The sequence below is a fragment of the Pseudophryne corroboree genome, chromosome 3, assembly GCF_028390025.1.
Source record: "Pseudophryne corroboree isolate aPseCor3 chromosome 3, aPseCor3.hap2, whole genome shotgun sequence".
NCBI classification, from domain to species: Eukaryota; Metazoa; Chordata; class Amphibia; order Anura; family Myobatrachidae; genus Pseudophryne; species Pseudophryne corroboree.
The window spans coordinates 773,445,687-773,701,018 of record NC_086446.1 but is presented as its reverse complement, the minus strand read 5'-3'; the positions used below and the strand labels follow the sequence as shown (position 1 = coordinate 773,701,018).

General features: G+C 46.8%; 1 protein-coding gene across 1 annotated transcript; it reads left to right on the top strand.

The window, feature by feature from the left end:
* The first annotated feature begins 41,404 nt into the window (after positions 1-41,404).
* On the top strand, positions 41,405-239,035 carry LOC135058256 (transient receptor potential cation channel subfamily V member 5-like). Its single transcript, XM_063963788.1, has 16 exons — positions 41,405-41,809; positions 43,434-43,740; positions 93,020-93,117; positions 171,416-171,538; positions 192,185-192,322; positions 204,170-204,268; positions 208,043-208,215; positions 210,108-210,254; positions 215,687-215,899; positions 224,136-224,222; positions 229,236-229,312; positions 231,110-231,275; positions 231,527-231,593; positions 234,985-235,253; positions 236,991-237,097; positions 238,132-239,035. Exons 2-16 carry the CDS (start codon positions 43,673-43,675, stop codon positions 238,568-238,570), a joined length of 2,271 nt encoding a protein of 756 aa, XP_063819858.1. The 5' UTR covers positions 41,405-41,809; positions 43,434-43,672; the 3' UTR covers positions 238,571-239,035.
* The last annotated feature ends 16,297 nt before the right edge of the window (positions 239,036-255,332 follow it).

Below are 255,332 nucleotides of genomic sequence, written 5' to 3'. Positions count from 1 at the left end.
CAGTCACACACTACATACAGTAGATTTGCCCGGCCCTAATGCTCATCAGATTCAGTATGCTTTACCGGCAGACGGGATGCCAGCTGTCCATATCCTGACAGCTGCATCCAGGAGTCCCCTTGTCGGCACATTGCGCTCACCGCACTGCGGGCTCGGTGGCTCGCTGCGCTCTCCACAGGATCTATTTCCACTCTACGGGTGTCGTGGACACCCACAAGTGGGAATAGCCCTGCTGCGCTGGGATTCCGGCTGGCGGCATTGCCTTGCTGTCGAGATCCCAACAGCCGGCAAATTGATTGCATCCCCGCTGATCACCCCTTCACAAAGTACAAGGTAAGCTTCAAATAATTAGAACTCTCCAGCTTGGAATTCTCTAGCTTTCTATGCAAGGGCAGATAGCTCAATGAATAGAGTGTCTGACTGCAATGACACAGGCAATGGGTTTGAATACCAGGTATGTCAGCATCCTGAAATGAAATGAAGGACAGTGCGACTGAACAACAAAGAGCTGTCAAGTCAAGTCCATGAATCAGGGGCGTTTCTTCAGAGGAGGGGGCCCGTGTGCACCTCCGAGTGGGCCCCCTCCTCTGCACGGCGCTGTAGACTCCGACATTGTGCTGGATTCGACTGCGCATGCGCAGGTCTCCGGAAACATGGCGCCCACCATGGTCCGGAGACCAATTTGGCTACCGCGCATGCGAGGTGGCCATTTTGGCTGCGATCTCCGGCGTGATCACAGCTCCCGGCGCTGGACTCCGGAAAGGTAAGTATTAAAATGGGTGCAGTGTGGGCCTCCCTGGACCCAGGAGCCCGTGTGCACCACACCCATTATAGAAATGCCAATGTCATGAATGCTGTATACAGTAGGTATTAGCAACAGAAACGGTGGGGGTAGGAGACAGGGGCGGTCAGGAGATGCTGGGCTTCAAAAAGAGGAGAAGCAGCAAGTGAAAGTAATTAACACCTAGTTACAGCCCTGGTCACGATGGTCACGATGTACCCAATCATCAATGGTCTGACATTTTTGCCATCAATGTTTACCAATGTGTGTGTGTGTATATATATATATATATATATATATATATATACTGTATGTGTGTGTATATATACAGTATATATATATATATATATATATATATATATGTATATCTATATATCAAGAACTCCGCACTCTCCTTAGTAATATCATTTACCGTCATACTTTAATGCATAACTGGGTATATAATGGGGTTTTAGTTCATGAATTGTACAATGCATTTAAGCTTGCAGCCCACATCAAGGGACCCCAATTCACTGCAAGTCCTGCTCTATCACATACATTTTCACATAGATTTTTTGGAAACCTGGCAACTGCTATCTCATAGGAAAAAATGTACTTACCTTTTTTAAAGCTCACCTGTCAACTAACTTATGGCTTTCAAAGTGAGACAGTCACCAACACACCAAATGAGAAGCTGACACAGGTTTAAAGTAAATGAGCTTAGAAAAGGGGTGCATGAGAGAGCTATAATCACAAATGGGCCAATTAAAAATGAACCCTATTATACACATACAGGAATCCACGGCACTCGCCATTCCCAAGAAAAAGGGGTGCACTCACGTACTCTCCACCCCCAGGTTTGAGTGCAGTGGGCTGTGACCACCAGCTCAATATACATATATCGAGAACTCCGAATTTGCATGGACATTGGCACAATTAGCTTGATTCTGATATGGAACGAAAGCAAAAAAAGCAAGTAAATGTTCACATGGGCAAGAACATGCTGCAGTGCAGGTGGGGCAGATGAAGAAATGGAAGGGAGAGTTAAGGCACCCACACATCATTCAAACGTGTGCAGAGAGATTTATATTTGGGTGGGGTGAGTCCAAACTGAAATCTAAATTGCAGTGAAATAATAAATCTGTTTAACATTTGTGAGCTACATGCAAAAGCAGCCAGTATTTACCCTGCACAGAAACAATATACACTGTAAGTAGTTGCTCCCCTTGTATTGCAACATGATTTGTTCCAGGTACAACATTACTTACTGTTTTTTGCTAAACTTCCAAATAAGAATTAGGCCCAGTGTCACTTCTGCTATCTGCTCTCTCTCGGTGTTTGGGTGATACCTACTCTCTCCAGGAAGGTTCAGGAAACTCACATTTTTTTCAGGCAATCCCCTGTAACCCCGGAAGAGTGGGTGAATCTCCCACATCCCTTGCCCACTTCCTAGTGAAGTGAGCAAGATGAGGAGATAATACCGCATGGAGCTACATTTCTGTTAATCAGAAAGGCTTGATTACTAACCAGTCACTGTCCTTATTACTTATTATTGCTCTTTGATAAAGCTTTAGGGCACCTTCTGCATCTTCCACTATTTAGAAGCTCCGCTGTTCAACTAGCATCAGCACTTTATAGCCCACCGAGCAGCTGCCCTCCTTTAATTCTCTGTACTTGGATTAAAGAGCCATATGAGGTAGATTTTTTGGTCTTCCGCTCAGGCATGACAATGGCCTTCTTATCACGGTCAATAAATGTTTCCACTTGTGCCTGGCTTAGACAAACAATATCCTCATCATCCACATCCTCATTAATGGCATCAGCTACACAAATATCCCCCGCATCCTTTTGCACTTCCACGGTGGCAACCTCAATTTCTATATGACCATCTATACTATACACCTTTGTAGAGGGTGCAGAAATGGTGGAAGGCAGCTTCTCTATGAGTACAGTATCAGAAACCAGTCAGACACACACATAGCTAACAGGGATGCCCTTAGATTCTCCTCAGGAATTTATGATGTTTCTGAGGAAACAATTTGTTTTTCAGCCTTAGTGGGGGGGGGGGGGGGTTTTCACTGATTTGCCTGTTTTACATTTGACATCTCTTCTAAACTCTGAGTGAGAAGGTGTTGCATCATCATGTGAGGTTACAGAAGAAGATGCCTGATTGACAGCAGTTCTAGAACTACCAATCACAGATAAAGATCAAGGTCTGAGCCTTTCCTTGCCACTATGTTTGGTCTATGGCATGTTGGTAAGTTCATGTTTTTCAGCAGTAAACTTTCCTTGTATTGTGAAATATTATTTTCATTTTAAGGCGCCCTTTCTTATATCCTCTATGCCCTTGAGCACTGGCTTTATTACATGTTCAAATACTAATACTGTACAACGATCATCATGACTGGCGGCAGTCACAGCACTAGTACATGGTTGCTGCTTCTGCTCTTCAATCGATTGATCTAAATCCATATCGACTCACTGCGCTAATATTATTAATGTGTTCGCACGGCACCTACTGAACATTATTGAACACACAAGTATTACCAAAGACAACTTTTGCTCTGTTTTTTCATAAATAACTTCCCACTGAGATTCACACAGTGCTTTTATTAACACAATGGCATGGCAGGTATGGAGTTTTATTTAACATACACAAGTGAGAAGGTATTACATCATCATGGGAAGTTACAAAAGAAGATGCCAGACTGACAGCAATTCTAGAACCACCAATCGTAAATAAAGGCCAAGGCCTGAGCCTTTCCTTACCTCTGCATGTGTTGTATAGCACATTAGCAATTATATGATTAGAGGTGATGTTTCTTCTTTAACATTGTGAAATGTTGTTTTGATTTTAGGTGCCCTTTATTAAACCCTCTATGCTCTAGAGCACTGGCTGTAGTAGATGTTGAAGTACTAGTATAATCGTGACTGGCAGCAGCAACAGCCCTAGTATTTGGTTGATGCTCCTGCTCTTCTACCGACTGGTCATAATCCATATTGCTTCTATCATTCACGTGGTGGCACAACACCTGCTAAGCATCATTGTTACACAGTACCACTGCCTGACCCTGAACACACACAGGTTTTAGAAAAAAATAATTGCTTCCTGTTTGTTAACAATTAACAACTTCACACTGAGGGGGTGATTCTGAGTTGTTCGCTCGCTAGCTGCTTTTAGCAGCATTGCACACGCTAAGCCGCCGCCTACTGGGAGTGTATCTTAGCATAGCAGAATTGCGAACGAAAGATTCGCTAATTTTCTCTTAACGATTACCCCGCAGTTTCTGAGTAGCTCCAGACTTATAGGCCCTACACACATGCTGATTTGTTTGAAAGATATGAACGATCTCGTTCATAAATGAACGAGAACTCGTTCATATCTTTCAGTGTGGAGGCTCCAGCGATGAACGATGTGCGGCCCCGCGCTCGTTCATCGCTGGTCCCCCGTCGGCTGTGCATGCAGGCCAATATGGAGGATCTCGTCCATATTTGCCTGCACTTCAATGGAGCCGCGTGACGGGGGTAGTGAAGAAACTTCACTCCCCCCGTCACTGCCCCCCCGCCGCCGGGTCGCTCGTCGGCCGTATCCACCGTCGGGCAGCTCGGCGGCGGATCGGCCAGTGTGTAGGGCCCATTACTCCATTGCGACCAGCTCAGTCCTTTTCATTCCTGGTTTGACGTCACAAACACACCCAGCGTTCGGACAGCCACTCCCCTGTTTCTCCAGCCACTCCCGCGTTTTTCCCTGGCACGCCTACGTTTTTCCGCAAACGCCGTGAAAACGCTGAGTATCCGCCCAGAAACACCCACTTCCTGTCAATCACACTCCGATCACTTCAACGATGAAAATTCTTCGTTCTGCCGTGAGTAAATCTACTAAGTTTTGAGCTAAAATACTTAGCGCATGCGCACCTGCGTACCATGCGCATGCTCGCATTAATCGCTCCGTTGCGAAAATTGGAAATGAGCGAACAACTCGGAATGACCCCCTGAGACTCACACAGTGCTTATATTATTAGCACAGTGGCACAGCACCTAATGAACATTGGCCCTCATTCCGAGTTGATCGGTCGCAAGGCGAATTTAGCAGAGTTACACACGCTAAGCCGCCGCCTACTGGGAGTGAATCTTAGCTTCTTAAAATTGCGACCGATGTATTCGCAATATTGCGATTACTAACTACTTAGCAGTTTCAGAGTAGCTCCAGACTTACTCTGCCTGTGCGATCAGTTCAGTGCTTGTCGTTCCTGGTTGACGTCACAAACACACCCAGCGTTCGCCCAGGCACTCCCACCGTTTCTCCGGCCACTCCTGCGTTTTTTCCGGAAACGGTAGCGTTTTCAGCCACACGCCCCTGAAACGCCGTGTTTCCGCCCAGTAACACCCATTTCCTGTCAATCACATTACGATCGCCGGAGCGAAGAAAAAGCCGTGAGTAAAAATACTTTCTTCATAGTAAAGTTACTTGGCGCAGTCGCAGTGCGAACTTTGCGCATGCGTACTAAGCGGATTTTCACTGCGATGCGATGAAAAAGAACGAGCGAACAACTCGGAATGAGGGCCATTATTGTAACACAGTGCCGCTGCCAGGCCTTGAACACACAAGGGGGTATATTTACTAAGCTCCCGATTTTTTTCCGATTTTGACCGATTTTGGTGTTTTTTCATCAAAGTGTCATCTCGGGAATTTACTAATCTCAAATCTCGGCAGTGATGAGGGCATTCGTATTTTTTTTGAAGTTCAATTTTAAAAATACGAATGAATACACCATCGGTCAAACGGCTGTTTAGGTATAGAACGCGGTAATTTACTATGTATTCATATTTGAAATCTCTACCGTGAAAGTGCATTTTCGGCCGGGAAAAAAAACGAATCGTAAAAAAAGGCTGGGAAAAAATAGACCTGCCTTTGAGAAGCGTGTTTACATGTGTTTAAAATTCTACATTAATCACACCTTCATTTTTGGTCTTTTAAAAGGGAAACAAGCACATTTTTAACATCTCTCACTCTGAAATGGCTGCTGCCGTGTGTAGTACTGTTTTTTTTTGCCTGTGGCATACCTGAGAGTGCTCCAGCAGGCTACAATAAACCAGGGCCAGGAAACTGAACATGGTCAGCAGGTTGTCCAGGTTCCGTGGGGCTGCGCAGGGCTAGTTTTTTTAGGGGGCGTTTAAACTTTAACACATTGGCCGATGACCAGCTCATACAGATGTTCTGGCTACATACAAACATCGTTTCCCGTCTGTATGACCTTGTCAAACTGGACCTAGACCCTGAGACAGCACGCTCTCACTCTGTCTCAGGCCTGGACAAACTCCTGGCCGTGTTGCACTTTATGGCTACTGGCAGCTTTCACGCTGTGACTGGCGATGTAATTGCTATCTCACAGGCCACCTTTTCTAAATTTTCTAATCAGGTAAGTTAACACATACATACACGTCTATGTCTAAGTTGTGCTTCTGTTATGTAATATAACACAGTATTGTATTTTAAACACGTCATGACACTCACCTTATATTTTCTAATGTCCACTCAGGTTTGGGATGCTTTGTATCCACACATAGATGCCTCTATCTGCTTTCCTACCCAGGAGTCGTAGTGGCATGCAGTCAGGGTATCTTTCTATGAGCTTGCAGGCATGCCCGATGTGCTGGGTGCCATAGATTGCACACATGAAGTAAACAGTCAGCAAGTAGAGGAGCTAGAAACATCTTGCCACAGTGTGAGTACAGATGTAGGGAGGCAGGTAAGCCAGTAACTGATTATGCGTCATTTTACAGGTAAGTCTTAATTTATGTAACTCAACATTGGCTAACCCCAAACATAAAATATATGTATTTATGAATTATGTTTGTGAAGCGTTTTTGTTTGATATTAGCCATGTTGTTTTCAATTACTCAATAACATTTTCATATTACACTGTCAGTCAATAACAAATTAAACATTACACATATAGCATTTGAGTAATTTATGATCTTAAACACTATAATTGGGTTGGCCACAAATCTACAAAAGTAAGTAAGATTTGTCAATGCTTTAATATTTTTATTTAGCTTGCTCATTTTCTTGATGTTTTTTTGGTGGCTGCAGAGGATTGTGATGGCACATTGGGCCGTGTTCTGCTTGATTGCCTAACTGGGGAGGTAACTGGGGTCCGGCTCGGTGTGGTTGTCCCTGAGCTTGAGCCTTGTTGCTGGGCTGCCAACAAATTGATGTTTTGGCTCAGGTTGTTGAGGCTTGCTGTCAGTTGTGTTGTTGCGGCTGTGTTGTTGGCGACTATTCTGGACAGACTTTCTGTGAGTAGCTGATTGTTCTGGATTATTTGTATGAGGGCTTGTTGATGGCGGTTTTGTTCGTCCATGATGCGTTGAAAGCTTCCTATCAGTTGGCTGTTGTCTGCTCTCATTTGTTCCATGCTATTGGCCGCTCTGTGTCACACGCCAGAGGCGGCGTTCGCCGCGCTTACCCCTGCGTGCCTGCTGGTCTGTGTTGCGGCCTCCGCCTTCGGTGGGCCACGGGCTCCGGGCGTCTGGCTGGCGCGGCTCCCGGCGGTTCTCCAGGGCAGGGGCGCCGCCATGACACCCGGCATCACGTGGGCGGGAGGCAGGTGACGTCATCAGACTGTTCCGCCAATCCAGCCGTGGCGGGAGATTCAATGTCAGACGCCGGACAGAGCCTCGGCGCCTGAGTATCGTCTTTCCCCTGAAGTGGATGCCAGCGCTCTTGTTCCCGGCGAGAATCTCTGAAGCTGTACTCCAGTGTCTCCGGCATTTCCAGGTGCTAGTTCGCTGCACAGGTTCCAGCGTTCCCAGCGGCTGGCGTGTCTCTCTGCGGTCCAGTCACCAGTGCTCCTAGGAACCAGCGTGGGCTGTGGGCCCTAATCACCGTTCAAGTTCTGCACATCATCAGCGTCACAGTCACCGTTCACAAGTTCTATGAATCATCAGCGTCTTAAACCACTGCACTTAAGTTCTTCAAATCATCAGCGTCTCAGTCACCGTTCTCAAGTTCTATAAATCATCAGCGTCACAGTCACCGTTCACAAGTTCCACGAATCATCAGCGTCTTAAACCACTGCACTTAAGTTCTTCAAATCATCAGCGTCTCAGTCACCGTTCTCAAGTTCTATAAATCATCAGCGTCACAGTCACCGTTCACAAGTTCTACGAATCATCAGCGTCTTAAACCACTGCACTTAAGTTCTTCAAATCATCAGCGTCTCAGTCACCGTTCTCAAGTTCTACAAATCATCAGCGTCTTAAACCACTGCACTTAAGTTCTTCAAATCACCAGCGTCTTAATCTCCGTTCTCAAGTTCTTTAAGTCATCTGTGTCTTTAACCACCGTTTACAAGTTCTTCAAATCATCAGTGTCGTTTAAAACATCGCTCACAATTTCTTCAGTCACCAGTATCTTTAACATTGCTCACAAACCCTTCAATGGGCCTGGACATTCCCTCATAAGTTCCCTTTATGCTTTATGACTTTGAGTTGTTCTTTTCCTGCAATAAAGCTCTTCTATATTTCACCAAACCTTACTGTCAGAGTCCTGTATGAGGAAATCCTATATCAGGCCACCCCTGTTCCGGCCCAGTTGTGGTTCTTCTTCCCAACCATCGGAAGAATCCCCGAGTTCACAACACCCTCAATCAAGGTCAGTGACACTCTGCCAAGTTGAACAATCAGTCTGCCTGAGTTTCTACTCAGTCTCGGTAGATGATGTGGCAGACTGGCAAGATATTGGCTGTGTTTTTGCAGACTGGCATAGTGTTGGGCCTGTTGTGTGGCCCAACTGGACCAAAAGTCTTGTCCCATTTCTTGCTGGGGTGGTGTTGCCCTCAATTGTTGGGTGGGAGTTGTTTGGGGTGGTGGATTTATGTCAGCCGGCGTGGTTGGCTGGTTCGGATCAACTGCTTGCAGGTGTAGTGTGTAAGTTTGCTGCAAGTCAGTTTCCTGCTGGGTATCCTGGGGCATGATGTCTGGATCTGTATGGGGTTGAAGACAGCCACAATTTAGTTACTGTTGGGCTTCTGCTTTTATTGTGCTTTACGACAACATGCATTACTTCTTAATATGCATTTAGAAAATATAAATAAATAGAGTGTGGCCTAAACTTATGATTATATTGGACATTAGATTAAAAAAATGTGGCTTCTTTGGTTCCCTAATCATTACAACAATCTTTAAGGTAAATGTTGGCCTATGAGCTTTACTTAATGGTCAAACAGGTAGAACTGAAAAAAAATCTACATTACACCCTTTACATATTATGTTTAAAGCTTTCTTTTGGCCAAAAAACAGAATGCATGAAATGGGTACAACAATGCACTCATACATTGTTAAAGGCTGTCAGTCTTTCCCAGTAAACATGTTCAATTATAGTGAAAAAATATATACTTACAAATATGGTTGGCAGAAGTGGCCACACCTATTTTGCGCATATTGTTATTTTTAGATGTGCACCACAAAATAATGCTTACCATGGGGTCAAATTACTAAGATTTAATTTGTATTTAAGATGGGATGTTGTCCATAGCAACCAATAACATTGCACGGATTATATTCCAGAAGGTGCAGTATTAATGTTACGGAGAATAGGATTGGTTGCTATGGGCAACATCACATCTTAAATAGGAGTTCCATCTTAGTAAAGTTACCCACATGTGTTTGCTGGTGTTTCTTACTACAAGGATGAGTGTGTGCTTTTGTATTATTTTTTTTTAACTCTGTGTAAAATGCATTTAATTTTAATAAATAAGATTTACTCACCAGACAGTTGAGGTGATTGTGGTTCGTCACTTTGTGGACTGGCCAAAATGGCTTCTGGTGGCTGAGCCAACACAGTTGAGATGCGCCGTTGTGGTGGTGAGGATGCGGGTGTAGTTACGGCCTCAAGACGGCGTCTCTTACTACCCATCTTCTGGAGACTGCCAGACCGCTGCGAATGTCGTCTTAGTGGAGTGCGGTGCGATGATGAAGTTACTATGGGATAATATAAACATTATAATTCTGTTTTTCTATGTGGTCTATTCATGAAGAAGTGAAAAGTGTGGAGAAGTGAGCCAGTGGAGAATTTGCCCATGGCAACCAATCAGCATTAACGTAACATTTATAATTTGCATACTTTAAAATTATACAGAGCCACTGATTGGTTGCCATGGCCAACTTCTCCACTGACTCACCGCTCCACTCTTTTCACTACTTCATGAATAGACCCCTATGTGTTTACAGAATATGTGTACCACAACATTCTTACCTGCATCGCCAGCATCCGCATCTCTTGCCAGTGTGGTTTGTGTCCTGGCTGTGCTGGCTCTCTTTCGTACTGTTGAAATAGGAATTTTCACCATATTATCATTATATTGTGAATACATATTTACTCCAAAACATTATTGTGATGTGGACATATGAAGAACATTAAGAAAATTAAACTAAACTTGGCTTATGCTTTTCTGGCTGACTTCATTGGGTGTGTATACTTTAATCATTAACCAATTACAACAAACAATCCATACCCTAAGGCAGGCATGTCCAAACTGCGGCCCTCCAGCTATTGTGAAACTACATATCCCAGCATGCCCTGACACAGTTTTGTTGTCAGAGAATGCTAAAGCTGTGTCAGGGCATGCTGGGATATGTAGTTTCACAACAGCTGGAGGGCCGCAGTTTGGACATGCCTGCCCTAAGATGCATAATTAACAATATTATACAACTACAAAACCAACCGTGGAACTTTAACACAACAAGAATATTAGTCTGTTATAAACATAAAAATTTGAAACACAAATAACTCACAACAACCAAATATATTATTTACATTCAAAAATAAAAACAATATTGTGCGGCAATAATCACATCTTGCACAAAAAGGCCTATCCACAACAACAAACATTAACCATAAAACCATTTAAAAACAAGGATTAAACATTCATAAGAAACACATGAGTCACACTTCATTTAAAGGGAAAACAAAAAAACAAAAACAAAAAAACAAAAAAAAATTTACAAAAAAATTTGAGGCTGCAAAAGGGACCGGACAACTGCTAACTTCACAAGACAAAGGGAAATAACTAGAGATGAGCGCCTGAAATTTTTCGGGTTTTGTGTTTTGGTTTTGGGTTCGGTTCCGCGGCCGTGTTTTGGGTTCGAACGCGTTTTGGCAAAACCTCACCGAATTTTTTTTGTCGGATTCGGGTGTGTTTTGGATTCGGGTGTTTTTTTCAAAAAACACTAAAAATCAGCTTAAATCATAGAATTTGGGGGTCATTTTGATCCCAAAGTATTATTAACCTCAAAAACCATAATTTACACTCATTTTCAGTCTATTCTGAATACCTCACACCTCACAATATTATTTTTAGTCCTAAAATTTGCACCGAGGTCGCTGTGTGAGTAAGATAAGCGACCCTAGTGGCCGACACAAACACCGGGCCCATCTAGGAGTGGCACTGCAGTGTCACGCAGGATGTCCCTTCCAAAAAACCCTCCCCAAACAGCACATGACGCAAAGAAAAAAAGAGGCGCAATGAGGTAGCTGTGTGAGTAAGATTAGCGACCCTAGTGGCCGACACAAACACCGGGCCCATCTAGGAGTGGCACTGCAGTGTCACGCAGGATGTCCCTTCCAAAAAACCCTCCCCAAACAGCACATGACGCAAAGAAAAAAAGAGGCGCAATGAGGTAGCTGACTGTGTGAGTAAGATTAGCGACCCTAGTGGCCGACACAAACACCGGGCCCATATAGGAGTGGCACTGCAGTGTCACGCAGGATGTCCCTTCCAAAAAACCCTCCCCAATCAGCACATGATGCAAAGAAAAAGAAAAGAAAAAAGAGGTGCAAGATGGAATTGTCCTTGGGCCCTCCCACCCACCCTTATGTTGTATAAACAAAACAGGACATGCACACTTTAACCAACCCATCATTTCAGTGACAGGGTCTGCCACACGACTGTGACTGATATGACGGGTTGGTTTGGACCCCCCCCAAAAAAGAAGCAATTAATCTCTCCTTGCACAAACTGGCTCTACAGAGGCAAGATGTCCACCTCATCATCACCCTCCGATATATCACCGTGTACATCCCCCTCCTCACAGATTATCAATTCGTCCCCACTGGAATCCACCATCTCAGCTCCCTGTGTACTTTGTGGAGGCAATTGCTGCTGGTCAATGTCTCCGCGGAGGAATTGATTATAATTCATTTTAATGAACATCATCTTCTCCACATTTTCTGGATGTAACCTCGTACGCCGATTGCTGACAAGGTGAGCGGCGGCACTAAACACTCTTTCGGAGTACACACTTGTGGGAGGGCAACTTAGGTAGAATAAAGCCAGTTTGTGCAAGGGCCTCCAAATTGCCTCTTTTTCCTGCCAGTATAAGTACGGACTGTGTGACGTGCCTACTTGGATGCGGTCACTCATATAATCCTCCACCATTCTATCAATGTTGAGAGAATCATATGCAGTGACAGTAGACGACATGTCCGTAATCGTTGTCAGGTCCTTCAGTCCGGACCAGATGTCAGCATCAGCAGTCGCTCCAGACTGCCCTGCATCACCGCCAGCGGGTGGGCTCGGAATTCTGAGCCTTTTCCTCGCACCCCCAGTTGCGGGAGAATGTGAAGGAGGAGATGTTGACAGGTCGCGTTCCGCTTGACTTGACAATTTTGTCACCAGCAGGTCTTTCAACCCCAGCAGACTTGTGTCTGCCAGAAAGAGAGATCCAAGGTAGGCTTTAAATCTAGGATCGAGCACGGTGGCCAAAATGTAGTGCTCTGATTTCAACAGATTGACCACCCGTGAATCCTTGTTAAGCGAATTAAGGGCTCCATCCACAAGTCCCACATGCCTAGCGGAATCGCTCCGTGTTAGCTCCTCCTTCAATGTCTCCAGCTTCTTCTGCAAAAGCCTGATGAGGGGAATGACCTTACTCAGGCTGGCAGTGTCTGAACTGACTTCACGTGTGGCAAGTTCAAAGGGCATCAGAACCTTGCACAACGTTGAAATCATTCTCCACTGCGCCTGAGACAGGTGCATTCCACCTACTATATCGTGCTCAATTGTATAGGCTTGAATGGCCTTTTGCTGCTCCTCCAACCTCTGAAGCATATAGAGGGTTGAATTCCACCTCGTTACCACTTCTTGCTTCAGATGATGGCAGGGCAGGTTCAGTAGTTTTTGGTGGTGCTCCAGTCTTCTGTACGTGGTGCCTGTACGCCGAAAGTGTCCCGCAATTCTTCTGGCCACCGACAGCATCTCTTGCACGCCCCTGTCGTTTTTTTAAAAATTCTGCACCACCAAATTCAAGGTATGTGCAAAACATGGGACGTGCTGGAATTTGCCCATATTTAATGCACACACAATATTGCTGGCGTTGTCCGATGCCACAAATCCACAGGAGAGTCCAATTGGGGTAAGCCATTCCGCAATGATCTTCCTCAGTTGCCGTAAGAGGTTTTCAGCTGTGTGCGTATTCTGGAAAGCGGTGATACAAAGCGTAGCCTGCCTAGGAAAGAGTTGGCGTTTGCGAGATGCTGCTACTGGTGCCGCCGCTGCTGTTCTTGCGGCGGGAGTCCATACATCTACCCAGTGGGCTGTCACAGTCATATAGTCCTGACCCTGCCCTGCTCCACTTGTCCACATGTCCGTGGTTAAGTGGACATTGGGTACAACTGCATTTTTTAGGACACTGGTGAGTCTTTTTCTGACGTCCGTGTACATTCTCGGTATCGCCTGCCTAGAGAAGTGGAACCTAGATGGTATTTGGTAACGGGGGCACACTGCCTCAATAAATTGTCTAGTTCCCTGTGAACTAACGGCGGATACCGGACGCACGTCTAACACCAACATAGTTGTCAAGGCCTCAGTTATCCGCTTTGCAGCAGGATGACTGCTGTGATATTTCATCTTCCTCGCAAAGGACTGTTGAACAGTCAATTGCTTACTGGAAGTAGTACAAGTGGGCTTACGACTTTCCCTCTGGGATGACCATCGACTCCCAGCAGCAACAACAGCAGCGCCAGCAGCAGTAGGCGTTACACGCAAGGATGCATCGGAGGAATCCCAGGCAGGAGAGGAATCGTCAGAATTGCCAGTGACATGGCCTGCAGGACTATTGGCATTCCTGGGGAAGGAGGAAATTGACACTGAGGGAGTTGGTGGGGTGGTTTGCGTGAGCTTGGTTACAAGAGGAAGTGATTTACTGGTCAGTGGACTGCTTCCGCTGTCACCCAAAGTTTTTGAACTTGTCACTGACTTTTTATGAATGCGCTGCAGGTGACGTATAAGGGAGGATGTTCCGAGGTGGTTAACGTCCTTACCCCTACTTATTACAGCTTGACAAAGGGAACACACGGCTTGACACCTGTTGTCCGCATTTCTGGTGAAATACCTCCACACCGAAGAGCTGATTTTTTTGGTATTTTCACCTGGCATGTCAACGGCCATATTCCTCCCACGGACAACAGGTGTCTCCCCGGGTGCCTGACTTAAACAAACCACCTCACCATCAGAATCCTCCTGGTCAATTTCCTCCCCAGCGCCAGCAACACCCATATCCTCCTCATCCTGGTGTACTTCAACACTGACATCTTCAATCTGACTATCAGGAACTGGACTGCGGGTGCTCCTTCCAGCACTTGCAGGGGGCGTGCAAATGGTGGAAGGCGCATGCTCTTCACGTCCAGTGTTGGGAAGGTCAGGCATCGCAACCGACACAATTGGACTCTCCTTGTGGATTTGGGATTTCGAAGAATGCACAGTTCTTTGCTGTGCTGCTTTTGCCAGCTTGAGTCTTTTCATTTTTCTAGCGAGAGGCTGAGTGCTTCCATCCTCATGTGAAGCTGAACCACTAGCCATGAACATAGGCCAGGGCCTCAGCCGTTCCTTGCCACTCCGTGTCGTAAATGGCATATTGGCAAGTTTACGCTTCTCCTCCGACAATTTTATTTTAGGTTTTGGAGTCCTTTTTTTTCTGATATTTGGTGTTTTGGATTTGACATGCTCTGTACTATGACATTGGGCATCGGCCTTGGCAGACGATGTTGCTGGCATTTCATCGTCTCGGCCATGACTAGTGGCAGCAGCTTCAGCACGAGGTGGAAGTGGATCTTGATCTTTCCCTAATTTTGGAACCTCAACATTTTTGTTCTCCATATTTTAATAGGCACAACTAAAAGGCACCTCAGGTAAACAATGGAGATGGATACTAGTATACAATTATGGACTGCCTGCCGAGTGCCGACACAGAGGTAGCCACAGCCGTGAACTACCGCACTGTACTGTGTCTGCTGCTAATATATAGACTGGTTGATAAAGAGATAGTATACTCGTAACTAGTATGTATGTATAAAGAAAGAAAAAAAAACCACGGTTAGGTGGTATATACAATTATGGACGGGCTGCCGAGTGCCGACACAGAGGTAGCCACAGCCGTGAACTACCGCACTGTACTGTGTCTGCTGCTAATATAGACTGGTTGATAAAGAGATAGTATACTCGTAACTAGTATGTATGTATAAAGAAAGAAAAAAAAACCACGGTTAGGTGGTATATACAATTATGGACGGGCTGCCGAGTGCCGACACAGAGGTAGCCACAGCCGTGAACTACCGCACTGTACTGTGTCTGCTGCTAATATATAGACTGGTTGATAAAGAGATAGTATACTCGTAACTAGTATGTATGTATAAAGAAAGAAAAAAAAACCACGGTTAGGTGGTATATACAATTATGGACAGGCTGCCGAGTGCCGACACAGAGGTAGCCACAGCCGTGAACTACCGCACTGTACTGTGTCTGCTGCTAATATATAGACTGGTTGATAAAGAGATAGTATACTCGTAACTAGTATGTATGTATAAAGAAAGAAAAAAAAACCACGGTTAGGTGGTATATACAATTATGGACGGGCTGCCGAGTGCCGACACAGAGGTAGCCACAGCCGTGAACTACCGCACTGTACTGTGTCTGCTGCTAATATAGACTGGTTGATAAAGAGATAGTATACTCGTAACTAGTATGTATGTATAAAGAAAGAAAAAAAAACCACGGTTAGGTGGTATATACAATTATGGACGGGCTGCCGAGTGCCGACACAGAGGTAGCCACAGCCGTGAACTACCGCACTGTACTGTGTCTGCTGCTAATATAGACTGGTTGATAAAGAGATAGTATACTCGTAACTAGTATGACTATAAAGAAAGAAAAAAAAAACCACGGTTAGGTGGTATATACAATTATGGACGGGCTGCCGAGTGCCGACACAGAGGTAGCCACAGCCGTGAACTACCGCACTGTACTGTGTCTGCTGCTAATATAGACTGGTTGATAAAGAGATAGTATACTACTAATATTATATATACTGGTGGTCAGGTCACTGGTCACTAGTCACACTGGCAGTGGCACTCCTGCAGCAAAAGTGTGCACTGTTTAATTTTAATATAATATTATGTACTCCTGGCTCCTGCTATAACCTATAACTGGCACTGCAGTGCTCCCCAGTCTCCCCCACAATTATAAGCTGTGTGAGCTGAGCACAGTCAGATATATATATACATTGATGCAGCACACTGGGCTGAGCAGTGCACACAGATATGGTATGTGACTGAGTCACTGTGTGTATCGTTTTTTTCAGGCAGAGAACGGATATATTAAATAAAACAAACAACTGCACTGTCTGGTGGTCACTGTGGTCGTCAGTCACTAAACTCTGCACTCTCTTCTACAGTATCACAGCCTCAGGTCAATCTCTCTCTCTCTCTCTCAACCCTAATCTAAATGGAGAGGACGCCAGCCACGTCCTCTCCCTATCAATCTCAATGCACGTGTGAAAATGGCGGCGACGCGCGGCTCCTTATATAGAATCCGAGTCTCGCGAGAATCCGACAGCGTCATGATGACGTTCGGGCGCGCTCGGGTTAACCGAGCAAGGCGGGAAGATCCGAGTCGCTCGGATCCGTGTAAAAAAAGCTAAAGTTCGGGCGGGTTCGGATTCAGAGAAACCGAACCCGCTCATCTCTAGAAATAACATAACTAATTATGCACAAAAATACATCACCAACACATTTGAAAAATTAAGGCACTTACAAACAGAATCAGCTACAATACATTTCAGACAATTAAGGACAAAGCACATATGTTAAAATAATTTAAATATTGTACCACAAACTCACCATCCTGCCTTGGACGATCCGAATCCCGGACATAAGTCGCACCAACCACTTCTTGCGGAATAAGGGACCGCACAGGCTCCTCCCAATCGCGATATGACGCTCTGAAGGGATGACCACCCCCTGTTTGCCTGGCAGACTTTGCCTCCTTGGCAATCTTTGCCTTGACACGGCGCTTGATATCGTAGAAACGCTTACGACACGTGTCCTCGGTCCTCCTCACACACCCTCACTATTAACTGCCGCTACTACCTTCCCCCACAGAACACTCTTCCTGCGTGAAGGAACCTTGGCAGCATCAGGCCCAAACAACTGATGATGATGTTTCAACAGCTCCCGCACCAATGCGACATTCTCTGCATAGCTGAACTTAACATTGCGCCTAGTCTTTGTAGTGGTGCGTGGCTGCGGAGCCACAGCACCATCACTGTCACTATCACTCGAGGCCGCAGCAGCAACCTCCCCCTCCTCCTCACTAACCTCCTCCGCCTCACTCACCTCCTCCGCCTCACTCACCTCCTCCCTCTCACTCACCTCCTCCACCTCACTCACCTCCTCCACCTCACTCACCTCCTACACCTCACTCACCTCCTCCGCCTCACTCACCTCCTCCGCCTCACTCACCTCCTCCGCCTCACTCATCTCCTCCCTCTCACTCACCTCTGACTGGGACATATTCAGGACAAACAACAAATAACAATTATAAAAATAAAACACAGAACACACTCCTCCACTACCACTACACACCACACACCAAACACACACACACACACACACACACACACACACACACACACACACACACACACACACTCACAAACAATGACAACAGACTGAAATTTTTTTTACAAAGACAAAAAAGTAATCAGACTTTTAAATAACTACACAACAAGTATGACAAGACTACTTACACACACAGTACAACACTCAGCATTCGTAAAAAAACACCTCCAAACCACAAAATACTCCAAACTACTCACCAACACCAGACACCACTTCCTCTCACCTCACCACTAGCTAAACCCACAAGGTTCGGTCGATTTGGGGCGGTTTTATAGTAATGAGCACAGACACTCCTCCATGAGGAAACAAACCAATCACGGACGAGTGACAAAAACGAAAGTTAGAAAAAAAATGCGGCCGGGAACGGAAAAACACTGCCGTAACATTCAAATGACGCATTCGTTAAAAAACCACCCAACACGGCCGCAAAAACTCAAAATCGGCCGCATTCTACCTTTAAAAAACACGAATGACATCGACATCGAAAAATGAAAATAATCAAAATACGATAGCTTAGTAAATGAGGCGTAAAAAAATAAAAAAGTTGCAAAATTCACACATTCAATGTCATTCGTGTTTAATTACCCTCCAAATCGACACAGATACGAATTTTAGTAAATATACCCCAAGGTTTAGAGAATTTTTTTGTTTTTTAGCAAATTACAACAACTTCAAACTGCAACTCAACACTTATATTATTAGTGAAGTGGCATGGCACCTGCAGAGGGTTATTGTAACACAGTGTCAATGCCTGGTCAACACATACAAGTTTTAGAAATAAAAAATATATCTGTTTTTTAACAAATGACAACGGGCCTAATTCTGAGTTGATCGCAGCAGCAAATTTGTTAGCAGTTGGGCAAAACCATATGTACTGCAGGGGGGGGGGGGCAGATATAACGTGCAGAGAGAGTTAGATTTGGGTGGGGTGTATTCCAGGGCCGTTTCTTGGGGCAGGCGAGCAGTGCAACCGCACTGGGCGCCCGCCGCGGCACTAACTGTGACTCCCTGCTTCCCCCTCCTATTTCTCCCCGAGTAACCCGCTCAGGGGGCGGAGTTTCACGGAATGACGCGGTTGCGTCGTTACGTCACGACGCAACCCTATCACTCCGTGAAACTCCCCCCCTCCCCCCCGAGCGGATTACAGAGGGGGATCCAAGTTAGGAAGAGGGAAAGGCAGGCGCGAGGAGCGACTGGTGAGGCGGGCCGAAGAGCGGTAATCGCCTCTGTAAGTATTCTCTCTCTCTCTCTCTCAATGTGTAAAATGGGGACACCTGCCGTAATGTGTGAAATGGGGACTCTTGCCTGCCGTAGTGTGGGGATTTAATGTATCAAGGGCATTGCGGTGTGTGGCATAATATGGTGCAGGGGGCATTACTGTGTGGGGCTTAATATGGTAGAATTTTTTTTTCCCGTGGTGGTCGTGATCTGTTGGAGCAGGGTCAAAAACTGGATTGTGAGTTATAACTAGAGATGAGCGCCTGAAATTTTTCGGGTTTTGTGTTTTGGTTTTGGGTTCGGTTCCGCGGCCGTGTTTTGGGTTCGAACGCGTTTTGGCAAAACCTCACCGAATTTTTTTTGTCGGATTCGGGTGTGTTTTGGATTCGGGTGTTTTTTTCAAAAAACACTAAAAAACAGCTTAAATCATAGAATTTGGGGGTCATTTTGATCCCAAAGTATTATTAACCTCAAAAACCATAATTTACACTCATTTTCAGTCTATTCTGAATACCTCACACCTCACAATATTATTTTTAGTCCTAAAATTTGCACCGAGGTCGCTGTGTGAGTAAGATAAGCGACCCTAGTGGCCGACACAAACACCGGGCCCATCTAGGAGTGGCACTGCAGTGTCACGCAGGATGTCCCTTCCAAAAAACCCTCCCCAAACAGCACATGACGCAAAGAAAAAAAGAGGCGCAATGAGGTAGCTGTGTGAGTAAGATTAGCGACCCTAGTGGCCGACACAAACACCGGGCCCATCTAGGAGTGGCACTGCAGTGTCACGCAGGATGTCCCTTCCAAAAAACCCTCCCCAAACAGCACATGACGCAAAGAAAAAAAGAGGCGCAATGAGGTAGCTGACTGTGTGAGTAAGATTAGCGACCCTAGTGGCCGACACAAACACCGGGCCCATCTAGGAGTGGCACTGCAGTGTCACGCAGGATGTCCCTTCCAAAAAACCCTCCCCAATCAGCACATGATGCAAAGAAAAAGAAAAGAAAAAAGAGGTGCAAGATGGAATTGTCCTTGGGCCCTCCCACCCACCCTTATGTTGTATAAACAAAACAGGACATGCACACTTTAACCAACCCATCATTTCAGTGACAGGGTCTGCCACACGACTGTGACTGATATGACGGGTTGGTTTGGACCCCCCCCAAAAAAGAAGCAATTAATCTCTCCTTGCACAAACTGGCTCTACAGAGGCAAGATGTCCACCTCATCTTCACCCTCCGATATATCACCGTGTACATCCCCCTCCTCACAGATTATCAATTCGTCCCCACTGGAATCCACCATCTCAGCTCCCTGTGTACTTTGTGGAGGCAATTGCTGCTGGTCAATGTCTCCGCGGAGGAATTGATTATAATTCATTTTAATGAACATCATCTTCTCCACATTTTCTGGATGTAACCTCGTACGCCGATTGCTGACAAGGTGAGCGGCGGCACTAAACACTCTTTCGGAGTACACACTTGTGGGAGGGCAACTTAGGTAGAATAAAGCCAGTTTGTGCAAGGGCCTCCAAATTGCCTCTTTTTCCTGCCAGTATAAGTACGGACTGTGTGACGTGCCTACTTGGATGCGGTCACTCATATAATCCTCCACCATTCTATCAATGTTGAGAGAATCATATGCAGTGACAGTAGACGACATGTCCGTAATCGTTGTCAGGTCCTTCAGTCCGGACCAGATGTCAGCATCAGCAGTCGCTCCAGACTGCCCTGCATCACCGCCAGCGGGTGGGCTCGGAATTCTGAGCCTTTTCCTCGCACCCCCAGTTGCGGGAGAATGTGAAGGAGGAGATGTTGACAGGTCGCGTTCCGCTTGACTTGACAATTTTGTCACCAGCAGGTCTTTCAACCCCAGCAGACCTGTGTCTGCCGGAAAGAGAGATCCAAGGTAGGCTTTAAATCTAGGATCGAGCACGGTGGCCAAAATGTAGTGCTCTGATTTCAACAGATTGACCACCCGTGAATCCTTGTTAAGCGAATTAAGGGCTGCATCCACAAGTCCCACATGCCTAGCGGAATCGCTCCCTTTTAGCTCCTTCTTCAATGCCTCCAGCTTCTTCTGCAAAAGCCTGATGAGGGGAATGACCTGACTCAGGCTGGCAGTGTCTGAACTGACTTCACGTGTGGCAAGTTCAAAGGGCATCAGAACCTTGCACAACGTTGAAATCATTCTCCACTGCACTTGAGACAGGTGCATTCCACCTACTATATCGTGCTCAATTGTATAGGCTTGAATGGCCTTTTGCTGCTCCTCCAACCTCTGAAGCATATAGAGGGTTGAATTCCACCTCGTTACCACTTCTTGCTTCAGATGATGGCAGGGCAGGTTCAGTAGTTTTTGGTGGTGCTCCAGTCTTCTGTACGTGGTGCCTGTACGCCGAAAGTGTCCCGCAATTTTTCTGGCCACCGACAGCATCTCTTGCACGCCCCTGTCGTTTTTTAAAAAATTCTGCACCACCAAATTCAAGGTATGTGCAAAACATGGGACGTGCTGGAATTTGCCCATATTTAATGCACACACAATATTGCTGGCGTTGTCCGATGCCACAAATCCACAGGAGAGTCCAATTGGGGTAAGCCATTCCGCGATGATCTTCCTCAGTTGCCGTAAGAGGTTTTCAGCTGTGTGCGTATTCTGGAAAGCGGTGATACAAAGCGTAGCCTGCCTAGGAAAGAGTTGGCGTTTGCGAGATGCTGCTACTGGTGTCGCCGCTGCTGTTCTTGCGGTGGGAGTCCATACATCTACCCAGTGGGCTGTCACAGTCATATAGTCCTGACCCTGCCCTGCTCCACTTGTCCACATGTCCGTGGTTAAGTGGACATTGGGTACAACTGCATTTTTTAGGACACTGGTGAGTCTTTTTCTGACGTCCGTGTACATTCTCGGTATCGCCTGCCTAGAGAAGTGGAACCTAGATGGTATTTGGTAACGGGGGCACACTGCCTCAATAAATTGTCTAGTTCCCTGTGAACTAACGGCGGATACCGGACGCACGTCTAACACCAACATAGTTGTCAAGGACTCAGTTATCCGCTTTGCAGTAGGATGACTGCTGTGATATTTCATCTTCCTCGCAAAGGACTGTTGAACAGTCAATTGCTTACTGGAAGTAGTACAAGTGGGCTTACGACTTCCCCTCTGGGATGACCATCGACTCCCAGCGGCAACAACAGCAGCGCCAGCAGCAGTAGGCGTTACACACAAGGATGCATCGGAGGAATCCCAGGCAGGAGAGGACTCGTCAGAATTGCCAGTGACATGGCCTGCAGGACTATTGGCATTCCTGGGGAAGGAGGAAATTGACACTGAGGGAGTTGGTGGGGTGGTTTGCGTGAGCTTGGTTACAAGAGGAAGGGATTTACTGGTCAGTGGACTGCTTCCGCTGTCACCCAAAGTTTTTTAACTTGTCACTGACTTATTATGAATGCGCTGCAGGTGACGTATAAGGGAGGATGTTCCGAGGTGGTTAACGTCCTTACCCCTACTTATTACAGCTTGACAAAGGGAACACACGGCTTGACACCTGTTGTCCGCATTTCTGGTGAAATACCTCCACACCGAAGAGCTGATTTTTTTGGTATTTTCACCTGGCATGTCAACGGCCATATTCCTCCCACGGACAACAGGTGTCTCCCCGGGTGCCTGACTTAAACAAACCACCTCACCATCAGAATCCTCCTGGTCAATTTCCTCCCCAGCGCCAGCAACACCCATATCCTCCTCATCCTGGTGTACTTCAACACTGACATCTTCAATCTGACTATCAGGAACTGGACTGCGGGTGCTCCTTCCAGCACTTGCAGGGGGCGTGCAAATGGTGGAAGGCGCATGCTCTTCACGTCCAGTGTTGGGAAGGTCAGGCATCGCAACCGACACAATTGGACTCTCCTTGTGGATTTGGGATTTCAAAGAACGCACAGTTCTTTGCGGTGCTTTTGCCAGCTTGAGTCTTTTCAGTTTTCTAGTGAGAGGCTGAGTGCTTCCATCCTCATGTGAAGCTGAACCACTAGCCATGAACATAGGCCAGGGCCTCAGCCGTTCCTTGCCACTCCGTGTGGTAAATGGCATATTGGCAAGTTTACGCTTCTCCTCCGACAATTTTATTTTAGGTTTTGGAGTCCTTTTTTTACTGATATTTGGTGTTTTGGTTTTGACATGCTCTGTACTATGCCATTGGGCATCGGCCTTGGCAGACGACGTTGCTGGCATTTCATCGTCTCGGCCATGACTAGTGGCAGCAGCTTCAGCACGAGGTGGAAGTGGATCTTGATCTTTCCCTAATTTTGGAACCTCAACATTTTTGTTCTCCATATTTTAATAGGCACAACTAAAAGGCACCTCAGGTAAACAATGGAGATGGATGGATTGGATACTAGTATACAATTATGGACGGGCTGCCGAGTGCCGACACAGAGGTAGCCACAGCCGTGAACTACCGCACTGTACTGTGTCTGCTGCTAATATATAGACTGGTTGATAAAGAGATAGTATACTCGTAACTAGTATGTATGTATAAAGAAAGAAAAAAAAACCACGGTTAGGTGGTATATACAATTATGGACGGGCTGCCGAGTGCCGACACAGAGGTAGCCACAGCCGTGAACTACCGCACTGTACTGTGTCTGCTGCTAATATATAGACTGGTTGATAAAGAGATAGTATACTCGTAACTAGTATGTATGTATAAAGAAAGAAAAAAAAACCACGGTTAGGTGGTATATACAATTATGGACGGGCTGCCGAGTGCCGACACAGAGGTAGCCACAGCCGTGAACTACCGCACTGTACTGTGTCTGCTGCTAATATATAGACTGGTTGATAAAGAGATAGTATACTCGTAACTAGTATGTATGTATAAAGAAAGAAAAAAAAACCACGGTTAGGTGGTATATACAATTATGGACGGGCTGCCGAGTGCCGACACAGAGGTAGCCACAGCCGTGAACTACCGCACTGTACTGTGTCTGCTGCTAATATATAGACTGGTTGATAAAGAGATAGTATACTCGTAACTAGTATGTATGTATTAAGAAAGAAAAAAAAACCACGGTTAGGTGGTATATACAATTATGGACGGGCTGCCGAGTGCCGACACAGAGGTAGCCACAGCCGTGAACTACCGCACTGTACTGTGTCTGCTGCTAATATATAGACTGGTTGATAAAGAGATAGTATACTCGTAACTAGTATGTATGTATAAAGAAAGAAAAAAAAAACACGGTTAGGTGGTATATACAATTATGGACGGGCTGCCGAGTGCCGACACAGAGGTAGCCACAGCCGTGAACTACCGCACTGTACTGTGTCTGCTGCTAATATATAGACTGGTTGATAAAGAGATAGTATACTCGTAACTAGTATGTATGTATAAAGAAAGAAAAAAAAACCACGGTTAGGTGGTATATACAATTATGGACGGGCTGCCGAGTGCCGACACAGAGGTAGCCACAGCCGTGAACTACCGCACTGTACTGTGTCTGCTGCTAATATATAGACTGGTTGATAAAGAGATAGTATACTCGTAACTAGTATGTATGTATAAAGAAAGAAAAAAAAACCACGGTTAGGTGGTATATACAATTATGGACGGGCTGCCGAGTGCCGACACAGAGGTAGCCACAGCCGTGAACTACCGCACTGTACTGTGTCTGCTGCTAATATAGACTGGTTGATAAAGAGATAGTATACTACTAATATTATATATACTGGTGGTCAGGTCACTGGTCACTAGTCACACTGGCAGTGGCACTCCTGCAGCAAAAGTGTGCACTGTTTTAATATAATATTATGTACTCCTGGCTCCTGCTATAACCTATAACTGGCACTGCAGTAGTGCTCCCCAGTCTCCCCCACAATTATAAGCTGTGTGAGCTGAGCAGTCAGACAGATATATAATATATATAGATGATGCAGCACACTGGCCTGAGCCTGAGCAGTGCACACAGATATGGTATGTGACTGACTGAGTCACTGTGTGTATCGCTTTTTTCAGGCAGAGAACGGATATATTAAATAAACTGCACTGTGTGTCTGGTGGTCACTCACTATATAATATATTATGTACTCCTGGCTCCTGCTATAACCTATAACTGGCACTGCAGTAGTGCTCCCCAGTCTCCCCCACAATTATAAGCTGTGTGAGCTGAGCAGTCAGACAGATATATATAATATTATATATAGATAATAGATGATGCAGCACACTGGCCTGAGCCTGAGCAGTGCACACAGATATGGTATGTGACTGAGTCACTGTGTGCTGTGTATCGCTTTTTTCAGGCAGAGAACGGATTATAAATAAAACTGGTGGTCACTATCAGCAAAACTCTGCACTGTACTGAGTACTCCTAATGCTCCCCAAAATTAGTAAATCAAGTGTCTCTCTAATCTATTCTAAACGGAGAGGACGCCAGCCACGTCCTCTCCCTATCAATCTCAATGCACGTGTGAAAATGGCGGCGACGCGCGGCTCCTTATATAGAATCCGAGTCTCGCGATAGAATCCGAGCCTCGCGAGAATCCGACAGCGTCATGATGACGTTCGGGCGCGCTCGGGTTAACCGAGCAAGGCGGGAAGATCCGAGTCGCTCGGACCCGTGAAAAAAAACATGAAGTTCTGGCGGGTTCGGATTCAGAGAAACCGAACCCGCTCATCTCTAGTTATAACCCACCCAAATCTAACTCTCTCTGCACGTTATATCTGCCACACCTGCAGTGCACATGGGCCCTCATTCCGAGTTGTTCGCTCGGTATTTTTCATCGCATCGCAATGAAAATCCGCTTAGTACGCATGCGCAATGTTCGCACTGCGACTGCGCCAAGTAACTTTGCTTTGTAGAAAGTAATTTTACTCACGGCTTTTTCATCGCTCCGGCGATCGTAATGTGATTGACAGGAAATGGGTGTTACTGGGCGGAAACACGGCGTTTCAGGGGCGTGTGGCTGAAAACGCTACCGTTTCCGGAAAAAACGCAGGAGTGGCCGGAGAAACGGTGGGAGTGCCTGGGCGAACGCTGGGTGTGTTTGTGACGTCAACCAGGAACGACAAGCACTGAACTGATCGCACAGGCAGAGTAAGTCTGAAGCTACTCTGAAACTGCTAAGTAGTTAGTAATCGCAATATTGCGAATACATCGGTCGCAATTTTAAGAAGCTAAGATTCACTCCCAGTAGGCGGCGGCTTAGCGTGTGTAACTCTGCTAAATTCGCCTTGCGACCGATCAACTCGGAATGAGGGCCATGGTTTTGCCCACTTGCTAACAAAAATCCTGCTGCGATCAACTTGGAATTACCCCCCATGGTTTTGCCCAATTGCTAACAAACTTGCTGCTGCGATCAACTAAGAATTACCCCCAACATCACACTTGTATTATTAACACGGATGCAAGGCACCTGTAACACAGTACCACTGCCTGGTCCTGAAAACACACAAGTTTTTTTTTTTTATATTTATTTTTTTACACACTGTTGCAACTCACTGAGCTTATAGTAATGGTAGTACAGTCGCACCTTTGCAAATTAGTACACACACCAAAAACTTTTGCAGTCAGTTATTACCACCACTGTGCACAAACAAAGGAAAATACTGCCCTGTATTACTATTAGGAGCTCTGGGATGCACTGTGGACAGTTACTTACAACACCAGTTTGCGCCAAGTATTAATGCTGCCCCTGTATTAGGAGCTCTGGGCTGCAGTGCGGGCAGATACAGCACCAGTGTGACTGTGCAGTGCATCAATAAAGGGTAAATGGCTAATGAAATCTGCCCTGTATTAATTAGATGGAACTCTGGACTGTGTGCACCAGTAAAGGATAAAGTGACAATTCCACCATGACTCCATCTGATACTCATAGAATGGTGGAGGATTATTTTAATGACAGTGTACAAATAGGCATGTCAGACAGTCCTTTTGACTACTGGGAGCTTTACATAAGTTGCCCACCCTCTAATCAGCATACAAGGTTACTGCCTTAAAAATGTGTAAAAGATGATGGTCATCAAAATTAACTGCAAATTCCACGAAGAAGACCTCTACCAGTAATTACGTCAAAGTACAGAGACTTCTGTAATGGCGGATTCCAGCTGGGATGTGTAACCCCGGGGTTGGTGGGTTATGTCTGTGTGGTTGAGAGAGGTATCACATGTGTTGGGTGGCTATGTGATGGACCTTTTCCCTGAAATTTTCCTCCCCGTACCTTGTCTGGCAGTACCGTGTTCAGAGAGGTAGGATAGATTGATACGAGACAGGAGTGAGTCAGCAATTCCAACAGGATGTCTTTTATTGTGCTGCAATTAACTCTGCTCAGCCAGTCCTTAATGGCTCCTTTCAGTCCCAAGATGGCTTTGGCATCTGAGCCTCTCCCCAGGCCTGACGGTGTCGGGTCTCCAGCTATGGCGTCTCAACACCCGCTCATCCGGCACTTGTTTCTCCAGCATCACCCCACTGCTCACATTCTGCAGCGCTGCCCTCACCATCCAGAATCCCATGGCTGTCATTTAGCGCTCACTCAGCTCCGTGTGCGTCCAGCATTCCCACACCACCTCTCGTTCTGCACTGCTCCACCCTCTTCTTCCCAAAAGACTCTCTTCTTCCAGGCTGCCCCTGTCCAGTCAGCAGTCTGCATCAGTGGCGGAACTAGCGAGCGGTGGGCCCAGGTGCGACAAAATGCTTTGGGCCCCCCCATCCCATCCAAGTCCACCCCCTCACCCCTGGAGAGGATCTGGTGAGGGGGACCTGCTCAGGGCCAGAGAAATGGATACCTAGCAACAGTGCCGTAACTAGACATTTTAGCACTGTGTGCAAGAAACGGCATCGGAGCCCCACCCCTGCATGCAAAAGAGGGGCAGTGCGCGCCGTAGGCGCATGCAAAAATACATAGTGGCGTGGCTTCGTGGGGAAGGGGCGTGGCCACAAAATAATAGCAATTCATAAAACGGTGCACAGTAGTCTCCATTATTCAAATTACGCCGCACAGTAGCACCACTACACCAGGTAGAGACCCTTTTACACCTTACGGCAGACAGATTCCTCTTTTTACACATTACAGCAGACAGCGTCCCCTTTTTACACATTATGGCAGACAGCATCCCCCTTTTTACACATAACGGCAGACAGCATGCCCTTTTTACACATAGCGGCAGACAGCGTGCACTTTTTACACATAACGGCAGACAGCATCCCCTTTTTACACATAACGGCAGACAGCGTGCCCTTGTTACACATAGTGGCAGACAGCATACACTTTTTACACATAATGGCAGACAGCGTGCCCTTGTTAAACATAGCGGCAGACAGCGTGCCCTTTTTACACATAACGGCAGACAGCATGCCCTTGTTACACATTACGGTAGACAGCGTGCCCTTGTTACACATTACGGCAGACAGCATCCCCCTTTTTACACATTGCGGCAGGCAGATTCCCCCTTTTTACACATTGCGGCAAGCAGATTCCCCCTTTTTACACATTGCGGCAAGCAGATTCCCCCTTTTTACACATTGGGCAGGCAGATTCCCCCTTTTTACACATTATGTCAGGCAGATTCCCCCTTTTTACACATTGCGTCAGGCAGATTTCCCCTTTTTACACATTGCGTCAGGCAGATTCCCCCTTTTTACACATTGCGGCAAGCAGATTCCCCCTTTTTACACATTGTGGCAAGCAGATTCCCCCTTTTTACACATTGCGTCAGGCAGATTCCCCCTTTTTACACATTGCGGCAGGCAGATTCCCCCTTTTTACACATTGCGGCAGGCAGATTCCCCCTTTTTACACATTGCGGCAGGCAGATTCCCCCTTTTTACACATTGCGGCAAGCAGATTCCCCCTTTTTACACATTGCGGCAAGCAGATTCCCCCTTTTTACACATTGCGTCAGGCAGATTCCCCCTTTTTACACATTGCGGCAGGCAGATTCCCCTTTTTACACATTGCGGCAGGCAGATTCCCCCTTTTTACACATTACGGCAGGCAGATTCCCCCTTTTTACACATTGCGGCAAACAGATTACCCTTTTTTACACATTGCGGCAGGCAGATTACCCCTTTTTGAAGAAAGAAAGAAAGAAAGAAAGAAAGAAAGAAAGAAAGAAAGAAAAAAAGAAAGAAAGAAAGAAAGAAAGAATTATACTTACCCTCTCCGCTGGCTCAGGCTCCTCGGTGCAGCTTCTGGTCACGATTCCTGGGCAGGAGAGAAGGAGGGAGCCGCAGCAGCGCTGTGTTCTTGGTGGAGGCGCTGCTGCTGCTGCCCCTCTGCTTCACTATAGGCTGTTCTCGGAAGACAGCCTATAGTGAAGCAGAGGGTCAGCAGCAGCAGCGCTTCAACCAGTAGTAAAGCGCTGCTGCGGCTCCCTCCTCCATCTCCCTCCTCCTCCTTCTCCCCCGTACCGCTGCGCTCCTCTCTGTCTGGGCGGCTGTGTGCTGCGGGCAGCGGTTGCCCGCAGCACACAGCGGCATGGTATGAGTCAGTTTGACTCATTACATGCTTTGGGCCCCTGGACAGTGGCGGGCCCCAGTTCAACGCCCTGGTTGCACTGGCGGTAGTTCCGCCTCTGGTCTGCATCTCGACTATGTGATCGGACCAGGGTCTCGGCTTTAACTCCTGCTGTGCCCTGTGCTGCTGCAGACCTGTGAGCCAGGTCTTAAAAAGGGGCCTGCACACCACCTGTTGGGGTACCACAGAATAATTAATATTGTGTGAAGATGATGTGAACACTGATGAGGTTCAGGATGATAATGACATCTTGTCACTGTAGAGATCCCGTACAGCACTGTAAGCTTATATGCCTTAAGCCCATTAATAGCTTGTTTGTTTGGGGCCCAAACAAAGCAAGCACTTCAACCACAAAAGTAGCAGTCCCTGATGCTGAAGTGCTTGGTTTGTTAAACTGTGCATGTCATTTTTAATATCCAACATACTGTATGGGTGGGTGGGAGAGTAGGTGGGATGGCGCAAGGACAATTCCATCCTGCAACACTTTTCTTTTCTGCCATTGCTGTGTGGCAATGCCACTGCTGTGTGGTAATGTTTCATAGCTGTGCTATAAACTGCCATGTGTTTGTGCCGCTGCTCTGTCGCTTCGTAACTAACCGCCTCACTGCAGCTTTTGGCCAATATTGGTGAAAACAATATTGTGAGCTGTGAGGTGGACAAAATTGAGAGGAAAAGACTGGAAATTAATGTTGTTGAGGTTAATAATACTGTATGAAAAAAACAGGCTCATATTACTGTACATCATTTTAGCTTTTTTTTTAAAAAAAATACAGATTAAAAAAAAAATGACACATGAGGATGGTTTTGCAAAGCCAGAATCAAAACCGGCGGTCTGTGCACATTCCTAGTAAAAACTACCCAACTAGTATTTTCCTTTCAATTTAAACAAGTGAGAGACTGAAAGATTTCACTTGACAGATTTTGGTTTTTGCTGGTTTGTGAAAGATCATTCAGTTCAGGGTAAACCATGGCACTCTAGCAGTCTGTGTATGGAGCTTCAGGCAAAACACTGTATTGCTATTTAAGACAACACTGAATAATGGTTTTTGCTGATGTCCTATCGACATTCCGTCCTTTTGAAGTGCATTGTTGTTTGAAGAAAATATGTGAGATGATTTATCAGTCAGCATATAAAGAACACATATTTGTAGAGGTCACTTACAAACATGAAGATACTCTGGGACACGGGCCAAAGTGTGCCTCATATTGCTTTGTCACGAGTGCAGCAATATAGGTAACTAGGCCATTTGCTGGATCACTAGGTGGTATTGCTGGGTTCTTCATCATTCCTCCCTCAGACCAGCTTTCCCTCACTCTCCCATTTCACCTCCGCTCTCCCTAGCTAGGAACTTGTCCCATCCATTCATGGTTATTATAGTGATTTTAGGTCTATATGAGAGATGTGTCCCTACATACAGGGGCGGATCCAGAAGAAAATGAAAGGGGGGGCACCATGATAGGGGAACGGTAATAGTTATATTTACATGCACCCCAGATAAGGCGTGTGGTATCACAGGGGGCGTGGCCTCACAGAATACGCCATCAGGTAATGATTGGCTGTAGGAGCGCATCCCCGCTGGTTTATTGACAATATTTCACCCTGATGAAAAGGCTGATTGGGCCTTCAAATGTTTGTCACCTGTTCCATTAGGTATGGGAGCCTGTAAGGCACCCCAGCACAATATAATTATTATAGTGTTTAGTTGGCGGTGGCAGGTGCAGCATACCTTGTTTTGAGCACTGCAGTGAGACTCAGACTGCAGGACACGAGCTGCCCATCTTTGATTGGCAGAAGCAGCCAGCTGGATCTCCAACAAGCAGCATAAGACATCTGTAGGACAGCCCTGTCACAATCACACAGGCCGCCTTCTCAAAGCTGAGGCTGAGTTTGACTGCACCTAGCATGGTGGTAAAGGAAGGAGGAAGCGCTGGGAAACTGCGTGGTGCAGTGAGGGTTAATGAAGCCTTCTGCGCCGTCATAAGTAACAGTCTTACTCGATGCTGGCATTTGTACCCCGCGCCTGGGCTGGACTCTGGCCGGCTGGCAGTGGGGGAGGTAGGTTGCGGTGTGAGCAGGGGGCCTCCCCATTGGTTACCACACGGACTTGCTGTTAGAGCCGCGGCGGGTCCTAGTGCCTGCCGGCTCTTTTATCAAATCTGACTGACGGAAATAGCAGTAGTGCTGCTGCTGTTCTCCTTTTGAAACAAAAAAGAAGTCAGAAATGACAAGGGGGGGAGCACGGGCCCGAGTAAACCCATGTGCACCGCACACCTTGCACCTAGTATAGATATGCCAGTGCTTGGTGGCTTTTTAAAGTTCCTGCACATGGACTAGGACTTCAAAGAAGACAGCAGGAGTACTGGAGAAGCTGCTGTAAATAGAATATAGAATAAGGTTGGCAAGTAAATAGTGGAAGCCGGCTAAATCCGGCAGGGCTTGATGTGGGGTAAGGTCTGGGAATGGCAGAGCACTTGATTAGAGGGAATTAGAGGCTTGAAGTGAAAAGCATCTGTGGTTCTAGAACCTCAGCTATAGTCTTCGGTGCTGGATAAAAAACTAAAGCTGGCATTTAGAGAGTCCGGCGTGCAGAACGTCACCGTGGATCTGGAACCAGAGGTACTAGAGGCAGGATTAGCGAGAAAAGCACTGGAAAAGGATAAGGAATTAGTGGCAGAAAATCTAGACTCTGGACCGGAGCCAGTGATCCTTGAGCTGATCTCTAGACTGGAGAAGCTGAACACTGGTCTGGGACCAGTGGAGCTCGAAATGGATGCTGGACTGGGTTCGGTGGGTCTGTACACTGGACTGGGACCAGTTGTGTTAGAGGCTGGGCTGGAACCAGTTCTGCTTGAGAACAGGTTGAATTCGGTAGTGCTTGAGACCAGGCTGGAACCGGTATTGCCTGAGACCAGACTAAAACAGGTAATGCATGGGACCTGGTTGGAACCAGCAATGCTTGACACTGACCAGGACGCAGTGAAACTAGATACAGACAGGAGCTTGTGTTCTCAATAGGAGCCTCAGATGGGGAATGCTGAGGAGCACAGACGATTTGCTCACAAGGTAGACTGTGAGAGACATTGCACTGGCAAACAGCCATCCCTACAGGAAGTCTTCCTGTAGGGGCTGCTGGTTGTGGATTGGTTGCAGACGTCAGGGGATGTGGAGCTGGGTCTGCATTGGTGGTGCAGTGATCAACTGATCTGAATGAACATGTCGGCGCATTGTGGTAGAAGCTGGCGGGAACCATATACTGTAGAACACCAGTACAGCACTGATTGCTGCATCAGAGGACTGCAGGCATCAAATCATTGGGGATCTCTGCCACTGGAGAGACCACATCATCTGAGAAGGTAAGATCAGGATTTAATGCCTTCTGTGTAGACAGAAATCTAGCAGGACAATAAAAACTGCATTTATTAAGATGAGAGGATTCAGTCAAATCCATAGTGCCCTATAGTGGACAATGGGGGTCATTCTGAGTTGATCGCTCGCTGTAGTTTTTCGCAGCGCAGCAATCAGGTAACTACTGCGCATGCGTATGCACCGCAATGTGCAGACGTGTCGTACGGGTACAAAGCGGATCGTTGCTGAGCGATGGATTTAACGAAGAATCCATACGCACAGCCGATCGCAAGGAGATTGACAGGAAGAAGGCGTTTGTGGGTGGTAACTGACCGTTTTCTGGGAGTGTTTGGAAAAACGTAGGCGTGTCCAGGCGTTTGCAGGGCGGGTGTCTGACGTCAGTTCCGGGACCAAAAAGACTGAAGTGATCGCAAGGGCTGAGTAAGTCCAGAGCTACTCAGAAACTGCACAAAATGTTTTTGCTGAGCTCGGCTGCAAAGGCGTTCGCACACTTACAAAGCGAAAATACACTCCCCTGTGGGCGGCGACTATGCATTTGCACGGCTGCTAAAAGTAGCTAGCGAACGATCAACTCGGAATGAGGGCCATTGTACTATGAATTTGATGGGAAATGCATTTGATTTTTCCAAGAAAGCTAGTTTGAACAATGAATCCATAAGACGTGTTTGTACTATTGTTTAATTCATAACAACTAAAAGAGGGGGATTTACCGGTAGGTATTAAAATCCCATTATTTGTTGTAACCCCCTTTTATCAATTATATGTTGGCGGGTCGGATCCCAACTTCTTAAATACAATTGGCATCTCGTCTCTTTCCCTGCTAAGGTTATAGGTGTATTTACGCCACACGTGAAGCTGCATTGTGCTCTCATCGTGTCGGTGTGTGTGTATGCACTGCGTGTACTTTGTACGTCCGTCGCGGCGTGTGTACGCAAAGTACGTACACGGTACGGGGCTTTGTATGCTAATTGAGGAAAAAGTACGTAGGTTAAGGATTGAATACAGCAGCCACAGCGGCTAGGTTTTAAAGTGTATTGAATGTATTAAGGTATTGCTTTTAGTCCTGTAAGTAAATCAGCATTTACAATTAGGGGCTCGATCCGGTTTTTCACACGCTCATAGGCTAGCAGATCAGAGCAGACTTTAATCTATCAGCAAAGGGTGGAATACATCTTTAAGTTAAACCTTTTCCTGGTTGCTTGGATGTTTTAAAACTCTATTTCTCTGGCTGGGTCCACAGGATAAGATAGGGATATGCTGGAGTGACAGCGGAATTGGCACCAATCGGTCACAAGCTTTCTGGACTCACAGGATGCATCGGGGCTTCTCCATATTATCACGTCTAGCAGAGTTTGAGGATCCGGCAGCTGAGATTTGCCCGAGGAGGTAGCAGGCTGTGAATGAACCAGATAAAGGGGGCTGGATATAGTTCCTTTGCATGGGACACGGAGCAATGAAGAATGTAGGCGGGGTTTGAGAGTCAATGGAAAGTATTTATTATGTACAGGGCTGAGGTAGAGAATAGAGGCTGGAGCACGATGGTTAAGACGTGGCTGGAGGCAAAGAACTGTGGACTGTGATTTGAAAGTTGAGACTGTAGTTGATGAACTGTGGAACTGTGGCTGATGGTTGAAGACGTGGCTGGAGACGAGGACTGTGGACTGTGGTTTGGAAAACGAGGCTGAAGATAATAATATGCAGGCGGTGGTCGGTGGTACAAAGGCGTGGCTGGTGAAGGAGATCTGTGGAGTGTGGCTTGAAAGACGAGGCAGAAGACCCGGGGCCGACTGTGCCTAAAGAGTCTTACTGGACCGGGTTTTCCAGGAGCGCTTCCACAGGCAGTAGCAGGGTAGGAACGGCAGGGCTGCAGCAGCAACAGAGAACCGACCAAGCAAGATCAGGAGGAACCAGAACACAGCAGGAATCCTGGGAGCACAGGCTAAAGCACCTACAACAGGGTTGTAACTTGAAGCACTGGCATCCCTGTCCTAAACCAGCCCCCTTTTATAGGGAGAGCTTCCCCTGGATTGGCTGAAAGAGAAAGGAAACAGGAACTATGCTCAAAACTTGGTCTCCAACATGGCGGCGCCCAGTAATGCAGACCTTTTTGCAAAGCCACATTGCTCAGTGCCCCTGGTCTCCTAGCAATGGTCCAGCTAGAGCGACCCACTGTAGCGACGTCCCGCCGCCACGAGCGGACCCCCTCACCACCGCTACTGCTGCCTACGGCTCTGGCGCAGCAGCCCACCTCTGCCGCTGCCCGCACATCGCCAAGGAAGCCAGCCCAGCAGCGCCAGCGTACCAGTAAGACTCTGTACGCTGACAGTACCCCCTCCTTTTGCGGGTGGACTCCGGACACCTATGTGGTTTAGTTGGAAACTTAGCATGAAATGTCCGAAGAAGTCTTGGCATCCTCTGCATCTACCCAAGATCTCTCCTCTGGCCCATACCCCTTCCAATCAACAAGGTACTGGATGCGACCATAACGTCTGCGAGAATCAAGGATCTTGTGAATCTCAAATTCGTCTCCATGTGCTGATTGGATTTTGGGTGATTTAGGCAGAGCAGCTCTGAACCGATTAAGTACCAATGGTTTTAAGAGAGAAATATGAAATGAGTAGATAAAGACAACCTTTCTGTCAAACTGACAGGTGGCACACCCCCTTGCTCCTAGGCTCCACCCCCTTTAATATTAAATGATAGTGTTTGATATCGCTTTAATATAAAATGTAATATAAAATCTTATATTAAATTTATAGTGTTCGATATTAAACCGTATTAAAAATTGTCACGTAACACCAGTCGCAGAGTGTCACGCAACACCAGTCGCAGAATGTCACGCAACGCAGCGCGTCAAATCAAGCGGATGAAAGATGCATATTACACAGTGTTAAAACCAGGTAGTTTTAGCGGCATTGATAAATATTATGGGTCGGTTAAAAATAAATTTAAAAGATCCGATGTAAGAAAGTGGTTACAAGAACAAGACGCCTAAATGCTGCACAAGCCAGCAAGAAAAAACTATAAAAGGAACATGATTTGTGTATCGGGTATAAACCAACAGTGGCATTGCGATTTGGTCTCGCTGATAGATTTGTCAAAATACAATGATGGCGTTAAATACATATTAACAATCATCGATATATTCAGTAAGAGGGTGTGGGGTGAAAGTCTGACCGCTAAGAACGCAACAGAAAGGGTAGTGGACAAGTGGAATAGCCTCCCATCAGAGGTGGTAGAGGCTAAGACAGTAGAGCAATTTAAACATGCATGGGATAGACATAAGGATATCCTTACAAAGAAATAAGGATCAAATAAGATAAGTGATAAAAAAATAAAAAAAAATAAGGGGCAGACTAGATGGGCCAAGTGGTTCTTATCTGCCGACAAATTCTATGTTTCTATGTTTCTATGTAACTATTTTACAGACTGTCATAACCAGTAACTACTGTAGGTTTACCATACTATCCCTTTAATCCAGGACACTCATGAATTACACAAGTTCTGTGGCTGCATTTCACCTGTGCGTGTACATGTGTTTAGCAGAGACGTGAGGTGAGTCAGAGCCTTTCCTGTCATTCTAACATACAAGCCAGAATTTTGACTATATAAAGTATATGAAAAATACAAAGAATATATTAGAAATATATTCTTTGTAGTAATCTAATAATTTTTATAGTCAAAACTCTGGAGTAAAAAGTCTATGGCAGGTGAGACAGTGCCCCCCCCCCATCCCACCCACCTATCTTTTCCGCACATCTCTGATCAAAACTCCCCAAATTTCCAGCAGTATATACTGCTGCACCTGTGTATAATGCCCACATGTATATACTGCTGCACCTGTGTATAATGCCCACATGTATATACTGCTGCACCTGTGTATAATGCCCACATGTATATACTGCTTCCCCTGTGTATAATGCCCACATGTATATACTGCTGCACCTGTGTATAATGCCCACATGTATATACTGCTGCCCCTGTGTATAATGCCCACATGTATATACTGCTGCACCTGTGTATAATGCCCACATGTATATACTGCTGCAGCTGGGTATAATGCCCACATGTATATACTGCTGCACCTGTGTATAATGACCACATGTATATACTGCTGCACCTGTGTATAATGCCCACATGTATATACTGCTGCCCCTGTGTATAATGCCCACATGTATATACTGCTGCCCCTGTGTATAATGCCCACATGTATATACTGCTGCCCCTGTGTATAATGCCCACATGTATATACTGCTGCACCTGTGTATAATGCCCACATGTATATACTGCTGCACCAGTACATAATGCCCACATGTATATACTAGAGATGAGCGGGTTCGGTTCGTCAAGATCCGAACCCCCCCGAACTTCACGTGTTTTACACCGGTCCGAGGCAGCCTCGGATCTTCCCGCCTTGCTCGGTTAACCCGAACGAGGCCGAACATCATCATCCCGCTGTCGGATTCTTGCGAGATTCGTATTCCATATAAAGAACCGTGCGTCGCCGCCATTTTCACTCGTGCATTGTAGATTGAGCGGAGAGGACGAGGCTACGTTCTCTGCCTGAAAAGCTCAATATCTGTGCTCAGTGTGCTGCATTATGGGGACCAGTATAATATAGTAGTACAGTGCTGCATTGTGGTGACTACCAGTATATTATAGTAGTACAGTACAGTAGGCCATTGCTGTATCTTGCAGCTACGTGTCAGACTCAGTTCTAGTATCCTGATCAGTGCTCAATATCTGCTACATTGTTGTGTGACCAGTATATACTGTATAGTAGTACAGTGCAGCATTTTGGTGACCACCAGTATATAGTAGTACAGTACAGTAGGCCATTGCTGTATCTTGCAGCTCCGTGTCACTTCAAGTATCCATATCTGTGCTGCATTGTTATGAGCAGTATATAGTAGTACAGTGCAGCATTTTGGTGACCACCAGTATATAGTAGTACAGTACAGTAGGCCATTGCTGTATCTTGCAGCTCCGTGTCACTTCAAGTATCCATATCTGTGCTGCATTGTTATGAGCAGTATATAGTAGTACAGTGCAGCATTTTGGTGACCACCAGTATATATAGTAGTACAGTACAGTAGGCCATTGCTGTGTCTTGCTGCACCATGTCACTTCTAGTATCCTGATCAGTGCTTAATATCTGTGCTCAGTGTCAGTGCTGCATTGTGGTGATCAGTATACCACAGTACAATAGTCCTGTGCTGTTCTCGCTGCTCAGTGTCAGTTCTCCGCAGTACCATCAGTGCTCAGTAAAATCAGTGCTCAGTATAATCAGTGCTCAGTATAATCAGTTCTCAGTATAATCAGTGCACTGTTAGACGTGCGCCCGTTTTCCACCATTTGTGCAGTGAGATTTAGACAATTGATGAAGTTATTGTGTCCCCGGTACAAAATCCCATCTAGATTCCACTTCACTAGGCAGGCGATAGCGAGATTTTAACAATTAATATCAGTGATTTATAATTATTAATTGCAGTGATCTAGCCAAATAATTCCAGTGATTTTGTCATTTTCTTCCAATGATTTGGACCAATAATACCATTGATTAGAACGAATAATTCCTGTGACTTTGTCATTTTCTTCCAGTGATTTGGACCAATAATACCATTGATTAGAACAAATAATTCCTGTGATTTTGTAATTTTCTTCCAGTGATCTGGACCAATAATACCATTGATTATAACGAATAATTCCTGTGATATTGAGGTGTTTGTGTCACTTAGCTTAGCCGTCCAGCGACCACAGTGCACCTCTTTTTCTCTTTTCTTTGCATCATGTGCTGTTTGGGGACTATTTTTTAAGTGACATCCTGCCTGACACTGCAGTGCCACTCCTAGATGGGCCAGGTGCACTGTTTATGCCGGCCACTTGGGTCGCTTAGCTTAGTCATCGAGCGGCCTCTGTGCAAATTTTAGGACTAAAAATAATATTCTGAGGTGTGAGGTGTGAGGTGTTCAGAATAGACTGGAAATGAGTGGAAATTATGGTTATTGAGGTTAATAATACTATGGGATCAAAATTACCCCCAAATTCTATGATTTAAGCTGTTTTTGATAAAAAACACCCAAATCCAAAACACACCCGAATCCGACAAAAAATTTTAAGGGAGGTTTTGCCAAAACGCGTCCGAATCCAAAACACGGCCGCGGATCCGAATCCAAAACCAAAACACAAAACCCGAAAAATTTCCGGTGCACATCTCTGGTATATACTGCTGCACCTGTGTCTAATGCCCACAGGCATATACTGCTGCACCTGTGTATAATGCCCACATGTATACAGTGTTGGACTGGGCAATGAAGGGCCCACCAGTGGAATGCTGTTGTAGGGGCCCATGCTTAAGGCAGTGGCCAGGCTCCAGTAGGGGTGTGGCCAGCCACCACAGAGGTTTGGCTAAACATTAAAGAGTACATGTTCTGTGCTCCTTGGTAAATTATATAATAAACCATATTCTTGTGAAGTATAATGTAACATATGTATAATGCATAATTCAAGTGCACCTGGATAAAGTCTGGAACCTGATCCCTAGAGGAGGAGGAGGGCCCACAGGAAGTGGGGCCCCACCGGTGGTTTCCCCTGCTCCCGTGTGCCAGTCCGACCCTCTATGTATATATTGCTGCGCCTGTGTATAATGACCAATGTATATACTGCTGCACCTGTGTATAATGCACACATGTATATACTGCTGCACCTGTGTATAATGCACACATGTATATACTGCTGCACCTGTGTATAATGCACACATGTATATACTGCTGCACCTGTGTATAATGCACACATGTATATACTGCTGCACATGTGTATAATGCCCACATGAACCCTTGGGCTCATATATTGTGTGTAAATCTGTCTCTGGTACTAGCCAGTGACTCCTGAGCCATTTACCTCACCGCACGTCCCTGGTGTTTAGGACAGACTAGATGGGCTAAATGGTTCTTATCTGCCATCAAATGCTATATTTCTATGAAATTGTAATCCCTGACATCAGTGCCAGCCGTATGGAAATGTCTGTCTAAATTCTCTACCACACAGATACTGGACAGTTCTGTCAGAGGCCAATTAACCTACCAGTATGTGTTTTTGGACTGTGGGAGGAAGCCAGAATGCTTAAAACTGAGGAGACGTGTGTAATTCACGAGTGTCCCAGTAAAGGGATAGTATGGTAAGCCTATGTATACACAGTCTTCTGGTCAGTGTATGTAATCCATGGCTATAGCATAGCAGCAATGCTAACCACAGTGCCACTGTTATGTTTGAGTAGATTGTCATTTAGATATTTTGCACCAGATGCCCCCATCCTTATCTGCAAAACCCTGCGCTTTCCAGTAAATGCAGATGGATTAGCGCTCACAGAGAGCTGCAGAAGCCATGTGCCCCGGAGGAGGCACCCTGATTCTCCAGGGTACCTCATAAGAACAGAGGGTGGGCACCTTCTGAACGTGCATGCTTCATGGGTGCCCTTGGTACTTCCCTGTTGATGCAGAGATGGGTTCATGGGCTGTGCTCTAGGATTTGCCATGTCTGGCTCCTAAAGGACTGGAAGAAATACTTTCAAGACATCAAAGTTTATATAATATGGGGGATAAATAAATTTCACACAATGAAAATGTTGAAGGTTTAAGGGCCCTAGGCCGCACGTGGGCAGAGCCGGCCTTAGGCATAAGCAAACTAGACAAATGCTTAGGGCATTTGGTATGCTTAGGGGAACCAGCAGCTTCTGCTGATTAAAATGATATGCGGCATGCCTATATTCTGTGTGTGACTGCGGCTGTATCAGCCGACGTATGCTACAGTGCAGTGTATTCCTGGAAATCACTGTAATGTAGCATTTCGGATGCAGATACAGCCGCAGTCACACACAGAATATACACATGCTGCATATCATTTTAATCAGCAGAAGCTGCTTGCGCATCCTAGCCACATAGTAATGCAAATAAGATGCATTTTCATAAACAAAAGGCGCCCAACGTTAGCAGAGCTGCCAGCTGACTCATGCCAGGGATCTCCTGCAGAACTAGCGGCGGTGCTAGGGGGCACCAGCCAAAATCTTGCTTAGGGCATCATATTGGTTAGGGCCAGCTCTGCACGTGGGTCACCAGTTGGGCAAAAATATATAACCGATTTACTGTGCACCAGCTTTGCAATCTCCTCCTAGTCCAGAGGTTCTCAAACTCGGTCCTCAGGACCCCACACAGTACATGTTTTGTAGGTCTCCTCACAGAATCGCAAATGAAATAATTAGCTCCACCTGTGGACCTTTTAAAATGTGTCAGTGAGTAATTAATACACCTGTGCACCTGCTGGGTTACCTGCAAAACATGCACTGTGTGTGCCCCCGAGGACCGAGTTTGAGAACCTCTGTCCTAGTCCTTTGCTGAGTGGAAGCAGCCGTAATGAGATTATAAAAACTTCTTGGGTTGAAAATGTTTTATTTATTTTGCACTATATTTATCCTGAGCCAGTCCTGCAACATATTCTTTCTTCTAATCTCTCCCCTGGGAGACGTGTTACTGATGTGCAATAAATAGCCTTAAGACATAGCACCCACCCACCCACCCACACAGAAACCAGTTTGAAGGTTTGTCAGGAGATAGGGCATCTTGTGTGTATTTGCCATAAGCTACAGAAAAAGGATTAACAAAGATGGCAAAAGGGTTTTAATTGTATAGTCCTCCCCAGGTGCTAATGAGTTAGGGGTAGCCCTTTGTGTAATCCTCACACACATTGTTAGAGAACCTGTACTCCCGACACTAACCAGCCGAGCAGGTTTCAGTGTGAGAGAAAGCAGGGTCAGAACAGGAGGCAGAATACGGGAGACAGAAGGGCCAGGTGTAGAAGATTCTTTTTTTTTTTTTAACCAGACAGAGGGGAGCAGGGACGGATTGGGGACCACTTTTATGCCCTGGCAGCTAGGCCCAAATCTGATACTGGATATGTTGCATTAACGTCAAATGATGCCGGTGGATTGCAGGACACAGATAAGGTGTGTGATGTATCTATTGCTGTCTTTCTATACAGTATGTATTTTTATGTAAAGCTAGTCATCTACTGTATATGTGTCTATATACTGTACTATATATGTGTATATATATTTATCTATCTATCTGTCCGTGCACCAGGTGGCCCTCTGGACCTTCACCTGCGGCCGCCTGCTCCTTTATATAATGTCAGATTTCTTTATTATTGACTAGTATAAAATGGATGCTGATTGGTTATTACAAATAGGGGTCTCTTTGTTTAAGTAAATGTATTTATTTTAACATATTACTGTGATTAAGGGTAATTTTGGCCCCCGGAGTGCGTCAGTTGCCAGCCACTTAGCCGGAGGCGTGAATGATTTGGTATCATGTGACTTCATTTATTGTATTGAAAGTAAATGGAGTTTCTGCAAAGGTGGAAAACAAGGCGTTCGATGTTGCATGTGCATAGGGAAAGACGATGAGTTTCCATAGGAAAAAAAGTGTAAGTGGGTGGGTATAAAATGTATATAATACAATAATCAAGCACACAAGAATATACAGTACAGTACTGTATGTCTGCTTCTAGTGTGTGCAAGTAGTGAGCGGAGCACAGTTCTGTACCCTGGTGGTATATTTGCTATGATCGTCCCCGTTTTGCGGCAGAATTTAAAATGGCAATACCGTTAAGTTTAGAACAAACTTGGTTGTGCCCTTACTGCAGGCTTTTTCAACCAGTGTGCCATGGCACACTAGTGTGCCGCGACCAGTTGCAAGGTGTGCCGCGGAGCCAGAGCAGCTTCCTGCACCTTCAGAGTGATCTGTTGGCCCGGGCTCTTCTTAGAGGATCAGTCGTGCTCTGGCCATGACCTATGCCTTGAAAACGGTGTGATATCATAGGTCACGGCCGCCGCGTCTCACCACCCAGCCAGCCCACCCACCTGCATACACATCTTACAGTTCCCGCCTGCATTCACAGCTTTCCTTGCCCACCCACATCCACACCTGCCCGACCACCCACTGCTTAATATTCGCAGAACTCCACTATGAACCACTCCCGCCACTGAGGGACAGGGAGGGGGATGGCTGATATAATATTTGTTATTTTATTTCTCCTGTGGGGAACAATAGGATTTCAATAGGATTTTTGTGGGGAGAATAAGAATTTATGGATTTATGGGGGGAACAATGTGAATAATTCATGTGGAGAGCAATAGGATGTATGTAGGGAGCAACATGATTTATGTGGGGAGCAATGTGATTGTTTTTTCTGTGTAGGCCAATGTATGTGTAGATTTATTTTTTACTGTGAGGGCCAATGTGTGTGTTTTATTTTTTACTGTGAGGGCCAATGTGTGTGTTTTGTTTTTAGCTGTGGGGAACTGATGGTGTACCTTGGCAATTTTAAAATATTGCTTGGTGTGCCGTGAGTAAATAAAGGTTGTAAATCATTGCCTTACTGAAATAGTATTGGTGTTTTAATGCAATAATACAGAAGGCGGCTTTTAAAAGCTGTTGTTTAGTAAAATAAACTGCGTGGTGTCCTATTGAAACAATGTTCTAAACATTCTGTACTTTGTAGAAAAAAAAAGAATGAAAGGCCCCCGAGCGCCTCTTGTAACTGACAAAATTGACAACTTCACCCAACAGGTGCCTCTTCCGAAGGAATAACAGGTGACGAAGGAACGGTCTTCAAGCTGATTCATGAAATCGCCGCACTGCTGTACACCAGTCAACGGAGCATCGTGACGCAGCCCAATGATGTGCGAGCGTTTCGTCTAACATTTTCTTTGAGCTGCGATCTACTGATGGAGAATGGGACGGCCTGCGCTCATATGGAATTAACCTCTAGGAAGATCTAAAAGGACCTGACGGCTTGAAAGACAAAAATGTTTCCGTGGTGGAGAAAAAAGCAGGAGGCGAGCGCCTGCGAGATGAATTTACGGCAGCAGAAAAGGTGGGCGCTACATACATATTAATTATATATACAGGCTTGTTTTTGCAATTTAAGGAGCAAGTGAAAGCACTATTTAACAGAGCGGTGCGCAGACTCCCGTGTTTTTGTTCTTGGTCTAAATCATCTTCCTGTTTTGATGTCGGCAAAAGCACCCTCAAGTTTTCTTGTTTTGGAGTTCTTAAAAATTGATAAAAACAGCTGAAATCATGTAATTGGGACCATAGGCGTGCGCACGGCGGGTGCCTGGTGCGCATAGGCACCCCCTAATGGGGGTCATTCCGAGTTGTTCGCTCGTTATTTTTTTCTCGCAACGGAGCGATTAGTCGCTAATGCGCATGCGCAATGTCCGCAGTGCGACTGCGCCAAGTAAATTTGCTATGCAGTTAGGTATTTTACTCACGGCATTACGAGGTTTTTTCTTCGTTCTGGTGATCGTATGTGATTGACAGGAAGTGGGTGTTTCTGGGCGGAAACTGGCAGTTTTATGGGTGTGTGCGAAAAAACGCTACCGTTTCTGGAAAAAACGCGGGAGTGGCTGGAGAAACGGGGGAGTGTCTGGGCGAACGCTGGATGCGAAAAAACGCTACCGTTTTTGGGAAAAACGCGGGAGTGGCTGGAGAAACGGAGGAGTGTCTGGGCGAACGCTGGGTGTGTTTGTGACGTCAAACCAGGAACGAAAGCAGCTTGCGAGCGAACAACTCGGAATGACCCCCAATGTCACCCCCCCCCCCCCGCACGCCAGGACTGCAGCACAATGGGGGTCATTCCGAGTTGTTCGCTCGCAAGCTGCTTTTAGCAGCTTTGCACACGCTAAGCCGCCGCCTACTGGGAGTGAATCTTAGCTTATCAAAATTGCGAACGAAAGAGTAGCAGAATTGCGAATAGACACTTCTTAGCAGTTTCTGAGTAGCTCCAGACTTACTCGGCATCTGCGATCAGTTCAGTGCTTGTCGTTCCTGGGTTGACGTCACAAACACACCCAGCGTTCGCCCAGACACTCCTCCGTTTCTCCAGCCACTCCCGCGTTTTTCCCAGAAACTGTAGCGTTTTTTTGCACACACCCATAAAACGGCCAGTTTCCGCCCAGAAACACCCACTTCCTGTCAATCACATTACGATCACCAGAACGAAGAAAAAACCTCATAATGCCGTGAGTAAAATACCTAACTGCATAGCAAATTTACTTGGCGCAGTCGCACTGTGGACATTGCGCATGCGCATTAGCGACTAATCGCTCCGTTGCGAGAAAAAAATAACGAGCGAACAACTCGGAATGACCCCCAATGATCGGGGCCGCAAGGTACACTGCAGCCCAACATACCCTGCAGCAGTTTTACGCGGCCTCCCCCACCTGCCTTAGACACTGGTGCGCAGACACTTGTGACGTGACACCCATGTGTCTGCTGCTGTCCCCGCGGCTGCCGGCTCATGTCAGATGTGCAGGACAGCCAGGCAGCCGTTCAGATGTGCAGTGGGGCCGGACCGCAGTGTGACAGGCGGCCGCTGATGAGGGATCACAGGCAGATATACTGTATCAGCCAGCCGCCGAAGCTCAGCTAGGGGGCCGGGCTGACTGACAAGGCTTGTGGCGGGCGGAACTGAGGGGCGGCACAGTAATCTCAGGCAGCTGGCTGTGCTTTAGTGATGAGAGGCCGGGCTGACTGAGGAGATGGGCAGCAGGTGGAGCCGATTCTGAGAGGCATGAGGATTATATCCTGCAGTGCAGACTCAGTGGGACAAGGTGGGAAGTAAGTACCACTGACAGAGAGGTCCGCTGGTGCTGATGATCCAGTCTGCATCTAAGTTCTCACTCACAGGCAAATGTCTGCCTGTGCCAGTGTGATCAGCACCAGTGGCTTCCTCTGTCAGTTGATCATCAGATCCAGGTGTAACAAGGTGGCATGGGGGTTGTGTGCTCCCCCTCTTTCCATGAGAACTTCAGTCCGAACTTGGAGTAGTTCTGCTCCATCTCCATATGTTGCCACTCCCCAAAGTCTCAGCTCCCTCCTTATCCCTTGCCCCCATGCTTCCCCTGGGTAGGCTGGACAGAGTCACTCAGTAGACATTCCCCATCTGCGTCTCTGCTCCTATCCACCACTGCCCTTTGTGTTTGCTCCTCCCCCTTATGTGCCTCTGTCCCCTTTCTTTTCCTTCTGTACTACTCCAGCTGCTCTCTCCATTTGCCCCCCCTCCCCTCCTCGTGTGCCTCTGCCCCTTTCCCTATCAGTACCTCTGCTACCTCCTGACATGTGCTTCTGCCACCCCCACCTCTCTGTGGCAGGTGGCTGCCATCTGTGCCAAAGACGATATCCAGGGCCACATAATTCATCTGATAGCAGGTAAACACAATTTTCCAACGATAATTTTATATTTCTGTTGTATGTGTTTGCATATATTTACATTTCTGTTTTATGTGTGTATGTGTCTGTGTGTCTACAGTATGTACTGTGTGTGTGTGTATATGTGTATATATATATATATATATATATTAGCTAAGCCAAGCACTCAGTATTTTCCTGAGTGGGGTTTTAATGGTATCTGGCACTGCTGGGGGCTTACTGTGCGGCGTAATATGAATTTGGCTCATACCGAGTGATGTAATGTGTATTTGGCTCATACTGTGTGGCGTAATGTGAATTTGGCTCATATCGTGTGGTGTAATGTGAATTTCCACTCATACCTTGTGGCGTAATGTGTGTTTGGCTCATACTGTGTGGCGTAATTTGAATTTGGCTCATACCATGTGGTGTAATGTGAATTTCCACTCATACCGTGTGGCGTAATGTGAATTTGGCTCAGACTGTGTGGCGTATTATGAATTACTGCTCATACCTTGTGGCGTAATGTGTATTTGGCTCATACTGTGTGGCGTAATGTGAATTTCCGCTCATACTGTGTGGCGTAATGTGAATTTCCACTCATACTGTGTGGCGTAATGTGAATTTCCACTCATACCATGTGGCGTAATGTAAATTTCAGCTCATACCGTGTGGCGTAATGTGAATTTCCACTCATACCATGTGGCGTAATGTGAATTCAGCTCATACCGTGTGGCGTAATGTGAATTTGTATCATACCGTGTAGCTTAATGTGAATTTCTGCTGTTACCGTGTGGCGTAATGTGATTTCCACTCATAATGTGTGGCGTATTGTGAATATCCGCTCATACTGTGTGGCGTAATATGAATTTCCGCTTATACCATGTGGCGTAATGTGAATTTCCACTCATATCGTGTGGCATAATGTGAATTTCCACTCATACTGTGTGCTTTAATGTGAATTTCAGCTCATACCGTGTGGGGTGTAGTATGGTATGCAGGCAGCTTGGCAAGCGCAAGTGAGTCCCTTGCGGGCTTGCTGCGCTCGCCACGCTATTTATTCTCCCTCCAGGGGGGTTGTGGACCCCCTAGAAGGAGAATAGTTGTTGGTATGCCGGGTGTCGAGATTCCGGCACCGGTATACTGGGCGCCAAGATCCCAACAGCCGGCATACTGAATACCACCCCCGTGTGCCGTAATGTGAATTTCAGCTCATACTGTGTGGCGTAATATAAATTTCGACAAATGTCACACGTACTACGGAGGAGGAGTCTGGTGGCATAGAAAGAGGCAGATGTGGCTGTGATTGCACATGTGTAAATATTAAACTTTACTTGTGTTGTATTAAAGCTCAAATGTTCGGCCCCCTAAATCTCCCATACTTTTCAGAGTGGCCCACTCAAAATCAGGGTGTTAGTGCCGGCGGGTGCAAGGGTTGGGGTGTAGTGGGGGAGGGGAATGCATATGCACCTAGGCCCACCACTCTCTATTTCTGCCACTGGATCAGGGATAGGTTAGGGAAGTGTAAGCAACGATAAGGTGCGGCGGCAGCTAGAACTTAGGGTTATGCCGTAACAGACAGTCAGTACCAGCCGGTGGTTGCACCATAATGTTTTATTTTATTTCTCTGGGGTGTATTATATTAACTTTATTAGGAACTAGGGAGAAATTAGATTAAGCCATGTGGTTTTACTGAGGAAATGTGAAATTGTGCTAGACATGTCCCTGGGCGGTGCTAGACACGCCCAAAAGGTATTGCAAGATATGCCCAAAAGGCGGTGCTAGACACGCCCCTCCTGCGGTGCACCCCCTAATAAAATTAGCTGCTCCTACGTTAGTTCTTTCCAGTGTGAAGAAGGCCACGGAAATCACAAATTACCGTACCTGCAATCCAAGACATGCTAGATTAGATTGTTAGGTCCGAGATCAGAACTTGGCGCGGGGACCCGAGCCGGGACTATGTTTGCCGCAGAACCTAAAAGTTAGGGCATGTTCGGTTTTCAGCAAAACCCAGACGCTCATCTCTACTATTTACTAATGCTGCTATGTCATACTTGCCTACTCTCCCGGAATGGCCGGGAGGCTCCCGAAAATCGGGTGACCCTCCCCGACCCCTGGAAGAGCAGGCAAGTCTCCTGATTCTTCAGGTTGCCCCTGCCCATCCGCCCACTTAGTGTGTAAAGTGGGCAGTCCGAGCAGTCAATGACGCCATCCTTGCTGAATCGCGTCATTATAGCCACACCCCCTGCAGTATAATGCCGTTGACTGCGGCATTACAGAGCGGCGGCATGGCTTAAAGGAGGTGCCGCTGTAAGCCCGTCCCGCCTCCACCCCATCCCCGTCCTGCCTCCGGTACACTCCCTACTCACATCACAGCCCTCCCCTGCGACCTGGCTACTCTCTCCCGGAGAGAGCAGCCAGAATGTCGGCATGTATGTGCTATGTTGCAGTGGTGATGTATTATTAAGATGAGTAATATACTGTACATGTCGTAACTGGAGTCTGCTATTTTATTCCACTGTAGCTGGTTATTCCGTCAGGAGGGAGGAGCTTATAATGGGGATGAAGTCAGAGTATGAGTGACGGCTTTGCCTACTTTCCATGCAGAATTGCTCTGGGTTGATTGGTGTATTTAATGCAAGTAGGCGTGGCTAATATTGTCACAGTAACTTACCTCAAGTACCCTCAGAATGAGAATTTTGACCTGATCTTTAAGAGGAGGTCCCATTAGGACACTGTTCCAAAGATATACTATAGCTTTAGTAGTCTGTAGTGGACTGAAATGCAAGGTAACACTGAATACTTAATTTTACCATATACTTGCCAAGTCTCCCTGATTGTCATGGAGACTCCCTGAAATAGTAGCAATCTCCCTGACTCCCTGAATAGATCAGCAATCTACCTGATTGCACCTTATCCCATTATGTAGCTGTTATATTCTTGGTAGGGATGGTCATCGGTGTGTTCGCCATCGATGGCGAAACTGTGAATGGCCATCAATGGTCACCAAATATGCTATGGGAGATCATCGATGGTTTCACCCATCAGTGGTTATTATTATTATTATTATTACCAGTTATTTATATAGCGCACACATATTCCGCAGCGCTTTACAGAGAATATTTGCCCATTCACATCAGTCCCTGCCCCAGTGGAGCTTACAATCTATATTCCCTATCTCATGTCCACGCACACACATTCATGCTAGGGTTAATTTTGTTGGGAGCCAATTAACCTACCAGTATATTTTTGGATTGTGGGAGGAAACCAGAGTACCCGGAGGAAACCCACGCAAGTACGGGGAGAATATACAAACTCCACACAGTTAGGGCCATGGTGGGAATCGAACCCATAACCTCAGTGCTGTGAGGCAGTAATGCTAACCATTACACCATCCGTACTGCCCCATCCCTGTTATTTCAGTGAATGATCCATGGGGGTCATTCCGAGTTGTTCGCTCGCAAGCTGCTTTTAGCAGCTTTGCACACGCTAAGCCGCCGCCTACTGGGAGTGAATCTTAGCTTATCAAAATTGCGAACGAAAGATTAGCAGAATTGCTAATAGACACTTCTTAGCAGTTTCTGAGTAGCTCCACACTTACTCGGCATCTGCGATCAGTTCAGTGCTTGTCGTTCCTGGTTTGACGTCACAAACACACCCAGCGTTCACCCAGACACTCCCCCGTTTCTCCAGCCACTCCCGCATTTTTCCCGGAAACGGTAGCGTTTTTTTCGCACACTCCCATAAAACGGGCAGTTTCCGCCCAGAAACACCTACTTCCTGTCAATCACATTACGATCACCAGAACGAAGAAAAAACCTTGTAATGCCGTGAGTAAAAAACCTAACTGCATAGCAAATTTACTTGGCGCAGTCGTACTGCGGACATTGCGCATGCGCATTAGCGACCATTCGCTCCGTTGCGAGAAAAAAATAACGAGCGAACAACTCGGAATGACCCCCCATGGGCCAATCACAGCCTGGGAGCGGGGCTTCGCTATGCTCCGAGTCCTGACACACTTGCAAAATGAAATTAAAAAAAATATTTGTTTATGCTGTGCCATCGATGGAGGGAAACCATCTGGTACTCTCCTATCGATGTCAAAAGCATTCAACATTGGCCATAAACCCTCGATGATTAGGAAGCATCGATGGTTGATGGCCATCCCTAATTCTTGGGGAAACAAAAGGAAATCAGAGATATATACATTCAAATGGGCTCATCAGTGTCATTCCCCTGCATCATTCCGAGTTGATCGCTCGCTAGCTACTCTTAGCAGCCGTGCAAACGCATAGTCGCCGCCCACGGGGGAGTGTATTTTCACTTTACAAGAGTGCGAACGCCTGTGCAGCGGAGCGGCTACAAACACATTTTGTGCAGAACAAGACCAGCCCTGTAGTTACTTATTCTGTGCGATGATTGCTGCGACGAAGGTCCCGGAATTGACGTCAGACACCCACCCTGCAAATGCCCGGCCTCGCCTGCGTTTTCCAAACTTTCCCAGAAAATGGTCAGTTGCCACCCAGAAACTCCCTCTTCCTGTCAACCTCCTTGCGTTCGGCTGTGCGAATGGTATCGTCGCTAGAACCTGTGCAAAACCACAATGCTCTTTGTACCCGTACGACGCGCGTGGGCATTGCGGTGCATACGTATGCGCAGGTTTGTCATTTTTTTAACTGATCGCTACCCAGCGAACAACGGCAGCTAGCGATCAACTCGGAATGATCCCCTATGATCCCTATGGCTACATGCATTTTTAAATAAGGTTTCTCACGGCCACTTATATGGAACTACTTGTAAAACATGTGCAAACCCTGAATGTATAAAGGGGATCATTCCAAGTTGATCGCTCGCTGCCTGTTTTTGCAGCGCAGTGATCAGTGAAAAAAAAATGGCAAAACTGCGCGTGCGTATGCACCGCAATGCGCATGTGCGTCGTACAGGTACAAACAGCATCGTTGATGTGCAATGCTTCTAGTGAAGAATCCATTTGCACAGCCGTTGGTAAGGAGATTGACAGGAAGAAGGCGTTTGTGGGTGTCAACTGACCGTTTTCTGGGAGTGGTAGGGAAAACGCAGGCGTGTCCAGGTGTTTGCAGGGCGAGTGTCTGACGTCAATTCCGGGACCGGACAGGCTGAAGTGATCGCAGCGGCTGAGTAAGTTCTGACCTACTCAGAAACTGCACAAAACTTTTTCGTCCCGCTCGGCTGCACAGGCGATCGCACACTTGCAAAGTGAAAATACACTCCCCCGTGGGCGGCGACTATGCGTTTGCACGGCTGCAAAAAGTAGCCAGCGAGTGATCAACTCGTAATGAGGGCCAAGGGGCATATTTATTAAAAAAATTTTTTTACTAAAATAATGTGAAAAAGGATGTGTGTCCAATGGACAAGATGATCACTGTGTGAAAAAAAAAAAAAGTGAAACCCCCTCTACCCCCAAAAAAAACAACATACTCACCTACGCAGGGACTGATGATCGGTGCTCTGGTGCGGGTTGCTGGTTATCGGGGCTCCCTGCTGCTCCTACGACCTCCAGTGCAGTAAAGCCTCCATCCACCCCATATACAGTATATACAGTATATACAGTACATAGTTCAAGTGATTATGGGCCTAATTCAGACCTAATTGCAGCAGCAAAATTGTTCTCTAATGGGCAAAATCATGTGCACTGCAGGGGGGGGGGGGGGTAGATGTAACATGTGCAGAGAGAATTAGAGTTGGGTGGGTTATTTTGATTCTGTGCAGGGTAAATACTGGCTGCTTTATTTTTACACTGCAATATAGATTTCCGTTTGAACACACCCCACCCAAATCTAACTCTCTCTGCACATGTTACATCTGCCCCCCTGCAGTGCACATGGTTTTGCCCAACTGTTAACATATTTGCTGCCCCCATACTGTACATTGCTGCGACTTGTCTGAGGCACAAGTCGGACCCGATTTCCCTTGAACTCCCCTGTCAGCTCCCTGGGTGCGCTTCCATCCGATTTGGTACCTGATGACGTGCCATTTTTTACATGCGATTTTTTTACTGCTGCTGCTGCTGCTGTAGAGAAATGCCACTCAAGTGAAGACATGCAATATATCGCAGGTGCTAAAAAAACTGCCGCAATGTGCCCCCGATGGTTGCGATTACGATTTATCCTATATGCAGCACGTCTGACCACCGACTCAGCCCCGATGCGCACGGGACCGCGCATCGGATCGGACCTGCGATTTGGCCACATTTCATCCGATTTCTCAGCCCGATGCATCTGAATCGGATGAAAAGAGGCCAAATCGCACTAGTGTATGGCCAGCTTAACTCTCTCTGCACGTTATATCTGCCCCACCTGCAGTGCACAAGGTTTTGCCCATTAGAGATCAATTTTGCTGCTGCGATCAGGTCTGAATTAGGCGCTTAGATCTTTTACTAAATTACAGGCTGGCACAGTTAAACTGTGTTGTGAGGGGCCCAGGACCCAGGAGGAACTCACTACAACCAGGATGACTTATGTCTGTAAGGGCAGCAGTGGGGCTGCGTGCGGCTGCTGCTGTCTGTAAATGCCCCCTGACTGAGTCTTTGTTGGTGTGCCCAGTGGAAGGGTGCTTTCCAGTGGTGCAAGTAGAAAAAATGTCTTATAGGTACTGTGTTTTTGGAAAAACGCAGGCGTGTCACAGCGTTTGTAGGGCGGGTGTAGACTGAAGTGATCGCAGCGGCTGAGTAAGTTCAGACCTACTCAGAAACTGCACAAAATGTTTTTGCAGAGCTTGGCTGCACAGGCGTTCGCACACTTGCAAAGCGAAAATACCCTCCCCCTTGGCCGGTGACTATGCATTTGCTAAATAAACAGCCGCAATGTGCACCTGATGGCTGCGATTACGATTTATCCTATGTGCAGCACGTCTGACCACCGACTCAGCCCCGATGCCACGGGCGGTGACTATGCATTTGCATGGCTGCTAAAAGTAGCTAGTGAGCGATCAACTCGGAATGACCCCCTGAGTGCAACATGGTTTATTCCTGAAGCATCTGGTTGTACAACCCGGTGCGTCTGATCGTGTTTATGCCAAGTATTTACAATGACAATGCTTTACTAGCAAGGCACAACCAGTAAAAGCATTGTCCTTTAACAAGAATCATTTGCTGTTAATAGGGATGAGCGGGTTCGGTTCCTCGGAATCCGAACCCGCCCGAACTTCATGTTTTTTTACACGGGTCCGAGCGACTCGGATCTTCCCGCCTTGCTCGGTTAACCCGAGCGCGCCCGAACGTCATCATCCCGCTGTCGGATTCTCGCGAGGCTCGGATTCTATCGCGAGACTCGGATTCTATATAAGGAGCCGCGCGTCGCAGCCATTTTCACACGTGCATTGAGATTCATAGGGAGAGGACGTGGCTGGCGTCCTCTCCGTTTATAGAGAAGAGAGTGAGACAGTAGAGAGAGACACAGTAGTAATTTTGGGGAGCATTAGGAGGAGTACTAGTTACTTGCTGAAGTGATAGTGTGACTGTATATTATCTGACTTGTGGGGGAGACACTGACAGTGGGGAGCAGTTAGAGTCTGAGAGCAGGACTCAGGAGTACATATAACGTACAGTGCACACTTTTGCTGCCAGAGTGCCACACTGCCATTGTGACCACACTGACCACCAGTATAATATATATTGTGATTGTCTGCTTAGGAGTACTACTTGCAAGTTGCTGATAGTGTGACCAGTGACCTGACCACCAGTCACCACCAGTTTAATATATATATATATATATATAATTGTATATAATATATATATAATATTGTATACCACCTACCCGTGTTTTTTTTTTTTTCTTTCTTCTTGATACATACTACTATAGTAGCTTACTGTAGCAGTCTGCGGTGCTGCTGAGCTGACAGTGTCCAGCAGGTCCGTCATCAGTCATTACATAATAAATATATATATACCTGTCCGGCTGCAGTACTAGTGATATTATATATATATATATATATATTGATTTCATCTCATTATCATCCAGTCTATATTAGCAGCAGACACAGTACGGTAGTCCACGGCTGTAGCTACCTCTGTGTCGGCAGTCGCTCGTCCATCCATAATTGTATACCACCTACCCGTGTTTTTTTTCTTTTTCTTTCTTCTTTATACATACTACTATAGTAGCTTACTGTAGCAGTCTGCGGTGCTGCTGAGCTGACAGTGTCCAGCAGGTCCGTCATCAGTCATTACATAATAAATATATCTACCTGTCCGGCTGCAGTACTAGTGTGATATAATATATATTGATTTCATCTCATTATCATCCAGTCTATATTAGCAGCAGACACAGTACGGTAGTCCACGGCTGTAGCTACCTCTGTGTCGGCAGTCGCTCGTCCATCCATAAGTATACTAGTATCCATCCATCTCCATTGTTTACCTGAGGTGCCTTTTAGTTGTGCCTATTAAAATATGGAGAACAAAAATGTTGAGGTTCCAAAATTAGGGAAAGATCAAGATCCACTTCCACCTCGTGCTGAAGCTGCTGCCACTAGTCATGGCCGAGACGATGAAATGCCAGCAACGTCGTCTGCCAAGGCCGATGCCCAATGTCATAGTACAGAGCATGTAAAATCCAAAACACCAAATATCAGTAAAAAAAGGACTCCAAAATCTAAAATAAAATTGTCGGAGGAGAAGCGTAAACTTGCCAATATGCCATTTACCACACGGAGTGGCAAGGAACGGCTGAGGCCCTGGCCTATGTTCATGGCTAGTGGTTCAGCTTCACATGAGGATGGAAGCACTCAGCCTCTCGCTAGAAAAATGAAAAGACTCAAGCTGGCAAAAGCACCGCAAAGAACTGTGCGTTCTTCGAAATCCCAAATCCACAAGGAGAGTCCAATTGTGTCGGTTGCGATGCCTGACCTTCCCAACACTGGACGTGAAGAGCATGCGCCTTCCACCATTTGCACGCCCCCTGCAAGTGCTGGAAGGAGCACCCGCAGTCCAGTTCCTGATAGTCAGATTGAAGATGTCAGTGTTGAAGTACACCAGGATGAGGAGGATATGGGTGTTGCTGGCGCTGGGGAGGAAATTGACAAGGAGGATTCTGATGGTGAGGTGGTTTGTTTAAGTCAGGCACCCGAGGAGACACCTGTTGTCCGTGGGAGGAATATGGCCGTTGACATGCCTGGTGAAAATACCAAAAAAATCAGCTCTTCGGTGTGGAAGTATTTCAACAGAAATGCGGACAACATTTGTCAAGCCGTGTGTTGCCTTTGTCAAGCTGTAATAAGTAGGGGTAAGGACGTTAACCACCTCGGAACATCCTCCCTTATACGTCACCTGCAGCGCATTCATAATAAGTCAGTGACAAGTTCAAAAACTTTGGGCGACAGCGGAAGCAGTCCACTGACCAGTAAATCCCTTCCTCTTGTAACCAAGCTCACGCAAACCACCCCACCAACTCCCTCAGTGTCAATTTCCTCCTTCCCCAGGAATGCCAATAGTCCTGCAGGCCATGTCACTGGCAATTCTGACGATTCCTCTCCTGCCTGGGATTCCGCCGATGCATCCTTGCGTGTAACGCCTACTGCTGCTGGCGCTGCTGTTGTTGCTGCTGGGAGTCGATGGTCATCCCAGAGGGGAAATCGTAAGACCACTTTTACTACTTCCACCAAGCAATTGACTGTCCAACAGTCCTTTGCGAGGAAGATGAAATATCACAGCAGTCATCCTGCTGCAAAGCGGATAACTGAGGCCTTGGCATCCTGGGTGGAGAGAAACGTGGTTCCGGTATCCATCATTACTGCAGAGCCAACTAGAGACTTGTTGGAGGTACTGTGTCCCCGGTACTAAATACCATCTAGGTTCCATTTCTCTAGGCAGGCGATACCGAAAATGTACACAGACCTCAGAAAAAGAGTCACCAGTGTCCTAAAAAATGCAGCTGTACCCAATGTCCACTTAACCACGGACATGTGGACAAGTGGAGCAGGGCAGGGTCAGGACTATATGACTGTGACAGCCCACTGGGTAGATGTATGGACTCCCGCCGCAAGAACAGCAGCGGCGGCACCAGTAGCAGCATCTCGCAAACGCCAACTCTTTCCTAGGCAGGCTACGCTTTGTATCACCGGTTTCCAGAATACGCACACAGCTGAAAACCTCTTACGGCAACTGAGGAAGATCATCGCGGAATGGCTTACCCCAATTGGACTCTCCTGTGGATTTGTGGCATCGGACAACGCCAGCAATATTGTGTGTGCATTAAATCTGGGCAAATTCCAGCACGTCCCATGTTTTGCACATACCTTGAATTTGGTGGTGCAGAATTTTTTAAAAAACGACAGGGGCGTGCAAGAGATACTGTCGGTGGCCAGAAGAATTGCGGGACACTTTCGGCGTACAGGCACCACGTACAGAAGACTGGAGCAACACCAAAAACGCCTGAACCTGCCCTGCCATCATCTGAAGCAAGAAGTGGTAACGAGGTGGAATTCAACCCTATATATGCTTCAGAGGTTGGAGGAGCAGCAAAAGGCCATTCAAGCCTATACAATTCAGCACGATATAGGAGGTGGAATGCACCTGTCTCAAGCGCAGTGGAGAATGATTTCAACGTTGTGCAAGGTTCTGCTGCCCTTTGAACTTGCCACACGTGAAGTCAGTTCAGACACTGCCAGCCTGAGTCAGGTCATTCCCCTCATCAGGCTTTTGCAGAAGAAGCTGGAGACATTGAAGGAGGAGCTAACACGGAGTGATTCCGCTAGGCATGTGGGACTTGTGGATGGAGCCCTTAATTCGCTTAACAAGGATTCACGGGTGGTCAATCTGTTGAAATCAGAGCACTACATTTTGGCCACCGTGCTCGATCCTAGATTTAAAACCTACCTTGGATCTCTCTTTCCGGCAGACACAAGTCTGCTGGGGTTCAAAGAACTGCTGGTGAGAAAATTGTCAAGTCAAGCGGAACGCGACCTGTCAACATCTCCTCCTTCACATTCTCCCGCAACTGGGGGTGCGAGGAAAAGGCTCAGAATTCCGAGCCCACCCGCTGGCGGTGATGCAGGGCAGTCTGGAGCGACTGCTGATGCTGACATCTGGTCCGGACTGAAGGACCTGTCAACGATTACGGACATGTCGTCTACTGTCACTGCATATGATTCTCTCCCCATTGAAAGAATGGTGGAGGATTACATGAGTGACCGCATCCAAGTAGGCACGTCACACAGTCCGTACTTATACTGGCAGGAAAAAGAGGCAATTTGGAGGCCCTTGCACAAACTGGCTTTATTCTACCTAAGTTGCCCTCCCACAAGTGTGTACTCCGAAAGAGTGTTTAGTGCCGCCGCTCACCTTGTCAGCAATCGGCGTACGAGGTTACTTCCAGAAAATGTGGAGAAGATGATGTTCATTAAAATGAATTATAATCAATTCCTCCGTGGAGACATTGACCAGCAGCAATTGCCTCCACAAAGTACACAGGGAGCTGAGATGGTGGATTCCAGTGGGGACGAATTGATAATCTGTGAGGAGGGGGATGTACACGGTGATATATCGGAGGATGATGATTAGGTGGACATCTTGCCTCTGTAGAGCCAGTTTGTGCAAGGAGAGATTAATTGCTTCTTTTTTGGTGGGGGTCCAAACCAACCGTCAGTCACAGTCGTGTGGCAGACCCTGTCACTGAAATGATGGGTTGGTTAAAGTGTGCATGTCCTGTTTATACAACATAAGGGTGGGTGGGAGGGCCCAAGGACAATTCCATCTTGCACCTCTTTTTTCTTTAATTTTTCTTTGCGTCATGTGCTGTTTGGGGAGTGTTTTTTGGAAGGGCCATCCTGCGTGACACTGCAGTGCCACTCCTAGATGGGCCAGGTGTTTGTGTCGGCCACTAGGGTCGCTTATCTTACTCACACAGCTACCTCATTGCGCCTCTTTTTTTCTTTGCGTCATGTGCTGTTTGGGGAATATTTTTTGGAAGGGCCATCCTGCGTGACACTGCAGTGCCACTCCTAGATGGGCCCGGTGTTTGTGTCGGCCACTAGGGTCGCTTATCTTACTCACACAGCTACCTCATTGCGCCTCTTTTTTTCTTTGCGTCATGTGCTGTTTGGGGAGTGTTTTTTGGAAGGGCCATCCTGCGTGACACTGCAGTGCCACTCCTAGATGGGCCCGGTGTTTGTGTCGGCCACTAGGGTCGCTTATCTTACTCACACAGCTACCTCATTGCGCCTCTTTTTTTCTTTGCGTCATGTGCTGTTTGGGGAGTGTTTTTTGGAAGGGCCATCCTGCGTGACACTGCAGTGCCACTCCTAGATGGGCCCGGTGTTTGTGTCGGCCACTAGGGTCGCTTAGCTTACTCACACAGCTACCTCATTGCGCCTCTTTTTTTCTTTGCGTCATGTGCTGTTTGGGGAGTGTTTTTTGGAAGGGCCATCCTGCGTGACACTGCAGTGCCACTCCTAGATGGGCCAGGTGTTTGTGTCGGCCACTAGGGTCGCTTATCTTACTCACACAGCTACCTCATTGCGCCTCTTTTTTTCTTTGCGTCATGTGCTGTTTGGGGAGTGTTTTTTGGAAGGGCCATCCTGCGTGACACTGCAGTGCCACTCCTAGATGGGCCCGGTGTTTGTGTCGGCCACTAGGGTCGCTTATCTTACTCACACAGCTACCTCATTGCGCCTCTTTTTTTCTTTGCGTCATGTGCTGTTTGGGGAGTGTTTTTTGGAAGGGCCATCCTGCGTGACACTACAGTGCCACTCCTAGATGGGCCCGGTGTTTGTGTCGGCCACTAGGGTCGCTTAGCTTACTCACACAGCTACCTCATTGCGCCTCTTTTTTTCTTTGCGTCATGTGCTGTTTGGGGAGTGTTTTTTGGAAGGGCCATCCTGCGTGACACTGCAGTGCCACTCCTAGATGGGCCAGGTTTTTGTGTCGGCCACTAGGGTCGCTTATCTTACTCACACAGCTACCTCATTGCGCCTCTTTTTTTCTTTGCGTCATGTGCTGTTTGGGGAGTGTTTTTTGGAAGGGCCATCCTGCGTGACACTGCAGTGCCACTCCTAGATGGGCCTGGTGTTTGTGTCGGCCACTAGGGTCGCTTATCTTACTCACACAGCTACCTCGGTGCAAATTTTAGGACTAAAAATAATATTGTGAGGTGTGAGGTATTCAGAATAGACTGAAAATGAGTGGAAATTATGGTTTTTGAGGTTAATAATACTTTGGGATCAAAATGACCCCCAAATTCTATGATTTAAGCTGTTTTTTGGGGTTTTTTGAAAAAAACACCCGAATCCAAAACACACCCGAATCCGACAAAAAAAATTCGGTGAGGTTTTGCCAAAACGCGGTCGAACCCAAAACACGGCCGCGGAACCGAACCCAAAACCAAAACACAAAACCCGAAAAATTTCAAGTGCACATCTCTAGTTGTTAATGACCCAAAACATACAAACATGGAAATGGCTTCAGTCTATTTAACATTAAGGGGTGTTTAAAAGGGCAATGCTTTTACTGGCTGTGACTTGCTAGTAAAGCATTGTCATTGTAAATACTGGGCATAAACACGATCAGACGCACCGGGTTGTACAACCAGATGCTTCAGGAATAAACCATGTTACACTCAGTCTTGTTCCGCTAGTGCAAACTAGGGGCAATTCCCGACCATAAAAAAAAGAAATTAAAAAAACTTTTTTTTAAACCTAACATTTTACAGTTACAAATATGACAGTACAACATTCTTGCCTACTTCTGAAAAGCATTTCAGGAAGTTTATGAAAGTAACACCAATTAGCGCGGACATGCACCAACAATAGCGGACATGGACCCACCTTGACCTGCGGTAGTCGAGAGACAGAGAAGAATGCTGCACTGACCATACTGTTCTCACTGACAATAATATGAGCAGGCGCCATTCACAAACTCTGGTTTGTTTGAATAAAGCGTTACTGAAATCTGTGTATTGGCTTCAATGGTCGGTAAGTAGTCTAACCCCACCCCCCTCCCCGCACTCTAAACCTAACCTCCCCACCAGTGGCGTAAGTTCGTCACAGTCGCCCGGAGGCAAGATAAATATTGCTGCCCCCCTATTTCCTATATTAAGATAAATATATGTATGTATGTGCGTGCGTATATATATATATATATATATATATATATTTATATATATATATATATTCGTGATGAGCGGGTTCGGTTCCTCGGAAACCGAACCCCCCCGAACTTCACCCATTTTACACGGGTCCGAGGCATACTCGGATTCTCCCGTATGGCTCGGTTAACCCGAGCGCGCCCGAACGTCATCATCCTGCTGTCGGATTCTCGCGAGATTCGGATTCTATATAAGCAGCCGCGCGTCGCCGCCATTTTCACTCGTGCATTGGAAATGTTAGGGAGAGGACGTGGCTGGCGTCCTCTCCGTTTATTGTTGAACTTGATTGATTGTGCTTTATTGCTTAATTGTGGGGAGGACTGGGGAGCAGCTGTATAATATAGGAGGAGTACAGTGCGTACAGGAGTACAAAACGCTGGAGTGTCTGCAGAAACAGGGGAGTGGCTGGCCAAACGCAGGGCGTGTTTGTGACGTCAAACCAGGAACGAAACGGGCTTAGCTGATCGCAGTGTAGGAGTAGGTCTCGAGCTACTCAGAAACTGCTAAGAATTATTTATTCGCAGTTCTGCTAATCTTTCGTTCGCAATTCTGCTAAGCTAAGATACACTCCCAGAGGGCGGCGGCCTAGTGTGTGCAATGCTGCTAAAAGCAGCTAGCGAGCGAACAACTCGGAATGAGGGCCCATGTTTCAGTGCTTCTTTTATTACACTATCATCAGGTTAACAAAGGTCTTTGTCAGCCTCATGATAGTGCAATAAAAAAAACACTGAAACGTTGTTATCTACATCCAAGTCTGCTGACTACTTTTTATGCCGAGTGCCGCACCGCAGAAAGTGTATATATGAACCACGGTATATGTGATAGCACCAGCAAAGCATATGTAATAATTGGAGTGCCGGTTCTTTGGGGTGGGGGGGGGGGGGGTATATATATATATATATATATACAAAAGGGCAGAGTATAACTACCATTTTCTCAGAGGGCACTGGGGCAATTGTTTGAAACAGTGGGAGTGCCTGTCCATGCAATATCTGTGTGTGTATATATATATATATATATATATATATATATATATATATACACACACACACACACACACACACACACACACACACACACACACATATTTTGGGGTCAATTCTATTCAACGACAGTTGAATAGCGCCGGGAGTTCAATACAGCGCCAAGTGACACCAATTGTCAGGAATTCTTCTCTCAACCCCGGGGGATGAGAGAAGAAACCCAACAAAAGTGCTGCCGCACGAGGCTGATTCTGTTGGGAATCAGCATCGCATCGGGGAGTTAAGTCGGAGAATGCCCATTCTCCCAACAATTCAACCTGTTAAGTCGGCGAGAACAGGCCTTCGCCGACTTAACTTGAGCTGAATTGAATAGTGACGGGAGCTAACTCCCGGCGCTATTCAACTGTCGCTGAATAGAATTGACCCCATAGACAAAAGGTGGGTCTAGCACTGCCACTTAAACTTACAGCCTTCAAAATGAAGAAATGGATAGGTGGATAGAGGTGTGGCACTCCAATGAAGGATCCAACGGGTGTAATATGGTTTGCCGGCGGTTGGGGGCCCGGCGACCAGCATACCGGCGCCAGGATCCCGACCGCCGGCATACCGACAGCTGGGCGAGCGTACATGAGCCCCTTGTGGGCACAGTGGCGCACGTCTCCCTCCAGGAGGGTCGTGGACCCCCAAGAGGGAGAAAAGATGTCTGTTTGCCGGCGGTCGGGATTCCGGCGCCGGTATGCTGGTCGCCGGGTCCACGACCGCCGGCAACCAGAAGACCACCCTAATCCAACAGCAAGTGAATAGTGGGATAAAGTAGTTGGTTATCTGCTTATAACAAAATACTAGCAATCATCTAAGAATACGGCACCCCAAATAAGACATTGTGACAGTGATGCTAGTTATGCCACTGTGACTGTGTCTTATTTAGTGTTCTGCATTTTTAGATGATTGCATATATTATATATAAAAATAATATTATATAGCTTTTATAAAATCATGTGGTAGCACTATGTCTCCTTCCCCCCTCTCTCTACCCCCCAAAAGTGCTTGCAGATGTACAGTACATACTGGTACTTTACTTTTCAGGAGTCTGTCAGCGCCGCTATCCCGCACTCTCTCCTGGCGGCTTGGCGGCTCTCAGGTGTCCTGGGCGGCGTGCGGCGGCTCTGGGTCACGTGATATCTGCGACCCAGGCCAGAGCACACAGCAGCAGAGAGCACAGACAGGAGGAGGCGTTCGTCCGTCGGCTGCTCCTCTAGCAGCTCCTGCTGGACTACGGAAATGTCCTGTGTGAACGGAGTGGGGGTCGGGGGACAACGGAGCAGCTGTAGCTGTAGGTGCCGTGCCCCCTTCATGACCAGGAGCCCGGCGGCAACGGACTCCGCTGCCTCCGAGAGTTCCGCCCCTGCTCCCCACCACCGCACCCTAACCCTAAATTCCCTGTGGATCACCTAAATCTAACCCTCCCCCCCATCCACGACGTAGTACTTACCCACCCCACGGTCTCAACGATGGGGATCCCGTTAGGTCGGTGTCCTGGCCCCCTTGTCTGGACACGCCTCCATTGTCTGGACCGAGCCCCTAAAATGGTGCATCGACATCCACAAAACACGTCGTCAACGCTCCATTCCCGCCGCCCCTCCAGGTCTTAAACTGAAGAAAGACCGCGCGCATGCGCGTAAGTGAGTTTGTACATGCGCTGATGCGCAGAAATCACTTCATAGCGGTTTTTGCTGATCAGCGTCAGAAGCTGAATTAGGCCCTATGTGCCTTAAAGCGGATGGGGCGCATACGCAGGGGGCAGAGGCACAACTGTACTGTAGGGTCTGTGCGGAACGTCCGTCGGGTTGCTGTGATACCAGTGGGTAATTGCTGGCGGAGATGTCAGCGTAGCGGAGGGTGGATGATGACCAGGGAACGGCCATGCATGGTCCGAGAGAAATATAGGGGAGGGGCTGAGGATAGCGTTCAAGGATCGTACCGTACACCACAGTGCTCCCACCTCCAGGCTCCATCCGTAGGTACAGGGAAACATCACCATTATCAGAAGTAGCGGTGCTGACTGGTTCCTCTCACTTGTACTAGTTATTATAGGGAGATTACACTCTGTGTCCCCTGCAATTGGGGCGATATCTTTTCAGCTTTCTGTATGCAGCTGCGGCATCTCCCATGTTCTGCCTGTAGCGTTTAATCTGTGTGAGTGAATGTGTGCATGCATGACTTTATTTGTGCTTATAGAGACAATATACTGGGTATATACGGTGTGTGTGTGTGTGTGTGTGTGTGTGTGTGTGTGTGTATATATAATATCTACATGCACAGTCATCACTGTATGTATGTACACTACTACAGTGTGGACATAATGTGTAAGGGGCACTACTGCTGTGTGGACATAATGTGTAAGGGGCACTACTGCTGTGTGGACATAATGTGTAAGGGGCACTACCGCTGTGTGGGCATAATATTTAAGGGACACTACTGCTGTGTGTTATAATGTGTAAGGGGAACAACTGCTGTGTGAACATAGGGGCTAATTCAGGTTGGATCGCAAATCGCGATCCGCCCAGGATTATTGCTGGGGGTGCCGAGTGTGTATGCGCAGCAGGCTCTACTGCGCATGTGTCTGCATTTTCTGCGGGGGGGCACAGAAAATGCAGTCGCCTCTGCCTGTCAATCAGACAGAGGCGGTCGCGGGGAGGCAGCGCTCCGTTTTCAGGGAGGAAACGGAGCATTGCAGGGGCGGGGCAACCCGAACGGTGGGTTGTGCTCGCCGAACGGTGGCGTGTCAGGGGTGCAGTCGCGGCGGCTGCGTGACGTCACACGCAGCCGCCGCCGCGACAGGTAAGATGGCGCCGGGACTCCTGCACCGGCAGGAGTCAACCGTAGTTTCTGCTGACAAGCATAAATTGCGAGGCAAACGCAATTTCTGCTTGTAGCGGGGGGAGGCGGCGGTCAGCATGCTGGACAGCCTTGCCCAGCACTGGGCGGCCCCCAGCATGCGTGCAAAAGGATAGCAAATTCTGCTGATTAGCAGCATCTGCTATCCTTACTGAATTAGGCCCATAATGTGTAAGTGGCCCTACTGTTGTGTGATATAATGTATAAAGGGCACTACTGCTGTGTGAACATAATGTTTAAGGGGCACTACTGCTGTGTGGGCATAATGTTTAAGGAACACTACTGCTGTGTGATATAATGTGTAAGGGGCACAACTGCTGTGTGAAATAATGTGTAAGGGGCACTGCTGTGTGATATAATGTATAAAGGGCACTACTGCTGTGTGGGCATAATGGGGGTGGTTCGGAGCCTGTAGCTATTGCCACGGGATTCGATTATCGGTACTTTGCACATGCGCAGGACATGTTATGCGCGTGCACGAACAGGTACTGCAATGCAATTGACAGTCTGATGCTGTTTCGAGGGTGGGGAGGCAGGGTGACAGCCTCCGTTTGTGAAGACAGCCGTTTTGCCACCATTTAGGGGGAGGGAAGAGACCAGGGATCTCCGTAGATGGATGGAGACTTCTTGGCCTCTGCAACGGGTAGCTTGCTGATTTTAAGTCTAGTGATCCAAAGCAGCCTAGGACGCAGGTCCGATCATTACTGCAGCAGGAGTCAAAAATGGCCACAATATGCCTGCATTTCCTTCTCCTCCCCAACACTGTGTCACCACCCATCCTGCTGTCGGATTCTCATGGGTTTTGGATTCCATATAAGGAGCCGCGTGTTGCTGCCATTTTCACTTTGGACTTGGAGAGTGAGGGAGACAGACCTCCGTCTGTCTGTGGGTGGTGGCATATAGGGGTGCTGCTGTCCTATGCTCTTCTGGGGTGGTGTCCTGTGCTGGTGTACTGTGCTGTTAGGGGTGCTGCTGTCCTGTGCTGTTCTGGGGTGTTGTCCTGTGCTGGTGTACTGTGCTGTTAGGGGTGCTGCTGTGCTGTGCTGTACAGGGTTGCTGTTCTGGGGTGTCCTGTGCTGTTTGGGGTGCTGTACAGGGGTGCTGCAGTCCTGTGCTGTAGAGGGGCACTGTTCTGTGTGCTGTAAAAATAAAGGGGTGCTGTGGTCCTGTCCTTTATACTGTAAAAATACAGGGGTGATGTAATAATACAGGGGTTCTGTGGCCCAGTCCTGTATGCTGTAAAAATACAGGGGTGCTGTGGCCCTGCCCTGTGTGCTGTAAAAATACAGGGGTGCTGTAGCCTTGTCCTGTATGCTGTAAAAATACATGGGTGCTGTAAAAATACAGGGGTACTGTAAAAATAAAGGAATGCTGTGGCCCTGTTGTGTGCTGTAATAATAGTGGGGTGCTGTGGCCTTGTCCTGTATGCTGTAAATATACAGGGTTGCTGTAAAAATACAGGGGTGCTATGGCCCTGTCCTGTATGCTGTCAAAATACAGGGATGCTGTAAAAATACAGGGGTGCTGTGGCCCTGTCCTGTATGAGGTAAAAATAGAGGGGTGCTGTGGCTCTGTCCTGTATGTTGTAAAAATACAGGGGTGCTGTGGCACTGTCCTGTATGCTGTAAAAATACAGAGATGCTCTTAAATTACAGGGGTGCTGTGGCCCTGTCCTGAATGCTGTAAAAATACAGGGGTGCTGTAAAAATAAAGGAACACTGTGGCCCTGTAATGTATGCTGTAAAAATACAGGGGTGCTGTGAAAATACAGGGGTGCTGTGGCCCTGTCTTGTATGCTGTAATAATACAGGGGTGCTGTGGCCCTGTCCTGTATGCTGTAAAAATACAGGGGTGCTGTGGCCCTGTCCTGTATGCTGTAAAAATACAGGGGTGCTGTGGCCCTGTCCTCTATGCTGTAAATATACAGGGGTGCTGTGAAAATACAGGGGTGCTGTAAAAATAAAGGAATGCTGTGGCCCTGTTGTGCTGTAAAAATACAGGGGTGCTGTGGCCCTGTCCTGTATACTGTAAAAATACAGGGGTGCTGTAAAAATACAGGGGTGCTATGGCCCTGTCCTGTATGCTGTAAAAATATCGGGGTGCTGTAGAAAAATCAAACACTGTGGCCCTGTCCTGTGTTCTGTAAAATACAGGGGTGCTGTGGCACTGTCCTGTATGCTGTAAAAATACAGGGATGCTGTAAAAATACACAGGTGCTGTGGCCCTGTCCTGTATGCTGTAAAAATACAGGGGTGCTGTCAAAATAAAGGAACACTGTGGCCCTGTCTTGTATGCTGTAAAAAAATATAGGGGTGCTGTAAAAATACAGGGGTGCAGACTCAGGGGCGTAGCCAGAACTTTGTGGGCCCCATAGCGACACTTTGAAGGGGCCCCTACCCAAATGCTTCTAGAGAGTTACCTCACCGCAGCAGTTGCTAATTTTATGACCCATAATAGTGCCCTAGTTCATTTTCTGGACCATAGTAGTGCTGTGGTTTATATCATGCCCCACAGCAGTGATTTCATTCATTTTCTGAACCATAGTAGTGTTCTAGTTCACATTAGGTCACATTGTAGGGCTGCCAGTACACATTTTGCCACACAGTATCAATTCACATTATGACATACAGTAACAATTCACATTATGACATACAGTGTCCCCAGTTCATATTGTGCCACATTTCAGGGCACCAGTTCATATTATGCAACATTATAATTCCCCTCCAGTTAATTTTATACCACACTACAATGAACAGGTCCAGGAGTGTACCTACAGTAGATAGATTAAAGGCTCCAAGGCAAATATTTGTAAGTGTTACTACTGTATGTACTACCCAATGATGAAAAATGTATATAACACATGTAACTTTGACAGGTAAAAGGGGCCCCTCTCATTCCTGGGCCCCATAGCAGCTGCACTGCCTGCACCTATGGTAGCTACGCCCTTGGGGGCTGTAAAAATAAAGGAACACTGTGGCCCTGTCCTGTATGCTGTAAAAATACAGGGGTGCTGTAAAAATACAGGGGTGCTGTGGCCCTGTCGGGTGCTGTAAAAATTAGAGATGAGCGGGTTCGGTTCCTCGGAATCCGAACCCCCCGAACTTCAGCCTTTTTACACGGGTCCGAGGCAGACTCGGATCTTCCCGCCTTGCTCGGCTAACCCGAGCGCGCCCGAACGTCATCATCCCGCTGTCGGATTCTCGCGAGGCTCGTATTCTATCGCGAGACTCGGATTCTATATAAGGAGCCGCGCGTCGCCGCCATTTTCACACGTGCATTGAGATTGATAGGGAGAGGACGTGGCTGGCGTCCTCTCCGTTTATAGTTACTGTTAGTAGTTAGTTGATCTGATTGCTGCTTAGCTTATTGTGGGGAGGATTGGGGAGAGCTGTTAGGAGGAGTACAGTCAGTGCAGAGTTTTGCTAGTTTTTTTTTAATCCGTTCTCTGCCTGAAAAAAACGCTCCATACCATATCTGTGCTCAGCCTCAGTGTGCTGTATGATATATCTATGTATATCTGACTGTGCTGAGTGCTCACTGCTCACACAGCTGAATTGTGGGGGAGACTGGGGTGCAGTTATAGCAGGAGTACAGTGCACACTTTTGCTGCCAGTGTGACTGACCAGTGACCACCAATATATTGTCTGCCTGAAAAAGTTAAACACTCCTGTGGTGTTTTTTTTTTTTATTCTATAAACGCATTCTGCTGACAGTGTCCAGCAGGTCCGTCATTCATTATATTATATAAATATTTAGCTGCAGTAGTGTTATATTTTTTTTGTTCATCTCTATCATCTTTATCATCTCTATATTAGCAGACGCAGTACGGTAGTCCACGGCTGTGGCTACCTCTGTGTCGTCAGTGCTCGTCCATAATTGTATACCTACCTGTGGTGGGTTTTTTTTTCTATCTTCTTCATACTAGTAGTTTAGGAGTCTGCTGACAGTGTCAAGCAGGTCCGTCATTATATTATATATATACCTGCAGTAGTGATATATATATATTTTTTATATCATTATCATCTCTATACTAGCAGACGCAGTACGGTAGTCCACGGCTGTAGCTACCTCTGTGTCGTCAGTGCTCGTCCATAATTGTATACCTACCTGTGGTGGGGTTTTTTTTTCTATCTTCTTCATACTAGTAGTTTAGGAGTCTGCTGACAGTGTCCAGCAGGTCCGTCATTATATTATATATACCTGCAGTAGTGATATATATATATTTTTTATATCATTATCATCTCTATACTAGCAGACGCAGTACGGTAGTCCACGGCTGTAGCTACCTCTGTGTCGTCAGTGCTCGTCCATAATTGTATACCTACCTGTGGTGGGGTTTTTTTTTCTATCTTCTTCATACTAGTAGTTTAGGAGTCTGCTGACAGTGTCCAGCAGGTCCGTCATTATATTATATATACCTGCAGTAGTGATATATATATATTTTTTATATCATTATCATCTCTATACTAGCAGACGCAGTACGGTAGTCCACGGCTGTAGCTACCTCTGTGTCGTCAGTGCTCGTCCATAATTGTATACCTACCTGTGGTGGGGGTTTTTTTTCTATCTTCTTCATACTAGTAGTTTAGGAGTCTGCTGACAGTGTCCAGCAGGTCCGTCATTATATTATATATACCTGCAGTAGTGATATATATATATTTTTTATATCATTATCATCTCTATACCAGCAGACGCAGTACGGTAGTCCACGGCTGTAGCTACCTCTGTGTCGTCAGTGCTCGTCCATAATTGTATACCTACCTGTGGTGGGTTTTTTTTTTCTATCTTCTTCATACTAGTAGTTTAGGAGTCTGCTGACAGTGTCCAGCAGGTCCGTCATTATATTATATATACCTGCAGTAGTGATATATATATATTTTTTATATCATTATCATCTCTATACTAGCAGACGCAGTACGGTAGTCCACGGCTGTAGCTACCTCTGTGTCGTCAGTGCTCGTCCATAATTGTATACCTACCTGTGGTGGGGTTTTTTTTTCTATCTTCTTCATACTAGTAGTTTAGGAGTCTGCTGACAGTGTCCAGCAGGTCCGTCATTATATTATATATACCTGCAGTAGTGATATATATATATTTTTTATATCATTATCATCTCTATACTAGCAGACGCAGTACGGTAGTCCACGGCTGTAGCTACCTCTGTGTCATCAGTGCTCGTCCATAATTGTATACCTACCTGTGGTGGGGTTTTTTTTTCTATCTTCTTCATACTAGTAGTTTAGGAGTCTGCTGACAGTGTCCAGCAGGTCCGTCATTATATTATATATACCTGCAGTAGTGATATATATATATTTTTTATATCATTATCATCTCTATACTAGCAGATGCAGTACGGTAGTCCACGGCTGTAGCTACCTCTGTGTCGACAGTGCTCGTCCATAGTTGTATACCTACCTGTGGTGGGGTTTTTTTTTCTATCTTCTTCATACTAGTAGTTTAGGAGTCTGCTGACAGTGTCCATCAGGTCCGTCATTATATTATATATACCTGCAGTAGTGATATATATATATTTTTTACATCATTATCATCTCTATACTAGCAGACGCAGTACGGTAGTCCACGGCTGTAGCTACCTCTGTGTCGTCAGTGCTCGTCCATAATTGTATACCTACCTGTGGTGGGGTTTTTTTTTTCTATCTTCTTCATACTAGTAGTTTAGGAGTCTGCTGACAGTGTCCAGCAGGTCCGTCATTATATTATATATACCTGCAGTAGTGATATATATATATTTTTAATATCATTATCATCTCTATACTAGCAGACGCAGTACGGTAGTCCACGGCTGTAGCTACCTCTGTGTCGTCAGTCACTCGTCATCCATAAGTATACTAGTATCCATCCATCTCCATTGTTTACCTGAGGTGCCTTTTAGTTGTGCCTATTAAAATATGGAGAACAAAAATGTTGAGGTTCCAAAAATAGGGAAAGATCAAGATCCACTTCCACCTCGTGCTGAAGCTGCTGCCACTAGTCATGGCCGAGACGATGAAATTCCATCAACGTCGTCTGCCAAGGCCGATGCCCAATGTCATAGTACAGAGCATGTAAAATCCAAAACACAAAATATCAGTAAAAAAAGGACTCAAAAATCTAAAATAAAATCGTCGGAGGAGAAGCGTAAACTTGCCAATATGCCATTTACCACACGGAGTGGCAAGGAACGGATGAGGCCCTGGCCTATGTTCATGGCTAGTGGTTCAGCTTCACATGGGGATGGAAGCACTCAGCCTCTCGCTAGAAAAATGAAAAGACTTAAGCTGGCAAAAGCACAGCAAAGAACTGTGCGTTCTTCGAAATCACAAATCCACAAGGAGAGTCCAATTGTGTCGGTTGCGATGCCTGACCTTCCCAACACTGGACGTGAAGAGCATGCGCCTTCCACCATTTGCACGCCCCCTGCAAGTGCTGGAAGGAGCACCCGCAGTCCAGTTCCTGATAGTCAGATTGAAGATGTCAGTGTTGAAGTACACCAGGATGAGGAGGATATGGGTGTTGCTGGCGCTGGGGAGGAAATTGACAAGGAGGATTCTGATGGTGAGGTGGTTTGTTTAAGTCAGGCACCCGGGGAGACACCTGTTGTCCGTGGGAGGAATATGGCCATTGACATGCCTGGTGAAAATACCAAAAAAATCAGCTCTTCGGTGTGGAAGTATTTCAACAGAAATGCGGACAACATTTGTCAAGCCGTGTGTTGCCTTTGTCAAGCTGTAATAAGTAGGGGTAAGGACGTTAACCACCTCGGAACATCCTCCCTTATACGTCACCTGCAGCGCATTCATCATAAGTCAGTGACAAGTTCAAAAACTTTGGGCGACAGCGGAAGCAGTCCACTGACCAGTAAATCCCTTCCTCTTGTAACCAAGCTCACGCAAACCACCCCACCAACTCCCTCAGTGTCAATTTCCTCCTTCCCCAGGAATGCCAATAGTCCTGCAGGCCATGTCACTGGCAATTCTGACGAGTCCTCTCCTGCCTGGGATTCCTCCGATGCATCCTTGCGTGTAACGCCTACTGCTGCTGGCGCTGCTGTTGTTGCTGCTGGGAGTCGATGGTCATCCCAGAGGGGAAGTCGTAAGACGACTTTTACTACTTCCACCAAGCAATTGACTGTCCAACAGTCCTTTGCGAGGAAGATGAAATATCACAGCAGTCATCCTGCTGCAAAGCGGATAACTGAGGCCTTGGCATCCTGGGCGGTGAGAAACGTGGTTCCGGTATCCATCATTACTGCAGAGCCAACTATAGACTTGATTGAGGTACTGTGTCCCCGGTACCAAATACCATCTAGGTTCCATTTCTCTAGGCAGGCGATACCGAAAATGTACACAGACCTCAGAAAAAGACTCACCAGTGTCCTAAAAAATGCAGTTGTACCCAATGTCCACTTAACCACGGACATGTGGACAAGTGGAGCAGGGCGGACTCAGGACTATATGACTGTGACAGCCCACTGGGTAGATGTATTGACTCCCGCCGCAAGAACAGCAGCGGCGGCACCAGTAGCAGCATCTCGCAAACGCCAACTCTTTCCTAGGCAGGCTACGCTTTGTATCACCGCTTTCCAGAATACGCACACAGCTAAAAACCTCTTACGTCAACTGAGGAAGATCATCAAAGAATGGCTTACCCCAATTGGACTCTCCTGTGGATTTGTGGCATCGGACAACGCCAGCAATATTGTGTGTGCATTAAATATGGGCAAATTCCAGCACGTCCCATGTTTTGCACATACCTTGAATTTGGTGGTGCAGAATTATTTAAAAAACGAGAGGGGCGCGCAAGAGATGCTGTCGGTGGCCAGAAGAATTGCGGGACACTTTCGGCGTACAGGCACCACGTACAGAAGACTGGAGCAACACCAAAAACGCCTGAACCTGCCCTGCCATCATCTGAAGCAAGAAGTGGTAACAAGGTGGAATTCAACCCTCTATATGCTTCAGAGGTTGGAGGAGCAGCAAAAGGCCATTCAAGCCTATACAACTGAGCACGATATAGGAGGTGGAATGCACCTGTCTCAAGCGCAGTGGAGAATGATTTCAACGTTCTGCAAGGTTCTGCAACCTTTTGAACTTGCCATACGTGAAGTCAGTTCAGACACTGCCAGCCTGAGTCAGGTCATTCCCCATATCAGGTTTTTGCAGAAGAAGCTGGAGACATTGAAGGAGGAGCTAACACAGAGCGATTCCGCTAGGCATGTGGGACTTGTGGATGGAGCCCTTAATTCGCTTAACAAGGATTCACGGGTGGTCAATCTGTTGAAATCAGAGCACTACATTTTTGCCACCGTGCTCGATCCTAGATTTAAAACCTACCTTGGATCTCTCTTTCCGGCAGACACAAGTCTGCAGGGGTTCAAAGAACTGCTGGTCAGAAAATTGTCAAGTCAAGCGGAACGCGACCTGTCAACATCTCCTCCTTCACATTCTCCCGCAACTGGGGGTGCGAGGAAAAGGCTCAGAATTCCGAGCCCACCCGCTGGCGGTGATGCAGGGCAGTCTGGAGCGACTGCTGATGCTGACATCTGGTCCGGACTGAAGGACCTGCCAACGATTACGGACATGTCGTCTACTGTCACTGCATATGATTCTCTCCCCATTGAAAGAATGGTGGAGGATTATATGAGTGACCGCATCCAAGTAGGCACGTCAGACAGTCCGTACGTATACTGGCAGGAAAAAGAGGCAATTTGGAGGCCCTTGCACAAACTGGCTTTATTCTACCTAAGTTGCCCTCCCACAAGTGTGTACTCCGAAAGAGTGTTTAGTGCCGCCGCTCACCTTGTCAGCAATCGGCGTACGAGGTTACTTCCAGAAAATGTGGAGAAGATGATGTTCATTAAAATGAATTATAATCAATTCCTCCATGGAGACATTCACCAGCAGCAATTGCCTCCACAAAGTACACAGGGAGCTGTGATGGTGGATTCCAGTGGGGACGAATTGATAATCTGTGAGGAGGGGGATGTACACGGTGATGAATCGGAGGATGATGATGAGGTGGACATCTTGCCTCTGTAGATCCAGTTTGTGCAAGGAGAGATTAATTGCTTCTTTTTTGGTGGGGGTCCAAACCAACCCGTCATTTCAGTCACAGTCGTGTGGCAGACCCTGTCACTGAAATGATGGGTTGGTTAAAGTGTGCATGTCCTGTTTATACAACATAAGGGTGGGTGGGAGGGCCCAAGGACAATTCCATCTTGCACCTCTTTTTACTTTCATTTTTCTTTGCGTCATGTGCTGTTTGGGGAGTGTTTTTTGGAAGGGCCATCCTGCGTGACACTGCAGTGCCACTCCTAGATGGGCCAGGTGTTTGTGTCGGCCACTTGGGTCGCTGAGCTTAGTCACACAGCTACCTCATTGCGCCTCTTTTTTTCTTTGCGTCATGTGCTGTTTGGGGAGTGTTTTTTGGAAGGGCCATCCTGCGTGACACTGCAGTGCCACTCCTAGATGGGCCAGGTGTTTGTGTCGGCCACTAGGGTCGCTTAGCTTACTCACACAGCTACCTCATTTCGCCTCTTTTTTTCTTTGCGTCATGTGCTGTTTGGGGAGTGTTTTTTGGAAGGGCCATCCTGCGTGACACTGCAGTGCCACTCCTAGATGGGAAAGGTGTTTGTGTCGGCCACTTGGGTCGCTGAGCTTAGTCATCCAGCGACCTCGGTGCAAATTTTAGGACTAAAAATAATATTGTGAGGTGTGAGGTGTTCAGAATAGACTGAAAATGAGTGGAAATTATGGTTATTGAGGTTAATAATACTTTGGGATCAAAATGACCCCCAAATTCTATGATTTAAGCTGTTTTTTAGGGTTTTTTGAAAAAAACACCCGAATCCAAAACACACCCGAATCCGACAAAAAAAATTTGGTGAGGTTTTGCCAAAACGCGTTCGAACCCAAAACACCGCCACGGAACCGAACCCAAAACCAAAACACAAAACCCGAAAAATTTCCGGTGCACATCTCTAAAAATACAGGGGTGCTGTGGCCCTGTCCTGTATGCTGTGAAAATACAGGGGTGCTGAGGCCCTGTCCTGTGTAAGGTAAAAATACAGGGGTGCTGTAAAAATACAGGGGTGCTGTGGCCCTGTCGGGTGCTGTAAAAATACAGGGGTGCTGTGGCCCTGTCCTGTATGCTGTGAAAATACAGGGGTGCTGTGGCCCTGTCCTATATGCTGTAAAAATACATGGGTGCTGTAAAAATAAAGGAACGCTGTAGCCCTGTATAAATAAGGAGCACTGTGGCCCTCTCCTGTATGCTGTAAAACTAAAGGGGTGCTGTAAATATAAAGGGGCACTGTTCTGTTTACTGTAAAAATAAAGGGGAACTGTTCTGTGTGCTGTAATAATAAAGGGGCGCTGTCCTGTGCTGTAATAATAAAGGGGCGCTGTCCTGTGAAATGGAGGAAAAAATTGTGAAAGATCAGGAACCACTTCCAGTTCCTAGTACTAGTGCTGAAGCTGCTGCTGCCACCAGTCATGACATTGACGATGCAATTCCATCAACCTCGTCTGCTAAGGCCAATGCCCAATGTCATAGAGGGCATGTAAAAACCAAGAATTAAAAATTAATAACCAAAAAAAAATAATAATAATTATCTGATGAGAAACGTAAAATTGGCAATATGCCATTCACGACACGAATTGGCAAGGAAACGCTAAGGCCTTGGCCTATGTTCATGACTGGTGGTTCAGCTTGTCATGAAGATGGAAGCTCTCCTCCCTCTCAAAAAATAAATAAAAATAAAGCTTGCTAAAGCACAGTAAAAAACAACTGTGCGTTCAGACTCAGAGATATCACAAATCCCCAAGGAGAGTCCAGTTGTGTCCGCGGTTGCCATGTCTAGGACTGACCTTCCCAAGTATGGGAAGAGGAGGCTCCTACCACCATTTGCATGCCCTTTGCAAGTGCTGGGATGAGCACCCACAGTCCAGTTGCTGATATTGAGATTGAGGATGTCACTGTAGAAGTACACCAGGATGAGGAGGGTATTGGTGTAGCTGTCACTGAGGAGCAAGTTGACGATGAGGATTCTGATGGTGATGTGGTTTGTTTGAATAAGGCACCAGTTGAGACAGTTGTTGCCCATGGGATGAAAAAGCCCATTGTCATGCCTGGACAAAATACTAAAAAATCCACCTCACCGGTGTGGAATTATTTCTCCGTGAGGATGAGGATGTAAACACTGAAGGGGATGAGGAATCGGAGGATGATGATGAGGACGACATCTTGCCTCTGTAGAGCCAGTTTGTGCAAGGAGCGATTGATTGCTTCTTTTTTGTGGGGGCCCAAACAAACCAATCACTTCATCCACAGTCATGTGGCAGACCCGGTCGCTGAAATTATTGGTTTGTTACAGTGTGCATGTCCTCAGGCCCGGCGCTACCAGCTCAGCAAAGGGATGCAAAGCATGTAGGCACCAGGCTGGAGAGGCGCTCTCCCTGCTCTGCATCTCTGTGTTGCGCCTGTCCCCCTGCTGCTGCTGCTGCTGGCTGCTGTGTCAGCAGCTGGAAGCCTCCCCCTACCCCCGTGCAGTGTCCATATCCTGGCCAAAAAGGGGGCAGAGCTACACTGCACGGAGGGGCGGAGCTACATGGCACCGAGGGGCGGTGCTACACGGGACCAGGGCCAGGCTGCAGAGGAGGACATAAACTGTGGCCAGCCAGATGGTATGTGGAGGGAGTGTGAGTGAGAAAGTGTGTTTATCTGTGTGTATCTATGTGTATATGTGTGTGTGTATCTGTCTACTGTATGTGTATGTGTGTTGGAGGGGGGGCATAATTTGTATAAATGGCCCTTTTGAGGACATTATATGTAACCAATGCTACTATAGGGGCTATTATGTGTATAACAGGATACTGCAGGGGGTATTATGTGTATAACCGGCACTTCTACAGGGGGTATTATGTGTATAACCGGCACTACTACAGGGGCTATTATGTGTATAACCAGTGCTACTGCAGGGGCTATTATGTGTATAACGGCGCTACTGCAGGGGCTATTATGTGTATAACTGGCGCTTCTGCAGGGGGCATAATGTGTATAACCAGCACTACTACAGGGGCTATTATGTGTATAACCGGCGCTACTGCAGGGGCTGTTATGTGTATAACTGGCTACTACAGGGGCTATTATGTGTATAACCAGCACTACTACAGGGGCTATTATGTGTATAACCAGAGCTACTGCAGGGGCTGTTATGTGTATAACTGGCTACTACAGGGGCTATTATGTGTATAACCAGCACTACTACAGGGGCTATTATGTGTATAACCTGTGCTACTGCAGGGGCTAGTATGTGTATAACGGCACTACTGCAGGGGCTATTATGTGTATAACTGGCGCTTCTGCAGGGGGTATAATGTGTATAACCAGCACTACTACAGGGGCTATTATGTGTATAACCGGCGCTACTGCAGGGGCTGTTATGTGTATAACTGGCTACTACAGGGGCTATTATGTGTATAACCAGCACTACTACAGGGGCTATTATGTGTATAACCGGTGCTACTGCAGGGGGTTTTATGTGTATAACCGGCGCTACTACAGGGGCTATTATGTGTATAACCGGCTACTGGGGGGGTATTATGTGTATAACCGGCGCTACTACAGGGGCTATTATGTGTATAACCGGCAACTGCAGGGGGTATTATTTGTATAACCGTCACTACTGCAAGGGCTATTATGTGTATAACCGGCGCTACTGCAGGGTCTATTATGTGTATAACCGGCGCTACTGCAGGGGGTATTATGTGTATAACCAGCGCTACTGCAGGGGCTATTATGTGTGTAACCGGCGCCACTACTGGGGACATTATGTGTATAAAAAGCACTACTATGCGCGGCGTAATGTGAATAAGATTGTGCTACTGTGTGGCGTAATTTGAAATGGGGGTACTATTGGGTGGCCCCATCCCTTCCTTGTGAAACCACACCCCTTTTTGTCGCACGCTGTCCCTTTGTAAAATATAGGAGGGCGCAAATTTATTGTTTGCAGGGGGGCGCCGAACACCCTAGCACTGGCCCTACATGTCCAGTTTATACAACATATGGGTGGGTGGGAGGGCACAAGGACAATTACATCTTGCACGTCTTTTCTTTGTCTGCCACATCATTCCAGGGGTGCTGCCTTAGACTGTACACCTATAGCTGCCAGTAATGTGAGGTGCTACCTACTGAGACAGAAAAAGGGGGGGTGTTGTAGGTGCATTGTCTCTAGCATTACTGATATCATACAGCTTAGCATATAATAAATAGTGGGGTTTAGTTATGTATTGATCAATGCATGTAGCTGCAGCCCCACGGCAAGAGACTCCACTCTGCTGTAGTACCTAACACTATAGGGGTTCAAACCTAGCGCACGGGACCCCCCAAACCACCACAGCCAAGCGACCCCAGGGCATCACAGGGAATGATTATGTGTAGTGAGAAGGATTAAGGAATAGGTGAGAAAAAAAGGTTTTCTGGGGTGAATTAATATAAGTGAAAAAGGTGTGACATGTATAATAAACAAACAGTGAAAGTGACAAATTACATTTCATTTGGTACTTTCACATCTCTAGTTAGAAGCAAAGTGTCTGATTGGCTGGTCGGCTAATGGCTATAACATAACCCAGCTAAGTTTAGACTAGAACACAGTAGACTGGACAAATGCAGTATACTAATGGGAAGCTCACACACGAGAAGGGCAGATCTGGTAATACTGGCTGATAGCTGGTTGAGGGAGGAGGAATGTGAGTGGGAGCACTTTAGTGAGAAAAAATAAAAAATAATTACCTAGTAAGTAGAGATGTGCGGCGGGCACTTTTCGTGTTTTGTGTTTTGGTTCTGGTTCTAATTCCCTGCTCGTGTTTTGGTTTTACCTTGGTTTTGCCAAAACCACCCTTTCGTGTTTTGGTTTTGGATCTGGATGATTTTTGAAAAAAGCCCCATAAAAACGGCTAAAATCACAGAATTTGGGGGTAATTTTGCTCCTACGTTATTATAAACCTCAATAACATTCATTTCCACTCATTTCCAGTCTATTCGGAACACCTCACACTATTGTTCTTAGGCCTAAAAGTTGCACGGAGGTGCCTGTTTGACTAAGCTAAGCGACACAAGTGTGCGGCACAAACACCTGGCCCATCTAGGAGTGGCACTGCAGTTGCAGACAGGATGGCACTTAAAAAAGCTAGGCCCCAAACAGCACATCATGCAAAGGGGTGTAGTAGGGTATGCCGGCGGCCGGGCTCCCGGCGGCCAGCATCCCGCGCTGGAATCCCAACCGCCGGCATACCAACAACTGGGCGAGCGCAAATGAGCCCCTACGTGCACCACGCTATCTATTCTCCCTCCAGGGGGGTCATGGACCCCCAAGAGGGAGAAAAAGTGTCGGGATTCTGGTGCCTGTATACTGTGCGCCGGAATCCTGACAGCCGGCAAACTGAAGACCACCCCATGCAAAGAAGTAAAAGAGGTGCAATGAGGTAGCTGTATTGCTAAGCTTAGTGACACAAGTGTGCGGCACAAACAACATGGAACGTGCTGGAATTTGCTAAGATGTAATACACGCACAGTATTGGTGGCACAGGAGAGTGTAGCCATAAACCAAACACACACACGGCAAAGCCTGTAAAATTAATTTGGATAATAATAACCCTTTTATTTGAAGCTATTATAATAATATGAGCGTACCCCTACACCACATAGGGCAACAAACCCTGTGAAAATTATTTGGATTAAATATTAATAACCCCTTTATTTGCAGTAAATAATATACAGCACAGGACAATACCACTGAATTTATATGGCAGCACCACTGGACTGTAGTTATACGGAATTATATGGATTTATATGGAATTATACGGCAGGATCACTGGATTTATATGGCAGGATCACTGGACTTATACGGCAGGATCACTGGATTTATACGGCAGGTTTACTGGAATTATATGGCAGGATCACTGGATTTATACGGCAGTACCGCTGAACATATACGGCAGTATCTCTTGACACATACGGCAGTATCAATGGACATATACGGCAGTATCACTGGACAAATACGTCAATATCACTAGATTGGATTTATACGCCAGTACCACTGGACTCATACGGCAGGATCACTGGACTTATACGCAGTGACGTGCGGTGAGGTCATAGGCTGGGGAGACACTGATTTTATATATATATATATATATATATATATAAAAAAAGGGGGGGATGGGGGCGCCAGCGACCAATGGTGTCTAATAATTGTCTTTAGATAAAATATGAAGAAATGGCTGGATACGTACAGATAAAGTTATAAAATTCAATTTAATTTATAAAAGAAAGGGGTGGGATAAAGGTTTACAAGCATAGGGTAATATTTAGGAATACATCAAGAAGATTTTTTTTAAAAACGGCGCCCCCATCCCCCCCTTTTTTTATCTTAAATTATAGACAGCTTATCACTGCCTAAACTTTTTGGGGGCTAGCTGACACCTTATACTTATAAAGGAGTGTCTACGGTTGGGTCTATTGTTATAACCCTATATATAATCTACCTACACAAACCTGTGGCGCCGTACTACCACTATTTCATCATATATATATATATATATATATACCAAACTCCAAAAGCCGGCACTAGATGGAAATCAATGCAATAATTTGCCAGGGTGCTCTCATGGGGCCTGCCAACCCCCTACTATACTCTCCAGAAAACAGAGGCACTCCCGGACTTCAAAGTAAATTAAAAATCGTGGTGATTTATTCAACATATCGGGGTACTGCCCCCCGTCATCAGGACACACACAACACACAGTGCAAACCAAACAGTGCTTATATAAGTGACTTACAGAATTCCAAATCACGTTTGCAGCCTCCCATCGTGTGTCCCCGGCATCCGTGCGTCTACTTCCGTTCCCATGAAATGCACTAATTTATTGTTTTTTTACATGCACTTATTGTTTTTATCACTTAACTTGATTGAATTGTGTCTTGTTTAATGTTTGTCTAGAATAGGCTTAAGCTGTATTCTTCAGATTATACTCAGATGCGGTGCTTGTTGCCGCATTGCTATGGCAACCTTATCAGCCCCATTGGTGTGTGCCGGCAGACGTCACTTCCAACGCGACGTCATAGCCGGGACTGGAAGTAGACGTACGGACGCCGGGGACACACGATGGGAGGCTGCAAACGTGATTTGGAGTTCTGTAAGTCACTTATATAAGCACTGTTTGGTTTGCACTGTGTGTTGTGTGTGTCCTGACTCCTGATGACGGGGGGCAGTACCCCGAAACGTTGAATAAATCACCACGATTTTTCATTTACTTTGAAGTCCGGGAGTGCCTCTGTTTTCTGGAGACTATATATATATATATATATATATATATAAAATCAATGCAATACCCAGCCTAGCGCCCACCCCACCCCCTCTCTCACCTGCGTGTCCAGTGCAGGCGCTGCTGCTGGCTGGGAGGGAAGAACGATGTCCTCCTCCGCCACTGCACGCACTCTGGGCTTCCCACCGCTTCACTGCTCCACCGCTGCTGTAGCCGGCCAGCTCCAACACAAATCACCGCTGGGATCCGCCGCCACTTCCGCCCGCCGCATATTAGTGATTGGACAACGGATCCAGCACTGGATCCGCTGTCCAATCACAGCTGCCTCGCTGACATGGGCATGTTGTCCCTGTCAATGAGGCACTTATAGAAGTGCCGCTTAGAGCTTCTTCTTTTTTAATGGGCTTTTACAGCCCAGTGCTTGGCCCCGCCCCCCCATCTGTCCCCGTTCCCATTATCTACAGGAGGCACTGCTATCAGTGCCTCCGAAACTAATTAAATTAGTTAAAATTATTAAAATAAAATAAAGAAGATACGTATGACACAGAATATGTGTCATAAGTATCTTCTTTGTATTATTTTAATAATTAATCACAGGGGATGCACTGCCTCCCCTGAGTGCACGTCCCTGCTTATACGGCAGGATCACTGGATTTATACAGCAGGATCACTGGATTTATACGGCAGGATCACTGGATTTATACGGCAGTACCGCTGGACATATACGGCAGTATCAATGGACATATACGGCAGTATCACTGGACATATACAGCAGTACCACTGGACTGGACTTATACACCAGTACCACTGGAATTATACGGCAGGATCACTGGACTTATACGGCAGGATCACTGGATTTATACGGCAGTACCACTGGACATATACGGCAGTATCACTGGACATATACGGCAGTATTAATGGACATATACGGCAGTATCACTGGACTGGACTTATACACCAGTACCACTGGAATTATACGGCAGGATCACTGGACTTATACGGCAGGATCACTGGATTTATACAGCAGTACCACTGGACATATACGGCAGTATCACTGGACATATACGGCAGTATTAATGGACATATACGGCAGTATCACTGGACTGGACTTATACACCAGTACCACTGGAATTATACGGCAGGATCACTGGACTTACACGGCAGGATCACTGGATTTATACGGCAGGATCACTGGATTTATACGGCAGTACCACTAGACATATACGGCAGTATAAATGGACATATACGGCAGGATCACTGGACATATACGGCAGGATCACTGGACATATACGGCAGTATAAATGGACATATACGGCAGGATCACTGGACATATACGGCAGCACAGGGACATCACCACTGGACTGATGCAGGACAACACAGCACCACTGCAGTGGACTGGACTATTATACAGCTACACTGGACATATGGCAGCAGAGGACACCACCACTGGACTGATGCAGCACAACACACCACCACTGGACTGATGCAGCACAACACAGCACCACTGGACTGATGCAGCACAACACAGCACCACTGGACTGATGCAGCACAACACAGCACCACTGGACTGATGCAGCACAACACAGCACCACTGGACAGCACTGGACATATAGCAGCAGAGGACACAACCACTGTGACTGGACAGATGCAGCACAAGACACGGACACTGAGGACGGAGACACATCCTCTCTTTACACGCTCTTTAAACTCTCCAATGGCGGCTCCTTATATGAAATCCAAACCCCGCGAGAATCCGACAGCGGGATGATGAAGTTTTGCCTCGTTCTGGTTTCCGAGTCAGGCGGGAAAAACCCGAGCCTGACTCGGATCCGGGCTCGTGACGTGAAGTCCGTTAGGGTTCAGTCCTCTGAGAAGCGAACCCGCTCATCTCTACTAGTAAGTAGCACAGCTTTAAAGCAAAATGTATGTAAATAGGAAATAAAATCACATATTTGCCATTAACAAATAGCAAAGGCTTAATTATACCATACTTCCCAACTGTCCCAATTTTGGCGGGACAGTCACGTTTTTCGCGGTCTGTCCCACCCGCGGGTCGCAGTGTCCCGCGGGTGGGGGTGCAGTTGGGAGATCCCCCCTGTCACTCGCTGCTCTGATCAGAGCAGTGGTGAACAGATGCTGTGCGCTTTTCACGGGACAGTCCCGTTTCTGTGGGTCTGTCCTGCTGTCCCACCTGTTGGCTGCAGTGGAGGGAAGGGGGGGGGGCAATTGGGAGACTCCTGTCACTGCTGAGCAATGGAGTATAGACACTGTGTGCATGCCCACAGCGCCTATTCAGTGGAGACTATACAGCGCCTATTCAGTGGAGACTATATAGCGCCTATTCAGTGGAGACTATACAGCGTCTATTCAGTGGAGACTATACAGCGTCTATTCAGTGGAGACTAGACAGCGTCTATTCAGTGGAGACTACACAGCGCCTATTCAGTGGAGACTATACAGCGCCTATTCAGTGGAGACTATACAGCGTCTATTCAGTGGAGACTATACAGCGTCTATTCAGTGGAGACTATACAGCGTCTATTCAGTGGAGACTATATAGCGTCTATTCAGTGGAGACTATACAGCGTCTATTCAGTGGAGACTATACAGCGCCTATTCAGTGGAGACTATACAGCGTCTATTCAGTGGAGACTATACAGCGTCTATTCAGTGGAGACTATACAGCGTCTATTCAGTGGAGATTATACAGCGTCTATTCAGTGGAGACTATACAGCGTCTATTCAGTGGAGACTATACAGCGCCTATTCAGTGGAGACTATACAGCGTCTATTCAGTGGAGACTATACAGCGCCTATTCAGTGGAGACTATACAGCGTCTATTCAGTGGAGACTATACAGCGTCTATTCAGTGGAGACTATACAGCGTCTATTCAGTGGAGACTATACAGCGCCTATTCAGTGGAGACTATACAGCGCCTATTCAGTGGAGACTATACAGCGTCTATTCAGTGGAGACTATACAGCGTCTATTCAGTGGAGACTATACAGCGCCTATTCAGTGGAGACTATACAGCGTCTATTCAGTGGAGACTATACAGCGTCTATTCAGTGGAGACTATACAGCGTCTATTCAGTGGAGACTATACAGCGCCTATTCAGTGGAGACTATACAGCGCCTATTCAGTGGAGACTATACAGTGTCTATTCAGTGGAGACTATACAGTGTCTATTCAGTGGAGACTATACAGCGTCTATTCAGTGGAGACTATACAGCGTCTATTCAGTGGAGACTATACAGCGCCTATTCAGTGGAGACTATACAGCGCCTATTCAGTGGAGACTATACAGCGTCTATTCAGTGGAGACTATACAGCGTCTATTCAGTGGAGACAATACAGCGCCTATTCAGTGGAGACTATACAGCGTCTATTCAGTGGAGACTATACAGCGTCTATTCAGTGGAGACTATACAGCGTCTATTGTCTATTCAGTGGAGACTACACAGCGCCTATTCAGCGGAGACTATACAGCGTCTATTCAGTGGAGACTATACAGCGTCTATTCAGTGGAGACTATACAGCGTCTATTCAGTGGAGACTATACAGCGTCTATTCAGTGGAGACTATACAGCGTCTATTCAGTGGAGACTATACAGCGTCTATTCAGTGGAGACTATACAGCGTCTATTCAGTGGAGACTATACAGCGTCTATTCAGTGGAGACTATACAGCGCCTATTCAGTGGAGACTATACAGCGCCTATTCAGTGGAGACTATACAGCGTCTATTCAGTGGAGACTATACAGCGTCTATTCAGTGGAGACTATACAGCGCCTATTCAGTGGAGACTATACAGCGCCTATTCAGTGGAGACTATACAGCGTCTATTCAGTGGAGACTATACAGCATCTATTCAGTGGAGACTATACAGCGTCTATTCAGTGGAGACTATACAGCGTCTATTCAGTGGAGACTATACAGCGTCTATTCAGTGGAGACTATACAGCGCCTATTCAGTGGAGACTATACAGCGTCTATTCAGTGGAGACTATACAGCGTCTATTCAGTGGAGACTATACAGCGTCTATTCAGTGGAGATTATACAGCGTCTATTCAGTGGAGACTATACAGCGTCTATTCAGTGGAGACTATACAGCGCCTATTCAGTGGATACTATACAGCGCCTATTCAGTGGAGACTATACAGCGCCTATTCAGTGGAGACTATACAGCGCCTATTCAGTGGAGACTATACAGCGTCTATTCAGTGGAGACTATACAGCGCCTATTCAGTGGAGACTATACAGCGCCTATTCAGTGGAGACTACACAGCGTCTATTCAGTGGAGACTACACAGCGCCTATTCAGTGGAGACTATACAGCGTCTATTCAGTGGAGACTATACAGCGCCTATTCAGTGGAGACTATAGAGCGCCTATTCAGTGGAGACTATACAGCGCCTATTCAGTGGAGACTATACAGCGCCTATTCAGTGGAGACTATACAGCGCCTATTCAGTGGAGACTATACAGCGCCTATTCAGTGGAGACTATACAGCGTCTATTCAGTGGAGACTATACAGCGCCTATTCAGTGGAGACTATACAGCGTCTATTCAGTGGAGACTATACAGCGCCTATTCAGTGGAGACTATTCAGTGGAGACTATACAGCGCCTATTCAGTGGAGACTATACAGCGCCTATTCATTGGAGACTATACAGCGCCTATTCAGTGGAGACTATACAGCGTCTATTCAGTGGAGACTATACAGCGTCTATTCAGTGGAGACTGTACAGCGTCTATTCAGTGGAGACTATACAGCGCCTATTCAGTGGAGACTACACAGCGCCTATTCAGTGGAGACTACACAGTGCCTATTCAGTGGAGACTATACAGCGCCTATTCAGTGGAGACTATACAGCGTCTTTTCAGTGGAGACTATACAGCGTCTATTCAGTGGAGACTATACAGCGTCTATTCAGTGGAGACTATACAGCGCCTATTCAGTGGAGACTACACAGCGTCTATTCAGTGGAGACTACACAGCGCCTATTCAGTGGAGACTATACAGCGCCTATTCAGTGGAGACTATACAGCGCCTATTCAGTGGAGACTATACAGCGTCTATTCAGTGGAGACTATACAGCGTCTATTCAGTGGAGACTATACAGCGTCTATTCAGTGGAGACTATACAGCGTCTATTCAGTGGAGACTATACAGCGCCTATTCAGTGGAGACTATACAGCGCCTATTCAGTGGAGACTATACAGCGTCTATTCAGTGGAGACTATACAGCGTCTATTCAGTGGAGACTATACAGCGTCTATTCAGTGGAGACTATACAGCGCCTATTCAGTGGAGACTACACAGCGTCTATTCAGTGGAGACTATACAGCGTCTATTCAGTGGAGACTATACAGCGTCTATTCAGTGGAGACTATACAGCGTCTATTCAGTGGAGACTATACAGCGTCTATTCAGTGGAGACTACACAGCGTCTATTCAGTGGAGACTATACAGCGTCTATTCAGTGGAGACAGGGGCATGCTAGCAGCTCACTGAGCGCTGTCCATGCCCCCATAATGACAAAAACAGCGGGACAGACCCACAGAAACGGGACTGTCCCATGAAAATCGGGACTAATATATGTGTGATGCCTCTTTCAGACCAATACCACGGGTCGCAGCCGGGAGCCTGACATGGGTGTTACCCAGCTGTGGCCCGCGTCAGTCCCCTCTCTCACCGAATTTACCAACCCGGCATATTGCCGGGTTGGTGATGTCGCCGATCTCCAAGCGGCGCCCGCACAGTCACTGTAAACGGGAAGCCGGGTCGCATCGCCTCGGCAACCATTTACACAGCACAGTTTGCTGGGTTGAACCTGTGTTCAACCCTGCAAACTACCCGAGTTGGAATACTGGGTCACTCAACTCGGATTATTCCAACTCTGCCCTTTTACACCAGCCAGCAACACGGGTTATGCACGTTCATGTTATATGCTGACGGTGTAACAGGGGTATAAGTGTCACCTTTAAAAACATTTCAAATTCCAGTGCAGACCCAGGTTCAGTGTGAACGCACCCGACCTGGGAATTTTCCAGGTTTTTGATGAAGTGTGAATGGGGGACTCAGACTGAGACATGGGAAATTCCGGGGTTGATAAACCTGGTTGTACCCATGTATTTCCCGGGTCTTGTGTTTGAAAGGTGTATTGGTATCGCAGGCGTGTAGCATACCTCCCAACATTTAAAAATCAGTGCTCGGGACAAATGCACAGCAAAGTCGCTCCCACAAAAGGGGTGTGGCCTATTTGAAAGAGGGCTAGGCTTTGTGGGAGTGCTGCGATCGTGAGTCACGCCCCCTGTTTTCCTCACTGAGGGGGCATGCCCAGTGCTCTGTGGCAAAGCCACACGCCAAAAAGGGGTCTGGCCTATTTGAAAAGGGGCATGGCTTTGTGGGAGTGCCGTGATCGTGAGTCATGCCCCCCGTTTTTGTCACTAAGGGGGCATGCCCAGTGCTCTGTGAGCATGTAGTGAGTGACAGGAGCCTCCCAAATGCCCCCACCGCGGGACACTGTGGCCCGCGGGTGGGACATCGGGACAGTCCCAAAAAACGGGACTGTCCCACGAAAAGCGGGACAGTTGGGAGGTATGGTATAGTGATTAGGGTATTACAAGCATCTGGTGGTTAATAGTACGTCTATCCAACTGACTTTCACCACTTGCAAAGTCATATGATTTGGAGCACCTTAAATAGCAGATTAAGCACCCACAATACCCCATCTTATACCCTTTTCAGATAGAAACATCTGAAATTCCCGGCTTTTGGGTCATTTTGGACATTACGGCATGCAGAGTCCCCCCTTTACACATTACGGCAGGCAGAGCTCCCTTTTACACATTACAGCAGGTAGAGTCCCCCTTTTTACACATTACGGCAGCTGAGTCCCCCTTTTTACACATTACGGCAACAGAGTCTCCTTTTTATACAATACATCAGCAGAGTCCCCCTTTTTACACATTAGGCAGGTAGAGCCCCTTTTTTACACATAATGGCAGGTAGAGTCCCCCTTTTACACATTACGGCAGGCAGAGCTCTCTTTTACACATTACAGCAGGTAGAGTCCCCCTTTTAACACATTACGGCAGCAGAGTCCCCCTTTTTACACATTACATCAGCAGAGTCCCCTTTTTACACATTATGTCAGTAGAGTCCCCCTTTTTACACATTAGGCAGGTAAAGCCCCCTTTTTACACATTACGGCAGTAGAGTCCCCCTTTTTACACATTATGGCAGCAGAGTCCTCCAGTCGAATTTGCAGGCGTTTACGCCCATTTTTGTGTCCTTTTTCACCGATGCCGATTCAACAACAAAAAAAAGTGAAAAGGCATGGGCGAAAAGGGATTCAAAAACGGGCATAAACGCAAAATACCCAACTTTGAATTAGTGCAGTTCTTTTGGCTAGCCGAAAAAACGGCACTTAATTAAATACCTCCCATAGTTGATGACACCGCGTACCTGTTGCGAATACAGCCCCTCCTTTTTTCTTTTTTCTTTTTTGCACAATGCTTTTTCCTTTTGCAAACTGAAGTCTGTAGCCTCTTTGCTCTAGCATACTTATGGCTATAAGGTTTGTCTATATGTCTGGTACATATAACACATCTTGGAGTTCTGTGACTTTGGTTTTAGTCCATATTTTCAAGGAGGTAGTGAATGTCCCAAATTTTGTACTTAATTTCCTATTCCTTTGATTGTTATAGAAAGTGTTAATGATAGTGAGCCACTTCTTATTACAACTGAAATGTCTTGTGGCAACTGAGTCAATATACCAACAATCTTTTCTATGACCGAGACACTCAAAGCTGATAAATATTTGCAACTCCCCTTATTGCTTTGTGTAGCTTTTACAGTTTTTAGTTTACATCCAGACACTTTGTGTCCTATCTTATGACATACAAAACACTTGTACTTGAATTTTCTGGGCTTTTTACTTTTATTATGTAAGGCAGTATTCAGAGCATTTAACTAAACTGGCACACATTCTTGGAATTGTAACATTTGTCCTGACAATTTCTGTAGATAGCTTTGCTGCTTCTAACACTACTATCAGGAAATCAAATTCTGGCATTAAGTTCTGTAGCATTGTCATAGAAATTTCTTCATCATCAACTTGGACTCCTACATACGTTAATTGCTGGGATGTGGATATGATTTTGTCAATGTAGTCACACATACTTGTGCATCACTTCAACTTGGTATTATACAATATACGCCTCAGAGTAATTCTTCTCATTGGACCCTTGTCCTCATTTCTGCTTGCAGGGCTGCCCACATGTCTTTAGGTTGCATTTTCCCAAGTATGATAGAATAATATATTGTTTCCATGGCTGTCTCTATCGTCTGGATTTAGACTGCCACCTTGATCAACTATAACTTTCCACAACCTCTCACGCAATTTCCATGTGATGTAATTCTCGTAACCTTTCAGCATCATCAATGCAGCTCATGCGTACATGCTGTGCAGTGAAGACATTTCTGATTATCTTCTCTGGTTATAGTTAATGATTGTGCTGACACTTGCTTCTGGCACTTAATATTACAGCGTTTAGGTGAGTGGCATTTGTGCGCCTTGGCTCATAACCTGTTGATAATATATGTGCACTATTGGTGGTGGAATGCAGGTTATAATAGCAACACAAGTGGAGACCAAATGCATAAACCGCTGAACTACTTAACCAGGTGTTTGATTTATTTAGAGTGTAGCAAAAGTAGTTTGCACAGGTGTACTCACTGTTATACATTTAAGAATTCTAGAATGGTCGAAGCTTGCGCAGAGCATAGAGATAAAGTACCAACCAATCAGCTCCTGTCACTCTTCAAACACAGCCTATAACATGGCAGTTAGAAGTAGAGATGTGCACTGACCCCGTGTTTTAGTTTTGGCTCTGTATTAGCTACATGTTTTGGTTTTGCCAAAACTGCCTTCACGTGTTTTCTTTTTTTTTGTTTGTTTTGGATCTGTATTTTTTTTTTATTGAAAAAAGCAGCTAAAATCACATATTTTGGGGGGTCTTCTTTATTCCTACAGTATTATTAACCTCAATAACATTAATTTCCAGTCATTTCCAATCAATTTTGACCACCTCACAGCTCACAATATTGTTCACCAACATAGGTCAAAGGCTGGCTAGACTATTGCTGGTTTCACATCGCAAAACCTGCTTTTGAAACGGTTCTTTAAACAGTTCTTAAAACGGGTCTGAGCAGTTAAACCCCCTTCACATCGCATGTTGTAACCAGTATATTACCATTTCATTACCGTTTTTCTACCTTTCACACTGAACCCGTTTCACCCATAGAAAACAATGGTTGTCATTATAAATGGACTTTTCTGGCCCACACATTATTAATAATTATTAATTAATTAATTAATTAATTATTAATAATTTGGATAGTCGTACAATGGAACCCAGCAGCTTGAAGCATTTTAACCATGTTTTTATATATGAGTGCATCCTTCACTGTCCCAGTTATTTGTCTGCAGATTTCCTCATCCCCTCTGATTCTTAGCAGCTCCCTCACCTCTTCATCACTCCAAGTTGCCATTGTATAATATATTTGCAGTAAGAAAACGCTTCTAAACCCACTCTGTCATGTGTTTTTCCTCCAGCTTCCTGCTTCTGCCTGGTGACATCACACATGGAGACAGCCTATCACCTTCTGTGGCTTGGAAATACCGTTTCTGAGCCTTTCACACTGCACAGTGAAACGGTTCTGAACTGGGTAGGACCCTGCTTTTTAACCGTTTCAAAATACCAGTATTTTGAAAACGGTAAATTCAAGGTGGCCCTTTCACACCGCAGCTAGAACCGTTTAGGAAGGCTGAAAAATCGGCAATTTACCGGGTTATAGCTGCGGTGTGAAAAGGGTATAAGCAACAGAGCAGCGGCACAAACACACGGCAGTTATTTCTGTTTAAAAATATTTTGCAAATTAATTATGTATACTGCAAATTAATATGTATGGAGAGAGAATTGACAGCATTGGAAAGGAATGAGTTAAACATCTTGTGAGGGGTGGACCTAGCTGGAAGGAAAGTACAGCCCTTGGAAAAATGGGAGGGTTAGTATATATAGGGAAGGATAGGCCATTTTGTTTCTCTCTGTTGGTGAAATTGCCTTCCCGCCCTCCCTCCCTGTTTGGTAGAGGTTTTGGCATGGAGTGCATTGGCTTTGATTTGTTGGCTGGTTTTATCGTTGGCTATTTATTGGCGGAAATGAACGGCAGTTTGTAGTTGTATGGTAAGCTGTAGTGATTTACAGTTTGATTTGGTTTAGGTGCACTCACCTCCATCGACTTATTTGCCGCTCGACCCCCCGACCGGGAGGCAGCGGAATGGGGCACCCCTCCGGGTGGGAAGTCATTGTGGGGGTGGAGCTAGCACCTATTACCGTTTTTGATAGTTTGTAGTTAAATTAAGATAGTTTTGATTTTAGCAGTCTTTTAAGGTTAGCGTCAGTTTAATAGAGCCGTTCTTTTTTCTGCCACCATATGCCGGCTGATTCGGCATCTTAACCAAAGCTTTTCATTACAGGTGTGCTATGGTTAGGGTCAAATAAATAGCTAGCAATTTTCTGCCAAATTCAAGTCTCCGTGTCTTTATTTATGGGTATAAGAGGTAACGAATGCTTACTTAGAACGAAGGGGTCCACCAAATGTCACTAGGATGTTTATAGCAATAACCAATCAAACCAACTTGCAAGTACTTTCAATAGAAAACGATCCAAAACAGACATTTGCTAAGAATCGTGTGTGGAATATCATTGCTCTAAAGTAGTAGTAGTTAACAAACGGCAAAGAAAACAAATCCCTAAACCATGTGTAAAATAGCAACATTGGATGTGAATGCCCCTACACATGTGCACATGCCCCCAGCACATACTTACTTACAGTGCCCAGTCTGTATCTCCCTTCTGGGGGCCTTGGGCCACTAATGACTGGCACTCTGCGCCTACATAAAGCCCCGATCAATCAGCCTTTTTATTGAGCAGCTCTCCCAAAATTTCCTCAACCATAAAAGCAGCGTTCAGTACATGGATGATACAGTGCAGGTTACAGATTGGGTTGGATATAGTGTGTGTCGGATACGGTCAGGTTACAGTGTGGGCTGGCTACACCAATAGTGCACTTACTGTCAGAGCAGGGGGCCCCCGGATGGTAAATGGTGGTGTCTATGAGGATGATGATGGTGCAACCACTAATAGGATTACCTGAGCCAGGGCAGTCAGACTTAATCCCCTGCTGTCAGAGCCGGCCTTAGGCATAGGCAAACTAGGCAAATGCCTAGGGCATTTGGTATGCTTAGGGGCACCAGCAGCTTCTGTTGATTAAAATGATATGCAGCATGCCTATATTCTGTGTGTGACTGCGGCTGTATCTGCATCTGAAATGCTACGTTGCAGTGTATTCCTGGAAATCACTGTAATGTAGCATTTTGTATGCAGATACAGCCGCAGTCGCACACAGAATATAGGCATGCTGCATATCATTTTAATCAGCAGAAGCTGCTTGTGCATCCTAGCCACATATAAATGCAAATAATGTGATGCATTTTCATAAACAAAAAGGCAGCTGACGTTAGCAGAGCTGCCAGCTGACTCATGCCAGGCATCTCCTGCAGAACTAGCGGCGGTGCTAGGGGGCACCAGCCAAAATCTTGCCTAGGGCATCATATTGGTTAGGGTCGGCTCTGCCTGCTGTAATGACTTAATCCCCTGCTGTATTGTTCTCTCTGTATTGTATTGCAGCTGAGAACAATAGATGAAAGGCTTATGTTAATAAACCTCGGTGCACCTAGGCACAGCATAGAAGCCTAGATAAGTGTGGCTCCATCTATATATCTTTCTCTCTCTAAGCTTTTGATAAATCTTCACCATTGTCGCTACTGTCTATCTCCAATGAGACTTGGTCATACTGTCAGAAAGTCCCGGAAACGATTCTCAGACTAGTTAATCAAATCTGTAGGCTGTTTGACTTGTTTTGGATGCATTCAACATCAAAGAATGCTCAACGTATGTGTAAGGTGATCCCCATACATCTAGCACATGACATACCGTTGACATTTCAAATTCAGTTAAGACAATTTCAGTCAAACTACAAATCAGTCCAAACGAGACTAAACTAACAAGTGTCCTGAGGCGAGTTCCAGTCCCACAAACTGGTTCCCTTATATGGAATGTGCTTGAGCAGCTAGCGCGTTTCTCCGAGTAGTTCAGATCATTGTTTGCTATGAACACTTGTACGGTACATCTAAAGCGGTAGATAAAAATGAAATGGCAATTAGATTGAAACTCACAGGCGTGTGTGTGCGAGTTTGCCACAAAACAGAAAATGTGCACCAAAATTTCTAATTTTATTTTTGGTTATTCAGAGAGTGCAGTGGGCGGGTACAAACAAAGTGACCTGCTGGAGAATCTGAACTATGCCCCCTGAGAAGTTACAGTGCTGGGCTGTTCACTGACTTTGGGGAATCCGCTGGTGTGTACTATTACTCTGCCATACCATTTCCAACCATACATACATATTCCAACAAGATATACAGTATAAAGTGACGGGCCGTGTTACTATATAGGCATGTCTCCGGGGTGTATATACATGAATAACAGTAGTCTTTCTTTCAGAATTCAGGAGCTGCCTCTTCTTTACTGTGCACAAAGGAATCGCGCAAGAGCACTAAGAAAGCTACTGTCATGTAAGACAACTGACCCGCTGCAGAGAGGTAAGAAACTGGAAATGTATTGCTGGGGGACAGAGAGGTCAGAGGTTACACAAACCTGAAGATACCTCTTAGGGTAGATGTGTCAGACAGGGCCTTCTTACCAGCAGTGCGGGTCGTTCAGGGAGGGGGGGTGCTCTCCGGCTCTACTTGTTGCCCTGGAAAATGTGTGGTGTAGGGTATGTGCCAATAGGCTGAGAGGGGCCACTCGCTTCCCCTGAGAGACCGCTCCTGGCCGGGGAGCCGCCGCGAGAGAGGAGGCTGGATGTGCTACACAGCAGGATTACATGGGCAGGAGAGCATGGAGTGCGCAGTGCGCTGTGCCCGCTGCGTGTGAGTGCCTCTCCCCCCCGGCTCTGTCTGCTGCGCCTTATCAGATTGATTGCCTCCAATTTCTCTGCCTGACTCTCTGAATTCCTTTGCAGATTATTGCTGCCGCCTGCGCCAGGCTGTGTGGATGAGTAGGACGCTCAGATGCTGGGGAGGGGTGCCCTCAGAGCTGGGGGGTGCTATCTGCAATGAGCCCTTGGAATCCTGGGGTCCTTGGGCAACTGCCCAGTTAGCCTGTAGGTAGAGGCGACCCTGGTATTAAACCTTGCAGAGACAAAGTGGAGAAGGGCATACAATCACCATGCTACAGCATTGTGTTGTATATACATTTTCTACTTCTTCTTCTTATTCTTCTTCATTTTCTTTTCTTTTTCTTTTTAATATCTATGTTGGCATGAGAAAATAACATTTTTATTTGCCCACAAATGTCAAAATGTACTGTTTAATTTTCAGAGTATAAGGGGCAGGAGGAATTGGAGTTTGGATGTATGGAGAGGTACTGTACAGACTGGCCTTTGTATGTGAGGACGAGGAGTTGGATATGGATTCTCTGGGGGATAAGGAGCCAGTGTAGTGACTGGCAACAATGGGAGACAAAAGCAGAGTGGCAAGAGAGAAAATTCAAGTCTAGCAACATCACTGAAGATGGATTTGAAGAGGGGAGAGGCAAAGTGAGAGGGAGGCGAGATAGGACGGGGTTGCAGTAATCAATGTGAAATAGTGAATTGCAGGTTTACGAATCAATTCACCATCGACCAAACACGGTTGGTTTTTTTACATACACCTCATAGAGGTGGTCATTCCGAGTTGATCGCTAGCTGCATTAGTTCGCTGTGCAGCGATGAGGCAAAAAAATGGCACTTCTGCGCATGCGTATGCAGCGCAATGCGCACACGCGATGTACTATTACAACGAATTATGTAGTTTCACACATGTTCTACCGATCCTTTTCAGTCGCACTGCTGACCGCAGAGTGATTGACATGAAGTGGGCGTTTCTGGGTGTCAACTGACCGTTTTCAGGGAGTGTTCGAAAAAACGCAGGCGTGCCAGGGAAAATGCAGGCGTGGCTGGGCAAACGCAGGGCGTGCTTGTGACGTCAAAACAGGAACTGAACAGTCTGAAGTTATCGCAAGCGCTGAGTAGGTATTGAGCTACTCTAAAACTGCACAAAAAAACTTTGCCGCCGCTCTGCGATCCTTTCGTTCGCACTTCTGCTAAGCTAACATACACTCGCAGTGGGAGGCGGCATAGCGTTTGCACGGCTGCTAAGAATGGCTAGCGAGCGAACAACACGGAATGACCACCAGAATACGGGAATTTATCATGAATTCGTATTTTCAATTACTACCGACATTAAACAAACACTGCCACAAAAGGATAGAATTCATACAGAAATAGAGCTTTCAAATAGACCTGCATTTGGCTGCTGTGTTTGGAGAATCATGCACGGATCAGTGAGATCCGTGCATGCTTCACTGTGTAAAGTGTCTCAAATAGTTAAAAATCTGAAAATAAATTGCTTGGGGTCACCCCTCCTAAGCATAACCTTTGAGCCGCTCCTGATTCTTAAATTAGCGGGGGGAAATTAAGTAGGGACCAGATTTTTTTAACATCTTCTAAAGGAGGTCAAAGGGTAGTAAGCAGGTGTAAAAGGCATCTCATATCTAAACAGTATTTCACAATCTTGAAGAAAACATGACCTCTAACTATGAATGGAAAGGTTACTGGTGAAAAAAGTTACATTTCCAACATGCCATACACCATAAAAGGGCTACTGCGAAAGCCAGGACCAAACACAGTCGGGTATCGTCTGTAACCTCACATGCACCACCTTCTTGAGTCTAGGGGTCATTCGATTGCCGGTGGGAAATGAAACCCCCCCCCCCCCACAGTGTGCATGGAGGGTGGGGGGAGGAATTGGTTTCCCGCAACTGCTGGGTTTTGCTATTCAATTGCAGAACAAAAAATTAGATGCGTGATTTCTATAGAAATCACTATCTTTTTTCTCACACCACCAGATCAAATCTGACACTGTAATCCTAGAGAAGCAAACCTCCACCATTTTTGAACCCTCTGCCAATGCAAGGATGAGTAGTAGTAAAAGTAAGGATGGTGATGGTTTAGACACATAAATTGAGTATGCCACTGTGGAAGTGCAACATGATGAGGGGGATAATTATGTATCTGATGCTAATGAGGATGTTGATGATGAATTTGTTTGACATGAATAAGTTGATAAAATTCAGGGGGGTGATGTTCTTGTCAGTGATAAGAAGTGCATTGTCATGCCTGGACATAAGACCAAAATAACCACCTCTTACATTTGGAATCTTTTTTTTACCCAAATTCAGATAACATTTTTCAAGGTATCTGTTCGCTTTGTAGAAAAACAGTAAGTAGAGGTAGGGACGTTCACTATCTAGGCACCTCTTCCCTGTTATGTCATTTGCAGCAAGTTCAATAAAATTATTTATCAAAATCTGGAAAATTATATATAACAACAAGCAATCCAGCATCAGCTACCAGCAGCATGGGTGAATACCAGCAGATGCATTTCACCATCAATACCTTCATCATCAACTTCCTCATAAATGATTGAAGGTAGTCCTCCATCTAATTAGCAACGGTATACTAACTCACCACCAGAATCCTTGTGTGCTAGGCCTGCTGCTGCTGCTGGGGGTGACGCTACTTGACAGAAGAAGAACAAGAAGAAAATTAGTACTAGTTTCACAACAATTGAATGTAAAACAATCACTTGCAAGAGCAACCAACTATGACAGTGGCCAATCTGTAGCACAGTGGGTCACCAAAGCCATGACAGCTACTGTTTGTTCGCATTAGATCTCTGTCCAATATCCACCATCAATACATTTGGTTTTCGACATGTAGTTGAGGTCATGTGTCCCCGTCACAAAATTCCATTATGATTTTACAAAATGCCATTGTACCCACTTCCCAATTGCCTACAGATACTGATCAAACTAAAGATTACATGACTGTGACAGCTCACTGGGTGGGTGTATTACCTTCAGCAGCAGCGGCAGCAGTATCTAACACACAACGCCAACTTATTCACAAGCAGGCTACTCTCTGTATCAAACTGTTGGAAAAACTGATGGATGTGATATCAAAATGGCTTACCCACTAAGACTTTCCTCAGGATTTGTTATTTCTGATAATGCAAGTAACATTGTACTAGCATTATGAATTGGTCAATTTCAAGTTTTACACACAAAATTCAGGAGCTTAAAAAAATTACTTGTGCATTCAGTAGATGTTTGCTGTGGCCCATTGAGTTTCTGAGCGCTTTCGGCATTCAGCAACCACATGTAGAAAATTGCAGCAGCTGCAAGAAATGATCCACTTGCCATGTCAACATGGAATTCCACCCTCTTTATGCTTCAGCAACTGGAGGAATTGCAATAAGCCATCTAAGAGTTCATATCAGAGTATGAGATAGGGAAAATGTTACCTTAGACCAGCACAGTAGATAGCGAATACTCCTGTTTTTAAAGTATGCAAGCTACCGAAACCATTTGAAATGGCAACACTGTTCAGACACTGCCAGCCTGAATCAGGTCATACAGTACACTTAATTAAACTACTGGATAAGCAGCTAGAGAAACTGAAGGAGATGAAACAAAGCAATTCTGCTAAGTATATCGAACTTGTAGATTTGGACTTGAACTTGTAGATCAATTACTATTTTGAATCACCAGGACCATAAGGTTTTCAGCACCTTGCAATTTGATCAGTGCATTTTGGCAACCATGCTTGTTCTTAGGCTTAAGTCCTATGTAAAGTCTTTCTTTCCAACTGACACAAATCTTAAGAGATGCATAGAGCTCCTGCTTAAGTTCTCCTGTAAATGCTGCTGCCAGACCCATTGTTGATGAGGATGTGCACCAGAATGATCATTATCACATTTGGTCAGGCTTAAAAGAATTCCCCACACAGTGGTGGATTCAGGGGGAACATTGGACCATGCCCCCACCCCTCTCCCTATCATTTTTTTAATGGAGAGCAGCAGTAATTGAGCTCTGGCACCTCTCTTCAGCTTTTTGTGAGCTCTGTCTGGCAAGCAGTTTGCAGACTGACCCTAAATCCTAGCGTGACTCCTGAGACCACCCAGACTGAGAGGATGCAGAGATGGGAGCCAACAGCCGCCAACCTGCATGGTAACCAGGGTTGGCACCACTTTAGATAGCTGCCTAAGGGCGCAGGCACCTGGAGGGCATGGCTGAGCCTTTCAGTAAAACAAAATAAATTATACCAGTGGTGGCAGCCACTATCGCCACTGAATCCCTCCACACCGATCTGCTGGTGACTGCACCGTGGGCCTGTCCAGTGCAGGCAACAGCAGCAGCACTGCTGGTGACATGACTGACGTGTGCTGTGATGCCTTCAGCACAGTGCTGGCGCCCATCCGGAACCCAGCACTCTTCTCAACTTCCAACCACACGAAGAGCGAGCTGTGTGCTGTTTCCTCTTTTCCCAATCACCCATCCTTAGTCAGGCTGGTGGATGGCCCCTGAAATTCAGTGGAGCATGTTGTGTTCCTACTAAGATGTCAGAGCAACAGGGGTGGTGTGCGATTGTGTTGCACCCACCGTCATGGATGGATTCCTGCTGAAGCAGTACATCAAGTACACATAATGGGCAATGTGGAACACAATGGTGTCCACAGGGTGACAATTCAGGAAAGAATGGGTGTGCAGAGGGGCATGTAAGGGGAAAACCCAGTAGACAGAAGGGGATTTTTCTAGATATAGTTCCTGAAAATGTTGAAAAAAAGAAGAATTAAGAAAACTCCATTAATGCTGGACATTTTTTTAATTCATTATAAACATTACATTATAAACCAAATGGTTACTTTAAGGTCCTGGAGGTAAATGGCTTACATCCAATAATGCTTAATATCCACAAAGTCATTGATCATAGGCATATAAGTTGCCTTTTATATCATTGAATATCATCAGGAAAAAATAAGAATTTACTCACCGGTAATTCTATTTCTCGTAGTCCGTAGTGGATGCTAGAGATGAGCGCCTGAAATTTTTCGGGTTTTGTGTTTTGGTTTTGGGTTCGGTTCCGCGGCCGTGTTTTGGGTTCGAACGCGTTTTGGCAAAACCTCACCGAATTATTTTTGTCGGATTCGGGTGTGTTTTGGATTCGGGTGTTTTTTTCCAAAAACACTAAAAAACAGCTTAAATCATAGAATTTGGGGGTCATTTTGATCCCAAAGTATTATTAACCTCAAAAACCATAATTTACACTCATTTTCAGTCTATTCTGAATACCTCACACCTCACAATATTATTTTTAGTCCTAAAATTTGCACCGAGGTCGCTGTGTGAGTAAGATAAGCGACCCTAGTGGCCGACACAAACACCGGGCCCATCTAGGAGTGGCACTGCAATGTCACGCAGGATGTCCCTTCCAAAAAACCCTCCCCAAACAGCACATGACGCAAAGAAAAAAAGAGGCGCAATGAGGTAGCTGTGTGAGTAAGATTAGCGACCCTAGTGGCCGACACAAACACCGGGCCCATCTAGGAGTGGCACTGCAGTGTCACGCAGGATGGCCCTTCCAAAAAACCCTCCCCAAACAGCACATGACGCAAAGAAAAAAAGAGGCGCAATGAGGTAGCTGTGTGAGTAAGATTAGCGACCCTAGTGGCCGACACAAACACCGGGCCCATCTAGGAGTGGCACTGCAGTGTCACGCAGGATGGCCCTTCCAAAAAACCCTCCCCAAACAGCACATGACGCAAAGAAAAAAAGAGGCGCAATGAGGTAGCTGACTGTGTGAGTAAGATTAGCGACCCTAGTGGCCGACACAAACACCGGGCCCATCTAGGAGTGGCACTGCAGTGTCACGCAGGATGTCCCTTCCAAAAAACCCTCCCCAAACAGCACATGACGCAAAGAAAAAAAGAGGCGCAATGAGGTAGCTGTGTGAGTAAGATTAGCGACCCTAGTGGCCGACACAAACACCGGGCACATCTAGGAGTGGCACTGCAGTGTCACGCAGGATGTCCCTTCCAAAAAACCCTCCCCAAACAGCACATGACGCAAAGAAAAAAAGAGGCGCAATGAGGTAGCTGTGTGAGTAAGATTAGCGACCCTAGTGGCCGACACAAACACCGGGCCCATCTAGGAGTGGCACTGCAGTGTCACGCAGGATGTCCCTTCCAAAAAACCCTCCCCAATCAGCACATGATGCAAAGAAAAAGAAAAGAAAAAAGAGGTGCAAGATGGAATTATCCTTGGGCCCTCCCACCCACCCTTATGTTGTATAAACAAAACAGGACATGCACACTTTAACCAACCCATCATTTCAGTGACAGGGTCTGCCACACGACTGTGACTGATATGACGGGTTGGTTTGGACCCCCCCCCAAAAAAGAAGCAATTAATCTCTCCTTGCACAAACTGGCTCTACAGAGGCAAGATGTCCACCTCATCTTCACCCTCCGATATATCACCGTGTACATCCCCCTCCTCACAGATTATCAATTCGTCCCCACTGGAATCCACCATCTCAGCTCCCTGTGTACTTTGTGGAGGCAATTGCTGCTGGTCAATGTCTCCGCGGAGGAATTGATTATAATTCATTTTAATGAACATCATCTTCTCCACATTTTCTGGATGTAACCTCGTACGCCGATTGCTGACAAGGTGAGCGGCGGCACTAAACACTCTTTCGGAGTACACACTTGTGGGAGGGCAACTTAGGTAGAATAAAGCCAGTTTGTGCAAGGGCCTCCAAATTGCCTCTTTTTCCTGCCAGTATAAGTACGGACTGTGTGACGTGCCTACTTGGATGCGGTCACTCATATAATCCTCCACCATTCTATCAATGTTGAGAGAATCATATGCAGTGACAGTAGACGACATGTCCGTAATCGTTGTCAGGTCCTTCAGTCCGGACCAGATGTCAGCATCAGCAGTCGCTCCAGACTGCCCTGCATCACCGCCAGCGGGTGGGCTCGGAATTCTGAGCCTTTTCCTCGCACCCCCAGTTGCGGGAGAATGTGAAGGAGGAGATGTTGACAGGTCGCGTTCCGCTTGACTTGACAATTTTGTCACCAGCAGGTCTTTCAACCCCAGCAGACCTGTGTCTGCCGGAAAGAGAGATCCAAGGTAGGTTTTAAATCTAAGATCGAGCACGGTGGCCAAAATGTAGTGCTCTGATTTCAACAGATTGACCACCCGTGAATCCTTGTTAAGCGAATTAAGGGCTGCATCCACAAGTCCCACATGCCTAGCGGAATCGCTCCGTGTTAGCTCCTCCTTCAATGCCTCCAGCTTCTTCTGCAAAAGCCTGATGAGGGGAATGACCTGACTCAGGCTGGCAGTGTCTGAACTGACTTCACGTGTGGCAAGTTCAAAGGGCATCAGAACCTTGCACAACGTTGAAATCATTCTCCACTGCACTTGAGACAGGTGCATTCCACCTACTATATCGTGCTCAATTGTATAGGCTTGAATGGCCTTTTGCTGCTCCTCCAACCTCTGAAGCATATAGAGGGTTGAATTCCACCTCGTTACCACTTCTTGCTTCAGATGATGGCAGGGCAGGTTCAGTAGTTTTTGGTGGTGCTCCAGTTTTCTGTACGTGGTGCCTGTACGCCGAAAGTGTCCCGCAATTCTTCTGGCCACCGACAGCATCTCTTGCACGCCCCTGTCGTTTTTTAAAAAATTCTGCACCACCAAATTCAAGGTATGTGCAAAACATGGGACGTGCTGGAATTGGCCCAGATTTAATGCACACACAATATTGCTGGCGTTGTCCGATGCCACAAATCCACAGGAGAGTCCAATTGGGGTAAGCCATTCCGCGATGATCTTCCTCAGTTGCCGTAAGAGGTTTTCAGCTGTGTGCGTATTCTGGAAAGCGGTGATACAAAGCGTAGCCTGCCTAGGAAAGAGTTGGCGTTTGCGAGATGCTGCTACTGGTGCCGCCGCTGCTGTTCTTGCGGCGGGAGTCCATACATCTACCCAGTGGGCTGTCACAGTCATATAGTCCTGACCCTGCCCTGCTCCACTTGTCCACATGTCCGTGGTTAAGTGGACATTGGGTACAGCTGCATTTTTTAGGACACTGGTGACTCTTTTTCTGAGGTCTGTGTACATTTTCGGTATCGCCTGCCTAGAGAAATGGAACCTAGATGGTATTTGGTACCGGGGACACAGTACCTCCAACAAGTCTCTAGTTGGCTCTGCAGTAATGATGGATACCGGAACCACGTTTCTCACCACCCAGGATGCCAAGGCCTCAGTTATCCGCTTTGCAGTAGGATGACTGCTGTGATATTTCATCTTCCTCGCAAAGGACTGTTGAACAGTCAATTGCTTACTGGAAGTAGTACAAGTGGGCTTACGACTTCCCCTCTGGGGTGACCATCGACTCCCAGCGGCAACAACAGCAGCGCCAGCAGCAGTAGGCGTTACACGCAAGGATGCATCGGAGGAATCCCAGGCAGGAGAGGACTCGTCAGAATTGCCAGTGACATGGCCTGCAGGACTATTGGCATTCCTGGGGAAGGAGGAAATTGACACTGAGGGAGTTGGTGGGGTGGTTTGCGTGAGCTTGGTTACAAGAGGAAGGGATTTACTGGTCAGTGGACTGCTTCCGCTGTCACCCAAAGTTTTTGAACTTGTCACTGACTTATTATGAATGCGCTGCAGGTGACGTATAAGGGAGGATGTTCCGAGGTGGTTAACGTCCTTACCCCTACTTATTACAGCTTGACAAAGGGAACACACGGCTTGACACCTGTTGTCTGCATTTCTGGTGAAATACCTCCACACCGAACTGACCGAAGAGCTGATTTTTTTGGTATTTTCACCTGGCATGTCAACGGCCATATTCCTCCCACGGACAACAGGTGTCTCCCCGGGTGCCTGACTTAAACAAACCACCTCACCATCAGAATCCTCCTGGTCAATTTCCTCCCCAGCGCCAGCAACACCCATATCCTCCTCATCCTGGTGTACTTCAACACTGACATCTTCAATCTGACTATCAGGAACTGGACTGCGGGTGCTCCTTCCAGCACTTGCAGGGGGCGTGCAAATGGTGGAAGGCGCATGCTCTTCACGTCCAGTGTTGGGAAGGTCAGGCATCGCAACCGACACAATTGGACTCTCCTTGTGGATTTGGGATTTCGAAGAATGCACAGTTCTTTGCTGTGCTGCTTTTGCCAGCTTGAGTCTTTTCATTTTTCTAGCGAGAGGCTGAGTGCTTCCATCCTCATGTGAAGCTGAACCACTAGCCATGAACATAGGCCAGGGCCTCAGCCGTTCCTTGCCACTCCGTGTGGTAAATGGCATATTGGCAAGTTTACGCTTCTCCTCCGACAATTTTATTTTAGGTTTTGGAGTCCTTTTTTTACTGATATTTGGTGTTTTGGATTTGACATGCTCTGTACTATGACATTGGGCATCGGCCTTGGCAGACGACGTTGCTGGCATTTCATCGTCTCGGCCAGGACTAGTGGCAGCAGCTTCAGCACGAGGTGGAAGTGGATCTTGATCTTTCCCTAATTTTGGAACCTCAACATTTTTGTTCTCCATATTTTAATAGGCACAACTAAAAGGCACCTCAGGTAAACAATGGAGATGGATGGATTGGATACTAGTATACAATTATGGACGGGCTGCCGAGTGCCGACACAGAGGTAGCCACAGCCGTGAACTACCGCACTGTACTGTGTCTGCTGCTAATATATAGACTGTTTGATAAAGAGATAGTATACTCGTAACTAGTATGTATGTATAAAGAAAGAAAAAAAAAACCACGGTTAGGTCACTGGTATATACAATTATGGACGGGCTGCCGAGTGCCGACACAGAGGTAGCCACAGCCGTGAACTACCGCACTGTACTGTGTCTGCTGCTAATATATAGACTGGTTGATAAAGAGATAGTATACTCGTAACTAGTATGTATGTATAAAGAAAGAAAAAAAAACCACGGTTAGGTCACTGGTATATACAATTATGGACGGGCTGCCGAGTGCCGACACAGAGGTAGCCACAGCCGTGAACTACCGCACTGTACTGTGTCTGCTGCTAATATATAGACTGGTTGATAAAGAGATAGTATACTCGTAACTAGTATGTATGTATAAAGAAAGAAAAAAAAACCACGGTTAGGTCACTGGTATATACAATTATGGACGGGCTGCCGAGTGCCGACACAGAGGTAGCCACAGCCGTGAACTACCGCACTGTACTGTGTCTGCTGCTAATATATAGACTGGTTGATAAAGAGATAGTATACTCGTAACTAGTATGTATGTATAAAGAAAGAAAAAAAAACCACGGTTAGGTGGTATATACAATTATGGACGGGCTGCCGAGTGCCGACACAGAGGTAGCCACAGCCGTGAACTACCGCACTGTACTGTGTCTGCTGCTAATATATAGACTGGTTGATAAAGAGATAGTATACTCGTAACTAGTATGTATGTATAAAGAAAGAAAAAAAAACCACGGTTAGGTCACTGGTATATACAATTATGGACGGGCTGCGGAGTGCCGACACAGAGGTAGCCACAGCCGTGAACTACCGCACTGTACTGTGTCTGCTGCTAATATATAGACTGGTTGATAAAGAGATAGTATACTCGTAACTAGTATGTATGTATAAAGAAAGAAAAAAAAACCACGGTTAGGTGGTATATACAATTATGGACGGGCTGCCGAGTGCCGACACAGAGGTAGCCACAGCCGTGAACTACCGCACTGTACTGTGTCTGCTGCTAATATATAGACTGGTTGATAAAGAGATAGTATACTCGTAACTAGTATGTATGTATAAAGAAAGAAAAAAAAACCACGGTTAGGTCACTGGTATATACAATTATGGACGGGCTGCCGAGTGCCGACACAGAGGTAGCCACAGCCGTGAACTACCGCACTGTACTGTGTCTGCTGCTAATATATAGACTGGTTGATAAAGAGATAGTATACTCGTAACTAGTATGTATGTATAAAGAAAGAAAAAAAAACCACGGTTAGGTCACTGGTATATACAATTATGGACGGGCTGCCGAGTGCCGACACAGAGGTAGCCACAGCCGTGAACTACCGCACTGTACTGTGTCTGCTGCTAATATAGACTGGTTGATAAAGAGATAGTATACTACTAATATTATATACTGGTGGTCAGGTCACTGGTCACTAGTCACACTGGCAGTGGCACTCCTGCAGCAAAAGTGTGCACTGTTTAATTTTAATATAATATTATGTACTCCTGGCTCCTGCTATAACCTATAACTGGCACTGCAGTAGTGCTCCCCAGTCTCCCCCACAATTATAAGCTGTGTGAGCTGAGCAGTCAGACAGATATATAATATATATAGATGATGCAGCACACTGGCCTGAGCCTGAGCAGTGCACACAGATATGGTATGTATGTGACTGAGTCACTGTGTGCTGTGTATCGCTTTTTTCAGGCAGAGAACGGATTATAAATAAAAGTGGTGGTCACTGGTCACTATCAGCAAAACTCTGCACTGTACACTAGTACTGAGTACTCCTAATGCTCCCCAAAATTAGTAAATCAAGTGTCTAAACGGAGAGGACGCCAGCCACGTCCTCTCCCTATCAATCTCAATGCACGTGTGAAAATGGCGGCGACGCGCGGCTCCTTATATAGAATCCGAGTCTCGCGATAGAATCCGAGCCTCGCGAGAATCCGACAGCGTCATGATGACGTTCGGGCGCGCTCGGGTTAACCGAGCAAGGCGGGAAGATCCGAGTCGCTCGGACTCGTGAAAAAAAACATGAAGTTCTGGCGGGTTCGGATTCAGAGAAACCGAACCCGCTGATGCTGGGGACTTCGTAAGGACCATGGGGAATAGCGGGCTCCGCAGGAGACTGGGCACTCTAAAGAAAGATTTAGTACTACCTGGTGTGCACTGGCTCCTCCCTCTATGCCCCTCCTCCAGACCTCAGTTAAGGAAACTGTGCCCGGAAGAGCTGACATTACTAGGAAAGGATTTTGGAATCCAGGGTAAGACTCATACCTGCCACACCAATCACACCGTATAACTCGTGATAAACTTACCCAGTTAACAGTATGAACAACAACAGAGCATCAACCAATGGATGCCAACATAACATAACTCTTTATTAAGCAATAACTTTATACGCGTATTGCAGAAAGTCCGCACTTGGGACGGGCGCCCAGCATCCACTACGGACTACGAGAAATAGATTTACCGGTGAGTAAATTCTTATTTTCTCTAACGTCCTAGTGGATGCTGGGGACTCCGTAAGGACCATGGGGATTATACCAAAGCTCCCAAACGGGCGGGAGAGTGCGGATGACTCTGCAGCACCGAATGAGCAAACACCAGGTCCTCCTCAGCCAGGGTATCAAACTTGTAGAACTTTGCAAATGTGTTTGAACCCGACCAAGTAGCAGCTCGGCAAAGCTGTAATGCCGAGACCCCTCGGGCAGCCGCCCAAGAAGAGCACACCATCCTTGTGGAATGGGCCTTTACTGATTTTGGATGCGGCAATCCAGCCGCAGAATGAGCCTGCTGAATCGTGTTACAAATCCAGCGAGCAATGGTTTGCTTTGAAGCAGGAGCACCCAGCTTGTTGGATGCATACAGGATAAACAGCGAGTCAGTCTTCCTGACTCCAGCCGTCCTGGCAACATAGATCTTCAAAGCCCTGACTACGTCCAGCAACTTGGAGTCCTCCAAGTCCCGAGTAGCTGCAGGCACCACAATGGGTTGGTTCAGATGAAAAGATGACACCACCTTTGGCAGAAACTGCGGACGAGTTCGCAATTCTGCCCTGTCCATATGGAAAACCAGATAGGGGCTTTTACATGACAAAGCCGCCAATTCTGACACACGCCTAGCTGAGGCTAGGGCCAACAGCATGACCACTTTCCACGTGAGGTACTTTAGCTCCACCGTCTTAAGTGGCTCAAACCAGTGGGATTTCAGGAAAGCCAATACCACGTTAAGATCCCAAGGTGCCACTGGTGGCACAAAAGGAGGCTGAATATGCAGCACTCCCTTAACAAACGTCTGAACCTCAGACAGTGAAGCCAGTTCCTTTTGAAAGAAAATGGATAGGGCCGAAATCTGGACCTTTATGGACCCTAATTTTAGGCCCATAGTCACACCTGACTGTAGGAAGTGCAGGAATCGACCCAGTTGGAATTCCTCTGTAGGGGCCTTCCTGGCCTCACACCAAGCAACATATTTTCGCCATATACGGTGATAATGTTTTGCTGTCACGTCCTTCCTAGCCTTTATCAGCATAGGAATAACTGCTTCCGGAATGCCCTTTTCTGCTAGGATCCGGTGTTCAACCGCCATGCCGTCAAACGCAGCCGCGGTAAGTCTTGGAACAGACAGGGCCCTTGTTGTAACAGGTCCTGTCTGAGAGGCAGAGGCCACGGGTCCTCTGTGAGCATTTCTTGCAATTCCGGGTACCAAGTCCTTCTTGGCCAATCCGGAACAATGAGTATTGTTCTCACTCCTCTTTTTCTTACAAATCTCAGCACCTTTGGTATGAGAGGAAGAGGAGGAAACACATAGACCGACTGGAACACCCACGGTGTTACTAGTGCGCCCACAGCTATCGCCTGAGGGTCCCTTGACCTGGCGCAATATCTTTTTAGCTTTTTGTTGAGACGGGACGCCATCATGTCCACCTGTGGCAGTTCCCATCGATTTGCAATCTGCGTGAAGACTTCTTGATGAAGTCCCCACTCTCCCGGGTGGAGGTCGTGCCTGCTGAGGAAGTCTGCTTCCCAGTTGTCCACTCCCGGAATGAACACTGCTGACAGTGCTAGTACGTGATTCTCCGCCCACCGAAGAATCCTGGTGGCTTCTGTCATTGCCACCCTGCTTCTTGTGCCGCCCTGGCGGTTTACATGGGCCACTGCCGTGATGTTGTCTGACTGAATCAGCCCTGGTTGGTTTCGAAGCAGAGGCTCCGCTTGACTCAGGGCGTTGTATATGGCCCTTAGTTCCAGGACATTGATGTGCAGACAAGTCTCCTGACTTGACCACAACCCTTGGAAGTTTCTTCCTTGAGTGACTGCCCCCCACCCTCGGAGGCTTATATCCGTGGTCACCAGGACCCAGTCCTGTATGCCAAATCTGCGGCCCTCGAGGAGGTGAGCACCTTGTAGCCACCACAGAAGAGACACCCTGGCCCTGGGGGACAGGGTGATCATCCGATGCATCTGAAGATGCGATCCGGACCACTTGTCCAGCAGATCCCACTGAAAGATCCTCGCATGGAACCTGCCGAAGGGAATGGCTTCGTATGACGCCACCATCTTTCCCAGGACTCGCGTGCAGCGATGCACCGACACCTGTTTTGGTTTTAGGAGGTCTCTGACCAGAGTCACGAGCACCCGAGCCTTCTCCTCCGGGAGAAACACCTTCTTCTGGTCTGTGTCCAGAATCATGCCCAGGAAGGGCAGACGCGTCGCAGGAATCAGCTGCGACTTTGGAATGTTCAGAATCCAGCCGTGCTGACGCAACACTTCCTGAGAGCGTGCTACGCTGATCAGCAACAGCTCCCTGGACCTCGCCTTTATGAGGAGATCGTCCAAGTATGGGATAATTGTAACCCCTTGCTTCCGAAGGAGCACCATCATTTCCGCCATCACCTTGGTAAAAACTCTTGGTGCCGTGGACAGGCCAAACGGCAACGTCTGGAATTGGTAATGACAGTCCCGTACCACAAACCTGAGGTACTCCTGATGAGGCGGATAAATGGGGACATGCAAGTAAGCATCCTTGATGTCCAGAGACACCATAAAATCCCCTTCCTCCAGGCTTGCAATGACCGCTCTGAGCGATTCCATTTTGAACTTGAATTTCTTCAGATAAATGTTCAGGGATTTTGAATTTAAAATGGGTCTGACCGAACCGTCCGGTTTCGGTACCACAAACATAGTGGAATAGTAGCCCCTTCCCCGTTGAAGGGGGGGGACCTCTACCACCACTTTCTGGAGAAAAAGTTTGTGAATTGCCTCCAACACTATCTCCCTTTCCATGGGGGAAGTTGGTAAGGCCGATTTTAGGTAACGGTGAGGGGGCATCACCTCGAATTCCAGCTTGTAACCCTGAGACACAATTTGTATAGCCCAAGGATCCACCTGTGAGCGAACCCACTGGTGGCTGAAATGTCGGAGACGCCCCCACAGCTCCTGGCTCCGCCTGTGGAGCCCCAGCGTCATGCGGTGGATTTAGTGGAAGCCGGGGAAGACTTTTGTTCCTGGGAACTAGCTGCATGGTGCAGCTTTTTTCCTCTACCCCTGCCTCTAGCAAGAAAGGACGCACCTCTGACCTTCTTGCTCCTCTGAGAACGAAAGGACTGCATTTGGTAATACGGTGCTTTCTTAGGTTGTGGAGGGACATAAGGTAAGAAATTTGACTTCCCAGCTGTAGCTGTGGAAACTAGGTCCGAGAGACCGTCCCCAAACAATTCCTCACCCTTATAAGGTAAAACCTCCATGTGTTTTTTAGAGTCGGTATCCCCTGTCCATTGCCGAGTCCATAAGACCCTTCTGGCAGAAATGGACATTGCGTTAACTCTAGAGCCCAGCAGGCAAATGTCCCTCTGGGCATCCCGCATATATAGGACCGCGTCCTTGATATGTGCCAGGGTCAGTAGAACAGTGTCCCTGTCCAGGGTATCTAACTCCTCAGACAGAGAATCCGTCCATGCAGCTACCGCACTACACATCCAGGCCGAAGCAATTGCTGGCCTCAGCAGTGTGCCAGAATGTGTATAAACAGACTTCAGGATAGCTTCCTGCTTTCTATCCGCAGGATCCTTTAGGGTGGCCGTATCCGGAGACGGCAGAGCCACCTTCTTAGACAAGCGTGTCAACGCCTTGTCTACCCTAGGGGAGGATTCCCAGCGTAACCTGTCCGTTGGCGGGAAAGGATACGCCATAAGTAATCTCTTGGAAACTATCACCTTCCTGTCAGGGGAATTCCACGCTTTTTCACATAATTCATTTAATTCATGTGAAGGGGGAAAAGTCACTTCATGCTTTTTCTCCCCATACATATAAATCCTCTTATCAGGGACAGGATTTTCCTCAGAAATGTGTAATACATCCTTCATAGCTACAATCATGTAGCGGGTGGCTTTAGTCATTTTAGGCTGCAACTTTGCCTCATCATCATCGACACTGGAGTCAGATTCCGTGTCGACATCTGTGTTAACTATCTGGGATAGTGTGCGCTTTTGAGACCCCGACGGCCTCTGCGCTGTAGGATCAGGCATGGGTTGAGACCCTGACTGTCCCCCGGTTACAGTTTTATCCAATCTGTTATGCAAGGAGTTTACATTATCATTTAACACCTTCCACATATCCATCCAATCAGGTGTCGGCACCGTCGGCGGCGACACCACACTCAGCTGCACTTGTTCTGCCTCCACGTATCCTTCCTCATCAAACATGTCGACACAGGCGTACCGACACACAGCACACACACAGGGAATGCTCTGACTGAGGACAGGACCCCACAAAGGCTTTTGGGGAGACAGAGAGAGAGTATGCCAGCACACACCCCAGCGCTATATAACCCAGGGATTACACTGTACCTTAGTGTTTACCCTGTAGCTGCTGTTAATATATATATATATTGCGCCTAAATTTATGTGCCCCCCCTCTCTTTTTTACCCTTTAATGCACCTGTATACTGCAGGGGAGAGCCTGGGGAGCGTCCTTCCAGCGGAGCTGTGAAGAGAAAATGGCGCTGGTGTGCTGAGGAAGAAGGCCCCGCCCCCTCAGCGGCGGGCTTCTGTCCCGCTTTAATGTGTAAAAAATGGCGGGGGCTCGGGCATATATACAGTCCCAGACTGTATATATGTCTCTTTTTGCCAAAAAGGTACTTAATTGCTGCCCAGGGCGCCCCCCCCCCCCCCCCCCCTGCGCCCTGCACCCTACAGTGACCGGAGTGTGCGGTGTGCTGTGGGAGCAATGGCGCACAGCTGCAGTGCTGTGCGCTACCTTAAGTGAAGACAGGAGTCTTCAGCCGCCGATTTCGATGTCTTCATGCTTCTGCTGCTTCTGGCTCTGGGAGGGGGACGGCGGCGCGGCTCCGGGAACGGACGATCAAGGTTAGGTACCTGTGTTTGATCCCTCTGGAGCTAATGGTGTCCAGTAGCCTAAGAAGCGCTACCTAGCTGCCGTGAGTAGGTTTGCTTCTCTCCCCTCAGTCCCTCGTAGCAGAGTCTGTTGCCAGCAGAAGCTCTCTGAAAACAAAAAACCTAACAAAATACTTTCTTTTCTAGCAAGCTCAGGAGAGCCCACTAGGAGCACCCAGCTCGGCCGGGCACAGATTCTAACTGAGGTCTGGAGGAGGGGCATAGTGGGAGGAGCCAGTGCACACCAGATAGTACTAAATCTTTCTTTAGAGTGCCCAGTCTCCTGCGGAGCCCGCTATTCCCCATGGTCCTTACGGAGTCCCCAGCATCCACTAGGACGTTAGAGAAAGTATACTTATGGTCATTAAACATCAGTCCGTCGACCTCGGTCCTATCATGGGCCGTTCAAAGACTCTAGCAACTGGTCACTGCCACCTCCATGATCAGAAAAAGCCATCTCAGAGATCTGAACCTGCTCATCCCTAGTTTTAAGGAATAATCAATAAAGTATGAAGATGTTAATTAATATTAGTAGTCCATAGTGCTTTATCTAGATAGAGCGCTTCTTGTTTCCTTGGTTGGGGCAATAGGGCATGCCATGTACATTGAGTAGAACGCTGTGGGGGATTGGGGAACTGGTGTGCAGAGTGGAACGTCAGGGACAAGCTGGTAGGCGAGTAATGAAAATAGTGAAGTTGGTCTTGGGGGAAAGGACGGGTGTTAAGTTGAAGATGTGCCTAAGGTGCTAAGTAACCTTACACCTGCCCTGGTGTTAACTATTATGGGTGTATTGGGCCCTGTCATCCTGTGTGTATGTGTCCCTTATACCTGTGCAAACCCCAGGTGTTTACAGGGGCATAACGTGGGCCGTGTTCTCCCCACACTTTATTTCTCAGGCAGTCAGTCTGGTAAAATTCCCTTGCTGCCCAGCACTGTGAGGCAATGTGGAGAGCCCCTTGTACAACCTAGCTTTGGTTTACCTGGGCTAGTGTGTACTTGGAAAGAGTGTTTAGAACATGCTGGAGTCTTGTGAGCAATCGGCGTAGGAGGCTACTTCTAAAAAAAAATTTACAAAAACTTACAGTATGTTCATCATTCTATGAGGAGATTTGTGTCGCCAATTACAAAAGACTTCTTCCATTTGGGATGAGCGAATATAGGGGGTCATTCCGAGTTGTTTGCTCGTTATTTTTTTTTCCGCAACGGAGCGATTAGTCGCTAATGCGCATGCGCAATGTCCGCAGTGCGACTGCGCCAAGTAAATTTGCTATGCAGTTAGGTATTTTACTCACGGCATTACAAGGTTTTTTCTTCGTTCTGGTGATCGTAATGTGATTGACAGGAAGTGGGTGTTTCTGGGCGGAAACTGGCCGTTTTATGGGTGTGTGTGAAAAAACGCTTCCGTTTCTGGGAAAAACGCGGGAGTAGCTGGAGAAACGGAGGAGTGTCTGGGCGAACGCTGGGTGTGTTTGTGACGTCAAACCAGGAACGACACTGACTGAACTGATCGCAGATGCCGAGTAAGTCTGGAGCTACTCAGAAACTGCTAAGAAGTGTCTATTCGCAATTCTGCTAATCTTTCGTTCGCAATTTTGATAAGCTAAGATTCACTCCCAGTAGGCGGCGGCTTAGCGTGTGCAAAGCTGCTAAAAGCAGCTTGCGAGCGAACAACTCGGAATGACCACCATTGTTAGATGATGATATTAACAACAGTGATGAGGGTGATGAGTACGATGATGATCTCTTCCAATGTGAGGATAATGGGGGTCATTCCGAGTTGTTCGCTCGTTATTTTTTTCTCGCAACAGAGCGATTAGTCGCTAATGCGCATGCGCAATGTCCGCAGTGCGACTGCGCCATGTAAATTTGCTATGCAGTTAGGTATTTTACTCACGGCATTACGAGGTTTTTTCTTCGTTCTGGTGATCGTAATGTGATTGACAGGAAGTGGGTGTTTCTGGGCGGAAACTGGACGTTTTATGGGTGTGTGCGAAAAAACGCTACCGTTTCTTGGAAAAACGCGGGAGTGGCTGGAGAAACGGAGGAGTGTCTGGGCGAACGCTGGGTGTGTTTGTGACGTCAAACCAGGAACGAAACTGACTGAACTGATCGCAGATGCCGAGTAAGTCTGGAACTACTCAGAAACTGCTAAGAAGTGTCTATTCGCAATTCTGCCAATCTTTCGTTCGCAATTTTGATAAGCTAAGATTCACTCCCAGTAGGCGGCGGCTTAGCGTGTGCAAAGCTGCTAAAAGCAGTTTGCGAGCGAACAACTCGGAATGACCCCCAATGAACACTGTTAGTTACCTTGAGCCCACTGATAGCTTGGTTTAACCAAACCACCAAGATTTATTCTTTTGTAAGCTGCTTAGAGTGGTGTGAAAAGGTTCAGCGGGAGATAAGATGAAAGGTGCAGTGGTGGAAAGAAGAATTCCCACACCACCTTGTTTGCCCCAGGTTTGGAAGTATGGGAGAAAGATTGGTCCTGAAAAGAGAGCAGTGGAAGAGGTTATGGGGGTCATTCCGAGTTGTTCGCTCGTTATTTTTTTTCCGCAACGGAGCGATTAGTCACTAATGCGCATGCGTAATGTCCGCAGTGCGACTGCGCCAAGTTAATTTGCTATGCAGTTAGGTATTTTACTCACGGCATTACAAGGTTTTTTCTTCGTTCTGGTGATCGTAATGTGATTGACAGGAAGTGGGTGTTTCTAGGCGGAAACTACCCGTTTTATGGGTGTGTGCGAAAAAACGCTACCGTTTCTGGGAAAAACGTGGGAGTGGCTGGAGAAACGGAGGAGTGTCTGGGCGAACGCTGGGTGTGTTTGTGACGTCAAACCAGGAACGAAACTGACTGAACTGATCGCAGATGCCGAGTAAGTCTGGAACTACTCAGAAACTGCTAAGAAGTGTCTATTCGCAATTCTGCTAATCTTTCGTTCGCAATTTTGATAAGCTAAGATTCACTCCCAGTAGGCGGCGGCTTAGCGTGTGCAAAGCTGCTAAAAGCAGCTTGCGAGCGAACAACTCGGAATGACCCCCTATGTCAGCAAAGGATAGCCAGATTTTTGCAATGGTGCTGTGATGAGGTTGAGTGAATTAAAGATGAAGAGCTCATGGACAGAAGCCATTGTTACACACTGATCTAGAATTCCAGAGAGCATAGGAAAGAGGGAGGATGAATAAAGGAAAGATCTGGATGAGGTTTTTGAGTATGCTAGTTTTTTTAGGGATGGACAGTGGTTTGATCAAAGAGGGTGACAGGGCAGGAGAAGAGGAACAGGTGGAAGAGAAGCAGAGATGGTGCTTGCTTAGGAGCAAGCAGTGATGGGTGGAGGTTTCAAGGGTGAAGGAGGAGGGAACACAGAAGCAGAGGCTGGCAGAGAGAAAACTGGAATAAAGGGGACAACAGAGGGTGGAGACAAAATAGAGGTTGGAGGAGCAATGGGAAAGTGTGTGGGGCTTTGAGGCAAAGCAGGGGTAGAAGAGAGGAGATATTGCGGGACAGGAACTAAGAGGACAGAACGTTTTATCTGAGGATAGAGGGGGAATGGGGAAAAGAGAGGAGCAGAGCATGACGAAAGGAAAAAATAAGAATTTACTCACCGGTAATTCTATTTCTCGTAGTCCGTAGTGGATGCTGGGAACTCCGTAAGGACCATGGGGAATAGACGGGCTCCGCAGGAGACTGGGCACTCTTAAAAGAAAGATTAGGTACTATATCTGGTGTGCACTGGCTCCTCCCTCTATGCCCCTCCTCCAGACCTCAGTTAGGGAAACTGTGCCCGGAAGAGCTGACATTACTAGGAAAGGATTTGGAATCCAGGGTAAGACTCATACCAGCCACACCAATCACACTGTACAACTCGTGATAACCATACCCAGTTAACAGTATGAACAACAACTGAGCCTCAGTAACAGATGGCTCATAACAATAACCCTTTAGTTAAGCAATAACTATATACATGTATTGCAGAGAGTCCGCACTTGGGACGGGCGCCCAGCATCCACTACGGACTACGAGAAATAGAATTACCGGTGAGTAAATTCTTATTTTCTCTGACGTCCTAGTGGATGCTGGGAATTCCGTAAGGACCATGGGGATTATACCAAAGCTCCCAAACGGGCGGGAGAGTGCGGATGACTCTGCAGCACCGAATGAGCAAAGGCAAGGTCCTCCTCAGCCAGGGTATCAAACTTGTAGAACTTAGCAAATGTGTTTGAACCCGACCAAGTAGCAGCTCGGCAAAGCTGTAAAGCCGAGACCCCTCGGGCAGCCGCCCAAGAAGAGCCCACCTTCCTTGTGGAATGGGCTTTTACTGATTTAGGATGCGGCAATCCTGCCGCAGAATGAGCTTGCTGAATCGTGCTACAGATCCAGCGCGCAATAGTTTGCTTTGAAGCAGGAGCACCCAGCTTGTTGGGCGCATGCAGGATAAACAGCGAGTCAGTTTTCCTGACTCCAGCCGTCCTGGCTACATATATTTTCAAAGCCCTGACTACATCTAGTAACTTGGAGTCCTCCAAGTCCCTAGTAACCGCAGGCACCACAATAGGTTGGTTCAAATGAAACGCTGATACCACCTTAGGGAGAAATTGGGGACGAGTCCGCAATTCTGCCCTGTCCATATGGAAGATCAGATAAGGGCTTTTACACGACAAAGCCGCCAATTCTGAGTTCTGACACACGCCTAGCCGAAGCTAAGGCCAATAGCATGACCACTTTCCACGTGAGATATTTTAGCTCCACGGTCTTAAGTGGCTCAAACCAGTGGGATTTCAGGAAATCCAACACAACGTTAAGATCCCAAGGTGCCACTGGAGGCACAAAAGGGGGCTGAATATGCAGCACTCCCTTAACAAACGTCTGAACTTCAGGCAGTGAAGCCAGTTCTTTTTGAATTCTTCTGTAGGGGCCTTCCTGGCCTCACACCAAGCAACATATTTTCGCCATATACGGTGATAATGTTGTGCTGTCACGTCTTTCCTAGCCTTTATCAGCGTAGGAATCACTTCATCCGGAATGCCCTTTTCCGTTAGGATCCGGCGTTCAACCGCCATGCCATCAAACGCAGCCGCGGTAAGTCTTGGAACAGACAGGGCCACTGTTGTAACAGGTCCTGTCTGAGAGGCAGAGGCCATGGGTCCTCTGAGATCATTTCTTGTAGTTCTGGGTACCAAGTTCTTCTTGGCCATTCCGGAACGATGAGTATAGTTCTCACTCCTCTCTTTCTTACAATCCTCAGTACCTTGGGTATGAAAGGAAGAGGAGGGAACACATAAACCGACTGGTACACCCACGGTGTCACTAGTGCGTCCACAGCTATCGCCTGAGGGTCTCTTGACCTGGCGCAATATTTTTTTAGCTTTTTGTTGAGACGGGACGCCATCATGTCTACCTGTGGCCGTTCCCACCGATTTACAATCAGCGTGAAGACTTCTGTATGAAGTCCCCACTCTCCCGGGTGGAGGTCGTGCCTGCTGAGGAAGTCTGCTTCCCAGTTGTCCACTCCCGGAATGAACACTGCTGACAGTGCTAGCACGTGATTCTCCGCCCATCGAAGAATCCTTGTGGCTTCTGCCATCGCCATCCTGCTTCTTGTGCCGCCCTGTCGGTTTACATGGGCGACCGCCGTGATGTTGTCTGACTGAATCAGCACCGGTTTGTTTTGAAGCAGGGGTTCTGCTTGACTCAGGGTGTTGTAAATGGCCCTTAGTTCCAGAATATTTAATGTGAAGGGAAGTCTCCTGACTTGACCACTGTCCTTGGAAGTTCCTTCCCTGAGTGACTGCCCCCCAACCTCGGAGGCTTGCATCCGTGGTCACCAGGACCCAGTCCTGTATGCCGAAACTGCGGCCCTCGAGAAGATGAGCACTCTGCAGCCACCACAGCAGAGACACCCTGGCCCTCGGGGACAGGGTGATCAGCCGATGCATCTGAAGATGCGATCCGGACCACTTGTCTAACAGATCCCACTGAAAGATCCTTGCATGGAACCTGCCGAAGGGAATTGCTTCGTAAGAAGCTACCCTCTTTCCCAGGACTCGCGTGCAGTGATGCACCGACACCTGTTTTGGTTTCAGGAGGTCCCTGACCAGAGATGACAATTCCTGGGCCTTCTCCACCGGGAGAAACACCTTCTTCAGTTCTGTGTCCAGAATCATGCCCAAGAACAGCAGACGCGTCGCAGGAATCAGCTGCGACTTTGGGATATTCAGAATCCAGCCGTGCTGTTGCAGCACTTCCCGAGATAGTGCTACGTTGACTAACAACTGCTCCTTGGACCTCTCCTTTATAAGGAGATAGTCCAAGTACGGGATAATTATAACTCCCTTCTTCCGAAGGAGTATCATCATTTCGGCCATTACCTTGGTAAATACCCTCGGTGCCGTGGACAGACCAAACGGCAACGTCTGGAATTGGTAATGACAGTCCTGTACCACAAACCTGAGGTACTCCTGGTGAGGTGGGTAAATGGGGACATGCAGATAAGCGTCCTTGATGTCCAGCGACACCATAAAATCCCCCTCTTCCAGGCTTGCAATAACCGCCCTGAGCGATTCCATTTTGAACTTGAACTTCCTTACATAAGTGTTCAAGGATTTTAAATTTAGAATGGGTCTCACCGAACCCTCTGGTTTCGGTACCACAAACATTGTGGAATAGTAACCCCGTCCCTGTTGAAGGAGGGGAACCTTGATTATCACCTGCTGAAGGTACAGCTTGTGAGTAGCCACCAGCACTACCTCCCTTGCCCTGGGAGCAGCTGGCAAGGCTGATTTGAGGTAACGGCGAGGGGGAGTTGCCTCGAACTCCAGCATGTATCCCTGAGATACCACTTGTAGAACCCAGAGATCCACCTGTGAGCGAACCCACTGGTCGCTGAAGTTCCAGAGACGGGCCCCCACCGCACCTGGCTCCACCTGTGGAGCCCCAGCGTCATGCGGTGGACTTTGTGGAAGCAGGGGAGGATTTTTGTTCCTGGGAACTGGCTGTCTGGTGCAGCTTTTTCCCTCTACCCCTGCCTCTGGGCAGAAAGGATGCGCCTCTGACCCGCTTGCCTTTCTGAGGCCGAAAGGACTGTACTTGATAATACGGTGCTTTCTTAGGCTGTGAGGAAAGAAACCTGAGGTAAAAAAGTCGACTTCCCAGCTGTTGCTGTGGATACGAGGTCCGAGAGACCGTCCCCAAACAATTCCTCACCCTTATAAGGCAAAACCTCCATGTGCCTTTTAGAATCAGCATCACCTGCCCACTGCCGAGTCCATAATACTCTCCTGGCAGAAATGGACATTGCATTAATTCTAGATGCCAGCCGGCAAATGTCCCTCTGTGCATCCCTCATATACAAGACAACGTCCTTTATATGCTCTATGGTTAACAAAATAGCATCCCTGTCGAGGGTATCAATGTTGTCTGACAGGGTATCAGACCATGCTGCTGCAGCACTACACATCCATGCTGAAGCAATAGCAGGTCTCAGTACCTGAGTGTGTATATACTGACTTCAGGATAGCCTCCTGCTTTCTATCTGCAGGCTCCTTTAGGGCGGCCGTATCCTGAGACGGCAGTGCCACCCTTTTAGATAATCGTGTGAGCGCCTTGTCCACCCTAGGGGATGTCTCCCAGCGTAACCTATCCGTTGGCGGGAAAGGGTACGCCATCAGTAACCTCTTAGAAATCACTAGTTTCTTATCCGGGGAACACCACGCTTCTTCACACAATTCATTTAATTTATCAGATGGGGGAAAAGTCACTGGCTGCTTTTTCTCCCCAAACATAATACCCTTTTAGTGGTAACCGAGTTAATGTCAGAAATGTGCAACACATTTTTCATTGCCGTAATCATGCATCGGATGGCCCTTGTGGACTGTACATTTGTCTCATCCTCGTCTACACTGGAGTCAGACTCCGTGTCGACATCTGTGTCTGCCATGTGAGCTAGCGGGCGTTTTTGAGCCCCTGATGGCCTCTGAGACGCCTGGGCAGGCGCGGGCTGAGATGCCGGCTGTCCCAAGGCTGTTACGTCATCAAACCTTTTATGTAAAGAGTTGACACTGTCGGTTAATACCTTCCACATATCCATCCACTCCGGTGTCAGCCCCGTAGGGGGCGACATCACACTTATCGGCTCCTGCTCCGCCTCCACGTAGCCCTCCTCATCAAATATGTCGACACAGCCGTACCGACACACCGCACACACACAGGGAATGCTCTGACTGAAGACAGGACCCCACAAAGTCCTTTGGGGAGACAGAGAGAGAGTATGCCAGCACACACCACAGCGCTATATAACACAGGGATTTTCACTATACTGAGTGATTTTTCCCAATAGCTGCTTATTAACACAATTGCGCCTAAATTTATGTGCCCCCCCTCTCTTTTTTACCCTTGTTGTACTGGATACTGCAGGGGAGAGCCTGGGGAGCGTCCTTCCAGCAGAGCTGTGAAGAGAAAATGGCGCTGGCTGTGCTGAGGAAGATAGCCCCGCCCCCTCAGCGGCGGGCTTCTCCCGCTTTTTATCATGTTAATGGCGGGGGTTTTTGCACATATATAGTGTTATACACTGTATTATTAGAGATGAGCGGGTTCGGTTTCTTTGAATCCGAACCCGCACGAACTTCACTTTTTTTTTCACGGGTCCAAGCGACTCGGATCTTCCCGCCTTGCTCGGTTAACCCGAGCGCGCCCGAACGTCATCATGACGCTGTCGGATTCTCGCGAGACTCGGATTCTATATAAGGAGCCGCGCGTCGCCGCCATTTTCACACGTGCATTGAGATTGATAGGGAGAGGACGTGGCTGGCGTCCTCTCCATTTAGATTAGATTTAGAAGAGAGAGAGAGAGAGAGAGAGAGATTGCTGTGATACTGTAGATTAGAAGAGAGTGCAGAGTGCAGACAGAGTTTAGTGACTGACGACCACAGTGACCAGTGACCACCAGAGACAGTGCAGTTGTTTGTTTTATTTAATATATCCGTTCTCTGCCTGAAAAAAACGATACACAGTCACACAGTGACTCAGTCTGTGTGCACTGCTCAGCCCAGTGTGCTGCACATCAATGTATTGTATATAAAGCTTATAATTGTGGGGGAGACTGGGGAGCACTGCAGGTTGTTATAGCAGGAGCCAGGAGTACATGATAAATAATATTATATTAAAATTAAACAGTGCACACTTTTGCTGCAGGAGTGCCACTGCTAGTGTGACTAGTGGTGACCAGTGCCTGACCACCAGTATATTAGTAGTATTGTATACTATCTCTTTATCAACCAGTCTATATTAGCAGCAGACACAGTACAGTGCGGTAGTTCACGGCTGTGGCTACCTCTGTGTCGGCACTCGGCAGGCAGTCCGTCCATCCATAATTGTATTATATACCACCTAACCGTGGTTTTTTTTTTCTTTCTTTATACCGTCGTCATAGTCATACTAGTTGTTACGAGTATACTACTATCTCTTTATCAACCAGTGTACAGTGCGGTAGTTCACGGCTGTGGCTACCTCTGTGTCGGAACTCGGCAGGCAGTCCGTCCATCCATAATTGTATTATAATATATACCACCTAACCGTGGTTTTTTTTTCGTTCTTTATACCGTCGTCATACTAGTTGTTACGAGTATACTACTATCTCTTTATCAACCAGTGTACAGTGCGGTAGTTCACGGCTGTGGCTACCTCTGTGTCGGAACTCGGCAGGCAGTCCGTCCATCCATAATTGTATTATAATATATACCACCTAACCGTGGTTTTTTTTTCGTTCTTTATACCGTCGTCATACTAGTTGTTACGAGTATACTACTATCTCTTTATCAACCAGTGTACAGTGCGGTAGTTCACGGCTGTGGCTACCTCTGTGTCGGCACTCGGCAGGCAGTCCGTCCAACCATAATTGTATTATATACCACCTAACCGTGGTTTTTTTTTCATTCTTTATACCGTCGTCATACTAGTTGTTACGAGTATACTACTATCTCTTTATCAACCAGTGTACAGTGCGGTAGTTCACGGCTGTGGCTACCTCTGTGTCGGCACTCGGCAGGCAGTCCGTCCAACCATAATTGTATTATATACCACCTAACCGTGGTTTTTTTTTCATTCTTTATACCGTCGTCATACTAGTTGTTACGAGTATACTACTATCTCTTTATCAACCAGTGTACAGTGCGGTAGTTCACGGCTGTGGCTACCTCTGTGTCGGCACTCGGCAGCCCGTCCATAATTGTATATACCAGTGACCTAACCGTGGTTTTTTTTTCTTTCTTTATACATACATACTAGTTACGAGTATACTATCTCTTTATCAACCAGTCTATATATTAGCAGCAGACACAGTACAGTGCGGTAGTTCACGGCTGTGGCTACCTCTGTGTCGGCACTCGGCAGCCCGTCCATAATTGTATATACCAGTGACCTAACCGTGGTTTTTTTTTCTTTCTTTATACATACATACTAGTTACGAGTATACTATCTCTTTATCAACCAGTCTATATATTAGCAGCAGACACAGTACAGTGCGGTAGTTCACGGCTGTGGCTACCTCTGTGTCGGCACTCGGCAGCCCGTCCATAATTGTATATACCAGTGACCTAACCGTGGTTTTTTTTTCTTTCTTTATACATACATACTAGTTACGAGTATACTATCTCTTTATCAACCAGTCTATATATTAGCAGCAGACACAGTACAGTGCGGTAGTTCACGGCTGTGGCTACCTCTGTGTCGGCACTCGGCAGCCCGTCCATAATTGTATATACCAGTGACCTAACCGTGGTTTTTTTTTCTTTCTTTATACATACATACTAGTTACGAGTATACTATCTCTTTATCAACCAGTCTATATATTAGCAGCAGACACAGTACAGTGCGGTAGTTCACGGCTGTGGCTACCTCTGTGTCGGCACTCGGCAGCCCGTCCATAATTGTATATACCAGTGACCTAACCGTGGTTTTTTTTTCTTTCTTTATACATACATACTAGTTACGAGTATACTATCTCTTTATCAACCAGTCTATATATTAGCAGCAGACACAGTACACAGACACAGTGTTTGGGGAGGGTTTTTTGGAAGGGCCATCCTGCGTGACACTGCAGTGCCACTCCTAGATGGGCCCGGTGTTTGTGTCGGCCACTAGGGTCGCTAATCTTACTCACACAGCTACCTCATTGCGCCTCTTTTTTTCTTTGCGTCATGTGCTGTTTGGGGAGGGTTTTTTGGAAGGGACATCCTGCGTGACACTGCAGTGCCACTCCTAGATGGGCCCGGTGTTTGTGTCGGCCACTAGGGTCGCTTATCTTACTCACACAGCGACCTCGGTGCAAATTTTAGGACTAAAAATAATATTGTGAGGTGTGAGGTATTCAGAATAGACTGAAAATGAGTGTAAATTATGGTTTTTGAGGTTAATAATACTTTGGGATCAAAATGACCCCCAAATTCTATGATTTAAGCTGTTTTTTAGTGTTTTTGGAAAAAAACACCCGAATCCAAAACACACCCGAATCCGACAAAAATAATTCGGTGAGGTTTTGCCAAAACGCGTTCGAACCCAAAACACGGCCGCGGAACCGAACCCAAAACCAAAACACAAAACCCGAAAAATTTCAGGCGCTCATCTCTATGTATTATGTTATATTTGTGCCAAAAAGGTAAACTAATTGCTGCCCAGGGCGCCCCCCACCAGCGCCCTGCACCCAACAGTGACCGGAGTGTGTGGTGTGCTATGGGAGCAATGGCGCACAGCTGCAGTGCTGTGCGCTACCTTAATGAAGACAGGAGTCTTCAGCCGCCGTTTTTCATCTTTATCTTCCGTCTTCTGGCTCTGCAAGGGGGACGGCGGCACGGCTCCGGGAACGGACGATCGAGGTCGGGCCCTGTGTTCGATCCCTCTGGAGCTAATGGTGTCCAGTAGCCTTAGAAGCACAAGCTAGCTGCAAGCAGGTAGGTTTGCTTCTCTCCCCTCAGTCCCTCGTAGCAGTGAGTCTGTTGCCAGCAGATCTCACTGAAAATAAAAAACCTAACAAATACTTTCTTTTCTAGTGAGCTCAGGAGAGCCCACTAGGTGCATCCAGCTCTGGCCGGGCACAGATTCTAACTGAGGTCTGGAGGAGGGGCATAGAGGGAGGAGCCAGTGCACACCAGATATAGTACCTAATCTTTCTTTTAAGAGTGCCCAGTCTCCTGCGGAGCCCGTCTATTCCCCATGGTCCTTACGGAGTTCCCAGCATCCACTAGGACGTCAGAGAAACATAAGCTAGGGGTTGGGAGAAAGGAGCATGACTGTGATGGCAGTGAAAGGATAGATGTGAGCAATAAAGAATATAGCAAAAAGAAAGCTGATGGAGGGGAGGGGTTAAGGGAGAGGAAAGCAGCTGTACAACAGTAACTGGATCAGCAAATAGGAGGAAAGCGAGGCAATACAATAGCAATACAGGCATTAGACTAGAGGTACAGTAACTGTAAAGCATACAGTACAATAGTAAAGCAGCAGTGTCAAAGGGAGTAATTGGTAAATAGGACGAATGAAAAATTGTAAAGATTATTGATAAATATTGGTAAATGATGAAAATGAGTATAGAAAGAGGTACAGATGTAGCCACGCTCATCGTTTCTGTCATTTAGGGGCAAATTTATTAAGCCTGGTGATGTGATAAAGTGGAAGGTGATAAAGTACCAGCCAATCGGCTCCTAACTGCCATGTCACAGACTGGGTTTGAAAAAATAAGAATTTACTCACCGGTAATTCTATTTCTCATAGTCCGTAGTGGATGCTGGGGACTCCGTAAGGACCATGGGGATTAGCGGCTCCGCAGGAGACTGGGCACAACTATAAAGAAAGCTTTTAGACTACTGGTGTGCACTGGCTCCTCCCACTATGACCCTCCTCCAGACCTCAGTTAGGATACTGTGCCCGGACGAGCTGACATAATAAGGAAGGATTTTGAATCCCGGGTAAGACTCATACCAGCCACACCAATCACACCGTATAACTCGTGATACAATACCCAGTTAACAGTATGATAACAACTGAGCCTCTCAACAGATGGCTCAACAATAACCCTTTAGTTAAGCAATAACTATATACAAGTATTGCAGACAATCCGCACTTGGGATGGGCGCCCAGCATCCACTACGGACTATGAGAAATAGAATTACCGGTGAGTAAATTCTTATTTTCTCTAACGTCCTAAGTGGATGCTGGGGACTCCGTAAGGACCGTGGGGATTATACCAAAGCTCCCAAACGGGCGGGAGAGTGCGGATGACTCTGCAGCACCGAATGAGCAAACTCAAGGTCCTCCTCAGCCAGGGTGTCAAACTTGTAGAATTTAGCAAACGTGTTTGACCTACAGTAGAGATGAGCGGGTTCGGTTCCTCGGAATCCGAACCCGCCCGAACTTCATGTTTTTTTTCACGGGTCCGAGCGACTCGGATCTTCCCGCCTTGCTCGGTTAACCCGAGCGCGCCCGAACGTCATCATGACGCTGTCGGATTCTCGCGAGACTCGGATTCTATATAAGGAGCCGCGCGTCGCCGCCATTTTCACACGTGCATTGAGATTGATAGGGAGAGGACGTGGCTGGCGTCCTCTCCATTTAGATTAGAAGAGAGAGAGTGAGATTGATTTGAGACAGAGACACTTGATTTACTGGAGCTTAGGAGTACTGTAGAGAGTGCAGAGTTTAGTAGTGACTGACCACAGTGACCACCAGACAGTGCAGTTTTATTTAATATAATCCGTTCTCTGCCTGCAAAAAACGATACACAGTGACTCAGTCACATACCATATCTGTGTGCACTGCTCAGCCCAGTGTGCTGCATCATCTATGTATATATCTGACTGTGCTCACACAGCTTATAATTGTGGGGGAGACTGGGGAGCAGTGCCAGTTATAGGTTATAGCAGGAGCCAGGAGTACATATTATTAAAATTAAACAGTGCACACTTTTGCTGCAGGAGTGCCACTGCCAGTGTGACTGACCAGTGACCTGACCACACTGACCACCAGTATAGTTAGTAGTATACTATATTGTGATTGCCTGAAAAAGTTAAACACTCGTCGTGTGACTTGTGTGGTGTTTTTTTTTTTATTCTATAAAAAACTCATTCTGCTGACAAACAGTGTCCAGCAGGTCCGTCATTATATAATATATACCTGTCCGGCTGCAGTAGTGATATATATATATTTTTTATATCATTATTTATCATCCAGTCGCAGCAGACACAGTACGGTAGTTCACGGCTGTAGCTACCTCTGTGTCGGCACTCGGCAGTCCATCCATAATTGTATACCACCTACCCGTGGTTTTTTTTTCTTTCTTCTTTATACATACATACTACATCTCTTTATCAACCAGTCTATATTAGCAGCAGACACAGTACAGTAGTCCACGGCTGTAGCTACCTCTGTGTCGGCACTCGGCAGTCCATCCATAATTGTATACCACCTACCCGTGGTTTTTTTTTCTTTCTTCTTTATACATACATACTACATCTCTTTATCAACCAGTCTATATTAGCAGCAGACACAGTACAGTACGGTAGTCCACGGCTGTAGCTACCTCTGTGTCGGCACTCGGCAGTCCGTCCATAATTGTATACCACCTACCCGTGTTTTTTTTTTCTTTCTTCTTTATACATACATACTACATCTCTTTATCAACCAGTCTATATTAGCAGCAGACACGGTACAGTAGTCCACGGCTGTAGCTACCTCTGTGTCGGCACTCGGCAGTCCATCCATAATTGTATACCACCTACCCGTGGTTTTTTTTTCTTTCTTCTTTATACATACATACTACATCTCTTTATCAACCAGTCTATATTAGCAGCAGACACAGTACAGTACGGTAGTCCACGGCTGTAGCTACCTCTGTGTCGGCACTCGGCAGTCCGTCCATAATTGTATACCACCTACCCGTGGTTTTTTTTTCTTTCTTCTTTATACATACATACTACATCTCTTTATCAACCAGTCTATATTAGCAGCAGACACAGTACAGTAGTCCACGGCTGTAGCTACCTCTGTGTCGGCACTCGGCAGTCCATCCATAATTGTATACCACCTACCCGTGGTTTTTTTTTCTTTCTTCTATATACATACATACTACATCTCTTTATCAACCAGTCTATATTAGCAGCAGACACAGTACAGTACGGTAGTCCACGGCTGTAGCTACCTCTGTGTCGGCACTCGGCAGTCCGTCCATAATTGTATACCACCTACCCGTGGTTTTTTTTTCTTTCTTCTTTATACATACATACTACATCTCTTTATCAACCAGTCTATATTAGCAGCAGACACAGTACAGTAGTCCACGGCTGTAGCTACCTCTGTGTCGGCACTCGGCAGTCCATCCATAATTGTATACCACCTACCCGTGGATTTTTTTTTCTTTCTTCTTTATACATACTACATCTCATTATCAACCAGTCTATATTAGCAGCAGACACAGTACGGTAGTCCACGGCTGTAGCTACCTCTGTGTCGGCACTCGGCAGTCCGTCCATAATTGTATACCACCTACCCGTGGTTTTTTTTTCTTTCTTCTTTATACATACTACATCTCATTATCAACCAGTCTATATTAGCAGCAGACACAGTACGGTAGTCCACGGCTGTAGCTACCTCTGTGTCGGCACTCGGCAGTCCATCCATAATTGTATACCACCTACCCGTGGTTTTTTTTTCTTTCTTCTTTATACATACATACTACATCTCATTATCATCCAGTCTATATTAGCAGCAGACACAGTACAGTACAATAGTCCACGGCTGTAGCTACCTCTGTGTCGGCACTCGGCAGTCCATCCATAATTGTATACTAGTATCCATCCATCTCCATTGTTTACCTGAGGTGCCTTTTAGTTGTGCCTATTAAAATATGGAGAACAAAAATGTTGAGGTTCCAAAATTAGGGAAAGATCAAGATCCACTTCCACCTCGTGCTGAAGCTGCTGCCACTAGTCATGGCCGAGACGATGAAATGCCAGCAACGTCGTCTGCCAAGGCCGATGCCCAATGTCATAGTACAGAGCATGTCAAATCCAAAACACCAAATATCAGTAAAAAAAGGACTCCAAAACCTAAAATAAAATTGTCAGAGGAGAAGCGTAAACTTGCCAATATGCCATTTACCACACGGAGTGGCAAGGAACGGCTGAGGCCCTGGCCTATGTTCATGGCTAGTGGTTCAGCTTCACATGAGGATGGAAGCACTCAGCCTCTCGCTAGAAAACTGAAAAGACTCAAGCTGGCAAAAGCACCGCAAAGAACTGTGCGTTCTTCGAAATCCCAAATCCACAAGGAGAGTCCAATTGTGTCGGTTGCGATGCCTGACCTTCCCAACACTGGACGTGAAGAGCATGCGCCTTCCACCATTTGCACGCCCCCTGCAAGTGCTGGAAGGAGCACCCGCAGTCCAGTTCCTGATAGTCAGATTGAAGATGTCAGTGTTGAAGTACACCAGGATGAGGAGGATATGGGTGTTGCTGGCGCTGGGGAGGAAATTGACCAGGAGGATTCTGATGGTGAGGTGGTTTGTTTAAGTCAGGCACCCGGGGAGACACCTGTTGTCCGTGGGAGGAATATGGCCGTTGACATGCCTGGTGAAAATACCAAAAAAATCAGCTCTTCGGTGTGGAAGTATTTCACCAGAAATGCGGACAACATTTGTCAAGCCGTGTGTTCCCTTTGTCAAGCTGTAATAAGTAGGGGTAAGGACGTTAACCACCTCGGAACATCCTCCCTTATACGTCACCTGCAGCGCATTCATAATAAGTCAGTGACAAGTTCAAAAACTTTGGGCGACAGCGGAAGCAGTCCACTGACCAGTAAATCCCTTCCTCTTGTAACCAAGCTCACGCAAACCACCCCACCAACTCCCTCAGTGTCAATTTCCTCCTTCCCCAGGAATGCCAATAGTCCTGCAGGCCATGTCACTGGCAATTCTGACGAGTCCTCTCCTGCCTGGGATTCCTCCGATGCATCCTTGCGTGTAACGCCTACTGCTGCTGGCGCTGCTGTTGTTGCTGCTGGGAGTCGATGGTCATCCCAGAGGGGAAGTCGTAAGCCCACTTGTACTACTTCCAGTAAGCAATTGACTGTCCAACAGTCCTTTGCGAGGAAGATGAAATATCACAGCAGTCATCCTGCTGCAAAGCGGATAACTGAGGCCTTGACAACTATGTTGGTGTTAGACGTGCGTCCGGTATCCGCCGTTAGTTCACAGGGAACTAGACAATTTATTGAGGCAGTGTGCCCCCGTTACCAAATACCATCTAGGTTCCACTTCTGTAGGCAGGCGATACCGAGAATGTACACGGACGTCAGAAAAAGACTCACCAGTGTCCTAAAAAATGCAGTTGTACCCAATGTCCACTTAACCACGGACATGTGGACAAGTGGAGCAGGGCAGGGTCAGGACTATATGACTGTGACAGCCCACTGGGTAGATGTATGGACTCCCGCCGCAAGAACAGCAGCGGCGGCACCAGTAGCAGCATCTCGCAAACGCCAACTCTTTCCTAGGCAGGCTACGCTTTGTATCACCGCTTTCCAGAATACGCACACAGCTAAAAACCTCTTACGGCAACTGAGGAAGATCATCGCAGAATGGCTTACCCCAATTGGACTCTCCTGTGGATTTGTGGCATCGGACAACGCCAGCAATATTGTGTGTGCATTAAAGATGGGCAAATTCCAGCACGTCCCATGTTTTGCACATACCTTGAATTTGGTGGTGCAGAATTTTTAAAAAAACGACAGGGGCGTGCAAGAGATGCTGTTGGTGGCCAGAAGAATTGCGGGACACTTTCGGCGTACAGGCACCACGTACAGAAGACTGGAGCACCACCAAAAACTACTGAACCTGCCCTGCCATCATCTGAAGCAAGAAGTGGTAACGAGGTGGAATTCAACCCTCTATATGCTTCAGAGGTTGGAGGAGCAGCAAAAGGCCATTCAAGCCTATACAATTGAGCACGATATAGGAGGTGGAATGCACCTGTCTCAAGTGCAGTGGAGAATGATTTCAACGTTGTGCAAGGTTCTGATGCCCTTTGAACTTGCCACACGTGAAGTCAGTTCAGACACTGCCAGCCTGAGTCAGGTCATTCCCCTCATCAGGCTTTTGCAGAAGAAGCTGGAGACATTGAAGGAGGAGCTAACACGGAGCGATTCCGCTAGGCATGTGGGACTTGTGGATGGAGCCCTTAATTCGCTTAACAAGGATTCACGGGTGGTCAATCTGTTGAAATCAGAGCACTACATTTTGGCCACCGTGCTCGATCCTAGATTTAAAACCTACCTTGGATCTCTCTTTCCGGCAGACACAAGTCTGCTGGGGTTGAAAGACCTGCTGGTGAGAAAATTGTCAAGTCAAGCGGAACGCGACCTGTCAACATCTCCTCCTTCACATTCTCCCGCAACTGGGGGTGCGAGGAAAAGGCTCAGAATTCCGAGCCCACCCGCTGGCGGTGATGCAGGGCAGTCTGGAGCGACTGCTGATGCTGACATCTGGTCCGGACTGAAGGACCTGACAACGATTACGGACATGTCGTCTACTGTCACTGGATATGATTCTCTCAACATTGAAAGAATGGTGGAGGATTATATGAGTGACCGCATCCAAGTAGGCACGTCACACAGTCCGTACTTATACTGGCAGGAAAAAGAGGCAATTTGGAGGCCCTTGCACAAACTGGCTTTATTCTACCTAAATTGCCCTCCCACAAGTGTGTACTCCGAAAGAGTGTTTAGTGCCGCCGCTCACCTTGTCAGCAATCGGCGTACGAGGTTACATCCAGAAAATGTGGAGAAGATGATGTTCATTAAAATGAATTATAATCAATTCCTCCGCGGAGACATTGACCAGCAGCAATTGCCTCCACAAAGTACACAGGGAGCTGAGATGGTGGATTCCAGTGGGGACGAATTGATAATCTGTGAGGAGGGGGATGTACACGGTGATATATCGGAGGATGATGATGAGGTGGACATCTTGCGTCTGTAGAGCCAGTTTGTGCAAGGAGAGATTAATTGCTTCTTTTTTGGGGGGGGTCCAAACCAACCCGTCATATCAGTCATAGTCGTGTGGCAGACCCTGTCACTGAAATGATGGGTTGGTTAAAGTGTGCATGTCCTGTTTATACAACATGTGGGTGGGAGGGCCCAAGGACAATTTCATCTTGCACCTCTTTTTTCTTTTATTTTTCTTTGCGTCATGTGCTGTTTGGGGAGGGTTTTTTGGAAGGGCCATCCTGCGTGACACTGCAGTGCCACTCCTAGATGGGCCCGGTGTTTGTGTCGGCCACTAGGGTCGCTTATCTTACTCACACAGTCAGCTACCTCATTGCGCCTCTTTTTTTCTTTGCGTCATGTGCTGTTTGGGGAGGGTTTTTTGGAAGGGCCATCCTGCGTGACACTGCAGTGCCACTCCTAGATGGGCCCGGTGTTTGTGTCGGCCACTAGGGTCGCTTATCTTACTCACACAGTCAGCTACCTCATTGCGCCTCTTTTTTTCTTTGCGTCATGTGCTGTTTGGGGAGGGTTTTTTGGAAGGGCCATCCTGTGTGACACTGCAGTGCCACTCCTAGATGGGCCCGGTGTTTGTGTCGGCCACTAGGGTCGCTTATCTTACTCACACAGTCAGCTACCTCATTGCGCCTCTTTTTTTCTTTGCGTCATGTGCTGTTTGGGGAGGGTTTTTTGGAAGGGCCATCCTGCGTGACACTGCAGTGCCACTCCTAGATGGGCCCGGTGTTTGTGTCGGCCACTAGGGTCGCTTATCTTACTCACACAGTCAGCTACCTCATTGCGCCTCTTTTTTTCTTTGCGTCATGTGCTGTTTGGGGAGGGTTTTTTGGAAGGGACATCCTGCGTGACACTGCAGTGCCACTCCTAGATGGGCCCGGTGTTTGTGTCGGCCACTAGGGTCGCTTATCTTACTCACACAGCTACCTCATTGCGCCTCTTTTTTTCTTTGCGTCATGTGCTGTTTGGGGAGGGTTTTTAGGAAGGGACATCCTGCGTGACACTGCAGTGCCACTCCTAGATGGGCCCGGTGTTTGTGTCGGCCACTAGGGTCGCTTATCTTACTCACACAGCGACCTCGGTGCAAATTTTAGGACTAAAAATAATATTGTGAGGTGTGAGGTATTCAGAATAGACTGAAAATGAGTGTAAATTATGGTTTTTGAGGTTAATAATACTTTGGGATCAAAATGACCCCCAAATTCTATGATTTAAGCTGTTTTTTAGGGTTTTTTGAAAAAAACACCCGAATCCAAAACACACCCGAATCCGACAAAAAAAATTCGGTGAGGTTTTGCCAAAACGCGGTCGAACCCAAAACACGGCCGCGGAACCGAACCCAAAACCAAAACACAAAACCCGAAAAATTTCCGGCGCTCATCTCTAGTTTGACCCCGACCAAGTAGCTGCTCGGCAAAGTTGAAGAGCCGAGACCCCTCGGGCAGCCGCCCAAGAAGAGCCCACCTTCCTCGTGGAATGGGCTTTTACTGATTTAGGATGCGGCAGTCCAGCCGCAGAATGTGCAAGCTCAATCGTACTACAGATCCAACGAGCAATCGTCTGCTTTGAAGCAGGTGCACCCAACTTGTTGGGCGCATACAGGATAAAGAGCGAGTCAGTCTTTCTGACTCCAGCTGTCCTGGAAACATAGATTTTTAGGGCCCTGACTACATCCAACAACTTGGAAGCCTCCAAGTCATTTGTAGCCGCAGGCACCATGATAGGTTGGTTCAGATGAAAAGCTGATACCACTTTGGGGAGAAACTGGGGACGAGTCCTCAATTCTGCCCTATCCATATGGAAAATCAGATAAGGGCTTTTACATGACAAAGCCGCCAATTCTGATACACGCCTGGCCGAAGCCAAGGCCAACAACATGACCACTTTCCACGTGAGATATTTCAAATCCACGGTTTTCAGTGGCTCAAACCAATGTGACTTTAGGAAATCCAACACCACGTTGAGATCCCAAGGTGCCACTGGAGGCACAAAAGGGGGCTGAATATGCAGCACTCCCTTAACAAAAGTCTGAACTTCAGGTAGTGAAGCCAGTTCTCTCTGGAAGAAAATCGATAGAGCCGAAATCTGGACCTTAATGGAACCCAATTTAAGGCCCATAGTCACCCCTGACTGTAGGAAGTGCAGGAAACGGCCCAGCTGAAATTCCTCCGTTGGGGCCTTCCTGGCCTCACACCACGCAACATATTTTCGCCATATGCGGTGATAATGGTTTGCGGTTACTTCTTTCCTAGCTTTAATCAGCGTAGGAATGACTTCCTCCGGAATGCCCTTTTCCTTCAGGATCCGGTGTTCAACCGCCATGCCGTCAACGCAGCCGCGGTAAGTCTTGGAACAGACAGGGCCCCTGCTGCAGCAGGTCTTGTCTGAGCGGTAGAGGCCATGGGTCCTCTGACATCATTTCTTGAAGTTCCGGGTACCAAGCTCTTCTTGGCCAATCCGGAACAATGAGTATAGTTCTTACTCCTCTTCTCCTTATTATCCTCAGTACCTGTGGTATGAGAGGAAGAGGAGGGAACACATAAACCGATCGGTACACCCACGGTGTTACTAGAGCGTCCACAGCTATCGCCTGCGGGTCTCTCGACCTGGCGCAATATTTTTCTAGCTTTTTGTTTAGGCGGGACGCCATCATGTCCACCTGTGGCTTTTTCCACCGGTTTACAATCATTTGAAAGACTTCTGGATGAAGTCCCCACTCTCCCGGGTGGAGGTCGTGCCTGCTGAGGAAGTCTGCTTCCCAGTTGTCCACTCCCGGAATGAACACTGCTGACAGTGCTAACACGTGATTTTCCGCCCATCGGAGAATCCTTGTGGCTTCTGCCATTGCCGTCCTGCTTCTCGTGCCGCCCTGTCGATTTACATGGGCGACCGCCGTGATGTTGTCTGACTGGATCAGTACCGGCTGGTTTTGAAGTAGGGGTTTTGCCTGACTTAGGGCATTGTAAACGGCCCTCAGTTCCAGAATATTTATGTGCAGGGAAGTCTCCTGACTTGACCATAGTCCTTGGAAGTTTCTTCCCTGTGTGACTGCTCCCCAGCCTCGAAGGCTGGCATCCGTGGTCACCAGGACCCAGTCCTGTATGCCGAATCTGCGGCCCTCTTGAAGATGAGCACTCTGCAGCCGCCACAGCAGAGACACCCTTGTCCTTGGAGACAGGGTTATCAGACGATGCATCTGAAGATGCGATCCAGACCACTTGTCCAACAGGTCCCACTGAAAGGTTCTTGCATGAAACCTGCCGAATGGAATCGCTTCGTAGGAAGCTACCATTTTTCCCAGGATCCGCGTGCAGTGATGCACCGACACCTGTTTTGGCTTTAGGAGGCCTCTGACTAGAGATGACAGCTCCTTGGCCTTCTCCTCCGGGAGAAACACTTTTCTCTGTTCTGTGTCCAGAACCATCCCTAGGAACAGCAGACGTGTCGTAGGGACCAGCTGTTACTTTGGAATGTTTAGAATCCAGCCGTGCTGTTGTAGCACTTCCCGAGATAGTGCTACCCCTACCAACAACTGCTCTTTGGACCTCGCCTTTATCAGGAGATCGTCCAAGTATGGGATAATTAAAACTCCCTTCTTTCGAAGGAGTATCATCATTTCGGCCATTACCTTGGTAAAGACCCTCGGAGCCGTGGATAGACCGAACGGCAACGTCTGGAATTGGTAATGACAATCTTGTACCACAAATCTGAGGTACTCCTGGTGAGGATGGTAAATGGGGACATGTAGGTAAGCATCCTTGATGTCCAGTGATACCATGTAATCCCCCTCGTCCAGGCTTGCAATAACCGCCCTGAGCGATTCCATCTTGAACTTGAATTTTTTTATATATGTGTTCAAGGATTTCAAATTTAAAATGGGTCTCACCGAACCGTCCGGTTTCGGTACCACAAACATTGTGGAATAGTAACCCCTTCCTTGTTGAAGTAGGGGCACCTTCACTATCACTTGTTGTGGATACAGCTTGTGAATTGCCTGTAACACTGCCTCCCTGCCTGAGGGAGTGGTTGGCAAGGCAGATTTGAGGAAACGGCGGGGGGGAGACGTCTCGAATTCCAGCTTGTACCCCTGAGATACTACTTGAAGGATCCAGGGATCCACCCGTGAGCGAGCCCACTGATTGCTGAAGTTTTTGAGACGGGCCCCCACCGTACCTCGCTCCGCCTGTGAAGCCCCAGCATCATGCTGTGGACTTAGAGGAAGCGGGGGAGGACTTTTACTCCTGGGAACTGGCTGTATGCTGCAGCTTCTTTCCCCTACCTCTGGCTCTGGGCAGAAAGGACGCGCCTTTAACCCGCTTGCCCCTATTGGGCCGAAAGGACTGTACCTGATAATACGGTGCTTTCTTTGGTTGTGAGGGAACATGGGGTAAAAATGTAGACTTCCCAGCTGTTGCTGTGGAAACGAGGTCCGAGAGACCATCCCCGAACAACTCCTCACCCTTATAAGGCAGAACTTCCATGTGTCGTTTGGAATCTGCATCTCCTGTCCACTGCCGAGTCCATAACCCTCTCCTGGCAGAAATGGACATCGCACTAATTTTGGATGCCAGCCGGCAAATATCCCTCTGTGCATCCCTCATGTATAAAAGTGCGTCTTTTATATGCTCTACGTTTAGCAATATAGTGTCCCTGTCTAGGGTATCTATATTTTCTGACAGGGAATCTGACCACGCAGCAGCAGCACTGCACATCCAGGCTGAAGCAATAGCCGGTCTCAGTATAACACCTGTGTGTGTATATATAGATTTCAGGATAGCCTCCTGCTTTCTATCAGCAGATTCCTTCAGGGCGGCCGTATCCGGAGACGTTAGTGCCACCTTCTTTGACAAGCGTGTGAGCGCTTTATCCACCCTAGGGGATGTTTCCCAGCGTGACCTATCCTCTGGTGGGAAAGGGTACGCCATTAGTAACCTCTTAGAAATTACCAGCTTTTTATCAGGGGAAGCCCACGCTTCTTCACACACTTCATTTAACTCTTCAGATGGAGGAAAAGCTACTGGTAGTTTTTTCTCTCCAAACATTATACCCTTTTTTGTGTTACCGGGGGTAACATCAGAAATGTGCAACACATTTTTCATTGCCTCAATCATGTAACGGGTGGCCCTACTGGAAGTTACATTAGTCTCATCGTCGTCGACACTGGAGTCAGTATCCGTGTCGACATCTGTGTCAGCCATCTGAGGTAGCGGGCGTTTTAGAGCCCCTGATGGCTTTTGAGACGCCTGGGCAGGCACAGGCTGAGAAGCCGGCTGTCCCACAATAGGTATGTCGTCAAACCTTTTATGCAAGGAGTCGACACTGTCGCGTAAGTCCTTCCACAGCACCATCCACTCAGGTGTCGACCCCGCAGGGGGTGACATCACGTTTACAGGCATTTGCTCCGCCTCCACATAAGCCTCCTCATCAAACATGTCGACACAGCCGTACCGACACACCGCAAACACACAGGGAATGCTCTGACAGAGGACAGGACCCCACAAAGCCCTTTGGGGAGACAGAGAGAGAGTATGCCAGCACACACCAGAGCGCTATATAACACAGGGATCCCACTATCAATGAGTGTTTTCCCTTATAGCTGCTTTTTTATATATATATCTATATATATATTATCTATACTGCGCCTAAATTTAGTGCCCCCCCTCTCTTTTTTACCCTTCTGTAGTGTTCAGACTGCAGGGGAGAGCCAGGGAGCTTCCTTCCAGCGGAACTGTGAGGGAAAAATGGCGCCAGTGTGCTGAGGGAGAAGCCCCGCCCCCTTTTCGGCAGACTTTCTCCCGCTTTTTCTGGAATACTGGCAGGGGTAATTTTACATCTATATAGCCTCTAGGACTATATATGATGTATATTTGCCAGCCAAGGTGTCATATATTGCCCTCAGGGCGCCCCCCCCCAGCGCCCTGCACCCATCAGTGACCGGAGTGTGAGGTGTACATGAGGAGCAATGGCGCACAGCTGCAGTGCTGTGCGCTACCTTGGTGAAGACCGAAGTCTTCTGCCGCCGATTTTCCGGACCTCTTCGTTGCTTCTGGCTCTGTAAGGGGGACGGCGGCGCGGCTCCGGGAACGAACACCAAGGTCGGGTCCTGCGGTCGATCCCTCTGGAGCTAATGGTGTCCAGTAGCCTAAGAAGCCCAAACTACCACCTGTTAGGTAGGTTCGCTTCTTCTCCCCTTAGTCCCTCGCTGCAGTGAGTCTGTTGCCAGCAGGTCTCACTGTAAAATAAAAAACCTAAATATACTTTCTTTCTAGGTGCTCAGGAGAGCCCCTAGTGTGCATCCAGCTCAGCCGGGCACAAGAATCTAACTGAAGTCTGGAGGAGGGTCTTAGTGGGAGGAGCCAGTGCACACCAGTAGTCTAAAAGCTTTCTTTATAGTTGTGCCCAGTCTCCTGCGGAGCCGCTAATCCCCATGGTCCTTACGGAGTCCCCAGCATCCACTTAGGACGTTAGAGAAATGACAGTTAGGAGCTGATTGGCTGGTGCTTTATCACCTTCCACTTTATCACTTCACCAGGCTTAATAAATCTGCCCCTTAGTCATACTTGTGTCTTAAGCATGGCATAAATATATCGCACGTGTACTAAGGTGCAAGAGGATCCACAGCATGCAATACACAGCCTCACCACTGGGTGGCGATTGCTCCACTAATGAAAACTATAGTGTGGAAAACAATAGCAACAGATGGCACGGCACTAAAGAATACTACTGGATATAATAGCAAGCCCTGACAAGCGGAGCAGTAACCAAACTGTAGTACTGTAAAGCTTTACAGTACAGTTCTTTATGTACAGTAATACAGGTCACACATGATCCCTGCAATTTCAGCAGTGATACTGTATGCGCCAACAGAGAGGCAATGGCTCTCATTCCGAGTTGATCGCCCGCTGACGTTTTTCGCAGCGCAGCGATCAGGTTACTACTGCCCAATGCGTATGCACCGCAATGCACACGCACGTCGTACGGGTACAAACAGCATCATTGCTGTGCAATGCTTCTAGCGACGAATCCATTAGCACAACCGATCGCAAGGAGATTGACAGGAAGAGGCGTTTATGGGTGTCAACTGGGAGTGGTTGGAAAAACGCAAATATTACAATAAACACAGTACACACACACAACATACTAAGTACAACTTTAATAAAGCATGCATTCAGTAGCGGATCTTGTCACGGGCAAGCAGGACTTTTGTCCGGAGCGCCGCCTTTCGGAGGGCGCTGGCGCCATCCGAAGGGCGCCGCACCATGGCAAGATCCGCCACTGGTGTGCCCTCCGCTGCCCGCTGTGTCCCCCGGCTGTGCGGCTGTGTCCCCTGTGAAGGGAACTAGGCGCTACGCGTCTAGTTTCCCTTCGTGGAGAGGACCTTTTGCTGTGCGGTGCGCGATGATGTCATCGCGTACCGCTCAGCATTTAAGCGGAGCTACTACTGTACAGGGGGCGTAACTGACCACGCCCCCTGTATTAAGCCACGCCCCCATTTCTGCCCACGGCGCAGAGAGCGCTGGAACCGTCCCTGCATGCATTCACACTCATATACATACTCACACCTACTTACCTACATCCCCCCATTGCCCTCTACTTCCTCTTCTCCACTAGTAAAACACCTTATTCCAGTGTAGATCGGTCCATGGTGGTCATTCCAAGTTGATCGCTAGCTGCATTCGGTCGCTGTGCAGCGATGAGGCAAAAAAACGGCACTTCTGCGCATGCGTATGCAGCGCAATGCGCACGCGCGACGTACTATTACAACGAACGATGTAGTTTCACACAAGGTCTAGCGAAGCTTTTCAGTCACACTGCTGGCCGCAGAGTGATTGACATGAAGGGGGCGTTTCTGGGTGTCAACTGACCGTTTTCAGGGAGTGTTCGAAAAAACGCAGGCGTGCCAGGAAAAACGCAGGCGTGGCTGGGCGAACGCAGGGCGTGTTTGTGACGTCAAAACAGGAACTGAACAGTCTGAAGTCATCGCAAGCGCCGAGTAGGTTTTCAGCTGCTCTAAAATTGCACAAAAAAAGTTTGCCGCCGCTCTGAGATCCTTTCGTTCGCACTTCTACTAAGCTAAAATACACTCCCAGTGGGAGGCGGCATAGCGTTTGCACGGCTGCAAAAAACTGCTACCGAGCGATCAACTCGGAATGACCACCCATGTACAGGCATCTAAGGGGTTTAAAAAAAGAAAAAAAACAAATCCAGCAGACTGAGGAGGAGTAGCTGCTACTTTGCACAAATGATGGGTGACTGCTGTCACTAGGAGACTGGTCAGCCAATGAGCACTGAGCTCCAGAGGAGCTCTGTTGCAGCTGCTCATTGGCTGTGTGCGGCTCCAATAGAGATGAATGGGTGTGAATACAGCATTCATTTCTATGGTGGGAATCGCTTAATTATTTAATTAATAACAAGGTCAATTGAGGCCAGCCTTGCAGTTCACCCCTGGAGGCCTGGAGCCCAGCATTTATTTGTAAGGCATGCTAAAGTCCATGAGCATGGTTCAAGTGACAGTGTGTATACAAGCCCGGTGCAAGGGTGCTCAGCGCCCCCCTGCAAACTATAAATTTGCGCCCTCCCTCCCATACATAACAAAGTGAAAAAAGTGAAAAAACTGGTGGAGTGTGGCCACACAATAGTACCAATATAGTAGGTTGCAATGGCAGCGGCCCTCACGGTCATGCAAGAAACGTGTTATAAATTGCTTATACGTTTCGGTTTTATTTAAAAAAGTCACAATTCCTGACAATGATTTTTTAATAAAACCGAAATGTAGAAGCAATTTATAGCACATTTCTAAATGCCGTGAGTGCCGCCGCCATTGCAACCTACTCAATATTTACATTGGAGGGCACCGTGCAACTACTTTTGTACACAGATTGGAGTGCCGGACATACAAAAAATAATTATATATATATATATATATATATATATATATAAAATACCTACCGGTAAATCCTTTTCTCCTAGTCCGTAGAGGATGCTGGGGTCCACTGCAGAGTGTGAACTGGCTCCTCCCTCTATGCCCCTCCTCGAGAAAAGGATTTACTTTTAAGTTAATGGTGAGAATCATACCAGCTCACACTTCAACCATGCCGCACAACATGGCATTCAACAAAACACATGCCAACGAGCATGAACAATACAGCAAACGTGCTGAAACAATTTTAACAAATTAACAACTGCAGGTAAAGTACGCACTGGGCTGGGTGCCCAGCATCCTCTACGGACTAGGAGAAAAGGATTTACCGGTAGGTATTAAAATCTTGTTTTCTCATATGTCCTAGAGGATGCTGGGTTCCACTTCAGTACCATGGGGTTATACCAAAGCTCCAGTACGGGCGGGAGAGTGCGAATGTCCCTGCAGCACCGATTGACCAAACTTTAAGTCCTCATCGGCCAAGGTGTCAAACTTGAAAAACTTAGCAAACGTGTTTGTCCCTGACCAAGTAGCTGCTCGGCAAAGTTGTAATGCCGAGAACCCCCGGGCAGCCGCCCAGGATTAACCCACCTTTCTAGTAGAATGGGCATTCACCGAATTCGGTATCAGCAATCCTGCCGTGGAATGAGCGTGCTGAATTGTACCTCTGATCCAGTGCGCAATCGTCTGCAGAGAAGCAGGACATCCAATCTTGTTGGGTGCATACAGGACAAACAGAGCCTCTGTTTTCGGTATACGAGCTGTTCTCGCGATATACATTCTCAAAGCTCTGACCACATCCAGAGACTTCGAACCAGCAAAGGTGTCGGTAGCCACTGGCACCACAATAGGTTGGTTTATATGGAAAGAAGAAACCACCTTTGGAAGAAATTGCTGACGCGTTCTTAACTCAGCTTTATCTACATGGAAGATCAAGTAAGGGCTCTTGTGAGACAAGGCCCCTAACTCAGACACCCTCCTTGCGGATGCCAAGGCCAACAGCATGACCACTTTCCAAGTGAGAAACTTCAACTCTATCTCCTGGAGAGGTTCAAGCCAATCTGATTGAAGGAACTGCAACACCACGTTAAGATCCCATGGTGCCACCGGAGGCACAAATGGAGGTTGGATGTGCAGAACCCCTTTCACGAACGTCTGAACTTCTGGAAGGGAGGATAATTGTTTCTGAAAGAAAACGAACATGGCCGAAATCTGGACCTTGATTGAACCCAATCGTAGGCCCGCATCCACACCCGCCTGAAGAAAATGGAGAAAATGTCCTAACTGAAACTCTTCCATTGGAGCCATCTTGGTTTCACACCGAGACACATATTTTCTCAAAATACGGTTGTAATGTCTAGACCAGGGGTGGGGAACCTTTTTTCTACCAAGGGCCATTTGGATATTTATAAAATCCTTCGGGGGCCATACAAAAATTATCAACTTAAAAATTAGCCTGCCCCCAGTCCATTGTATTGCCCCCAGTCACTTGTATTGCCCCCAGTCACTTGTTAGCCCGATTAGATTTGCCCCCAGTCACTTGTTATGCCCCGTTAGATATGTCCCGTCAGTTGTTATGCCCCATTAAATATGCCCCCTAGTAGTGCCGCTTACACACACACACACATTAAAAGAAAGTAAAAAAAAAAACACAATGCTCACCAGCCCTGCTCCTGCTTCCGGACCGCTGCCCTCCCTCTCCTCGAAACTATGGGAGATGTCATGGCGTCTCTCCCATAGTGCCGCACAGCCACACATGTACACTGCCTGAGCCAGAAGCTGGAGCTCAGGAGTGAGCTCCTGCCTCCGACTGCTGCTGAGGAGCCGGGCGCCCGCTGGTGGTAAAATCTCAGTGGGCGCTCTGCATCTCCTCTTGTTTATGTGAGCCTGGCTGGGCCGGATCAAGTGGCTTTGAGGGCCTTATACGGCCCTCGGGCCTGAGGTTCCCCACCCCTGGTCTAGACGTTACTCCTTTCCTGGCCTGAATAAGAGTGGGAATGACTTCTTTGGGAATACCCTTTCGGGCTAGGATCCGGCTCTCAACAGCCATGCCGTCAAACGTAGCTGTGGTAAGTCTTGATACACGCACGGCCCCTGCTGCAGCATGTCCTCACGAAGAGGAAGAGGCCGAGGATCTTCTATGAGCAACTCCTGAAGATCTGGATACCAAGCCCTCCTTGGCCAGTCTGGGACAATGAGGATCGAACCCCTATTCTTCTTATGATCTTAAGAATTTTCGGTATGAGTGGAAGTGGAGGGAAGACATACACCAACTGAAACACCCACTGGGTCACTAGTACATCCACTGCTATTGCTTGAGGGTCTCTCGACCTGGAACAATATCTCTGAAGATTCTTGTTGAGACGAGATGCCATCATGTCTACTTGAGGAGCTCCCCAAAGACCTGTCACCTCTGCAAAGACTTCTTAGTGGAGGCCCCATTCTCCTGGATGGAGATCGTGTCTGCTGAGGAAGTCTGCTTCCCAGTTGTCCACTCCCGGAATGAAAATTGCTGACAGAGCTCTTGCATGTCTTTCTGCCCAGAGGAGGATCTTTGTCACCTCTTTCATCGCCGTTCTGCTTTTCGTTCCACCCTGACGGTTTATGTACGCGACTGCTGTTACATTGTCCGACTGGATCTGTACCGGTTGATCTTGAAGAAGATGCACCGCTTGTAGAAGGCCGTTGTAAATATCTCTCTACTCCAGAACGTTTATGTGAAGACAAGTTTCTTGACTTGACCATCTTCCTTGGAAACTTTCCCCTGTGTGACTGCTCCCCAGCCTCGGAGACTGCATCCGTGGTTACTAGGAGCCAGTCCTGAATCCCGAACCTGCGTCCCTCTAGTAGGTGAGAACTGTGTAGCCACCACAGGAGCGAAATTCTGGCTTTGGATGACAGGATTATCCTCTGATTCATGTGTAGATGGGATCCGGACCACTTGTCCAACAGGTCCCACTGGAATACTCTGGCATGGAATCGGCCAAACTGTATGGTCTCGTAGGCCGCTACCATCTTTCCCAACAACCTAATGCATTGATGAATCGACACTATTGTTGGTTTCAGAATTTGTTTGACCATTCTCTGGATTTTCAGAGCCTTTTCTACTGGAAGAAATACCCTCTGTACTTCTGTGTCCAGTATCATCCTCAGAAAGGACAATCTTGTCGTCGGTTCCAACTGTGACTTTGGAAAATTTATGATCCAACCGTGTTGTTGAAGTACTGTCAGGGAAAGTGCAATGTTCTGCACCAACCTTTCCCTGGACCTCACTTTTATCAGGAGATCATCCAGGTAGGGAATTATATTGACTCCTTGCTGTCGAAGGAGGACCATCATCCCCGCCATCACCTTGGTGAACACCCTCGGTGCTGTGGAGAGTCCAAACGGCAACGTCGGAAATTGGTAATGGCAATCCTGTATTGCGAATCTCAGATAAGCTTGATGTGGAGGATAAATAGGAACATGTAAGTAGGCATCTTTTATGTCCACTGACACCATGAAGTCCCCTTCCTCCAGACTGGAAATCACTGCCCTCAGAGATTCCATCTTGAACTTGAACCTTTGCAGGTAGAGATTCAGAGTTTTCAGGTTTAGAAATGGTCTGACCAAGCCGTCCGGCTTTGGAACTACGAATAGGCTTGAATAAAACCCTTCTCCTTGTTGTACCAAGGGAACCAGGACAATGACTTGACCCTGACACAATTTTTGTAATGCTGCCGCTACCACTTCCGTGTCTGGGATAGAAGCTGGTAAGGTCGATTTGAAAAATCGGCATGGGGAATGTCTTGAAACTCCAGTTTGTACCCGTGGGACACTATTTGTAAGACTGAAGGGTCCACACCATATTGAACCCAGAACTGACTGAAGAGTGTCAGACGTGCCACCACCTGAGCGGACTCCCGCATGGGAGCCCCAGCATCATGCTGAAGATTTGGCAGAAGCAGAGGTTGATTTCTGGTCCTGTGATCCTGGAGACGCTGTGAATTTTTTTCCTTTTCCCCTTCCTTTACCCGCAAAGAAAGGGGAACCTTTACCCTTTTTGTATTTATTGGGCCGAAAGGACTGCATCTGAGAGTGATGGGTCTTTTTCGCCGGCGCAGGAGCATTAGGCAAGAATGTTGACTTACTTGAGGTAGCCGCTGACACTAAGGCATCTAGCCCATCTCCAAACAAGGCCTCGCCTTTATACGGGAGAGCCTCCATATTCCTTTTGGAATCTGTGTCAGCATTCCATTGGCGATCCACAACGCCCTCCGTGCTGAGATTGCCATGGTAGCGGCTCTTGATCCCAAGAGACCAATATCTTTCATGGCTTCTAGCATGTACGCAGCAGCGTCTTTGATATGACCTAACGTTAAGAGTATCTCGTCTCTATCTATTATGTCAATGTCTAATGACAAGTTTTCTGACCACTTTTCAATAGCACTACTCACCCACGCACAGGCAATGGTAGGCCTGAGTAGTGTCCCATTGGCCACATAAATAGATTTCAACGTATTCTCTAACTTGTAGTCTGTCTGCTCCTTAAGTGAAGCCGCCCCAGGCGCAGTGAGAATCACCTTTTTTGTTAACCGCGACAGGGCACTGTCTAAAACGGGGGGTGACTCCCACCTTTTCCTGTCCTTTGCAGGGAAAGGGTAAGCTACCTGAATTCTTTTGGGAACCTGAAATTTCTTTTCAGGATTTGTCCAGACTCCCTCAAAGAGACTGTTCAGCTCATGAGATGGAGGAAAAGTTACATTAATTTTCTTTTCTTTACAAAAGTAAGCCTTCTCCTGTGGTAAAGGGGGGGCCTCCGTAACTTCTAACACCTCCTTTATAGCAACAATCATGTATTGAATGTTTTTTGCTAACTTTGGATCTATTCCCCTGGAATCACTAGTGTCGTCGACACAGGAATCAGCGTCCGTGTCGGTATCAGTTTGTACTACTTGTGCAAATGACCTTTTATGTGACCCAGAGGGGTCCCCTGTGGATGAAAAGGCAGAACTATTAAAAATCACATCTTCGACAGATTTTCTCCAGTTTTATGCATGAGACTCAGACTTATCCAATCTCTTACTGATATTATTCACACTATCACGTAATTCTTTCACCCATTCAGGCTCGTGGTGTGCCGGCAGCGCCACCACATTACAACTCTGTGTCCCTAAAATGACTAACTCAGGGGAAGAGCTCCCTGCCTCAGACATGTCACACACGTGCACAATCACACCACAGACATTCTGGGGCTTCAGGGGACAGACCCACAGCAAAATCTGTCAGAGGGACACAGAAAGGAATTGCCAGTCCACCACTCAGCGCCTAAAGAAAAAATCCCTGTGTCGTGTACTTTGTACACAGAGACTTTCCACGGTATGTATATTGCTAATAATAGGTTATAGTACCACAATATACACTTTCCCCCCATTTTTGCACCCTGATACTTGATTCAGAAGTGGAGAGGAAGATCAGCGCTTCTTCCCCTGCTGTTTGTTGGAAGAAAATGGCGCTGAGCAGTGTGCTGGATGCCTGAGGAAGAAGCCACGCCCCCTGCAATGGCGCGTTTTTCCTCAGCTATTGAACTAGATATTTATACTGGTGGGGGTGTAGGACTGTGCCACAGCATCATATGCCACCTTTTGCCAGTGAGAGTAGGTTTCATGCTGCCCAGGGTGCCCCCCCCCCCCCCACGCCCTGCACCCTGCTGTGCACTGTGTTATGGATTGCATGTTCGTGCAGCATTTCCGCTCGCCGCGCGGTACCTTAAGCCGTCACGATGACCGGAGGTCCCTCTCTGCAGATCTCCGGTAATACTACTCACCAGTCTTCTGACTTCTGGCTCTGTTAGGGGGGTGACGGCATGCTGTGGGAGTGAGCGCATAGCCGCAGCTAGTGTTCAGTACCCTTCAGGAGCTAATGGTGTCCTGTCAGCAGAAGCAGAGCCATGAAACTCTTTAGGTAGTTGGTTCCTACTTCTTCCCCCTAAGTCCCACGAAGCAGGGAGACTGTTGCCAGCAGTCTCCCTGAAAATAAAAAACCTAACATAAAGTCTTTTAGTGAAACTCAGTAGAGCTCCACTAGAGTGCGACCAGACTGCCTGGGCACATTTTCTAAACTGAGGTTTGGAGGAGGGGCACAGAGGGAGGAGCCAGTTCACACTCTGAAAAAGTCTTAAAGTGCCCATGGCTCCTGCGGAATCGTCTATACCCCATGGTACTGAAGTGGACCCCAGCATCCTCTAGGACGTATGAGAAATATATATTACAAGCTCTGGTGCCTTCCTAGTGGGCGATGGCTCCCACACACATGCAGTCCATGATCGGGTGGCACTCAGATATACAGAAAAAATAGTTCTCCACCTGCGCCAGCCAAAGACTGCAGCTAGATTTTGTTTCCGAGCTCACCTAGCCCACATACAATCAGATAAAAACAACAAAGAAACAAAACCACAGCGCCGTCAGTATAAATTGTTATTCCTCTTGTTTGTAGCGACTATCCAAAGTCAGTTCAGGATCACACAACCCTAGGGTGTCTTCACTCCACCAATAGAGAAGTTATGCCCAAAGAGAGGAAAAATATGAGGTTAGTGGGGGACAATCCTTCCCACCAATATATGGTGAGATGCAGGCACCTTTTTTAGGCACTGACCTTAAAATAGTGCCCTATATGCACCAAAAGGTTTCTTTATAGGTTTGTCACACACTCCTCCTCCTCTCCTATTGCTTCGTACGAAGTGGAGGATCAAGGGCAGAGATAACCTGTCAAGCACTGACCTTCAATGAATGCCCTATATGCATTGAAAGGTATCTTTGTCCACCGTTTCCAAAATGTCTCCTTTATCTCCGAATATATAGCCAGTATATGATCACACACAATGAACTGACCTTTTGATAATTCCCTATGTTCACGTAAAGGTTTCTTTTTATGCTGGGATCAACAGTTCATGCAGTAGTAATATCTTCAATAAAACCTTGTAATCACGATCCTCAAATATTAGCCAAAAAATGGATGTGAAAAAAATGTATTGGTACAAAAGACCATAAAAACAAGCATATCAACCTTGACCAGAAACACCGCCACCGGCGGAACAGGCTAGAAATGATTGATGGTGATACTCCTAAATCCGGAATATAAGGAGAAACTTATGTAGCATAAGCATCATACTATACCCGACAGCCAATGGAGATGTCTCTAGTCTGGAGGCCACAGCACACTAACGCGTTTCGGATCCTTGTCCTTTTTCAAAGTGTGCTGAAGGATCATCTGGAGGCCATATTTATACCTCCTTGATTCTGGTCACATGATGTAAATTAAACAGATAAAGGAAATCCCTATTCTACATAAAAATAGTTATATGGATCCACAAAAGAATAAAACAATTCTAAAAAATCACTGGTGATACAGTAAATTAACCATTTAAAAACAGACGTTATATGACAACAAAAGTAAAACGTCATCAAAAAGCGCATATCTCACGCAGCACCAATCTGGACCATATATTACATAGAGGATCTTATGTCATTATTCAGAACACCAATATATACATTTCCAGTTATAGAAAACTCCTAACAAAGAGTCCGTACATGTGTAAAAGTTCTACATCCGGTGTTTGACCCGCACGCCGTTCGGGTAGCCCGGACGCTTCGTCCATGATGACTTTCGGTGAAGAGTCGTTGACACAGGAAGTGAATCAGCTCTGTATCCCCTGTTTGATAGCCTCTGGCCAATCACAGCTAAAGACACTTAGCAGAACACACTGACTGAAGGACACACTGAGTTTCCTCCCTCTGGCTGAGAGAGGCTGCTGCTGCAGCTGTCTCCACTCATTAAACAGTGAGTGACTCGAATCATTCATACTTCCTGATGATTCCAGTCACTGTGTTGAGACAGTGAGTCAGTAGCCATCTCTACAGCACAGGGATGCAGAGCAGGGAGGGCGCCTCTTCCGCCTCGCGCCTCCCTGCTTTGCATCCCTTTGCTGAGCGGGTTCCGCCGGCCCTGTGTGTGTATATACAGTAACATGTGATTTCTAATGTAAAACATACAGTTCTTTATATCCAGCATAATATTGATTAACATATAAATTATTTTAAAAAGTGCAACCATTTGTCATTTCCGGGAATCAAACCTGAGTGTATGGGTATGGTAGGCGGTCACACCACTGCTAGACCAAAAAAGCCACGAAGTAGCCTTTTGCACACCAGCAGTGACATAGTGATTTTTTTTTACCGCTAGTCAGCGGTGCTGAGAGAGGGGGGGAGAGGGTCCAAATTAACTGGGCACAGGTCTGATGGAGGGGCCTAGTGAGGGTCCAGTAGGGGCCCAGGCCCCCTCCCCATTACCTGGCAGCAGCAGCTGCAGCTCTTCTCCTCAGCCCAACACACTCTGCTGTGTACTGGGCTGCAGTCTGGCCGTGCAGGTGCTTAAAATACTATTTTTTTTTCAGTCATTTTTTTCTAAGGGTACATGACCACACCTCCTGTAATTAGGCCACGCCTCTTGAAAAGTACCTGGGCCCAGCCTGGCTCTCGACTGCCCTGGTCACTATAAGTGCGCGCGAGCGCACCAGCCTCATACTGTATAATCAGTAGTACTGTAATTGCTTGTTTGCTTGTGGCAATAGACGCACAATCCGTTCTTGATAGAGCCAGTCCTTTATATGTCATGGTAAAATGATGACAGTATCATGGATGGACCCTAGGAGCCCACCGTTTATTTGTAAGGCATGCTGCAGTATCACTGCGTCTCTGCTGCACATCATTGCCGAAATTGCAAAGTCCATGAGCATGGCACATTGGCCCTCATTCCGAGTTGTTCGCTCGCTAGCTGCTTTTAGCAGCATTGCAAACGCTAGGCCGCCGCCCTTAGCAAAATAGCGAAGGAAAGATTAACAGAATTGCTACTAAATAATTCCCTGCAGTTTCTGAGTAGCTCCAGACCTACTCCTAGATTGCGATCACCTCGGTCCGTTTAGTTCTTGGTTTGACGTCACAAACACGCCCTGCGTTCAGCCAGCCACTCCCCCGTTTCTCCAGCCACTCCTGCATTTTTACCTGGCACGCCTGCTTTTTTAGCACACTCCCGGAAAACGGCAAGTTACCACCCAGAAACACCCACTTCCTGTCAATCACACTACGATCACTCGAGCGATGAAAAAACGTTGCTCGAGCTTGTGTAAATCTACAAAGTTTTGTGTGAAATTACTTAGCGCATGCGCGCTGTGTACCATGCGCATGCGCATTTTTGCCATTTTTTCACTTAATCGTTGAACTGCGAAAATCGGCAGCGAGCGATCAACTCGGAATGACCACCATAATCATCTGAAAAAAATAGTTCTTAAATTGCAAGCATCACTTGACGTTATATTGGAAACGGATGCGCAATGGTGGGTTTCAAAAGTGACACCTGGTGGACTAACACATGTATTGCACTCGCCGGATATGACTGAATATGGCACCCTGCAACTATAAATGCCGCCCTGCAGCCAGGTGCAGGCATATGTAAAGCTATTGTTTTTTCCCACTACACACCATATGGAGGTAAGTTGAGCGTGGCTACAGCTGTAAGTAGCAAGTGGGGATCAGTATGAAAAGCAAACAGCAGCAAGATGAAGAGGTGCAAAATATAGTGAGAAAGCAGCTATAAGAACTACATGTATGAGCAGCAAACAATCCGTGTAGGCAGTAGAGGATTACAGGCGCACGCAGGCGTGTGCTGGGTAATGCAGTGCTTTAAAAAGTTTCCAGGTAAAAATCTCACATCTTGTTCAACTTACTATCCCAATAAATTTGCGGCCAGAAGACGCGGTGTCCCGATTGCCTAGCGACAACCGAGACCCGCTGAAAAGACAAATCACCGCTGCAGCCTGTAACACTTTGTTAAATGTTAGTCAATTTATTTGGAACAAAAGGCAAAAATACCTGCCCATTACTGTATACTCCTCATGAACAAATCAATACAGTTTCAGCCTATAGCTACACTGTATTTACGGAATCAGTATGATTTACCGGTGGGCAGTGTGCCGACTGTCCTTATCCCGATAGTGGTATCCCATACGCCAGAAGATCCCACAGCCGGCAAATTGAACGGATCCCTGTAGTTAATGTGCCACTGGATCCATATATTTGCTGACAAGAAAAGTACGCACCAAACTTTCTAAATACCTTTAGTAAACCATGTGTGGGCGCCGGGGCCACAAAGCGCAGACAGGGGTGGGGGTGGGGGGAGCTGCACTGAGGTGATGGATGCCCAGGCAAGGAGGGGAGGAACACTAGATCAGTCAACGGGGATTGGGAACCGGCCGGATACCTGGATGGGAGGTACTGATGGGCAGGCAATGCCAGCGGTCAGTGGGCCCAATTCAGCATGGACCGTAGATGTGCAATACAATCCATTACAGTAACATGTTGGGACAGGGCCGAATTAAGTCTTGGGGATGCCCAGGGCACTTTAGACAGGGGGACCCTGGTGGAAGGCGGGGGGGGGGGGGGGTATATTAGATTGAGCATACCTCCCTATATAACCCATTCCAGGAGGGACAAAATGCTCTCTGCCTGGATTTCTCTCTTAATATATGATTCTGTTGGAGTATTTTATTGATGAGATAGGTTTTTCAACACAGGTGATTGCAATCATAACTTAAGAGGGAAGCCCAGATAGACAGCATTTCGTCCCTCCTTGAATGGGTCATGATGGGAGGTGTGGCTTGTGTATATTAATTTTAATCAAAGGGTATATATTAGATTTAAACTGAGAGTTTAACCATTTAACTGGCATGGTCAGATCACATTCGACTGTACCGCAGTTTTTGACGAGGAGAGCCATTCTGCAGATGTGCACAATATAATATTTAAATATTTTAAAAAAAATACTTTTTAAAATACTTTAAATAAAAAATATGTTTAAAAAACAATGCCATGAATAGTTTTGAAGGGAAAAATTGTCAGTTTAGTGGTCAATAATGCCTGGGTGCTGTTTATAGCTCCACCTAATTGAAAAACAACTATATTATAAACTTTTCTTGTAGTGGAACAAAGACAACTTAAACAACCTTAAAATACAAATATAAAAATACAATCTATAATTGATCTTGTCACATACAAGAATAGCAGCAGCCTACTTACACACTGGGACAGGACTCAGGAGGTCTCTCTCTCTAGACCCTCATTAGATAACAAGTTACACAGGACCCAGAAACCCAAGTGGGAAGGAGAAGCTGAGACTCCTGTGTCTCTTACAGCTCTCTCCACCCACCTATCTCTCCTCTGGTCATAAAGCTCCACCAGTAGCCCATGAAACCTGATACTCCTGTGTCTCTGCCTGCACTGCATACTGTCTTGCTTGTATGCTGGCTGCCTGGTTCTGCTGCTGCATAAGACAGAAAGCTAATGATTTCAGTGTGCTCCGGCTGGGGGGCCCCCTGACAAAGGGGGGCACGAAGTACAGTATGCCCTGCTCCCCCTCTTAATCTGGCTATGTGTGGGGCGATGCCAAGCACAGGGCAAAAGCATTGCATGGATACAATGCTTTTGCATGTTTAGGGTAGCCCTCTGCCTACGCAGCCTACCTGCTAAGGCAGATGGCTACCTGCCATGTTTCGGTTCGCAGCAATTGCGCGTGACAGCCACAGCGTCCCGCCCCGCAAACGGTGCAGACATTCCTTCATTGTCTGGACCGTGCTCTCCCCCAATGCCACCATGATGCCCCGTAAATGCCGCCGCGACGCCCCCTCCCGCCCTGCAAAAACCTCTGCGCATTCTCAGATGTGAGGTGCCGTCGCATCTCACAGTGTGTGTATGTGCAGTGCGGCTTCTGGGTGTGTGTACACACTTCGCAGGGCATCAGCCTGCGTAATTAGACCCATTGTCACAACAGCAGAGGGAGAGGTGCCCTTGCAGCTTGGTGCCATACACAGTTGCATACCTGGCGTATTTCGCTGGCCCTGACTGAATGACAAGGGGCACACTATTCACACAATGGAAGAGATGTACTAAGTCTTAGAGAGAGTTACAGTGGAATATGACCGTTAGGAGCTGATTGGTTGGTAGTTTATCTCTCTCCACTTTATAACTCTCCAGTTGGTACGTAGTGATGAGCGGATTCGGTTTTACTCGGTTTTACTCGGTTCTCAAAACCGAATCTTATTGGCTATCCAAAACACGTGACATCAGTGAGCCAATAAGATTCGGTTTTGAGAACCGAGTAAAACCGAGTAAAACCGAATCCGCTCATGTTTGGCTAGGCTCCTGTCACTCAAGAGGCATGGCATCAAAGGGAATGTTATATTATTATTATTTTTATTCTTAACACACACACACATTGGCCCCCTCATTTGAAAACACAGCCATTGGCTCCAGTAGGAAAGAATAAAAACACACTGGCCAACACATTATAAAAAAAAAAAGAAAACACCTTGGCCTCCACAGAAAAAAAACACATAAAAAAACAAACACATTGGCCCCAACAGGTGAAAAAAAAACCTCCACACATTGAGCAACCACAAAAAATAATAATAACACACTCATCAGCCCTCACAGGGAAAAAACACATCGGCTCAACAGGAAAAAAACACAAATTGGACCCCTAAGGATAAAACCAACAAGCATTAGCCCCAGCAGGAATAAAATAAAACCTATCAATTGTCCCAATGCCTGCTGGAAATTGAATTTACCTGTCAGTAACAGAACAGAAGAGAGAGAGAGATGAGTTCACAGTCCCTTCCTTGCAGGCGGCAATGGCTACATCCTGTATCTTTGGGGACAGGTCTGGTGTTTGGCACGGTGAGAGAGTCTGCAGGGGGCAGGAGTGGTGGTTGAAAGGGTGAAAATCTGCGGGGAGAGGTGTGGTGGGTGACAGTGGGAGAGTTTTCACGGAGACAGGCGTGGTCAGTGACATAGTGAGAAAGTTTGTGCAGGGACAGGTGTGGTGGGGGACAACAGGGTGAGCGAGTCTATGGGGCAGACATGGTGGGTGACAGGCGACAGAGTTTGTGAGGACAGGTGTGGTGGGTGACAAGGGGAGAGAGTTTGTAGGGACAAGTGTGGTGGGTGACAGGGCTTGACAGTTTGTGGGGACAGGTGTGGTGGGTAACAGGGTGAGAGAGTTTGTGCGGGACAGGTGTAGTGGGTGATAGGACAAGAGACTTTGTGGGGACAGGTGTGGTGGGTGACAGGGTGAGAGAGTTTGTGGGGACAGGTGTGGTGGGTGACAGGGTGAGAGTTTGGTATGCAATTGCTCTTTACAGGGTGGACCACATTGAGGTCAGGCTTAAGCTACCCGTGGATCACAGGGTGTTAGGGCTTCCAGAGCCTGCAGTGGGACTACAAGTCACAGCATGCCCTGCACAGATGCTGCTGACACGTTTTATCTCCTCATAGTTTCAGAAACTTAGACGTAATGTGCCCTGTGGTTTGCAGATAATCTTCCTAACCTTCCCAGGTGCTGGGGTTTACAGTGCATGCTGAGACTTGTAGTTCCACAGCAGCCACATGCTGCAATTATTCCTTATCAGGTAATCATGATAGATGTTGCCGCCTCTTAGCTCCATGTCCCTTCCCCTTCATTTCTCTGGACCTCAGCCAATGGGGAATTTCCCAGTATGCACGTGAGGCTTGTACATGGGGGCAGCATTTGATGCTGTCAGTCTGAAATTTACCAGTAACAACAAAATACTTCTCTCTATTTTACTGTACCATGCTCCACCTTGAGAAGTCGTATAAATGGGCAGAACATGGATAGACTGCCCCTGTAAGCTGTCCTACAGTGGTTAGTAAATATGTATACTTAATTGACATAAAATGAAATGTTGCAGTTCATAGCTTTATTATAATTATTGTCAGTGGCGTAACTAGAAATTTTTCTCCCCCAAGCCAAAAAAATCTTTGGCGCCCCCCCCCCCCCCCCATAATTGGCAGTAGTAAAGGAACAAATATGCGCGCATCGAAGGTGCGCGCCGCCAAAAAGGGGCGTGGCTTCATTGAAATGGGCGTGGCTTCGCATAAAGGGGCATGGCATTGCAGGAAAAGACTACCTTATACCCCAGTTTTGCAACCTGCACGCCCAGACGTTAGCCACCACAGGAAAGAAAAATAATCCTGATTCATGCCCCTTACATTATTTGTCATTTTTCCTCCTTATAGTAATGCCCAGTATACATTATGCCACATACTGCAATGGCCCTTAGACATTATTCCACACACAATAATGCACATGACACAATATGCACACACTGTAATGCCCCCGACACATTATGCGACACACTGTAATGCCTGTGACACATTATGCTACACACCGTAATGCCTGTGACACATTATGACAGGAATCGCAATGCCCGTTATACATTATGCTACACACTGCAATGCCCCTGATACATTATAGCACATACAATGTCTGTGACACATTATGACACACACCGCAATGACCCTGAGACATTATACCACATACCACAATGCTCGTGATATAGTATACAACACACCGTAATGCCTGATACATTATGACACAAAAGTGATAGGATCGGTGATTTTGATCTGCGCTTATAAGTATAGCGGCAGCCTGTATGGTACAAAGAGCCTTCACCAAGACCCCAATATAGGACAATAGATACAAAAAAGTGACCACACCTGGCGCCACCATACACCAATTACAAATGAAATAGCTTACTTAAATATCAACCAATTGGAATTGATAACCTCTTTTGTAGTGGGAGTTGTCAGTGGAATGCAAAAATCCACCCTTCTCAAAGAGGTGACATATCTGTAAGACTAAAATAAAAGAACATAGTGCAACCAGTTTTTTAAGGTGAAGTGAAAGAGAGATTTTATTGGTTCAACTCACATAAATATGAGTCAATCATGCATAACATCCATCAGATGGCGTGGATCCTCAATCCCCACAGATGTCCTGATCGGCTGGGAACTCAGAGGGAAAATAATATAGTGCAATACTGCTTCACCATACAAAACGGTTTATTTTGACAAAAACACACTTACATTGAACATATAAATTAAAAGCATATCACCCAAATGGGATACTGGAACACCACTTCACTAACAGAGCCAGCTGCGTTTGGTCACCTGTGCGAGATCCAGATGGTTAGAGCCTTACCAATTGGTTGATATTTAAGTAAGCTATTTCATTTGTAATTGGTGTATGGTGGCGCCACATTATGACACACACCGCAGTGTCCGTGATACATTATGCCACACACCGTAATGCCCATTACACATTAAGTTCTACAGTAAGGCTTCTAATTACTTTTAAATTACCTGCTCGTTGCCAGGGGTTTCATGCTCTTGGTTCCATGCACGGTGCCAGGGATTTTCATGCTCAGGGTGTCATGCTCGTTGCCAGGGGTTTCATGCACTGGGTGTCATGCTCGTTGCTAGGGGGTAGTGCTTGTTGGTAGGGCCGTGCTCCCAGTGCACATATGCCCCCAGTGCCAGATATTCCCCCACAGTGCCAGGTACATGCCCCCAGTGCCAAATATATACCCCCCAGTGCCACATATGCCCCCAGTGCCAGATATTCCCCCACAGTGCCAGGTATATGCCCCCAGTGCCAGATATTCCCCCACAGTGCCACATATGCCCCCTCAGTGCCTGCTCCCCCCAGTGCCAGATATTCCCCCACAGTGCCACATATGCCCCCTTAGTGCCTGCTCCCCCCAGTGCCAGATATTCCCCCACAGTGCCAGGTATTTGCCCCCAGTGCCAGATATTCCCCCACAGTGCCACATATGCCCCCTCAGTGCCTGCTCCCCCCAGTGCCAGATATTGCCCCACAGTGCCAGGTATATGCCCCCAGTGCCAGATTTTCCCCCACAGTGCCGCCAGGTACATCCCCTCAGTGCCAGATATTCCCCCACAGTGCCTGCTCCCCTATTCCCCCCACCCGCCGCTTCTTTGTGTTAGAGGGACACGGAGGACACAGCGCGCGCCTCTCCCGTGTCCTTCCTGGCTCTCCTGCGGGTCTAATAAAGGAAGTGCCGGTTCGTGAGCCAATCAGAGCTCACGAACGGCACTTCCTTTATTAGACCGGCCGGAGAGCCAGGAGGGACACTGGAGAGGCGCGCGCGGTGCCCTCCGTGTCCCTCCAACACAGCAGCGGAGGGAAGGAGACCGCAGATTGACATGCGGACGCTCGTCCGCATGTCAATCTGTTCTAAGTCAGTGGCGCCCCCGCAGCCCCTCGCCCCCAAGCCACCGCGAGGACTGCGGGGGCAGTAGTTACGCCACTGATATTGTTATTATTAAGGGCTTATATAACCAAACAACGAAAATAGTAAAATTGGGCAGAGGGGAGCAGCAATTACTGTTGTGCCTGAGGGCGCCCTGATTCCTAAATCTGCCCCTGACCTCAGCCCTCCACTCATTTCAGTGTCTCCCCAGTGCCGCACAGGATACCATGAAGCCAACCACACTGTGGGGGTCATTCCGAGTTGATCGCTAGTGAAAAATGTTCGCAGCGCAGCGATTAAGTGAAAAAGCGGCACTTCTGCGCATGCGTATGCGGCGCAGTGCGCACGCACAACGTACTTTCACAAGAAGGAGAGTATAGGCCCTTTAAAAGACAAGTTGGGAGTCTTAAGCAAAAATGATAATGACATAGCGGACACACTAAATGAGTTTTTTTCAACAGTATTCACTCGTGAGGACCCAATTCAGGGACTAACGCACAATCTCAATAATGAGAATATCACACTGATAGGTACTTATTTAAGCGAGGAAGTAGTCTGTGACCGATTAAAACATTAAAAGATTAATAAATCACCAGGGCCCGATGGTATTCATCCAAGGGTTCTAATGGAGCTTCACTCTGAACTGGCAAAACCGCTATCTTTGATCTTTAAGGATTCAGTTATATCAGGTATGGTTCCCAAAGACTGGCGTATAGCGGAAGTAGTGCCTATATTCAAAAAGGGAAGTAAAGCTGAACCAGGTAATTATAGACCAGTTAGTCTTACATCTATAGTGGGGAAAGTATTGGAAGGTATTCTAAGAGATAGTATTCAGAAGTTCCTTGAAACCAATAAGGTCATTAAAAGGAATCAACATGGGTTTATGAAGGACAGATCCTGTCAAACCAACTTACTTGGCTTTTATGAAACAGTAAGCGCAAACCTAGATCAGGGTAAAGACGTGGATGTAATCTTTTTAGACTTTGCCAAAGCGTTCGATACTGTACCACACATGAGACTTATCTACAAGCTACAAGAATCAGGGCTAGGAAGCACAATATGCACTTGGGTCAAAAACTGGTTAGATAATAGGAAGCAGCGCGTTGTGGTTAATGGATCTTTTTCAACTTGGACTGAAGTGCTAAGTGGTGTGCCGCAAGGCTCAGTATTAGGACCGCTATTGTTCAATATTTTCATTAACGACCTAACAGAAGGTCTAGAGAGCATGGTGTCAATTTTTGCAGATGATACCAAATTGTGTAAGGCTATAAATACAGAGGAGGATGCCGAGTCTCTACAGAACGACTTAGTTAAATTAAAAGCATGGGCAGCCAAATGGAGAACGCGCTTCAACACAGACAAGTGTAAGGTAATGCACTGTGGTAACAAGAACATAAATTACACCTACCTACTAAATGGGGTAAAATTAGGGGATTCTGTACTGGAAAAGGACTTAGGTGTCCTCATAGATAGCAAGCTAAGCAATAGTACCCAAAGTAGGACTGCAGCAAAGAAGGCTAATAAGATATTAGCATGCATAAAACGGGGTATTGATGCTAGGGACGAGAGTATTATACTCCCGTTATATAAATCACTAGTGAGGCCACACCTTGAATACTGTGTACAATTCTGGGCACCGTACTACAAAAAGGATATCCTGGAGCTTGAAAAGGTACAGAGGAGGGCGACCAAACTAATTAAGGGCATGGAGACGATGGAATACAAGGAAAGGCTTGAAAGACTAGGCATGTTTACATTGGAAAAGCGGAGACTAAGAGGGGATATGATCAACATCTACAAATATATAAGGGAACAATACACAGAGCTTGCGCGGGACCTGTTTTTGGTTAGATCAACACAGAGGACTCGTGGACACTCGCTCAGGTTAGAGGAGAGGAGATTCCGCACAATACGGCGTAAAGGCTTTTTCACGGTAAGGACAATACATGTTTGGAATTCCCTGCCCGAGGGAGTTGTAATGGCGGAATCTGTCAACACCTTTAAGAATGGGTTAGACAAATTCCTAATGGATAAGGATATCCAGGGGTATGGTGCATAGTCATGCATTATAGTTACTATAAATAGGGATAAAATGTAACGGCTGACAGCAGCATCAGTCAGAAACTTTAGTCAAATCATCATGCATAGGAGACCACAAATAGGTTGAACTCGATGGACAATTGTCTTTTTTCAACCTCAGATACTATGTTACTATGTTACAACAGGCGATGTATTTTTACACAAGGTCTAGTGACGCTTATCAGTCGCAATGGCAGCCGCAGAGTGATTGACAGGAAAGGGGCGTTTCTGGGTGTCAACTGACCGTTTTCAGGGAGTGTTCCAAAAAAACGCAGGCGTGGCAGGAAAAACGCAGGCGTGGCTGGCCGAGCGCAGGGCGTGTTTGTGATGTCAAATCCGGAACTGAAAGGTCTGAAGTGATCGCAAGCGCTGAGTAGGTCTGGAGCTACTCTAAAACTGCACAATTTTTTTTTGTAGCCGCTCCGCGATCCTTTCGTTCGCACTTCTGCTAAGCTAAGATACACTCCCAGTGGGCGGCGGCATAGTGTTTGCACTGCTGCTAAAAACTGCTAGCGAGCGATCAACTCGGAATGACCCCCTGTGTCAATACTCCTAACAACCACCACTGGCCATGCTTGATCCGCCCGACTGCCTGCTACTCCCTTTTCCCATGTCTCTGTCACTCTTACCCCCCGCCCGAGTGCCAATGCAGCTACTCTCTCCACGGGATGCAGTCAGGGGTTCGGAATCCCGACGCCGGAATCCCGACATGAATCGAAGTTTCGGTGCCGGTAACCCGAACGAAGGACTTTCGGGACTCTAGAGAGGAGAGCCGCGGGGGAAGGTTTAGGGCTGGGCTGCAGGGGTGGGGGGTTCGGGTTAGGCATCCCCCGGGAGGGTAAGGGTTAGGCTGCAGGGGAGGGAGTGTTAGGGTTAGGCAGCAAGAAGGGGGGTTAGGGTTAGGCACCAATGGGGGAGGGGGGTTAGGGTCAGGCTGCGGGAAAAGTGAGTAAGGATTAGGGGGGTTAGGGATCAGGGTTAGCTTAATTAGGGGCATATTCAACCTTAAAATGTAGAGCTGAGCGGGTTCAGTTCCCAGAGAACCGAACCCCACGGATCTTTGCGATCCGAGCCGGGATCTGAACGTCATCATCCCACTGTCAGATTCTCGTGGGTTTTGTATTCTATATAAGTCACCGGTGATCGGTGCCATCTTCTCTTCGGCATTGGAGAGTGTACTGGACGGACATGTCCGTCTCAGTACTGTGTCTGCCTGGCGTGGGGCGGGTGTTCTGTCTGCTGTATCTAAAAGGGGTGCTCTCTCTCTGCTTTATTAGAAGGGGTGCCCTGTCTGCTGTATAAGTCCAGGGGTGTCTTGTCTGCCATATCAGTCCAGTGGTACCCTGTCTGCTGTATACGTCCAGGGGTGCCCGGTCTGCCATATCAGTCCGGGGGTGCCCTGTCTGTTATATCAGTCCAGGGGTGCCCTGTCTGCTGTATAAGTCCAGGGGTGCCCTGTCTGCCATATCAGTCCGGGGGTGCCCTGTCTGCCATATCAGTGCAGAGGTGTCTTGTCTGCTATATACGTCCAGGGGTGCCCGGTCTGATGTATAAGTTCTGGGGTGCCCTGTCTGCCATATTAGTCCAGGGGTGCCCTGTCTGACATATAAGTCCAGGGGTGCCCTGTCTGCTGTATAAGTCCAGGAGTACCCTGTCTGGTGTATAAGTCCTGGGGTGCCCTGTCTGCCATATCAGTCATGGGGTACCCTGTCTGCTGTATATGTCCAGGGGTGCCCGGTCTGATGTATAAGTTCTGGGGTGCCCTGTGTGCCATATCAGTCCAGGGGTGCCCTGTCTTCCATATTAGTCCAGGGGTGCCCTGTCTGCTATATACGTCCAGGGGTGCCCGGTCTGATGTACAAGTTCTGGGGTGCCCTGTGTGCCATATCAGTCCAGGGGTGCCCTGTCTGACATATAAGTCCAGGAGTGCCCTGTCTGCCATATTAGTCCAGGGGTGACCTGTCTGACATATCAGTCCAGGGGTGCCCTGTCTGCTGTATAAGTCCAGGAGTACCCTGTCTGCTGTATAAGTCCTGGGGTGCCCTGTCTGCCATATCAGTCATGGGGTGCCCTGTCTGCTGTATACGTCCAGGGGTACCCTGTCTGCTGTATAAGTCCAGGGCTGCTCTGTCTGATGTATGAGTTCTGGGGTGCCCTGTATGCCATATTAGTCCAGGGGTGCCCTGTCTGCTGTATAAGTCCAGAGGTACCCTGTCTGCTGTATAAGTCCAGGGGTGCTCTGTCCGATGTATAAGTTCTGGGGTGCCCTGTATGCCATTTCAGTCCAGGGGTGCCCTGTCTGCCATATTAGTCCAGGGGTGCCCTGTCTGACATATAAGTCCAGGGGTGCCCTGTCTGCTGTATAAGTCCAGGGGTACCCTGTCTGCTGTATAAGTCCAGGGGTGCTCTGTCCGATGTATAAGTTCTGGGGTGCCCTGTCTGACATAAAAGTCCAGGGGTGCCCTGTCTGCCATATTAGTCCAGGGGTGCCCTGTCTGACATATAAGTCCAGGGGTGTCCTGTCTGACATATTAGTCCAGGGATGACCTGTCTGCCATATCAGTTCAGGGGTACCCTGTCTGCTGTATAAGTCCAGGGGTGCCCTGCCTGCTGTATAAGTCCTGGGGTGCCCTGTCTGCCATATCAGTCCATGGGTATTCTGTCTGCTGTATAAGTCCAGGGGTGCCCTGTCTGCTGTATTTGAAAGGGGTGATCTATCCATCCATCCAGGGGCTCTGCCCCAGTGTTAAATTAAAATAAAAGCTAAAAACAAAAAGCCTAAAATTATAATTATAATTTTTTTCCCCGCTGTACCCCAGTGTACTATACAATTTTTATTCAAGTACTGTGACACTACCAGTCAGACCGCAGTATAGTATTTCCTACTCATACACGTATTGTGCAACGCTGTCGGTGAAGTCAACCACAGTGTGTAATTATTATTATATACATTTCTAACTCATTTGTGCTATGCTGTCGGTGACGTCAACCGCAGTGTGTAATTATTATTATTATATACATTTCTGACTCATTTGTGCTACGCTGTCTGTGAAGTCAACCACAGTGTGTAATTATTATTATTATTATATACATTTCTGACTCATTTGTGCTACGCTGTCGTTGAAGTCAACCACAGTGTGTAATTATTATATACATTTCTGACTAATTTGTGCGACGCTGTCGGTGAAGGTCAACTCCACTTTGTGTTGATAATGGAGGCTACTACTAGTGTTGAAGCTGCTGCCACTAGTCATGACATTGACAATGCAAGTCCGTCAATGTCATCTGCTAAGGCAGATGCCCAGGGGCATAGAGGGCTTAGGCCAGGATATGTAAAATAATTTAATTTTAGAGTGGTAAAGAAAAACAAAAGGAAAGTTAGCTGCGGAGTCAGTAAGACAAACTGTGCATTCAGAATCAGAACCATCAGACATTCTTGAGGAACGTTTAGGAGTGTCCACGTCAGCTGACATTTCTCACACTGCCCTCATAGAGAAGCCTCTTTCACCTCCTTCCACCATTTCTGAATCATCTGAACATGTGGGGAGCAGTACAGGTAAAGATGGTGATGATGAATCTGATGAGGAGGACATAATACAAATTGAGGATTCATGTGTGGAAGTGGGACAGGATGAGGGGGATACGTTTGTACTATCTGACAGTGAGGGTGTTGATGATGATGTTGTTTGTGTAAAGGGGGGTACTCACGGAGAGATCATTGCTTAAAATCTAAGCAATGTGACTAGATTTCTTAGATTTTAAGCAGCGATCACTCCGTGTGTACCCCTCACAGCGATAGTGATGTGCAGCCCCGCGCATCGCTATCGCTGCTGCTAGATTGGCCTGCTGGGTGAAAAGAGTGCCCCCCCGTCTCCTCCCGCACGCTCAGCACACATCGCGCTGTGCTGAGCGGGGGGAGAGATGTGTGCTGAGCGGTTCGCTCAGCACGCATCTCTCCCTAGATCTGCCGGTGAGTACTGACCTTAAGTCAGCCACCGGTGGCTGCAGTTGTTGACCGTAATAAAAAAGAAAGTGTTATGAGCCACGGCTGTGGCTCATTCCTGTTTTGCATGTCGGTTAGGTATTTTATGTTATCCTTCTGTTTATGTTCCCCGTGGGTGTCATGGGGTGCTTGGAGCTCTCCCTTAAGGAGAGGATACTGTTATGAACCACAGGTAGTGGTTCATTCCTATTTTATTTTTATAGTTCTCTTGCAGGCCAGGATTTCCCTTTGCTCTGGTTTAGAGGATTATTGTTTGCTGTCAGTGGTCAGTCTGTGTAATTGCAGTCTGTTCCCATGTGTTCAGCCTCACCTGGCTGCTAATTGCATCTTGTCAGTTTGGAGTCATGCAACAGGGCAGCTGCATGATATAATTAATTAGGCCTCTCTGTTATATGCTGGCTGAGTGCAATTCACAGATGCTGGTGATATTTCTAGGTTTCCAGTCTGCTTGAGTTCTGAGCTTGTTCCTGCCAGTTCCTGAGCTCCTGTGTAGCAGTGTCTGTCGAGCTGCTTCCTGTGTCGATTCCTGTGTCAGTCCCTGTGTCGATTCCTGTGTCTGATCCCGTGTCCTGCCGTGAAGTGTTCCTGTCCAGAAGTCCTGTGGTTTTGCCTATGCCTGGTCGAGTTTCTGGCTTCTTGGTGTCCACCGGTCTGTCGTTTGGGATTCTGCCTGTCCTCCAGTTCTGAGAGTCTGTGTCGGCAGCATTGGGGGTTCCTGTCCGTTTGCCAGTATTCGTACCGGTTCCGTGAGTAGCGGCTCTGCCGCGTCCGTCGGCCTAGGCCGCTGTATTCCGTTATTATTTCTGTCACTGGTGTTTTGCAGAGGGTTCTGCTTATGCTGTCACCGCCGGTACACAAAATTATTGTGTCGGCGTGTGGTCAGCATTTCCTTTGTTGTTATTTTCCTTTGGCGGCAAGCCGCACATACTTTGGTTTTAGGTTTGTTAGTAGCCCCTGGCCTTGTTGTTTAGTTAGAGGGCCCCTTGTTATCACCCTGTCTCGGTTCACTCTTTGTCTCTCATTAAGACCTGAGGGGGCATCGAAGTTGGGCAGACGTAATCCGCCCTTCAAATGCGGCTGCCATGGGCTCAAGCAACCATAGTCTCGCAAAGGTGTACTGACAGCACGGGCGAGACAACGGAGATAGGGCACCAGGGGCTATTCCCTTTCCATTCCCCTTTCCCAGCATTACGTCCTGGTGCTCTGGACTCACTTCATAACATCTCCCTTGTTCTGAGCACCAGGAACCTAACATTATCACCAGCCATACCACAAAAAATAAATAAAACTTTTCTCTTTTTTGGCCCAGTCCAGTGTCTAGTCTAGAATCCAGTTCGGTGTTTAGAATCCAGTCCTGTCTAGAATTCAGTGTGCAGAATCCAGTCCGGTGTTTAGAATCCAGTCCGGTGTTTAGAATCCAGTCCGGTGTTTTTAAAAAAAACAAAAAAAAACAGTCTTGTTTTGTCTAGTTTAAAAATTCAGTCTTGCCTTGTCTAGTCTTGCCTTGTCTAGTCTTGTCTAGTTTTAAATCCTCCTATGTCTACTATGCAAGCCCTGCAGGCATCTCTCTCAGCCCTGAACTCTGCTTTCAGTGCTTTGAGACCAGAGCGACTAGAAGTTTTGCAGCAATCCTTAAAGCAACTGCAAAACCTTCTGACTAAAATCTTGCTCATCTTGCCAGAAGTCGTTAAGAGTACATCTATCTCTAAAGAGACTCTTGTTCACAGTATGGTGACAAGAGAATCCTCTGGTTTAATTGAAGAGAAAAGGTTTAAAAGTTTTCTGCAGCCCAGGCTCTCAGAAGAGAAGCGTCTGCGTCGCAGAAACTTAAACTTATGCCTATATTGTGTGGGTTTAGGCCACTATCTGCAGACCTGTGAGTTGCACAAGCCAAAGTGTGGTGACGAGTCTTGCCCTCTGGCCAAGTTGAGTCAGGATACAAGTCCTACTCCTGTCTCTACTGTGGCAGAGGTACTTGTCACACAACCCACACTAAAAAGCTCTCTGTCCTATAATTGGGGTCCTTGGGCAAGGGAGCCCCATTATAGATTCAGGAATCAAAAGAGAATGTTTCTCTCCTCTCTTGAGGTTCCTGTTGAAGCAGAGTTGCAAGCCCCTGGAGTGGTGCCCGATGCCCAGGTTCCTGGAGTGGTGCCCGATGCCCAGGTTCCTGGAGTGGTGCCAGTTGCCCAGGGTCCTGGAGTGGTGCCCGTTGCCCAGGGTCCTGGAGAGGTGCCCGTTTCCCAGGGTCCTGGAGTGGTGCCCGTTGCCCAGGGTCCTGGAGTGGTGCCTGTTGCCCAGGGTCCTGGAGAGGTGCCCGATGCTCAGGATCTTGGTGCGGTGCCCGATGCCCAGAGTGCTGGAGCGGTGCCCGATGCCCAGAGTGCTGGAGCGGTGCCCGATGCCCAGAGTGCTGGAACGGTACCCGATGCCCAGAGCACTGGAGCGGTACCCGATGCTCTAGCTTATAGAGGGACATAAAATATTATAGCTCAGGTTTCCATACCAGAAGGGGTCTCAGAAGCTGTTACCCCAGGTAGGGACTTGAAGAGCGCAACCCCAGAAAGGGTATCTAAAACCATAGTTCTAGAAGGGAACTCGAGAAGCAAAACCCCATAAGGGATCTATGAAGTAATATCCCCAAGTGGGGTCTCGAGAGACGCAGCCTCAAAGAAGGGTCTAGAGGTTGCTTCCCCAGGAAAGAACTTAAGAGGCATAGCATTTGTGGAGGTTCTGAAGGTTATAGCTTCAGCAAAAGTCCCGGAAGTCATAGTCCCAGGAGAAGTTTCGATAATTATCGACTCAGAGAGGGAGGCCAATGGCTCGGTCCCAGTGAGGGAAGCCGATGGCTCAGTCCCAGTGAGGGAGGCCGATGGCTCGGTCCCGGTGGGGGAGGCCGACGGCTCGGTCCCAGTAAAAGAATCCGAGGTGCTGACCCCAGCGGGGTTCCCGGAGGCCACTGCCCCAGCGGGGTTCCCGGAGGCCACTGCCCCAGCGGGGTTCCCGGAGGCCACTGCCCCAGCGGGGTTCCCGAAGGCCACTGCCCCGGGTGGGGTTCAGAAAGTCACTGCCCCGGGTGGGGTTCAGAAAGTCACTGCCCCGGGTGGGGTTCAGAAAGTCACTGCCCCGTGTGGGGTTATTTTATTTATTATTTATTAACAGTTTCTTATATAGTAATAGAACAAAACTGGGTAAAAACAGACAGACAGAGGTAGGAAGGCAGGGTTCAGAAAGTCACTGCCCCGGGTGGGGTTCAGAAAGTCACTGCCCCGGGTGGGGTTCAGAAAGTCACTGCCCCGGGTGGGGTTCAGAGAGTCTCAGCCTCGAGTAAGGTCAATAGTGACCAGGTCCTAGCAAAGCACACCAGTCAGTCAGATGGGAAGGAAACAGATCCTGACTCTGTTGATATCTCAACATCCATAATCTTTGATGGGGACTTAGCCCAATTTCTGGCGCTTTACAAACACTATTACATTATTATGTTGTCTAGACCATTTCTGGGCATCACTTCAGAGAACCTTGTGCTCTATCTGATTTATTCTTTTAGAGGAGAGCCTTTTGAGTGGGCGACCAGCCTAATGAAAGCTGAAGATCCCATTCTTCAGGATCCCCCAGCATTCAGTGATGCAATTATTAAAAGATATGGTTCCAAAGAAATTGGTTCAGGTTCCTCTAAGTCACCCGTCTTGTCTGCTGAGAGTCCACCAAATACTGTAAACTCGGCACAAGAGTCTCAGCCCGTTATTTTGACTGCAGGATGTGCTTTTCTGACTTCGTCTTTTAATAGGAGTACTTTGCCTGAAAGTTCAGCTCCCAAGGGTAAGAAACTTATCTCTGATTTGAACGCAGCCTTGCTGGGTGGTACCATCAGTTCAGACAATGTTTGGGGAATTACCTTGGTCAGACCTAAAGAGCTTTGTAAAAAGAAGAAGAAGAAAAAGAAATAATTTTTGACTCTTGCCTTGATAAAAAAAAAGAAAAAAGATTTTTTTTCCTTGTCTTGTGTCCAGTGGCCACCGTCAAGGGGAGGGCACTGTTACAAGCTGTTGTTACAGCTTGTTTCTGTTTTCTTGTCTGTTTGACCAGTGTGTCAGGTTTTTTTTTTTTGTATCCCTTGTTTTGGATAGTCTGTATTTTGGGGTCCTTTGACTCCTCCTCAAGGGGGGGGGGTACTGTTATGAGCCACGGCTGTGGCTCATTCCTGTTTTGCATGTCGGTTAGGTATTTTATGTTATACTTCTGTTTATGTTCCCCGTGGGTGTCATGGGGTGCTTGGAGCTCTCCCTTAAGGAGAGGATACTGTTATGAACCACAGGTAGTGGTTCATTCCTATTTTATGTTTATAGTTCTCTTGCAGGCCAGGATTTCCCTTTGCTCTGGTTTAGAGGATTATTGTTTGCTGTCAGTGGTCAGTCTGTGTAATTGCAGTCTGTTCCCATGTGTTCAGCCTCACCTGGCTGCTAATTGCATCTTGTCAGTTTGGAGTCATGCAACAGGGCAGCTGCATGATATAATTAAATAGGCCTCTCTGTTATATGCTGGCTGAGTGCAATTCACAGACGCTTGTGATATTTCTATTTTCCAGTCTGCTTGAGTTCTGAGCTTGTTCCTGCCAGTTCCTGAGCTCCTGTGTAGCAGTGTCTGTCGAGCTGCTTCCTGTGTCGATTCCTGTGTCAGTCCCTGTGTCGATTCATGTGTCTGATCCCGTGTCCTGCCGTGAAGCGTTCCTGTCCAGAAGTCCTGTGGTTTTGCCTATGCCTGGTCGAGTTTCTGGCTTCTTGGTGTCCACCGGTCTGTCGTTTGGGATTCTGCCTGTCCTCCAGTTCTGAGAGTCTGTGTCGGCAGCATTGGGGGTTCCTGTCCGTTTGCCAGTATTCGTACCGGTTCCGTGAGTAGCGGCTCTGCCGCGTCCGTCGGCCTAGGCCGCTGTATTCCGTTATTATTTCTGTCACTGGTGTTTTGCAGAGGGTTCTGCTTATGCTGTCACCGCCGGTACACAAAAGTATTGTGTCGGCGTGTGGTCAGAATTTCCTTTGTTGTTCTTTTCCTTTGGCGGCAAGCCGCACATACTTTGGTTTTAGGTTTGTTAGTAGCCCCTGGCCTTGTTGTTTAGTTAGAGGGCCCCTTGTTATCACCCTGTCTCGGTTCACTCTTTGTCTCTCATTAAGACCTGAGGGGGCATCGAAGTTGGGCAGACGTAATCCGCCCTTCAAACGCGGCTGCCATGGGCTCAAGCAACCATAGTCTCGCAAGAGTGTACTGACAGCACGGGCGAGACAACGGAGATAGGGCGCCAGGGGCTATTCCCTTTCCATTCCCCTTTCCCAGCATTACGTCCTGGTGCTCTGGACTCACTTCATAACATCTCCTTTGTTCTGAGCACCAGGAACCTAACAGAAAGCTATTGTGATGCCTGGGCATAAATCCAAAAAAGCTACCCTTGGGTGTGGGATTATTTTTATCCCAATCTTGACAATGTTTGTGAAAGCATCTGCTCCATTTGTAAGGCCAAATTTAGTAGAGGTAGGAACGTTAGCCATCTGGGCACCTCCTCCATGTTACGTCATTTGCAGCGAAGACACAACATTTATTGTACAAGATTATAATGTAATTAACACCTTATCATCAACATCCTCGGAGTAATTACTTAACGGAGGAAATCCTTCTAAAAAATTGTTTTGTGGAGGCCCAAACAAACCAGTGACAGACCCTGTCGCTGAAATGATTGGTTTGTTAAACTGTGCATGTCGTGTTTAATATATACAACAAAAGGGAAGGCAGGGCAGTCGAGAGCCGGGCTGGGCCCAGGTACTTTTCAAGGGGCGTGGCCTAATCACAGGAGGTGTGGTCATGTACCCTTAGAAAAAAATACTGGAAAAATAGTATTTTAAGTACCTCCATGGACACACTGCAGCCCAGTACACAGCAGCGCGTGCTGGGCTGAGGAGAAGAGCTGCAGCTGCTGTTGCCAAGTAAGGGGGAGGGGGCCTGGGCCCCTACTGGACCCTCACTGGGCCCCTCCATCAGACCTGTGCCTGGGTAATTTGTACCCTCTCTCAGCACCACTGAGGGTAGGTGGGAGGGCCCAAGGACAATTCCATCTTGCACCTTATTCCTTTGCATTATTTGCTCTTTGGAGCATTTTTTGGGCATAGTTTCTAAAACTGCCATCCTGTCTGCCACTGCAGTGCCACTCCTAGATGTGCCAGGTGTTTGTGCCGCACACTTGTGTCGCTTAGCTTATTTATCCAGCTACCTTGGTGCAACCTTTTGGCCTAAACTGGATAAAAACAATGGGGGTAATTCCAAGTTGATCGCAGCAGGATTTTTTATAGCAATTGGGCAAAACCATGTGCACTGCAGGGGGGCAGATATAACATGTGCAGAGAGAGTTAGATTTGGGTGGGTTTTTTTTATTTCTGTGCAGGGTAAATACTGGCAGCTTTATTTTTACACTGCAAATTAGATTGCAGATTGAACACACCCCACCCAAATCTAACTCTCTCTGCACATGTTATATCTGCCTCCCCTGCAGTGCACATGGGCCCTCATTCCGAGTTGTTCGCTCGCAAGCTGCTTTCAGCAGCATTGCACACGCTAAGCCGCCGCCTACTGGGAGTGAATCTTAGCTTATCAAAATTGCGAACGAAAGATTCGCAATGTTGCGAAAAGACTTCTCTGTGCAGTTTCTGAGTAGCTCGAGACTTACTCTTCCAGTGCGACCAGTTCAGTGCTTGTCGTTCCTGGTTTGACGTCACAAACACACCCAGCGTTCGCCCAGACACTCCTCCGTTTCTCCAGCCACTCCCGTGTTTTTCCCAGAAACGGCAGCGTTTTTTCACACACTCCCATAAAGCGTCCAGTTTCCGCCCAGAAACACCCACTTCCTGTCAATCACACTCCAGAACGAAGAAAAAACCTCGTAATGCCGTGAGTAAAATACCAATCTTCATAGCAAATTTACTTGGCGCAGTCGCAGTGCGAACATTGCGCATGCGCAATAAGCGGAAAGTCGCTGCGATGCGAAGAAAATTACCGAGCGAACAACTCGAAATGACCACCATTGTGAGCTGTGATGTGTTCAAAATAGACTGGAAATGAGTGGAAATGAATGTTATTGAGGTTAATAATACTGTAGGAACAAAAACACCCCCAAATTCTGTGATTTTAGCTGTTTTTATGACTTTAAAAAAAAAATTAGAACCAAAACCAAAATCAAAACACACAAGGGGGTATATTTATTTACTAAGCTCCCGATTTTGTGTTTTTTTTTTTCAAAGTGTCATCTCGGCAATTTACTAAACTCAAATCTCGGCAGTGATGAGGGCATTCGTATTTTTTTGAGGGCAGAGAAAAAAAATACGAATGAATACACCATCAGTCAAACACGCCTGTTATTTTATACAACTCGGTAATTTACTAACAATTTGTATTCACAATCACTGCCGGCAATAGCCAAACACTGCCGGTAAATGTTACAATTCGTAAAAAAAAAAAGCAGTTTTCAAATAGATCTGCTTTTTTTTATCCGTATTCTGATAGGCATGCACGGATCAGTGAGATTGGGGGTTGAAAATCCCCCCCAAAATTGCGTGGGGTCCCCCCTCCTAAGCATAACCAGCCTCGGGCTCTTTGAGCCGGTCCTGGTTGAAAGAATACAAGGGAAAAAATGACTGGGGTCCCCCCATATTTCATCAACCAGCACCGGGCTCTGCACCTGGTCCTGGTGCAAAAAATACGGGGGACAAAAAACGTTGTAGTCCCCCGTATTTTTAACACCAGCACTGGGCTCCACTAGCCAGAGAGATAATGCCACAGCCGGGGGACACTTTTATATAGGTCCCTGCGGCCGTGGCATTACCCCCCCCCAACTAGTCACCCCTGGCTGGGGTACCCTGGAGGAGTGGGAACCCCTTAAATCAAGGGGTCCCCCCCTCCAGCCACCCAAGGGCCAGGGGTGAAGCCCGAGGCTGTCCCCCCCATCCGTGGTCGGTGGATGGGAGGCTGATAGCCATAGTGTCAAAATAAAGAATATTGTTTTTTGTAGAAGAACTGCAAGTCCCAGCAAGCCTCCAAGCAAGCTGGTACTTGGAGAACCACACGTACCAGCATGCGGGAAATAACGGGCCCGCTGGTACCTGTAGTTCTACTACAAAAAAATACCCCCAAAAAACAATACACACACACCGTGACAGTACAACTTTAATTTACATACATGCATACTTACACACATACATACTTACCTATGTTGACACGGACCCCCTCGGTCCTCTTGTCCAGTAGAATCCACGGGGTACCTGTAAATAAAATGTATACTTACAAACAATCCTGTGTAGATCTGTCCTATTCTTTATCTTTGTAATCCACGTACTTGTTGAAAATAATAAAACGAATAACCCGAACTACTCACTGAAAGGGGTCCCATGTTTACACATGGAGCCCCTTTCCCCGACTGGCGGGACCCCCGTGACTGCTGTCAGTGAAGGTCCTGCCAGCCAATCAGGGAGCGCCACGTCATGGCACTCTCCTGATTGGCTGTGCGCTCCTGCACTGTCAATCATGAGGAGCGCATTGGTTACAATGTAGCGTAGCGGCGCTCCATTATAACCAATGATGGGAACTTCGCGGTCTGCAGTTAACCGCCAAGTTAATTGGGGTCACTCTTTTGAAAAAAACTAAAATGCAGAATGCGACAGCTTAGTAAATGATATGTAAGAAAAAAAAAAAAAGTTGCAAAATAGCAAAACCGATGTCAATCGTGTTTAATCTCCCACCAAATCCCTACAAATACGAATCTTAGTAAATATACCCCAAGGGCTGTTTTGGCAAAACCAATCCAAACCCAAAACACAAAGACAAAACAAAACCCAAAAAATAGCCAGGTGCACAGCTCTATTAAAATGTCACACTTTTTACACTCCCCATAGGATGTAGAAATTGTGACATTCATCAAACTCCAAAAATGCTTTCTTTTCAGAGTTTGACTATGAAACTGTTCGCCCTCCTGGGATAGCGAACAGTCCCCAAATCTCTTCGGGTATGGGTCGTTGGGTAGACACAACTTAGGTCAACAGTAATTAGGTCGACAATGGAAGGTCGACATGCGTTAGGTCGACAGGGACAATAGGTCAACATGGCCATTAGGTCAACATGTACTAGGTCAAAAGGTCGACATGTTTTTTTAAACTTTTTTGGGCGTTGTTTTCTTCGTAAGGTGAAGGGGAACCCCAATTAGTGCACCGTGTTCGCTCGCCATGCTTCGGGCAAGGTGCCTCGCTCTGCTACCGCTTCGCTCGCCACAGGTTACCGTTCCAATCGTAGTCCACGTGGATCGTTAAGTATGAAAAAATCCAAAAAAGAAGATTAAAAAAAAAAAACTCATGTCGACATTTTGACCCGTCGACCTAGTACATGTCGACCTAATGACCATGTCGACCTATTGACCATGTTGACCTAATGCATGTCGACCTTCAGTGGTCGACCTAATGACTGTCGACCTAAGCTGTGTCGACCTAACGACCGTATCCTAATCTCTTCACAAACTGCCATTTACATAGCGATCCCTTAATTGTCCCAGCAATTAGGAGCAGCCCAGGGGGCAGGGGGGTGCCGCTGCAGTGACTGTAGCCAGACAGCCCCGGCAGTACGATGCAGGGGGGACCGCGGCTGTAAGTATGTATTGTGCAGGGCTGCCCCGGCGATCAGCAGGCCGCCTAAAGGAGGGATACATCAGTACAATATGTGTGTGGGGGGGCGGAGGGGGACGCTGTGGTGACTGTATGGGGGGGGGGGGACTACGGGGATCTGTTGTGCAGCCAGGCTGCTCCAGCAATTAACGGCAGCTTGGGTCGCCCGCCATGGTGATCCGCTCTGCAGCCAGGTAGCTCTGGTACTAAGATGCAGTCTGTGCCGGGTGGGTGGGTTGGTCAACCAGAAGGGAAAGTTATCACTTTCCGAAAAACTGTCTTCTCAAAAAGACCAGTTTTTCGGAAATAATCATTTTCTCATGGAGTCATGATGCATACTGAAAAATTGTGAGAGAATACAATGAGAATTGAAAACTAACAATTCTCATTGCACAATTTTTTCATGATGAATATGCCCTTTATTTAGTAGTAGTGTCAGGATTTTAATCACTGGGTTGCCACTTCCAGGATTTTGCTAGCCGGCATCCCAAGGATACTTGAGGCCAGGCTTGGTAGCAGGTCCTAGTGCCCGCCGCTGTCTCTATAAAGTATTGTGCTCTCCTTAAAAAAAGATAGAAAGATGGAAACGACGTGGGGAGTCCTGTGTGCCTTCTCCCCACACCCCTGCATGATCCGCCACTGGTTCTCCACTGTTTGATATTCCTACTGAAGAAGATTGAGAAAGAACTGATTCTATCCTGACTGTAAAGAGCCACATGACACCCTCAGATATGAGACACTCCTGCATTTCAGTTACCTGAATTAACCTGGTCTGTATATTTAAACCATTGGGTAGGCGGCCAGAATTATACAAAGTCTGTTGACAGGAATGTCTAGTTCTCAGCATTTATAAAACCTGCTCGATTGTGTTCTTATCACTCCATAACTCAAACTACCTGATGTCTCACAATGATAAACTTATCACCAGGAGCTGTCGGTGAGACTGCGCTGCATCTGGCCGTGCTGCACGATAATCTGGAGTCGGTGAAAGTACTGCTGGAAGATGCTCCGGAACTCCTTAATCTGCCAATGACGTCTGAGCTCTACCAAGGTGGGTAATAAAATGCATTCACCATTGTCATATTAATGACTGCTTAACGAATAACAGGGTCAGCATATTCTATGTATGTAAACTAAGCATGTGCCTGGAGGGGTACAGTTTTGGGGGCAGCCTATACAGTATAGTTGTTCTATTGATTTGATCGAGAACAGATGCATTTAAGCATATATCATTTACTTGTTGGATGGAGTGTCAATTTAAGGTCTTACTTTACAAAAGGTCACATGGAAAGGAAACCCACCATCTTCATTCTTTAGAGGAAGATGATCCGCTCCAGGAGGATAATTCAGAGTTGATCGTAGCAGCAAATTTGTTAGCAGTTGGGCAAAACCATAGGGGTCATTCCAGGTTGATCGCTCGCTAGCTACTTTTAGCAGCCGTTCAAACGCATAGTCGCCGCCCACGGGGGAGTGTATTTTCGCTTTGCAAGTGTGTGAACGCCTTTGCAGCGGAGCTCTGCAAAAACATTTTGTGCAGATTCTGAGTAGCTCTGGACTTACTCAGCCCTTGCGATCACTTCAGTGATTTTGGTCCCGGAATTGAAGTCAGACACCTGCCCTGCAAACTAGAGATGAGCGGGTTCGGTTTCTCTGAATCCGAACCCGCACGAACTTCATGTTTTTTTTCACGGGTCCGAGCGACTCGGATCTTCCCGCCTTGCTCGGTTAACCCGAGCGCGCCCGAACGTCATCATGACGCTGTCGGATTCTCGCGAGACTCGGATTCTATATAAGGAGCCGCGCGTCGCCGCCATTTTCACACGTGCATTGAGATTGATAGGGAGAGGACGTGGCTGGCGTCCTCTCCATTTAGATTAGGAGAGAGAGAGAGAGATTGACCTGAGGCTGATACTGTAGAAGAGAGTGCAGAGTTTAGTGACTGACCACAGTGACCACCAGCAGTGCAGTTGTTTTATTTAATATATCCGTTCTCTGCCTGAAAAAAACGGTACACACAGTGACTCAGTCACATACCATATCTGTGTGCACTGCTCAGCCCAGTGTGCTGCATGCCTGCATCATCTATGTATATATTATATATCTGACTGTGCTCAGCTCACACAGCTTATAATTGTGGGGGAGACTGGGGAGCACTGCAGTGCCAGTTATAGGTTATAGCAGGAGCCAGGAGTACAAGACAGTCACATACCATATCTGTGTGCACTGCTCAGCCCAGTGTGCTGCATCATCTATGTATATATATTATATATCTGACTGTGCTCAGCTCACACAGCTTATAATTGTGGGGGAGACTGGGGAGCACTGCAGTGCCAGTTATAGGTTATAGCAGGAGCCAGGAGTACATATTATATTAAAATTAAACAGTGCACACTTTTGCTGCAGGAGTGCCACTGCCAGTGTGACTGACCAGTGACCTGACCACACTGACCACCAGTATAGTTAGTAGTATACTATATTGTGATTGCCTGAAAAAGTTAAACACTCGTCGTGTGACTTCACTTGTGTGGTGTTTTTTTTTTTATTCTATAAAAAACTCATTCTGCTGACAGACAGTGTCCAGCAGGTCCGTCATTATATAATATATATACCTGTCCGGCTGCAGTAGTGATATATATATATTTTTTATATCATTATTTATCATCCAGTCGCAGCAGACACAGTACGGTAGTTCACGGCTGTAGCTACCTCTGTGTCGGCACTCGGCAGTCCATCCATAATTGTATACCACCTACCCGTGGTTTTTTTTTCTTTCTTCTTTATACATACATACTACGACATCTCTTTATCAACCAGTCTATATTAGCAGCAGACACAGTACAGTACGGTAGTTCACGGCTGTGGCTACCTCTGTGTCGGCACTCGGCAGTCCGTCCATAATTGTATACCACCTAACCGTGGTTTTTTTTTCTTTCTTCTTTATACATACATACTACGACATCTCTTTATCAACCAGTCTATATTAGCAGCAGACACAGTACAGTACGGTAGTTCACGGCTGTGGCTACCTCTGTGTCGGCACTCGGCAGTCCGTCCATAATTGTATACCACCTAACCGTGGTTTTTTTTTCTTTCTTCTTCATACATACATACTACGACATCTCTTTATCAACCAGTCTATATTAGCAGCAGACACAGTACAGTACGGTAGTTCACGGCTGTGGCTACCTCTGTGTCGGCACTCGGCAGTCCGTCCATAATTGTATACCACCTAACCGTGGTTTTTTTTTCTTTCTTCTTTATACATACATACTACGACATCTCTTTATCAACCAGTCTATATTAGCAGCAGACACAGTACAGTACGGTAGTTCACGGCTGTGGCTACCTCTGTGTCGGCACTCGGCAGTGCATGTGCTGTTTGGGGAGGGTTTTTTGGAAGGGACATCCTGCGTGACACTGCAGTGCCACTCCTAAATGGGCCCGGTGTTTGTGTCGGCCACTAGGGTCGCTAATCTTACTCACACAGTCAGCTACCTCATTGCGCCTCTTTTTTTCTTTGCGTCATGTGCTGATTGGGGAGGGTTTTTTGGAAGGGACATCCTGCGTGACACTGCAGTGCCACTCCTAAATGGGCCCGGTGTTTGTGTCGGCCACTAGGGTCGCAAATCTTACTCACACAGTCAGCTACCTCATTGCGCCTCTTTTTTTCTTTGCGTCATGTGCTGATTGGAGAGGGTTTTTTGGAAGGGACATCCTGCGTGACACTGCAGTGCCACTCCTAAATGGGCCCGGTGTTTGTGTCGGCCACTAGGGTCGCTAATCTTACTCACACAGTCAGCTACCTCATTGCGCCTCTTTTTTTCTTTGCGTCATGTGCTGATTGGGGAGGGTTTTTTGGAAGGGACATCCTGCGTGACACTGCAGTGCCACTCCTAAATGGGCCCGGTGTTTGTGTCGGCCACTAGGGTCGCTAATCTTACTCACACAGTCAGCTACCTCATTGCGCCTCTTTTTTTCTTTGCGTCATGTGCTGATTGGGGAGGGTTTTTTGGAAGGGACATCCTGTGTGACACTGCAGTGCCACTCCTAAATGGGCCCGGTGTTTGTGTCGGCCACTAGGGTCGCTAATCTTACTCACACAGTCAGCTACCTCATTGCGCCTCTTTTTTTCTTTGCGTCATGTGCTGATTGGGGAGGGTTTTTTGGAAGGGACATCCTGCGTGACACTGCAGTGCCACTCCTAAATGGGCCCGGTGTTTGTGTCGGCCACTAGGGTCGCTAATCTTACTCACACAGTCAGCTACCTCATTGCGCCTCTTTTTTTCTTTGCGTCATGTGCTGATTGGGGAGGGTTTTTTGGAAGGGACATCCTGCGTGACACTGCAGTGCCACTCCTAAATGGGCCCGGTGTTTGTGTCGGCCACTAGGGTCGCTTATCTTACTCACACAGTCAGCTACCTCATTGCGCCTCTTTTTTTCTTTGCGTCATGTGCTGATTGGGGAGGGTTTTTTGGAAGGGACATCCTGCGTGACACTGCAGTGCCACTCCTAGATGGGCCAGGTGTTTGTGTCGGCCACTAGTGTCGCTTAGCTTAGTCATCCAGCGACCTTGGTGCAAATTTTAGGACTAAAAATAATATTGTGAGGTGTGAGGTATTCAAAATAGACTGAAAATGAGTGGAAATTATGGTTTTTGAGGTTAATAATAATATGGGATCAAAATGACCCCCAAATTCTATGATTTAAGCTGTTTTTTAGTGTTTTTTTTTAAAAAACACCCGAATCCAAAACACACCCGAATCCGACAAAAAAAATTCGGTGAGGTTTTGCCAAAACGCGGTCGAACCCAAAACACGGCCGCGGAACCGAACCCAAAACCAAAACACAAAACCCGAAAAATTTCAGGCGCTCATCTCTACTGCAAACGCCGGGACACGCCTGAGTTTTCCCAACCACTCCCAGAAAACGGTCGGTTGACACCCATAAACGCCCTCTTCCTGTCAATCTCCTTGCGATCGGCCGTGCGAACGGATTCTATGTTAAATCCATCACTCAGCAACAATCCGCTTTGTACCCGTACGACGCGCGTGCGCATTGCTGCGCGTACGCATGCGCAGTTTTTTTTTTTTTACCTGATCGCTGCGCTGCGAAAATCGGCAGCTAGCAATCAACTCGGAATAACCCCCCATGTGCACTGCAGGTGGGGCAGGGAGCGCTGGCCGGGAGGTACTCCTGAAATGCAAAAGCATCGCCGCTGTGCGATGCTTTTGCACTTCTGCGGGGGGAGCGGAGCGGCACTGACATGCGGGGCGGACTAGCCCTTTGCTGGGCGTCCCCCCGCATGTCTGAGTGCCTGATCGTAGCTGTGCTAAATTTAGCACAGCTACGATCAACTCAGAATGACCCCCATGGTTTTTCCCAACTGCTAACAAATTTGCTGCTGCGATCAACTCTGAATTACCCCCCAGGAGCGAATCTCAAACTAATGTAGAAATAAATACATTTAAGGTACAGTATTAAACTATTAAGCCCGAGTTAGAAAAAGAATATATATATATATATATATATATATAATTTCTATAGAAGTCCGCACTCACATCAAAAGAGTCCATGTATTAGGGGTGCTCCTCAAAAAACCCCAAAGAAGGCTTCACATATACCAGGTATCAGAGACCAAAGAGATCTCAAAAGAGGGCACTCACCAGTCCAATTGACTAAAAGGCTTGCTGACTGGATGTCTTTGGTGACTGTCTTGAGAAAGACCTTATAGGTCGAAACGTCGACTCCTTACTGATGACTGTGATGAAATAATAAAAGCCTTTTAGTCAATTGGACTGGTGAGTGCCCTCTTTTGAGATCTCTTTGGTCTCTGATACCTGGTATATATATATATATATATATATATATATATATATAATATTTTAAATTGACTAAGAAAATAATAATGAATTATTAGGGTTAAGGTCTATAAACAATTATCCAACAGTTTAACTTATATTTGTATGTAATAGACTGTTACAGAAGTTATTGAGACATTTTAAATAGAATATCTGCAGTCTAATATATTTATGCGCTCAGTATTTGTGATAGAGGGCGTGAAGAGCTGTGTCACGGGCATGGCGTTAGTAAATTTTGCAAGCTTACTGAACAAAAACGCGATGGCTTTTTAGCAACAGAGATACTTTACCAGAGTAGCCGCTGAGCTATGCAGAGCATGAGCCAAAGGATATCTGCAGTGGTAAGAACAGCAATCAGTGGTGTAATGATTGCAAACCACCTGTGTTACGTCTGCATGCAATTTAGCTAAACAATGCACATTGGGAAGGTATTAAATCTCACGTCTGCATGTGTCCACACAGGGCCATCTATTCTATTGGATTCAATGGGCAGATGCCCAAGGGGGCCCCAGGATTGTAAGACCCTCAGAATTGTAAGGGCCCATGGCCAATACATCCCTCCCCCTTCCTGGACAGCAGCCACCAATAGTACACCCCCCCCTCCAAAGACCCCCACCTCCTACATCACAGCCACCACTGATAGCACCAAAGGCCCACCAAACACCCCTCCTCCATGTACATCACAGCTGCCTACCAATAACACCGCCCCCCCACCACAAAAATCACCGCCGTTAGTATCCAGCCCCATCCCCCCAAACCTGGGAAATCACAGCAGCACCAGGCCCAAAACACCACCACCTGCAGACGAGCAGGCTCCTTCTACCCTCACACAGTACTGCAATGGGCCCCCCCCCAGCCGTGTAGGATTTGCTGGGCAGAGGGTATAGCCTGGACCGCTACCTATAGATGTATGACGGCCCAGGAGCCCACCCGAACCTGTACATCCTGGGGTGCCTAGTCGGCGAAACAACATGGCCTCCTCCCAGATACTTCCGGGTAACTGTTCTCAGCTGTACCTCTCAGCTCTGAGTGTAAGCTCTTCTTCCCAGCAGTCTCCTTCTACTGCTCATATCTCACTCTCTCCATGTCTCTATTGCATATCTGGAAACCCCCTCCCTACAAATCCTGCATTTGCCCCTGCCCCCTCGCCTGGATACAGTCATTAGGTCGACACCACTTAGGTCGACAGTCATTAGGTCGACCACTATTGGTCGACATGCATTAGGCCGACAGGGTCACTAGGTCGACATGGTCATTAGGCCGACATGTACTAGACAGTTCAAAAGGTCAACTTGAGTTTTTCACTTTTTTGAAATTTTTGGACTTTTTCATACTTTACAGTCCATGTTGTCTACGATTGGGAATAGTAACCTGTGCCAAGCGCAGCGGTAGCGGAGCGAGATACCTTGCCCGAAGCGCGAGCCATGCGAGGGGACACGGTGCACTAATTGGGGTTCCCCTTCACTTTACGAAGAAAACGACACCAAAAAAAGTAAAAAAAAAACTCATGTCGACCTTTTGACTTGTCGACCTAGTACATGTCGACCTAATGCATGTCGACCAATAGTGGTCGACCTAATGACTGTCGACCTAAGTTGTGTCAACCCAACGACCCATACCCCCACCGATAGGGTAGTTAAGATGGCCCTGTGTCCACATACTGATTCCTGCTGTATATATCTTCTTTTGAAAGTATTCACCCCAACATACTGGTAATATGAAAGACACAAAAATACATAAACACACTATAGCTACAAGTAGAGAAGACTTTAAAGGTAGGTAACTATGCAATATTATCAGCATAAACAGGACAATTCTGGATCATAACTTAAAAACACCCCTAACTCAAATATGTAATATATTTGTTGTGTAAAATCATTGTTGAGTTTAATAATGTAAAAGAGAAAATATTCATATTCCCGACACAGATTTGTAATGTTTGTTTGTAATTTTTAAATAAAGATAACAATGTTATTGTTACCCAAACAAAGGGATCTCACGCTGCCACAATGCAAAAAATAAGAGCATGTAAATAGTTGTAAATAAATATACAGTATGGGGTATATTTACTAAGGTCCCGATTTTGACCGAGATGCCGTTTTTTCTTCAAAGTGTAATTTCGGTAACTTACTAAGCAAAAATCTCGGCAGTGATGAGGGCATTCGTAATATTTTGGAAGTCTTAGGAAAAAATCACGAATCAATACACAATCGGTCAAATACGCCTGCAATTTGCTAGAAATCGGTAATTTACTAAAAAGTGCAAATCACAAACACTGCCGACAATAGCCAAACACTGCCGTGCAGAAATACAATTCGTGAAAAAGTGCTAAAAAAAAACAGACCTGCTTTTTTATCCCGTGTTTGGATAGGCATGCAGGGATCCATGAGATCTGTGCATGTTTATCAGTGGGAAGGGGATGGGAAAGTGTGTTTTTTTGTAAAAAAATTGCGTGGGGTCCCCCCTCCTAAGCAAAACCAGCCTCGGGCTCTTTGAGCCGGTCCTGGTTGCAAAAATATGGGGGGAAAATGATAGAGGTTCCCCCATATTTAAACAACCAGCACCGGGCTCTGCGCCTGGTCCTGGTTCCAAAAATACAGGGGACAAAAAGCGTAGGGGTCCCCCGTATTTCTGAAACCAGCACCGGGCTCCACTAGCCAGATACATAATGCCACAGCCGGGGGACACTTTTATATAGCTCCCGGCGGCCCTGGCATTACATAACCAACTAGTCACCCCTGGCCGGGGTACCCTGGAGGAGTGGGGACCCCTTCAATCAAGGGGTCCCCCCCCTCCAGCCACCCAAGGACCAGGGGTGAAGCCCGAGGCTGTCCCCCCCATCCAAGGGCTGCGGATGGGAGGCTGATAGCCATTGTGTAAAAAAATGAATATTGTTTTTAGTAGCAGTACTACAAGTCCCAGCAAGCCTCCCCCGCAAGCTGGTACTTGGAGAACCATAAGTACCAGCATGCGGAGGAAAACCAGGCCCGCTGGTACCTGTAGTAGTACTACTACTAAAAAAATACCCCAATAAAAACATAAGACACACACGTTGAAAGTATAACTTTAATACATACATACACACCTCCATATACACATACTTACCTTATGTTCACACGAGGGTCGGTCCTCTTCTCCATGTAGAATCCATGGTGTACCTGTGGAAAAAATTATACTCACTAAATCCAGTGTAGAAGGCTCTTCTTCTTGTAATCCATTTGTAATCCACGTACTTGTCAAAATAAAAAAACGGATACCCGACCTCGCACTGAAAGGGGCCCCATGTTTTCACATGGGACCCCTTTCCCCGAATGCCAGGAACCCCCTCTGACTTAAGTCTAAGAGGGTTCCATCAGCCAATCAGGGAGCGCCACGTTGTGGCACCCTCCTGATTGGCTGTGTGCTCCTGTACTGTATGACAGGTGGCACACGGCAGTGTTACAATGTAGCGCCTATGCGCTCCATTATAACCAATGGTGGGAACTTTGTGGTCAGCGGTTGACCGAAAGTAACCTCACCGCTGACCACAAAGTTCCCACCATTGGTTACAATGGAGCGCATAGGCGCTACATTGTAACACTGCCGTGTGCCGCCTGTCATACAGTACAGGAGCACACAGCCAATCAGGAGGGTGCCACAACGTGGCGCTCCCTGATTGGCTGATGGAACCCTCTTAGACTTAAGTCAGAGGGGGGTTCCTGGCATTCGGGGAAAGGGGTCCCATGTGAAAACATGGGGCCCCTTTCAGTGCGAGGTCGGGTATCCGTTTTTATATTTTGACAAATACGTGGATTACAAATGGATTACAAGAGGAGCCTTCTACCCTGGATTTTGTGAGTATAATTTTTCCCACAGGTACACCATGGATTCTACATGGAGAAGAGGACCGACCCTCGTGTGAACATAAGGTAAGTATGTGTATATGGAGGTGTGTATGTATGCATTAAAGTTATACTTTCAAGGTGTGTGTCTTATGTTTTTATTGGGGTATTTTTTTAGTAGTAGTACTACAGGTACCAGCGGGCCCGGTTTTCCTCCGCATGCTGGTACTTGTGGTTCTTCAAGTACCAGCTTGCGGGGGAGGCTTGCTGGGACTTGTAGTACTGCTACTAAAAACAATAGTCATTTTTTTACACAACGGCTATCAGCCTCCCATCCGCAGCCCTTGGATGGGGGGGACAGCCTCGGGCTTCACCCCTGGTCCTTGGGTGGCTGGAGGGGGGGGACCCCTTGATTGAAGGGGTCCCCACTCCTCCAGGGTACCCCGGCCAGGGGTGACTAGTTGGTTATGTAATGCCAGGGCCGCCGGGAGCTATATAAAAGTGTCCCCCGGCTGTGGCATTATGTATCTGGCTAGTGGAGCCCGGTGCTGGTTTCAGAAATACACGGGACCCCTACGCTTTTTGTCCCCCGTATTTTTGGAACCAGGACCAGGCGCAGAGCCCGGTGCTGGTTGTTTAAATATGGGGGAACCTCTATCATTTTTCCCCCCATATTTTTGCAACCAGGATCGTCTCAAAGAGCCCAAGGCTGGTTTTGCTTAGGAGGGAGGACCCCACGCAATTTTTTTTTTTATTTTAACACTGTTTTTTTTTAAATAAAGGTGCACAATGAAGCCCAGCACGGATCTCTCAGATCCGGCCGAGATTCATTGTATTAAAGTCGGCAGTATTTTACAAGTCACTCACGTAAAACACTGCCTAAAAAAACGAATGACATCGACATCGGTAAAACCGAAAATGCAGAATACGGCAGCTTAGTAAATTAGTCGTACTAAATTCAAAAAGTTGCATATTTACACTTTCGATGTCATTCGTGATTGAACTTTGACCTCAAACGGGAAAATACGATTTTTAGTAAATATACCCCTATGTGTCTAAAGCTTGGTACACACTGATAGATATATCTGCCGATCAATTGATCGGCAGATATACCTATGGACGGATTGGGCAGTGTGCTGTACATACACACTGCCCGATCCGTCGGGGACTGGCGTACACGCCCGCCCTGTTCAGCTGTCAATCACCACCGGCCGCCACAGCATGTGTACACGTTCACACACAGGGATGCGCCAGTATATCGGTAGATATATTGGCCGTCGGTTGTGCTGTGGGGGCGATGCGATATGTCTGTGAATGACGGAGTTCACAGACATATCGCCTGTACACACTGGCCGACGGACCCGCACTATATCGGCCATTCAATAGAACGGCCGATATATCGCCCAGTGTGTACCCACCGTAAGATGCCAGAATAAAGCCAGTATACTCATAAGTCCGACACAGAAGCGTATCATTTATAAATAAAAATCTGCAGATTTTTTATTTTTTTTAATAGTTTTGATCAAACTGCATATTGTGGTCAGGGATATGGGGGCAGCTGACAAAGTCAGTCTGGGGTAAGAGATCACAGAATTCCCTTTTATTTATTTATTTATTTTTTGGTCTGCTTCCCAGCAGGCTGAGCTGATTCTGTTCCAGACCGCCTGCTATATCGACGCGAACCCTGGGGAATTGCAGTGGTGGCCTCTCCAACTGGTGATGTTGTTGGAGGTCCAGGTGATGCCAACCCTGGACAGAATCTCCCTCAATCCTTGGTGAAGAGCAGATACTTCCCACAAGCCTTTTTCTCACATGTTTATTCCTTGCTGCTAGAGCATATTGGCCACCTCCTGGTGTTAAGTGGGCTCTAGTTAGCACTTTCTTCCAAACAATGTGACATTTCGTATGGTTCCTGCTCTAATTTCTTGAAGTATTGCTTCAGATCTTAGCATTTGTGTCACTGCAGGCTGTTGGTGCCACATGCTCCTCTGAAACCAACTCAGGAGCATTACCCACAATATCAGTAATGAAAATTATATAATTAGTTTGGTTGTTAATATTTATCATTTGGAAAGGAATAATTTGTATAACAGATTACCAGAGATGGCATGTAGGATTTCATTGGTAGGCATGCCACTATCTACAGTGGCAATGCCTACAATCTCCTACTCTTCAGTCCACTCCAAAGGGGTGTATTCCAAGGATTGAGGGATTGGGCCCCAATGCATCGGACTTTGTGCAGCAGCACCGGCCACACCACTCTCCTTACACAACTGGGCTGAGATATGACAGCGGAATTCTATAGAATAACCTGCTGAGAATTTGCAACTTTGAAGTGTTAGTTGCCAACATTGAGGTCCTGCTATATGCTCAGGGCATGCAAGCTCTATGTCTTTATGATTTGTAGGTCTCTATACCCAACTTTGCATGGTCTGTATAGTGCGACAGCGGTGCAGTCCCCATAACTCACCTCTTTAGGTTTTTCTTCAAAAACATTTGGCCACATTTTACATTTCTAAAAGTATTCCCTGACTAATTTCATGTAGTTCCCCTTTGTGCCTCCAAAACAGCTCTGATTCGTTGAGGCATGGACTCCACAAGACCTCAAAAGGTGTCCTGTGGGATCTGGCACCAAGATGTTAGCAGTAGTTCCTTTAAGTCATCTAAGTTGTGAGGTGGGGCCTCCACGACTCGGACTTGTTTTTTCAGTACATCCCACAAGTGCTCAATTGGACTGAGATCTGGGCAATTTTGCGGCCGAGTCAACACCTTGATATCCTTGTCATGTTCCTCACACCATTCCTGAATAATGTTTGCAGTGTGGCAGGGCGCATTATCCTGCTAGTAACAGGCCACTATCATCAGGGAATACCGATGCCATGAAGGGGGGTACTTGGTCTTCAACAATGTTTAGGTAGGTGATACGTGTCAAAGTAACATCCACACGAAAGCCTGGACACAAGGTTTCCCAGCAGAACATTGCCCAAAGCATAACACTGCCTCTGCTAACTTGACTTCTTCTCATAGTGAATCCTGGTGCCGTTTCTTCCCCAGGTACACAACAATTGTAGCACTCTCCTTGGGACAATGTTCATCAATCACATTTTTAATGGCATGTGATAATTATATGCCAACTGGCATGTAATCAAAATTACCACATGCATTTATAAAGTATCCATGGCACCTGCAGCAAGAGCTTATTACTGTGCCTCCACAGTACTGAAGTGTATCTGAGGAGGGGAAATACATATGTCTATGGTGGTTTTATGTATCATGAATATATTAGAAATTCCAGTTTAAGAATATTATTTGGCTGACTATAACCAGAATGTCACAACTGAGGGCCTGAGCTGACGGGAGGCAGCCTCAGTTGTAGGGGCTGAGATGTACCGGAACCTGGGAGGTTGTATCAGACCCCTGGACATGTAAGTAACATGAATAATAACTGCCCGAAGGCGTGACCACGACAACTTAGATAAAAGTCAATGATGTTTATTATGACAACTCCGCATCACAGCAGCAATAAAAGAAAACGTAAAAGTCAGCAAAGAATAAATACAGTTCCTGAGTACTACAGCATGGCAGGAGCCACAGGGCACTGGTAGTGTGAGATAGTTCTTATGATCTTCTAGATGGAAAGTCCTTACCAGGCCCGGCTGTAGCAATGGAGATAACCCAGGATTATACCAGCTGGTGTTCCAGGAAGAGCTGGGTTGCTGAAGGTAAAACAGCTGCTGTGGATACTGGCTGGAACCAGACTGTTGTTAGCACGGAGTGGATACTGGCTGGAACCAGTTAAATAATAAATGAACTTTGGGAGCGATGAAATGTGAACTGAAATGTAGAACTTGAGAGCGGAGAAATAATAATTCCGGTGGAGAGTGGTAAAGTGTAGAAAGGACACCGGCCCTTTAAGGGAAGCTGTACTCTGCTGGAAGCTGAGGCTGGAAGCAGGTAGTGTTGTAGCTGGAAACAGATGAATCCACAATGGATTGGAGAGTCAGGCTACACCGCAGGTGGAATGCTGGTGCGGGTCTCTATGGTGGAAGTCTTGAGACAGGAGCTGGAACCTGGAAGACAATCATAGAAGAGAGACAAACAGGAACTAGGTTTGACAACCAAAGCACTGACGTCTTCCTTGCTCAGGTACAGCTTACTTATACCTGCAGCAAGGAAGGGGTTGGCTAGGCAATTATGCAAATCAACAACACAGACAGCAGATTGGTGGAAATGATCAGATGACAGAATCCAAGATGGCTGCGCCCATGCAGACACTTGGAGGGAAGTTTGGTTTGTAATCCATGTGGTCTGGGAAACAGTAATGGCGGCGCCGGCCACCGGAGACAGGAGACGCCAGGCTGATAGATGCACATTTAACCACGCGGGCACAGCGGAGGCCGCGGCTGATGAAAAGACCACTCTGTATGTGGAAACTCAGGAACAGCGGAATCCGGTCCTGGAACGCTGAGCCCGCCTTAGGAGGCATCTGAAGGGTAAGTAATGGCGTCCAGATACCCGGATCGTGACAGCACCCCCCCCTTTAGGAGTGGCCCCAGGACACTTCTTAGGCTTTAAAGGAAACTTTGCGTGGAAATTTCGGACCAAGGCAGGAGCATGGACGTCAGAGGCATTGGTCCAAGAGCGTTCTTCAGGACCATAGCCCTTCCAGTCAATGAGATACTGAAGTTGACCGTAACGGTGACGTGAGTCCAGGATCTTGGCCACTTCATACTCAACGCCTCGTTGAGTTTGGACTTTCGGAGTTGGTGGAAGTGAGGAATGAAACCGATTCAAGATTAGCGGTTTCAACAGGGAAACATGGAATGTCCTGGGTATTTTTAAGAAGGGAGGTAACTGGAGTCTGTAAGCAACAGGATTGATGACTTGATCAATTTTGAAAGGACCGATGTAGCGAGGTGCAAACTTCATACTGGGAACTCTTAACCTCAAATTCTTCGTGGATAACCATACCCGATCACCCACCTTGAGAGCAGGAACTGCTCGACGCTTCTTATCCGCAAACTTCTTGTACCTGAACGATGCCTTGAACAGAGCTGATCGTACGCTCTTCCAGATATTGGCAAACTGATGCAAGGTGATATCCACTGCGGGAACAGAAGTTGCTGGAAGCGGTTGGAACTCAGGGACTTTAGGGTGGAATCCAAAGTTGGTGAAGAATGGTGTTGAAGAAGATGAAGAATGATACTGGTTGTTATGACAGAACTCGGCCCAGGGAAGTAATTGAACCCAGTCATCTTGAGAGGAGGACACATAGATGCGGAGGAAGGCCTCCAAGTCCTGATTCACCCTCTCAGTTTGACCATTGGTCTGAGGATGGTAAGCCGTGGAAAACTTTAACTTGACTTGGAGGACTTGACATAAACTTCGCCAGAATTTGGCTGTGAATTGAACTCCTCGATCTGAGATAATTTCTTCTGGAAGACCGTGGAGTCGGAAGATCTCTTGTATGAATACTTGAGCCAACTTGGAAGCTGACGGAAGACCGGTGAGAGGAATGAAGTGTGCCATCTTGGTGAACCGGTCAACTACCACCCAGATGGTATTGAACTTGTTGCACATGGGCAAATCTGTAATAAAATCCATCGACAAATGGGTCCATGGTCGACGGGGAACAGATAGTGGAACCAGTTGCCCCGCAGGCGACTGGCGGGATACTTTATGTTGAGCACACTTTGGGCAAGATGCAATAAACTCCAAAACGTCCTTTTTCAGAGTTGGCCACCAATAGGACCTAGAGATAAACTCCAGGGTTTTTTGGATACCTGTATGTCCGGCAAAACGGGAAGCATGGGCCCAATGCATGAGCTTCTTCCTTAGTGTCGGCTTCACAAAACTTTTCCCTGATGGGGGCGTAGAGTCCATCCCTACCGTGGAGAATGCCAACGGATTTATAATAGGATGCTTGTCTGAAGACTCTGACTCATTTTCTTGCTCCCATGAGCGGGAAAGGGCATCGGCCTTGCGATTCTGAGAGCCCGGACAGAACTGGAGTTTAAAGTCGAACCTGGAAAAGAAAAGTGCCCATCTGGCCTGACGAGGGTTGAGACATTGTGCGCCTTTTAGATATAGAAGGTTCTTGTGGTCTGTAAGGATGGTGATTGAATGAGAAGCTCCCTCCAACAAATATCTCCACTCCTCTAGAGCGAGCTTGATGGCTAGCAACTCCTGGTCGCCAATGGCATAGTTGCGCTCCGCTGGGGAGAACTTCCGTGAGAAGAAACTGCAAGGATGTAAATGACCATCTTTAGCCCTCTGAGATAACACCGCTCCTACTCCAACGGAGGAGGCATCCACCTCTAAGATGAAAGGAGAGTCGATGTCAGGCTGTTTCAGGACAGGTGCAGAGATGAACCTCTGTTTTAAAAGATGAAAAGCTTGCATGGCTTCTTCAGACCACTTGGACGGGTTAGCACCCTTCTTGGTGAAAGCAGTAATAGGCGCCACAATGGTGGAAAAGTCTCGTATAAACTTTCGGTAATAATTGGCGAACCCTAAGAACCTCTGGACCCCTTTGAGGGTTAAGGGTACCGGCCAATTCTGGATTGCTTGTAGTTTCTCAGGATCCATCTCTAGTCCGGAACCGGACACAATGTACCCTAGAAACGGAATGGACTTGACTTCAAAGACGCATTTCTCTAATTTGCAGTAGAGATGATTGACACGGAGACGGGACAGAACCTCCTTTACCCAGAAACGATGTTCCTCTAAATCGTTGGCAAAAATGAGGATATCATCTAGATAGACCACGACATGACGGTATAGAATGTCTCTGAAGATCTCATTGACGAAATGCTGGAAGACAGCTGGAGCATTGCTCAATCCGAAGGGCATGACGAGGTACTCATAATGTCCGTCACGGGTGTTAAATGCGGTCTTCCACTCGTCACCCTCACGGATACGGATGAGATTGTATGCACCTCTCAGGTCCAGCTTTGTAAAGATGGTAGCTCCGCTAACTCTGTCAAAGAGCTCAGTAATCAGGGGTAAAGGATAGCGGTTCTTGATGGTAATGTCGTTCAAACCTCTGTAGTCGATGCACGGCCGCAGACCACCATCTTTCTTCTTTACAAAAAAGAAGCCTGCGCCGGCTGGAGAAGAAGAAGGTCGAATGAACCCCTTTGCTAGGTTCTCTTTAATGTATTCCTCCATAGAATGTGTCTCGGGGAGAGACAACGGATAAGTTCGGCCTCGAGGTGGAACCTTCCCTGGAACGAGATCAATCGGGCAGTCCCATTCTCTATGAGGAGGAAGGATATCAGCAGAAGCTTTACTGAACACATCCGTGAAATCTTGATATGGAGGAGGTGGAACATCAGACGACCTGGGGGAGGAAGAACAGACAGGCAACACTTTAAACAAACATGTCTTAGTACAGGAGGAACCCCATGCCAGGATTTGCGTAGTCGTCCAATCAATTGTAGGATTGTGAAGACGGAGCCATGGAAGGCCCAGGACCACAGGATGTGTGGCTCTTGGAATCACTAAAAATGAAATAAGTTCGGAATGAAGAACTCCCACTCTCAGACGAACTGGTAGAGTCCTTAGAGAAATAACTGTATCAAAAATTTTACTGCCATCCACAGCAGTTAAGGAAAAGGACGAAGGAAGTCTCTCGGTGGGTAGGGACCACCGTTTAACATAGGCTTCAGTAATAAAGTTCCCAGCTGCTCCGGAATCCAGGAGGGCAATGACGTTCTGATAACGTTGAGCAACTTGAAGCGAGACTGGGAGGTTACAATCTTGAGGAGATGGAGAGGAGATCATTACTCCTAGCCGGCCCTCTCCTTGGCGAGCTAGGATTTGGAGTTTCCCGGACGTTTGGGACAGGCATTAATGGTGTGAGACGGAGCTGCACAATACAGACAGAGAAACTCGGAGGGGCGTCTTCGGCGCTCAGCAGGAGTTAAACGGGAACGGCCAATTTGCATGGGTTCATCTGTAGTTGGTGACAGTTGGCGAGGAGGAGGAGTAGAAGATTTTGGAGCAGATGATCTTCCACGCTCAGTTGCTCTCTCTCTGAAACGCAAGTCAACTTTCGTACAAAGTGAGATTAGCTCATCTAACTTGGAGGGTAAGTCTCTGGTAGCTAACTCATCTTTAATACGCTCGGATAAACCATGCCAGAATGCAGCATACAGGGCCTCGTCGTTCCATGCCAGTTCGGATGCCAGGATCTGGAACTGTATAAGATATTGTCCTACAGTACGTGATTCCTGGCGTAAACGGAGAATCTCAGACGAAGCTGAAGTTACCCGGCCTGGCTCGTCGAAGATGCGCCTGAATGTTGACACAAATGCAGTGTAAGAAGATAGCAGGGTGTCGGACCTCTCCCATAACGGTGATGCCCAATCAAGGGCTGAGCCACTGAGAAGAGAAATAATGTAGGCAATTTTTGTACGGTCACTGGGAAAATTGCCAGGTTGTAGCTCAAACTGAATCTCACACTGGTTGAGAAATCCCCTGCAGAATCTTGGAGATCCGTCAAATTTTGCTGGCGTTGGAAGATGAAGACGTGGAGCAGAAATGGGTAAGGTGGGTGGGGTTATAGCTGGAGTCACTGTGGTTGACGCACCAGACGCGCCTGATCCACGGAGAGTTGTCTGAATCCCATCCAGCCGAGTAGAGAGATCCTGGAGACAGCGGATGATGTGGCCCTGTGCAGCCTCCTGATGTTCTAGTCGGGCTGCCAGTTCTTGCATCGGCCTGGCCGCTTGATCCTGGTCTCCGGCTGGATTCATTAGGTCAGTGCTTACTGTCACAACTGAGGGCCTGAGCTGACGGGAGGCAGCCTCAGTTGTAGGGGCTGAGATGTACCGGAACCTGGGAGGTTGTATCAGACCCCTGGACATGTAAGTAACATGAATAATAACTGCCCGAAGGCGTGACCACGACAACTTAGATAAAAGTCAATGATGTTTATTATGACAACTCCGCATCACAGCAGCAATAAAAGAAAACGTAAAAGTCAGCAAAGAATAAATACAGTTCCTGAGTACTACAGCATGGCAGGAGCCACAGGGCACTGGTAGTGTGAGATAGTTCTTATGATCTTCTAGATGGAAAGTCCTTACCAGGCCCGGCTGTAGCAATGGAGATAACCCAGGATTATACCAGCTGGTGTTCCAGGAAGAGCTGGGTTGCTGAAGGTAAAACAGCTGCTGTGGATACTGGCTGGAACCAGACTGTTGTTAGCACGGAGTGGATACTGGCTGGAACCAGTTAAATAATAAATGAACTTTGGGAGCGATGAAATGTGAACTGAAATGTAGAACTTGAGAGCGGAGAAATAATAATTCCGGTGGAGAGTGGTAAAGTGTAGAAAGGACACCGGCCCTTTAAGGGAAGCTGTACTCTGCTGGAAGCTGAGGCTGGAAGCAGGTAGTGTTGTAGCTGGAAACAGATGAATCCACAATGGATTGGAGAGTCAGGCTACACCGCAGGTGGAATGCTGGTGCGGGTCTCTATGGTGGAAGTCTTGAGACAGGAGCTGGAACCTGGAAGACAATCATAGAAGAGAGACAAACAGGAACTAGGTTTGACAACCAAAGCACTGACGTCTTCCTTGCTCAGGTACAGCTTACTTATACCTGCAGCAAGGAAGGGGTTGGCTAGGCAATTATGCAAATCAACAACACAGACAGCAGATTGGTGGAAATGATCAGATGACAGAATCCAAGATGGCTGCGCCCATGCAGACACTTGGAGGGAAGTTTGGTTTGTAATCCATGTGGTCTGGGAAACAGTAATGGCGGCGCCGGCCACCGGAGACAGGAGACGCCAGGCTGATAGATGCACATTTAACCACACGGGCACAGCGGAGGCCGCGGCTGATGAAAAGACCACTCTGTATGTGGAAACTCAGGAACAGCGGAATCCGGTCCTGGAACGCTGAGCCCGCCTTAGGAGGCATCTGAAGGGTAAGTAATGGCGTCCAGATACCCGGATCGTGACACAGAATCCCTGAGAAACGTTTTGGAAAATAAAATGAAATGTCGAGCACTATTTTTTGTTGTTGTGATTAGTAGTCCTTGAGTACTGCCAAGTCTATCTGGGGGAAATTCAATTACAGGCAAATTATTTTGCCTGTCTGAATCAGCACTTTGTAAATTAATTTAGGATTCGACTGGGTGGGCAAAGGGTGCGAGATGTGGTGCCGTTGTCAGCATTTAAATGCCGTGGCAATGACAGTTCTCTCCATTTGCCTAGAATTGAATTCCCCACTCTACCTCTCTACTTAAAACATGTCAATAGTCAATACAGAGACCGATGTTCCAAAGCAATTAAAGTGACCCTAATGAAAGGCACTTAAAGTGCTTTGAAACATTGGTTGCAGTATTACATCTTTTTTATGGGGGAAGAATGTGTGTCCACATCTCCTTGAGTTGGACATTGACCCTCAGTACCCGGGTCATGTGGATGTGTCAACGGCACTGACTACTATCACCACACTTAACACCTCCATGCTTTCTACGGTAATAAATTGCATGCTCCTCCTGTAATTTCTCTTAATTGGGAAACTGTATATATTTCAAAGAAATAAAATCTAGGAAGAAATGTTGAACCCACCTCTTAATTCCCCATGGGATGTGTGGGCTACCTAACAACAGTCTGCTCCTCTATCCCCCTGCCTCATGCCTTGAACATCTTGGTTTTGCTTACATACTGCCATCAGGCTACCTCTTGCTTGCTTGCACCTCATGTCATCTGTCTGTCGCCCCTTCCCACTAGATTGTTAGCTCTTCAGAGCAGGGCCCTCTTTCCTCTTGTTGTCTAAGCCCTCTTCTTGACACATTTCACTCGCAGCTCTCACCTACTCAGCAATCATTTTTATCCGCTTTTTCTCCTGCTGGTAAAGGCTCATCTCCATCTATGGCCACCAGCCCCAAGTAGTACGATGATTACTCCTTCGCTACTTACATCTCAGCTGTATTATGTTTTGAGAATTGTGGTGCTCTTACCTGTACTCTATTTTTGTTACTTATTTACTCTAATGCTAAGTTTTGTCTCCCTGTACTGACCTTTGTATGGCGCTACGAAACACTTCTGGCGCCTTATAAATAAAATGTAATAATAATAAGTGACTCCACCCAAATATATCTGTCAATTAGACTGAATGGTGGGCCTACTTGGGAACACCCAACATACCAGAATATTGGATACTTTATCTCCTGAGTTAGATGTGATGTGGATGACTTTGTGCTGCTCACAAAACCATTAACACCAGGATAACATTCTGTCCGTCAACTTGAAATTTCATTGGCTTCCAAAGTATGGTCTTCACAGTTACCAGACATCTGGCATCTGAGTCTTGTAGTATTTTTTGTATTTTGATCTGTGTATGATTTGATTTTCATGCATTGCACCATGGTATTCTTTGAAAAAATATTTATAGATCAAAAAACTTCATAGATGAATCTTTATAAATGTTAATATTTGACCTAGCCCAGCCACCTACTGCTTACTCATGGCCTGACATCTGCCTGAATTGCGCGTCCCACTACCTGATGCCCAAGAAAAGTGTAATATCTGATTCTGAGCAAAACAATCACCAACCCTCTAATGGGTCACTTGATGGCAGAGAAAGGAGAGTGGTGGGTTTTATACTGCTATGAACAATCCAAAGTCTCTCTGCTCCTCACATTATTTGTTATGTGACTGCAGTTGCCATGTAGCTTTAAGGAAATATGATTTATCGCCCCAAAAATTATATTCTCTTTCCACAAAACATGTCCTAGTGTGACTTGGAAATGAATTGTACAATAAATCAGTGGCAGCTCCAGAGTAGGGGCTGCAGGTAAATTCACATTTCAAATAGGGAAGCCACACCAACTGCCATCAACTTCCATTTCAAAGTGACTCACTGGCAGTTGGTGTGCCTCCCCTATTTGAATTTTGGACTAAGCTGCAGCCCCACCTCTGAAACCGCCAATACAATTAATGTAAAATATATTGTTTCAATGCCATGCTTAATGCCTCACATTATATGTCCTCCAACAGGTCAGACCGCTTTGCATATTGCAGTGATGAGACAGAACGTGGCGATTGCACAGGAGCTGATTAAAAATGGTGCAAATGTTTCGAAGCCTCGAGCCGTAGGCACTTGCTTCCAGCTCAAGCCCAACTCCTTCTATTATGGTCAGTAAATATTTAATCATTCTGTACATTGAAAATTAATTTTGTTTCAAAGAAGAAGTCAACAATTTTTCTTAGTAGCTAAATGCGGCCTTTCCCAAACTTGGGCCCTCATTCCGAGTTGATTGCTTGCTAGCTGCTTTTAGCAGCAGTGCAAACGCTAAGCCGCCGCCCTCTGGGAGTGTATCTTAGCTTAGCAGAAGTGCGAACGAAAGGATCGCAGCATTGCTACAAAAAGATTGTGCAGTTTCAGAGAGTAGCTCGAGATTTACTCCTAGCTAGCGATCAGTTCAGTCTGTTTAGTTCCTGTTTTGACGTCACAAACACGCCCTGCGTTCGGCCAGCCACGCCTATGTTTTCCCAGCCACTCCTGCGTTTTTATCCGACACACCTGCGTTTTTACACACACTCCCCGAAAACGGTCAGTTACCACCCAGAAACACCCACTTCCTGTAAATCACTCTGCGGTCAGCAGTGCGACTGAAAAGCATCGCTAGACCTTGTGTGAAACTGCATCGGCTTTTGTGAAAGTACGTCGCGCGTGCGCAGTGCGCCCAATATGCATGCGCAGAATTGCCGGGGTTTTTTACCTGATCGCTGCACTGTGAAAGAAAGCAGCTAGCGATCAACTCGGAATGAGGGCCTTTGTCCTCAAAGCCCCCAACAGACCTGGTTTTACAGATGTTCATGCTTAAGTACAGGCGCCTTACTATAATTCTTATCACAGTCATTTTGGTTTGTCTGAGCTGAATCATGGATATTCTTAGAAACTGTACTGCAAGTTTTAAGGACTACAGGAAAGTTGGTATTCTCCACAAAAGTATTTTGACTATCAGTATTTTTAGTGCTTAAGGGTATATTTACTAAAGTGTGGGTTTTCAGATGTGGAGATTTTACCCGTGGAAACCAATCAGATTCTAGCTAGTATCTTATAGAAGGTGCTAGATAAATCTCAAGTACAGTAGAATTGAATTGGTTGCTATGGACAACATCTCTACTTCTGAAAACTTGAAAACTCACTTTAGTAACTATACCCTGTATACCCTGTGCACCTGTATTTTTTTCCTGTGTGGCACTAGAAGCTTCAGTACGGTAGCACCCATTATTATGTTTAAAAATAGGATGTGCAGTCCAAGTCTCGCCCCCCCCCCCCCATTTTATTCTCCACATATTACCACTTCCGGTTCTAATCCAAGTGCAGCCTAGAATAAAACAAAATACAAAACACAACTATAAAAGGAGTGATATCAGTGCTCCAGCTTTTACAGTATGTGTAGAAAAAATGTAGTGCATTAGAGGGCAGAGGTCTCAAACTCACATGTTTGAGACCTCTAATTTATGCAGCGAGGCTAAATGGGTTCCAGAGCAATAAGCAGAGGGAGTTCTAGAGCATGCACATAAGCTAGTATGGAAAAATAAACACAGCTAAGTTGTTTGATAAAAGGTGAGAAAGAAAACGGCTCTAAATCATGGATTACATTATAGTGGTGGCTAAAGAGTAAAAGATTTCCATCATGCTTTGGGAGCTTTGGAGATCCAACTTCTAAGAGACCGAGTAGATGACCTGGATGATAGAGGCCATTGAAATAACATGCATATATGAGGCATCCGAAAAGAGATCCCCCTCTCAGGGTCTCACAGTTATTGTTTAATGAAATCTTGGGACATGACCCAGGAGTTCCCGGTCTGACCAGCCAACAGATGTGAGTTGTCATCTCCATTATTTCACCTAGGAGGATGAGGGAATGAGTAGATGACATGGATAATAGAGGCAGTTGAAACAAAATGTGTATATGAGGCATCCCAGAAATCTTGGTACATGACCCAGGAGTTCCCGGTCCGAACAGCTGAGAAATGTGATTTGTCACCTCCATTATTTCACCTAGAAGTAAGAGATCCACTGACGGCTTCGCAGCTCAGACGGTTTAACAGTTGTACCATCCAGGTGTTCCACAATCTTTTCTGGTACACTCTCCAAATGTTACACTAGCTGCAAACCCTGAGAGACACCCCACAATCTCACAATATCAAGTACAGCTGGGGTAATCCATTTAGTCTAACAGGTAATGCAGTAAATGTGTCAGGTCGGCCTCCCTTTGTGTCCCAGAAGACATCATCCTCAGCCCTGGATATTGCCTAGGTCTATGCTCCAGATTGGCAAGTTTCCCGGAAGCATTTCTTTCCTCCTCAGACTCACCGCTGTTTGGATCCTCTGCAAACTGTTTGCACTTCTCTCAGGTCTCAGAGACACCACCCTTTTGTTTCAACACTGTCTCCTGATCACAAAATATTACTTGACTGCCCAGATTCTTTAATAAAGTGCTGGTTTACAGAAGTGGATTTATTGCCTGCAGAAACCAATGAGATTACAACTATTATCTTCTATAAGGCGCTAGATTAATGATAAGTACAATCTGATTGATTGCTATGGGTAACATCTCCACTTCTGTGAGCCCGCACTTTAGTAAATATACTCCTATGTATCTGGCTGTTTGCATTGCTCCTGAGTTCTGTGACTTTTCTCACTTGACATACTCTGCTTGCAGCTCTGCGCCTAAATACTATCTCTCAATTGAACCTTGTGTGGCCCTATCATATGTTCCTTATCTTCTTTCAATGGGATACATGAGCTATGTTACCTGGCCTGTCCCGTGTATGAGTGTGCCAATTTTGATTACTGACTTTTGAGGCCCTCCTTGGCCCTACAGTAATATTTGTCCTGTCCCCTGTTATTCTGAACCTTTTACTCTGTACTCTGAGCCTTACCTTGCCTGGGAGGGGTGGGGGCCTTTCTAGTTTTTCATTGATTTGTTTAAGCGCCCTTATTTTTCACTGCATGGTTTTGTTCATGCTTTTTGTACATTACATTTGTTGTACGTTCCCTCTTTGCAGGACTCTCAGGTATTGAATACTACATATGTTACCTTCACCTGTAACCGTATTTCGAAAAATGATTTACTATTAGTTGTGTGTTGGTTATCATGTCACTTACCACTGTTAACCTCTGCGCCATCGATTATTGGTCCTGAGCTGAATGATCATCCTGCTGCTGAGGTGTGCTATTTTTACCTTTTTCTATTTTGTATTCTGTGTTTTCTGACTCCAAACCAGCAAAGATATTACATAAAATATGAATATGCAAATACAATTTTTTTTTTAACACTTGCGAGTGTCCAATAATAGATGATGGTGTAATCCTTTCTTATTTCCAATTAAATCATCCATATGTGTGGAGAAAAAAAAACAGAACTATACAATACTGTAATATTGTTAAAACTCTGAACTCCACACGTGAATGTTTGATGGAAAGTGGTGGAAACAGTCCGGTCCAACAGCTCAAGATTCCCAGATTCCATTCCAAACATCCGAAACATGATAGATGGTAAGCACTGGGTAGACTCTTACATGTAGGCTTGCTTCAACAAAGTTAGAGCTAGGCATATAAAGGCTTATTTAACACTTTATTCTCTACCCATCGATGGTGGGGTTGGTGAATCCCGTCCGTCTCATACCATATGTATAGAATATAATTAAAGATGGACCTAATTGTAGTAAAAACGTCAAACACAAAATTTCTTTATAAAAACGGGATGCAGTTAGCATCCCGGGGCCCTGGATGCCGGCGGTCAGATGACCGATGCCGGAATCCTGACACGACTCAGAATCCAGGAACCAGAACCCCGACCAACGGCATCCCAAGGGTCAGTACTGGGGTTAGGGTCTGGGTGGTTAGGGATAGGCACCAGAGGGGGTTAGCCATAGCTGTCACCCCCTGTGTCCTTAACCCTAGCTGCCACCCCCTGGGATTATCCGTAGTCGACACCTCCTGTGTCCTTAGTCCTAGCCTCCATAACATACCTTTAAAGTATCCGGAATTATAACTGAATGCATGTAGTAGCTTATATACCAAAAGGCAAATATATATGACAATGTGATATAAAGCCATAATTAAATGTTTATTCAACACTTTAAGAGACACGCTTTCTTTGCCACCATGTTGTGGTTGGAACAATAAAGTTGTTCAATAATAAAATCCCCATGATCCCTTGCAGGGCTAAATAAGATTTAGGCCCTCATTCCGACCCGATCGCACGCTGCACTTCCTCGCAGCGGTGCGATCGGGTCTGGAATGTGCATGCACGGCATGCGGCGTTGCCCGGCGACACGACTCTGTCAGCGGAGAAAGTGGTTCCAGCGGCGGCCGCAAGAAGATTGACTGCAGGAAGGCGTTCCAGGGCGTCAACTGACCATTGGAGGCCGTTTTCGGGGAGTGGTAAGAAAAACGCAGGCGTGTCCCGGCGAATGGAGGGTGGATGTCTAATGTCAAAGCCAAGCCAATCATTGAAGGATCCGTCGCACAGGGTAAGTATGTCCAGGGCTGGTCTTGATTTGTGAGAAACTTTTTTAGCATAGCAGGGCTGTACAAGCGTTCGCAGCCCTGCTATGCTAAAATATACTCCCACATAGGCGGAGATTAGTTGATCGCACCAGCAGCAAAAAGTTGCTTGGTGCAATCAATTCGGAATGAGGGCTTTAGTTGCCTAGTAACTGTGTGTGCAGAACCAATGAAGTTACTTAAAAAAAAATCTATAGATACAGTAAGCCCCCAGTGCATTGTGGTATAATCTTATGTCATCCACACAATGCACTGTGTGTCATGAGCCACCACTGTGGCTCATTCCCGTTTGCATTCTGTTTATGTATTTCTGTTCATATTCCAGGTTTTCTCATGTACCTGTTTAAGCCATTATGTGGTGAGTCTGTGTAACTGCAGTCTGTCTCCTGTTTGTGTGGCCTGTGCAGTCTCACCTGTCAGATAATTTGGCTATTATGTGGTGAGTCTGTGTAATTGCAGCCTGTACCCTATATGTGTGGCCTGTGCAGTCTCACCTGTCAGATAATTAAGCCATTACCTTGTGTCTGGCATCCAGCCATCCTGATTGGAGCTTGCTTCCTTTATTAACCAGCCTGCCCTTCCCCTGACGCCGGTGATAGATACATGTTCCTCTTTGTACTTGTGTCCGGGCCCTGTCCTATGGTGGAATCTTGAACCTGTACAATCGGTGCTGTTATACTACTCGTGATATCCTGTCCAGTTGGAATCCTGTGTACCATGTCCTGGCAGAATCTTGAGTTCATTACCCATCACCTGAGTTCTTTCTTCAGTGAGAACCTGTCAGCTCATATGAGATCCTGTCTGCCTGTGTTGGATCCGTGATCCAGAGACCTTGTCAGATTGGTACCTGACCAGAACCAGCTGGCCTTGTATTCAGGTTTTTGTGGAGTTTCCACACAGACACTGCTTGCTGCATTTCTGTATTATGACACCTTTGAGCATTGTTGCTTTCACAGTTTATTTACTAGCTTATAACACCTTTGAGCATTGTTGCTTTCCCAGTTAATTAAGTTGCTTATAACATCTTTGAGCATTGTTGCTTTCACAGTCTTAGTTTGGTTTCCTCTTGTTCACTCTTGGTCTCGGTTGGTGCCTTGTTTTCTTGTAAGACCTGGGGCATCGAAGTCTGGGCGGACTTAATTCGCCCATTCAAACGCGGCTGCTATAGGAGAAGCCTAGCTTTGCAGCGCCAACCGACCATGGGGGGGAATAACAGAGTCAGTGGCTATAGATGCTCAGATCGTAACATTATGATGATACATACAGTATAACATGGGTCTAATGAAACCTGGAAGACACCGTCGCCATCATGCACAATCATTTTTCCCAGTGTGCAATGCAGACCACAGCATTGCACTGCCATGTCACTACGTTGCCTCATTTTTAGTCTGTTAATATAGACACTCCTATTGAAAAAGACTTTGCAGTGCATTAAAACATATAGAAAGGAGGGTCTTATTTATCATTGGGTATGGCAGTCTATATATGTCTAAGTTTAATACCCGGGTTCCATATTCTTCAGTAACTGCTATGTTTTCATCTATGTGATACGGCTACTGACTGTATACCCTATGTTTTTATAAATGCATTTTGTCTTTGACGTTTTTACTACAACTGGGTCCATCTCTAATTGTATTCTATACATACGAAATGGACGGGATTCATGAACCCCACCATCCATGGTGTATTCCAGAAAAGAAAGTGTTGAAGAAGCCTTTATGTGTCTAGCACCAACTCTGTGAAGTAAGAATACATGTAAGAGTCTACCCAGTGCTTGCCATCTATCATGTTTCGGATGTATGGAACGGAATCTGGGAATCTTGAGCTGTTGGATGGGACTGTTTCCACCACTTTCCATCAAATATTCACGTGTGGAGTTCAGTTTTAACATTATTATTACACTATTATATTGTTCAACTTTTTTGTTCACATATATGGACGATTTCATTGGAAATAAGAGAGAATTACGCCATCATCTATTGTTGGACAATCTGAAGCAGTGAGATCATTACATTTTATTATTTAATAGTCATAGTGATGGGATGCAGTTCGTTTGCCGACTGTCGTGATCCAGGCAGTCATGATACCGATGCCGGAATCCCACCAGCTGACAATGCTGCCAGCCGACAATGCCGACTGCCGGAATCCCTGCGGACAGGGGCCATTCCCACTTGTGGGTGTCCACAACACTCATATTGGGGGTATAGATCCTGTGGCGAACGCAGCAAGACACCGAGCCCGCAGCAAGGGGACTCATTGCATTCGCTCCGCTGCCGGCATACTGACGGCTGGGATGCCGCTGTCAGTATACTGACGGCCAACATCCCGGCCACTGGTAAATCATACTGATCCCATAGTGATGCCACAAGCTGAGAATTGCATGCACCCATCCATCCTGAGGAGTCGATGACAGGTTTCCTGGTCCTATATCCACTTCTACAAGACCAGGGAAAGAATTAGGATCTGTGAAATAAGAGTTTGAATCTTTGTAGCTTCTTCACCAACCAATGTCACTAGTTATAGATGTCAGGGCCATCTTAACATATAGGCAACTGAGAAGCTACCAGGGCCCCACAATTCTAGGGGTTCCCCATAATTCTAGCGGTCAGACAAGCAGAGAAGCTAGGTAGTATTCTCTAGCTGCCTCCCAGTCTGCAGCCAGACAGTGAATGGATGCCAGCATGCTGATTTGTGGATAACTGGAACTATCTACCAATCAGAGTGCACTATTCTCTAGCTGCCTCCCAGCCTGCAGCCAGAGAGATAATGGATGCCAGCATGCCAGCATGCTGATTTGTGGATGGCTGGAACTATCTACCAATCAGAGTGCACTATTCTCTAGCTGCCTCCCAGCCTGCAACCAGACAGTGAATGGCTGTCAGCATGCTAATTGGTGGATGGCTGGAACTATCTACCCATCAGAGTGCACTATTCTCTAGCTGCCTCCCAGTCTGCAGCCAGACAGTGAAAGGCTGTCAGCATGCTGATTGGTGGATGGCTGGAACTATCTACCAATCAGAGTGCACTATTCTCTAGCTACCTCCCAGCCTGCAGCTAGACAGTGAATGGATGCCAGCATGCTGATTGGTGGATGGCTGGAGCTATCAGAGTGCTGACAGCAGAGCCGGTCCTAACCAATATGATGCCCTAGGCAAGACTTTGGATGGTGCCCCCTAGCACCGCCGCTAGTTCTGCAGGAGATGCCTGGCATGAGTCAGTGGCAGCTCTGCTAATGTCAGGCGCCTTTTGTTTATAAAAATGCATCTTATTTGCATTACTATGTGGCTAGGATGCACAAGCAGCTTCTGCTGATTAAAATGATATGCAGCATGCCTATATTCTGTGTGTGACTGCGTCTGTATCTGCATATGAAATGCTACATTACAGTGATTTCCAGGACTACACTGCAACGTAGCATTTTGTATGCAGATACAGCCGCAGTCACACACAGAATATAGGCATGCCGCATATCATTTTAATCAGCAGAAGCTGCTGGTGCCCCTAAGCATACCAAATGCCCTAGGCAATTGCCTAGTTTGCCTATGCCTAAGGCCGGCTCTGGCTGACAGACAGCATGTAGAGAGATGGTGCAGAACTACAGCAGGGGCAAATTATGATATTTTTTTAATTTATTCCCAAGAATAGGTGTGTAGGGGCGCCAATGCATTGCTTTGCCCAGGTCCCGCTATGCTGCTAAGTTGGCCTGTCCTACTCTCCTAGACACCAGAAATATTATGGTGTGCCTGCATGGAATTATAATAAAGTTTCACCGATGCCTCCGTTTTCTGTTTATACTATGCTCTCTCCTCCACTTCACTGCTTCATTGAAAATAGTTTTCAATGTATAAATACTTCTGCCGCTGATCATACCTTGATGTTTACAGTACCTCCATGCCTTGTCATACGTTCACTGAACCAGAGCTGACTGTACAGCAGAGCTAGCTTAAAGGCGGTTCACTTTCACCTGCTTTTATAGAATTTAAGTGATGATGACTATGCCCTTATGTATGTATGTATGTATGTATGTATGCATATCCCCCCAACCATCACATTTGGTTGGACAGTCCTGTGTTTTGGATACTGTCCCACTTGTGTGCTGGAGGACAGGTAGGGAGGGAAGGTGCTTGTCCCTAGTGTGATCTTAAATGGTATCCCAAATGTTGGTCATTAGGGCCCCCCAAGTCTTAAGTGCCCCAGGCCCCTCAAAGCTTTATTCTAGTTCTGTTGTACAGTAAATTCCTATATCAGTGACGTGCAGGTGAGGCAGAGCCTTTCCTGTCATACTAACGTATATGCCAGAGTTTTCACTATGTAAAGTATATAACAAATACAAAGAATATATTAGAAATATTTTCTTTGTATTATTCTAATTATTGTTATAGCTAAAACTCTTGAGTAAAAAGTCTATTGCAGGTGAGGCAGTGCCCCCCCCCTCCCTCCACCACCACCCCAACACACCACCTATCTTACCAGCACATCTCTGATCAAACCTCGCCAAATTTTCAGCAGTATATACTCCTCCACCTGTGTATAATGCCCACATGTATATACTGCTGCACCTTTGAATAATACTCACATGTATATACTGCTGCACCTGTGTATAATTCCCACATGTATATACTGCTGCACCTGTGTATAATTCCCACATGAATATACTGCTGCACCTGTGTATAATACCCATATGTTTATACTGCTGCACCTGTGTATAATTCCCACATGTATATACTGCTGCACCTGTGTATAATAATCACATGTATATACTGCTGCACCTGTGTATAATTTCCACATGTATATACTGCTGCACCTGTGTATAATGCCCACATGTATATACTGCTGCACCTGTGTATAATACCCACATGTTTATACTGCTGCACCTGTGTATAATTTCCACATGTATATACTGCTGCCCCTGTGTATAATGCCCACATGTATATACTGCTGCCCCTGTGTATAATGCCCACATGTATATACTGCTGCCCCTGTGTATAATGTCCACATGTATATACTGCTGTACCTGTGTATAATGCCCACATGTATATACTGCTGCACCTGTGTATAATACCCACATGTTTATACTGCTGCACCTGTGTATAATTTCCACATGTATATACTGCTGCACCTGTGTATAATAATCACATGTACATACTGCTGCACATGTGTATAATACCCACATGTATATACTGCTGCACCTGTGTATAATAATCACATGTACATACTGCTGCACCTGTGTATAATGCCCACATGTATATACTGCTGCACCTGTGTATAATAATCACATGTACATACTGCTGCACCTGTGTATAATGCCCACATGTATATACTGCTGCTGTGTATTATGGGGTCATTCCGAGTTGATCGTAGCTGAGCTAAATTTCACTGCCCGTGGTCGCAGCGGCTGCGTGTGACGTCACGCATCCGCTGCGGCCCACCCCCCGCATGGTCCGGCCATGCTTGTGTTGGCCAGATCGCGCCTCCATGGCGGCGGCCAAACGCCACCATGCCGCCCAGCGACCGCCTCTGCCTGTCAATCAGGCAGAGGTGATCGCTAGGGAACGACGGCCTTCGGCCGCTGTGCGCATGCACACTTACGACCCGATCGCTGCGCTGCGATAAACTGCAGCGAGCGATCGGGTCGGAATGACCCCTAATATCCACATGTACTGTATATACTGTTGCGCCTGTGTATAATGCCCACATGTACCCTTGGGCTCATATATTGTTTGTAAGTCTGGCTCTGGTCTTCACCAGTGCCACCGGAGCCATTTACCTCACCGCACGTCCCTGTTTTACATATGTTTCTTTATATAACCCTACTTAACTAAACAGCTAATGGCGTCGCCTCTGATGGCATTTTCAGAATGCACCATGTCAGCTAAAATGTACAGAATGTAGGCTTAAAATATCTGTGTAATGGTATGGGTGATATGTACACAAAGGTGGAGCTATCTGATGCACAGTATAATGTGCTGAGTCATGGCTGCTCGACATAACCTGCATCGGTTGCCGGGTACACTAAGCAGAAATGAATGACTAATTTCTCCGCCATTTATTGGACCATCTATAATATCTGATTTGGGGGCAAAAAAAAAGTAGCCTTTTATCTGCGATAAACCATGTTGCAATGCAATGTGTGGAGAAGGGGGGAATACATTTATTTGTTTGAATCACGTCATCGCAGCCCAATAATTCCGGCAAACCATCACAGGGGGAGGAGCCGTGATGGCGTTGGTGCGCCGCCCTGTCTCTCCTATGCAATGCTGGGAATACTGGCAAAACATCAGGGTGTGGAGACACGGTAACATGCATCACGATTTTCCGTCCCCTTCCCAACAACCTGCCTCCTCCTTACCATGGATGAGTCTTGCCAAAGGCAGCAGGTATGTATAGCGCACACATATGACACAGTGCTGTACAAATAATATTTCTTTCAGTGAATACTTCTTGTAATTAAATCAGCTTAATCAAGGTTCCGCTCTCAGAAAGGACAGTATACTGTAATTGTAGATTCTTTAATAAACATCCTAGTGACATTTGGTGGACCCCTTCGTTCTAAGTAAGCATTCGTTACCTCCCATACCAAGAAATAAAGACACGGAGACTTGAATTTGGCAGAAAAATTGCTAGCTATTTATTTGACCCTAACCATAGCAAACCTGTAAATGAAAAACTTTTGTTAAGATGCCGAAACAGCCGGCATATGGTGGCAGAAAAAAGAACGGCTCTATTAAACTGACGCTAACCTTAAAATGCTAAAATCAAAACCATCTTCATTTAAATACAAACTATCAAAAACGGTAATAGGTGCTAGCTCCACCCCCACAATGACTTCCCACCCGGAGGGGTGCCCATTCCGCTGCCTCCCGGTCGGGTGGTCGAGCGGCCAATAAGTCGATGGAGGTGAGTGCACCTAAACCAAATCAAACTGTAAATCACTACAGCTTACCATACAACTACAAACTGCCGTTCTTTTCCGCCAATAAATAGCCAACGATAAAACCAGCCAACAATTCAATGCCAATGCACTCCGTGCCAGAACCTCTACCAAACAGGGTGGGAGGGCGGGAAGGCAATTTCACCAACCAGAGAGAGACAAAATGGCCTATCCTTCCCTATATATCCTAACCCTCCCCTTTTTCCAAGGGCCGTACTTTCCTCCCAGCTAGGTCCACCCCTCACAAGATGTTTAACTCATTCCTTTCCTATGCTGTCAATTCTCTCTCCTTTGACAAAAACGTTAATAGGGAAATATATAAATAACATGGAGCAAGGATCATGTATCTGACAATTTTCTTTGTATCTAGGAACGTCTTACACAAAGGTGGTAATTCACTTACTAGTGATCTATGATACAGTGGTCAGAAAACATTCCTACTGAAGAATTATGGTTTCAGCAATTACAAATAAAAGTCTGATGGCTTTTGCTGCACATTTCTTTCTTTACTCTCTTGTCGCAGGAGAACACGTTCTGTCCTTTGCAGCCTGTGCGGGAAACGCTGAGCTGGTCAAGTTATTATTCCAACATGGAGCCGACGCAGAGGCCAAAGACTCACATGGTAAGAAGTACCTTGGGCTATGGCACACCGGTAACTCGCGCAGGGGCTGACTCTGAGTAAGGCGGATTTCTGTGCGCATACGGTGAGTTTTACATACAGCGCATGTCGAATGCAATTTGGCTGGATCTGTTTGAAACAAGGCATTTTGGGGTGAGAACTACGTGGTGTCAAAGTGATCGTTTGGAACCACCCTTGTGGGACTGTCATAGTCGTGTATCAAAAGTAGACATGTGCGCGTTTTTGGTACTAATTTTGTCCCCGTTTTTTTCGTTTTGCAAAATCTAAAAGTGTTTTGCCTTGATCTGCATTTTGGTTTGGTTTAAAATCGATTAAAAAAAAATTATAGACATTGATAAAAATCGTGTAAAATTGTTTAATTATTGCAATCCAAAACCCGAAATTCATATTTAAAATCAAAATTCTGAACCATTGGAAGAACAGAACCGGAACTCGGGAGATCCAGACTGGGTTTGTTCTTCAGCCTTAATGTACTTCTTTTTGGGTGGAACTGATTTGTCTCTTTTAAAGGTAACACCTCTACTAGTCTGAAAGCGAAGTGGTGCATCATCATATGAGGTTACAGAAGAAGATGCATTTGGCCCCGACATTCTAGAGCATTAAACAGCAGTAGCATTAGCACTAGCAGGACCACCAATCGCAAACAAATGCCACCGCCTGAGCCATTCCTTGCCACTGCATGTGGTGTATGGCATGTTGGTAACTTTACATTTTTTAGCAGTTCATTTTCCCTTTAGAGTTCATGTTTTCCTTAACATCGTGAAATATTGTTTAGATTTAAGGTGCACTTTCATAAACTTTCTACCCCCTTGATCACCTTTAGTAGATATTAAAGTACTGTCATCATCACTGGCAGCAGCCAGAACACTAATACTGGTTTGCTGCTCCTGCTCTTCTATCGACTGAGAAATATCGACTCACAGCTCTATTAATATTAGTGGAACCTACTCATTGTTACTTTTTAACAGTACCTGAACCCGTCCTGAACACATGTGTCTTTTTTAACACTGCAGTAAGTGACTTATAGGTTGCACCTACTGAATGCTATTTTGTTAAGTACAGTGCCTGAACAACAACACACTATTTTATTTTGTTTGCACTGCAATAAGTAACAGACAGGTGGCACCAACTGACCTTTTTTTTTTCTTTTTAAGTACAGTACCTGAAGAACAACAACACAAGTTTATTTTAGTTTTTTATAATAATGATTTTCCTAACACTGACAAAGTCACAGTGCTGCGGAGTCTGAGGGTGACACAGACTCCTCAGTCCCGGTTCAGTTCATCCAACAGTTCAGAATTCTGATTTTAAATCCGAATTTTGGGGTTTGGATTGCAAAAATGACAAGAATTTAGCTATTTATATTGATTTTTATCAATAATTATCATTTTTTTTTAATCAATTTTAAACCAAACCAAAATGCAAATCAAGCCAAAACACTTTTAGGTTTTGCAAAACCAAAACATGAGGATAAAATTAGTACCCAAAATGCGCACATGTCTACTTTTGATATACGACTATGACACTCCCACAAAGGTGGTTCCAAACAATCACTTTGACACTGCCCAGTTCTCACCCCAAAACGCCTTATTTCAGACAGATCCGGACAAATTGCATTCGACATGCGCTGTATGTAAAACTCGTCGTATGCGCACAGAAATCCGTCCTACGTGTACGTTTGGTAGGGAATATAGATTGTAAACTCCACTGGGGCAGTGAATGGGCAAATATTCTCTGTAAAGCGCTGCGTAATATGTGTGCGCTATATAAACAACTGGTAATAATAATACTCAGAGTCAGCCCCTGCGCTGCCTCCCATCCAAGTAGGCTAGGTTTTTAAATACAAAAAAGCGTAAAATAATACAAATAAGTTACAGTAGTTATAATACCAAATCTATATTATATACTTTGTATTACTCTAATCATCAGATCAGAATATGACAGGGGAGGCTCTGCCTTCCCTGACTGCACGTTCCTAATGCTTTACATCACTAGTAGGGAAATTGATGGAAACACTATTAAAAGTAAGAATTTGAGGAATATCTCTAATCAGCTATTTATATGAATCCAAACAGCATGGATTTACTAGGGGGGAGATCATATCAAACAGATCTTACTGACTTTATTGACTGTGTGACAAAAGTAGTAGATCAAAGGGGTCTTATATGCATCTTATCTAGACTTTAGAAAGGCTTTTGACACTATCCCACATCGCAGACTGTTAAATACAGATGGAGCCTTGCTCATTTAGCGTTCTCTGCTGCGACTAGGTGCACCAAGGCTTATTAGCATAACCCTTTCATCTATTGTTCTCAGCTGCAATACAATACAGAGAGAACAATACAGCAGGGGATTGAGTCGTTACAGCAGGGGATTAAGTCTGACAGCCCTGGCTCAATCCTATTAAAGGGATAGATGAGCAGGGCTCCATCTGTAAACTTGAAATTTTGGGATTGGATACTTTGGGGTCTATTTACTAATCCTTGGAAGGAGATAAAGTACCAACCAACCAGCTCCTAACTGTCATTTGTCAAACCCAGCCTGTGACATGGAAGTTAGGAGCTAATTGGCTGGTACTTTATCTCCCTCCAAGGCTTAGTAAATGGATCCCTTAGATGGTTAAATGGACAAGATCTTGGTTGCAGGATAGGAAAGGAAACAGGGTTTTAATAAATGGAGTGCATTCACAGGAGGGAAATGTTACCAGTGTAGTACCCCAGGGATCTGTACTTGGACCAATGCTTTTTAATATCTTGATTGGTGACATTGCAAATGGCATTAAAGGGAAAGTGTGCCTTTTTGCAGATGACACAAAGGTATGCAACAGGGTAGACACATCGGGAGGGGTAACACTAATGATTGAGGATCTAGGTAGACTACGGGAATTACCAAGAGCGTGGCAACTACAGTTTAATGTGAAACGATGCAAAATCATGCACTTGGGTCTCAAAAATCCAAAGGCTAAATATAATATTAATGGCACTATACTGGAAACTACTGAGGAGGAAAGGGATCTAGGAGTCACTATTTCAGATGACTTAAAGGCAGGTAAGCAATGTAACAAGGCAATGAGGAAGGCTAGTCAGATGCGTGGCTGCATTGGGAGAGGAATCAGCAGCAGAAAGAAAGAAGTAATAATGCCACTGTATAGGTCATTGGTACGGCCTCATCTAGAATACTGTATTCAGTTCTGGAGGCCATATCTTCAAAAGGATATTATACATTAGAAACTGTACAAAGGAGGGCAACTAAAATGGTGCATGGCCTACATCACAAAACATACCCAGAAAGACTAAGAAATCTCAATATGTATAGTTGGAGCAGAGAAGGGAAAACTTGATAAAAACTTTTACATATAATCAAGGGTTTTAACAAGGTACAGGAGGGAAACATTCTCCAAAAAGAGAAGAAATAGGATACGAGGACATACACTGAGACTGGAAGGAGGGTTCAGGGGATATTTGAGGGAAAATTACTTCACAGAAAGGGAAGTGGGCAAGTGGAATAGCGATCCATCAGAGGTGGTAGAGGCTAAGACAGTAGAGCAATTTAAACATATATGGGATAAACATTGGGATATCCTTACAAAAAATATAATAAGGATCAAATAGTGTTTGAGGTAACAATATGGTTAGGGTGCAGACTACTGTAGATGGCCCAAATTGTTCTTATATTTCGTCACATTCTATGTTTCTGAGTAATGTTGTTACATATTGCTCTTTCTTGCACTAACCTAGTTGGTTGCCCCCTCCCCAGGTAATACTGTTCTTCATATCCTGGCATTACAGCCAGACAAGATGTCAGCTTGCCAGATGTATGACCTAATCGTAGGGTATCACAAGGAAAAATTTGGACCGGGGTTAGAGGACATTTTCAATAATGATGGACTCTCCCCACTTAAAATGGCTGCTGTAGAAGGCAACACTGTGGTATGTATGTTTAAGGCATCTTCAGGGGAAATAATGACGATTTGGTTACAAGTTTATTCTACAGGCTAATGGTGGTAGAAGTATATAAGGATAACATCATAGAAGGCAGTAGATATTGTAGGAAATTATGTGTGTTGAGGAGTTGATATTGCAGTTATGTAGGCACACACCAGAGGATGACTCACATTGAACAGCCCAGTAGACCAATGGTGTTGATTTATTGATATATATCAGCTACAGCCATACTGATACTGTACATGTACGCTGGTGATGGAGCAGAACTGGGTTTCATACAGCTGACCAGACGGTGAGTGTGTACTGCAAATGGGTAGCGTCATGGATGCTGGAACACCTTTATATACAGGTATTAATCAGGTCTGTCATAGGCACTAAATTGGAGACTCTGGTCCAAATGTATTAAGCCAATCAGCTCCCAACTGTCAATCAGCTCCTAACTGTAATTTTTCAAACACAGCCTGTGACATGGCAGTTAGAAGCTGATTGGCTGGTCATTTATCACTCTTCATTCATCTCCACTGTATCAGTTTTTAAGGTTTAATACATTTGGGTCGCTCTCTCTCTCTCTCTCTCTCTCTCTCTCTCTCTCTCTCACTCTCTCTCACTCTCACCATGAGACTCTACACAGTCTCACACAGCCCCATGATGGCTACACACATGCTCAGTAGCGATCTCGGTGGCCATCTTAAAGATAGGGCATGAAGCCTCCCTGGAGAACAGGAAAACTGGAGTCTGCACAGTAGCACACTTTTTTTTCAATGGATCTTTCATGGAATAGATTCTATAACATACGATGATGAAGAAGACCTTACCAATGAGAAGTACTCCATGATGATCTTAAAATAATCCTTAGTAGGTACTTTACACTTGTAGTGGGGAACGATACCTCTGGTAGGGTCAGAATCCAGTCATATAGGTGGAGATATGGCATTTTATGTGTTCTAGAACAGGGGTGGGCAAACTTGGTCCTCAGGACCATTAACCGTTCACAATTGCTAGAATGCCTTGCTTGTGCACAGGTGTATTCATCACTAGCTAACACATTTTCAAAGATATGTGAGGAGATGTACTGTATCAAACCTTTGTAAAGAGGGGCGAATTGGAGAAGAGCCTTTAGCAACTAATCAGCATATTGCTATCATTTTATAGAATGTTCTAGATAAATGATAGCTAGAAGCTGATAAAATGCCCTCTGCTGCACTCTTTGCAAGGTTTAATAAATTTCTCCATGGTGTATTCTAAAAATCCATAGGTGGCCTGGAAAACATGAGCTGTGTGGGGTCCTTGAGTGCAGAATTTGGCCACCTATATTCTAGAACTTATAACAGCCACAGAAGAAATTTTATGCAGTTATAAAGCTTGTGGTTAGCTATTGCATGTAATACATTCTAGAGTGTAGACCATAGCCGGTTGTATAATTGATGGCACGTACTCAGGGCCGGTGCAAGGTTTCCCTGCAGCCTAGGCAACACTTAAACCTACTGCCTCCCCCTCAACCTATACAACAATACCCACTCTCCAGCCCCTCGGGTGAACGTATGGAGGTGGCATCTTAGAAGTTCAACCGACGCTGCCTGCATTAAGTTCCACAAGGATGCCTCTCCGAAACATCATTAACTTTGTGGTAGGCAGATCCTAAATGCCATAGGCAGCTGCCTAATGGTAAAGCAGTCCCTGCATGTACTGTTTTGGAAGCCACAGACTGCAGTCAGAAACATTTATGAGGTGTACCTCAAGTGATCAGTCCATTCTAATTTCTGCAGTTGCCTTACTAATTCCAACTGATTTTCTCCATATGTGAGTAGTTTGAGGACCCTATGTCGTTTGATTGTTCTTTCCCTACTTTATATAATGTACTGAATTCATTTTGTTAGATGTTTCAGCATTTGGTGCAGAAGAGAAGACAGCTACAGTGGACCTTCGGCCCTATCAGCTGTTATCTTTATGATGTGACTGAAATAGACTGTTGGGAAGACCATCTGTCTGTACTGGACCTGGTGGTCTCTGGAAAGAAGAGAGAGGTATGTATTTACTTTCAATATGGTCATCAAGGTGCAACATGGATGGGTGATATGTCTTGCATGCCATAGTCCAGAGGTTCCCAAACTGTGTGCCATGGCTCCCTGGGGTGCCTCGGGTCACTTGCAGGGGTGCCCTGGGTTAGTGGTCCAGGACCAATTCAAATTATTAATGGTCAATATAATAGGCAAAATCAGTGCTGGTGGCTGCCAGTCATACAATATGTGGCCAAACAGAAGCAAATCTTGTCCCTCACCACACAACTGACCCTAAGGATGACATATAAACGCGATCTACTTAATGTAATATTTCTTTCTAAATGTCTCAATAAGAAATTTTTGACCTAGGGGTGCCGTGAAAAAAATTCTGATATTCTAGGGTGCCGTGATTCAAAAAAGTTTGGAAACCACTGCCATAGTCCTTTAACGGGGAGGGACAAACTATATTTTCTGTTGCAGTTAAATATATGTCTTGAGATGATTGAGAAATGCAATAAGAAAGGATTGGGAGAAAGTGAAATACTGTATACGGAGTTAAAAATATGTTCTCCTCTAATAGAAAAATATTTTTAAAAATAAATAAATAACACATGTCCACTAAACTAGCCTGCATCACTCTATAATAGTCTATACTACCATGGTGAATATGACACAGATAGCACAGACACTATAAACCTGGGTGGCGTAAAGAAATAGACCTGGCCATGCCTGAACTTCAGTGATGGCTTTATCTCAAGAGGTCAATCCCAACTACCCAATGACATTTGCAGGTCAAGCATCTCAAAGAAAGAGCAGATCAGTCATGGAGCTTAACTGAGGATGCCGCTTCTTAGAACCCAGTGTCTTATAAGTCAAGATGACAAGGTGTTACCAGCTAGTAGGCCAAGCTACAATACTACTTTGCCCTTCCCATGGATGGATCCTGTTGGTAGATCTTTCACCAGGTAGATCAGGAAGAAATTCCACATGCCAACCAAATTAGAACTAATGAGAGTCAGGCAAGGATTACTATTATTAATACAGGTTGAGTATCCCATATCCAAATATTCCGAAATATGGAATATTCCGAAATACGGAATTTTTTGAGTGAGAGTGAGATAGTGAAACATTTGTTTTCTGATGGCTCAATGTACACAAACTTTGTTTAATACACAAAGTTATTAAAAATATTGTATTAAATGACCTTCAGGCTGTGTGTATAAGGTGTATCTGAAACATAAATGAATTGTGTGAATGTAGACACACTTTGTTTAATGTACAAGGTTATTAAAAATATTGGCTAAAATGACCTTCAGGCTGTGTGTATAAGGTGGATATGAAACATAAATGCATTCTGTGCTTAGACTTGGGTCCCATCACCATGATATCTCATTATGGTATGCAATTATTCCAAAATACGGAAAAATCAGATATCCAAAATACCTCTGGTCCCAAGCATTTTGGATAAGGGATACTCAACCTGGTGTTATTATTGCTATTGTTGTTTATATAGTGGCACCATATTATACGGCACTTACTAGTGCACAACTGTGCTTAGCCTACTGTTCCATCGAAGTGCTCTCACTGAACTTGGCCTATGTGATAGCACCCCCCGGTGCAGCACAGTTACACCTGCTCCGCCACAAGTGGAGATGCATTTGATAGATGCAAGTAGACGTTGCCTGCAGTTGTGTACGCTTGGTTCCATGTCACACACACAGATGCGAAAACCGGCTATGTGCATTCAGCAAACCTACTTACATTCAACTCTGCTGCTTGAAGTTATTATTGGTCTAACGCCAATAACCAATTAGATTGTCCAAGAGTTATAAGGGTACACGGTTAAATTACCGGCTGTCGGAATCTCGACCCAAGCTCAGTCCACGCCACCATCCGAGGGGGAATATAATAGTGTGCCCAAAGCATGGCAAGCCCACGAGGGGACATGCTGCACTTACTGCCGGGATTTCGGCTGTTGGGTTCCTGGTGTCGGTCTCCTGACCTCCGGGATTCCGACTGCTGGGAAACCATACCAAACCCATTATAAGATATACATTTATTTCGATGTTACAGCATGTGGAGCTGACATGCCAGCAAGTGCAGAGCAGCCAGAACTTCACAGAAATTTGAGAACACAAGGTTTATAAATAGACAGTTATTCTCCGTTCATTATAAATGCTAATTTCCAAGGAAAACACACAAATACATTATACATGTTAACACATTGCAATCCGATTGGTGGGGTAGAAGGGCACCAAGGGGGCGGGGAGTAAATACTAATCACTAGAGATGTGCGCCAACCCCTGTGTTTTGGATCTGTATTATTTTTATGTTTTGGTTCTAATCTGCTCACAATACTGTTTTCACCATTATTGGCTAAAGGCTGGCTGGCTAAACTAAGCAACAGAGCACGAACACACGGCAAGTTTAACGCAAATCTATGAAGCATTGCCACATAGCAGTGGCAGACAGGAAGATGGCAGCTCGACGAACTATACAACCCCATAGAAAGTAACCAAGAACGTTTTCATTAATCAAGAACTATCTCAGAGTCCCATGGGAAGTACAGGGAATGGAGGTCGGGTATATAGTGGAAGGCAGGTAAAAAAAATTAGATTGATAGAATAAATAATTTAAAAAAAAATTAATTGAGACGTGAACTATATTGACATCTATTCTGCAGCAAATTAGGAGAGGAATGGCCATAAAAGAATACAGAAGAAATGTTTGATTTTGATTGATTAAATAATTAATTAAAATTAACATGTGTGAGGCTCCACATAATTTATGGTTAAAAATGTGGTACAAATTGGTAAAAAATATTGGCGCGTTAAACAAGCCAATAAAAATGTTTCTCTTTGCAAAACAGACCATCACCAATGCCACCAAACAGCCCATAATTAAAAGAAAAGCGATTTAAAGATTAAATTGTCCTTGGGCCCCTCCCACCCACCCTTATGTAATATTTTAAAAAGGACATGCACAGTTTAACAGACCGAACCCTTCAGCAACAAGGACTGACACTTTTGTAGCTGAAGTGCTTGGCTTGTTTGGATCCCAACAAAACAATTTGTTTGGAAGGACTACCTCTGATCACTAATGAGGAGGTTGGAGGTTGATGAGGATGTTGGCAGTGGAGATTGCATGGGCTGGTCAAACCTGCTAGTAGCTGATATAGGACTGCTTGTTATTATTTAACAAATTATTATAATTTTGCTAAATAAATTTTATGAACTCACCACAAATGACGTAACATGGAGGAGGTGCCTAGATGTTTAATGTCCCTACCTCTACTAACTTTAGCCTCACAAATGGAGCAGATGCCTTCACAAACGTTGTCAAGATTTGGGTCTTATGCACACGGGCAAGAATTGCTGCCACTGGTGGCTGACTTACACATACAATATTCTCATTATCATCAATATCCTCTATACCATCAGATAGTACACAAATATCGCCCTCATCCTGTTGCATTTACACACTAGCATCCTCAATTTTATTATGTCATCATCACGATCTTTACTTGTACTGCTCATCCCCACATTTGCTGAGGGTGCAGAAATGGTGAGAGGAGACTTTCAGTATCAGCCATGTCAGGCTCACACATACTGTAGCTAATGTGGACACTCCCTAGATTCTCCTCTGGGATTTGTGAACACTTACTGTAGTTTGTTCTTCAGCCTTAGTGTTCATTTTTTGAGCACTGATGATTTGTTAGTTTTTAAGGTGACACCTCTATCTCTCTTTTTTTAACAATGTTAAAGATTTCGATTTCAGGTGCCTTTTCCTAAACTTTCTGCACCACCTTTAGTAGATGTTGTAGTACTATCATGACTGACAGCAGCCACAGCACTAGTACTTGGTTGTTGCTCCTGCTCTTCAATTGACTGATCGAGATCCATATCGACTCACAGCGCTTATATTATTAACACATGGGTGACACGGCACCTACTAAGTGGTATTGTAAAACAATACCACCACTTGTCCCTAAACACACTGTTGTTGTTTTTTTATTGCTTTTGTGTTTTTATATTTATATTTAAACAAATGACAAATACTTCACACTGTGACGCACGGTGCTTACATTATGAATGCAGTGGCACAGCCTGGCCCTGAACACACACAAGGTTTTATTTTTTAATACTCCTTTGAGTCACTGCACTTGTATTATAGTAATGGTGTCACATACTACAAACTTTTTGCGGGCACCAGTGTGCACCAATAAAGTATTAATGCTGCACTGTGGGCAGTGACAAAAATCAGCACTAGCGGACACCAAGGGTTAATGCTGCCCTGTATTAGGTGCTCTGGGCTGCACTGTGGGCAGTTACAGCACCAGTAAAAGGTTAATGCAGCCCTGTATTAGGAGTTATGTGCTACAAAGATGGCAGTGACTAATAAAAAAACACCAGTGTGCACCAAGGGTTAATGCTGCAGTTAAGTTACAGCACCGGTGTGACACACTGAACCAAAATGCAATTAAGCAGTAAAGATGTTCCTGCACTACAAAAATAAAAAAAGAATGTTTTGCTAACTGCCTACATCAAAAACTAGCTTAGCCCGTATTAACACTTTAGAGACCTGCGGGTGCCTGTCAAACAGTGTCATCTTATGTGCTTTGTATTTAATCTGTGTAAGGGTCCTCCTAAATCCAACTCCTCCGACAACCCTGTGTGAAATGACACCTGATTCGGGAGGCAGTCAATTTACCGTCGATCGGTATCCAGGCGGTCAGGATACCGATGCCGTTATCCTGACACTAGCTGGAATACCAGCGGTCGGAGTCCCGACCACCAGCTATTTCCCCCACTTGGGTGGTGGTCCATGCCACCGCCCGAGGTGGAATAGAACCCTGTGGTGACTGAAGGTCACCACCGGGCCCGAAGCTCGGTGAGCGGACACGCTGCGCACTCCGCCGGGATCCCAGCTGTCGTAATCCCGGCGTCAGTCTTCCGACCACCAGCATCTCATACTGATCCCCCTGAATCGCTGTGTAAGGTAGAATATCGAATCCAAAACATGCGAGATCCAACGCAGGGAAGATGATGTTTTGCCTCGTTTTGGAATCCGAACCTGGCGGGAAAATCTGACACATGACTTGGATTTACTCGGTTTTCAGAAAACTGCGCTTGCTGATTACCCTGGCTTGTTGGAGGTGCCCACTGGGTACCCAAGTCCACCATCTCCAGCACGGAATGAGTCTTGCGCATACTTTGCTGTGCAGGACACCACTCCAATCACATCTGAATGTATTGTATTGTATAAACATATTGTCTGTGGTTCCGCTTTGCAAGTTAATTCAACTGTTGCCTAAACATTTTACACGCACTATGGTGCTTCCCCAGTGAGACCTGAATCTTGAAAGCACCATCCTCAAGGACATGACCTCTGTTATTAAATTGCCAAATAAAGCAAACTTTTAGTTTCCCCACTGACGTGTTTTACTTTATTTTCAGGTGCGGCAGATACTGGAACTCTCTCCAGTGAAAGAGCTTGTCAACGGAAAGTGGCATAGGTGTGGACGGCCGTATTTCTGGACCCTGACTGCTGTCTATGTCATTTACATGACCATTGTGTCGCTGGCTTGTGCCAATCGTCCTCTCAAACCAATAACGACCAACATAACAGACCCCATGGATATCACCATAATGATGCAGAAGACCCTTAATGTAAGAACCTTAAACTTTGGTTAACACCTGGTAAGATTTCCTCTGAAACTGTGATAGAGTAAATGATATACGTTTTGTAACAGGGTTGGGGAAATAAGTATACATGACAGGCATGTTCCCGAAGTAACAGCATCTTTGGGCCTAATTTAGACCTGATCGCAGCAGCAAATTTGTTAGCAGTTGGGCAAAAACATGTGCACTGCAGGTGGGGCAGATATAACATGTGCAGAGAGAGTTAGATTTGGGTGGGTTATTTTGTTTCTGTGCAGGGTAAATACTGGCTGTTTTATTTTTACACTACAATTTAGATTTCAGTTTGAACACGCCCCACCCAAATCTATATCTCTCTGCACATGTTACATCTGCCCCACCTGCACTGCACATGGTTTTGCCCATTTGCTAACAAATTTGCTGCTGCGATCAGGTCTGAATGAGGCCCTTTTACTGGAGACAGACACTGTAGTTCACTAAGGGGGTCATTCCGAGTTGATCGTTCGCTGGCTACTTTTTGCAGTCGTGCAAACGCATAGTCACCGCCCACGGGGGAGTGTATTTTCGCTTTGCAAGTGTGCGAACGCCTTTGCAGCTGAGCTCTGCAAAAACATTTGTGCAGTTTCTGAGTAGATCTGAACTTACTCAGCCGCTGCGATCACTTCAGTCTTTTTGGTCCCGGAATTGATGTCAGACACCTGCCCTGCAAACGCTTGGACACGCCTGCGTTTTTCCAAACACTCCCAGAAAACGGTCAGTTACCACCCACAAACGCCTTCTTCCTGTCAATCTCCTTGCGATCGGCTGTGCGTATGGATTCTTCGTTAAATCCAATGCTCAGCAACGATCCGCTTTGTACATGTGCAACGCACCTGCGCATTGCGGTGCATACGCATGCGCAGTAGTAACCTGATCGCAGCGCAGCGAAAAACAGCACAGAGCGATCAACTCGGAATGACCCCCTAAATACAGACAGTAGCCTGGAAAACAGGCCTAGTAATTAACTGGTGTACTCAAACAACCCAGCACTAAAGTCACACTCTGGCCTACTCACTGGCCACTATCCTGCATCAATGCCCAAAGCACCGGGCAGATGAGAGTTTTAGGGGTGTATTTACTAAGCCTCAGGTGGAGATAAAGTGGACGGAGATAAAAGGGGTCATTCTGACCTGATCGCTCGCTGCAGTTATTCGCAGCGCAGCGATCAGGTCAGAACTGCTCATGCGCCAGCGCCACAGTGCGCCGGTGCATGGCTGACATTCGATGGGTGACGTTGCCTAGCGATCGCCTCTGCCTGATTGACAGGCAGAGGCGGACGCTGGGCGGGAGGGGGCTGCACGGCGGCATTTGGCCGCCGTTTTAGGGGCGCGGTCCGGCCAACACAGGCGTGGCCGGACCCTGCAGGGGGCGGGCCACAGCAGCTGCGTGACGTCACACACAGCTGCTGCAACGAGTAACTCCCTGCCAGCCGTAGGAGCTGCGCTGTCCGGGAGTTGCTCTTCAAGTACAAAAGCATTGCCGCTGTGTGATGCTTTTGCACCTGTGCAGGGGGGTAGGACCTGATATGCGGGGCGGACTAGCCCTGTGCTGGGCGTCCCCCCGCACGTCAGGGAAGATGAATGTCGAAATGACCCCCAAAGTACCAGCCAATCACCGCCTAAGTGTCATTTTTCAAACCCAGGCTGTGACATGGCAGTTAGGAGCTGATTGGCTGGTACTTTGAGGGTAATTCAGATCTGATCATTGCTGTGCGTTTTTTACACAGCGGGCGATAAGATACTAACTGCACATGTTAAGAAATAATGAGAGAGTCTGTTATAGTGTCCCAGAGAAATTTCTTTGTTCTTCCATAGGTTCACTTTCCTCCAGGTAAGTTCCTTTCCAATTATGGCTCTGCCCTGAGGAAAAGTTAATAAGAACTCGAAACGCGTTGGCGGCTTATTGATCCATTTACCTGCATCCATAATTGGAAAGGAACTTACCTGGTCCTGCTGCCGGTGTCTAGCTTGGAAGGAGTAAGGAGAAATTCCGGAAACTCCCCAAAAAATCTTTTGCTCTCTCCATTGCTCCATATTAGGAGCTTGGCACAAAGTTTTCTGCTTTGAAGATTGATTGGAGGAAAGTGAACCTATGGAAGAACAAAGAAATTTCTCTGGGACACTATAACAGACTCTCTCATTATTTCTTAACATTATCCATTATTTTTAAATATTGTTATACATATTTGAGGTGGCAGCGCCCAAGCTATAGTCAAATTTTTATTTCTAGATTATCTGTTATTGGTGATTGGGAATCACCTGAGTATATCTGGGCAGCTCTTAGTCTACTAAGCGCTATTTTCTGATCCATATCCCTATATATCTTCACTAACTGCACATGCGTATGCACCGCAATGCGCACGAGTGTTGGACAACAACAACGGACATCACCGGTCAGCGACGGGATGGTGCGGAAAATCCGATCGCACGGGTGTTCGCAAGGTGATTGACAGGCTAAGGCCATTTGTGGGTGGCAACTGAGCGTTTACAGGGAGTGTCCGGGAAAAACGCAGGCATTACCAAGTGCTTTCATGGAGGTTGTTTAACGTCAGCTTCGGCCCCCGATCAGCCCGTTCTCATCGCACTGGAGGAGTAAGTCCTGGGCTGCGCATAGACTGCACAAAGTGGATTTTCGCAGCTCAGCTACACATGCGACACTTGCACGGCAAATTTACACTCCCTCTGGAGGCGGCGACTATCTGATCGCAGGACAGCAAAATTAGCAGCCCAGCGATCAGATCTGAATTACCCCCTTTATCTCTGGCCACTTTATCTCCACCTGAGGCTTAGTAAATAGACCCCTTAAATTCTTCCTGTTCTCTGGTGATGATTCCCAGCTGACTCTGGGCAACCTAGAAAACCTGGTGTTCCAAACTACCATTGTTGCTGCAGAGTGCTCAGCCTTTGCTTTCCTCTCCCTTGGAGGGTTCTCTTCTGATCCCACAGGAATGTGGAATTTAGATGAGAGACAACCCCTCTCTCCACACTTTGAACATTTCAAATGGACCGGAGGAGAGGGCAATAGATGCAATACAATTATTAATGTACAAATTAGAATAAAAAGCTGCTTTATATGTAATTATCAGAAAACTATTAGATTCAATTGATAAAGAATATGCACAAAGTGTATTAATTGCATTTAGGAGCCATACAGACACTTTACAGGAACCATTGTTGTATCTAATCTTTGCAGATATGTACAGCCAAGGAAGGGCTAGGGTATATTCAGCTTACAATCACCATCCCAACACTTACTGTACACATGGGCCTGGAGCTGAAATTTATGAGGGGCCTACTGTGTGCAGCCGTACATTCATGCACTTAACTTGAGAGCTCGTTGTTATTCAGTTACATACAATACCCATTATTAAATTACACATTTCATTATACTGCCATACCCAGGATTCAAACCTATAACCTGTTGAATTCACCCTACTCATTGAGCTAATTGATCCTGCATAAAACTATGAACACTATGTGAAGCTACTGGTTCTTTGTAAGAAAACAATTATCAGCATTGTAATTGAGCAGATCTATGTAGTGTGCTGTCACACATCCAATCTCTTGCAGCCACACGCTACGTAGTTCTGCCCAGCCGCAATGCTGATATATTTTTTCACAAAGTACAAGGTAAGCTTCAAATAGTTAGAATTCTCTAGCTTTCTATGCAAGGACAGATAGCTCAATGAATAGATTGTTTGACTGCAATGCCACAGGCAATGTGTTTGAATCCCAGGTATGTCAGCATCTTAATAAAGGACAGTGTGACTGAGTAACAAAGAAATCTCAAGTTGAGTTCATGAATGTTATATACAGTAGGTATTAGCGACAGAAGGGGTCAGGATAGGAGACAGGGGTGGGCAGGAGATGCTGGTCTTCACAAAGGGGGGAAGCTGTAAGTGAAAGTAATTAAAACAGATAATCGACAAGTGCTGCCAACAGCGCCCCCTACCCTGCAGCGCTATGGGGGTCATTCCGAGTTGATCGTAGCTGTGCTATGTTTAGCACAGCTACGATCAGGCACTCAGACATGCGGGGGGACGCCCAGCACAGGGCTAGTTCGCCCTGCATGTCAGTGCCGCCGACTCCCCCCCCCCCCCCCCCCACCCCCAGCAGAAGTGCAAAAGCATCGCACAGCGGCAATGCTTTTGCATTTGAGGAGCAACTCCCGGCCAGCGCAGCTCCTGTGGCTGGCCGGGAGAACCTCTTCGCTGCCCTGGGTCGCAGCGGCTGCGTGTGACGTCACGCAGCCACCGCGGCCCGCCCCCCTAAAGGTCCGGCCACGCCTGCTTTGGCCGGACCTCACCCCCTAAATAGCGGCTTAACGCCACCGTCCAGCCCCCTCCCGCCAAGTGACCGCCTCTGCCTGTCAATCAGGCAGAGGCGATCGCTAGGCAACGATGGCCTTTGGCCGTCTGGCATGCGCCGGCGCACTGTGATGCCGACGCATGTGCAGTACTGACCCAATCGCACTGCTGCGATAAACTGCAGCGTGCGATCGGGTCAGAATGACCCTCTATGTGCAGTACACCCTTTGCACACACCTAGATACGGCCCTGTGCTACCTACCCACACTACATCTCCACACTATGGAGGTTATTCAGAGTTGTTAGCAAACCAAAAAAGTTAGCAATTGGGCAGAACCATGTCCACTGCAGGGAGGGGGGGGGGCAGATGTAACATGTGCAGAGAGAGTTAGATTTGGGTGGGTTATTTTGTTTCTGTGCAGGGTAAATACTGGCTGCTTTATTTTTACACTGCAGTTTAGATTTCAGTTTGAGCACACCCCGCCCAAATCTAACTCTCTCATCTGCCCCACCTACAGTGCAGCATGGTTTTGCCCAATTAATAACTTTCTCGGTTTGCTAACAACTCTGCATAAACCCCTATGTAACTGCACTACCTCCCCACACTACATCATTACACTACCTCCCCGCACTACATCATTACACTACCTCCCCGCACTACATCATTACACTACCTCCCCGCACTACATCATTACACTACCTCCCCACACTACATCATTACACTACCTCCCTGTACTACATCATTACACTACCTCCCCGCACTACATCATTACACTACCTCCCCGCACGACATCATTACACTACCTCCCGCACTACATCATTACACTACCTCCCCGCACTACATCATTACACTACCTCCCTGTACTACATCATTACACTACCTTCCCACACTACATCATTACACTACCTCCCCGCACTACATCATTACACTACCTCCCCGCACTACATCATTACACTACCTCCCTGTACTACATCATTACACTACCTCCCCGCACTACATCATTACACTACCTCCCTGCACTACATCATTACACTACCTTCCCACACTACATCATTACACTACCTCCCCGCACTACATCATTACACTACATTACACTACCTCCCCGCACTACCTCCCTGTACTACATCATTACACTACCTTCCCACACTATATCATTACACTACCTCCCTGTACTACATCATTACACTACCTCCCTGTACTACATCATTACACTACCTCCCCGCACTACATCATTACACTACCTCCCCGCACTACATCCCATCAGTATTTTGCCAGAGTCTGTGGTTAGTTCTCCAAGATGTTTGGAACAGCTTCCTTGAAAAGTTCCCTCAAAAAATGGGTGCAAGTGTGCCTAGAAGAATTGATGCTGATTTCTCTTCTGTTCATTCACTTTGCATTTTGTTAATTGTTAACAAATAACTATTAACACTTCAATTTTTGACATCCCTAGATGGTAAGAACTCTAACACCACACAACAATATAAACACCTGGGGGTAACTTCATTAAAGGTAGCACCCATACTAGTCAGCTGTCAACCAGCTATTTGTCAGGTTTACATTAGACTCTGATGGACATTTCAGCCCAGAGGCTGCTACTGTACTTCTTCCAAGGATATCCACTGTAGAGTAAAGGTGTTATACTGTATGTACCTGTAAACACAGGCGCTAGTGATTAATTTGTTATCCAGTGGCTCCATCTATTGGCCAAACAAAGTAAGAGCAGCTGGCCAGACTTACCCGGTTAAACACTAATAATTGAAAACAAAAGGATTTAGGGAGGAAATGTTATACTGCCAATCGGGATCCGGTCTCTAGGTCGACAAAGTTTAGGCCAACCACTATTGGTCGACAGCAACTAGGTCGACAGGGTTTCAAGGTCGATGGGGTCTCTAGGTCGACATGTTCTAGGTCGACAGGTCAAAAGGTCGACATGAGTTTTTCCAAAAAAAAAAATTTGAACTTTCTCATACTTAACGATCCACACGGACTACGATTGGGAATAGTAACCTGTGCCGAGCGCAGCGGCAGTGGAGCGAGACACCTTGCCCGAAGCATGGCGAGCGAAGCGAGGGGACACGGTGCACTAATTGGGGTCCCCGATCACTGTACGGAGAAAACGACACCAAAAAAACATTAAAAACTCATGTCGACCTTTTGACCTGTAGACCTAGACCATGTCAACCTAGAGACCCTGTCGACCTAACATCCCTGTCGACCTAGTTACTGTCGACCAATAGTGGTCGACCCAAACATGGTCAACCTAGACACTTTTGACCCTATGAACCACACCCCTGCTAATCACCAATTGCACACTGGATCTAGGAGGAACTACTTACTGATAGCTTCAAACGTGTCATCTCCATTCCATCATTTCTACATGTATTACTGGCGTTACCATAATCTCCCTATAGCAGACTTGCCTACTCTCCCGGATTCTGCGGGAGACACCCGGTTTCTCGGGTAGTCCCCCGCAGCCCCGGAAGAGTGGGCACCCCTCCCGCATTCTGCCGACTTCCTAGGAAAGTGGCCAGAATGGGGATCTACATAGTGCTGAATCGAGGACCCGGCGGAGGGGGTGGATTTAACAATGCTATTATATGCTAATTGTGTCATTGAAGCTCCGCCCATATGCAAATACTGCCCAATTGCGTTATTTGCTTGTGCAGTGGGCGGGGCCTAATTACATCATTGCCCGGTCCCGCCTCCGTCGCCGCCCACCTCCTTCTCCACTCCGAGTATCTCCCGGAGAGGAGAGAAGAATAGTAGGTAAGTATGCTCTATAGGGATAACAGCAGCAGTATTCATCCCTGTCCCAGCTACAGTATACGCAGGATTTTTGGAGGGGGGGTTTCCAAATGTTTGGTTTTAGAGTTATTGCCGCCAGCCCATTAGGGATGCATAATTAGCATGTAACAAGCCATAGTCTACCCCAAACATAGTGCAGTGTATATAATATAGTCAGTGTCGGACTGGGGCATGAAGGACCCACCGGGGGGATGCTGTTGTAGGGGCCATGCTTAAGGGTGTGGCCAGGCTCCAGTGGGGGTGTGGCCAGCCACCACATAGGTTTGGCTAACCATTACAGAGTACATGTTCCGTGCCCAATGGTAAATATATAATAAACCAAATTCCTGTGAAGTATAATGTAACATATGTATAATGCATAATCCAAGTGCACTAGGATAGAGTCTGGAACTTGATCTCTAGAGGAGAAGAAGGGCTCACAGGCAGTGGGCGCACCGGGGGGTTTTCCCGGGTTCCCCTGTGGGCCAGTCCGACCCTGAATACAGTACATATGCAGGCCCAATGATCACTGTATGCTGCTTACCAGATTCTATCTGGTGCGATGACTGAGCGCTCAGATCCACAGACACACGGCAGACTTGGTAGGAAAATCTGCCGCGACTGGGTGTGTGCAGCAGCTCCATCCCGCCCTTTATACTGCATGTAGTGGCCGCTGGCCAGGCTGTGGGGAAAAGGGGTTTCTGGGCAACTGGAACCCCCCCTCCCCCTGCATTTGCCTATGCTACAGTATATACACCCAGCGGCAGCTCCTACCTGGATGGAAGAAGAGCGCAGCCGCTGGCCGTACTACCGTTTCCCCACCGCCTGCTCCCGCGCTGGCCCGGGTCCCGACTCCTGCACAATGTAGCTGACAGGTGCCTGGAACAGCGCATGCGCAGTATTCGCGGCGGTTCTGTGAATGCAACAAAACCCCGGCTTCTATGGGCTGCATCGGCTACGTTCCTACTTGGTGGTAACCTATGTTTAATGTATATGACATTATTGTGTATCAAAATCAATGAAAAATTGCAATTTATTTATTTCGATTTTTTTATTTTATTTTGTAATCGGCTATTCCATAATTGGATCTACAGTATGTTCTTTTTACCTCCTAGGAATCCTATCTCACGTCTGAAGACCATTTGCGACTGGCAGGAGAAATAATCAGTGTTATAGGAGCAATTATAATTTTAATCCTCAAGGTAAATAGAAGTCATAACCGAAAAAAAATAAAAACTCTGTTTCCTGTTTTCATTCTGGGATCCTATTTGAATACAGCTTTTGGGGAACTTTTCAATGAGACATTTTTCATATGTCATATATATGTCACCCCCAGATTATTTTACTTTACTTGTTCCTTGATTTAAAAAAAACAAAAAACAACAACACATTAAAGACTAATATTATAAAAATGTATATGTCCCACAGCTTTTAGGAATTGCCAAAAGGCAGCTGATTTTGGGCAAACAGCTCAAATAACAAAGTATAGCATGTCAGTCCTCCCCCCACCTTTTGTACAATTGCTTTGACTACACTGGTCATGTCCTTAAGAGTCGATTTGTTAAACAGTTAATTTATCATTGGGCGTCAAGCTTCTTTGCCCCAGAGTGATGGGATGCAGAATATACTCCACCCTCCTAAGCAGTTTTCAAAGATGTACCATAGCAGATGTGACAAAAATATATGTACTTGGGTGGTCATTCCGAGTTGTTCGTTCGTTATTTTTTTTTCGCAACGGAGCGATTAGTCGCTAATGTGCATGCGCAATGTCCGCAGTGCGACTGCACCAAGTAAATTTGCTATGCAGTTAGCTTTTTTACTCACGGCATTACGAGGTTTTTTCTTCGTTCTGGTGATCGTAATGTGATTGACAGGAAGTGGGTGTTTCTGGGCGGAAACTGGCCGTTTTATGGGTGTGTGTGAAAAAACGCTACCGTTTCTGGGAAAAACGCGGGAGTGGCCGGAGAAACGGAGGAGTGTCTGGGCGAACGCTGGGTGTGTTTGTGACGTCAAACCAGGAACGAAACTGACTGAACTGATCGCAGTTGCCGAGTAAGTCTGGAGCTACTCAGAAACTGCTAAGAAGTGTCTATTCGCAATTCTGCTAATCTTTCGTTCGCAATTTTACTATGCTAAGATTCACTCCCAGTAGGCGGCGGCTTAGCGTGTGCAAAGCTGCTAAAAGCAGCTTGCGAGCGAACAACTCGGAATGAGGGCCTAGGAGCGCTGTCTAATGCAGTATGTATTTATTAGATCATACAAAAATATTCACACATTAAAACTAATTGTTGGCAACAATAAGATGAATATATTACAATAATTGGTATTCAATCTTAAATCTATCTAAAAATAATATAGAATGTTTTTTGAGTCACAAAGGCCCTCATTCTGAGTTGTTCGCTTGTTAGCTGCTTTTAGCAGCATTGCAAACGCTAGGCCGCCGCCCTCTGGGAGTGTATCTTAGCTTAGCAGAATAGCGAACGAAAGATTAGCAGAACTGCTACTAAATAATTCCTTGCAGTTTCTGAGTAGCTCCAGACCTACTCCTAGATTGCGATCAGCTCGGTCCGTTTAGTTCCTGGTTTGACGTCACAAACACGCCCTGCGTTCGGCCAGCCACTCCCCAGTTTCTCCAGACACTCCTGCGTTTTTCCCTGACACGCCTGCGTTTATTAGCACACTCTCGGAAAACGCTCAGTTACCACCCAGAAACGCCCCTTTCCTGGCAATCATTCACCGATCAGCAGTGCGACTGAAAATCGCCGCAGGATCCACAGCACAACTGCTATGTTTTTAGTGAAATAACTAAGCGCATGCGCCCTGCGTGCCATGCGCAATTAGCAACAAATCGCAGCATAGCGAAAATCGGCAACGAGCGAACAACTTGGAATGACCCCCAAAGTGAAGAGTGTATCACACAAAAAATCCAAACCACAATGGTATTCCTAATATGGGGGGTAATTCTGAGTTGATCGCAGCAGAAAACTTTTTAGCAATTGGGCAAAACCATGTGCACTGCAGGGGAGGCAGATATAACATGTGCAGAGATAGTTAGATTTGGGTGTGGTGTGTTCAATCTGCAATCTAAATTGCAGTGTAATAAATAAAGCAGCCAGTATTTACCCTGCACAGAAACAAACTAACCCACCCAAATCTAACTTTCTCTGCACATGTTATATCTGCCCCCCCCCCCTCCCCCCTGCAGTGCACATGGTTTTGCCCAACTGCTAAAAAATTTCCTGCTGCGATCAGCTTGGAATTACCCCCATAGAGCAGACATGCAACAGCTGATTGTTAATAGTTCGTCAAGTGTCAATTCCAGTTTAAGGGATTAATAAAGCAAAGCTTTGATTAGTGATAAATCGTTAGAGGCAGTTCAGTATCCACTTACAGAAAAAAAAATATTAATAATAAGTTGCAGAAAAATATCACTCCCAGCAGGGATGTATAATTGCATATAACAGCTAATTAATAGCAGTTCATCGGTACCCATAGTGTGGGAATAGAACCTGTGGTGAGCTTTGTTGCACTTGCCCCCCCCCCACCCCCCACCCCCCCTTCCACGCTGGCAATCTGATGGCTGGGATCCAAACCGTCAGTATCACAATCCCAACCCAGATGAATATTAACAATCAGCTCTGTGGCATGTCTCCTCTATAGGAGGAATACCATTGTGGTTTGAATGTTTGGTGTGATCCACTCTTCACTTTGTCGCTTAAAAAACATTATATATTATTTTTATACCACCGCTCTTGGCCCGAAAGACGATAATCATCCCTTTTTGCAACTCGGATAAATCACCCCTTTTACCCATGACAGCAGCGAGTGATATGTGTGCAGACGGCCTATCGCACACTTTATATACCCACCGAGCCAGCGCACGTCACGTGACGTACTTCATGGGCTACGCGCTGCCAACGTCACATGTAGGAGGTGGTCATAATAATGTGACTCCACCTTATATTTCTATTTATATATTTTTAGATTTATATTTTACACATTGGCGTTTACTAGGTCTGAACAATTAGCTCAATGCTAATGAGTCTCCCAACTTCCTCTTATTTAGACGCTGGATTAATTGGTCAATTCCAAGTCGCACTTTTCCACTTATTAAAACTTGAATGCAACTGTTTGTTTAAACATTGGGGGTAATTCCAAGTTGATCGCAGCAGGAAATATTTTAGCAGTTGGGCAAAACCATGTGCACTGCAGGGGGGCAGATATAACATGTGCAGAGAGAGTTAGATTTGGGTGTGGTGAGTTCAATCTGCAGTCTAAATTGCAGTGTAAAAATAAAGCAGCCAGTATTTACCCTGCACAGAAACAAAACAACCCACCCAAATCTAACTCTCTCTGCAAATGTTATATCTGCCCCCCCTGCTGTGCACATGGTTTTGCCCAATTGCTAACAAACTTGCTGCTGCGATCAACTCAGAATTACCCCCCTTGTTGCTGTCTGGTCTCCAATAATGTATCAATTTGCTAAACAGTATCTCTGTATCAAATATAAGGTGGGATGTATTAACTTACATTGCCGCCCCTCGCAGCGATGCTAATCGCATATGTACGGACATATGCAATCAGCATCTCAATGTGGTGACGGAGGCCCCTCGCGATACCTGTGAGGTGGTGTGGGGGGGGTCACCGTCACCTCCCTGGTCTCTCCCTCTCCTCCGGCCGGCTGTCCCGGGCGCCTTCTCCTCCTCCCAGCAGCCGCAGGAATCCCTGCAATTGGATTCCTCTCGGGGGGAAATACAAATAGAAGCCCATAGGCTTCTCTAAAGATGGTGTTACCCACTAGGACCAAGCTCTGGAGCTTGGTGCATATGCAGTAAGTAGCCAAACCTCAGAAAACTGCATTTCCAGAGCTTAACTGCAAAATATACATTGAGACATCCAGCCCAAAGGGTTAACAGAGAACATATTGCAATTATCTTCTCTGCTAATGGCCGACTCCTACAACATCGCATAGCTGAAGTACACGGACAACGGGTATTGGAGGTCATTCTGAGATGATCGTAGCTGTGCTAAATTTAGCACAGCTACGATCATTCACACTGATATGTGGGGGGACGCCCAGCACAGGTCTAGTCCACCCCGCATGTCAGTGCCTCCCCCCCCCCCCGACGCAGAAGTGCAAAGGCATCACACAGCAGCGATTCCTTTGCACTTCAAGAGCAGCTCCCGACCAGCGCAGCTTTAGCGTGCTGGCCGGGAGCTACTCATCACTCCCCGGCCCGCAGCGGCTGCGTTTGAAGTCATGCAGCCGCTGCGGCCCGCCCCCCCCCGTTCAGTCCGGCCACGCCTGCCTTGGCCGGACCGCCCCCACGAAACGGCGGCCAAACACCGCCGTTCCGCTTCTCTCCCCCCCCCCCCCCCCCGCCCAGCGACCGACTCTGCTTGTCAATCAGGCAGAGGCGATCGTAGCGGCCCGACGTCGGCACATGCGCATTTCTGACCCAATCGCACCGCTGCGATAAACTGCATTAGATTTAAAATGTTCAATTATTAAGTTATCAATGAGTTTGGATGCATCTGTCATCATATTAAAAATAATTAGTAGCTTAGTAACTCTTCCAACACGCCCATGGGGTGGCTGCCCAGTGTCGTCTTTGTTTTTGGGGTGTCGCCAGTATCCCTGATCTCCAGCTTTTCTTTCTGTTCAGTTATATAATCACTTTTCTGTTTCGAGATGGGTTTAAAGTTTTCTTTCTGTTCTCTGTTATGTGTCTAAGGAATATAGAGGTCTATTTACTAAGCCTTGGCTGGAGATAAAGTAGACGGAGATAAAGTACCAGCTCCTAGCACGCCAAAATGACAGGAGCCGATTGGCTAGTACTTTATCCCCGCCCACTTTATCTCCATCCAAGGCTTAGTAAATTAGACCCCTAAATTAGCTCCAACTGTCATTGGACCTACAGATGCCGTAATTGCCAGATTCCACTTTTAAACTGGACTAGGAAATATATTTTGCTTTCTCCCTGCATAGACCGGCGTTGCTATTCAATTTCATAATGGGCAGCATGGCTTGTGTAGTGGTTAGCATTGCTGCCTCACAGCACTGAGGTCACGAGTTCAATTCATGGTCATGGCTCATCGATGTGGAATATGTATGTTCTCTAGGTGTTTGCATGGGTTCCCCTCACTACCCTAGTGTGTATGTATAAATGACTGTTAAGAAACAATAATAAGTTATATCTGAAATATCTCTTTAGATTCCGGACCTGCTTCAGATAAGAGATGTGAGATATCTAACTCAAGCTGTACAAGGAGGACCTTTCACCCTCATCATGTGAGCATTGTGAGGTTGCATAGCCCATACTGTATGCAGGACTTTTTTAAGCTAGGCATGGGGGGCATTCAACACCAGGGGCGGATTGGCCCACCAGGACACCATGACAGATTCCGATGGGCTGGTCCCATATTCCCTTCAGCCAGGCCGTGGGCATATCAGTCCTTGTATATTCAGACGTACAGATGTACATCAGGGAAGGGCATTGTAGCAGCATATGCATAAAGTCACAGGTAAACATTTGCATAGCGTAAAGCAAAGGAGGCCCCAACTGTGTCTATCTCAGAATCAGGCCCCGGCCTCTTTACAGACCCCTCCCCCTCAACAGACTCCACCCCCATTAGGGCTGCTTATATAAATTTCCCGGGCTAGTGTTCGATCCCAATCCGTCCCTGTTCAACACTGATAAGGCCAAAAGAAGATGAATATATTATATAGCTGTGTAATGCATATTTACTTTCATTTTTAATAGAATCAAATCTAGGGTGTCCTTTTCTAAAGTCCTCCCCCCAAAGCAGTCCTTGAATAAGGCTCAATATTTTCCTGGAAGCCACTCAGTCTGGACCCACTAGAATTGTATATTACTGTACCTGATGGTTTAATATTGGCATGATGCAGTGCCATAGCCCAGCTGGTCTCACGCAATTGGCCGGATCTTGCTGGGTGTGGGTCACGCAATTAATGATTGCAATACACAAAGTAAATCAAAAATGATCGCACCATTCTCAGAAATAAAGAAACAAACAGGACATAACATAATAGAGTGATATAATTTATGGGACAGAAATATATAGCTGATAAACAGCTTATGACATAGAATACTTTATTCTAAAAAATATGCTAACTTAATAAAGAACAAACGGCCTAATTCAGACCTGATCGGTGCCAATCAGGTCTGAACTGCACATCATACTTACCTACTCTCCCGGATTCTGCGGGAGACACGCGGTTTTCGGGTAGTCCCCTGCAGCCCCCGGAAGAGTGGGCACCCCTCCCGCATTCTGCCCACTTCCTAGTGAAGTGGGCAGAATATGGAGAATAACACCGTAAAATCACAGACCCGGCGGGGGGCGGAGCCTAATGACGCGATCAGATGCTAATCGCGTCATTTTAGCTCCGCCCCTAGCCAAATTTCATCCAATTACCGTCTTTTCCCGGTGGGTGGGCGGGGCCTGCTGATGTAATCAGCTTGGCTCCTCCCTCATCACCGCCCACCTGCTTCTCCTCTGCGGTCATCTCCCGGAGAGGAGATTTAAAATATCGGTAAGTATGCTGCACATGCGGCGACCAGCACAGCGATGGGTAGCTCCCTGCCAGGGTGCAGAAGCTGCACTGCCAGGGAGCTACTCGTAAAGTACAAAAGCATCGCCGCTGTGCGATGCTTTTGTACTTGTGCGGGGGGAGGGGGGGGGCATGACATGCGGGGCGGACTAGCCCTGTGCTGGGCGTCCCCACGCATGTCAGTGTGCCTGATCGTAGATGTGCTAAATTTAGGCCGCATGTGCACTGCATGTGGGGCAGATGTAACATGTGCAGAGAATTAGATTTGGGTGGGTTATATTGTTTCTGTGCAGGGTAAATACTGGCTGCTTTATATTTACACTGCAATTTAGATTTCAGTTTGAACACACCACACCCAAATGTAACTCTCTCTGCACATGTTACATCTGCCCCACCTGCAGCGCAGCATGGTTTTGCCCATTAGCTAACAAATTTGCTGCTGAATTAGGCCCATGGAACGTTGTGAATAAAAGTAACTTTTTTCCACTCTCACCAATGTCTCCTGTGTGCCACTAGAATCTCCTACCCGTGTTTCGTCCTGGTGACTCTCACAATGCGACTAACTAACACAGACGGGGAGGTGGTCCCGATGTCGGTATTACTGGTGCTCGGCTGGTGCTACGTCATGTATTTTGCTCGTGGATTTGAGATGCTCGGACCTTTCACCATAATGATCCATAAGGTAAGAAGATTCCAGCAGATAGGAAACAACAGCTGGGCCCCCTCCATCAGATCTGGGCCCCTAGTAATAGGTACCCAGCCAGCCCCTCCCCCACAACTTAGCGCCACTGTACATATATTTTGTTAGATTGTATAAAATACACTTCTTTCCACTATGGAAGTTTCCTACACTATTGAACGGTGCTGTAAATAATGAATCACAATGTATTCTGTACAGTGCATCAGGAGACCTTGTCCTCTCACTTTTTCCAGATGATTTTCAGCGACTTGCTACGGTTCTGCTGGCTCATGGTTGTCGTCCTATTTGGATACACTACCGGTATGGAAAGAATTATGAAACGCTGTCACCAGGATGCTGTAAACTTTAATGGTTAAATGCAGTTTTGGTGGCTCCTAGAATTTACAATGACTTCAACCAACTTTTGCCAAGTTACTTGGAAATTTGAAATGTCCTAAGACAGTGGTTCTCAAACTCGGTCCTCAGGACCCCACATGGTGCATGTTTGCAGGTCTCCTCACAGAATCGCAAGTGAAATAAGTAGTTCCACCTGTGGACCTTTTAAAATTGTCTGTGAGTAATTAGTACACCTGTGCACCTGCTGGGTTACCTGCAAAATATGCACTGTGTGGGGTCCTGAGGACCGAGTTTGAGAACCTGTGCCCTAAGAAAAGAGGGGGTTATTCAGAGTCCGTAGCAGTTTTGCTAAAATAGCAAGACTGCTACTGATAAAATCGCGTGCTGAGGGCCGCCCAGCAGAGGGCAAGGCTGTACAGCATGTGTAGCGCCACCCTGCATTGCAATCACAATTCAATTGCGATCGCCTCGCAGGAATTATTGAATAGAGGTAGGCCCCCTACATACGCAGCCAGTCCGGTACCATGTTTCCTTTTGCAGGAAACGCACGCAACATCATCCGACCACCTCCGAAAACAGGCATAACATGCGTTTTCTGCACCATTCCCCACCAACACCGCATCGCCGCCCCGGACCACCCACCGCCTGTCCTTCCAGGATGCAATTGCATTGTAAACGTCTGCGCGATGCGAGAGCGGCGCATGCGGACAAAGATCAGTTGTTTGCGATTTCACAAATGACCGATCAACTCTGAATAGCCCCCTAAGACCAGTAGCATTGTTTCAACAAAGTCTATGTACTGTATGTATATGTGTGTGTATATACATATATAGACAAAATCAGTATGTCATAATACAGACGTCGGGATCCCACTGCAGAAAAGACAGACAGGGGTGAGGGGTGTTCTCCCGTCTCCCCACCCCCCCTAACCTTATCCCTCCCTTCCCGCAGCCTGACCCTAACCTCCCCCCTTTGTGCCTAACCCCCCTGTGGAGGTGCCTAATCCTAACCCCCATCCCCGCTGCCTAAACCTAACCCTCCCTCCCCCGTGGACTAACACCCAGGGGTGCCTAACCCTAACCTTCCCTCCCCGCAGCCTAACCCTAACCTTCCCTCCCCGCAGCCTAACACTAACCTCCCCTCCACGCAGCCTAACACTAACTCCACCGCCTGATATCTAACCCCCCCTCGCAGCCTAATACTAACCTTCCCTCCCCGCAGCCTAACACTAACCCACCCTCCCCGCAGCCTAACACTAACATCCCTTCCCCGCAGCCTAACACTAACCTCCCCTCCCCGCAACCTAACACTAACCTTCCCTCCCCGCAGCCTAACACTAACCTCCCCTCCCCGCAGCCTAACACTAACCCCACCGCCTGATATCTAACCCCCCCCCCGCAGCCTAACCCTAACCTTCCCTCCCCGCAGCCTAACACTAACCCACCCTCCCTGCAGCCTGACACTAACCCACCCTCCCCGCAGCCTAACACTAACCCACCCTCCCTGCAGCCTAACACTAACCTTCCCTCCCCGCAGCCTAACACTAACCTCCCCTCCACGCAGCCTAACACTAACTCCACCGCCTGATATCTAACCCCCCCTCGCAGCCTAATACTAACCTTCCCTCCCCGCAGCCTAACACTAACCCACCCTCCCCGCAGCCTAACACTAACATCCCTTCCCCGCAGCCTAACACTAACCTCCCCTCCCCGCAACCTAACACTAACCTTCCCTCCCTGCAGCCTAACACTAACCTCCCCTCCCCGCAGCCTAACACTAACCCCACCGCCTGATATCTAACCCCCCCTCGCAGCCTAATACTAACCTTCCCTCCCCGCAGCCTAACACTAACCCACCCTCCTGCAGCCTAACACTAACATCCCTTCCCCGCAGCCTAACACTAACCTCCCATCCCCGCAACCTAACACTAACCTTCCCTCCCCGCAGCCTAACACTAACCTCCCCTCCCCGCAGCCTAACACTAACCCCACCGCCTGATATCTAACCCCCCCCCCCGCAGCCTAACCCTAACCTTCCCTCCCCGCAGCCTAACACTAACCCACCCTCCCTGCAGCCTGACACTAACCCACCCTCCCCGCAGCCTAACACTAACCCACCCTCCCCGCAGCCTAACACTAAACCACCCTCCCCGCAGCCTAACACTAACCCACCCTCCCCGCAGCCTAACCCTAACCCCGCCTGATATCTAACCCCCCCTCCCCTAGCCCTAAACCTGAGAATTAAGGTATACCTATGGTTGGGATTCCATCTGTCGAGATGGGGGCGTCGGTGTCCTGGGCTATTTGGAGTTCCGACGTCGGGATTTTGAAAGGTGTCGGGATCCCGGTGTCAGTATTTTGACTGTCAGGAACCAGACTGCATCCCATATATACGTATATTACATACAGCAGCCCAGGCCCCTCTTCCCCTCTCTACACAGTATCTCTAGTGCCCGGAAGGCGTCTGTCTATGTGTTCAGGCTAATCTCGAGAACCACCGGACAGATTGTAATGTTTCATACACCTAAGCCTCTCTCACCAAATGCTCTATAGAATTGTGAAAACCGCATCAAGATCCGTCCAGTGGTTCTGGAGATTAGCCCACACAGACAGAGGCCTACTGGGGACTTTATTTAATACAATGTAAAGATATATACAGTATGTGTGGGTAGGTAGATGTATTACCCCTTTCACATCGCAAAAATAACTCGATATTGACCCAGCATATTGCCGGGTCCACACGGGTCAGTGTCCGGTGTGAAAGAGCTATGGCCGAATTCCCGGGTCACCTGACCCGGTAATTCAACCCGGGTTATTAGAAGGGTTATTCCCGGGTTGAATACCGGGTCAGTGGCAGCGTAAATGGATTCCTGGGTTGAGGTGACCCGAGACCCGTTTACTACATAGGGAGAGGCGGCGTGGAGATGAGCTCATTTCCCAGCTCTGCCTCCGCCCCTGGCTCCACCCCCCGCCGCTATGGCAACCGACCCAGCAATTTGCTGGGTCGGAAAGCCAGCACATAGCCTCCAATGCAAGATCCCACTCGGGAAGGACCCGTTTCCAATTCCCAGGGTGGGATCCGGCATTGGAGATGTGAAAGGGGGGTGTGTGTGTGTGTGTGTGTGTGTGTGTGTGTGTGTGTGTGTGTGTGTGTGTGTGTGTGTGTGTGTGTGTGTGTGTGTGTGTGTGTGTGTGTGTGTGTGTGTGTGTATATATATATATACACGCACACACACACTCATTGGGGATGGGAATGTGTGCTTTTTGTCCTATATTTACAAGCTCACTGAAACTTTCAGCTCATGAGTAGATAGGTTAGAAATAACTGATCTGCGTGTGTGTTTTCTTCCACCCAGCATTTTACATCATATTCCAGACAGAGGACCAATCCCAGCTGGGGTACTTTAATGGCTATCCCTTGGCACTGTTCACCACGTTTGAACTGTTCCTCAATGTTATCAACGCTCCCACAAACTACAATGTTGATCTCCCCTATATATTCTACATCGTCTATTTCTCCTTCACCGTCATTGCCAACCTTCTAATGCTAAATCTGCTGATTGCCATGATGGGGGACACCCACTGGAGAGTGGCCCAGGACAGGGATGAGCTGTGGAGAGCTCAGGTATGGCCTCTGGACTATACATTATCTCTCTCTGCTCTTCTCAAATTCTATTAATGGGTGTCATTTTAAAGAAAGGGGAAATGCAGGTACGGCATGAAGGGAATTTGTTACACCTGACACAGGGCCACCTGAGGTATGATGAGATCCTTGTCTTAGAAAGAGACATCCCACTGTTGACCGTCAATGGTTTTCTACGATGGTTGAAAGTCTCACTGTTGATGGCAGGGCCCAGATGGTTCATAGTTTATTTCTTCTTCTATTGCCCATGCAAGGCCTCTGTCTCCTCTTTTGTGCATGCACAATGACAAACTATCGATGGCTAGAAATGATTAACCATTTCGATGGTGGGTCCTTCAAGGGAGGGGGTGGCAGGTGTAGGCTGCGGGGAGGGGGAGGTTAGGGCTAGGCTGTGGTGTGGGGGGAGGGGGGTTAGGTTTAGGCTGCGGGAAGGTTGGATTAGGGTTAGGCTGCGGGGGTGGAGGGTCAGGCTGCAGGAAAGGAGGGTTAGGGAGATTAGGGGTTGTTTACTTACCAAAAAGATCCTGAGCATAGGGAAGCCGCTGTCAATATTTTGACTGTCAGCATTCTAAGCACCGGGATCTCGATACCATCCCGGGCATGGTTACACCTCTTCCTGGTTAGACTGGGTCCCTGGGTGGCAAAGACCAGAGACTCACCTTGCCTCACTTTCCCCACCACCAGTGCCAAACTAACAGGGCAGCCGGGACGGTCGTCCAAATGCCCCCACACATAGCTACTGTACATCGCCTGCATGGGGGCACTGTGCCATATGTCATTGTCAACTAAGGTTTCCATGTGGCATAACGTGAGATGGGGGCACTGCACAGTCTATAACACATGTGTGGTGCTGGGAGTAGTTACACATTATACTTTTTAATAAAACCACCAGCATAGCATTGTGACAATTTGATTGGCGGTGGCTCACACAAGTTAGTTGCCCTGGGGCCCCCACAAACCTTAATCCTGCTTTGCCTACCACTCTCTTCTTAAATGACCCCCTTTGTTTTGTATTAGTACAGAGTTGGGACATGGAGTTTCCAGAATAAGGGGGGTTTCTATAATTTGGTGCTCTCTGCCTAAAATCTAGTCTGTGTGTAAGACCAGAACAGCAGCAGTAGCAAACTATGCCTGATTCCTTTCTAACTCTCTCTGCACATTTTACATCTGCCCCACCTGCGGTGCAACATGGTTTTGCCCAATTGCTAACTTTTTGGGGTTTGCTGTCAAACCTGAATAACCCCCCTAGCCCCAACATTTTTGAACGTAAAATTTAAATTTTCCCTGACTTCAGTACCTGCTCTGGGGTTGCATGAAATAAGCTGCAATAATTCCTAAAGAAATGACCGCAACTAATTTTGTCCCCAGCAATTGAAAAGGAAAAACCTTGCAGCTGCAGGAAGACCCTACGAAGTTTTTCCAAATTTTGCCTGCAATTGGATGCAGGGGCGTTGGAACGAGGGGGGGGGGGGCAGATGCATTACTGGGAGGAGGTGTGACTGTGGTCCTGGGATGTCCCCACCTGGCCACACCTCATCCCAGACTGGTTTTAAAGGAGATGCCGCCCTTGTGGATTCGGGGGTGGGGATTAGAAAGGGAGAGGAGGCCAGAACCATGGGGGCGCCAAAATCATTTTTTTTCTACGCCCCCCCCCAACCTAAAAACAATCCGGCGCTCCTGATTGGATGTGATTCTAAATGTGTCTGTTCTGCTCTTCAGGTTGCAGCTACCACCCTTATGTTGGAACGCAAACTGCCGCGATGCCTCTGGCCCCGATCTGGTGTGTGTGGCACGGAATATGGCTTAGGCGACCACTGGTACCTTCGGTAAATTGAACGATATATTGAAGATTTTCTTTTTTTCTTTAAATCCATAAATGAACGCGTCAGTTACACATAAAGGAGTCAGGAGTTACACAGAGAGGAGATTATGGGCTTCATCAAATCTCATGAGAAGGCAGAATTAGCACTAATGATTATTATGAATATGTGTATTATGATTGTGTATGTCATATGACCGTCACCCGTATCCCAAAGAACAGAATCCCAACAGGGGTCAGGTAAGTATGTTTACCCTTACCCCTTACCCCACTAACCCTAACCCTCCCTTCCCACAGCCTAACCCTAACACCCACCCAACAGCCTAAATCTAACCATTACTTCCCTGCAGCCTAATTCTAATCATTCCTGGGGGTGCCTAAACCCCCCTCCCTGTAGCGCCTAACCCTTCCTTCCCCGCAGCCTAACCCCTAACACTTTCCCATCAGCCATCTTTTTTTGCTGAAATGCGTCTTATTCGCATCGCTATGATGCGATGGGGGTGCAATTATGCGTTTCAGCACAAATTGCAGCGTTAGTCGCTGGGGCTGCCCACCTTCTCTTGGTAAGGGGCCTGCTGTGGGTGAGTGGGTGGATGGCTGCTAGCTTCGAGAGACTTACCCTCTCTTTTGGGTGGATGGAGTACCCAATTTTCTTGATCCTCCCAGCCGTTCCGGGAGAGTAGAAAAGAGTTGTTTGTTGTGGGCACGTTACCAGAACATACAAAATACCTTTATACTTCAAATGTATATAGCAATGGATTTCTTTTAGAAATACTTTCATTTAAATGCCCATTAGATAAATAGTATCAGGAATTTCCTTTTCAGGAGATGGTATTTTTATGCTACTTTTGATAAGAATAGTTGATAGAGATGGGCTGGTGGAACATCCATTCTGCAATGTAAAGGAAAACGTAATGGTTAGAAAAAAGTTTTTTTTATAGAATCTCTGTGTGAGTTGAGTGGACATTAGGGGCAATTGTAAATTGTATGTAATTTGAACATAGCCACAAGGGATTAACTAATATCTGGTTTGTTTTGCAGTGTGGTGGTGAGAAAGGACCTAAGTCAGCAGAAGATTAGCCGCTACATTAAGGCATTTCAAGGACCTGAAGGGGAGCAACAGGATAGACCTATCCAAAATGACTTAAAGTCCAACACAAGTTTTTGCTCAACCATAAAACCCGATCTCCCCACCGTGAAGGTCACAGAAGTGGCTGCAGATGAACCACCCAAGACTTCGCAAACACAAAACGAGGAAACAACCAACACGCAAAGTACTTCACACATGGTACACCTTGAGCTACCGCAGGTATATGTACAACCGCAAAGGATAGAGCACCAATCTTCTGGGAATGAAGCATCACCAATTAGAACTGCCAGTGGCCGTGGCTGGAAAGGGCCAATTACCGTAAAGGACCCAGGGGGAAAAGTGCTACAAGATACCGACCAATACGAAGAGGAAGAAATATACTATGTCTGACAGCACAGCGTATTTATGTTATAATGGAACGATACCTAGTATCTAAAAAGCAATAACTAACTCCTTGGACCTTTATGCCAACAAGAGAGGGGGAAAAACAAAAAAGTACTAAAATCATTTAACTCAATGACCTTCTACTTATTAGCGTTCTACAAAGAACGCAGCCAGACGTGGGTTGAGACCACAGAAAGCAATCATTTGTGGGGGATGACAAAGATTATGAAACTAATTATGGCTACAGAAGATAGTGTTATATATTGTGATAATGTGCTATAACTGCCATCCTATGGAGTCCTATGGAGACCAAATTTCATGAAACTTTTCCCTCCCTCATAGGAATCTTCATCTGTATAATATGACATTATATAAATATATATATATTACATATAGAGACCTTCAGCATATTTGCGGGGGCATGCTGCTTATATTTTGATCTATAGAACTGAAATGCTTCGGCAATTTTCACGCTGGACAGTAATAACATGAAATACTGTAAATACTGTACAAGATTGTAAAAATAAATGTATTTCACTAGGCAGTCAGTTTTTTTATAGGTTATTTTTCCGATCCCAATCCCATTTTTAGCCCCTGGGGCAGATTTATTAAATCTTGGAGAGAATTAAAGTTCCAACCAATCAGCTCCTAACTGCCATGTACAGGCTTCCTTTAAATATATTAGGTCCAATTATGCAGATTTGCCTGCAGAGCTGGCCCTAACCAATATGATGCCCTAAGCAAGATATTGGCTGGTGCCCCCTAGCACTGGCGCTAGTTCTGCAGGAGATCCCTGGCGTGAGTCAGCTGGCAGCTCTGCTAACGTTGGGCGCCTTTTGTTTATGAAAATGCGTCTTATTTGCATTGCTATGTGGCTAGGATGCACGAGCAGCTTCTGCTGATTAAAATGATATGCAGCATGCCTATATTCTGTGTGTGACTGCGCCTGTATCTGCATCCGAAATGCTACATTATAGTGATTTCCAGGAATACACTGCAATGTAGCATTTCGTATGCAGATACAGCCGCAGTCACACACAGAATATAGGCATGCCGCATATCATTTTAATTAGCAGGAGCTGCTGGTGCCCCTAAGCATACCAAACGCCCTAAGCAATAAGCATTTGCCTAGTTTGCCTATTCCTAAGGCCGGCTCTGTTTGCCTATATAACAATATATCTGAGCTTTAATATAGAAATAAAGGAAAAATTAGGTTATAGACAGGGATAGGTCATCGCCATAGAGCTGCTGCTTTAGGAGGTTGTCCTTTAAAACAAGGCCAAAACCGAGTCAAAGAGGCAGTTCTGAGAGAGTTAAACCAGTGATTTCAGTATCTCATTTGGAGATAATAACATGTTTAATAAACACAAATAAATGTACAGGCAGCATACTGTATCTCCAAAAGTCCAAACTATATGCACCTTCCAACCTTACCCGCGCTAGTCTCTGCCGGGCCCCAGAGACTAGCACGGGTCACAGAGGAAGAGAGAGAGATAGAGAGAACAGTGTAGTAATTAAGGGGTCTATTCACGGAGCAGTGAAACGCCCTTCTGTGGTGACCCAGCTCTAGAGTATGTCAATATTTATATATATATATATATATATATATTTCTCTGACGTCCTAGTGGATGCTGGGAACTCCGTAAGGACCATGGGGAATAGACAGGCTCCGCAGGAGACTGGGCACTCTAAAAGAAAGATTAGGTACTATCTGGTGTGCACTGGCTCCTCCCTCTATGCCCCTCCTCCAGACTTCAGTTAGATTTCTGTGCCGGCCGAGCTGGATGCACACTAGGGGCTCTCCTGAGCTCCTAGAAAGAAAGCATATGTTAGGTTTTTTATTTTACAGTGAGACCTGCTGGCAACAGGCTCACTGCAACGAGGGACTAAGGGGAGAAGAAGCGAACCTACCTGCTTGCAGCTAGCTTGGGCTTCTTAGGCTACTGGACACCATTAGCTCCAGAGGGATCGACCGCAGGACCCGTCCTTGGTGTTCGTTCCCGGAGCCGCGCCGCCGTCCCCCTTACAGAGCCAGAAGCATGAAGATGGTCCGGAAAATCGGCGGCAGAAGACTTCAGTCTTCACCAAGGTAGCGCACAGCACTGCAGCTGTGCGCCATTGCTCCTCATACACACTTCACACTCCGGTCACTGAGGGTGCAGGGCGCTGGGGGGGGGGGCGCCCTGAGCAGCAATAAAAACACCTTGGCTGGCAAAATAATCACAATATATAGCCCCAGAGGCTATATATGTGATAATTACCCCTGCCAGAATCCATAAAAAAGCGGGAGAAAAGTCGGCGAAAAAGGGGCGGAGCTATCTCCCTCGGCACACTGGCGCCATTTTCTCTTCACAGTGTAGCTGGAAGACAGCTCCCCAGGCTCTCCCCTGTAGTTTTCAGGCTCAAAGGGTTAAAAAGAGAGGGGGAGCACTAAATTTAGGCGCAATATTGTTATACAAGCAGCTATTGGGGAAAATTCACACAGTGATAGTGTTTATCCCTACATTATATAGCGCTCTGGTGTGTGCTGGCATACTCTCTCTCTGTCTCCCCAAAGGGCTGTGTGGGGTCCTGTCCTCAGTCAGAGCATTCCCTGTGTGTGTGCGGTGTGTCGGTACTGCTGTGTCGACATGTTTGATGAGGAGGCTTATGTGGAGGCGGAGCAGATGCCGATAAATGGGATGTCGCCCCCTGTGGGGCCGACACCAGAGTGGATGGATAGGTGGAAGGTATTAACCGACAGTGTCAACTCCTTACATAAAAGGCTGGATGACGTAACAGCTGTGGGACAGCCGGCTTCTCAGCCCGCGCCTGCCCAGGCGTCTCAAAGGCCATCAGGGGCTCAAAAAACGCCCGTTACCTCAGATGGCAGACACAGATGTCGACACGGAGTCTGACTCCAGTGTCGACGAGGTTGAGACATATACACAATCCACTAGGAACATCCGTTGCACGATCTCGGCAATAAAAATTGTGTTACACATTTCTGACATTAACCCAAGTACCACATAAAAGGGTTTTTATGTTTGGGGAGAAAAAGCAGCCGGTGTTTTGTTCCCCCATCAGATGAGTGAATGAAGTGTGTGAAGAAGCGTGGGTTCCCCCGATAAGAAACTGGTAATTTCAAAAATAAAATTACTGGTGGCGTACCCTTTCAGGCCAGAGGATAGGTCACGTTGGGAGATATCCCCTAGGGTGGATAAGGCGCTCACACGTTTGTCATAAAAGGTGGCACTGCCGTCTTAGGATACGGCCACTTTGAAGGAGCCTGCTGATAAAAAGCAGGAGGCTATCCTGAAGTCTGTATATACACACTCAGGTATTATACTGAGACCTGCAATTGCCTCAGCATGAATAGTGCTGCTGCAGCAGGGTCTGATACCCTGTCAGATAATATTAATACCCTAGACAGGGAGAATATGGTGCTAACATAGAGCATATTAAAGACGTAGTCTTATATATGAGGATGCACAGAGGGATATTTGCCGGCTGGCGTCCAGAATTAATGCAAGGTCCATTCTGCCAGGAGGGTATTAGAGACCCGGCAGTGGACAGGTGATGTTGACTTTAAAAGGCACATGGAGATTATGCCTTATAAGGGTGAGGAATTGTTTGGGGATGGTCTCTGGGACCTTGTATCCACAGCAACAGCTGGGAAGAAAAATTTCTACCTCAGGTTTCCTCACACCCTAAGAAAGCACTGTATTATGGGGTACAGTCCTTTCGGCTTCAGAAAAGCAAGGGGGCCAAAGGCGCTTCCTTTCTGCACAAGGGAAGAAGGAAAAAGCTGCACAGACAGCCAGTTCCCAGGATCAAAAATCTTCCCCCGCTTCCTCTGAGTCCACAGCATGACGCTGGGGCGCCACAGACAGGTGCGGTGGGGGCGCGTCTCGGGAACTTCAGGGACCAGTGGGCTTGCCCACAGGTGAATCACTGGGTTCTGCAAGTAGTATCACAGGGATACAAGCTGGAGTTCGAGGCGACTCCCCCTCGCCGTTACCTCACATCAGCCTTGCCTGCTGCCCTCAGATATAGGGAGTTAGTACTGGCGGCAATTCACAAGCTGTACTTCCAGCAGGTGAAATCAAGGTACCCCTCCTTCAACAAGGCCGGGGTTACTATTCCAAAAATGTTGTGGTACCGAAACCAGACGGTTCGGTGAGACCCATTCTAAAATTGAAATCCTTGAACACTTATATACGAAGGTTCAAGTTCAAAATGGAATCGCTCAGGGCGATTATTGCAAGCCTGGAGAATTTCAGGGTATCACTGGACATCAAGGATGCTTACCTGCATGTCCCTATTTACCCTCCTCACCAGGAGTACCTCAAAATTGTGGTACAGAATTGTCATTACCAATTCCAGACGTTGCCGTTGGTCTGTCCCCGGCACCGAGGGTATTTACCAAGGTAATGGCCGAAAGAATTATCCAGTACTTGGACAATCTCCTTATAAAGGCGAGGTCCAGGGAGCAGTTGTTTGTCAGAGTTGCACTATCTCGGGAAGTGCTACAACAGCACGGCTGGATTCTGAATATTCCAAAGTCGCAGCTGGTTCCTACGACGCATCTACTGTTCCTGGGGATGGTTCTGGACACAGAACAGAAAAAAGTGTTTCTCCCGCAGGAGAAAGCCAAGGAGCTGTCATCTCTAGTCAGAGGCCTCCTGAAACCAAAACAGGTGTCGGTGCATCACTGCACGCGAGTCCTGGAAAAAATGGTAGCTTCCTACGAAGCAGTTCCATTCGGCAGGTTCCATGCAAGAACTTTTCAGTGGGACCTCTTGGACGGGATCGCATCTTCAGATGCATCGGCTGATAACCCTGTCTCCAAGGACCAGGGTGTCTCTGCTGTGGTGGCTGCAGAGTGCTCATCTTCTAGAGGGCCGCAGATTCGGCATACAGGACTGGGTCCTGGTGATCACGGATGCCAGCCTTCGAGGCTGGGGGGCAGTCACACAGGGGAAAAAAAAAAAAAATTCCAAGGACTTTGGTCAAGTCAGGAGTCGTCCATACACATAAATATTCTGGAACTGAGGGCCATTTACAATGCCCTAAGTCTGACAAGGCCTCTGCTTCAAAACCAGCCGGTACTGATCCAATCGGACAACATCACGGCAGTCGCCCATGTAAACCGACAGGGCGGCACAAGAAGCAGGATGGCGATGGCAGAAGCAACAAGGATTCTCTGATGGGCGGAAAATCACGTCATAGCACTGTCGGCAGTGTTCATTCCGGGAGTAGACAACTGGGAAGCAGACTTCCTCAGCAGACACGACCTACACCCGGGAGAGTGGGGACTTCATCCAGAAGTCTTCCAACTGTTGGTAAACCGTTGGGAAAGGCCACAGGTGGACATGATGGCGTCCCGCCTCAACAAAAAGCTAAAGAGATATTGCGCCAGGTCAAGGGACCCTCAGGCGATAGCTGTGGACGCTCTAGTGACACCGTGGGTGTACCAGTCGGTTTATGTGTTCCCTCCTCTGCCTCTCATACCAAAGGTACTGAGAATAATAAGAAGGCGAGGAGTAAGAACGATACTCATGGTTCCGGATTGGCCAAGAAGAGCTTGGTACCCAGAACTTCAAGAAATGATATCAGAGGACCCATGGCCTCTACCGCTCAGACAGGATCTGCTACAGCAGGGGCCCTGTCTGTTCCAAGACTTACCGCGGCTGCGTTTGACGGCATGGCGGTTGAATTCCGGATCCTAAAGGAAAAGGGCATTCCGGAGGAAGTCATTCCTACGCTGATAAAAGCCAGGAAAGAAGTAACCGCAAACCATTATCACCGTATTTGGCGAAAATATGTTGCGTGGTGTGAGGCCAGGAAGGCCCCAACAGAGGAATTTCAGCTGGGTCGTTTTCTGCACTTCCTACAGTCAGGAGTGACTATGGGCCTAAACTTGGGTTCCATTAAGGTCCAGATTTCGGCTCTGTCGATTTTCTTCCAGAAAGAACTGGCTTCACTGCCTGGAGTTCAGACATTTGTAAAGGGAGTGCTACATATTCAGCCCCCTTTTGTGCCTCCTGTGGCACCTTGGGATCTCAACGTGGTGTTGAGTTTCCTAAAATCACATTGGTTTGAGCCACTTAAAACTGTGGATTTGAAATATCTCACGTGGAAAGTGCTCATGTTATTGGCCTTGGCTTCGGCCAGGCATGTGTCAGAATTGGCGGCTTTGTCATGTAAAAGCCCTTATCTGATTTTCCATATGGATAGGGCAGAATTGAGGACTCGTCCCCAGTTTCTCCCTAAGGTGGTATCAGCTTTTCACTTGAACCAACCTATTGTAGTGCCTGCGGCTACTAGGGGCTTGGAAGATTCCAAGTTACTGGACGAAGTCAGGGCCTTGAAAATTTATGTTTCCAGGACGGCTGGAGTCAGGAAAACTGACTCGCTTTTTATCCTGTAGGCACCCAACAAACTAGGTGCTCCTGCTTCTGAGCAGACTATTGCTCGCTGGATTTGTAGCACAATTCAGCTGGCGCATTCTGCGGCTGGATTGCCGCATCCTAAATCAGTAAAAGCCCATTCCACAAGGAAAGTGGGCTCATCTTGGGCGGCTGCCCGAGGGGTCTCGGCTTTACAACTTTGCCGAGCTGCAACTTGGTCAGGGGCAAACACGTTTGCTAAATTCTACAAATTTGATACCCTGGCTGAGGAGGACCTTGAGTTCTCTCATTCGGTGCTGCAGAGTCATCCGCACTCTCCCGCCCGTTTGGGAGCTTTGGTATAATCCCCATGGTCCTTACGGAGTTCCCAGCATCCACTAGGACGTCAGAGAAAATAAGATTTTACTCACCGGTAAATCTATTTCTCGTAGTCCGTAGTGGATGCTGGGCGCCCATCCCAAGTGCGGATTGTCTGCAATACTTGTATATAGTTATTGCCTAACTAAAGGGTTATTGTTGAGCCATCTGTTGAGAGGCTCAGTTATATTTCATACTGTTAACTGGGTATAGTATCACGAGTTATACGGTGTGGCTGGTATGAGTCTTACCCGGGATTCAAAATCCTTCCTTATTGTGTCAGCTCTTCCGGGCACAGTATCCTAACTGAGGTCTGGAGGAGGGGCATAGAGGGAGGAGCCAGTGCACACCAGATAGTACCTAATCTTTCTTTTAGAGTGCCCAGTCTCCTGCGGAGCCCGTCTATTCCCCATGGTCCTTACGGAGTTCCCAGCATCCACTACGGACTACGAGAAATAGATTTACCGGTGAGTAAAATCTTATTTTATATATATATATATATATATATATATATATTGTGACCGGACGGTCCTGTACGAAAGCCCTCATCGCTTTCGCGTTCCGTCCCCAGTACACAGAATGGAGTTTTAGGTCACACGGGACCTGGCCAATTAGGGGATTCCCGCTTACCACCAGTAACCGCCTGTTACTGACTACACCCATTGCCCAGTGGGCGGGTACTATGCTGCCACACCATACTCCTAACCTGCCGTGGCGTCTGGAACCACGGTTCTGCTCTGTATGTGTCGACACGCTGTCTTACCACACCTCCCCTGCACACCTGTGTGGTGTTGACAAATCCCCAGTAGTCACTTGCCTAGGCCTCTACCCGGTAGCTGGCTGGAGGCGGAGCTTGGAGACACTGGGCGCACCCTGAAAAACGGAGCTAGGTTTCGCCTAGCCCTGCAGGTCACAAGATGAAGCGGTCGTCTTGAGGCAGAAGATGTTTTGTTTGCCCAAAATAGTCTTTAAAAAGACTCAGCAATACAGTAGATGTTTACAGCAGAAAGTAGTTGTTATAATCCACTCTGGAGGCTCGCAGGCCTCCTTTTTATGTCCCTTTTCTCTTACGTCCTAGAGGATGCTGGGGACTCCAAAAGGACCATGGGGTATAGACGGGATCCGCAGTAGCTTGGGCACACTAAAAAGACTTTGACCGGGTGTGAACTGGCTCCTCCCTCTATGCCCCTCCCCCAGATCTCAGTTAGACTTTGTGCCCAGGAGTGACTGGACACACACTAGGGGAGCTCTACTGAGTTTCTCTAGAAAGACTTTTGTTAGGTTTTTTATTTTCAGGGAGACCTGCTGGCTACAGGCTCCCTGCATCGTGGGACTGAGGAGAGAGAAGTCAGACCTACTTCTTCTTAGTTAAAGGCTCTGCTTCTTAGGCTACTGGACACCATTAGCTCCAGAGGGTTCGATCACTTGGTTCGCCTAGCTGCTTGTTCCCGGAGCCGCGCCGTCACCCCCCTCACAGAAGCCAGAAGAAAGAAGCCGGGTGAGCATTAGAAGAACCGAAGACATCAGACGGCAGAAGACTTCAGTAACGGTACAGCGCAGCGGTAGTGCTGCACTCCATGCTCCCACACACACTTCACCAACGGCACTCACAGGGTGCAGGGCGCTAGGGGGGGAGCGCCGTGGGCGGCAGTTACTGGGGTCAGAGGACTGGCAAAACGAATATACGGTGCCCGGGCACAGTATAGAATACCCCCGCCAGTATAATAAATTTCAAATTGAACGAGCTACAGCGCGCCAGGAAGGGGCGGGGCTTAGGCGCACACTGCTCAACAGCGCCATTGTCTCTCCACAGTGCTGCAGAGACGCTGGCCCAGACCTCCAAGCTTCCTCAAGTAACAAGGGGGCAAAACGGGGGGGGCACATAAAATTTGGTGCTTTTATCCCATTTAGACAGCGCTAGACACATATATTATCTCTTTTACTATATGGGCGCTGGGGTGTGAGCTGGCATACTCCCTCTGTGTTTCTCTCTACAGGCTTCCCTGTGGGTCTGTCCCCTTGTTTTTGGCCGGTGTGAGTGTGGGTGTGTCGGTACTTCAGGTCGACATGTCTGAGGCTGAGTGTTCCTCCCCGGAGGAAGTTACTGGGGGCGGAGAGAGGGATTTGGGTATGACTCTGTCGGCACAGCCGACTGCTGATTGGGTGACTATGCTGAGTACACTGAATGCAAATGTGGCTTTACTGTCTAAGAGGCTGGATAAATCTGATTCGCAGACACAAACATAGAGGAAATCCATGGAGGAGGCTTTGTCTCAGGTACAGGCCCCCTCAGGGTCACAGAAACGTTCTTTTACCTAGATGGCAGATACAGATACTGACACGGACTCTGATTCCGATGTCGATTTCAGTGAGGCTTCTTTACATCCAAGGGTTGTTAGGAGAATTCAGTACATGATTGTAGCTATCAAAGATGTTTTACATATCTCTGAGGTACCTGCTGTTCCAGACACAAGGGTTTGCTTATTTAAGGGGAAAAAGCCTGAGGTGAAGTTTCCCCCCTCTCATGAAATGAACGCGCTTTGTGAAAAGGCTTGGGAGTCGCCTGACAAAAGATGGCAGATTCCCAAGAGAATTTTGATGGCGTATCCTTTCCCCCCTGACGACAGGGAAAAATGGGAGTCCCAATGTGGACAAGGCTCTATCACGACTGTCCAAGAAGGTGGCGCTTCCGTCTCCTGACACGGCTGCTCTCAAGGATCCGGCGGATCGCAAGCTGGAGACGACATTGAAGTCCATTTTCGTTAATACTGGTGCATTGCTCAGACCTGCTGTGGCGTCGGTTTGGGTGAGTAGTGCATTTGCTAAGTGGGCTGATAATTTGGCTTCTGATATGGATACCCTTGATAAGGATAACATTCTTTTGACTCTTGGTTATATCAAGGACGCTGCAGATTACCTAAAGGATGCGGCGAGGGATGTTGGCCTCTTGGGATCAAGAGCCAATGCCATGGCGGTCTCGGCCAGCAGGGCGCTGTGGATTCATCAATGGAATGCTGATGCCTACTCCAGGAAGAATATGGAAGCCCTCCCTTTTAAAGGTAGTGTCTTGTTTGGTGATGGCCTTGCTGACCTGGTGTCTACCGCTTCTGCGGGTAAGTCATCTTTTCTTCCTTATGTTCCCACACAACAGAAAAAGGCACCCCATCATCAGATGCAGTCCTTTCGGCCTAATAAATACAAAAGAGGAAAGGGCTCGTCCTTCCTCGCTTCAAAGGGTAGAGGAAGGGGAAAGAAGTCGCTCGCCGTGTCAGGCTCCCAGGACTAAAAGTCCTCCCCTGCCTCTACCAAATCTACAGCATGACGCTGGGGCTCCCCTGCGGGAGTCCGTACCGGTGGGGGGCCGTCTCCGATTCTTCAGTCAGGTCTGGTTTCAATTGGCCCTGGATCCTTGGGTCTTAGACATAGTGTCCCAAGGGTACAAACTGGAGTTTCAGGAGATGCCCCCCGCCCCCCCCCCCCCCCCCCCGGCGCTTTTCCGTGTCGGCCTTGCCAGTTTCTCTTCCCAAAAGGGAAGTGGTAAATGCTGCGATATAAAAGTTGGGTCAACAGAGGGTCGTTGTGCCGGTTCCCCTGTCCCAAGGGGGGGAAGGGTTCTATTCGAGCCTCTTTGCCGTGCCGAAGCCGGACGGCTCGGTCAGACCGATTATGAACCTGAAATCCCTCAATCCATACTTGAAAATTTTCAAGTTCAAGATGGAGTCTCTTCGAGCTGTGATCTCCAGCCTCAAAGGGGGGGATTTTATGGCGTCAGTCGACATAAAGGATGCTTACTTGCACGTCCCGATATACCCTCCTCATCAGGCCTTCTTGAGGTTTGCGGTACAGGATTGTCATTACCAATTTCAGACGTTGCCGTTTGGGCTTTACACGGCCCCAAGGGAGTTCACCAAGGTAATGGCGGAAATGATGGTTCTCCTTCGCAAGCAAGGGGTCTCAATTATCCCGTACTTGGACGATCTCCTGATAAAGGCGAGGTCCAAGGAACAGTTGTTAAGAAATGTGGATCTCTCCCTGTCGGTTCTGCGACATCACGATTGGATTCTAAATTTGCCAAAGTCTCAGTTGATCCCGTCCACTCGGCTGACCTTCCTGGGCATGATCCTAGACACGGAGCTACAGAGAGTGTTTCTTCCGGAGGACAAAGCTCTGGAAATCCAGACCATGGTCAGGGGAGCTTCTGAGGCCGACAAGTGTGTCTATTCATCAATGCACTCGGGTGCTAGGGAAGATGGTTGCGGCTTACGAAGCCATTCCATTTGGCAGGTTTCATGCCCGGGTGTTTCAGTGGGATCTGCCGAAAAAATGGTCCGGGTCTCACCTGCACATGCACGGAAAATAAGTCTATCTTCCAGGGCCAGGATTTCTCTCCTGTGGTGGCAGCAAGGTTCTCACCTTCTAGAGGGGCGCCGATTCGGAATCCAGAACTGGGTCCTGCTGACCACAGATGTAAGTTTCCGAGGCTGGGGCGCAGTCACGCAAGGAGGAAGTTTCCAGGGAAAGTGGTCAAGCCAGGAATCTTGTCTCCACATAAATGTTCTCGAGTTAAGAGCCATTTACAACGGCCTCCTGCAAGCGAAGAACCTTCTTCAGGGTCTCCCTGTCCTGATCCAGTCGGACAACATAACAGCGGTGGCATACGTAAACCGCCAAGGCAGAACAAGGAGCAGGGCGGCAATGGCGGAGGCCACGAGAATCCTTCGCTGGGCGGAACAGCACGTGTGCGCTCTGTCAGCAGTCTTCCTCCCGGGCGTGGACAACTGGGAAGCAGACTTCCTCAGCAGACACGATCTCCATTCCGGGGAGTGGGCTCTTCATCAAGAGGTATTTGCAGAAGTGACAAGGCGTTGGGGAATTCCTCTGATAGACATGATGGCATCTCGCCTCAACAAGAAGCTTCCGAGGTATTGTTCCAGGTCAAGGGACCCCCAAGCAAGTGCAGTGGACGCCCTGGTAACTCCGTGGGTGTTTCAGTCGGTGTATGTGTTCCCTCCGCTTCCTCTCATTCCAAAGGTGCTGAGGATCGTAAGACGAACGAGGGTTCAGGCAATACTCATCGTTCCAGATTGGCCACGGAGGGCCTGGTATCCGGATCTTCAGGAATTGCTTGTAGAAGATCCTTGGCCGCTTCCTCTAAGGGAGGACTTGTTACTGCAGGGGCCCTGTGTGTTTCCGGACTTACCGCGGCTGCGTTTGACGGCGTGGAAGTTGAGCGCCAAATCCTAGCTCGGAAAGGTATTCCCGGGGAGGTCATCCCCACTCTCCTTAAAGCTAGGAAGGAGGTTATGGCAAAACATTATCACCGTTTTTGGAGAAAGTATGTGTCGTGGTGTGAGACCAAAGCAGCTCCTGTGGAGGAGTTTCACTTGGGTCGTTTCCTCCATTATTTGCAGGCAGGCGTGGATGCAGGCCTGAAATTGGGTTCCATCAAAGTGCAGATTTCGGCTTTATCTATTTTCTTTCAAAAAGAATTGGCCGTCCTTCCTGAGGTTCAGACTTTTGTGAAGGGAGTGCTGCATATCCATCCTCCATTTGTGCCACCCGTGGCGCCGTGGGATCATGAAGTGGTGTTGCAGTTTCTTATATCTCACTGGTTTGAACCTTTGCGTAAGGTTGAGTTAAAGTTTCTCACTTGGAAAGTGGTCATGCTTTTGGCTCTGGCGTCTGCCAGACGAGTGTCCGAGTTGGCGGCTTGTCTCAGAAGAGCCCGTATTTGATTTTTCATTCGGATGGAGCGGAATTGAGGACTCGTCAACAATTTCTGCCGAAGTTGGTTTCTTCGTTTCACATAAACCAACCTATTGTGGTACCTGTGGCTACGGATGCTGCGGCGGTCCCAAAATCTCTTGATGTTGTAAGAGCTTTGAAAATTTATGTCGCCAGAACGGCTCTTACTAGGAAGACAGAGGCTCTGTTTGTCCTGTATGCTTCCAACAAGATTGGAAATCCTGCTTCTAAGCAAACTATTGCACGCTGGATTTGTAATACGATTCAGCAAGCTCATTCTTCGGCCGGGCTACCGTTGCCGAAGTCAGTAAAGGCCCATTCTACCAGGAAGGTGGGCTCATCTTGGGCGGCTGCCCGAGGGGTCTCGGCACTTCAACTTTGCCGAGCAGCTACGTGGTCGGGTTCAAACACTTTTGCTAAGATCTACAAGTTTGATACCCTGGCTGATGAAGACCTCATGTTTGCTCAATCGGTGCTGTAGAGTTGTCCGCACTCTCCCGCCCGCTCTGGAGCTTTGGTATAGACCCCATGGTCCTTTTGGAGTCCCCAGCATCCTCTAGGACGTAAGAGAAAATAGGATTTTAATACCTACTGGTAAATCCTTTTCTCCTAGTCCGTAGAGGATGCTGGGCGCCCATCCCAGTGCGGACTGTTCCTTGCAGTTGTATTGATTAGTGATGAGCGGGTTCGGTTTCCGAGAAACCGAACCCCCCCGAACTTCACCCTTTTTACACGGGTCCGAGGCAGGTTCGAACCATCCCGCCTTGCTCGGCTAACCCGAGCGCGCCCGAACTTCATCATCCCGCTGTCGGATTCTCGCGAGATTCGGATTCTATATAAGCAGCCGAGCGTCACCGCCATTTTCACTCGTGCATTGGAGATGATAGGGAGAGGACGTGGCTGGCGTCCTCTCCGTTTATTGTAGAAGACAGTTGATTCTTGTTTGTTTTTTATTGCTTAATTGTGGGGAGGATTGGGGAGCAGCTGTTAGGAGAACAGTGCAGAGTTTTGCTGATATGTGACCACCAGTTTTTTTATCCGTTCTCTGCCTGAAAAAAAACGCTCCATACCATATCTGTGCTCAGTGTGCTGCATGATATATCTGTGCTGAGTGCTCACACTGCTTAATTGTGGGGACTGGGGAGCAGCTATAGCAGGAGTACAGTGCAGAGTTTTGCTGACAGTGACCACCAGTATACGTTGTCTGCCTGAAAAACACTCCATATCTGTGCTCACAGTGTGCTGCTTTATTGTGGGGACTGGGGACCACCAGTATAATTAATATTATATAGGAGTAGTACAGTGCAGAGTGCACTGCTGTACCTACCTCGTGTCGTCACTCGTCATCCATTAAGTATACTATCCATCTGCATTGTATACCTGTGGTGCATTTTAGACTAATTTAGCAGTTTGCTGACAGTGTCCACCAGTATACTATATATAGCAGTACGGTAGGCCACTGCTGTACCTACCTCTGTGTCGTCACTCGTCATCCATTAAGTATACTATCCATCTACATTCTATACCTGTGGTGCATTTTAGACAGTTTTGCAGTTTGCTGACAGTGTCCACCAGTATACTATATTTAGCAGTACGGTAGGCCACTGCTGTGTACCTACCTCTGTGTCGTCACTCGTCATCCATTAAGTATACTATCCATCTACATTCTATACCTGTGGTGCATTTTAGTTTTGCAGTTTGCTGACAGTGTCCACCAGTATACTATATATAGCAGTACGGTAGGCCACTGCTGTGTACCTACCTCTGTGTCGTCACTCGTCATCCATTAAGTATACTATCCATCTACATTCTATACCTGTGGTGCATTTTAGACAGTTTTGCAGTTTGCTGACAGTGTCCACCAGTATACTATATATATACTTATAGTAGTACGGTAGGCCACTGCTGTACCTACCTCTGTGTCGTCACTCGTCATCCATTAAGTATACTATCCATCTACATTCTATACCTGTGGTGCATTTTAGACAGTTTTGCAGTTTGCTGACAGTGTCCACCAGTATACTATATATATACTTATAGCAGTACGGTAGGCCACTGCTGTACCTACCTCTGTGTCGTCACTCGTCATCCATTAAGTATACTATCCATCTACATTCTATACCTGTGGTGCATTTTTTTAGACTAGTTTAGCAGTTTGCTGACAGTGTCCACCAGTATACTATATATAGCAGTACGGTAGGCCACTGCTGTGTACCTACCTCTGTGTCGTCACTCGTCATCCATTAAGTATACTATCCATCTACATTCTATACCTGTGGTGCATTTTAGTTTTGCAGTTTGCTGACAGTGTCCACCAGTATACTATATATAGCAGTACGGTAGGCCACTGCTGTACCTACCTCTGTGTCGTCACTCGTCATCCATTAAGTATACTATCCATCTACATTCTATACCTGTGGTGCATTTTAGTTTTGCAGTTTGCTGACAGTGTCCACCAGTATACTATATATAGCAGTACGGTAGGCCACTGCTGTGTACCTACCTCTGTGTCGTCACTCGTCATCCATTAAGTATACTATCCATCTACATTCTATACCTGTGGTGCATTTTAGACAGTTTTGCAGTTTGCTGACAGTGTCCACCAGTATACTATATATATACTTATAGCAGTACGGTAGGCCACTGCTGTACCTACCTCTGTGTCGTCACTCGTCATCCATTAAGTATACTATCCATCTAAATTCTATACCTGTGGTGCATTTTAGACAGTTTTGCAGTTTGCTGACAGTGTCCACCAGTATACTATATATATATACTTATAGCAGTACGGTAGGCCACTGCTGTACTTACCTCTGTGTCGTCACTAGTCATCCATTAAGTATACTATCCATCTACATTCTATACCTGTGGTGCATTTTAGACAGTTTTGCAGTTTGCTGACAGTGTCCACCAGTATACTATATATAGCAGTACGGTAGGCCACTGCTGTGTACCTACCTCTGTGTCGTCACCAGGGCCGGATTAACAATGGGGCGGGTGGAGCTGCAGCTCCAGGCCCCCCCAACACAATAGGCCCACAGCATCTGCTGTGCTGCTGCAGCCAGGAATTTTTTTTCCCAGCTACAGCAGCTTACAAGCTCCGCTCCCTCCTGCCCGCAGTCACCTGTATTGATAGTAGTAGATGGACTGCTACTGTCGGCCGAACGGCTCAAACACATGGGCAGGGGATGAGGGAACTTGGAAGGGGCGGAGCTACACGGGGTCCAGGGGGCGGGGCTACACAGGACAATGAGGCTTAGTCATGGGCAAAGTGATTCACTGAACTGAGTTGAGACACATGACTCAATTCAGTGAAGTGTCTCGAGTCAGTGTCTCGGCACATGAGTCATGACTCATCTGTAGTGGAATGTGTTGCAGAGACTGCACATGAATCAGTGAGTTGCCAGTGCTGGCAGATCAGTGCTGGACTCATGGAGGGAGTTATTCTGCTGCAGTGATTGTGCAGTGCATCTGGGGGAGGCAGCTGCTTATGCACTGATTGTTAATAATATATTAACATAGATTCAGTGTTATGTTGATATATTATTAATAACCACTTATTGCAGACTAGTTACAGAATATGCACATTACTTCTGGCTGAGGAGAGAAAGCTTAACAGCCATGAAACACATCATTCAGTCTGTAACTAAACCAAATAAAAATTGTATTTTTTATTTTGCATACTTTGCTAATTGGATGATTTTAGGTGGGCTTGGATTTATTATATTATCTACTATCTAGCCTCCAGGGAGTTTGCCACCCACAATCACACTGAGCAGGATCAGTGAGAACTGAGCTGAGAGCCCTGTACTACAGGGGCTCCACCTCCTGCAGGCTTATGCTGCATGAATCAGATCCATCCACTGAGTCTACACAGTGTACAACTGTCTCCACTCACTGGCAGACTCAGGATGAAACATGATTCATGACATGACTCAGGCCAGAGCCGGCCTTAGGCATAGGCAAAGTAGGCAAATGCCTAGGGCATTTGGTATGCTTAGGGGCACCAGCAACTTCTGCTGATTAAAATGATATGCAGCATGCCTATATTCTGTGTGTGACTGCGGCTGTATCTGCATACTAAATGCTACGTTGCAGTGTAGTCCTGGAAATCACTGTAATGTAGCATTTCATGTGCAGATATAACCGCAGTCACACACAGAATATAGGCATACTGCGTATCATTTTAATCAGCAGAAGCTGCTTGTGCATCCTAGCCACATAGTAATGCAAATAAGATGCATTTTCATAAACAAAAGGCGCCCAACGTTAGC

Coding starts and splice junctions, on each gene's coding strand:
- LOC135058256 (XM_063963788.1), top strand. CDS start 43,673: ATGTTTCCGTGGTGGAGAAAAAAGCAGGAGGCGAGCGCCTGCGAGATG. Junction 204,269..208,042: donor AGAGGCCAAAGACTCACATG/GTAAGAAGTACC, acceptor CCCCCTCCCCAG/GTAATACTGTTCTTCATATC. Junction 231,594..234,984: donor CCTATTTGGATACACTACCG/GTATGGAAAGAA, acceptor TCTTCCACCCAG/CATTTTACATCATATTCCAG.